The sequence below is a fragment of the Leptonotus elevatus genome, chromosome 1 (genome assembly GCF_054856555.1).
Source record: "Leptonotus elevatus isolate MCC_2025b chromosome 1, RoL_Lele_1.0, whole genome shotgun sequence".
NCBI lineage: Eukaryota > Metazoa > Chordata > Actinopteri > Syngnathiformes > Syngnathidae > Leptonotus > Leptonotus elevatus.
The window spans coordinates 44,887,017-45,175,374 of record NC_141239.1 but is presented as its reverse complement, the minus strand read 5'-3'; the positions used below and the strand labels follow the sequence as shown (position 1 = coordinate 45,175,374).

The 288,358-nt window shown below is 40.0% G+C and overlaps 7 protein-coding genes, 1 long non-coding RNA gene and 1 pseudogene across 16 annotated transcripts; 7 read left to right on the top strand and 2 right to left on the bottom strand.

Annotated features, from left to right (window-relative positions):
• Window positions 1-14,558: 14,558 nt before the first annotated feature.
• On the top strand, window positions 14,559-26,552 carry sgsm3 (small G protein signaling modulator 3). Of its 2 annotated transcripts, none has more exons than XM_086076953.1 (21): window positions 14,559-14,688; window positions 17,683-17,769; window positions 17,874-17,959; window positions 18,324-18,387; window positions 18,819-19,030; window positions 20,440-20,547; window positions 20,758-20,901; window positions 20,985-21,180; window positions 21,290-21,435; window positions 21,582-21,812; window positions 22,292-22,474; window positions 22,596-22,751; window positions 22,841-22,895; window positions 22,971-23,020; window positions 23,106-23,258; window positions 23,329-23,399; window positions 23,559-23,607; window positions 23,804-23,889; window positions 23,971-24,093; window positions 24,828-24,888; window positions 25,165-26,552. In XM_086076953.1, exons 2-21 carry the CDS (start codon window positions 17,763-17,765, stop codon window positions 25,246-25,248), a joined length of 2,265 nt encoding a protein of 754 aa, XP_085933079.1. In that variant the 5' UTR covers window positions 14,559-14,688; window positions 17,683-17,762; the 3' UTR covers window positions 25,249-26,552. The 2 variants fall into 2 exon arrangements, with proteins under 2 accessions (XP_085933079.1, XP_085933001.1); XM_086076875.1 differs by having other exon boundaries at window positions 14,677-14,826.
• Window positions 25,973-32,852, bottom strand: gtpbp1 (GTP binding protein 1). Of its 4 annotated transcripts, none has more exons than XM_086077079.1 (14): window positions 32,486-32,852; window positions 31,207-31,318; window positions 30,907-31,087; window positions 30,644-30,827; window positions 29,902-30,066; window positions 29,705-29,828; window positions 28,798-28,912; window positions 28,571-28,715; window positions 28,238-28,420; window positions 27,924-28,059; window positions 27,602-27,780; window positions 27,318-27,479; window positions 27,050-27,100; window positions 25,973-26,890 (listed from the first exon to the last, which is right to left on the bottom strand). In XM_086077079.1, the coding sequence occupies exons 1-14, from the start codon at window positions 32,666-32,668 to the stop codon at window positions 26,783-26,785; spliced, it is 2,028 nt and encodes a 675-aa protein (XP_085933205.1). In that variant the 5' UTR covers window positions 32,669-32,852; the 3' UTR covers window positions 25,973-26,782. The 4 variants fall into 4 exon arrangements, with proteins under 4 accessions (XP_085933205.1, XP_085933290.1, XP_085933371.1 ...); XM_086077164.1 differs by having other exon boundaries at window positions 27,318-27,431; XM_086077245.1 differs by lacking the exon at window positions 27,050-27,100.
• A 2,833-nt stretch (window positions 32,853-35,685) lies between these two features.
• On the top strand, window positions 35,686-39,134 carry lgals2a (lectin, galactoside-binding, soluble, 2a). The gene is made up of 4 exons (XM_086077283.1): window positions 35,686-35,840; window positions 37,249-37,328; window positions 37,459-37,630; window positions 38,366-39,134. Exons 1-4 carry the CDS (start codon window positions 35,835-35,837, stop codon window positions 38,510-38,512), a joined length of 405 nt encoding a protein of 134 aa, XP_085933409.1. The 5' UTR covers window positions 35,686-35,834; the 3' UTR covers window positions 38,513-39,134.
• Window positions 39,135-47,772: 8,638 nt separating this feature from the next.
• On the top strand, window positions 47,773-221,926 carry cacna1ia (calcium voltage-gated channel subunit alpha1 Ia). Of its 3 annotated transcripts, none has more exons than XM_086076594.1 (37): window positions 47,773-48,511; window positions 94,785-95,051; window positions 138,441-138,550; window positions 144,558-144,691; window positions 150,647-150,744; window positions 154,853-155,012; window positions 161,573-161,921; window positions 162,005-162,097; window positions 168,227-168,551; window positions 169,145-169,548; window positions 175,240-175,391; window positions 175,575-175,760; window positions 177,187-177,304; window positions 177,385-177,540; window positions 178,144-178,234; window positions 178,868-179,022; window positions 179,624-180,352; window positions 181,969-182,069; window positions 182,682-182,805; window positions 183,435-183,503; window positions 185,284-185,462; window positions 185,692-185,818; window positions 186,093-186,218; window positions 186,307-186,396; window positions 186,582-186,774; window positions 188,488-188,639; window positions 190,698-190,807; window positions 192,859-192,992; window positions 193,168-193,238; window positions 196,051-196,129; window positions 197,680-197,801; window positions 199,988-200,410; window positions 204,718-204,867; window positions 210,636-210,791; window positions 217,695-217,899; window positions 218,076-218,311; window positions 219,130-221,926. In XM_086076594.1, exons 2-37 carry the CDS (start codon window positions 94,802-94,804, stop codon window positions 219,844-219,846), a joined length of 7,074 nt encoding a protein of 2,357 aa, XP_085932720.1. In that variant the 5' UTR covers window positions 47,773-48,511; window positions 94,785-94,801; the 3' UTR covers window positions 219,847-221,926. The 3 variants fall into 3 exon arrangements, with proteins under 3 accessions (XP_085932720.1, XP_085932803.1, XP_085932882.1); XM_086076677.1 differs by having other exon boundaries at window positions 210,636-210,770; window positions 219,130-221,925; XM_086076756.1 differs by lacking the exon at window positions 204,718-204,867 and having other exon boundaries at window positions 219,130-221,925.
• Window positions 100,665-110,418, top strand: LOC147182440 (uncharacterized; annotated as a pseudogene).
• Window positions 221,927-253,801: 31,875 nt separating the features above from the next.
• luc7l3 (LUC7-like 3 pre-mRNA splicing factor) lies at window positions 253,802-262,177 on the bottom strand. The gene is made up of 11 exons (XM_086076098.1): window positions 261,972-262,177; window positions 261,516-261,582; window positions 261,384-261,423; window positions 257,935-258,079; window positions 257,752-257,829; window positions 257,559-257,663; window positions 256,989-257,150; window positions 256,502-256,857; window positions 256,115-256,341; window positions 255,800-256,023; window positions 253,802-254,445 (listed from the first exon to the last, which is right to left on the bottom strand). Exons 1-10 carry the CDS (start codon window positions 262,068-262,070, stop codon window positions 255,833-255,835), a joined length of 1,470 nt encoding a protein of 489 aa, XP_085932224.1. The 5' UTR covers window positions 262,071-262,177; the 3' UTR covers window positions 253,802-254,445; window positions 255,800-255,832.
• LOC147182437 (uncharacterized) lies at window positions 258,363-263,453 on the top strand. 2 transcript variants are annotated; one of them, XR_015094849.1, is made up of 2 exons: window positions 258,363-258,691; window positions 263,168-263,453. It is a non-coding gene; the product is annotated as an uncharacterized LOC147182437 (long non-coding RNA). The 2 variants fall into 2 exon arrangements; XR_015094854.1 differs by lacking the exon at window positions 258,363-258,691 and adding an exon at window positions 262,300-262,370.
• A 1,791-nt stretch (window positions 263,454-265,244) lies between these two features.
• Window positions 265,245-275,214, top strand: ankrd40 (ankyrin repeat domain 40). 2 transcript variants are annotated; one of them, XR_015094833.1, is made up of 6 exons: window positions 265,245-265,725; window positions 266,167-266,315; window positions 266,641-267,270; window positions 268,437-268,618; window positions 273,255-274,304; window positions 274,477-275,214. XR_015094833.1 is itself a non-coding variant. In XM_086075925.1 (5 exons), exons 1-5 carry the CDS (start codon window positions 265,592-265,594, stop codon window positions 273,396-273,398), a joined length of 1,239 nt encoding a protein of 412 aa, XP_085932051.1. In that variant the 5' UTR covers window positions 265,245-265,591; the 3' UTR covers window positions 273,399-275,214. The 2 variants fall into 2 exon arrangements, 1 of the variants encoding a protein (XP_085932051.1); XM_086075925.1 differs by having other exon boundaries at window positions 273,255-275,214.
• A 4,363-nt stretch (window positions 275,215-279,577) lies between these two features.
• Window positions 279,578-285,956, top strand: wfikkn2a (info WAP, follistatin/kazal, immunoglobulin, kunitz and netrin domain containing 2a). Its single transcript, XM_086077299.1, has 3 exons — window positions 279,578-280,049; window positions 282,024-282,340; window positions 283,833-285,956. Exons 1-3 carry the CDS (start codon window positions 279,843-279,845, stop codon window positions 285,031-285,033), a joined length of 1,725 nt encoding a protein of 574 aa, XP_085933425.1. The 5' UTR covers window positions 279,578-279,842; the 3' UTR covers window positions 285,034-285,956.
• Window positions 285,957-288,358: the final 2,402 nt, after the last annotated feature.

Sequence of the window (288,358 nt, the reverse complement as noted above, 5' to 3'; positions counted from 1 at the left end):
AATTAGGAGCGTCAGGCGATTACATTTTTTAATCATAATTAATCGCATGACTTCAGTAGTTGACTCACAATGAATCACACATTTTATACCTGTTCTAAATGTACAATAAAAAAAATCTAGGTTTTCATACTCTTGTTAACAAAAGTGGAAAAAAATGTTAAAAAAATAGAAATAGTTCAAATGAATTGTAGACGTGTATAGCCGTCAATGGCAGTGAATGAGTTAAAAGGGAATTTAACTGTTAAATTCCTCCCTATTAACTTTAAAAACATTAAAAATGTTTGTGTCATGTTTGTTCTCCTACAGAACCAATATTAAAACATAAAATATACAGTATTCTTCCACCCATCATTTTCCATTTTCATACATTTGTGTAAAAGCTCCAGGGAGCCACTAGGGTGGCGCTAAAGAGCCACATGGAGCTCGAGAGCATTGGTTTGCCGACCACTGCCCGAACCCAAAGTTTCCCCATGCCCTGTCAACTTTTTACCCCTCAACGAAACAACAACTGAGGAACATATAAAACATATCTGATATTAACTGAGTACGGTTGTAGAGAAAAAACCCCCAAAATAAACGAAATATAGTGAACACGAGTCAGTCTACTATCTTTTTGTATCAAATCTAGCGTTTGCAATCTGGACCTGGATCATCACATTTGCAACATCACAACTATATCGATAAGTCATCTTGCAGGGGCTGCTTGCACCAGCAATGAAACTGTCCTCCCCTTGCAGAATTTGTACGTGTGTTGCCCTTCTTAGCATACCATTCACATTCTAGAGGAGTAGCGAGTAGGTGAGACACTAAAGCATAGCATTGCCCAGCTGCTTATCAGAAGCTGAGAAAGGAAGTGTGCAGGAGGTGAACTGATAGAATGGAAAAATCTGAAGCAAAGAATTCGATAAAGCAAGAGCGCTCAGACAGTGAAGACCTGCGCCGAGGCTTAAAATGTGTCCCTGGTAAAGTTAATGGCTACCATTTAGGATCATGAGAACTCAAAGGAGGTTTAGTTTCTCAATTCAGAATTTCTCTGTCTTAAGTAAAAGCAAATGTATAACGTAACGTGAAATATCTGAGGACACACGGCTAGAAATGGTCAAATTAGGAACACATGCTAACGTTAGCTTACCCTGTTAGTGCTTGATTCTGCTGAATTATAATCCACTGTCTCTACTTTGATGCAGAGGTTTGGCTTGTTGAATGAAGCGGCTTTACTGTCTTTCAAATACCGGTAATGTTCATCTCTAGAGCAGTCAAAGGCTGAGAAATAAGGAGACACTCGTTCTCCCCCTTTGTTACTGTTTGCAAGTGATTCACTAATTACTATTGTACTATTTTCTACATGTTAAGAGTGCCAGTCCTTGTTTAATTCAAATGGCTAATCTTTGGTTGGTTTGACATTATAGTATTTGTTTCTGAATATACAGTACATACACAAAGCAAAATTCCTTTAAGTCAGATTTAAAAAAAATTTAATCCTCCATGTTTGGTATAATCCAAAATGTAATGTTTTGGGTGCTAATATAAATGCTTAACCTTGGAGAGTTTTAAACCAAGACAATTATTATAGTCAATTATAATATGCAAATATTTGTATCACATTAAAAAAAAACAGTTATTTTCATTGCACACAGTATTTCCTTAGATTTTCCTTCTTCTGCTTATAATTTGATTAAATTTTTCTTTGGTGATTATTCAGGAGAATAACCCCCCACGCCATCCCAATAAAGTTAGCAAATGTGATTTCTTGCCTAGTAAAGGTGATTATGGGAACACTCTTGAGGAAAATCTACCCATCATAATAAAAACTAGAGGGCTATTATAATCTAATATTGTGTAATACCATGTTCTCAGGAAGAATAGTGAAGAAATTAATGGGCGGACGAATTCAAATCTCTCATCATGCTCAGTGACTGCAGCAGTCTTCACGCATCAAAATACAAATTCCGACTTCATGTCACAGTCTAACAAGAATTATGTATAGTCGACACTCGAGATCATAACAGTGAATGAATAACAGAACATACCAGAAATCAGGGAAGTATAAAAGTGTATATGAAATTCTGTATCCCCCCATTGACTAATCTATAGATTTAGTTTTCTTAATGAAATGGCAACTTCAAAGATAGTGAGTGTGGGCTTATGCTGCCGTGTGATCATTTGGTCCCTCTTAACCATGAGTGGTGGTCAAATCCTATGTGCTCAGTGAATGTGACATCCCAGTGATAACACATATGGCATATACATAATACGCTACCACATCAATTGAAGAAGAAGAATCCCTGATCTTGGAGACAGAGCCACAAATTAGGACTCAAAAAATATTCTATTCTGGTCTTTTGCTGGAGAAAAGTTGTATTTTTGTGTAAGATATTACTATGAAGCGCATGACTGCATGTAAGCGCGGAAGCGTCTCTTCTCTTGATTGCAGGGATGTGCAGCATGCCAAAGTTATTTATTAAAATATAGACTTTCAATATTTGATTTCCTGTGCTAAGGCTTCATGGAAAAGTGGGGTGAAGGGAAGTGCCTTAAATATTTGATCAAATGCAGGTAACTCATACGAGCTTGAAGATCACGTTGTGTGACGGATCGCGGCCCAAATAACTCAAAGGAAGCCAAAACTTCAAACCTTATTTTCAGCATATGCTGTGTTGAAGGCTTAAATCTTAAAATCAAAAGGAAATCAGTTTAACAAATATTGTTCAGGAATTCATCTCAGTAGCTACAATGTGACAAATACTGTACATAACAACAAAAGTAAAACAGGACCCAACTATGCTAAACAATGGAAAGTAGTGAAAAAACAAAAATTGTGCAAAAATGGAGTTTATCCATTAACAGATATGGGAAAAGTACTGGCATTCTCTACTTGAGTAAAAGTACAATTACTTGTCTAAAAAAAACAACTTTGGTAAAAGTAAAAGTACTGACTCAAATAACTACTCAAGTAAAAGTAAAAAAGTACATGCTTTGAAGTATACTTGACAAGTAAAAGTAAAAAGTATTTTTACTAGAAGTGTCCTCCTATTCTAGCCAATTGCACGTCATGTCATAGCTTGAGCCAATCACAACCTGGTATCTAGGGGACCAGGTGTAACGCTTCATATGATTAGCGGAGCCAGGAGACATTGACGGCTGCTTTTTCTTCCAGGTCAAGTATTTGAATCGTTTTCATGCATTTAAAAACAAAAGTAATGACCTTGTCTTGAAAATGTATCGAGTAAAAAGTACAGACACTCATGTTAAGATGTAACGGATAAAAGTGAAAAGTAGTCTAACAAATAAGTACAAAGTACTGAAAAAAAAACGACTCAAGTACAGTCACGAAGTAGTTGAACTTGGTTAGTTCCCATCCCTGTCCATTAAAGTCATATCATTTAGAATTTGACTTGAAGTATTGGGTAAATGTGCCCTAAAAAGGGGAGTTTACAGAGTCAAAAATGCTAGATTTGAAAGTAGCCTCGCTTCATTATCGTATAGGCCTACCCTGTCCCCCGCTCGAGTCTTTGACCAAAACTATTCCTCTCACTTATGTGTACTGCACAATTCTCAGACATGACCATTTACATTTATTTATGTACAGTAAGTTGTGATAAATAGTGACAACCGAATACAAATCCAGCTTCACCAAAATAGCAGTAATAGCAAATACTCAGCATTGTAAATGTTGATAACATGACTTATTCATAAGGGAGTATTTCTATAGCACTAAATTTAATTGGTTTGAAGTTTTACTTTTTGGAATGTACACTCAATTTAAAATCAGTAAGAAGTGATAAATGTACCTGTTGAGCAGAATGGGGGATTTTGCTTCCACGTTCGGGGAAACAAAATGGATCACTTCCGGTGCATCAATCAGCCTCGGCAATAAACATCTGTGACCTGGAAAATTGCACTTTTTAAATTTATTTATTTTATTTTATTTTTATTTTTTTTACACATGATCACTACAGGGCTTGCCAAAAATGACCACAGTCAAAGGTTGACAAGCGTTTTAAGCTCTACGCATAAATCAACAAAAACTCATGTATGCTGGGCTTTGGTTGGCGAGGTTGCGCTGTTGCCAGCCTTCGGTGCAGGCGGCACCAGTTCACTTCCCGATCGAGAGACCACATGTTGCGGCACATGTAATCTAATAAAATATTATGGTAGTAAATCTAATAATCGTTTCCCAAGTGACGAAGATGTGAGAAAATGATGGCTAGGTAATATTAGACGTGCCAAATGTACAAAAGTGATGCAAGGCTTCTTACGATTCTAGGCAGTACGCTACTAAGATGAAAAACAAGAAACATATTTTCACTTATTTAAAAAAAATCTAAATAGATGATGTTAGTTGTCGTTAGTATAAAAATCAAACCCTATGTCAACCTTTGACTGTGGAGCTTTTTTAATGCTGCTCAGTCGATGGACATCCGGTTGCGGTTAGCGCATAAGCCCCATTGTTGCTAATTACATGTCGCTTTTGAATTCTCTGAAGTACACAAGATTGATCCCTTCACTTCTGTTTATGTCTAGTTATTGGCAACAACAAAAAAAGAGACTGGCTTTTTTTTCCCTCCGGAATGTTCCGCTTTAGTTTTAGCTAAGCTCCTGAAGGTAGCCGGTCAGCATGAGGTTTATTTGAGACACAAGATGATTTTTTTTTCACGTTTCACTTTTTTTTATTTTTTTGTTAGTGTACGACTTCATGCTTACCAAATATGAGAGTTTTTGTATGTTTTTCTGAAAATTGTGAACCCCCATTTGAGTGGCACGAAACAAAACCACTGCTAAATGAGACATTCGACATACCATGCAAAACCTTAGTTCCATGCGTATTTATTGTTTTTTTCTTTCTTTCTCAGAAAAGCAACTTCAACAAAGGATGTAGCAATAAAGATGTTTGTGACAAAAAGAATCTTCATCACTCACCTTATCTTATCTTTTTTTATAATACACTGAGCGATTATTTGTGCTTCCATTATTGCCTATGGTGGAAAACTATCCAATATTCTAAAACGGGTGCTCAAGTTCGGTCCTCGAGAGCCCCTATCCAGCCTGTTTTCCATGTTTCCCTCCTGCAGCACAGCTGAATCTAATGATCAGCTAATCAGCAAGCTTTGCAGAAGCCTGATAACGATCCTGATCATGAATCAGGTGTGTTAGTGGAGAAAAACATGGAAAACAGGCTAGATAGGGGCTCTCGAGGACCGGACTTGAGCACCCCTGTTCTAAACGAAAGAAAACCATAGTCCTAAAACTTACTGTCCTTTTCACCTTCATAGATTTAAGTATTGTTTTCAGCATAATTAATTTGTATTTAATTATGGAAGACTCTGCAGTTGTTTATGTCAGTAAAATATGGAATGTGTTTAAACTCCACTCAGAGCAGATTTGAATGAAGTCTTAGAGGTAACATTCCGGGCAGTTTTTGCATTCAAATTGAACCCCAAATACTTGATTGAACATGGTGTTGGGATTTATTTACTGATAATGTTTCATTTCTATAGCTACGATTTGCAAGCTGCCGCTTTTACGGTTTATGCAACATGTCTGTAATTTCCTTTTGATGGTTAGACCGGAGGGGAACTCATCAAGGGTCGATCTGGAAGGCTTTGTAAAGGATATGAACCTTGCTCGTTTCTATATATGCATACCCACTCAACCATATCAAAGCACACTCTGACATCTTTTCTCTCAGCAACACACGAGGCCGGCTGCATTTATCAGCTGCGAGAGTGTTGACAGAAGGTGCACTGCAGTGTCTCTATCAGTGCCACACCACTGATTAACACTTCTTTCCTCCTGATTCTTATCTGTGGAGCAGACACAAGATCTCCATCTGGCTCCCTAGTAGCTTCTGACCTAAAGTGGGTGGATGCTTATACAGTAACTTGCTTATAATTCATTCATATGGTTTGAGTGAGTTTCGACTAAGTGGATGGTGCTTTGGAGTCCCCAATATGAGGCAGTTTTTCCTTTCAAATGGCAATTCATGCTTCAGTTTGGCCATCACTGTGAATCTTATACTAAGTAAGGAAACTAGAAGATTGCATTATGTCAACTTTATTACATCCTTTGCACAAACATGCATTTAGTAATCTAACCTGAATTGAATTTCATTTCCTAGGTCTCATTTTCATAATCGCCATGCTTTTTATCCATTATATCCTCATCACGACCTCGCTTTGCAAACGGGTACAAATGGTGTTGTCAACGCAGAACGTACTTACGTACAAGTAAATATATGAAGCAAGGACATGTTACCCTTTTATCCTTTTAGCTTGCAATCAGGGCAGATATGAACAGCACAAAGACACATACATCATGATCGCAGTTCCACTCTGTTTGTTTTTTTTCTTCCTCAGGGGACTTTATTGTCCCCTCAGCCTTTTGCCTCTTGACTTTTATGCTGTATATAAAGACTAATGAGTTGGAAGAGGACAATCTACAGTAGCAACCGGCTCAATCCATCTCAGTTGATGAAAACATATAGCGCAACCACCTTTGCTAAACAACTTCCAAAATATCTTCAGTGAGTATATGACTAGGCAATGTGTGTTTGTCAGTTGTGTCTGAATAATGCAAAACAACATAATTAGGTGCAAACATACTTAGCCGGTGCAGCGCAAAAATTAGGCGAGGCTATGAGTGATTATCGAAAAATCTCAAGCCTTCTTCCTAGTTAGCATAGACCTGAAGGCAAATTTACATTCCAGTAAACTAACATCCACCTAATATAAAGCAAAAGTGCAGCTATGCAGTAGGTGATTATGAAGTTATGCAGAACTAACTAGACTGTAATTGGAGCAGACAAACTGCTTGTATGCAATGCTGGATGCCGTCAGTGCCTGGATATGGAATGAAAGGCGATGAATGTGGCTGATGGAGACAGTAGTGCTCAATAACTCCTCAAGAGGGGACTATTGTAGGAAGAACATAAAGAAAACCATCAAGTTAATAGTCTTAGGCTCAAAGTAAACTGATTCACAGTGTGTACACAGTGAGATGGATAAGAATGACCCATCACATGGAACTAAGGTACTGTAACTGTCTCGTGGTTTTAATCGAATGGATGCAAATGATTTGCTGGTTTGAAAAAGTCTACTTTTATCGCACCAGCATGAAATGTACCCATACCAATAATCGTAACCTGGGTTCGATCGAACAGGGGTAGTTCTGGGGGCTTTGCTGATTTCATGGTGTCTGCTGCCCCTGAGTTCCATCTTAAGAAAACAGCCTCGGTTGTTTTACAGTGCTCTATGAATATACAGTTGAGTGATGGGAGTCAGCGTCCTAACTGCATGATCTAGCACAACTTAAGTGACACTTCCTTAAGATGCATGGAGCTGGGGAATACAAGAACTCAACCCTTCACTACACAAGTCAAGACGAAGAGAGCCAGAGTCGATGAAAACGCGACTCTCAGTTCATTTTGTTCACCAGTAAACTCTATAGCCTACCTTCAGTATGTTTTGAATTGGGGAAAAAAAAACCATTTTATTTTTCAATATAGAAGAGTTCGGTGAATGTGCATAGGAGACTGGTGGTGTGGTGGTGGTACCGCCAACAAGATTAAGAACCAATGTACTAAATACTGAAAAAGACAATTATCCCTATGATAGCCAAAAAAAGTAAACTAGTAAAATCCAATCCCCAAATCATAAAATATTCTAATGTAATTGTGATCAGCATGGACACATGCCCATACATTAACAAATGAGCTCAATCTACAATGCAAAGCAATTAACTGTTATTGTGGCAATAAACTGCTTTAAATGCTCTAGAACACATTCACATAAATTCCATGTTATTGTTATTACTGACAGTGTATGAAAACAAAATTGTAGGTTTTTATCCCTCCTTTCCCCCGTGTGTACCATTGTACTGTCTTGCATGCTGTCCCACTTCTATTGCCAGATGCACAACTTGACTGACCGGCGAATGACATACAGAAGATTGACATTTGTGTGTACTATTTGATTATGGTTCACATCGTTTTTAGTTTTCCTGAGAATAATCTGAAGGCAAACATACAACAACAATGACACGTGACGTGCACATTCAGACTGCAGTGTCGACCAAAATGTCCACGGGCTTAAAGCGCTTACACACACAGTCATTAATACAAGATAGGAGGGAGGAGATTCGAGGGATTTAAGTCTTTAGAACATTCATTCGTCTGTGTCGTTCACTTTGACAAATCACAAGTGACCTCCCACCTGCCAAATGGCTGCACCAGATGAGCAGAGGGAAGTGGACATGCTCGTATACAAACAACATCAGCATTATGAGCATCGTGCTCCTAAATAAAGACAATGCTTAATGTTATGAAAGCACGGGTGTACAGAAGACACATATAATGTCTAATACAATTGTAAGTCTTTGCTTAATCATATGCTGGAGTTGTTATTTGCCTCAGTCCCGACCTTTGAGTCGAGCTCGATCGAGCAGACTGATTAGTCTGGCAAAGTCACATGAAGCAGACGTTTCTCGGAGGAAAAATTACTTACTTGGTGTGCTAACGTCTGAGGCGAGCTAATGCATCACTTTGAAAAAGACATGCTTCATGAATCATTAGGAATGTGTCTATATAAACCAAAAGGCATCAAGCTGCAAACTTTAGATGTAAAAAGACCAATGCAAGTGTAACTCACAGGAAATTAAGCACAAAAATATGATAACTATACAAACGACTATATTAAATTAAACAATCTATTCCCTGATGCTGTTCAAACTCCAATTTGTTGGGAATTTAAAACAGTTTTCCCCTTTAAGAAATACTGGAAATAAAAATAACACATAGTCGCGTTATACTTTTGGCATCATAAAGCCTTAATTAACACTACGAGCTTTATTTCCTGACTGGTGTAAATCCCGCTTGGTGCGTGGCACATTACAGCGCAGAGGCAGGTTAGACTTGATGTTGGTAATTCCGCAGGGAAAGGGCCAGTGCTGCGCAGCTGTGGGAGTGGTCACAGCCAACTTCAACCATGGCCAATGGAAGCGGCTCATTCCATTCCCATTAATGTGGTGCGCTAGTCGGGCATTAGAGTCTCAACATGGCGGAAGCACTGTAAAGGGCTCTTGGAGACCTTGTGTGACCCCCAAAAGATGTGCCACCTTGTGGGATGATTGAAAGAATATAATGCAATCATACAGATAACACATAAGATTTAAGGCCCATTGTGCACATATTTATGAATGAAATAGGAGAGGGTGGACCCAAAGGCGAGGAGACACATCAAAGAGACAGGAATTGTGAACAAAAGGAGAAACTTTATTGGAACAAGTGGGGCCCTGACGGGACTGGGCGAGAGGAGGCGGCTGGTCGCCCTCACGGGACTGGGCGAGGAGGCGGCTGGTCGGCCTGACGGGACTGGTTTGACCAGGGTTGACTTGGCAGAACTTGGGAAACTTGGCTGGACGTGGAGAACTTAGCAGGAACGTGGAGAACTTAACTGTGACGTCCTCGACTAGACTGAGACGTAGACAACTAGACTGTGACGAGGCTTAGCTTGACGCGACGGGAAACTCCGCACAGGACTTGGACAATCGCACAGGACTTGGACAATCGCACAGGACTTGGACAATCGCACAGGACTTGGACAATCGCACAGGACTTGGACAATCGCACAGGACTTGGACACCTGACATAGACAATGATCCCACACAAGCTGGACAAACACAACAGACTAAATACACCAACCCTAATGTGACACACCTGGGAAACGTAATAGGAAGAGGGCACCGATTGGTCAAAAACACTGGGAAGGGAACAGGCACACAGGTGGACGTAATCAGACATAACGAGACAGGGGTAACACTCAGAAACATAAGACAAACACCAATCACAGAAAGACACAACAAACACACCAAAATGAACAAAACCCTAACCCATACAAAACCGAAACGTGACAGAAATACGGCACATTAGACCAGCTTTCTACCCTGCGACAGCCAATTAGACGTGGTCTGAGTAGACGTAAAGTTTCAGATTCATATAACTTTATTGATCCCTAAAAGGCCTATTTCCCCAGTCACACAACCCATCCCAAAAATATGAAAAAAACAATGACCAAAAGAGGGGAACAGAGTGGCATGCCTGGCAGGTCTCCTTTCGGCGCCCAAGTTTTTTAGATTAAAAAAAAAACAGGAAGGTTTAAATCGAAGGAAGACGTTTAACACAGTAAAATGTGAAAACATCAAAACGTTATCTCGACAAGTGAGAATATGTACAGTATGGTGATTGACAGAAGTATCAACTGCTTTATATGCGAGTGCTTTATATATATTCTTTTCTTGTTTATGCTCTTCTTTTCTTTTATCACTCCTTGCTGACGCTACTGAACACAAAAGCACAAATGCCTAGTGACGCTTTCTGATCCAAGGCCTTGTGCAATATGTTGCTTTTTTGTGCAAAGTGTTGTTATTTCAAAGTGGTGTTTTAACAAAAAGTACATATTTAGAGGCCTTAACTTTAAAGGTTTCTGTTTTACTTTCAAACCGGTCCGAAATGACAGCAACTGGCAAAGCACTCTATAGAAATGACTGCTGGTGTCACAACGCACGCCAAAAGAACATTTCAATTTCATAGGTTTCTTAATGCAAATTGAATGGAATACCGAAGTGCAAACTGTAATTTGATGAATACTGACAGTAGTATACTGTATTCTGCCACGATGTCATTGAGGTAAGGTTCACAAATGTAAAATAGATCATCTTATCCTTAGTCAATTTACCCCAATCTTCACAAGATTCCACGTCATTAAGTCCATCATTGTTTACATTAATGATTAAACCAAAATGCTAAGATGGAGTTGTCACATTCATTCTCTGTATGTCACTCTCGCCCCAATTACATTCTCTCAAAATTATTCCATTCAGCCTTTGTGAAAATTGCAAGATGACAATGTCTGAACGAATGAATGTGATGTCCCCTAAGTACTCCAACCTTTAGTTTGTAATGAATCGTGTGTAATTACGTATCGTTAACAAACATGCATATCCAATTCTGTCAACCTCGGAGCAGATAAGCCTGAAATTCAGGTTCGAATCACTGAACGGCTGCGTGAGGGAACGAGAGAGAGTGGAATGCTAAAATGCAAAGACCATCTCTCCACAAAGTCTTCTCCCGAGCTGTGCCCTTTATCTTCAATTCCCTTCAACGCCGGAGAGCTCCGCCGAGACTGCAAAAGGAACATCTGCGTGAAAGCCTCATGATCCAACCCAGGAGACCAAGCCCGGCTTGGCCTATCTTGACTTTCTTCCCATAAATGATGCAAATGATGAGATGGAAGAGCAGGCATCATTGAGGTTACATGAACCTATGTTCTTCACACTGTAATATGACAGCATGTGTCATGCGCTGGATTGCTCTTTTTAATGTCAACGAGGCCTTTGCTTGATCTAAATAGGCGCTCGACGTGGACAGAAGATTCAATATTGTACCGTATATTTGCCTACTCTAGCTTATGTGCACATATATAAATACACATGCCTAAATGATGCATGTGAATACATACTGGTAACCTCCTGGTGTAACACAACAGCACTGTCTTCCATCTCCCTCCAAAAGTGCACGGCTGGAGCACATTGAACCCCAGTGACTGAATGTTTCTTCTCTCCTTTAATTGATGACAAGCTGCTGTTTCACGGCAATCCATAATCATTTGTTTTCTCCAATGAATGTGTTTAGAAGTCCAACGCAAGGTATGCTTTGCTCTTTCATTTATTCAGCGCTCTAACAATGATTGTCCCTCACACACATAATGACCTGCTCATCCTCTTATCTTTTTCATTCACACTCCTCTTATCGCAGGATGTTTTCTCTCCATTACCTCCACTGCTGTCTCTGAGTGCTTCTCTCGCCATTCTATTCCTCCTCTCGCTGCTTATGCCTGACGTCATAGCAACCGCAGTGTACGAGCCATTTTATCATCACTCCCATACGTCACCGTATCAAAAATGACAGAAGCAGCCAGACCGATGAGGAATACAGAGGAGAAAGTGACAGACCGAGCCACACCCACACAATATGACGTGCAGGGTGCAACGCAGGGGCCCTGCGAGCCGTGGGCAAGGTCGGTTTTGGGCTGCAGCATTTTTATTGATGTGACTCACTGTGGCATGGTGCGGCGAAATGAGTGTTCAAGCAAAGCGAGGGGGTTCAAATAGCCCAAGCGCCGTTGTGAAAGAGTCAAGAGTGCTGAGGTGGAAGCAGAAGAGGGCGAGGGGGAGAGAGCGATTTAAGATATACACTCACCCGCTTGTACATTAATATTCATACACCAGCTTCATCTGCACAATCTACAGTAATGAGATTCCATATAAGAGATGCATCAACAAGTCTGCCAACGATAAGTAGTCAACATGTTTCTTAAACAAAGGTCATTATTGAAGTTTTCATTTGCAGGGTCGATGTACTGCAAAAAGGAACAACAATTTATTTAACTTAGATTTTCATCTCATGCATTAAGTAATGGGAAAATGACAGTGCTTCTCTGAGTTCTATTTTCAATTCTATTGTAGAGATTTTGTCATCAGCAGAAAAAAAAAACTTGTGTATTTCATGTGTGATGGTGGTTGATTGGAATTATGTGTATAACATGGCATCTTATTTTAATCTCAATGGCTAAACTGTAACCAATGAGTCCTGAGCGTAAACACACTGGAGACACCTTGTGGCACAACAGAGTATTGTTTAACGCTATAACACCAATGAAGTTCATGAAATTCATGGTTTGATAGAAAATGGATTTTTATCCTCTAAATCTAGATACAGTATTTAACTTGTGCTCTAAATTCACATTTTTTATCAGCACACTTGGCAAAAGAACACTGTACTGAAGTGGAGTAGAGATATCATATGTGTGTAAAATTGGACTTTTAGAAGACCTTGAACTACTTTATTTAAGTAAGAATAAATAAATACTCTATTTAAGTAAAAAATAAATAAAGTACAGTATCTTTGCAGACTTTGAAATGTTATTAAGTATTCTACAAGATTTGGAAGTTTTTGCTTTGTAATGTAAATTTAAAAAAGACCCGGTTAGACTACTTGGCACATTGAAAAAATTGAATACTAAATACTAGTTTGCCTCTTTTATTAAGTAGTAGGCCTGCCCTACTCATACTGAGAAGGAAAAAATAGCTAATGTCGGCTTATGCTTTTATGCTATCAAAATCATGTCTTCTGAAAAAACTAACAAACACTATACCCGTGTGCGTGTTTGTTTTTATTTTATTTTTATTTTTATTATGATTATATGGAGAAAACTGAAAAAAATCCAGAAATTTAGGCTGACACAATACACTAAAAAAGTGACAAGATTATTTCGACAAGGTAAGAGGTGTAAAGTGCAGCTTTTTTCAAATATAGGGAGTAAAAGTAAAAATACAAGTAAAATTATTGATTCCAGAAAACTCTACTAACACTATTTAAGTACAATAAAGAAGACTTTATTCTTTGTTACCTCCCATCATTGATTATTAGTGCCCATAAAAAAACAGGAAACATACGGTAGTTCAATCCGATTCAATTCAATCATGTCCTTTTTCTTTTCTTTTCGTTTTTTAAACACAAATTGTCACTTCAAACCTCGCATTAAACAAAGCAGCAGCACCTTTTTGCAAGGTTATTATCCAAGGTGGGGTGTAGCAATGATCACATTTACTCCATTATTTTCTGGATGACTAGTATTTATCAGAGGAGTTTTAATGCAATATAGGCCTACTTTTTATTTTTACTTGAATATTTTAGCTTAAAAAAAACATGACTCTTTTTTACTATTACATAGCGCAATACTCTGCTCGCTACCTTTATATTTATCTAGGTATTATTGCTAGGATGTTCTATTTTAGTTTAGTCAGAGAGCCACATGAGTGTTTCACCAATGCAATATAACTGGTGTCATTTGATCTCACTAATCAATTAATTTTTTTTAAGTGACTGAAAAGTTGATTCTGATTCTGATAAGTGAAACATGGCAGAAATCTTCTGGACATAAAGATGAAAGTTTGGAGTAATGAAAGTCAGCATTGCTGATAAATGTAGGTGAATCCACCTGTTAAAGTTCAATATTATTCACATTACATGTAATGGCTGAATTTACCTAGTTTGTTTTTTGTTGCTGTTGATTTAAATATATTGTTTTAGGGTGATATTGTTGACAACATTTGAATTTGCATAGTCCCATTTTACATTTTGTCAAGGACATGCACTAAAAATACAAATAAAAGTTACCCACCAGTTACGGAGTACTTTAGCAGTTTTGCTCTGAATAGTTATTCTTACATAATAGAAGTAATTACTTGAAGGACTATCATTATTTTAGTGCCACAGTAACACTACACAGTCTACACTAAAATACTTTTTTTTGTGTAAACGTTTATTATGGCCACAACTGCAGGGGTCATAACGTTTCGTTCTTTGTCGACATTTATTCTACTAATATGTTGTAATAATTTTTTTATTGTATTAACCCCCCCCCCCCCCAATTGTGAGTAGACAGCGTTGGAGATGGAATGAATGAGGAGGAAATGAATGAATGAACGACTTGTGCTACGTCACTTCTTACTGCGCGGAAGGATACTCAGAAGACGATGTCATAGACCGTGTAGTTCCGGGATGTGGGACTATTTCTCCTGAATGGCTCGTCGCAAGTGCAAGGATACAGCGGAGCTACACGTCGCTAGCAGGTGCCCAATCACTTAATATTCAAGTCTCTTGAGAGACACGTCATGGCGCAGCATTCGGCGTTTTCATCGTTTCGTGAAATGTGAATAACACGCCTTCCGCTAACCGCACGTTTGTGTTTACACTTGACGAATGTCAAGGTAAGTTTAGTTAGCTGGCTAATAATGTGCATCCTTACACGTAATTGTTAGCCATATGCTAACGCTAGCTAACAGCTGACAACACATTGCTATGGTTTCTGACACGCAAGCTACCAACTGCGCTGTTTATCTTATGGTTTATTCAGTGCGACATGCTATCCGAGTGTTTGAAATGTCCATGTGTTTTTTTTTGTTGGGCTTGGAAAACGGATTGGTATGAAATAAAAAGTAACGCTATATTTAGTAGGAGTGAGGCTGTTTATTGACGTCATCTACGGAGCTGGAGTCGTTTTACGTCATCTAATGATGCTTGGGGTCGTGACATGACATGTTCATCAAATAGCAGTTTTTTTCTAAGAACGATCTTTTCTGCTGTCTTCATTCACAATAAGTAACACCAGAAATGTAAATGTAAAGAATAATAAAATGTAAGAATACTCCTGGCAAGGTGCATCCTTTTTCGACGTCACGGAACAATCCTTTTGTAATCGCAGTGAATGTTTCCACCATTTACCCGTGCACGGTCAGGTGATGAGGAAGTTCAGGATTGTGCATGTGTCTCTTAAGTGGATAAAATACAAATCTGGCTTGATTATGACCATCCAGCTCAAGATAAGCATCTTGTTTTAGTCATTGTGTGGGTGGACGTATAATCCACTTGACTGGATGAAAGCATGAGTCACCCGTGTTGGGCGTACTGTGCGCGCGTGCTCAAATGTAGAGGATTCGCAATTAAAGTCCCATTCTATGCACACACAGTAGATTCTTTTTGCAGCATGTTGATTTTCCAGGGTAAACAAAGGCGAGCACAGTCACAAGGATAGTTTGACAAGACTTTTGTCAAGTCATGTTTGGATACTAAAGCTGACTAATAGAAACTGTAAAAATCTGTTTTGGAGTCAAACTGTTGCCATTATGAAACAGGCATTGTGTTAACATTCTTAACTCATTGACGGGCATAGACGTCAAAAATTCATTTGAACTATTTCTATTAATTGACAAAAAATTCTCCGCTTTTGTTAACAAGAGTATGAAAACCTAGACTTTTTTTTTGTACATTTACAACAGATATGACATGTGTGATATAACGTGATTAATCGTGAGTTAACTATTGATATCAAGCAATTAATTAAAATAAAATAAAAATAATCGCCTGACGCGATTAAAAAAAAAATGAAGAAAAAAAGAGAAAATTATTTAAAATTAGGGGCGGTTAAAATTTGTAATCGTAAATAATCGCATGACTTCAGTAGTTAACTCACGATTAATCACAAATGTTATATCTGTTCTAAATATACATAAAAAAAATTCTAGGTTTTCACAATCTAGTTAACAAAAGTGGGGGAAAAATGTTAAACTAGTAGAAAAAGTTCAAATGAATTTTTGACATCTTTACCCGTCAATAGCAGTGAATGAGTTAATGGGCTTACAATTGTAAACATAACTTAACCAATGCTAATATTAAGATTTTAAATCAAAAATTAGAATGTTGGAAGTGTAATAACTATAAGTGGGTGGGTCGCATTGCTAATGTACCTCACATATCTCATAAAAAAAAAATTGTCACAAAAGGATAAAAAGACGTGCTCACTGTTAAATGGACTAACAGCAAAACACTCTTCTTTAACAAGTGACTGTGTGTTGACGCTGCAGTCGAACTGTTTTGAGCGTGGGCCGAGCTTCTGTTAATGTCCCTTCTCTGAAGTTAATGGTTTCATGCTGCGTAGTATAAGATTCCCATGTCTCACATTATGTTATTATCTATCAATTGGTGACGTGAAAGCAATCATTATGCTGTCGAGTCGAATCCTTACATGAACTCCAACGTTGAGCTCAAAGCGTTGATGGTCAGTAGTCAATGTCGCTGTTGCTTTTGTGCAACAGTTTGTCGGAGAGGTTCTGTCACACTGGATTTCTCGACAGGTGATTAAAGTGTTTGTCGCTCTCAAATCCCAACACTCCTCCGAGTTACACATCCGCTGAAGCTGCTTGGCTATCCTCCCATCCTCAAATTGATTTCTCATCTCTCTTTTAAGTCCTAAATCCTCCTTAGGATGCTGCTTGAATGAATCATTTCTGCGGCTGCCTCTTGCACGTCATGCTTGACGCGCGCTGGTTTGTTTGCGTGTGGCTGCAGTGCTGCACATGGAACAGTGAGGCACCATCTTGCAGTACTTTTCCTATCAAGTGGGGTACGCTATACACATCTGTGTCCATGCACCAGTCCTTAAAGTTGTGTTTTATATGAAAGTGATGCAGGTATAATATTACATGTTTTCTTTTAGAAAGCTACTATTTTATTCTTGTAAAATTACTTTTTCTTAAAATTGCTTATTTTCTTAGTATTTTGGCATTATACTTCTAATTATACTATAGTCTTATATTATTATTTTTGTTTTCAGCATGGCGCCAGCAAGGAGATGGAGCTACAAAGCTTCCATTGAAGGTTTAAAAAAATAAAATTAAAATTCAAACTTTAAAAATTAGTTATTTTCTGTCCCCCCTGCTTAAAGTGACCATTCTAATTCCGGAAAGCCAGTAGGGGAAGAAGTGATGTGGAATCCAATGTTAGATCCTGTCATAGTCTCAGATCCGGAGGGTTAAAAAGGAACAACTTTGTCATTTGTTGGTGAGAGTTCTGTTTTCAGATTTTGCCAGAATGTGAAGGAAAGTTGAGGTTAGTGAAGAGCCTCTTGTGAGAACAGCAGTCATGTGGTCATGAGAGGAGGAGACCTCCTTTTTCTCTTCTCGGCTCTTTCATTCTTTTCATAAGTCTGCTTCTTCGTTATTCACAGAGACCTTCATGTTCGGATGAGCAGCTAATTGAGCCGCATTGTTCTGTTTTATGTTCAACAGATCCTGGGCTACTACGACACCTGACTTCAGAGTGACTGCAGTCTTTGGCTAAAGAAGGTGTCACTCTAGAATCCAGCACCATGTCAGGTATTGTTAATTTACTCTTTAAAACACACCCATTTAGATGCTCTATTGAAAGCTTGCACGGGTTTCGTCAGCAGGCTTGTTTGATGTGGATGTCTTTATTTCAGGCACATACACACCGGCCCCTGGTGGGCCCTTCTCAGCTCTCACTCCGAGCATGTGGCCCCAGGACATTTTGGCAAAGTACCATCAAGTAAGCGCATGACTTCTCATGTGCATATATGTTTAGATCAGGGATTACCAAACACTGCTGTGTTCTGTGAGAGATCATCAGGTGTGTCTTGGGAAATTATCCAATTTGTTCTGAAAATATGCCAGTGATGTATAGCGACAGACAGAACAAGAGCTTTCCAACTAGATGACAGAAGGTGCATAATGCGTAATTAAACTGTGTAGCCAATTTTTGTGACAACTTTATTTGGTGTGCCATGAGATTTTCTTTTGGTAAAATATGTGCCTTAGCTTCATAAATGTTTGGAAGAAATGGTTTCAATTATGTAAGCATCCTGGCACATTTTCCTTCAAATTAAATTAAACGGATGTTTTCCCCTCTACAGAGAGACAACTTGGAACATAATGAACTCAAGTATGATGAGTTTGGCTTCAGAGTGGACACAGAAGGTAATGTTTCATCTATATGGACATACTCATTTCTTTGCTAGGGAAGTTCTTCAAATGCTATCTGCCAAATCTTCATTGGAAAATAGATTTTGTTAGAATTTGTTCCACTAAAGCCATATGTACATGTGATCTTGTTATGACTGCAACTGGTCAGTATGTCTTTGTACTCTTACGGACATGAAATCAGCATGGTACGAAACTGAGTTTGTCAGGGTTTTTATTTTAATATTGTCGGATTAGGCCAATGTATTTTTATTAGATTATTGAAAGAACCCACAGCTTCACATTGTGAGTCCTTCTTATTCTTTATCCACACTTATTGGACGTTCTGAGGTTATTCACTCTCAAACCGTCACTGATTATAATATGATAATTTCATTATGGTCACACATTTCTAATCATGATATATTTTTTTCTGTCTTCTCATACAGAGAGTGATGATCCCAGCCCTTGGCTGGGCACTGAAGGCTCACCACAACGTGAAAACCCTCAGCAGAGGTTGCGCTGGCAAGCCCACTTGGAGTTCACGCATAATCACACAGTGGGCGACCTCACCTGGGAGCTCATTGCGCCAGTCCTCCCTCGCTCCGAACGACTACGTGCGCTCGTACTGGGTGGCGTTCCTCATAGCATGAGGCCACAGGTAAGTGGCCTGTATGCTATATTTCCCCGAAATACTATCTTTTAGAAGTAACTAACTACAAAACCTAATTCCCAAAAAGTTGGGGCACTATACAAATTGTGAATAAAAACAATGCAATTATGTGGAAGTGGCAAATTTTAATATTTTATTCAGAATAGAACATAGAGAACAGGTCAAAGGTTTAAACTGAGAACATTTATAATTTTAAGGGAAAACTATGAAAAAAATTGGGACAAGGCCATTTTCACCACTGTGCGGCATCCCCTCTTCTTCTTACAACAGTCTGCAAACGTCTGAGGATCAAGGAGACAAGTTTCGAAATAGGAATGCCGTCCCATTCTTGTGTAACACGCCTCTCTCGAACTGTCTTGGGCTTTCTTTGTTACACCTTCCCCTTTATGATGCGCCAAATGTGCTCTAGAAGTGAAAGAAGTGGACTGCAGACTGGCCATTCCAATACCCGGCCGGATCTTTTTTCCTACGCAGCCATGACGTTGTAATTGGTGCTGCATGTGGTCTGGCATTATCGTGTTGAGAAATGCAAGATCTACTCTAAAAGTGATGATGCCTGGATGGGAGCAGATGTTGTTCTCCAATCAGAATATACCTTTCTGCATTGACGATGCCTTTCCAGATGTGGAAGCTGCCCATGCCACACGCACTCACGCAAACCCTGTACCATCACAGATGCAGGCTTAAAAACTGAGTGCTGATAACAACTTGGCTTGTCCTTGTCCTCTTTAGTCAGTATGATATAGCGCCCCACAATGTTTTCTGGAAGTATTGCTGAGCCCTTCCTGTGATTTCCCTTACAGTGCGCATTCCTGTTTGCGGTGCAGTTCCGTTTAAGGGCCCGTATGATTTTTCGGCCTTGACCCTTCCACACAGAGATTGTTCCAGATTCTCAGAATCTTTGGATGATGTTATGCACTCTAGATGATGAATACTTCAACTTTCTTTGCAATTTTTCACTGGTAAACACCTTTCTGATATTTTTCCACTATCTTTCTGCACAACATTGGAGGAATTGGTGATTCTCTACCCATCTTCAAGACACTGCCACTTTGAGAAACTCTTTTTATACTCCAATCAAGTTGCCAATGGACCTCATTAGTGGTAACTGGTCTTCCAGCTGTGCAATTGACTTTTCCAGCCTCTTATTGCTACCTGTCCTAACTTTTATTTTTTAGATTTATTGGCACCATGAAATTTACAATCAACCTATTTTTCCCTTAAAATTATACATTTTCTCAGTTTAAACTTTTGACCTGTCATCTATGTTCTATTCTGAAAAAAATATTGACATTTGGCACTTCCACATAATTGCGTAGTTTTTTTATTCACAATTTGTATAGTGTCCGAACTTTTGGGGAATTGGGTTTGTACAAAGCGTGTTTTCTCTCTGCCAGTTATGGATGCGTCTGTCTGGAGCATTGCAGAAGAAGAGGACCTCTGAAATCTCCTACAAAGAAATCATCAAGAGCAGTTCCAATGATGACACTTCCACAGCGAAACAGGTGAGATCCCTGAAATGTGTGCATACATATTCACTCATCATAACATAACAAGACCCAGCTAATGACAACCATTCACGAGCTGTATCAAAACTAATGTTCTGATTTCCATTACTCTTTTCTTATGTTGGCCAAGGCAAAAGTAGTGTAAATAATGATGGTAATGCCCTTACTCAAACCCCCCCCCCCCACTCCCCAATATCCATCCCTTAGATAGAGAAGGACTTGTTGCGGACAATGCCCACCAACGTGTGCTTCAGTAACCTGACAAGTGTCGGGGTCCCGAGGCTGCGACGGGTACTTCGAGGCTTGGCCTGGCTTTACCCTGACATTGGCTACTGTCAGGGAACTGGAATGGTGAATTTTTATGCCTTCTAGCTTTGCCGGTTCTTTCGTCATCTATCCATTTTTAACCCCCATCACTCTCCATTTTTTTTTAGGTGGTTTCCTGTCTGTTGCTCTTCATGGAGGAGGAGGATGTGTTATGGATGATGTGTGCCCTGATTGAAGACCTCCTACCTCCGTCATACTTCTCCTCCACCCTGGTGGGTGTCCAAACAGACCAGAGGGTGCTTCGTCAGCTCATCGTTCAGTACCTACCGGCCCTTGACCGCCTTTTGCAGGAGCATGACATTGGTACGGCTTGTTAAACTTAAAATGAAGGAACTTACCCAAGAGTTTTTTTTTTTTAAACATCTGTGTTGAAAGAGTTGTAAATGCAAGTGTTTCCTCCGTATACATTTAGAGCTGTCGCTGATCACGTTGCACTGGTTCCTGACCTCCTTTGCCAGTGTGGTGGACATCCGTTTGCTCCTCAGGATCTGGGACCTCCTTTTCTACCAGGGCTCCTTGGTGCTATTTCAAATCACTCTGGGCATGCTTAAGATCAAGGTGTTTACTGAGATCACATATCTTAAGATCATTATTTCTGTCTCAGATGTTATAGAAAGCCAAGATGAAACATCAGAAGGTGCTTTACCATGTACTGTAATATCACTGATTGATCCTCACAAATCTGTCTCCGACCACTCCACCAGGAGGAGGCGCTCATATCGTCAGAGAACTCTGCGTCCATTTTTAACACTCTGTCCGACCTACCAAGCCAGTTGAGGGATGGGCCTGCAGTTCTTGGGGAAGCTTTGAGGCTGGCCGGGAATCTGTCACAGGACACACTGGATGCCCACCGACACAAGCACCTCTCCTACATTCTTAACGAACAGGCCCAGCTCGACAGTGGGAACGCGCCACTCAATTCTAACCTCAACAAGGTCAGCCAATTAAGACTCATATGTTTACAACCATACTGTAGTTTCATGAAACGTTGGAATGATATAGCCACAGATTTGTTTGCATTTTTGTCATCATTTGACTTAATGATGTATGTTTGTCACGTTTGGAAGAATTTGTTGAAGTTGTAGTGAATTAGTAAATTAACAACTAACTGAAATGTATTAACAGTCATTCATATTAATTCATGGTTCATTTGCCTTTATTTTAGCATAAGGCTAACTTATAATACCAAAACATTAGTTGAGTAAATCTGATATTGTTTATTGTAATACAGATTAATTTATTGGTTTCGTTTTGTTAAAAAAAAAATACATGAGATAAGCTCCTTGGGGGGGAAAAAATCATATACTAAATAGCAATTGTAATATTGAAAAAAAAAAGGGGGAGGGGGACTCAAGTCTCAGAATTTTTTATTATTTTTTTTAATGATGGCATAACATACATTTTGCGTGTGCAGGTGGTGAGGAGGCAGTCCCTGCGTCGAAAGTCCACTCTAAGCTCTCTGCTATTTGGGGAGGATGAGGCTGAAGCCCTCAAGTCCAAGAACATTAAACAGACTGAGCTGGTGGCGGCCCTTCGAGAGGCCATAACCCGCACTTCAGAGCATTTCCACTGTCTGGACCCACGACACTCCAGTTCTGTGAGTTCACAACATTGCAGCACTGAATCATCACGACTCTTGCAGAATATCAAGTCACTAAACCAGGACTTGCAGTCAATTCAAAGTCATCGTGTGCTATTTTATTTTTTTTTCAATGTAGGAGCTGACCCCTGACTACTCCATGGAGAGCCACCAGAGAGACCATGAAAATTTCCTGGTCGTGTCCCGAAACCGACGGAGACGAGCGAAGGCCTTGCTGGATTTTGAGCGGCATGATGATGATGAGTTGGGCTTTAGGAAGAATGATATCATCAACGTGAGATAAGACACACAATCACATTATGAATACAGATAACCGTGAAGCAAGTGGTTGACTGAGACATGGTGTGATTATTTTACTGTCAGATCGTCTCACAAAAGGATGAACACTGTTGGGTTGGAGAGCTCAATGGGCTTCGAGGTGTGTGTATGCAGATGCGTTTCTTATTGCATTATGGGTAATTTCCAATTACCATAACTGTGTTGCTCTTAACAGGCTGGTTCCCTGCTAAATTTGTGGAGATCCTTGATGAAAGAAGTAAAGAGGTAAATCATTTATTTTCATCAGATGCTCTTTCTAATGGTATGGCTTCGTACTAACTGTAGTTGCTGTCACCTTCTGTGTTTGCAGTACTCGTTAGCGGGAGATGACTCGGTAACAGAAGCTGTGACCGATCTAGCTAGAGGGACTCTATGTCCGGCTCTGAAGGCCATCTTCCTGCACGGCCTCAAGAAACCCTCCATTTTGGGCGGGCCCTGTCACCCATGGTTATTCATAGAAGAGGTACAGTAAATTCGATTCCGACAAATTTGATGTCACACCACCAACATTGTTGTGCCCCGCCCTCTTTCAGGCGGCCAGCAGAGAGGTGGAGAGGGACTTCAACTCTGTCTACTCCAGATTGGTGTTGTGCAAAACCTACAGGTAAAGTCACACACATCTTCGTACTAACGCGCACACACACACACACACTTGGCACACAGCATGGATTTAGCTGGAAATAACAACATTAAAGTTTGGACAGTATGTTTATTGTTGTAGATTTATTTCAAGGTAGTGTTTTTTTATTTTTTTTTATCCCAGGTTAGACGAAGATGGGAAGGTTCTAACACCAGAGGAGCTCCTATATCGGGTGAGTATTTATCCTCTATATAGTACGGTATATAGTGTTGATTTGGCTTGATGATGATTTGATTCATTGGCTTGTGAGAAGTCAAATCTTTTTCTGCGTTGCAAATATCTTCGCTTATTTTGCTTTTCTAGAGTTTTGAGGAACTTTTAGACTTTTTTGTTTGTTTGTCTGAGACAAATCTGTCTGCTCTCTTTAGGCAGTGCAGTCGGTTAACATGAGCCATGACGTGGCTCATGTTCAGATGGATGTCAAGTTTAGGTCTCTTGTCTGCGTTGGCCTCAAGTGAGTACACACACACGAGAATTAACAGATTGTTTCTAATTGAGTAAAAGTTTAAATGTGCACATGCATCTTTCCTAACAGTGAGCAGGTGTTGCACTTATGGCTTGAGGTGCTGTGTTCCAGCATGGCGGCTGTTGAGAAATGGTATCATCCATGGTCATTTTTCCGCAGTCCCGGATGGGTTCAGATCAAATGTGAACTCAGGTGAAAATTTTACCAAATAGAACCTGTATCAGGAGCAAGAAATTAGAAGAATGGAAAATTACCATGCATTTTTAAGGGAAAATACTATATTGAGATGTATAGATTTTTCTTTAAAATAAGCTCTCTGGAAATTTTATGTATCAATAGTATTTGTGGTATTGGTACTTAGTAGGGGTGTGAATTGCCTAGTACCTGGCGATTCGATTCGTATCACGATTCATAGATCACGATTCGATTCAATACAGATTAATCCCAATACGAATCTATAAATGTATTGTTGCGGGGTTTTTTTTAACTCAAATTTTGAAAATACTAATCAGTAAACTTATACATGTACACTGTAAGACTTGTATGAAAATGTATTTATCTGAAAATTCAGGTTGCAGTCTGTTTTATGTTTGAACAGGCTTAATGTTCCATTAATATAACATTATTCCATGCTTAATGAGTAAATCCTGTCCCTAAGTAAGACGTTTTGTTGAATATTCCCATAAGAAATGGATGTTTAAAAATCGATTCAGCCGCATATTGAATCGATTTGAAAATTGCGCGCTGCAATATCGTGATATATTGCCGAATCGATTTTTTTCTAGCACCCCTAGTACTTGGTGTCAGTGACTACTCCAGAGTTGCATACTCGTAGTGATGTGAAAATAAGTGTTATCCAACATCTCTTGGAAAAACCTTTTCATATGTATAGTTTACATTGATACCAGTAACTTCTCTTTCCACAGGGTCCTTTCAAAGTTTGCCTTCAGTCTCTCTCAAGATTGTGAATTACCGGAGCAGAAAGAGGTAAGCCAAGAAAATTGCTGCAGCATTGAGGAGAGGAACAGAAGACTAGTGTGAAATGTAGTGTAATTTTTTAGAGGGAAACACATGATTCTTATTTCTTACTAGCTGATGCCATTATGGATTTTTAAGAATCTTACATTCATTTAGATACCTGACATTATTCCTGTCATTGCCTCGTGTCTCCTCGTCAGCCACTAAGCTTGACAATTTATTTGGAATTACTGTTAAGTGTTTGAGCATGTAGTCTGATGGTGCTGCTTCTGTCCATTGTTCAAGGAGAAGGAGCAGAGGCCACTGAAAGAGGGTGTGCAGGACATGCTGGTGAAGCATCATCTCTTCAGCTGGGACATTGACGGCTAGACAAACACTAAGACAAAAGAGCATCTAAACTGGTGTGTGATAAATGTTGTTTTTTGGACCATATTTTTGTCTTGATTCTTGGACACAGTATGGACTTATTGTTGGACAATGGTAACGCATTTCAATGACTCTAGAAACCCCCCAGTGACCGTTAAGGGTCACTTGTTTGTGTGAACTCGAATGTGCGTGCATCAAAATGTATCCTATGTGGTTCTGGAGGATGTTTTTGCTTAAGTTTTACTATGAAGGTCAAACAAAGTGAACATGAAGAACAATGATCTGTATTCACTGGACTGCGGCACTTTTAAGGAGTTTTTCTCTCTAACTAGTTAGTTGTTGGTACAGGAGGGAGACTTGAAGGACATCCTCTTGTGAAGTGCAGCTACTGTTCTTCTACACAAACACTTCTCCATTTAACTGACAAACATGACAAACCAAAACTGAATATTCCTTAACACTTGTAAATTTAGAAATTATTTTTCTGACATTTTAGTTATCTCGCATTACACTACATGTATAAATATACTAATGTTGCACATGCCAAGTATAGCCTTTACAGACTGTGTTATATTAAAAGTGGATGTGTGCTACCCAAATGTGACCTCCTTTAGTTTGTATTAAAATTGCAAATGTTGTCCTCACTCATACAGAAGACTGGAGCTTTAAGGTAAATCTAGATTACCATGTTTCCTAACAAACACACCTGAATTAAAAAACATTACTATTATGCAGCTCAGTACAACCAGTTTATTGAGGTTTTAGTGGAATAAATGTCACGTACCAGTAGCAAGCAGTAACACAATAGGTACTAGATTTCACAATTAGCACTGGATGTTTTCCAATCATGAGCGACTGACTGGCTGCTGGGGTGATGAGAATGAGTATGTGATGTCTTACTATGTGTTGGGTGGAGCCATGATGCAGTAGTACTAGCGTCTAAGAGCACAGGTAATACAAGGTTGAACGTTAAGAACATCAAATATCTAAGGGTAAATGTTTGTATATATGCCAAACAACTGACAATTATAAAAACGGTAACAGCTTGTATTATAGTTGCCATATGTAGAATTACCAGGATATGTGCTCTGCGCTACATTCAGTTGTATACTTATCCTTTCAATTAGGGTACGGCCAAACTAATTTACATATTCTGTATAAATAGTTCACAAAATGTCCTTTTAATTGCAAATTCACAGGGAATGCACAGGTGAGTGTCACTTTTAGCTGCTCATATTTGTTGGACCCTTGAAGGGGGTTTTACCTCCCTCCCTGTCATGAAGCCACTTTACATATATATATATATATATATATATATTTAAAAAAAATAATAATAATACAAATGATTGTGACAAGCTCAGCTCCACTCTCCTCTCCTGGAAACCATACAAAATCCAAGCTGCACGCTTTTGCCGGTCGCACTCTTTACAATAAAATCCTGGTATAAAACGCAATGAGGAGTAAGACGGAGGAGTGTAAAATAGCTAGAATGGACTTATGGAGAGGGAGGTAAGGAAAGTGGGGTGAAGGGGTCAGTTCAGCATCCTCCTGCTCCTGATGTGGAGGCTGCTGCAGCCGAGATGTTCTGGCCTTTCCCTTTGTGTCGCTGACCTCCTCTTCTTCTTCCGCCTCCTCCAGTCTTTGGCTATAGAGAACAGATACCAAAATGAAAAAGAAAACCACTGAGCACACGTGTAGCACAAAAAGGTTGGACATGTGGAAAACGGTAAGACAAAACTGCAAGAACGGCTATTTTACTTAATCCCGCATTCAGGATCACCACAATCATGATGACCCACTTTACCTTGTTCTCTTTGTTGCCCTCCTTTAACTGAGGGTCCTCCTCCCCCTCTCCCTTCCGGGAGCCAGCCACGCAAGCAAAGGAGAGGGCAGAGTATGACACATGATGTATGATAGGAGTTTAAATGGATGAACGAAAAGTTCCAAGAGTAAAATAAGGACACAGAAGAGTTGCAGGTTAGAGAAGCAGTTAGCGGTGTGAGTTCACAAGAGAAGACAATAAGTAGAGCCCCCTATACTACGTGTTTATTTTGTTGTACTTCGTATCTCACCTGGTGTGTCGTGCTTGGGCCCGCTGACTGTGCTATCGTCAAGCCATCATCTGCTGTTGCTGTGGCGCTGTCCTCTTTCCGAGCCGGCGCCTTTTTCGTGGATTGCATTTTTATCTGTGGAGGTTTGGAGTTTGACGGCAAATTATTGGTGGACTGCAGGAGCTGGAAAGAACGCGATAGGAAATAGTTTTGATGGTGAAATGAGCAAATCTGCCTTGAAGGTAAGGACATTTGATTTTCTTGGAAGCACCTTGGACAAACTGTGCAGATATACTTTATCTTACCTTTGTGATGGTCCCTACAGCCTTAGTGCGTCCCTCCCTGAACACCAGCCTCTGGTCACAGTGAAGATACTCCGGGGTCTTAATGAAGCGGAAATGGACAGAGGCTTTGTCCCCTGTCCGTAAGCAGTCTCTGTTCATGGACAAAATGGTGGCGGTCTGCCTTATGCTGCCGCAGTGAACTGCGTGGAGAGTAAAACAAACAGACGTGCGATGAGAAGGTGAGAAAGTATTTCAGAAAAAGTACATTGCCTACATTTATTTAAGAACAGAGGCAAACAAATCAAAATAAGATCTAACTTGTGTCGGATTGTCAGTTACATACCCATAGCCTGGTATCGGGGTGATATCGTAGTGGGGTGGTGTAGAACAAGAATCTCTGCTTCAAACTCCCAAGTGGCCTGTGGGTTCAACCTTGGGGACACCATCACCATGCCTTTCCTTATGGTTGAACGCTTAATCTATAACAAACAGGAATACAATGGAATGTTTTAATCATGTCAGACTTTAGCTTAGTCATTTCAGAATACATGGATTTTTGTCCCTTTCTGAGTCAAAAGTCTCCAGTTGTGCAGCCCAATACTAGGACTTTATCTAGACATGAACATGGCCACTAGGTGGTGGTGTTCAGCCACTTACCTTTTTGAGCGCAAACGAGGCAGTTTGACCCCCTCGGACTTCCTTTACTGGCATTCTCTTGCGGTGGATTGATTTGACAGCGATGGAAATGAAGCTCCCCAAAGGGTCTGGCCCCAGTAGCATGGTATCGTTCAGACGTATCAGTCCACGTAAAGTAGTTCCTGATACTACTGTTCCAACTCCCTAAAACAAGACAGTAAAAGTGGAGTCAGTTGTATAATGATTTCCAACCACCATCACCAGCTGTGCCATGAAAAATTACCCAATTTTAGTGAATTGCTCCTATAATGAAAGACTGGCAAAATTTGGGAAACAAAATGGGAGGACACCCACCGGTACAGAGTAGGTGTCGTCAATCTGAAACTCGGCTGGCTGGTCGTCTCTGTAGCACGTCCGAGATGACAGCAGGTTGAGGAACATCTTGAGCAGGTCCATGTTCTCTCCGGTCACGTTTGAGATTTGAAAAATGGGACACATCCTTCAGGAAGGCACACAAGTTACTAAACAGAGTTTAATTTTGGCCCTCTCACTCAGAATCTGCCTTGGGACAGACTTTGTACCTCTCAGAGCTAAAGTTGGATGCCGTGACTATGACGTCGTCCTTGTTCTGCACCAGGACTGGGATTTTCCTGCAGCCAGGGGACTTTAGTAACCTCTGAAGTAGCTTTAATGTTTCTGTTGAGATCAGAGGACATAAGAATGACGGCTTCGCTTCACATGTATTTTTAATCTCCAGTCTTCAAGTAAAGGAATAATGCCCTGGTTATTTGGCCCCATGGGCAGTTAATAATGAATGTCTATTGTAGTTCCTAATAAACGTACTGTGAAAAAGTACTTCCTCCTTCCTGACTTCTGAAGAGCGGACATCTCAGGTTTTAATATCTCACAAAGACAACCCAAGTAAATAGGAAATGCAGTTTTTAAATGTGTGGTTGGTTGGCCAACCACTCCAGGGAAGACCTGCCACTCGTCCCAGTCTTCTCAATTTGTGAAGCATGGCGCAGACTACTGTGAGTACCAAAACTTCCCCAATAAACTTTTCCAGACAGAGACTGCAATTGCTTTTTTCTTATTTGTCCTTGAATGTATTGGAATCATGCCATGACGTGTTTCTTTCACTTGGTTATAATTTGTGGAGATGATTTAAATTTTGCTGGATGTTAATTAAATGTGTCATACAAAGCAATGTTGACAAATAAAATCAATTTATGGCTCCCTGATGTAGAATTTACATGGAACGTGGACAACAGCTGGATTTAACTTTGTTTGTCTTGTCAGTTTGAGAACGTGCGTATGGGGGGGGGGGGTAATAAGGCAGACAGTTTGCCTCATAATTAATCTTACACTCTAGAGCACAGCTGCCTCTAACAGCAGCAGATGGAGTCTTTACATCTCAAGCAAGTAAGGACATTGTAGCAAAAGCGAGCAAGAGAGGGCACGACAGACGACTGATGACTGACGACTGACCTTGAAGGATGTTGGCTGGACACATGTCTATTTTTGTCACCACTACAAATACGGGAACGTTGAGGGCTAAGGCCAGACCCAGGTGCTCTTTGGTCATGCCCACAATCCCTGCATTACTGCCGACCTGGAAAACATGATGGAATATGTTCAAGCAAACTTGTAATATTAAAAGAGCACTCTCGGATGCCTCTTCTCACCATGAGCATACAAAAGTCTGGTAAGTGTCCAGTCATTCCAAACACGGTGGTCTTCAGGTATTTCTCGTGGCCAGCCAGATCGATGAAGGTGATCACTTTGGATGACTTCTCGCAGATTTTGGTCCAATCCAGACTTCCTCCGTGGCTATCCGGTTTGTTCACCACCTAGAAACAGACAACGTAGACAACTTTACTCCAAATGCCTTTTGAACGAGTACAGTGAACTACTTGTTGTAAAAACCATCACGTTAAAACTTGTTGTAAAAACCATCACGTTAAAAACTATCATTTTACTGTAACTGTTATATGCATGTTTTAATGTTCTTTATAGGGGCATCCACATCTAATCTTTAATGATTTAACCCCAATGTACATTAGGCTGTTGTAAAGCACGTAAAACCAGCAGGTGGCATTATAACCCAACGTGAGACATAACAATGGTGAATTGGGGGAAAGGGTCATTATTTATACAATGGGAAAAGGATGAACTCTAGTACAAAATCTTTGAGGTAAATATAATTTTCTATAAATAAGCCACAATGCGTGTTCCAGTTTGATGTTTTATACTCTATGCACCATAAGTTGTTAAAAAAAAAAAAAAAGACATAAGCTCAAAACTGAATTATCTTTTGAATTAAATTGACTCTTCTCTTATTATCTGGCCAAAATGAAACTGAATATTTAATTCAATGTACCCTTTGTGATACCCCGTTAGGATGTAAGTATTTACAATGATTCTGACCTGTCCCTCCTGGTCAAATCCGAGGATATCGTTGCCCACGCTGCTGGTCCTACCGCTTTCCATCTCGTGCTTGTGTCTGAAGAGTTTCTGGCGAGCGAAGCCTCTGCCGTTATCCAGCTCTCCATGTGTTAACACTCCTAGAAGAGTACTCTTGCCAGCATCCACATTCCCTACCACTGCCACTCTAGGAGGGGAAAAAAACAATTACGTAAAAAATCTAATAAAGTACCGTAATACAATACAAATAGTCTTTGACCACTCACCTGACCTCCAGGAAGTCCAGCTCCCCCACACGCCGACGTATCAAATAGTCCCGTACCAAACCCTCCGCCTCAGTACGCTCCCTGAGCGGGATCAGATCAGAGTCCAATTGTGCACACATGGATCGCACCGTGGCCTCTGAAGCCTCCATGTCCTTTTCATTGAGACCCCAATCACCACCATCTTAAGCAAAGACACAAAAAAAAGGAAACAATTCAATAACAAGGTCCAATGTATGACTACAGATTTCTGGTTTAGGGTAGCATGTTCACCGGTATATGTGCATCAAGTGAGTCTCTCACCTGAACCCATCCCAACCACATAGATGGTCTCTCCAGAACCCTCCTCCATCCTGTCCCTTAGCTGGCTAAGTAAGGATTCATACTGCTCTCCATTTGGACTGACAAGGGCCAGCTTATTGCATGTGGTAAAAGAAAGCAAAAAACAAGGTAATACAGTGATGTAGGAGTTATATAGCAATCTGCTGTTAACAAAACGCCCAATCTTTTTTCTAAAGCACTTTTGTTCGAGGTAAACGGCAACATTTAAAGGGAAGGCAAAGGGGGAAAAAAACAGCATTCCCACATTTACAGCTGTCTCTATTCCCACAAAGTCACCTTGTAACTCATTGCTCACGAAAGTGCATTACGACTAAAACTACTCCTTCAACCCCCTTAATTCAACTTGAATGCATTACTGTACTTGTACTGAAGGGATTCATTGACAGGTGATGCCCAAGAAAGTGATGCAACCATATGCAATGGGGCTGGTACATCCCATTATTTTGTGATGTGTAATTTGACCTTTGCAAATAATTGAACATTATTACAGCCACGCTCATTAGTTTACATCATTCTTGTTGGACCAGAGCCAATACATTAACAAAAACAGGCATATTTGTGTGTGTGTGTCGTTTGTCAAAGCAGCTGATGCTGACAATAAAGCAACATTTTGACACAATTGTCAAATTGTACAAAAATGGCGCGATTTTATACAGAACTTTCAAAAATATACACCAGGTTTTCTTTTAACACTTTGAAATTAAATACTTGAAAATGTGACAAACTGCACATCATATGTTTGCCTAAATGAAGTAGCCAAATGTGCAGGTACTTCCATATGTTACTCTACTTGTTTCATCAGCTTGTTTACCAACTAACGTCAACCTACAGTCACGTGTTGTTTATTATTATGTATCCCTGTCATTCTGTACCGAATGTGAAAGCTTTAAGGTGTTGACAGCTTAAACCACGTAAAAGAAACCGCTGCAATTCATTACAACATCGTACCTTAATTTACGTGTAACGTGAGCTTTATTACCGTGGCTAGTAAAGCAATGAGCTACAGTTTCACTTGCTAGCCTTAGCTTCAGCCAGCTATCTCGGCGCAAGCAAATGCAAAACAAAAACATGCTATACCGTGCTTTGTATTATTCAGGCTACAATATACTCGGTTCCTAACATTAAATACAATCTTGGCAAAACATGCGTTCAAACTCGAGATTAAACCAAAATCTCATTCATTCATTTTCACAAACAGCCAGCTAGCATTAGCCGAGTGCTAGCTAGGGCCTAGCTTCACCTTGCTAGTAAAGTCAATCCTTCGATTCTCGGGCTTGCCGTTGACCAAGTCCCCGTCCTCGTAGAACTCATCCCCGAGGTCGTCCACGCATCCTCCTCGGTCAGGTGCGAATATACTCGCTGGGAGTAGAGCATCAGCAAGCGCCGAGCTCGACTCATGCGCCGCCGCTGCTATCGATGCCATTTCTGTATGCGAGAAGTGTTCCTGTAGATTTGTGTCAGGCTATCAAGATTGTTGGGGTGATGGCTTGGTGCAAACGTCGGATAGCGACGAGCTACACGACGGACCCTCTCAGTTTTGTAAACATTGCAAACGGTGAGAACGGGCTATTTGTAAGCTGTCAGTTTGCTTTTCAAAATAGCACGTCACCGCCCTGTTGATAATAATGAGGTAGGTGTGGGTGAATATGTTGCATGCTCGCCAATAGTCTCTCTGATTCTCTTGAATATGCGAGCAGAGAACCAATACCAGGGAGGGGGGACGAGCATGGTTCCGAAGCCGCCTCCTCTCATGGTTCCGAATGTTGTGTGAGCAATATGCGTGCAACTACGGGCGTCATACGTAGACAAACCTGCCAGTCAAAGTCCATTACAGTTTGATAAACACATGGGCTAACCGGGAAATTGTCGTCATCGACGTCATAGTCACTTTAAAACCATCAGTTGCTCTATTACAATTCGTGTTGGCCTATTGTGACGCATGACTGCCGGGGTCTATCCATCTATCCCATCTATCAACCATTCGTCTGATGTATGAATGGCAACAGGTGCATATAGAGTGGTCATATTCTCTTTTCCCCACAACTTGTAAAACAAATCCAAAACAATAAAACTACAACCACAAAAACCTAGACTCTTCCTGCAAAGCCAAACTATAAACTAGAAAACAGTCCGACGGTTAAAAACAACAACTGAACAGCTATTACACACAACATAGAAAAAATAAACACCATGACCATATCGCAAAGCTGTAGAACATCTTTATTGTTCAAATGCATTATGCAAAACAAAACAAAAAAACTGGTAGGACTTGTAGATGGAGTGCCTATTTTTTAAAATAAAAGTAGTTGATAATGGAAAATGTAATTTATTGAAACAAGCAGTGTCAAACTGAACTGGACAAGATTCAGAACACAGTCTACAAAAATTGCCCATATTTCATCTGAAGTGTGTAAGTGTTGATCATTGACTCCCCTCGCTCTTCCTCCTCATCCACCTCTTCTGCCTCTGTCTCTCTGATTGTGTCTATCGTGGAACTTCAACAACCAGTACTCACTGAACTATTGCTTTCTTCACATCATGAACGACAAGTGTGATCAATTTCAAGTTGCTGTGGTTGAGACACTTGTGCTTTGCTTGAGTTTCATTTTTGCTGCATGTGCTTACCATTATGCAATACATGTGCAACATGTGTTTTAGTGGGTGAAGATATGTTTGAAAGTTGTTTAGGTGAAATGTGATTAAGGTTCTACCAAATGGGTGGCCATTGTTGCTGGCATAAATGAATTTATTTGTAGTTATGCTTTTGTAAGATAGTAATGCAATTTTTCATGACACTGTAGAGTGTTAACATAAGAATTAAGGTATTTGCGGGAAAAAATGTTGAGGGTAGGTTTGTATTGTGCTCTACTCAATTTGCACCTTATACTCATGCGATATAGAGTATATCCGTAAATGTGCAGTTAACTTCTGTTACAAAGAGTCCCTTTGTCACCAAACCGCCTGACTGCACTTCCTGATGATCTGCAGAAACACATATCATCTCAGTTCAAGGAAAAGGTCAGTGCTGTTTAAAACTATCCTGTTAAAACAGATGGCATGATTGATCTAGATAGTACGGAAGCGTATTGCATTCAGTTGGGAAAAAAAACCCCAGTTTTTCTGAGTAATTTTTTGGGGTAGCTTTGTTTTTTTGAGTATTTTTATTTTCTGTTTTCCTGAATATGTTTTGCTGTTTTACTTAATTTTTTTTTTCAGTCAAAAATATTCAGAAAAACAGGAGGAAAAATTACTCAGAAAAACAAAGAAAATAATTCTTTAAAAAGAAAAAAAATATTCAAAAGAACAGAAAAAAATATTCAAAAGAACAGAAAAAAAATATTCAGAAAAACAGGAGGAAAAATTACTCAGAAAAACAGAGAAAATAATTATTTAAAAAGAAAAAAGAAAAAAGTTATTCAAAAGAACAAAAAAAATATTCAAAAGAACAGAAAAAAATTATTCAGAAAAACAGGAGGAAAAATTACTCAGAAAAACAGAAAAAAAATATTCAGAAAAACAGAGCTGGTGTTCTGTTTTTGGAGTAATTTGTATATATATTTTTTTTTTTTACCTCTGAACTCCAAGTGACTTGTTGCACTCGTTAATAGCGGAACCGTTTGTTCTGTAATCTCTGAGGGAAAACCCTTTAAAAAATTATTCAGGAAAAACAGAAAAATTATTATTTTATAAAACAGGGAAAAATTACTCAGAAAAACAGGAATATATATTTTTTTTTAAACAGGAAAAAAAAATACTCAAAAAAACAAAGCTCCCCCAAAAAATTAGTAAAAAAAACAGGACTTTTTTTATTTTTTTTCAAGTGAACGCAATACGCTTCCGTAAGATAGCATGTTTGATATCCATCTTTTTTCTATAGCAGTCGTGGGTGAGCTGGGGCCTATCCCAGCTGACTTTGGGCCGAGGCATAGTATACCCTTGTATTAACTACTAATCTTAAAAATGAAAATCTTCAACATGGCATCCATACAAGTCTTTTCTTAATAACGGTAAAATAAATAAATGCCTTATCCGGCTAAAATAGTTTAGAAGTACATTTGGCATGTATGTCCTCAGATAGCAAGAAAACAATGCCAGTCATTGTGATCAAAATGCATTAATCTCGCTTGTCACGCAGCAGGGTCAGACTGGAGTCGCAACCCACTTGCAAGCTGGGCTGACTGTCATCTGATTCCGTTTCAGGCTATATACAGGAGGTGGGCATTGCCACATTCAGCTGAGCTAAATATTTCGTTGTCTCCTTGGTGACAAATTCATTTCTATCCTGACACCTCAGCCTGAAGCCTCAATAGAGTTACAATGTGATAACGTAATGTCAAGCAGTAATTGGTCTCACTTGCCTACAGTCAACAGTTGCTTGTTAAAAGCGTTATTAGTGGCTTCTGGCCTTACTGGGATCTCATTGGTCAATGTCATCCCAAGCTTGGAGTGCTCTGGCTGCCTGGACCGTCAGTAAAATGGAGCCACCTCCCACTCTGCATAAAACCTCTTGAGGTCAGTGAGGCGAGGCCCTGCGCTCTCTACTTTTACTTTGCAGCTGCTCATCTCCATCGACCACATCTGAAATCACAATGGCCGTAAGTAAAAGTCTCATTAGCGTCTACTCGTACTTTTACTTTCTGCTTTATAACTGGTGAACATGAAGTTTTTTTTCTCCCATTGTTAAATTTCACATGACATATGATTGACATGTTTAACAAGCACATGACAAAATAGCAGCAGTATTCTTAAATTATGGGTAATGCATGGATATTTGTGAGCTACTGTTTTTTTTTCTTTTTTGGAGATGTGAATGTCTTCTGTTGCCTTTTATGGTTAAAGCATTCACTGCAGCTCTCCCATGAACGTTTGCCAACTAATGACTGAATTCTCAGCTGCTTCTCGGTCAGCACTTAAACTTGCTGCGTTCCGTCTGTAATTATCGGATTTCTCTCCAACCTCTGTGCTTGTTTGTTTGACCACTATAAATATAAACAAGTGCCATCCAAAATCAGATGGCACTTTTTTCAAACTTCTCTTTGGTCTCATAAATGGAGTTCATTCTTTAAATGTCTGCTTTTGTAAAGCAGGCTTCCACGACACTACAGTCATACTAGATGGGCAAAGGGTTGTTTTCAGACATGACGCCTGCTCCGTAAAGATCTGATTCTCTATTAAGGATACATCAAATTGAATTGCGTCATTTCGGACGGTCAACTTGAAAAATGTGCTGTACTGTACTTTTAATCCAAATTTGGCATTCTGGTCATTGTAAAGAGCAAATTTGTGATACATCTTATATATTGGATCCCCCCCATCCAGACTATAGGGCCCAGCGTCATTTGTTACGCACGCCCACTTAGCAGTTGGACTCTTACATGGAAAGAATGTTGCAGCCATACTATTCCCCCAAGCCTGCTTTTCCTATCTTGGCTTGTTTTTCATTTTCCCCTCAACGTGTCCTTCTTATACACTATGTGGCAGGATTCAACTCAATCTCCTTTGCTTAGATCAGATTGGTTTGTTTTTTTAAGTTCAGTGAAATGCAATCTTCAAGTGGTTGATAATACTGATTGTGAATTACTTTCCAAATATGAACAATGACAGAGATGAAAATCCCTCCATTGTAACACATTGCCAACAGGAAATGTCCTAATCTTCAGGCAGCTGTCTTACTCCATCCATTATTACTGCCACGTGCACAGAAGCGTTTCTGCTACACTCAGCCTTTTTTTTTCCACCCCCGAAGTATTTCTGAGGAAATTGTTACGCCATATACTGTATCATAATTAGTTCCTCAACGTTTGTATCCACTGCCAAGATGTGGTGACGAGAGGAAAATGGGCGTGGAAGTGCTGCAGAGCACCGAGAGTTGGAGTTGTTCAGGGTGCTTTGAAGTAGGAATTGAATGGAACATTTCAAAAGTTACAAATGAGAAGTGGACAGCATTATATCATCATATTTTAGAGATCTTTTCAACAATATGTGTTTCTTTTTTCCACACAGGGAATGGTTATAAAGAATATGTCCTTCAAAGTAGGGCAGACTTTGACCATTGTCGGAAAAGCTCTGCCTGATGCTACTAAGTGAGTAGTCATTTAAAATGTCTTCAAGAAGTGATGGAAAGGAATTTATGGATCCTTTGCAAACAATATGACGAGGTATTTCGATATTTTTGCAGTGATCATTTCCGTGCTCCTTGTGTCTGTGCTGCAGCTTTGCGCTAAACATTGGCCCGAATGAGAAGGACATCACCATGCACATCAACCCACGTTTCAACGCGCACGGAGACGAGAACGCAGTGATCTGCAACTCTTACCAGGAAGGCAAGTGGTGCGAAGAGCACCGAGAGGGCGGTTTCCCATTCCGCCAGGGGGAGGAGTTCAAAGTGAGACCATCACTTTTTTCCTTTTTTCTGCTATAATCTTTATAGGGCCAATGAATTATATCTGGCCACTTAAGTGGCAAATCTAACAAGAGAAAACAATAGCCTGTACTTAAAAAGATAATGATTGCGGTTACAAATGATTAGCCTAAGTGTTACAGTAGATTACATTAACTCATTCACTACCATTGACGACTGTAGACGTCAAAAATTCATGTGAACTGTTTCTATTAGTTTCACATTTTTTTTCATTTTATTTAAACTTAGATTTTTTTAATTGTACGTTGATAACAGATATAAAATTATCATGCGATTAATTATGATTAAATGCCCCTTATTTACTTTTCTTTTTTTTATTAGGCCCGTCAGGCGATTGCATTTTTTAAATTGTAATTAATCACATTACTTCACGAGTTAACTAACGATTAATCACAAATTTTATATCTGTTCTAAATTTACACAAAAAAAATCCTAGGTTTTCATACTCTTGTTAGCAAAAGTGGATTTTTTTTTTTAAACTAATAGAAATAGTTGAAATGAATTTTTGACGTCTATAGCCATCAATGGCAGTGAATGAGTTAATTTTCTGAGGTTGAATGCCCTTTAAATCTTGAGCTGATTACATATTCACTAAATCCCAACCACCATTTTACAATAGATTGATACAATTAACTTACTATCAAGAATCCAACAAATTCCTACCGATTTTCATACTATTATTCTCCTTTTCCTTTGTAGGTCATCATTGTGTTCACTCCCACGGAATTCCTGGTCACTCTTTCGGATGGCTCTGAAATCCATTTTCCCAACCGCATGGGCGCAGAAAAGTACTCTTTCATCAGCGTCGGTGGAGAGGCTCGTGTCATCAGCGTCGAGATTAAATAAACCACTGGTGACTGTGGGATTATTCTTTCAAATTGGTGCTTGCACAGAGCTCGTTCTCCCCTTTTATTTGCTCACCTACCACCACCAAAAAAATAGCCCTAACAAAAAATAGCATTTTATAAATAAAGTGAAATTATCTTCTTTTTTTTTTTTTACCCTCCCAAACATTCCAGGCTTGTACCAATGCTTGCATTGAATAAGTATTAAAGCAGGATTTACATGGACTTTTGTGATTGTGGTTACTGACTGATTTAGCCACTAGAAGGCGCCATCGTACTAAGAATGTATAACAGCACTTTGCTTTGCTGAGGGTTATACAAATTTAAAATGAACAGCGAGCTAATTGCAACCATGGTACTAATCTGATCCTAATTGGATGCTGATGATCTTTTTTTTCTTGTTACTTCCCACATGTAATGCCACAGAAGTTCAACTAATTGTTTTCATATGTAATGGCTGACACGACATTCAATATAATATGGCTTTTGAGGTGAACACAAATGCAAGGTCACAGATTGGAATAGATCGCTATTCATTCCAACAAACCTGATTTTGAATGCTGGCCTGTGTGCGAGAGACGTGCAAGTATTCTTTTAATTAAATCTGATGTAACAAAAGGCAATGAGACTGAAGGTTTTTTTAGGTTTTTTTTAGAGGCGAGACAGTTAGCAACCAGCTCTGCATGTCAACAGGTTGCTTTGCTTTGAGCTATAATACCCAGATGGATGTGGCCATTTTCTAAAGACCAAGTTCTAAAACAAAGTTTTTCTTATTGGTGTCATCACTGATCAGTACGCTTACTGTGTGTTTCATTATGTGCATCCTATGGGATTCAAACACAACACTATAGCTGAATCACAATATGTACTGTCATGCGAAATATGTATTCTTCTGTTTGTAGTGTCTGTCGAACATAGAAAGTCCTAACACGATAAACAGGATCCACTGGGGGACCATGCGTGGTCATCATGGCAACCCAATCTGATTGTTGTCCACGTCCTGAAATAGACAGAGCCGGGTTGCACTTTGACACACGCCCTTGAGTTTTGTTTTTTTTCTACGTCAAGGATGGTCCTGCATGCGGAAAGACAAAAGCATACACACGCACACACTCTCTGAAAGCATTTACCTGTGCAGTGTCACCTCATGGGTGTGTGCAAACTTGAACCGTGCGGACTAAAAATGAATCACCGCGTCTTACGTAAAATCTATATTTAGCTCCCGCATGACTCCAGATTTCTGCAGCACAGCTATCAGCCACACATTGAGATGCGCGTGGGCCCACCTCGGGCTCACTGCTCTGCCGCATCTACGTACATCTCCTGCAGGCTTACTTTTGGATTAGTGCCATATTAACACATTATGCATAATGTAACCTGTTGGTTTGCGGCTGTGAGTATGGTGTTAACTTGTGGAATTATTGAATTAGGTGAATATGTACACATGGGGGGTTCATCAACTGAAAGTTGCCATCTTGTCATTTTGACGATCCAGATGTGCTCTGAAAGAGTAAAGCTGGCTTCTGACAGTGCTCTTGGTCAGAGAAATGATCATCGCAGAAGAATGAAGGTCAAAAGGCTCAGAGCTTAAACTCGGGCTCATACTTTATGATTTCCAGAAGGAGGCAATCTCGGTCACGGAAGGGCCCGCGTGAGGGCAATTTGAGAGTCAGAAAGCTTGAACGCCAGAGGCTTGCCTCTCCCACTGCTGTTCAACAAAGCGGCCTCCTTCGCAGTAATTATGTTGCTCAACTTTGACTTCATTTGAACCCAAATTTCGACTGAGGCATAATGCTAGTAAATTAGGATCAAATGCCCAAAAGTTGACTAGTTCTGACTTTCACTCATAGGCTAACATAACATTTACTGCTTGAAATTCATATTTTCTATTTGTATATTATGATATCATACCAACGTAATAAAAACACCTTTTAGTCAGATGACATTAAATATTGTTTTAAATGAATATCTTTTAAAATGGTGTTAATGATGTGGACATGTTTGTTTGAGCCTCTGAAATAAATATGGAAGGTTATCATTTGCATTTGTTGACACAAAATATCTATTCTTATGAATGTTCCTCATTCCTCCCAGCAGACATCAGAGTGCTGACAGATTCCACAGTCTGCTGTCATTGACCCAAACTGACACAGTAAGTGTGTGTGCGGTGGAAGGTATAAGTATGCTGAACAGCACAGGTGACCTTTTTAATCAAGCAAGCCCGTTCAAATATTAAGTGTCTGTCTTTAGCTGAACTTTGTGCTCTAGTATGTGAACTTAATGACACAGATTTGCATATTCATCAGTTGCTGGCAATGTTGGAAACATTCTCGAATTTCACGTACATCTGAATTTGATAGCCTATTATGCGGAAACGACTGCGGTACAAACAACATGAGTAAGTAGCGACATAGGCTACGTGTTTACTGTTTATGAGTTTTGCCATTACATCCATTTAGAAGGGTACTTCCTGGTGGCACTACTGACTACCGACCTGAACTGCAAAAAATTCTGAAAAGAAAATGGTGACGGTCACTGTTGGCCACGTTCCAACACTGTGTCCCCGAACCGCGCGCTCCCGCTCATCGGCGGGAGGGCGTCTCGGCTATATGAAATGCTTCGGACACTGAGACGGACACTACACACTCGCAGCCTCGCACCCGTCGACGGGAACGCGCAACCGAGGGGCACAAAGGCGGAAGCGCAGGTACCGGGACGCGGCCCACACGTCGCAAACCGGAAACGGAAACAAAGTTGATGGGTGAAAACCCGGAAGTCGGAAGTCCCGCCTCCTCCGTGGCATATAGTCCATTCGGCACCAGCCGGCCAATCAAATTCGTCTAGTTTCGTGACGTCGTCTTCGCTAACGCTGTTCGAATATCAAAACAGAGTGACGCATGACACCATGAATCTTCAAGTTTTTCCTGCAACAACAACGTAAGTCATTCCCTATTGTCTCTCTTTGGCTAGTAGCCATGTTGGATCTTTTACTTTACTCCTTTTCTGACGTCACGTCCGCTTTTCGCTCCTTGGGTCATGCCACTGTCTGTTAGCTCAAGTTTGCCCCGCCTCAGAAATGCGACTGAGCAGACTAACTCTCCGGCAAAAGCCACGAGTAAGTCTGGATTTGCAGGCAAAATCTAGCCATGTCATAATGGCTAGCCTGGTAGCTAGCATCAGCTCGAGAACAGCGCTTCAGTGCCTTAAGTAGGCTACTGTAGCTACTAGAAAAGTGAATTAGCCAATTGACGTGTTGAAATTAAAATGATAGCTGGTGATAAAACTTTTGTTGAACCAAGTCCTTGTGTGACGTCATTACGACAACTTCAGCGGTGTGTGTGAGTTTGGGGGCTTATTTTGTACAGTATCCCACAACTTCAGGGCTGCTCATTTTAAAGAGGAATTCAACCCCAAAATGTCCTTTACAAGATTTTCAATGTGCCCCCCACTGGTCTAAACATATTATGATTAATATGGAATATGAATTAAGCTAAATCCACCCGTTATTAACCATTTCAGGGGGCGGCCATTTTGACACTTGCTATCAACTGAAAACGACATCACAGTTGCTCAGGGCTCAGCTTGCGAATGTCACTTGACCAAACTCAGGAAACAAGCGACCCATGATTGGTCAAGTGTGATGTCAATTTCCGTTGACGGCAAGTGACAACCTGGCTGCACACTGTGGTGGATAAAAATGGGTGGATTTTAGGAGGGTCCATTGTACCGTAAACACAGCAGCTAAAGATCGTTTCAAAGTTATATTCCATGCCCGCTTGCATGCATGTGTTTTGTTTTTTGTTTTTCTAGAAAAGGGAAATTGTCTTCGTCATCTGTCTTCCCTCTGTCGCCATGCGATTGCAGTGAAGTCTTGTTCCAGCTCACTGAGTGAATGTTTAGTCAGGATCTGTCTCTGCGTTCTCCTCTGCACAAATGAAAGACAAATCACAGTGACAGGTGGCTGTGATGTGTGCGTTGCCTTTGTATGTCCGCGTTTTTGCGAGGGTGAGGTGGATGCCTGATCTGATCTCCCATATCACCAAGCTCTCCTTTCACACCCACCCTGAACTCATCTCTTCCTTTATCTGCTCTGTCACCTCACGCCACCATTTTTTATCTTCATCTAAGCGTGTCTCTGAAGAAATGTTCCTCATAATCTCCCAATTTGTTTTTTTTTTATGGCCAAGTTTATTCACACTTGCTCCCCCGGGCTCCAGTCTACTTCTTATTCCAATTTCACCTCGCTGTTCAATTTGTGCACATGTGAATGCGGGGGCTCCCTGAACACCGCCATTGCGAATCAGTGTGTTGTGCTAATGTGTGAGCCCACACATGCATGTTTAATGTCAACACATCGCAATGTAAACACAACTCGTGTTGACATGTGTTAATGCCGTGCGTCGCATTGCCGCCACCAATACTATCCAAAAAATGCAATACAGTACTGTAAAATTGCATCAACCCATAAAAGCCACTTTATTCAAACAAACCGCACTGCTTTCAACTCGACTCCACTTCCTACTTTTCCTGCACATCTACCTCAATGTTTGGATCGATACAAGCCGACTGCGTAATAGAATTAGGCTCTAATGGGAAGTACAAACTTGCTTTATATTTACTAAATCCCCCTTGGGGGCTTTTCTGGCAAGGTAAGAAAGGACCAGACTGTGAAATGAGACTATAGTCAGAGATGTATGTGCACAATTTGTGTGTGTGTGTGGTAGGAGTGGAGGCATTCGGCAAATAGACTTGATAGTGAGTCAAATGGGTTTAAATTCTTCACTTGCTGCCTCAATGTCAAGTTGATGGATGTGTGTTGAGCTTGTACTTTCAGGAGGGTGCGACATTAAAAAAACAACAAAAAAAAAACAGGACTTGGACTTTACAAAAATGTCTGCCTTTAGAGAGGACAAAATGATGATGATCATTTTTGTTAGTATTATTTTTCTAGTTACTTAGCGTATATCCATATATTTTTTTTTTACCGCGGTTCATTAGGCAGTTCAGTTTTACACACCTAGAAACGACAACCACAATCGCGCAGGTGTACCAGGGGACAAGGACTCAACCTCAAAAGCCGCAAAATGAATTCATGTATATTTTAAAACGACTGAAGGACTTTCCTTGAACCTGTTGCTCTTCTCCTTTCTCAACCATTCTCATCTCTGATAGCGACATCCTCATTTGCCATTCACACTGTCACATTGTTCGCATGTCTCCACGAGGCCTGCACAATTGCGACTGATGTCAAACTCACCTGGAGGCCGGCGGATCCGCTCTAAGCTGAACACGTCTATTCAACCGGGACGCTGAATGTTTCATGGTAACACAGAGAGGCCAGAGTTCAAGTTTCAGGGAAATGTAATTCTCTGTATGCCTATATGTGCGTGTGTTTGTGTCTGTTCTGCATGCATCAAGAAAGTTCAATCTAATCATTCATCATTTTGCATACCGTATACAGTTCGAGGATGCTTTAACCCACTGAACATCGATCGATGTGGCCAAAAACAACTAAAATGGAAAATCGTGCAAAAAAAATACAGTCGGCAACTCGGACCCCTGGAAAAACGATAACTTCTGGTGTTCAATGTTTTGAGGTTTCCAATATAGGGTGTACTATATTTGTGGGACCACAAACACTGGTGCAAATTAATTGTCAAAGACGAAACGGATCGCTTTTGGCTACTCTGTGTGGTCATTTGAGAGGCTGTTATCAATGATTGCCACTACGGCACATGTGCAATTCTGCGACAGAGACTCTCCACGCATGGCTTTTTCAGGCATGGGTAAAAATTAAAAATTAGGAATATAGTTTAAGTCTGATTGTAAAACACAATGTATATACTTTATTAGTGCATCTTGGTGCTGCTGACAAGCTGGTAACCGGGGGGTTGTGGGGAGGGGGGGGGGGGTGAAAGGAAGTCTAACCAAGGAAAACAAAGTGGGGAAGAGATAAAAGGTGACACCCAAGGGTAAACAAGAAAAGCAAAGAAATAATGGAATGCACTGAAGGCCACATGGTGCTGCGTAGCTGGAAGTGAGAAATGAAGCAAGAGGAATCGGATGTTAACTTTAGACGAAGTTTAGAAGTCTGAAGAAAACAGGTACTCCAAACATAAATGGAAATACTGGATGGCTGATCGAGACTGTCACCTACATTGTGGAAAAAATAATTCCGCAGAAGAGATAAGTGGCTATACTTCCAATTCAGCAAAAATAAAACTACTATTAATACTACATTAATGTATTTCCTGCTTGACAGTCTCTTCGGTTATCTGGCGTGCATATCAGCAGGTAACATCTTGAAAGACTTTTAAGATGTTTAATATGTTCCCTCCCTCAATATCCAACATTTCATTTGTAGATCTTATTGAAGACAAATGAAAATGTCCAAATCCATTTTCACCTTTGTTAAACTGAAATTTGCCCTTGACACTTCCCGACGAGAACGCACACCAATGCTTCCAAAGAAAAGGCAGCGAGATATCATTTGTTAATAATATAGTCGCTTAATTGTCATCATTAAAATATGCAAGTAACCTAACTTTGCCTTTCTCGTGTGTTGTGCCAGCTAATTGCCTGACCCAAGCATTGTATTCTTCCTAAGTGCCAAGCAAGACAAAGCACACAGTCAGCAAAGCCCTCTTCTTTTCTTTTTCCAGCTGTGCTCCCTAAACTTCAATTATTCACAACTTATGAATAACGCACTTCACCTCAAGCAGGCAAGTGGGGGTATTTTTGCACATGATGCCGTGAATTAGTCATAACCTCACAATGGCAAAACATACAATTTTCATTCCTTCGCCCTTCTCCACACTGACTAGGAAAGTGCCACATTTGCTGACAATATATGTGAAGATTGACTGGGGCCAACATATATGCATAAAGCCTGGGGGCTCTTAGTGGCAACTGACTTGGCATGTGGAGTCAAGTGGTCATGTTTAATTGATCTCCAATCCGTGCTAACTCACCCTTTTCCATGTACATTGTTCACCAAGGAATGGGTATTCCTAATGAACACAATGTGGAAGTTGCCGCGTGCTTACTTGATATCAAGAATTCTTCATCCCTTTATAACACAGATCTTGCAGTAAAACCTCAAGATTGGTCTCAAACTAAGTAGGTCTGACTCCTTCAGTGTAGGACACTCATCAGAAAGAGATGACGCTGACACACTTAGGGATTGGGCAGACACGACTGGAGTCAAATCAGCACGTGTGGGTGTAAAAGTTGCAGATATGAATGATGTTGCGGCAAAATAAAGAGGTCGTTCAGAGGACATATACGACTCTGAAAGGCCTATTGAGTGAATTAGAGGACATTTGAAGCCAAAACGTGACAATAATATGAATATTAACATTAACGTGAACCTCACGTAGACAACTGGTTACATTTGAAACACGATTAGGAAACATAGTTTTATGGAACGGCCAAATAAGGTAAAGGGGACTGTCCAAATAGAGGTCATAACATGTTCATATATTGTACCAGTGATTCTCAAAGTGTGGTACAATAGTGCTACTTTTACTAACTAATGGATCCTTCTAGTGGCAAACTAAATTAAATATTAATAACATTAAAATCAAATATTCGATTATTTTTTGCTCATATGTTTACAGCCTTCTTTAAAAAAAAGTTTTTATTTTGCCGTTTTAAAAGGACAAAAAGGAAGAAGAAAAAAGTATAGATTAATAAATAAACATGCCTTCAACATATATATATATATATATATATATATATATATATATATATATATATATATATATATATATATATATAATTAAATGCAGTGTATATGTTAAAACTGTACATAATGTTACAATAGCTTATAATCATCCATTATCCATCACTTATCCGGAGTCGGGTCACGGGTGCAGCAGCTTTAGCAAGGAAGCCCAGACTTCCCTTTCCCCAGCCACTTCGTCCGACTCTTCCAGCGGCAAAACATGGCGTTCCCAGCCCAGTCGAGAAACATTGTCACTCGAGCGTGTTCTGGGTCGTCCCCGGGGCCTCCTGCTGGTGGGACATGCCCAAAACACCTCTCCAGGGAGGCGTCTAGGAGGCTTGCAAACCAGATGCACGCCCGAGCCACTGCAGCTGGTTCCGCTCAACGTGGAGGAGCAGCGGCTCAACTGAGTCAGCTGAGCTGAGGTGTAATAATAATAATAATAATAAAAATAATAATAAATGTAATTTTTTCTGAATAAAACCTCTGCCTCGTTTTTTATCAATACTTAATCAAATACATTATTGTATTTTAATGGTGTCCATCATAGTGGTACTTGGAGAAGTAAGTATTTTTGAGGTGGTATATTGATGTCCTATTGTGGTAAAAAAAGAAAGAAAAAAGTGCAGACAACTCATAGCCTCATACTGACCTGTTTGTTGACTATTGGTTTGAATATTTATTTATTTATTTATTTTGTGCTGTGATGCGTGTGCTCGTGATGTGTGACAAATTGGCACACATTCTGTCTCTGATTGGTTGTTTTTCCTCGGGAACTGTGGTTTCTTGTATGTCACATTATGGCCAAAGACATATATTTTTTTTTTTTTTACAGATCATGCTGATCATGCCACTATACTGTCAAGACAAACCACAGACCGCCATTGATGAAGCCCTTCGTTTTAATCATTGAAATGTAAAAAAAATAAAAAGTCCAGACTTGCTGTCCGCACGCACCCATATGTGCCCGATTGCCCGTTCCTGACTTTGAAGTTTGCGCTGTGTGCTCATGTAGTCCCCCTCCAAAGTATCTTCTTGTCATGTGTCAAAACATCTCAAAAGGTGACCATCCAGCACCTCGCTCTTTGCAACCGCCAGCCTCTTTCGGTGCTTCCACTCGTGTGCGTTCACGCTGCGACGGTGCGTCCGCTTGTCCGATCGCATGAACACATTAAACACTCAACCTGATTATGTGCACCATCTCTGCGCGTTTGCGTGTCTCCAATTACGAAGCTAGTGTGAGCTGCTGGTGCTGTTAAAGGATCTAAACACGACTCGTTAAATATGCAATTATACATAAAGCCCCCCCCCCCCCCACACACACTCAAGCGGAAATATTTTCCTTAAAAATAATGCGAAAGAATGGAACAAAGTTACGTGCATTTTTATTTGTTATTCAATACACTAAAGGTGAACTTTCGTAATGTGCGCTCGTTTTTAATCCATCAGGTGCATCGGCAATCTCTTTCCCCCTCTCTCCCCTCCTTCCCCGCTCTCGCTCACAGACACGCACACACTTTCAGATGTCTTCACCGAGAAGAGGTTATGCTGTGACGCGCTGCAGGAGACAAACTACAAACAAATGCGTGGGAACTATTTTGTCCGTTTTTGCGCGTTCCACGAGGATGAGGAAATAACGCGACATGAAGTGAAGGCTAATCGGATTTTCTTTTTCTTCTTTGCGCATGAAGTTGCAATTTTGTGAGGAAGCGCCTCTTGGAAAATTTGCTAGTGGGGCTCCTAAATTGGTGCTTTCACATACATCTGTCGTCTGAAGGAGTTTTTCGTCGTAGTTGTTTTCCCCCCCTCCCTGTTTCGGCGTGCTCGATCAACGTGACTGAGGCTGGAAAATAAAAGTGCCCCCCAAAAATGTCAGCGCACGCAGCTTCAAGTCAAACAGTAAATATCGATTAACTTTTGACATTTCCTTTCTCAGAATGGTGCTCTAACAGCACCCTCCCTGCATTCAACCTGGTCAGGTGGGAGGCATTATTGGACATGTGAGTCCAAAAAGGAGGACCGGTGCGCACCAGACGGAGCCACAGCAACGCGGGGGGGAAAAAAATAAGAAAAAGCCCTCAACATTTTCCACAGCTGGGCTTCGGAGCGTGTGCACGGCAACATTTCGGCGACATTCTTGGAGAAAAATGACTTTACACGGACTGATCATGGCCGGAGGATACTGATTCTTTATGGTGTGCACCGAGCAGGAAACCTTAGGCTGGATTGTCCAGTGATTCCTGGGCATCATCTTCGCTTTTAATGACAGTCAAGGTAAGTTTGACCCATTTTCTATGTTGACTTTATCATATTGAGGAACATCTAATGCGTTGAAGAAATGGGTGGTGCTTGTTAATGAGACCTTAAGATTTTTTTCGTGTGTATGTGTGTAAAAAATGTAATCCAAATGCATTTATGTGTCTTTATTTTGCAAATCTGAGTTGATTCTAACGTGCAGTTAATCAGTGCGGCTACGGTGCTGTCCATGGTTCTGGATGAGCTTTTGTCTCTCACTCTGGTGCGCACAAGTTAGAGAACGTTTCTTTCCCCATCTCTTTAACTTGTCATATTAAGCGTCATACACAATCAGTGTATGTTTCTATGTATTTAATCAATGTTTTAAAGAGGATGCACATGATTTAAAAAAAAAATCCAGACTACTGTAGCCCCAATTCCTCTGGGTTCACCACCATTCCCACCCACTCTTGTCTCCACTTCACCTTCTTGTGGATAGTGCCACGATCAGCTTTGTCCACTCCATTGTTACGCCACAAGATCGTGAGACGCAATCACCAATTATCAATCTCACTAAGTCATAATGATATGTGTTCATTATTTCACATTTAGTTGTAGTTGGCAGGGGAGTTTTCTTACTAAATATTCGATCCCCCCAGTTTGGTGCAATGAATGTAATGCATCGTATTAGAATGCGTAAGTGTACCTAATGTTGTGGCCGCAAGTGAATAAGGTGCTGTAACAGTCACTTCAGGGTGATGTGACGTTTGTAATATAGTCTGACGGATGTTGCACTATACCAGTGGGTTCATTGCTCTGCATAAGGCTGCCATCATTTGAGTCTCCGAGTAATATGATTGGATTGCACACATAAACAAACATAATGCTGAAGAGGGACAGGCTTCCACTCTGGATGAATTTTATGCTTCATGCTGCGGAATTACTGCAAGTCCCGAGATCCTTCCTTTAAGGCCTTATGATAATGAAATGCCTTGGAGGGCCATAGAGAGGCAAGGGGCAATTATTCCCAATGAACTTTGACCCCTTGAGACAACACATCAATGAGCCCGATCATACATATTTTGGTCTTTCTGTCAGCTTCTGCGAAGGTATCTCACCTCAGGGAGCCTAGCATGATTTTGATTTGCCATTCGTGTTCAAAATATGTTCGATCTGAGCCATTCGGAGAATCAGCCATGCTTGTTGATGATCATTTTGACAATGCAGATGGAGTTGCGGCACGAAGACTCGGCTAATAACAACCAAAGGAGTAATCAACACAGTGTTCCCAACATGTGGTGAACATTTGCTTCACCAATTTTTGTAACAAGCTCTCACGATAACAACGGGGATGTTGGCAAATGATATGCTTCTTGAAAAAAGAAGAAACAGGCTCTGAAATCATCACGCAGTTTCATAAGCACAGATGCGGAAAACAGCAGTGATTCTCAGCTGGTGGGTCGGGGCCCAAAAGTGAGTCGGCTATTAAAAAATGACATGCATTTGGATTCAGATCCATGCACGTTCCCACATAGAACATACAATATTGTGCTGTAGTCGCTAGGTACACTGTAAACAAATACAGTGCAGCTCAGACTTTGGCTAGCGAGCGTCACAGCTAGCATGATGTTTTTGGTGGTATGTCAAATTCCTAATTTAACACACGTTGGTTTGAGAGACTATTTTTAAAATGGCTTGCAACTTTGCAACAATAGGAAGATGCGGGTCACAGAGTGACAACAGGGGAAAACCTCTGCTTTACATTACCTCTAGGATTGAACACAAAGTTTCCAATTGCTTTGGATTTAGATACAATTTGACTACAGGAATTAATACATATAGTAATCTGATCCAATGTCAAACCAAATGTCACCATCAATGATCATTTGAACGATGGTTAGTAATATGTTAATTTCTAGATTCTTTGTCCGCATTTGTATTTATGTATTTTTTCCCCGTACTTAAATGCAGTGTAATTGCACATCCACTGCAGTAGGTGGCAGTAACGCTCTCATTGTCCGGCAATGCGCAAGGTATTTTAGCTCCTCTGCCGAACTGTACTTACAACAATTTGATCGACAAATGATACTATTTATAGTCATGGTGGAGAGTTGGGAGTGCGTAAAACATTTTCTTCTTTCTTGGGGGAGGGCATAAGAAAAAATAATTGAGAAGCACTCTAAGACCAAATGCAAAGATTTGATTGTCGTCATATCTTTCTAACAGTTTTCCTTGTCATACAAGCAGAAAACGAAGTTGCTTTCAAAAGTAACGATGCGTAAAGTTATTCTGGATTATTACTTCTTCCATAATTTTTTTTCTGTTTCTCTTTTTTTTAAAGACTCTTCGTTGTATCATTGGAGACATTCGACACATTCTCTATAAAACTTGCTCTCATTGGGGCCACGTGCGAGTTGGAGCCTATCGCAGCTCACTTTGGGTGAGAGGCTTTTTTGTATGTCAATTGCTGGGCACATACTGTAACTATTCACACTCACATTTAGATCTATGGACTATTTCAATGAAACTAATCCTTGTGGGAGGAAGCCTGAGTACCTAGAGGGAAACACACACAAACACAAGGAGAACATGCATAATCCACATAGGAAGGCGCCTGTTTAGAGAGGCATTGAGGGGTGAAAAAAGCACCACATAACCAGAGTTAATCATTTGGCGCTTGGGAGGTAAAAGCCACTTTTGAGCTTATTTTTTATGAAAATCGTAGTCAAATTTCAAATTGTGTGACTTTTATCGACATCTGAAGTTGTTCTTAGTACTGTATGCGTTTGCACAGAAACACCCACGTAAAAAAACAGACATCATGTCTGGGCTGATTCGCCACATGGGGGAGAAGTGAGGGCAGCAGCAGCAGCTCTCAATAATCTAAAAGTAACAGAAGACGCCGCCAATAGGGAGAAATGAAAGCGAGCCATAAGCAAAAGTAAGACACATTCCTGCCGAGATGAGAAGAAATGCATAATGACCAGAGGAAAGACGGAGAAAACAGGCTGGAAGTCAAAAAGAAGGGGGGGGCGTGAGCGCACTGGAGCGACACGGGGGCGAGGATGAGAGAGGGATCAAGTGAGGAGTCAGGGGAGATGGAGGCTAAGCGTACAGTTGGAGGGGACAAAAAAAAAAGGAGGAGAAGAAAGGGACCGTGAGGCGGAGGCTGCTGCGAATGCTGCCGTTATCCAGCGGGGTGAAACAATGGCTGTACAACTGTGTGCTGAGGGCAGCCACATACTGCGCCTGGAGGGCTTCCCGCCACGGCCCGAGAGCGAGAGAGAGAGCGAGTCAGGCCGAGAGAAGAAGAGCAAGCAAGTTCGATTGCTGCCACTGTCGATATCCTACAGCGTAGAACAAAAAACATAGAAATGTGGCAGGTGGAGGCAGCGGCACCAGCGGAGCGAAAAAGATGACTCGAAAAGAACCACAATCGAAAACGAGGTCGTAACACAATTTGATTCATATAAAATACCGACATCTAGCTTCATGCTAATTGCCCGACAAACTGGCCAGATAATGATCTCCGAGCGCTCCTCATCTTGATAGAGATTTCTAGAAAGATAAGCCGGCACGTGCTTAATAGCTCATTGTGCTTACTGTACAGTTAAGACAAAATTACTCATAGCTGGGCCACATATTTTTTTAGTCCCAGTAAAGTGAAAATAAATGTGTTTTAAATTTAACACACGGCAGAGAAGAGCGTTATTAACAAGCCTGTCAAATTGGAATGATTCGATAAGTCAACAAAATACTGCCAACTTCTACCTGGAAAAATGATTGCTTCTTCCTCTAATATCTTAAAAAAAATAAAATGTTTATACATGCCTAAATGTTTGAGCTGCTTAATTATAGCCACTTCCAAGTCCCTGGGAGCTGTAATATTCCCTGCCAGGTTGGTGTGGGCCTGTGGGGCTTATCCGGGTCACCACAACATTGAGGCGCTTTAAATCATTCAAGCAAGTGCAAAATGCCTGTCCACGCTCTGGCTGCCATGTCAGACTTAAAATAAATAAATCCCCTCTCCTTACTTTTTAATCTTTTTCTGAGTAATGTGCGTACACTCACGTCCGACAACGAGGCGCTCTAAAGTGGCCATGACTATACGAAGGGATGTGCCAAATGTGCTTGACAATTGCTGACATGAACGAAGGCATTCAAAGTCTTATATAGTGGAGGTGAAGAGCATCAGTAAGCTCCAGTTTTGCCCAGAAAAACAAATGGTAAAAATATTTTGCGGTTTTACCTCCACATTAATTCTAAGTCTTTGCACATGTTTCAGTAATTATCTTCAAATATGTATAATGCATTTCGAAACAAACCTCTATATTAAATGTACAGTCTTTAATTTCACATTTTTTTATGACTCTTTTACAAACAGAAGCCACAGAATGTCTTTTGTGATATTTAATTTGTATATATATATATTTTTTTTTTAATACATCCTGCAAAAGTGAGTCAAAATATGCCTCTCAGACGGTTGACTCATGCACAGCCACCCGCCGGCCGTGCTATTGTGTCACAGTGAATATGACCACAAGTGCGCGTGACCAACGAGATGGTGGTGCAATCATGCGTGCTTGTGACAGATCCTATCCAGGGGGACTCTTCATGTGGTAGCACAAAGAAAGGAGATACAGCAGTTGGTCAAATAATACCAACACCTTGTGAAAATCAAGCAACTTAGCTGTTGCTTAGACAAAATCTCAAGGTTTAGAATGCTCCTTCTTAGTCCTAATTGGACTTGATGAACAGACAAGCATCTGTTATTGTCGTTGGCAACATTAGAAGCTTGGTTTCATCAGAAGACTTCTTTCTCTTCCTCTCCTTGCTTCCAGCTTGCTTGTTTCTACCAGTCGGCACCAGCAGTTTTAATATCATCATTATATCATGCTGACTTCACTCTGGAGAGAGCGCTGGTTGTTACGGAGGAAGCCCTTGCATCTATTCCTTCATATGTCTTCCTACTATTAGTATTTATGTCACATCTATTTCTCTACTAACCTTTTATAAGAGACAAGCAACGGTGAAAATAGATCCTCCACCCCCAGAAGTGAACAGCGCTTGAAGGTTGTGTACTTGTTTGTGCGTTTGTGTTGCGTTCCTATAGTTTGCGGTTAATCCAAGGGTGACAACAATGCTTACAAACCCACGCAAGCGCACGTCTCCGGCTAATCTCTGGCGACAAGCCGCAGTGTGCGGTCCATCACACGACATCTCAACGATAGATAATTGTATGCCGCGCAGCATGCGAGTGTCGGGATTTGTTGCATGTCATGTCAGGGATTAGCATGAGCGAGGGATAGCGGCTGCTTAAATGTGCTTGACTTCGTAAGTAAACATACTCTTGGATTAGGGTGTATTTTGGCGTTAGGCAGATGCACGGTGCAAGTCTCGACCAAGCAAGCGGCAACGGGTTTGAGATGAAATTCTGTCCACTCGTTTGTGCCCTGTGAGTGATTAGTGACCAGTCTAAGGCGGAATCCGCTATTTTCATTTGGCAAAGAGAAAAAAATTGATGGATGAACGGGCAAGCAAAGTGAATCTCAGCTGTGAACCGCCATCCATCCACTGTGCTGCCTGTCTCGTGCTTCTTCTACTATCCAGGGAAAGTAGACGATGTCACATGACATGACATGGGCTATTGGTTCAACCCCTGGTTCTCCCCCAGATTAATCAACGTGCCCTTGAGGAAAATACCCAACCCACGGTTTCATTAATGTATATTTCCCCATTCATCTTTCTTAATTATCTATCTCTTTGATCAAATTTGGTTCAGGGAGAGAATGCCGTATTGGAAGTATTCAATTCAGATCACAAGCCACCCCAAGGGACATACTGCTTAGAAAATAATCAACTTCCACCTTGCAGCCATAGTAAAAAAAATACCATATTTGATCACTTATAAAGGGGTTCAAAATGGCCCCGGCACAACTCACTATGGGGAAGCAGAATAGTGCATGAGAGAGCAGCGGTAGCATTGATGTGAGATTCCAGGCTCAGTTCCCACCCAGTCATTGGAGTTGTGCAGTGTCTGCCCCAAGCCTGAATAAACGGGAGGGTGTAAAAATCGAGGCCATGCTACTCGCGCAAAACATGACTGAGGAACGGAAATGAGAGAGAGCTTGTTGTGCATTGGCTGAAAATTAATTTCATGCTGTACTACGTATATATTCTATATACTATACATCCACTCCCCATTGGGAGTTTGGTAACATGCTCAAGGGCACCTCAGCTGTGCTTCAGAGCCAAACTGCAACTAGTGCCAATTACTAAATCTTGGATCAGTAGCAAGTTTTCCTCTTTTTAGTTGAAGGCGTCTTCGGAGCTTGAGATGAGCCCTCAAAAGGGCGCAATTGCCATTCAGCCAGCAACGAGAAAAGATTGTGCCTTATAGCTTGTTAACCCGGTAAGCACAATTGTCAAACATTATTAATTTTTAAATGCAGCATTTGCGCCTCCAGCAATAAAAAACAGCCACAATAATTACTAATAACTAAAACGGAAAAAACATTTTCATTTAACAAAACAAAATAAAAATGCTAAGGCTAACTAACTGAAACTACATTTTAGGTTTATAAAACGAATTAAAACTAACTATAATCACAGTGAAAATGTCATTTGTTGTTGTCTTTGTCAATTAATTTCATACATGAACCTTCAGGGTTGATTCTAAATATATTTGTATGGTGGTTGCACAGAATAAGGAAGGTCAAACAGTTGTTTGGGAATTGTATATTACTTTACTACACAATACTTACCAGGTATCGGGCCAATAACCGGCCTCATTTCAAGGTACTGGTACTCGTGATGGTGGCCGATACCAGTATCGGCAGCCTTTCTGTGGCTCGGCAATCACGAATTAGAAATGAGAAGAATAGAAAATTGTCATTCATTTCATGCATTTAAAAAATATATATTGTGTTGGGATATATTGGACTGGGATCCGTCATTGTTTTTAAGGGGTATCTTATTCAAAAGTGCTAGTGGTAACAGTACTAGTGATATTTTACATATCCTGCCTTCCTGTCACGCTTTAAATCCGCTGCTCACGGAGTATCAACACAAGTTAGTTTTGCTTGCTGCGTTCATCTGTTCCCGTCTGAAAGGTTTTTGTTGCAAAGACCCACAACAGGCAGGACATATTTTCTAATTAGAATGGAATCCTAATCAGACTCCCTTTTCCTTCTTTCTGTGACCTGCACGGATCCACGTGTGTGGGCTCTCGGCACGCCTTTCCCCGCAGCAGTTTTGTTACCTGTCACTGCAGACACCAGCGAGGAAGGCAGACCCGAGCCTGCTCTACCATCACTAAGTCATTTTGACGGACAACACATCCCATCGTTCAACCTCTATCTGCTCACTGCTTAGTGATGGGAGCAAATAGCCTCCCTTAACGACAAATTGTGACCTTTTCCAAGACAGACTGATGCAAGTTCATGAACACATCATTTAGCATTTGCGTGGGATGCATAAATCCACATTGAATTGACGTTTTGTGAACCCGACCCCCCCCCCCCCCCCCTCTCGAACATGGCTATAATAATAAACGTCAATGTTGCCTTGTTGTAGGTCAATTATGGTTTTCGTTCTTCTCCAACTACACCGATAGAGATCAGTGGGGCTGCTGTCATCATTGGCATGAGAGGCTATCGAATGATTGCATCAGCAGTGCCTGAAATGCTTGTCAGTAAAGGTGGCACACAATGACGGAAGGCAGCCAGTACGTATAACCGCAATGTTTGAAAAGACTGTTCTGGTTTATAATCGATACTTGTTATAGTCTTGTGTTAGAAAACCTTGTATAATCTACAGTAATTATGTTGAAAGTCAAAATCAGCATGAGTGTTAATTTTGTCAACGCAAACTAAATTTTTTTAAATCCAAAAAAGACCCCTGGATTTGCCCTTTTCTAACCTGAATATAAACCCGGCGGGGTTACCAGATGTTGGCATTCTGTCACTCCTGACTTTGAACAATGCTTTGAAAGGCGCTTGTGTTAGCTTCAAATGTTAGCGTGCTAGCTAGCCCTTAGGATTTACTGCTGCTATCTTAATTTTTAAATAAAAATGTAAAACAACTGTGATAGCCTCATTTGTTGTGGAGAAATGTGAAATTGGAGGAACTAAGGAAGGCTGCCATGAAATGAAACCAAAAAAAGGTGTATAATTTCGGCAACACACATTTTCCACCGGACTAAAATTAGACTAGGACTAAATCAGTATGCATTTTAGTCAACGAATGAAAATGAGACGAAAATGTACTTCACTTAATAAAAACTGGACTAAAATCTATTGACATTTTAGTTCATGAACAAAAACGAAATGAAAATGATATGATTTTGTGTAAACTCTTGTCTGCTAATCTGTCACCGTGACACTGTCATGTGACACACAGTGACGCATCCCCTTTCAAATCGGCAGCTAGCAAGTGCAACATGCAAAAACATGGGGTGGATTCACGGTGAAAGGTTAAAAAAAGTAATTAAAGTAAATTATAGTTATAACATAACATTAATCCAACGGCTACAACATTCCAACAATAATGTTAATCCAACCGCTAACTAATGCTGGCTAATTTACTAGCTCGTAGCATGTTTTTCATCAAAAAGATTAGAGGGAATTTTATGTGAAATAGTTTCAGATCCGAAATGTTTAACATTATCTGCTGACAAAAAAAAATAAAAATACAAGGGTAAAATGATTGTCCTGACTAAAACTAGACTAAAACATTAACAGTTTTTGTTGACTAAAACTAGACAAATAAACTTGAACTAAAATAAAGACTAAAATGCCGGATTTATAGTTGACTAAAAATGGACTAAATAAAAACGGGATGAGGTTGATTAACTATGATAAAAACCATACAAGCGTGATTGAAACTGGACTAAAACTGAGACTACATTTAAAAATGACTGATAAAAATTAACACTACTCTGTCACGGTTGGGGTGGAGGACCCAAATGCAGGGAGGCAAGAGAACCACGGCAGGGATGCATGTAATACTGAACACAATTTATTTAACAAAAACTCTAAATAAACAAAACCAACAACGTTATGAAAAGACCAAAAGTCAACGTAACAACAAAACACAAGAGCGGTGACAGCGACAATGATCCAACAAAGACTGAAAGAAACCAGGAAACTAAATACAAGCCAACTGACGAGACAACGAGAGACACCTGGACAAGACACAAGTGGCTGGAGGAGATGATTGGACGACAAGGGAAAAGGATGACGAGTACAGGTGCAAACAAAACCAAGCAAGACAGGACACAAAGCCAAAACAACAAACCGGAAGGCGTCCATAGGGCTCAATCATAAACAGTCCCATTGGCCAATGGAAAAAACACACGAGGCTTTTTGAACAAAACACAAACTAAAACTGTTACACTTTAAACAGCACTATAATTACAGTATAGCATACTTTATATCAATGTAAAATCCCTTGAAACGCTACTCTGTATTAAATATAAAATACATATTCGAACTGTCACTGAAAGCAACCACACCTCACAGTTTGATTGATAGATAGATAGATAGATAGATAGATAGATTTGGACATTATGGTTGTAGGCTAGCAGGCTAGCTAGCAAGAAGCTACAGCGCGTAGCATGCCGCTGGACTCTCAGCTCAAACTTTCGCTCCGAGTAAGTTCCAGTGAATACCGGTCGCCATTTCCTCCTCCCGTCCGTGAAGCTTTTTCAAACTGCCCGCGTGTGGAGGACGCGACTATTCAGTTCGTTCGTTCCCACCTGCCTGACATCTAGCAATGGTCCAACTCACGCGGGCATGCGCCGTCTCTCTCTCTCTCTCTTGCCCTCTTTCGCACTCTCTCTCATCGTAGAAATTGTAATCCCTCGAAATAATTCCCATTTTTAATATATATACCTGTAATCTGATTACATGTTTTTTCCTGTAACTGTAATGGAAGTTACATCTTTTTTGTAATCTGATTACATAACGGCAGTACATGTATTCCGTTACTCCCCAAGCCTGGTGATAGTATGTGTATACCTGAATACTGTAGTATACTCACACACTAAGTTGCCTAATGTGTTTGCCAATGACAAAATATATTGTATTGAAAAGTGCAAAAGCTCTTTTCTTCCCCATCGTATTAATGATGACGCTCAGCGCTCATCACTCTTAATGAAATCGTACCTGGACGATTCTATCTCATTTGTTCCCTTGCTGCCGCCGCCGCTCTGTGAATGCGGGAAGAAAAGTCGATCTGTTTGTGTGTAAACACCAAAGTGTCAGAAAGACTGAATTGCGCTTTTAGTGAAAGGTTAGCTGTGTTAAAGATAGCGGTATGATGGAGCATCATCTTTGTGTATCAGATCACTCAAACGCTTCATTCGCCTTCTCTGTCTGCCTGTTTTTGGGGCCACCTTCCTTTCATGCCGGATAGGTAATAAACACACGCGCACACACACAAATACGAGTCCGCAGTTCACACAAAGCTGAGAGCTGCAGGGGTGTAAATGTCAGCCCTCACCTTGTCTATTTGTTGATAGATTTGATTGATCGTGGTATGCTGACAGCGTGTGTGCATGTGCGTGTGCGCGCGCACTTTTATGCGTGGCTTTGTGAGGACGTGGCGTTCATACAGTACAAGGAGCACCTTTCGGTTAGTTGGGAAGACTTGCCTCAAAATGTACAAGAATTACATAAGGGTATCATAATGAATTGAAATGAATTATTATTAATCTCATTTGAAAATGATGTTTAATTTGGCTGCATGTTATTCATTTCAATTTCATCATGCTATTTCAGTCAAAATGGCTTTGCGAGTATTCAGTGATGAGCAACTCGTCAAATCCCACGCGCAGGCAAGTTTGAGATGAAACCGTATCCTCCCTCTTGTGACATTACAAACCTGCTCCTTCCAAAGTGTTACAATACATTAGTCAAGGATCTTAATGACGTGACGTTGAAGTTGGGGGGGGGGGGGGTACGAGTAATTGCTTTAGTCATACGACATGACGTCAAGCATCAGCTGAAGAAGACCTTGATGACATTTTAGGGGTTGAATTATATACAGCGCATACTGTATATGTATTGACATTTTAAGACCGCGGGAAAAACTAGGCTGCATTCGTTAAGCGCCTGTACGAAAGCCGTGGACTCACTGTGTCATTGTTAAATGTTAAGCAGTAAAATGTGTGACTGTGTGTGTATGTGCAAGAAAGCTAGAGCAACGTATTATTTTTTAGTCGGGTGGTATTAATTAGCTCACAACTGTCTGCATATTATGCAGTCCAGCAGCTTCTTTTAAGTCTGGAGCTTTCCATGCTGCGATGGGAGGCGCTAGCCACCAAGCTATCTTAGGAGCTAACAGATTTGGGCCTAGTAATAATAATGAAATACCGTACATAACTTAACCACACCGATTCACTCCTGTTCACTTGTTTTTAGGGTGTGATTATGTGACATTCGCAAGATGTTCCGTTAGGCACTGTGATGTCATTTTCAGTCAAAATGGCCGCCCCTGAGATGGATGAAAACAGGTGGATTTTGCTGCTTAGTTCATAGCGCACAAACATATTGTTAATCCAAATTAATTAATCCAACTGTGTATGGCCTTCAGTGTGAATTTATCCACTACTAAATTGTAAAAAAAAAAAAAATAATTAAATAAAAAATACAATAGGGAAACAGAGGCTTGTTCACACATTTGAGCAAAAACACTATTATTACTAAAGAAAGAAATATAATACACCATAAATACACATTATATCAACTTGTGTCCAAACATCTACACTGTAATAGAGCAGTTCACAATCGTTTTTTTAAAATGACAATTTTCTTTTCCAAACTAAATTGGGTATAATCCAAGCTAGCAAGTTGATGCCGCTGTGGAAAGGAAACGATAAATAAATCCTTTACCGAGTTGGAAACAAGCCAAGCAGCTACAAGTGCTGTCCAACCTATCTTCACAATGTCCACTTTAACTTGAAAAGTCTACCTTGAAAAATTAATTTTTAATGTCAGACATGTGTCCTCTTCTTTTCAATCACCTTCATATACAGTTAGGGTATATTCATCCTGTAGCTTATGAACAGCTCAAGGCGACATTATGTGGAAACTAGACTAGCTAGCCCATTTTTTTACCATTTATATTTCATCATCGTCATTCGGTGTTCTGAGAGTTAGTTTTAGATTTGAGTTTTTTTCTGTATTATCTATTGAACATACTTTTCAATCAACTATGTTTTGCATGCAGCATAGATACTGTACTCATTGCACATTTCCATATTAACCTTGATCAGAGGCTTAAAGAATCATTCTTTACATATCATATTTATCACTGGCGTTGCCTGGTGAGCAACGCGTTTTTCTAGGGCTCCCCTAGTTTTGTTGTGCCTTGTTCAGTATTCCGCATGTGTCCTGCACCACTGGAAGCATTTTGCTTGGGGTCAAGCAGTCCACCATTTGGGTAAAAGTGCACCAGCAGACAGTACAGTGCGTTTGACAGATATTTTTCTCACACTTTCTCGACCCATGTGTTATGCTTAACAGTCCTCGGTATTTTCAGACTTTTTTTGGGGGAGAAGTACTCTGCTGCGGGGTCTGATTACCGCTCTGCTATGTATTCCCGCAAGCAGCATTACGTCGACCAATAAGATGAGAGGATTCTGTATCGGTGGAACATTACTGCAAGTTGTCACATAAAGGGCACTGTTATTCATTCAATTCCATTGACATTCAACTATTTTGAACTCTCACGGTATTACGAGACAAAGTGCACCCCTTGACAACTCAATACAAGACACGTACTTAGAGTTGTAAATATGAAACAATTCCGTATTTCAAGGGGACGGTTGGCAACCCTATTTACAGTAATTAGGAAATGTAATCCCACTCGAGTAGCTCTGATCAACCAACCAGAGGATGGAAAAATTCACGAGGATTACTTTTAAAATGTAATCCATTACTGTTGCAAGTTACCTGCTAAAATATTTAGTTAGTGACGTAATCCAAGTACCATAATATTAAAGTAATGTAACTGGATTACTTTTGGATTACTCCAATACTGAGTATGCCCATGAAGACAAAATAAAAATAAATATCACCACAATATATATTCTATACAATGTGCCCCTGCTATTTGCGGGTGATAGGGACCCGCAGCCTACAAATAGCAAAAATCCAAGTGTAATTAAAAAGCATGTAGGCTATTGACTGATTGATTGATTGATTGATTGATTGATTGAAGTCCATATGCTGTTTTTGAACTGTCACTGAAAGCAACCACACCTCACAATTTATTAGATAGATAGATAGATAGATAGATAGATAGATAGATAGATAGATAGATAGATAGATAGATAGAGCAGGCTAGCTAGCAAGAAGCTACAGCGCGTAGCATGCCGCTGGACTCTCATTTCAAACTTTCGCTCTTTCAGAAAGACGAGTAAATTCCAGTGAATACCGGTCGCCATTTCCTCCTCCCGTCCGTGAAGCTTTTTCAAACTGCCCGCGTGTGGAGGACACGACTAGTCAGTTCGTTCGTTCCCACCTGCCTGACATCTAGCAATGGTCCAACTCACGCGGGCATGCGCGCTCTCTCTCTCTCTCGGCCTCTTTCGCACTCTTTCTCATCGTAGAAATTGTAATCCTCGAAGTAATCCCCATGTTTAATAAATGTACCTGTAATCTGATTACATGTTTTTTCCCCCTGTAACTGTAAATACAGTTAATTATTTTTTTGCAATCTGATTACATACATGTATTCCGTTACTCCCCAAGCCTGACGATGGCTTAGTGGTGAGAGTGGTGATTCTGAAATCTGACTGTTGGAAACCAATTAATACAATTTCATGTAAGTTGGTCAATACTTTTGATAGTGTTTAAGATCACAGAGAAGGCCTCAGCTAGGATAGACTTCAGCTCTCTGAGGCCATGAAAAGCATAAACAAAATGGGAAATATGCATAGTGCCGGTGAGAGTAAATATGGCTTGTTCCGGAAGTACATACAGTAAATGACGAAAATGTTTCAGTAGTCTCGAGATCTTCACTGAAGTAAAACTGATTATGTTTACGTGGATGGTACATGATGTCACATACTGTAATTATATATCTGTCTGTTTTGTTTTTGTGCTTCCCTCTTGATCTGCAGTATACTGCTTCCTAGTTGCACGTCATATCTGACTCCCAAATGCCACGCATGTATCTTAGAGGATCCGAGTAGGGTGTAGCTGACAGACTTATGACATAGTTGTCACGGCTGATGGTGATGACCGTGTTCGGCTGCGCACCTTCCCGCCGCCCTGAATCATCACCCCTTGTCGCTCATAAAACTGTAATCACAAGCACACAGCAACAGGGAAAACACAACCCCACACATCGGCATAAAACTAAATGCACTTTAGACTAAGATGCACTGGCACTTTGGAAGAAAAAAAAAACTACATTTCCAAACAGCAATAGATTCACAGAGGACTTTTAAAAAGCAACTAGTGCACAATCAATGATGGGAATGCTCCATTTTAATAGCAGACAACATCATGAAGAGTTGAAATGCAACACAGGCGTCTCCATTCTTTGTCAGTTAACTAAAGTGAGGCTTTATTTTTATTTCCTCTGCTTCCAGGGAGCTGTTCCAATCGAAAGTACAACTAAACCAAAAATGCTCAGAATGCATTTATGCATGCATGTATCCCAATATGCATTTTGTGCTCATTAAAATGTCTTATAAATATGACACACCACAGAAGAGTCCCAAATCTGAATGAATAAAAAAATTGGCGAGTATATGAAATGAGGCTTCAAAATCACAAAAATCAAGACGATTAGTTTCATGACATCTCCTGAAATGTTTCACGCAATTGCCATATTTTACATAGGGCTGGGCAATATATCGAAAACAAAAAACATCAATATATATTGTTGATATAAGTTTCATATGTTTTTATCTGAATTTTTTCATCATCCAATAGTTGAACATTATATTGGGTAATTACAAATAATTAATTAAGAATACATTGAGATTGCTTATTTTGCCACATGAAAAAAATATTATTCTTTCATTAGATAATAAAAATGTTATGTCTTTAGGTACATGTTAAATATCGCAATAATATCGATATCACAATATTCAGCAACTATTTTTAATTTTTCCAATATCGTGCAGCCCTATTTTACAGTTACTTTACATTTCAATCAAAGCTATAATAGTGAGTTAGCTTTGAGATGTGACTACGTATGGGCTTGTGATGACTGTAGCAAATGGCACTTGTCGACTTCTACAATTCAAACTTTTATTGGTGTTTATGAGGTAGTTGTTGGGAAATGCTCCAAAGAATGATGCCGTTATAGGCAGTCTTTTTTTTTCTTCTTTTTTTTTATTGAAAGTGGCACTTGTCTGCTTTTTTGTTTGAATTTTTCAAGTTCATTCATGCCATTTTTTTTTTTCAATTTCAGTGAGCTCTGTTTTATCATTATAAACAGGAATGTGGAGAAAAAGTAATCAGAAATTAATTAAGCATATCACTCAACCACTTTTTTTCCCCTAAATTATTTTGGTCATTATCAGTGCTGTTTGTTTGTGACGTAAACATTAAAATGGGTAGCGTCTGATCCATTTGTAAAGCAATATATGCAACATACACTAACCATTACAATAAATGTCCTCTTTTCATTGGAAGGACTTGTGTAATTAGATTATTACAAGTCAAGTTTCACAATTTTATTGCATTTAATTGGAAGGCTCACACGCACACACACACAAGTTTGTTTTAATATCTTTGTGGGGCCATCTCATTGACATAATGACAATCATTTCCTAGCCCCTTCCCCTAACCCCAACCATAAAAAATGATTGCCTACCCCTATTCCTTACCCTAACCTCAACCATGACCTAATTCAAACCTAAACTCTAAAACCAAGTCTTGACCCTCAAAAAGAGGTCTAAACTTGTGGGGCCCAGCAAAATGGCCCCACATGGACAGGTGGGCCCCACAACTCCGTGAAATCACAGAATGTTGGCCCCACTATGTAACAAAAACAAGAACACACACACACACTCAAAGCTCCACGAGTCCATGCTTGTTGATCACAAGCCAGGGCTAATAATGAATTTCTATGCCGACCCCCACCTCCCTCTCACACGCCTCATTTACCAAACAATCCCTTCTTTGTCTTTTGAATTCTATTAAGATGGCCCCTGTTCTGTCAAAATGAGATGAAGAGAAAGTAGACAGGCGAGAGTCTTTGGGATGCCTTGCATGGAAGAGTTGAGCTGCATATTAAGTGTTTTTCGGATGGCTGGGCCACATGGAGCATGGAACACGTCGATATGTCTGCGCACACACAGGTATGGGGCCAGCCATGTGTGTGTGGGGGGGGGGGGGAGACTATCACAGTGAAATCCAGAAAAGCAAGACAATGATTGACAGTGACATCTCATCTTAAGTCTCTCTTGACGGTTAAAAGTTTGCATAGATCCATGTGATTTGAGTCAAATGGTCGATCCTTCACTCAGGATGGACAATCTTTTTTTTGTTTTACATTTCCAAACAACAACAACAATTACAACAACAAAAACATCCCTGATTTTTCAACAATGAACAAAGTTACTACTCAAAAGGTAATTTTAAGAGATGATCTAGTTAGTGTAGCAAACAAAGTAAAGTCTAATACATAGTGGTCTCTGAGATCGGTCTATGGCAGGGGTGTCAAACTCATTTTAATTCAGCGGCCATTTTTACCCAAATTCAAAACACTTCAAGTTTTTTTGTGGTGCAAATATATACACGTACATTCTGAAAATATTCCCATGTATTATCTTATTGCAGAGTAAACTATAATTACTTAACAAAAATGACCGCAAAATGTGTGCATCAAATCTTGAATAACAGCCATGTTTCAGAATGTCATTTAAGTGGTTGTCAGGGCGCCCTCCAGTGGACAAATGCAACAACACTTACCTTTACTGAAAAGCTTCTGTTTGTGTTCTGCCCTCACGGGCCAGATCGGACCCCATGACGGGCCCTTTCTGGCCCGCAGGCCGTATATTTGACACCAGTCGTGCTGTTTAGAATCGTGGGTGCTATATAGAACTAAAACATTTCTATAGAATCACTAATGAACCCCTGCAGAAGCACCTTGATTTTTTTTGTTTTGTTTTGGAGTGTACTTATTTTTGCGTGCCACGCTAAGCGGGATGAAGCATGATGAAGTACAGCAAGTCATTAATGGACAGGATCCCCACCTTTTAACTCATTCACTGCCATTGACGGCTATAGACGTCAAAAATTCATTTGAACTATTTCTATTAGTTGAACATTTTTTCCCACTTTTGTTAACATGAGTATGCAAACCTAGAATTTTTTTTATTGTACATTTAGAACAGATATACAATTAGTGATTAATTGTAAGTTAACTAGTGAAGTCATGCGATTAATTACAATTAAAAATGTTGATCGCCTGTCGCCTCAAATATATATATATATATATTTTTTTAATGAATTCATGGCAGTGAATGAGTTCATGTCAAATCAATTGAATATGTAAACTTAACCCATATATATACTACCTTTTCAACAAATACATATGCAGTCGGTAGTGTATGTTCAGATGGATCCATATACAGAGTAAAATGAATATGGATGATATCTGACCATATGTGAAAGGTAAAGCAAATGACTTGGGTCTACATCTGTCGAGTGTTGCGCATCCTTCTCTGGCATGATTCCCAGAAACCATCGGAAAGGATAGAAGCCAAGACAGATACTCAGACAGGATACCTATTAATTGCCATGTAAACGATTCCCCTTGCCTTATATTTCAGCATTAATGAGAAGCGGAGCAAGTAATTATGGAAGGTGGTTTAATCTGTTGTTGATGCAGACACAAGTGACCGAGTCGACCATGAAAGCTCTCTATTTTTCGGCGACACGTTTTCATCTCTGGAGTGCTAGATAGCATCCCGGACGGAGCACTCTCGGCGCTGCCTACACTCATGCTAAGTGATTAGGATAAAGAATAACAGAGAAATTCAGACACAAATGCTCTTTCTTATTAGCCCCATGAGGACGATTCTCTACCAAGAAGGGTTCCAGGCGCTCAACCTTGACAAACTCTAAAACTTTTGATAACTCTCATCAAGACGACACGTAGTGGCGGCGGAGTCTCCTAATTTAAAGGGCACGTTTTAAAAGCGCTAGCAAAATTTGAATGTAGCTTCAGTTGACTATGCCGTGCCCCTTCGTCAAGTCTCTAACCCAAGCCGTGCCCCTCTCTGACGTGCGCAAGCATCATTCTCAAACATAGCCTTTCATAATGGAATGAATTATAAAAAGGCTTACAGCAAATAACGCTGTCCAGCTTCAACAAAATAACCCTGCTAACAAATCCAAGATAGCATTAGCACCGCAAAGAAGCCGACACGACTTACTACATTGGTGGAATATTAATTGAATGGCGGTGTCACTATAACACTCTTTTTTTCTTTTTTGAAAATGTCAAAAAGGGGGGTGATCAACTTAACCTTTCAAGCAGAAATGTTGCCAACTGTGTGTCGCTTCTGCATCCTCAGCTGCCTGAGGTCTCCTGCTCGTCTTGTGCCCAGTAGTTACCAAATAAGAGATGGGCGCCCCCCCGCCCCCGTGAGTTAAATGAGTTATTATTTTTGGTATGATCCAGCCAGGGATTGAACCCACAACCTTGTAGTCTGACGGTAGACACACTACTACTGCAGGGGATGTGAGATCGAGTCCGGGCTTCGGCCTTCCTGGGTGGAGTTTGCATGTTCTCCCCGTGCCTGCGTGGGTTTTCTGCGGGTACTCCGGTTTCCTCCCACATTCCAAAGACATGCATGGCAGGTTCATTAAACACTCTAAATCGTCCCAAGGTGTGATTGTGAGTGCGGATGGTTGTTCGTCTCTGTGTGCCCTGCGATTGGCTGGCAACCAGTCCAGGGTGTACCCCGCCTACTGCCCGAAGCCAGCTGGGATAGGCTCCAGCACCCCCGCGGCCCTTGAGAGGACTAAGCGGTAAAGAAAATGGATGGATGGATGGATAAATGAATTATTATCTTATAACATTGGGCTGTGCCGGTGATGGACTACGAGTGTGCCCACCGAGTACAATGCAAATGGTCACACCTTGTGTTCTGATTGGTTGTCCTTAATTGGGTGTGGTGGTTTCTAAAAAATCAAATTAGAGGTGCAAAGCAGCCAACCAGACATTGTGTTCAATTAAGGACACCATCATTTCCTGTTAGGAAAAAAAGGCTGACTTTTGGAATAGGAGTAGAATAGCTTAGATAACAGCAATCGATTTCTGAAGCAGGCCACATTAGTCTTTAGTGTCATGAGACATCACTTCAAGCTTTATTTGTGATTCTTTTATATTATAGTTCGCGCGGACGCATCTGGATATCAAGCCCTCGTTTTATTTATTTATTTATTTTGACTACGTCTGTACAGTGTTACATTTCTGAAAATCAATGTGCTTTGAGACGGCATGTCCTCCTTTGCCTCTCAGTCCGTGCTGCTTATTAGAGCAGCAGAGGAAGTGAAGAGCTTTGGCGGGGGAGATGAGTCAAACCTAAAATACTGAAATACATTGTTGCTGTGCAGAGAGATTTCTATGTGTGGGTCTCACCTGTGGTTTTTGCACTTTTTGCAGAAGCAGAAAATAATGCTTATCTGCCGAGCAGTTTTCTACACCATAGCTTATGTAAAAGTACATTTTCTTTATTTGAACAAGCCTGAAAACAATGAGACAAAACAAGCTGCTCTTCTCCGGTGCAGTCTGCAGATTTTGGATTTGGAATTTCTTTCAGTGTATGAGGACATCTGAGCTTGAGAAAAGCAACAGGAGTTATAAGAAAACTCTCGATGTGTTGCCACCGTACACTCTTAAGAAATGAGAACATCAATTTACAATCATTTGTTCTGAAATAGATTTTTGTATTTAGAGATATAGAGATATATTGCAATAATCGCCAACATGTTAGCCGCAGGCACAAGGTAGCCCCAAGGGACCACCAGGGTAGCCTGTGGGTATGTTCTCAAAATAGCTCACCAGTGATGGGACATTGTCATTTCCTAGGTATGTTATACAAGTGATTTGAGAATGTAAACACTTGCAGGTGTTGGATATCGTTTTTGTTTTTTTTCCTGTTTCCTACCTTGATAAGTCATTGATAATTACTAATGAGTCTGAAAAATCATTAACATGCTCATTGTGTTTACATATGAACGGCATTTTTAATAACATACAATTTAAGAGTAGTTTGTGTCATTTGTAATTTTGGAAGTATGTATCCAGCTGGTAGCCTTTGGCATTAATCAGCATCCAAGAAGTTGCTCTCACTTTCAAAAAGATTTATTTGGACCCCTGTATATGCTGCATTAACAAGTGCCTTCAGATATATTCACACAATGTAGTTGAAGCAACACAACTGTGATTTTTTATTTTTTTTGTCTTGCTCCCAAGTGGCCTAATTTGGATTTGGCCCGCGGCAGTGCAAAAAGAAGATAGGTGCCAACATAATGGCAACTCAAATCGAGAAATTGGATACAATAACAAAATGTCAATATGAAATTAAAATCAACATAAATATGCAAATTATTGACGTATAAACAAGTGTGTCTTCCCAAACAGCACACTGACAGTGAATTACAAAAGCCGGAGTAAATCAAACCAAAACGGCAAAAGCATAGATAATTAAATGTGGTTCATACTATGCTACACTAAGGTGCATAAACTATTAAATTATAGAACAATTATTGATTGTGCCCAGTGGCGAGAATCCCTTCATTTCAGTTACCTTCGTTTAAAGTAAGAGGGGAGAGTCAGTCCAGGCCAGTTAAATAATCAGTGATGGGCAAACTCGGTCTTGCTGATTCCAATCAACAGGATCGTTATCAGGCTTATGCAGATCTTGCTGATGAGCTGATCATAAATCAGCTGTGTTGGAAAAGGGAAACATCCAAAACCTGCAGTACTCCGGCCCTCGAGGACCGAGTTTGCCCACCCCTGATCTAGAATGTTCTGTATTAAATGGTTGTAAGGGAAATCGGTCTAATTAATTATGAAATCAATATTTTATGTTATTTATTAAATTAAAAATCAATTAACTCATTAATTGAAGAAGACTCAAACTTAATATTTAAATTAATTCCAAGTCAAGCCTGCGGAGCACCACATCTATTTTTGATCATTTTTTATCAGGATAACAGATGAGAACCTCCTTGAATCAGTGATTAACTCATTCACTGCCATTGACGGCTATAAACGTCAAAAATTAATTTAAACTATTTCTATTAGTTTAACATTTTTTCCACTTTTGTTAACAAGTGTATGAAAACCTAGAGAAATCGTTTTATTGTACATTTAGAACAGATATAAAATTTGTGATTAATCATGAGTTAACTGGTGAAGTCATGCGATTAATTACAATAAAAAAAAATTGTTGCTTGACAAGATGATTATTAAAAATTAGGGGCATCAGGCGATTAAAATGTTTAATCGTAATTAATCGCATTATTTCAATAGTTAAATCACACATTTTATATCTGTACAATAAAAAAATTTATAGGTTTTTATACTCTTGTTAACAAGAGTAGAAAAAAAGTTAAACTAATAGAAATAATTAAAATTATTTTTTTGGACAATTTTAACCATCAATGGCAGTGAATGAGTTAAAATGAAGGCAATTTTGTGAGTTCTTTGTTCAGATTAGAGGTTAATATAAATTGATAAAACACACACACGCACACACAGTACACAATCAGGTTTTGATTTTGTGCACATTTATTTTCTAATCTATTTGGGAAAATCTACTTGGAACATAAAAAAAAGCAAAACTGTAACTGCTGTGATAGGAACTAGAAACAAGAACTAAAATAACCAAATAATCAAAGAAAACAGACAAACAAGAGGAAAGAAACGGTCTTAAACAAGGTGAAGGAATTTCCTAATCAGTCGAACATGGGACCCAACATTTAACCTAATTGCTTGCACCAATTTGTACAATCTGCTTAATGTTTGCAAAGTTACATATGGTCAGAGAGCTGTTGTCCTGGTCGGGAGATTCACCAAGCCGTTGAAGAACAGATGAAGAAGGTTCAGGAGAGGGAGAGTTCATCAGCATGGCAGGGGAACCTCCCGGGGGGGGTCGACCTGCTGGCTGGGCAGAGGCCATTTTGGTTTGGTGCGCTCTTGGTCCTTCCAACCCCCATTTTGAAATGAAATTGTTGACAAATGAAAAAAAAAGAAAAAAAGAAGTAAAGTAGATGTTGGAGAGATGCAAATCTGCTTCCTGGCTACCGTCCAAACGGTGCAACACAGAGATACAACAGCAGAGTGTATGTATTAAAAACATAATAAATGTGTGTTGTTGTTTTTATTTTTAGCTGGAATGGAGTGCTGTCAGCAACAATAATTGCTTTACGGGGCCGCTCAAGGACTGAATTGAGCTCACAGCTCCACTATACATGTAAATCGAGCTCAGATAAAGGCACTAGATCGACAGTGGGCACTTATACCTGCTGTGTAAATCCAGCCCGAGACTTAAGACAACAAATGAGTGACTCGGACAGACGAGACAAAATTCATATCCTTCTATTCAGTAGAGCCCCTCTTCACTAAATAAGCAAACAAGTGCTGGCTGCATTATTAACTCCGTCTGTCGGAAGCTTATAGAAAAGCACAGCGACCAATCACTCTATAAGCAAGGGACAAAGCCGACAGAATAAATGGATGAGATTGTGAGGTAGCGGCGGCAGATGATTTGAGAAACGGAAGAGAAATGAGACGTACTGATCTTTGAAGATCAGCGGGTGAATCATCCCTTTGATAATTGGGCCTGCGTTCGTTTTGGTGTTTTCTGTACACTTCACACTCCTTCACCTTTTGCTGTCTGTGACATCACAATTGTTTGTCTTTGTGTGAGATGAGTCTCCAGTGGCTGAGGTGAGCAGACAAGTCAAATGTAATATATGTCATGGAATGTAGGTGCGTGTCAGTGGCTATAACTTTGTGAAAGACGTATAGTCTGTCTGATATATGTGCGTGTGTCACATGATGATGCCTCATATGCCAAAGAGCAGCGTGACATATAGGAGGCTAATATGTGCCTTTGGGGAAACTTCTAGGGCTATTTTAGCCCGGATGCTGTGAGGCCAGTCATTCTGAATTAAGTGTGATTTGGTGCATTCAGAAAATGTGATCACATGTAGCTACCTGACAATTTTTTTTTTTTAGAATGGTCCTCCAACAGCAGCAATTATAGCAGATGGTGATATTGACAGGTGGCGCTGTGTGAAATCTTGCAAATCCATCTCGCCGAGTTTCACATTTTATGTGGCTAGATCAACAAAGAAAAGACCAATTATTGGCTTAAGCAAATCCGCAAGGTACGATGGCAGACGGCAAAATGATGCTTGTTGCTGTAGCTGCAGTTTAGCCGTAATGGGACATTGCTTTAAGACAAGAGCAATTGATTTTCATTTTGCACAAGATGCCCACTGCAACTGCAGCAGTTTTGGTGCAGGAACAACTTGGAATTGGACCATATAGCTAAAAAGTAAATACTGCTCAGACAGAGCACAAGGCAGAACTGTTCCTTGCCCACCTCAAAGTGTTGATTACATATTTTTGAGGAATCCAAATGACCAAAATTTAAAAGTAAAGACGATGATAGACAATCGAAGTTATCGGGGCCGTGGGGGGTTGTGTGCTTGGCCGGGGTCGACGGCTCCCCTCTTTGGTGGAGGTTTTCATGCATGCCAGATCCACCACACCAGCATCTATCGAAATTCAAACGGAATCTGCTTTCTTCCTCTGGTCGTTGAATCGGTGGAGGCTGATGTCTGTGGATCTCACTCTGCTTCATCTATCCTTCCTTCCTTTCCTCAGTCTCTCCTTTGATCTCTTGAGGTCTCCCTAATTGGTTGGAATTGAGATGTTTCTGGGGTTGGCGAAAGATTGTGGTGGGTAGTAGGTGTGATGTCTGGTCGGTGCTGGATTTCACTTTCCTTTCTTTTCTTTGATCCTTCCTCGGGTCTCCTGACAACTTCGCGACTGCTGGATTCTGACGTATTCGGTTTAGGTGAACGGTATGGGATTTTTAATAGGTTTTAGGTGAATTAATGAGCACACACTCATACACATACAAGAGAAAAAGAAAAAAAGAGAGAGAGCGCAATGATGATGACACGTCGAATCGCTAGGATTACCGAATTAACAATACTGAGCTCTCTCAGATGGCAGTAATCATCAGACAAGATTTTGAGTAATGCTTTTTTGTTGTCTCATACAGTGCAAAACATATGAGATACAACGTGCACACCATTTGCACTGAAGGCATTTTCTGACAAAAACCGTTGATATGATTTTTTGTCCAACATGAATTTGCCAACATGTACAAATTACAAATCTAAAAAAAAATACATATATTAAGTGGGCAATGTTTTATAATAAGGCAAAAAAAAAAGTTTAGCCCACATTTTTACAGTAGAGTTTCTTATGTTACTTACATCACTAGAAATGATGGTAAAAGTCTTCACCGCTGTAACAGTCAGAATTGTATTTCCAGTATTTCTTGTTGTGGTCAATAATTCAGGACCGTGTGACAGATTACGTTCATGTCATGTCCACTGTGCATATATATTTGAAAGTGCCTGTCCATATCCCAAACAGTTTCTATTGGTTCTTTTTCAAATATTTTGTTGTTTGAGGTGAGAGGTTGACTGTTTGAGGTTCCAAACACAAGTTCTATTGGGAGTAATCCGCTTTAAATGGAGAAAGCACCGCATTAAGGCATTCCATGTTTTATTTAACAGGAGCCCCAAGTGCATGTACAACAAGGTAATTGTTCAATTAATATTTAATATCTTCAACTCTGATTTCTTATGCCAGCTGTGTACCTCTACCGTTGCCTGCTGTGGTCGCGAGCTTGCAAAAAAAAAAAAAAAAAAAAGCCAAGATCACATGATCAAACGATCAGCATGGACATTTTGTCCACTTAGCTGCAGTGGGCTCTTTGACAAAAGGGTGCCATGATGAATTTGGTCTTGTGGGAAATTTCAATATTATGTAAAATCACACTGCATAAATTTAGTTTGACATTTATGTAAGGTCATTGCTCAACAGTTTTCTCCGCCAACTTTGAGGTAATTGAATTTAGGGTGCTGTTTTGCCTGCAGTCATCCATGGATTACTTACAGGCTATGCAGAGCACACACGCGCAGACTGACACCAGCCTTGAATGCTCACTCAGACAACATGGAGATGATAAATAAGTCACAAAAAGATCATGTGCTTTTGATAGCGTGCCAACCGTGAGTTCATGCCAAAGACCTTGAATAGTTTCTCTGCTGAATTATAAAGCAATCTTTTCTTCTTTGGTTTATGGGTGTCATTGGACATTTAACATGTCTGACCAAGCTGCTAGTGAATACAATATGCGTGTTTTAAATAAGTCAGGTCCGTGGGGTCATTGTGTAATTATAGTCCTTATTTGTCCCTTGTGATGATGATGCTGGCAATTCCTGTAATATTCCCTCTGTACTTTAGGGTCTGTATTTGTGACTCTCTTTATCATATAAGCCTTTGTTCTGTCATATATAATTGTGTATTGCCTTAGCGAGAGTTTCTGAATGCATACATGCCAACTTGGAGTTGTGAAAAATTGCCAGCCACCAACCACCGTCCCGAAAATGAAAACGAAAAACTCGTGATATTCCTGATGGTGTCTGCTTCTCGCTTTCACTATCCATCAGGTGAAACGCTGCGTGCTGGAGGGGAGGGGACTCTCGCCTCCAACTGCTTTACCGGTAGAATCTTGCATATATTGTGAATAGAACCTTGACTATCACTGCATCGTAACGGCCGCTTACCGTGCCAGCAGGCCAGGGTTGCCAGATACTGGATCAAATATTCCCCACAATGTAAACTTTATACTTTGCTGTACTTTGCGGGAGAAATGACTGTTGGGGAGACATGTAAGAGATATGGTTGACATTCGGGAATCTCCCGGCTGAAACGGGACAGTTTGCAATTATGACACTTTTTGTCAGTATGTCGAGGTTCCTTAGCTGAGGTTTTCTCTCAGCACGCCAAGGTTTTCCTATCCCTGCTCTCTCACTCGAAGCGTCTCAGTCAAGGTTTCTCCATCAAGTGTTTTCTTCGATGCCGTCTGAATCCAACTATGCTCTCGGTTGTTACTTTGTATTTTTGTATAAAAAAGACTCCCTGTTTCCCAACTCAGTGTCTTGTTTGCGTTTGGGTATTGATCTATTCCGATCTGGTGATTACATGTGCCACTATCGTACATTTAATCAGAACAGCCTTTTTGCAGATGTGTGACATGCTCAAATCGATTTAAACATTGTAGACGGAATGCAACCTAGCAACATTTTAACTTGCGGTTTGCATGATGAAAAAGTTGTCATAGGTTCTATGGCATGACTCCTTCTTGTGACTGGCTGACAGTCAGCCTTTAGATCATTCAGAAGTTTTGAATTTGCTGAACGAATGATGATCTCACTATCATTACTAGAGGCGGGCACTTCCATTGTTACATTGACTGATGTCCACCCGTCGGTGAGTGTTTGCGTATTTTCGGCGAGTACTTTATGACGCGAAGCCTCAAAAATACACGTACTGAGAAGGACCGTAGACCAAGATCGACAGATGTAAACTTGTTTCAGTCGATGTTCCCATTTTGTTTAAAAAAAATGTTGACACAAGCACAAAGATGATGTCTGAGATGATAATATTAGAAGATGTTTAATCAGTTGAAATGAAAATAACACTTGCATATAATCACATAAAAAAAAGGCCTAAGTACTTTTTAGTGTATGACACTGAATCTATTATATATGAATAATTTCATTTTAGGGGAAGAAATCGCAACTGTCGGCAACTGTCAACTGAGGACGTGAGCGATTTTAGCACAAGAAATTGTCATCAAAAAATGACAAGCCATTATTTTAGGAAGGTGGTGATATATTTGTTTAGGAAAAAGAATGCGTGCATATTCATGTGGTAAGGCCTCCGTTCCAGGCAATCCTGACTATTTTTGTCTTGAAGCAAAAGTACAGCTAATGACTTCAGTGCTTCCCAGTGGACAGCCGTAATGCATTTAAGCACCCCTGAGGGATCCCATGCCTGACAGTGTAGAACTGCCTCTCGCTGTCCCGCTGTCACAATATCTTTGCATTCCTTACCACATCTTTTCCATTCTGCCACTCTCGTTCTTTTCTCTTCCCCCTTTTGTCTTCTTTGAGTACTTTATAGTGGACAGTTGACTGTATTTGTTTTCTGTGGTAGTTTATACAACACGCCTCAATTGAACTGAAAATAGATGTTCACATTCATTTGCTTGTTGCTTGACAGTGAGCCGGGCGTTTATGAATAAATGCTTTTCGTCTCTGTTACTTTTATTGATTCATTTGAATTTGTTTTGCCAAGACAACCTTTCTTTTTCTGAAGTTACATAATGTAAACGCAGCAAGTGGGACAAGGCTGATTCATCTGAGTGGCTACCTGATCATGTAAAAGCAACACTTGAAGCAAGGTTTTTTTGGCGGAGGCCACATCATAATAACTAGAATGTCCAGATCATCCCTCGAGATCAAGGAAGCACAGTTTTTTTTGGGAACGAGCAACAGTGCCATTAAGGCCAATCTTGAGTTTTAGGTAAAAAAACAACAACATCAGACAAAGAATCGTCAACAAAAGAATGAGTGAGATAAAAGTATCATGATCAAGGGCTCGGCGGAGTGAAGGGAAATAAAAGCAAAGAAAATCTGTAATCTTCTAAATAATGAAGAGCTGAGGAAGGGAAGAGAAAGTCTAAATAATTCAGTTATGTGCGAGTTGGTGAGGTTATTTGGTGCAAATAGGAGCATTAAAGTCAATTTGTCGCTGACAGGATTATCTCCAACCCACCTGCATGCCACATTAACACAAGTGTGACCCCACCGTAATAGCGCACTAACCAATCTTCAATTAAAGACCAGCCATGCAAAACTAGGGGCTTTTTCTACTGCCAAGGAAGAAAAAAATTATTAAATGCATGTGGCCAATAAATTATAATGCGTTGTATTGTTTTCTTATCTAAAAAAAAATAAAAAATAAAATCCATAGTCTGTATTTGGAAGTATACAAATTAATGCTTAACACAAAATGAAAAAAAAATCTCTCTCTCTGTATATATATATATATATATAATCTAAAATATAAAAATATATATATATATTTTGTGTTGAGCATTAATTAGTATACTTCCAAATACAGACTATGGACTTTTATTTTATTTATTTTAAAAGATAAGAAAACAATACAAAGCATAATAATTTCTTGGTCACATGCATTCAATCCATTTTTTTCTTCCTTGGCAGTCGAAAAAGCCCCTAGTTTTGCATGGCGTGTGTGTATATTTATATAAGTGTGTGTGTATATATACACAGTTGGATTAATTAATTTGGATGAACATTATGTTTGTGGGCTATGAACTAAGCAGCAAAATCCACCTGTTTTCATCCATCTCAGGGGCGGCCATTTTGACTGAAAATGACATCACAGTGCCTAACGGAACATCTTGCGAATGTCACATAATCAAACCCTAAAAACAAGTGAACAGGAGTGAATCGGTGTGGTTAAATTATGTACTGTATTTCATTATTATTACTAGGCCCAAATTTGTTGGTGGCTAGTGCCTCCCATCGCAGCATGGAAAGCTCCGTTCCGAGTAGTGCTAGCTAATTTCTAGGGCTATACCATTCTATTCATATCATAGTCTGGATCCTGATTCACACCTATTATTCCATCATTCTTGTATGCTTGTAAATTGTTCAGCACATCTTATTGGGCACTGAAAGTAGTCTTAGTCATTGTTATTGTAAATATACGGACACAAGTACTACACAGACCAGTCGCAGGCAGCGTAATGCTTCTCACATGACTCAAACAAACAATCTGTATTCAGAGTAGCTTTATGATTTGTTGAGAGTGGATAATATTATAGAGCAACTAATAAGGCACACACTCGAACCTTTTTCTTAATCTCGACTATCTATTTCTATCTATCTGTCTGTCCGTTTATACTGTACAGTGTACACTGTATGCTATAGATTATGTTTTGGGCAATTTTTTTACCATCTCAACTGAACCTCCTCAACTTTTAATTTGCTCCTGCTTTTGTGGTTCTTCATTGTTTTTCCACCATTAGAATAACATGCAAATCCAGGCGCAAGAATTGAAATGGTTGGAAGGGATGGTTGGTTTCTCTGCATATTGGACAAATGTATTTGGATTCACACTTGTTATGAAATGGAGGAAATTCCCATTTAGATCCGCTGTAGGGGGAAAAAAAGAGGACGTGTCTTATCTCACCTTGTTTTTGCATATGAATAGGAACGCATCAGTTGCCACTTGATGGGCTCAGTGCAACTCCCTTCACTGTGCTTCTCGCTCTCACTGAGGAAACCGCAAACAAGAAGGACAGTGAATTCCAAGTGAAGCCTCTCCTTTCACTCCATGTTTTGTTCCACTTGATCACCCATCTGTGTTTCATTTTCTTCTGTTTCACCGTTTTGCCTCTTGCCGTAATCTTTGACCCATTCTCCCGCTCTTTCCCTTGATATGTGAGTATGCTATGAAGCGGCATCACAAGCTTTTATATTTACGAGTGGCCTTCCCTCTATGTGTGTATGTGCATGTGTGTTTAGTTTGCTGTGTGCGTTGGGGGGGCGCAGGCGAGCCTCAAATGCTCCGAGAGCCATTTTCAAATCTCATTTTACACGGCTGAGGGTAAAAAGACCTGACACAGCACTCTGTGAGGAAGGGAGCGGAAGGGAGGATGAAAACAGGAGGAGGAACAGAGGGGAGGAAATGATGGTGAAGACAAAGCTGAAAGTGGGGGTGGAGAGTGTGGGACAAAAATCAGGGTGGGGAGCCTCACGTCCTTCTACCTGGTTGGTCAATGATGAGAAGGAAATGGGGTAGACAAAAGAGGGTCATTTGCATGAGCCAATTTTGATACGCTTGCCACATGGATAGTTTGGCTATTTTCAAATGGATTTCACTTATTTGAGATTGAAAACTAAGGGAAGTAATATTTGGAGCAACACGATGCAAGTGATAAGGCATTTTCCATAAAGCCCATTTGATTTTCAAAAATTATGAACGCTTGGAATTGAGGCTTAATTCATCATTCTGCCAAAAACGCTGTTTACATGAAGACACGGTTTACAGAAGTCTGGACAAACAACAACCACCTTGCTGTCATTTCGATGCTTCTCTTCCTCAGTCTTTATAGTAGCGATAAACCGATATGTACTTTCTTGGGCTGATACCAATTATTAGTAGGCAAGGAGACTACTAACCAATATTTTAAGCCGATTTATGTGCAGTAAAACAGAAAATACCAAAAAAAACCTTTGTTGAAATGTCATTAAGCATGTCTGTTAAAAGTTTTTTGTTTTATTTTAAACATATAGAAAACAGACAGCTCTGTTTTAGACTTCTACTAAATGCATAACTAAAATGTTAAACTTTCACTTGGTTTAACGAACAAAACCAAAAAGTGCAAGGAGTTCCCCGTTTCAGCAGCATCTCTTATAAAGTTAGTGAAATTTTAAATAAATACATATACAAAAAATTCCCAGGTTTAAATTGGTCTCTTGAAAGAACACACCACTAATAACTCATTTTCCAGTATTGGATTAGGCATTGTGTATAAAGAATAAAAGTGCAAATATCACTGGCATCCTATTCCCTGAATTTGTTTTTCAACCAATTAAGTATCAAAATAAAAACATACCGTGCGCAATGCCATTATCCTGGTCACGTGACCATGATGACGTATCCCGTGCGTAAACGACAGCTGCCGTCATTCACTTGAATGGGAGTTTGTTGGCGTAATGGGCAAGAAAAAGACCGTCTTCTTTCCCAATTACTGCGCCAATTCTGATCAGAGTAAAATCCTCAGTACGTCAGTTGTCATGTCATTCCGTGTGGGGGTGGGGCGGTGTGTGTGTGTGTGTGTGTGGGGGGGGGGGGGTCCTCTGCTAATGTGGGCTAACATCAACAAAAGTCACCCGGATGTTTACCGTCCACGTTAGGGACCGTCCACACAACATTTCCAGAGTGAACAATGTCAATGGTGACTTGACTAGTATAATTTGAGCCTCTATAACATGCAACTTGCAGACGGTCCCCAACTCCGACTCGCTATGAGCTGAATGAGTTGTTATTGGCCACTTTCATCCCCGCTTTCGGCTGGATACAAATCTATGGCGAGTCCTCCGTGGCTGTACTGCTTTTGAAAAAGTGCTTCTTTGCTATCGGGCGTAATTCCAACTTTGATGTCCTCCGCGGGACGTAATAATTCCTCGTGAGTGTCTTTGTTGTCAGTAGCGGCCATGTCATATAAGCGTGTTTCACGTGACTGTCCAAAATGGCCGATACTGTACTTAATGCAAACATTTTCACAAGTGCTATAAAATCATAATCGCTCAACATAAATTGAAAAAAAATTTCAGGGAAGAGTTGAAATGAACCAATTTCACAGAATAGCTGGTTAGTTCTTCATAAATCTTGTATTCCTTTAAGCTGCTATCTCACTGAGCGACTAACGCTTGTGAACTTTTGAAGTTCGTAAAAGGTTTCCAAAGATGTTCGCAAAACATGCTAAAAATTTCTGTGCAACAAGAAAAACTGTTAACATCTTTTGCAACATTTTACGAACCTAGATGAAAACCTAAAATTCTAATTTTGTGAGCATTCGCTGCACAGTGAGATAGCAGCATTATCAACCTTCAGATTTGTAAAAAAAAAAAAAATTAAATAAAATAAGGCTGATGTCAAATTTGCTCAAAATGCCAAATTTCGGGCACCGTAAATCAGCCCGGCCGATTGGTCTATCCCTACTTTATAGAAACAGATATTTCTATATGTATGAGTGTGTTTAAAATCAGGATATAAAAACATCAAAACAGTTTCTACCTTTAATGTGACCTTTACACTGCAATGCGCTGAAGGGAAGTAAAAATAAACAACTGAAATAATGTGGTTGTGCACGCCCTCTTATAATTGGGCCGTGGCTGTGTTTAAAATCAACCAATCACATTTAAACTCAAGTTAAATAGTAGTCAGCACGCACCTGCCGTCATTTAAAGTGCTTCTGAATGACCTCAAATAAATTTCAATTGTTCTTGTAGGCGTTACCAATTTTTTTTTTTAAGACACTTAATGGCATTTGCCAATTTGAGTCAGATGTTTAAATTACTTTTTTTCTTCTTCCAGGGGATGACCAAATAGTGCTGCTATTCTTATCCATGTAGAGATATCGAGCAGACCCTTGTAGAAATGGCTTCACTGTTCATTTCCTGCTCTAATGTGCGAGTGAAGCGCTGACCCTTCCTCCCCTTCCCTCTCGCACCATGAACATGTTTGCGCAAATGAGGTAATTAGGGAGGATTCCTTTGAGCTTTAAGGTTTGAGAAGAGATGTGAGGAGAGGGGAGCGGACCTGGCGGATGGGGGTTCGGCCCGCACACTTCATTAGGTACACCTGCGCCAACTAATGAGATCCAATAAAAGAAGTGCGGTGCGGCAATGAAGATTTGGATTGACACTATCGAAAAGATTATGGAATGATGTTTATGTGGTACACTGCATCCTACTGGAAGCTGTTTGGAATGTTTTTGCACACATGTAGCCAAAGGAGCAGGCTAAAATATGACAAAGACATCTCAGTGTGAAGCCGTCTGAAATCACCGCAAACTACGACTGCAATAAGAAACACATTTGTCATGCATTTTATATCATTAGATTACGCAGGATGTTGCCAGGGACTTTTTTGTTATTGTCATCGTGATGACTCTTCTCATCTTTCCATTTTTCTTCCAGATAACATCTCTCTTTCCTCTTTCCCTCCATGTGTGTCCGTTGTCCTTCACTTCCTTCTTATCGCCTTCCGTCTTTCTGTCATCCTCAATTACCGCTTTCTTTCTCTTTGTCTTCCTGTCTCTCTCCGTCTTTTGTGTGATGAAATCTGGCTCGTCCCTTGGTTTTGACTTCACCTGTTTGGTTTACGGATGATGTCATGTCTCTTGTGGTTTTCCTCCCCTCCCGCTTGTATCGCAAGTGACAATTTAGTGTGAGCTCAAATCACTTGCAAAGCTAAAACACTCTCACACATTGATCTCAGGATCTCACACATCACTTCCCCGCAAACTTGGGTTAGCAGCTTTCTGCCAAAACTACTGGAAAGACTTGTAAATTGGTGTTCAAGTTCAAGTTATCAGATACTCTCTCATTTCTTGCTGGTGTCCACTTCACATTTATTTCACGCCATCCCTGCGATCATACGGCACGAAAGCTCTTAGATAGCAGCCAATAGATTTGTAGCTTTGCAACACACATTGAGGCCTGTTGGCAATAAACGAAGGAGAAATGTCGAGGAGAGTGAAACTAAATCATAATACCTCCCAAAAGTGCACTTCGGCACTGGTTGCCTTGGTAACGCTCTTTTATTTGTCTCATAGTACTTATCTATCAGTCAGCAGAATTCACTTCTCTTTTTGGCTTTAACAGCCAACATTGCTAAGTAGCTAATATAGGGTGGCATGGTATTTGGCTTCTGACCCCTACATCCAGTTTAATGACTTTAAAATGACCCTGAAAACACTCTCTGCAGGAATCATTTATTTCAATCCATTTATTTTTAGTTGGTTTTACAGGGACTCTTAAACTGGTTAGGGGATGGGCTCCCGGGCTGCACTGGTACAAAAAAATCGGCCCTGGCATTTCGACTTGGGCACACCGGCCCAGCCCGACTAACATGTAATTCTGCCACTGATGTTTATTGATGATGTTTGCTATCTATATTCGAAATGGATGAACGGATTGGTCTGTCTAAATTGTGGGCCAGTCTGTTGGAGTAAAAGCGGCCGGCCCACCGGGCATCTGCCCTCTATGCCAGATGGCCAGTCCAGCCCTGCAGGGCTCGTAGCTGCGTATACTTCTTAATACAAACCAGTCTTTGGTCAGAAACTTTTGGAAACCCCTTTCAACAACAGTCTTATTTGTTTGACAATGTGGAGCATAATTCCATCACATTTAAATGTCTGCATCAGAGCACCCTTAATATTTGATGCAAGCTGGCTGTGAGATACCTGAATGTTTATTTTCAACCAATCCCGGAAATTTGACTTGCCACATGTCCTTCACATCATTTTCTATTCAACAAACAATCTTCCTCTGCCTCTGTGGAGTAAGCAACAAGACGACCACTCTTTTATCTTAAAATACCAACACATATTTTATACACACACAAGTTGACAGGCTTCGCTAGGCCGTATATGATTAACTCTGATTTGCTACGCCCACAAGCATGACGGCTGTCGGTCTCTCCGAGGAGAGTGCGTCGTTTATCAAGACGCAAGAGTGACAGCAAGAGATCTAACAGTAAATCATCAGCAATGTTATCGGACCACCCTTCTCTTGCCACTATAGATTTGTGTCGGGAGTTGAGGGACACCGTTATAAATCAACTAGCCCTCCTCCCTGCATCAATTCAGGCACACAAATAATACAGCACATGATGAGAGAACGTCAAGCAGAACACAATCTGATCGGATTTAGCAAACAAGTAAACAAACTTGATCAAATAGAATGAACTGTGCGTGTGACACAATGTCATTTGACCGATTTTTGACAGTGTTCGTCGTGAACTTTGACTATATTGATCGGAAGATCGTCAGAAAAGCTGAGCGATGCAGCCAAACGCAAACAAATAGTCGGCGACTCACAGCTGCACAGGCGGCAAGAGACTGTCTCACATCCTGACTCACATGAACTGAAAACACCCCAGGAAACTTTTGAGCTCAACACACTATACATGCACTGTACAGTATTATTTTGTTTTGTATTGTTTATTCTCACATATGTTAGCATAGCATTTTATTCTCCTCACTTTTTTTTGCCATGAAACAACTCGCACATAATACTTGTAATTTATACCGTTCAAATTTCAACTTGCTTCAAAACTTGCTTAGACCACAATTTAGTACATTTGATGGTTTGAATCCCGCCTTGGACTGGTTGCAGCTCAACTTTTCTTTTTTTTTTTATCTTTCAACTACTATTAATAATGAGTAATTTCCCACATCATGTTTTTTCAATGTACTTCATAAGCATTCCACAAGCATTCCACGTCGAGATTATAATCTCCAGGAACCACCTTAACTCATTCACTGCCATTGACGGCTATAGACGTCAAAAATTAATTTAAACTATTTCTTTTTTTTTTCCGTTCCGTCTTCAATTCCGCTTATCCGGGGTCGGGTCGCGGGGGCAGCAGCTTTAGCAGGGAAGCCCAGACTTCCCTCTCCCAAGCCACTTCAGCCAGCTCCTCCGATGGGATCCCAAGGCGTTCCCAAGCCAGCCGTGAGACGTAGTCTCTCCAGCGTGTCCTGGGTCGTCCCCGGGGCCTCCTGCCGGTAGGACATGCCCGGAACACCTTCCCAGGGAGGCGCCCAGGAGGCATCCGAACCAGATGCCCCAGCCACCTCAACTGGTTCCTCTCAATGTGGAGGAGTAGCGGCTCAACACTGATTCCTTCCCAGATGACCAAACTTCTCACCCTATCTCGAAGGGAGAGCCCGGCTACCCTGCGGAGGAAACTCATTTCGGCCGCTTGTATCCGGGATCCTGTTCTTTCGGTCACGACCCACAGCTCGTGACCATAGGTGAGGGCAGGAACGTAGATCGACCGGTAAATCGAGAGCTTTGCCTTTTGGCTCAGCTCCTTCTTCACCACAACGGACCGATACAGAGTCCGCATCACTGCAGACGCTGCACCGGTCCGTCTGTCGATCTCCCGCTCTAACCTACCCTCACTCGTGAACAAGACCCCAAGATACTTGAACTCCTCCACTTGGGGCAGGACCTAATCCCCGACCCGCAGAGGGCACTCCACCCTTTTCCAACTGAGGACCATGGTCTCGGATTTGGAGGTGCTGATCCTCATCCCAACCGCTTCACACTCGGCTGCGAACCGCTCCAGCGAGAGCTGGAGATCACGGCTTGAAGAAGCCAACAGCACCACATCATCTGCAAAAAGCAGAGATGCAATGTTGAGGCCACCAAACCGGCCCCCCTCGACACTCCGGCTGCGCCTAGAAATTCTGTCCATAAAAATTACGAACAGAATCGGTGACAAAGGGCAACCTTGGCGGAGTCCGACCCTCACAGGAAACTAATTCGACTTACTGCCGGCAATGCGGACCAAACTCTGACATCGGTCGTACAGGGACCGAATAGCCCGTATCAGGGGGCCCGGTACCCCATACTCCCGAAGCACCCCCCACAGGACTCCCCGAGGGACACGGTCAAACGCCTTCTCCAAGTCCACAAAGCACATGTGGACTGGTTGGGCGAACTCCCACGCACCCTCAAGGATCCTGCTGAGGGTGTAGAGCTGGTCCACTGTTCCACGGCCGGGACGAAAACCACACTGCTCCTCCTGAATCCGAGATTCAACTTCCCGACGGATCCTCCTCTGCAGCACCCCCGAATAGACCTTACCTGGGAGGCTGAGGAGTGTGATCCCTCTAAAGTTGGAACACACCCTCCGGTCCCCCTTCTTAAAAAGAGGAACCACCACCCCGGTCTGTCAATCCAGAGGCACTGTCCCTGATGTTGTAGAGACGTGTCAACCACGACAGCCCTACTACATCCAGAGCCTTTAGGAACTCCGGGCGAACCTCATCCACCCCCGAGGCCCTGCCACCGAGAAGCTTTCCAACCACTTCAGTGACTTCGACCCCAGAGATAGGGGGGCCCACCTCAGAGTCCCCAGACCCTGCTTCCTCAAAGGAAGGCGTGTTGGTGGATGTAAATATAGAACAGATGTAAAATTTGTGATTAATCGTTAGTTAACTAATGAAGTCATGTGATTAATTTAAATTAAAAAAATGTATTGCCCGACGGGCTTAATTTAAAAAAAATAAAGGCCGTTTAATCATAATTAATCGCAAGATAATTTAATATTTGTTATAAATGTACAATAAAAAAATCTAGGTTTTCATAAAAAATGAAAAAAATGTGAAACTAATAGAAATACTTCACATGAATTTGTGACGTCTATAGTCATCAATGGCAGTGAATGAGTTCATCTCCATTCATTTTCAACGACACATTCACTCTGGCATTCAGCAAGACATCCTTCAATTACATTTCACAACACTTCAATGATGACAGCAAGTCAACGGGTAGGCTATTTCAGCGGAGCTTTGACCAGTAAACAGGAGGCGAGGGTTTGAATCCCACCTTCACCAGATTGCAGTTCAAGTTTTCTTTCTATTCATTTATCATTCAACTAAAAGTAATACTTTGTAATTTTCACATAATTTATCTTTCAATTTACTTCATAAGCATTCATCTTAGCATTCAGCTATTAGCATTCAGCTTTCAGCATTTCCACGCTATTTCTGCAGAAATTGCACGAGACACACAGTCTAGTTATTATTGAACTTCAAACATGGCGCGATTGTTGAGAAAGAAGTTGACTTTCCTGGACACTGTAGCTATATTCTAATTATACAAAAAGAGGAAAATGGGCATGAACATTAAGAAGAGAGTGTGAATATTTTGAGAAGCTCCTGGAATGTATCACATTTCAGTGACAGAGACTCTCCACGCCTCACTTTTTAGTCACTGGTACATATTAAGGTATAACTATAGTCACTCAAGAAAATTAGTCGCGGAACCTTGCAAACTGCGGGGACAGATCAGTCGCGTTTGGCTGCGTCGCAGGTGCGCTGTCGGCTTGCAGTCAAATCCAGCTGCCATAAAAGTAATGAACTGTCATTGTTATCCGTTTAAGGCTCGTTTCTATGTAAGTCCTGGAATTGGTTGCACAAACAGGACAGTTGTATTTACCCAAGCAAGATTTAGGCTAGCCGGAGGCTCAAAAACCCATAGCACTTGTGGTGAATATATAACAAAAGCTATACCAAAGAAAATGTCTCACTTTCTTCCATACAAACATTCTCAAATTCCAAAACTCTTTCATGAGCAGTGGCATTCAGCCGTGTAGGCTGTGAGGCTGCGCAGACTGACACCCACCCAGACAGTCATGTAGATTTTTGGCGACTTGTTTACAGCTAATAGCGCTAAAACAGATTAAGCTGATGGGGCCACTGGCTCGATGTAATCCACTGACAGTCACTCTCTAAAGATGTTTTCTCACTCAAAACGCAGACGCTCTGTTTATCACTGAAGGAAGTGAGGGGTCGGGTGGGGGGGGGGGGGGGGGGCGAGTGCAACAAGAGGTTGAAAGCAGTGCAAATGTGGATTGGATAAAGTAGCTGAGAGGGAAATTAAGGTTGTGAATTGGAAAATTCCGTAAGCAATATGATGAATTTCAGATCAACACAATGCAGTCAAATTAGAGAGAAGAGAGAAGGAAAATACTTTTTGAGCTTTCAGTTACCACCAACTTGAACAGAGACAATGTTTTTGTTGATGTTAAGAAAGAGAATAATTTAATAACAAATGCTGAAACTATTCATAAGGATGACAATTATGAGTATCAGTCTATTCTAATTATCAATGAAATTTTGTGGTGGCATAGAAGATTTTTTTTTAGCAAAAATTATCAAATAAATAAATTAAAATTTAATGAATTCATGAATAAATAAATAAATAAATAAAACATTTCCTTAAACTGTGAAAGATATACCATTACATTTTGACAAATATTAAAAATATAAAAAGAGGCATTTATCTATATTTATTTGTTTGTTTGTTTGTTTGAATTGGCTGCTACCTAACAAATAAACACAAATATGGTGAGCCAAGATTTTTATTTTATTTTTTTTCCTCATTTTTGTTCGACACAGTCTCTTTTTGCTGGTGAACTTGCAGTGGGAATATTTTTTCCACACCAGAATAAAAAATGATAAATATGGTGCTCCATGATTTTTCTACTTTTGTTGTTTTGTTGTTGTTGTTTTTTGCCATTTGACTTTTAATGGAACTGATCAAATAAAAATTATGTTATAATAAATAAATGATTTATTGTTATTATTATTAATAATAATTTTTTTTTGTAATATCCATTTTACATTATCCTCTATAAACCATGATCAAATGAAAAATTATAGTATAATAAATGACTTAATATAATAATAATAATAATAATAATAATAATAAAAATAATAAAAATGGTTTGAGTAATATTCATTTTACATCATCCTCTATAAACCATGAAGTAGCCTACTAATTAACAAACGTACAAGTAATGGAATGTTTTTTTTCTGTTCAGCCAACAGTTCAACTGAGTGCAATTACTGTTAAGAGCACAGTGAAAATTCCCTTTTTTTTATCATTACCCAACGTGATTTGTTCGGCAGTTGTAAGTTTGTAAACCACAGAAACACCTCTGAATACTGCAGTAGAATAACATTGACTCCATTTTATTCGACTTCAGTCACAATTGTTTATCGCTGTCACAGGTGATTAAGTTGATGTTCAGGTCTTGATGTAGGAATGCGCTTTTAGAGCTTGAACATCTGGCTTTTACAGCCAAGGTTGCCTCTCAGGTCGTCTGCCATCCATAGATAACGTCTGGCTGTAGACATAAAATAAAGCAGAAAGCAGAAGATTGGTCTGACACCTGTATGTCTCTGAATACTCCAGTGTCAGCAGGTTAACAAACCATTTTGCGTCTAATGGTTGGTGATAATGTAACTCTTTTGTATCTCAGAGACCTTCAAGTGTCCGTGGCCACCCCTGGCCATCATGTGCCTCCGCCATTGGCTTTAACTAGTATATAAAATGCATGTAGATATTTTATTTTTTTTGTCTACAGTTCTGAGAACAAACTAAAACTGAATATGTCCCACGAATGACCCATTTAAGCCTTTATAGGGTACTTGAAGGAGGCATTTTGAACACAAGTTCAAATCATGAAAAACATTGTCGGCGCTTGCCCTATAAAAGCCACTGTTGCATCCGCACTCACACTGTCAGCGACCACGTTTTGCCAAATTCAAGCAGCCTAAGCCATAGATACATTTTTCAGAGTGTCTCTAACCCTGCCCATGTTTATGTATACTTGCCATTAAGTTGCCAAGTGGGAATTATGTTCTCCATTTGGCCACAGTCGCATTAATCACATTTCCCAAAGATGTTTTATGATGCTGTCAAAAAGCCAGGAGTCTCATTTCGGGTTGGCTCTCTGTCACTGGCTAGTTTATAAATGCATTATACTCCGTCATGAGATATATTGATAGTCTCACTAAGAGTAATGTGCCATTTTGATCATTCAGCAGCATGCGTCAAAAGCGCTTTGTTCAGGTCATTGCATGAACAAACGAACTGACGTGGCTGACGAGGCAGAGCATGTGTGTGTGACAATGTGTGTGTGTGTGTGTGCGTGTAGTGTTGTCAGTGCATGCGATGCTATGTTTCTGCGGACACACTCATACATGTACAGGATACTATACCATTCATCAGGGACGTGTCCTTTGTGTTTGAAATTCTTGTTCTTGCTCGTTTTTCTTTCCACTCACACAATGTGTGTGTGGGTGTGTGTGTGCGCGGGTGTGTTCTCAGCCGATTGTATTGTGTGTGGTGTCACAGTGAAGGGAAGCGCTCCAAAGAGGTTGTAGCCAGATGCTAAGTTGGTGCAGCAGTCAGAACTGTGGCAGCTCTGCTTGGCTCAGCATTGTCCCAAATCACACAGTGACACACAAAAGGAGACATCCACACACACACACACACACACACACACACACACACACACACACACACACACACACACACACACATGCACACACACACACGATGCAACACTTCTTTGCCTGTTGCATTGTTAAAGCATAAAATTCCCCTCAATGGAACTTTGCAGTGAGGAATGAGAAAGTCTGCTGCTGTGACTCGTATTTAATGTCAGCCATTTTCCTTTTCTCTTCAAATCCTCGTGGCATATTTAAGTAAATGTATAAACTTATTCTAAGTGGCCATGCTGCCTTAAAAATAATGCCGCTGTATCACTTTTATAGTACTGAATTATTTCAGGTAGAAATTTCCTGATCTCTTATTTTATTGTTTGCTATAGGGAGGATTTAAAAGGGATTTTGTCAGAGGAACAACAAAATGTGCTGCACTCTAAGAATCCACCCGGTCTGCTTGGCAGTGCATGGTGGGTGGCTGTGGAAATGGATTTTTCGCCTGTGTGAAAGCTTCCATCCGTTTTGATTGGCTGTTAGGGATGTAACGATATCCAAACATCACAATACAATAAATATTGATATGAGCCTCATGCGACGAATTATCATGATATTGTGATGTTGGCAATATAACAAAACAAAAACTCACAAACGATACTAACCAGACGGTGCTAAAACGACACAAATTGGAATACAACCTGACCTTTTCAACAGATGTGCTGCTTTTAATATCATGACATGGTGACGACGATGTGGCAATTTTTATATCGCGATATCATGATATTGCCGTTATTGTTGCATCCCTACTGGCAATAATTTGGTCATCAGCAAAACCAGTGACTTAGACTCAGCCCCTCATGAATTTTTGTGCGAGTGTTGAGCGACGTTTTGTCCTTAGGGACACTTGCGCAATCTCATGTAAATAAGCACTTTTTTTTTTAATAGGACTTTGAATGGAGAAGATGGTGATCCTGCTGGGCCCTAGGCCTGTCCCACTTACTCCAGTGCCAATGAATGGCTATGTTTGGTAGAGGGATCCACCTCCCTGAATCAGGCCTAGACCTGACCCCATACGAAGGGAGTTACCGGGTTAGCTACAGGGCCATTAGGTAGGGATGACCATTCGTTGTTCCTGAACGATCCAGTGAATGGTGGTGTTTGATATTTCCCTGCTTGCCCTGTAGAGTCGAGCTTACTGCTTTCTCTGTCTTTGAGGAGACATGTTGATGCTCTCACGAAGCCTCTTGCCCCCACTTCCATGGAAGAGCACATCCACTTTCCCTGCACAACGGAACGGAACAGATGAATCGAGTTGTAAGCCATACAGTCACTAATTGCAGTTAAGCAATCATGTAGTCTGCCTGTATCATCTGCGCCAAATCTGGATGTCATTGGCAAACAAGTGGTACCTTCAAATTTGATGATGACATGAGATGAATCGTGTAGAGCGCAAAAGGAATGGGCCCTAAGACTGACCCTTGAGAAACACCACAGGGAAGGGGGGCCAATAACCACAGATTTGATACATACAGGAGGTTATGAACCAGTGAAGGTCAGTTCCCGAGATGCCATCTGTATCTATAAGGATGTGATGACCAATGGTACCTCAGATCAAGCAGAAGCAAGATTGAACATTTACTGGCATCAGAGGCCATCAAAAAGTCATTTGAGACGCTGAGAAGAACTGCTACTAAGGAAATTAATGGTAACCAGACTGAAGTTTAGCAAAAAAATATCGTATCTGGTCAATATATTATGAGCCAATTTGGAAGTGTATCATAAATGGTGCCTTTACAAAGACTTAAATTAAGTTTTTTTTTAATGACACTGTCGTCGCAGTGGTTTCAAACTTCCTTGTTCTATACTGAGAGCATTTTATTAGAGCTGAATAAACTAATTTACAGCTCATTAGATGGCGTTAGTGTTAATGTTATGACCAGTGCGTGTGTGCAATATATTTCATGGATACAAAAATGTATCCTGCGTAGAATATTTAGTGGTCCAGGTGCCTTGAGATGAATGATCCGAGCCGTCAGTCGGCAGATTTTCCTGCTTTAACTTGCGAGCTTAGACTTGAGGTTCGAGCGATGTATGGTAACTCACTTCGCAAGCAGCAGTTTGTTATATAGTATTAGTCAATTTGTCAAAGAGTCTTCAATCTTCAAGCTGTTTATTACCACTCTCAATCGAAGTTTATTCTCAAACTAAACATAAAACAAAGAGAATTGTGTGTTCAAAAAAACAAACACACACACACACAAGCTTAGCTTTTAGTCCGCTATCTTTTCATGCTAATCCTAACACATAATGGAAAACACCATAGGCAATGATTAGCATTTATGAAGCGGTGTTATAACCTTTTAAGCAACAGATACTAAAAAAGTAAATAAATAAATACAATTTAAAAACTATGCACAAACACATGTAGCCATGCTAAAAGTATTACCAGTCATATATTCTTTGTCTTCTACAAAGAACAATTGATCTGACTGTTGTGGAGTGACATCTGTATGCCTTATACTGCCCCCAGGTGGCCAAGGCACGCACGCCACAATGAACAGCACAATGTGCACTGAATTGAATAAGAAAGTGAGACAAATTATTTTTAATTCTATTTATGTCTTTAGTACTGTATATTTGAAGTATAATTTTACACAGTGCTATTTTTAAAATTGAAAGAGTGCATTCAAACATTTGGGGCTGTTTCTTTGGGACGTTGAAACAGATTAATTGGTTTCCATTCATTTTGTTTTTCTAGGAACAAACTCGTATCTCAAGGCAGCACTTTATAGCAAGGCATTCTCGTTAAGGTTTATTCAACATTCATCTGTGAACATCAGAAGCACACTTTTTCTCAATTTGAATTCCTCAACTTTCTTTGAGCTTACTCAATAACTCGCCTGGGATTTCAGTCTTTACTTGCATGTCCTCCTGAATAATACACATTTGAGCTCCCAGTCTTCATTTATACAGTAGTTGTACAACCTGAGTGTTCAATCAAAAATTTAACCAACAGCATGAGCTAAAAACAGCTTTAATTGACAAAACGTGCTGCTCAGACTCCCATTTGGACAAAGTTTCACTGCTTGATCCAGCCGTGTTGAGTTGTGTGTGCATGTGTGTAGGCGATTTGAAGGAAGCACAGATGCGGTGGTTTTCCTGGTGCAACGATCAGTTTGCGTCTACTCCACCAATTAAAGGTGTTAATTGTTAGCGTGTTTGTGTGTGTCACCTGCAGCGAGCTTGTGCGTGTTCTCCTTCAAGTTCTCTTTCACAACCACACATGCAAAAGGTCAACACATTATTAGGCAAAAAAAAAAGCTCTGTGATTGACTGCCGACCAGTCTTGGTTGTACTCTCATATGTATGCTAGCTCCAAGGCAGCCTTCAGCTCAGCTGTGAATATAATGAGCACACACCGTATAGAAAATGGATGGATGGATAGATATTTAATTGACCGAGCTTGATTTATTGTAGTGGTGTTAGTCTAGTCTGCTTAACTGTAATAGCTTTAAAGTCTGTCAAGAGTTTTCATTGCAAATATTACAAATATTATTATGCATTATTTTATACCAAGTAAAACCAGCAAAAAGAATACTGATTTAAATCATTAAAAATGCAATTCAATTATAGAATTGCACTTGGATTACACTTAAACTGAAATGGAATGGGGCGTTGATAAATATGCTCTACAGTACATGTGTGATGTAAAATTAATATACAATGCATAAAAAAAGTTCTTAATTTGAATTAGGTTTTTTTTTCATTTAATTTGTTGCCTAATTTTTTATAGGATTATTTTTTTTTTTTTTACTAATACTAATTATACTACAAATAAAATGAATATTTAGCACTTGCTTATTATACTGATATTCTGCACGTTTTTTTAGACTTTTAGTGATTTTGAAAACAGAAACAAAACGTACTTATTGAAAATGTGTGTTTTATTTTATTCTTGTAAAAATTATTTATAAATGCGATATTTCAAACAGTTCTCAATCAGTTTAGCCACGATTGTGATGCTGTGAAGCTTTGTTTCTTGTGTTTCTATGACATGATTCAGGAAACAAAAGCCTGTTTATATTTTTTTTCTGGAAGCGCATCTTGTCAGAGGATTACATACTGCTTATTATATCGCTGGTGTCCTATTTTCTTCCTTTCTAATAAATAGCCTTTAATATAATTATCCTATAAAAACAAAGCCTCTCCTCCACTGGCACTTAATCCTGCCGTAGTAGGATTTAGCATCAATACACACCTACAGTACGTGTTTGCATACATGCATCCACAGTGTAGTAATTAATCAAGATGAACATTCACACGTGATCACGCTGCTTAAAATAATCACTCACCCGTCTCCAAACATTCCTCTGTTCATGTTTTCCAGCGCTCAATTGCGTGGCTAGCATCTAACGCGTGTATTTGTAAATGTGTTCCCAGCCTTGGCTTGCCTCCACGCTGGCTGCCTCATTTGGCTGCAAGTTAAAAGCAAGAGGACTCCCAAGCTCAATATGTTCTTTTGCATCCACTCAGGCTTCAGCTGCTATGTCCGACTTGCACGTTTGCTCGCTGCTTTGACGTTTGGATGGAAAGCGGGGGCCAAAATCCGAAAGCTTTTTTGTCGCTCTAACATTCCATTGCTTTTTTCCCCCCAGCAATATTTATTTGCTAGTATTTTATGCATTTGTTCCATTATGTGGGTCTGTAGGGAAGAAAGATATCAGTTATTTGCAACTTCTGTTCATACATAGGAAGTTGTAATTACATCAGGTTCGCAGTTCTACAAGAAAAGTGTGTAGAGCAGCATCTGCTCTAACCAGACTGTGCTAATGTGCAGCTTTTGTCAATCTTCAATTGCGTGAGCCTTTAAAGCAACACTTTCAGTTTACGTTGATTTTGGCGCCACCATATGGTCAAAGTTGATAACGTTATGCCTGAAGGAAGACCACGTTTCTCATGAGGACAAGCGTATTGCGTAATTTTTTTAGCTCACGACATTCAAATTGACTTCCGTCTTTGTAACGAATGGGTAAAGGGGAAAGCGACGTATGCCATAAAGCAGTCAGTATATTTGTAGTTTTTTGTGTGGCAGTGTTCATACCATCCCCCTCAAAGTTGTTTAGTGCCAGTAATAATGATGCAGACCCCCTCAGGCCATGACAAAGGTACCATTCAAGTAGTTTTAAGTCGATGTTACATCAGAAGTGTTATGAAAATATTTTAATAAGGTTGAAAAGTTCCTTTGTGCTCTTTTAACACATACATACAATCATTGGTTTGGCTTATTTAGCTTCTACCCATGTCTTTGAAGCTTAAGAAATGTCAATTTACTGCTGTTAAATAGTTTTCACCACAGCAGCTTCAAAGTACAATTACTCGTCAGGATTCCCCCCTGCTGCTGTGGAGTAAAAACATTAATGTAGTGATTGGGCTAAATTAAGAACAAAGGAGTGTTAGGGCCACTGCAATTTGGTTCATTAATATATCAATTCCATATCATTACAAGAATTCTAATAATTCAGTACGAAATTATAATAAAAAAAAAACCCTCATAAAAGATATATTAATTTTTTTAACCTGGTTCTCATCTCTCCTCAGAACTCGGCTGTGTTGCCATGACGAGCGAGGAGTGTCCTGTGCCGCTGGGGGGCATTTCCTCGCAAGTGCCAGGGCATCATGAGGAGTATGGCTCGGCGCAGGCCGATGACATCATCGAGGAAGTGGGTCCAGGGGACGACGCCAGCATCGGAAGTGACCTGAGCACGATCGTGGTGCCCTTCCCCGAGCTGGCGCCCGTGGTCTTCTTCTGCCTCAAACAAACCACCTGCCCCCGCAGCTGGTGCATCCGTATGGTTTCCAGTCCATATCCTTTCCTTGGCTGGCAGAAATGCTGTTGTTTTTGGTGAATGTGCGTTTAAATGTTTGCATTTTGCAAGTGCAGATTATCAGGGTTAAGATGTTTGGCTGAATTCTATTGGATGGCAACAGGACTGGACTGTGATGCTTGTTTTGGGGCTCATTCAACCATAACCATTTAGCAGTGTTGATGTTAACTTCAATCAAAGAAGTTGTGTTACCACGTTTGTCAGTTGCTAAAGAGGAAATTTGTGAATTCTTAATGCCTTAATTCAGAGGCTATCCTCAAATAGTCAAGACAACACTAGGTACACTAGATGAGGTGTTACAGTTCAGTTCAATTTTTGCTTTTGTTTTACTCACTTTCTGTGTCATACAGACCAGAGCTAATGTTAGTATCAACAGACCTACTACGAGCAAAGCTAGTTTGTCTTAATCGCTAAGAACAGGGGACAGTGACCGCATCCAGTCAAAGCTGATTAACGACAGATCCCTGTAAAGTGAATTCAGAGATTTGTTTTCAAACACATTTAATATAAGCCTTGTTGCGCCTGTTTGGGAATTTGTTTCAACTCTCAGCGCCATGCTGAGTATTCGGGCATGCAGAGAGAGGGTGGGTCTTTTTGACATGTGCTCGCTAGCACGCTAGCCCGCAGACCCATATCTGTGTGGTCTAATAAATCACGACGCACTCAGTTTTTAAGCCTGTGGCTTACGCTACACAGATTTGAGCATATAATAAAAAATAAAAAAAATGCACGCCCACTAGTCTCTAAACATGGTATTCTGATTCATATTGGCTTTGTGGAATATGAGTTAAGCAGCAAAATCCAGCCTTTTTTATCCACCTCAGGGGCGGCCATTTTGCCACTTGCTGTCAACTGAAGATGACATCACTGGTGCTCAGGTCTCAGGTAACAACCAATCACAGCGCAGCTTCAGAAAACAGGTGAGCTGTGATTGGTCGTTGCCTGAGCCCTGAGCAACTGTGATGTCAACTTCATGGTAAAAAGGCCGCCCCCTGAGATGGATAAAAATGGCTGGATTTTGCTGCATAACTCATATTCCGCAAATGTAATGCTAATCAGAATGTCATATTTAGACTAGTGAGGTCACATATAACATATTGTTAAGAAATGTTAGGTTGACTTCCTCTTTAACAGGGGTTTTTCGGTAATTTTACGGTATGTTAACCAAAATGTATTAGTTGAACAACAAATGTTTTTTGTTTTTATTAAATTAAAATGGGATTATTGCAATACAGTATATTTACAAAATTTTATATTAATTCAGTATTTCCTTTATAGTGTCCCATCTCTAGCATAAACAAAAGCAGGCCTTTATCATTTCCACCTTCAAATGCACTACGCTATTGATCAGAACCAAGAACAAGATTTGTGAATCAAAACTGCTGATGTAGGTACATTAACAAGTAACAATTCTGTATTGACCAATCACTAGCCATAAAGAAGCATGTGCATAACTAATCATCTGAATGTAATTCTACATGTGCCTTGTTATTGGCTGGTTACCAGTCCAGGGTGTACACCATCTTTCACCTCAAGTCAGCTGGGATAGTCTCCACCTAACCCGTGACAGTTATGAGGATAATTTGATGGATCGTATTGGGGCAGTTTTTAATTTGCTGCTGATACAGCTTTACAGCTATTGCCAATCTGAATCCATTTATTGTTTGCACCAAATATGGCCTTAGTGAAGTGAAGGTTGTTTTTTGTTTTGGGTTTATATTGGACTATTGATGTGAATGTAAACAGAGCCACAATTAACTCATTCACTGCCATTGACGGTTATAGACGTCTGTTTCTATTAGTTTAATTTTTTTTCCACTTTTGTTAAAGAGTAGGAAAACCTAGAATTTTTTTTATTGTACATTTAGAACAGATATCAAATTTGTGATTAATCGTGAGTTAACTCGTAAAGTCATGCAATTAATTATGATTTTTATTGCCCAACACTCCTAATTTTTAATTGTAATTAATCGCATGACTCCAATAGTTAACTCATGATTAATCATAAATTTGATATTTGTACAATACATTTTTTTTCTAGGTTTTCATACTCTTGTTAACAAAACTGGAAAAAAATGTTAAACTAATAGAAAGAGTTCAAATTATTTTTTTACGTCAATAGCCTTCAATGGCAGTGAATGAGTTAATCAGCAAAGGATTCACCTGTATCTGCTTGCTCATCTGCAATTTTATGTTGACGTCACTACCATGAATCCCGCACACCCTTCAAACCCACGCTAGTGAATCCTAAAGCTCCCCCCCCCCCCTTTCACATATTTAGAGTCACCATTTTGCAAAACCATTTCTATGCATTGTAATATTGTATGTAAACAACGGAGCATACTTTATCTGCGAGTTTGCTTATTTGTGTGCCATAGAGGCACCAAATCACAAGTTATGTGTTTGCTGACCGCACTCACTGATGTGGCGTTGGGACGGAAGATGATCGTTCCCCATCAGGAGCTTGCAAAGATCACGCTGAGCTGCAGCATTGCGCGTGTGTGCATCCATTAGGAGGATGTCACAGGACACACGCAGCTTGGTTTAGCTCATTTCCCTCAGTGGTTTTGCTGTGGTTTGTTGTTTAGTAGTTCAAGTGGCTCTGGACACAAGAGTTATCATTATCGCGTGTGAACAATAGCTCAGCCTTTGGAGGCCATTAGACCTCTTGTTAACCACAAAATGGTTTATATTGCAAATTTGCTGCTTAAGATTTATGCAATCATAGATATGTTTTCGTACATTCTTACATGAATGTACTTCCACTATGTGAATTTATTGATTTGTCTCTTTAATGCATTACATGGTTGAAGACTACTGAAAACGTGCAGACTGAGAACTATATAGTACTGAATTGCAAAGACATAATGTTAGACTGTTTTTCTCTATTCCGGATTTCCAGATTCTTTTAGACAGGGCTAAAATTATGCCCAATGATGAGCACAATTGCGGGTCACTTAGTTATTATTACTAGACCCATTTCTACAACTAGAGCATACAGTTAGCTAGCTAGCTATGCCTATACCCAGAAAAAGCATCTACCATGGAAGCCATATTTTACAGCACAGCTCTGTCTCATTATTTAAATTCACAAGCACGGAGGTGATGGCGTGGACGAGCCCGCTGCCCGTACGGCTTACACTGGCCGAGAGGAAATGGTTAGCTTGTAAGCTAGCGAGTGACCAGATCCTTTAGTCGCACACTCTTGTCGTGGTGTGTTAAATTGACAAAACATTTTTATTTTTACTTTATATGGACTTTAATATTGACTAATACCTGATAAGACTGTTAAGCTCATTCAGATCTCCTAAATACTAAAGAATTCTAACTCTTGGTTTAAAAAGCGAGTTTGGAGTTTTCAAACTGCTAACAAGATTTGAAGGTAGCCTCCAGTCACAACCTCCTGCATCTCTGACCAAAGCCACACCCCTCACTAATGTAAACATGCATGTGACGTACATTTGTAAATAAGCCAATCTTAGCCATGGCCGCTAAATTGCCAGCATGACTTATTCGTTATTACGAAACACAAAATATTATTGGTTTGATGATGTATGTGTGTGACAGATAACAATGGCAAATGCTGTGTGTTTCTATTGCCTGCTGTGAATATCTTTAACAGACAGGTCAGGTTAATTTTGTGCATCTCTACAGTAGTTCCAAGCGTGCGCTTGCGAGTGTATATGTGCATCTACTTTGTTGCATCTGCTCGAACTGAAGCCATTTCTACCATGACACGAAATGACAAAGATGCATGTAGGAATATCATACACTGCATTTATGTGATGACAAGATCAAATGAGGTTTGTGAAGTGTGTGTTTATGTGAGCGTGTGTGTGCTTTAGAGAATGTGTGTTTATAAAAGGGTAATAAGAGGCTGTTTCACCATCTCTTGGCAGATCAATAAATCTGTCCGCCACTCAGTTAAGAGGGGCCTTCAGTCTCTCTCAAACACACGCACACCTACACGCACACACACACACACGTCTCCAATAGTCTCCCACGCCTGCAGCATAGCACCTGGAGCACTTCCTCTGATGCTGCAACCCCCACACACTCCCCGTCATGCGCCACTATTCTTACCTGTTACCAGCGCACTTTACAATACACTTCAGGACACTTCATTGGGTACACTTGCATAGCAAAATGAGAACAGTATACGACGATAACGACGCTCCATATTAAAGGACACTGTTGGGGAAGTATTCATTTAACAATGTTTATTATAATGTTTATTGTAGTGTGGTCATTTGCAGTGGTAGAACTGTAGTGGATCATACTCAGTGTAATATGTTAGACCGCTAAAGTAGATAAATAAGGCAACACAGCTTGATGCACTGCAGTTCTACACATTAGAAAGCACTTTGGGCCATATTAGTACTTTATTTTCCGTACCTGGTCGCACTTTTCATCCACGCAGATCTCTCATCCAAAAATCTAACACTAACACAGCACGTAAAATGGGAATAAACGCTGAAACACCAAAGATACGCAACTGTCACGCATGCCTGCTCTTTATTTATTTCTCATTCACATTCCCTGCAATAATTACGCCACTTACCGCTTAATGATGTGTTATGAGACATGAGCAACAAGCTTTATGCTACGCTAAGCTAGCTGGAGAAGCTTTAACATTCACCAAGTTTTACCGATAAAGACAACTTAGTGGTGATGGGACCAGGCTTGTTATAGTTTTGGAATTTTCATTTTAGTTAGTTTTTATTTCATTTTGAGTTTATTTTTAAATTTAGTTAATTTTATTTAGTTTTCAGGGGGGTTCTGTTAGTTTTGATTAGTTTAAGTTATTTAAAACATGTTTAATTTTAGTTTAGTTAGTTTCAGTATTAGTTTAAAAAAAAAGTTTTTATGTGTATTACTTGTGTGCAATATTTAATAAGCACCGTGGTCAAATTAAATAAGTAACACTTTTCTTACCTAGCGTTGCATTTCGGCTGACTTAAATGAAAAAGCAGGCGAGCCGAGCCATTGGAGCCAAAAGTCAAGGACGCAAAATTGACGCCAAGGAGTGACGTCATCAGAAGGTGCTTTTCTATTGGTGCTGCTAGATGACATCACTTCTGTGTGACACACTTTCAAACATTCTTATTCCACTTAATATGAAAATATATATATATATATATATATATTTAAAATCACATTTAAAAGCAACCCCAAAGGCTCATTCATTAAATTACCAAAGACTAAAACGAAGGACATTTTCGCTGTAATTAGAATAAGTTTGTTTTTAAAAAAAAAAGCATTTTCGTTTTCATTTTATTTCGTTAAATGTTTTCAGAATTTTAGTTTTAGTTATTTTGTTGGTTTTCGTGAACTAAAATAACCTTGGATGGGACATGCTATGACCAAGCTTAAGATTGTTTAGTGCTAATTTACTTAAAAACACACTAAGTTGTTATTTACCCTTAGCAGCAGGCCAACTCCGTGTCACACATACACATTCCCACGTTGCCATCTCCAAACTTCAACAGCTGCGCTTTGCAGTAATTCTATAAAAATGCTTGTTCTTTTTTAGTTTAAAGAGGCATCTTTTACATTTTTGATAATGGCTCCATAGGAAGGCAAGAAGTTGAACATGGTCCAGCAGCAACAAATGTCCGTGCGGAAACTGGAAAGCGGCCCAACGTTGGATCTGAGTGCCACAAATATGGTTTTAAAAATATTATATTCCAACTGGACAGTGCATATCTGGCATAACAGTGCATACATGAGTCAATTGGAGAATCTGTGCAGCCAGAAAATTGTGAAATTGTGTACAATTTCCCTCTTGAAGGATAAAAATGTACAAACCATCACAGATGCAGGCTTATAAACTGTGTGTGTTGATAACAACTTGGGTTGTCCTTGTCCTCTTGAGTCAGTTATGATATAGCGCCCCAGTTTTCCACAAAGAACTTGGAATCGTGATTCGTCTGACCACAAAACAGGTTTCCACTTTGCCACACTCCATTTTAAATAACCCCTGGCCTAGAAAAACGTCTGCTTTAGAAACGGCTTCCTCTTTGTACTGTCGAGTTTCATCTGGCAACGGCGGCTTGCACGGTGGATTGTGTTCACCCACAATGTTTTCTGCAAGTATTGCTGTGCCCTTTCTGTGATTTCCATTACAGTAAGCATTCCTGTTTGTGGTGCAGTTCCGTTCAAGGGCCCGAAGATCATGGGCATCCAGTATGATTTTTCGGCCTTGACCCTTCCACACAGAGATTGTTCCAGATTCTCTGAATCTTTGGATGATGTTATGCACTGTAGATGATGAATACTTCAACTTTTTTTGCAATTTTTCGCTGGTCAACACCTTTCTGATATTCCTCCACTATCTTTCTGCGCAACATTGGAGGAATTGGTGATTCTCTACCCATCTTGGCTTCTGAGAGACACCGCCACTCCGAGAAGCTCTTTTTATACTCCAATCAAGTTGCCAATGGACCTCATTAGTGCTAACTGGTCTTCCAGCTGTGCAATTGACTTTTCCAGCCTCTTATTGCTACCTGTCCTAACTTTTTTTTTTAGATTTGTTGGCACCATGAAATTTACAATCAACATATTTTTCCCTTAAAATGATACATTTTCTCAGTTTAAACTTTTGACCTGTCATCTATGTTCTATTTTGATCAAAATATTGAAATTTGGCACTTCAGTTTTTATTCCCAATTTGTATAGTGTCCCAAATTTTGGGGGAATGGGGTTTGTATAATCAGGATACCTTGATAATACTTAAAGTTAGTAGAAGGTACATTTTCGGTTGCGCTGCTATGCGTTGATGCTTTATTTCATTGGCTGACTGCAGTGCTTTTTGGAGCTGTTTAACAGTTGTCTGTGCAGGTGTCTCCCCTTCCTGTCCCAATGAGATACCCTACTGGCATTTTTTAAGGGATATTAAGTTGGAATTGCAATAAGTGAGTGCTTCATACCTGCTCCATTGGGGCACTTTAAGATGTAAGTGAAATTCACTTTAATTACTTGCAGCGTGCAGCCATTCCTGAAGGAAATCTATACCAGCAAATTCGAAGCAGAGTGCTGACTGATGTGTCTCCGCTTGGTGTCCTTCCTCTTCTCCGTTCAAACATCAGCACAGCTGAACCCCCATAATAGTATTTATTTCTTACCGCATTGCCTTATTTCTGTCTTTCTTTCCCTTTCTTTCCCCTTTTTGTAACAAACATAGCCTCGTCTCATCTTCTTTGATTGGCTCCTGCGGTGTCCATGCAGAGTGACCGGCCTCTGTGGCCCATGATCCTCTCTGGCCTTGACAGCTTGTTATCTCCATGGTGACGGATGGCTGAGGCGTTGCCGTGCCTCGGTCTTAACTAGTGCTGAGGATGGAGCACACACCTGGGACACATCATCCACTTTCGCTCACCTTACAGCTCCGTCTTAATACAATCTCCTTGGGTTGCTCTCTTTATACTCAACTTTTGTTTCACATTCTGGAAGTTTTCGTGATGTAGAAGCAGTTAAAAAAAATGTTTGTTGAAATGCCAGGTTGTATTCCAAAACATCAAGTCTGCTGTCATATCATGCTTGTTCGCCTCTCCATCTTGTTGCCTTCATTTCTTTTCAAATGTCTATGGGCTCTCTCATCTCATGCAATGATCTCCATTTTCCGCTTATATTAACGAGAATCTGCCGGCCGACCCTAAAGAAAAAAGCGCAGGCATTAATGAGGCGCTGCAAAGGATAAATAAAACCTATTAGTATGATTATGCTTCCAGAATAAATCCCATTGCTAATAATATTTCAAGATGCAATCCTGATCTTTCACATCCTCTTGGCTCGTTTGGCCTTTTCCCTCTGGTGTAGTCCAAACTCCATTAGTGCATCCGGCATGTGAGTTAGGAGAGTGGCGAGGAGAAGAAGCCTTTAAAGTTACTGTAATGACTGTTGGCCTCAGTGATTGCACACTCTACCTGACCTCTCTCACATGTAGCACTCTTTTAAGGCACTGCCCGTGTAATGAGCATGTGTTTTTTTTTTATAACGGCAAAACAGTCGCCCAACACAGCATGAATATGAATAACAGTGTTGTTATTGGCTGAGCCCCTCATCTCATTTTACTTATCGCGTTAATACATAATCTTAAGAGAAAAAAGTAGAATCGAATGATTGCAACGCTTTTCCAGGAAATTGAAGACAGCTCCATGTGGGGGGTTCAATTAAAAAGAGAAATGCTTTTATTTTCTCTAGTGAGCCTTGCTGCTAACTGATGATGGGATGGGATTGTCTTTTCTTTATCTATTCCCCCCAAATCAAACTGCTGTAGTGGTCCGGAGGTCACACAAAGGATTGATGAATGTTTTAGAAATTCATGCTAAGCTGATTTGCTAATTGCTTTAACTGCTAGAGTGCGTGCATCCGATTGGGTTTGTCCTTGGGTCTATTTGATGGGTTTCTTTATGCATCGCAGTCAGCTGGTAAACATATGGAGTTAGTCCGGAATCATCAATCATGCTGCTGTCACAAAAATTGCGCAAGTCAACTGCAGAGCTTGGCAAGGAACAATTACTGTGGAACCTCTATGATTGAACACAATCATGACATTTATTGCATGCATTTCCTTCTTTTATTTTTCTTGTAATTTTATATACAATTTTACATTGTGAGCAGAGATGACTGATATATCCTGATGCATAATATGTCATGTTATATCTCGTCTTCTACTATGCGTTGGTCTTACAAGAAGTCATGTACGGCTACTCAGTGTTTTTGTCAATTTTTTTTCAACATCAAGAAAGGCAGGACTGTATTTTTTCTTTTTGAACTCTTAATGCAGAAGTCATGCCTCATACATGATTTTGGATGAAATTAAATTAGTCAATTAGTGACTCAGTTGCTACTAGCCACAGTGACAGCTTTGTAGTTCATTTTATTTGATCTGTTATACACCGATGTTTTAAATGATATGAATTGTTCTGCATAGACACCATGACATTTTAGTGAATAATTAATTGTACCCTATGTATTAATTGCAAGAAAGAAAATACAGCTGAGTTGTTTGTGACTGTTCATCAGTACTCAGCTTCAAGAAAGAATCTTTCTCCATCAGAAGAGAAGCCCAATTCTCAGAGTTAATATTATTTTCCCAAAACTGCAAAGATGTTCTTTCTAAAACTTAGTACCGTATTTTTCTCCCTGTGCCTTTATTGCGGCCTATTCTCTCATTTTTTTTTACGCTGGAAGACAAATAAGATTATAATTATAAAGACTAATTCCAATGTGACAACTCCCACTCTGCCTTTACTTTGTAAAATAACATTGGTGTTCCATGCACATTGTGCTACGTTTTGCTTCCAGCTAATGCTGAAGAAACAATGACGAGCAAACAATAGTTTTATACTTAAACATGCTGGGCTATGGTGATTATTAAACACAAACGCCCATCAGCCAAAACATTATCCCACATTATAATAAGATCCAGTATGGCAGCTGTAGCAAGTTTGTTTTCTATTGAGGTGTTTTACAGTTGTAGTCACTGATTGTGCAATCCTTCCCTCGCCTGACTTCGATGTAGGCAGGGTGGGTTCAGGTCCCACTCAGTGCAGGTGTGACCACGTGTCTCAATGATTGACTGTCACTATATGTGTCATCTTGGATAAGGCAAGATGGATGTCAGTGTCTTATAGTACCTTCTGTATATGAGGAACAGCCAACCAATGGGATATAATTAATGAGTCAATATCTCTTCAATGATGTCAATTGGCCCAATTAATTGCTCTGCTCATTTAATGTTTGATGGTTGATGGCCCATTTAAATTTCTAAAGCGAAATCATTTGTGACCCTTGGGTGGTTGTGGGGCCACAAGCCAACATAAGTATTTAAACGGAAAACTACAGTCTAAAGCTTTAAGAGTTTGAAGTAAGACTAGATATTTATGGTAACTTTAAAAAAAAAAAAATGCATTAATGTATTAAATATGAAATACCAACACGTGGTCCAGTGGGGCACTGCTCCCAATGCCTCTAAGGATGTGTTGCTAACCAAATAGACTTCATATGATTGAACGAATGGTTATCATTTAGATTAAAAGGGAGGAATACATTGTAACTGAATTAATTGAATAAAAATGAAAAATAACTCAAAACATTAAAGATTTAAAAGGAGCTGTGTCATGTTGTGTAAAATAAATCATAAGAATACATGCAGTAGCTTCCATTCTGTTTCCATGTTGTTCAGTTTTGCAGGAAGCGTGCGCCGTGTGAGTCATTGGGGGATGTTTATGAATATTCTCCTTTTTGATTGATCATCAGAATGTTTCCGCGGGATCCATTTGGCCACTTGGCCACTTGCAGCATTGGCTTTGAGGTCCACCCTTCTGTAATGAATACTTATGAGTGCATTAGCAGACCAAGAAGACTCATTACAATATCAAGGAGAGGAGCAGATCGCATACTCTTTCATGGCTTTTGAGAGCATTTTTTTTTCCCGTCTTTGTGGCTATATGAGGCACAGTGTGTCATGCTATGAATGTCTGTGTAACAATTATAACACTCTCAAATGGCTCAGCCTTGTCCTTTTGTGAACGTAGGGGCAATTCTTGGGAATCTTGACTGTGTAACACATTTTCTGCATCATGGCTCCTGCATCCAGTTTGCATAAAGAACTTTGTGATTCACTCTCCCACAGCTGTCACGTGTGATGATGCCCTCACAGCTTGTTGCAGAACATCAGTGACATATAATTGGCTACTTACAATGAAGACGTCTCTCATATCCCTGATAAAAGATGGTCACAGGAGGTGGCCGGGGGGGGGGGGGGGGGGCGATTTGAGAGAAACCGGTTATAGATGGAGGGACCGACACATGACATTCATAAAAAGTGTGTTGCTGGGGCTACTTATGTATGTAGAAATAGTATTTTGGTGCTGCAAGTTGGTCATACACAGCTTATTTTTCTTTTCCTTTCGGCTTGTCCCATCATTTTCCATCAGTCTATCTTCTTCATCCTTCTCTCTAAAACCAACTGCTCTCTTGTCTTCTCTACTACATCCATCAACTTCCTCTTAGGTCTTTCTCTTGCTCTCTTTCCCAGCAGCGCCATCCTCATCACCCTCCTGTTGATACACTCACTATCTCTCATCCGGACGTGTCCAAATCATCTAAGGGGGCTCTCTCTATCTTTTCCCCCACATTATCTAACCTTGGCTGGCCCTCTGATTAGCCCATTTCGAATCCTGTGCATCCCGGTGACATCTTAATTTCCACCGCCTCCTGGACTGTTGACCCTAAATATTTAATATTTAATAAGTCCTCCAAACTCACTCACTCCCTGTAGCCTCACGCTTCGTCCTCCACTTCTCTCATTCACACACACACACCCACACACACATATAGTTGTGTATTCATTCCTCTCCTTTCCAGTGCATGCCTCCACCTAACTAAATGTAACTCCACCTGAACCCTGCTTTCACTGCAAAGCACAATATCATCTGCAAACATCCTGGGTCATTGGGATTCCAGTCTAACATCATGTGTCAGCAAATCCATCACTAATGAAAGAGGGAGGGGCTTAGAGCTGAACCCTGATACAGTCCCATCTCCACCTTAAACTCCTTTTGTCACACCTAAAGCACACCTCACTACTGTTCTGCCACGCTCATACATGTCCTGAACTATTGCCACTCCAGACCTCCTCACACTGTTACACAGTTCCTCTCTGGGTATCCTGTCATCACCTTCCTCTAGATCGATAAAGACGGAATGTCGTTCCTTATGAACTTCTTCATACTTCTTCATCAGCACTCTCGAGGCAAATAATGCATCTGTAGTACTCTTGCAATAAGCATGAAACGAGACTGTTGGTCACAAATACTCACTTCTGCCCTGATTCTAGTCTACTCTTTCCCAAAACTTCATTGTGTGCTTCATCAACTTGATGCCTTGATAGTTCCCACAACTCTACACATCGCCCTTGTTCTTGAAAATGGGCAACAGCAAACTGTTCCTCCATTCTTCAGGTATCTTCTCACCCTCTAGAATTCTATAAAACAACTAGTCAAAAACTCACAGCAACCTCTTCCATATGCTATCACACTTCCCCAGGTATGTCAACAGGACCAATTTCCAATGTCAATCAGGACCAATTAAACATTTTTTATTTATTTTTGGTACCTTTCTAACTTCTTCCTTACCAATCAATTTTTACTTTGTGGTCCACCACACAATTCTCTTCTCCATCTTTAGCTCTACCATTTCTCTAATTTTCCTCTTCTTTTTTTTGGTTTAGTTTATGATTTTATAAATAGGACTAGAATAGGAAGAAAGAAAATAGTTTATATGTTCAAAAGGGGTAGGAGGAAGTTAAAAACGTATCTAGTACTACCACTTATTCGTTTTATGTTGATAAAATGATAAGGTAATGTATTTCAACAAAAGGAAATGTATAAACCTAGTCCTATATACAAGTGCACTTTAACATACGCACATTTGCCAGCGACATATGCACATTAATTTAAAAGGCATATACCATAATACATTTATAAATCCTCCTACTCACATATACAATTTTCATTACACTCATACCGATACATCCAAAGAAATTACAGCATGTATACATTTTTAACAGCTCACGACTGATTTAAGTTTTTTTACTTTGATTTAAAAAAGAAGAAGAAATAATTCAGCAATTGACTGACATCTTTTCAGGTCACTTCCAAAATCATTCCACAAATTAACACCTTTTACAGAAACACACCTTTGCTTAATATTTGTTCTTGTTTTAATTTTTTTGTATTAATTCATAAAACCCTGAATATATTCTTTTCCTCTATCCCAGAACACTATTGGTGACCACACATTTTCATCTATTTCCTTTATCAGCCTAACCTGCTGTACATTGTTTCCATCTTTATCTCTTTTTCTGGCCAACCTGTGAAGATCTTTCTCACCTTCTTTACTGTCCAACTTGGCATACATGTCATCATATGCCGCTTCTTTGACCTCTGCCTTTGCATTACGTTATATATTCGTGTCTCCTTTCCTCAGTCCTCTCAATGTCCTATTTAGCGAACCTCTTTCCTTGTATGCTTCTCTCCACTCTCTAGTTCCACCACCAAGTGTCCTTTTCTCCTTTCTACCAGAAGACATTCCAAGTACTCTCCCATCCGTCTGTTGGATGACCTTGGGTAGCGGCGCAGACTTCTGGAAGCTCCTCGTGCCCTCCGAGATCCTATCTCACCACCTCTTGAAAGGCCTTACAACACTTTTCCTTGCTCAGCTTTCACCACAGGATTATCTACTGTGCGTTTTTCTTCTTAATCTTCCTCACCCTCAACAGAGTCATCTTATACACCACCATCCTATGCTGTGTAGCTACACTCTCCTGCAACCACTATCTTTCAGTCAGAAACCTCTTTCAGGTGACATTGTCTGCACAAGATGTAATCCAGCTCCGTGCTTCTACTTCCGCTCTTGTAGGTCACCCTATGTTCCGGCCTCTTCTGGAAGAAAGTGTTCCCTACAGCCATGTCCATCCTTTGGCAAAGTCCGCTACCAAATGACACTCCATGTTCCTTTTCTGGACACCAAATTTTCCCATCACTTCTTTGTTACTCCTGTTTCCTTTACAAACATGTCCATTCCATTCCAGAGTCTCGGGATCCTCAAAACTACTAGCCTGGCAATAGTCAGATTGATTTGTGCTTCACTCGAGGGAGTTCTCCACAATATCAGTCTGGGACTGCTCCGCGTTGATTTGCTCGGGAAAGGCGGGGCATGCTGTGCAACACTTCGAGCTGATTGGACGAAGCAGAATCGTGTGCATGTCTACCTAACTTTTGTTTCGACCAATCACGGCAAAGGATTAAAATGTTGTCACCGACTAGCTGATATGGCGCTATGTTGTCGGTTTTACAATGTTGATATTGCAGATACAAGAGACCAATTCAGCGAGAACAGAATTAATTGCAGCGTCCAATTGTTTCTTCCCACGGCTTCGGCAATGTCGCTCTGTGATTGGCCCAAACCACCAGTGGTTCATATCGGTGGAAATCAATGGAAGCGGTACAAGATGGATTCTCACAAATACCGCGAGAATACATCTTGCGAGAACAAGGCTACAGAACTACTTCACCTTGCTCCTTACAGTGTTGTTCTTTCTCTTGTAGTTCACATACTACGTGTGGGTCTTAATCACTAATTACATTAAACATTTCTCACTTTCAAGTTTCAGCCTCATCATTCGATCTGACACTTTTTTCACTTCTAGGTCATTCTTAACTACCTAGTCCATAAAAGTGTATGCAAGAATCTTTTGTCGCTGCGTTTTCGGGGTGGATCATCTTAACGATTCGTTCTCAATCCGTCAATCAATCTGCTGTAACGACGTTGTGCGTGCTCGTTCCTACCACTTCGAGTGTTTGTAGCATGTAGCCGCTGAGATTCAGCCATTTATCGTTGTAGCTCCACCGATCTCACCACATCATTTGAAAATGACTGAGAGCTGCAAGAGGACATCAGTCTATGAAGTGAGGCCGGCTGCAGAGACTGATGTAGATGAGCTTGCACGATTTACTTGAAAAAATCTAGTAAAGTTTTACTCCCTGTAAAATTTACTTAGAATTTCTGAGTGCACCAACCTTTACTAGGCTTTTTCAAGTAAATATCACTCCCCATTTTTAGAGTGTCGGGGTTTCCCCTGGACAAGCAGGAGAACTGATACGATGGTCTTCTGCATGTGTATTTTATCTTTTTCAAACTGATGTTTGGCTTCTACTTTTCAAGAAAATCCTTGAATACACCTTTAAGATAACCCCTGCTCCATTTCTATTCCCATCTACACCATCTACAATTTGAACCATGCCCCTAAGCTTCCAGCCTTACTGCCTGTCCACCTGCTCTCCTGGACACACAATAAACCTTTCTCCTAATCATTATGTCAACCAACTCCCTAGCTTTTTCAGTCAAAAAGTCATTCAACATACACAGATACAAATAACAAAAATAAACATATCTTGTCTTGCTTCTGTGACTTAGCTCTTGATTGTGCAGTATTAAATGCCACCATTTTCCCTTTGCTGCAGGTTACACTGCATTTTCCTCCATTGTTTATTCTTGTTGACTTGTTATGACTGATGCATTTAATACCGTGTGGTTTCCCACCGTACTGTACTGAAATGGAAAACTAACTGACCCAAAGCAAAAGTTAAATCAGGTAAAGGTTTGTATAATTGTAAAAGGCACTGAGTTTTGACCATTTCAAACCATTCATAATCAAACCGTTTCTGTTTGTAAACAAACAATTTAAAACGGACCCCTCCTATGCTTCAACCCATACAAGCTCAACGTTCACGCCCCCTGCCTCTGACCGCACTCAGCCAAGCAAGCCGCGAGATTGAGTGAAGAGGTATCTTGCAAATGGTCACATTACTGTACACCGGCGATCACCGACAGGGATAATAAGGTCAGAACGACATTCGCCTTGTAACGATGGTGAAATAATCAGGACAAGTGTGGAGTTAACAACAGTTTTCAAGAACAAAACAGCAGGCTCAACTACCACAACACAACAGCCAATAGCGCGAGTAGCTTCTCAAAAAAACAGTCTGTGATGCCTTCATGACTCGTCCAGAGCGTCGGAAACTACCCAACCCGCAACCCACCACCATAGGTTGTTACAAGCCTTTTGGCTTAGCTTCACTTATTGCCAGGTGTAAATATAAGGATATAAAAAAAGTTCAACCCTCGTTCTATATTCAAAATCACCACCACACATTAACAGAAGCCCAGAGGTGTAGATTGAGGAGTTTAAACATCCTGCATTAAGAAGTGTTTATTTCTGAGTCAAAACGTTGGACAGTGCCTTTAACATTCAGATTCAAAATTCTAAGATTTGCATTGGCAAGTTTCTCTTTCACCTCTGTGGTATGCATTTTTCTTTAAATAGAAAAAATGATTACTCAAACTAATATTCACTATAACAGTAAAAAAATAATAATAAATAGAAGGGCATAATAGAGCTGCTTATGAGATGTATGGAAAGTTGTGCCAATATCTAACAGTAGCAGATATGACAGGGCAGATGGCTACTTTTAGGGCAGAGTCAGCAGCAAGTTGTGATATATGTAACTTTACAGGGTGTGGATGTAATGAGTCCATTTGCAAAACAGCAGAGGTAGTCTATTTCCGCAAGTAGATGCGGTAGAGGATAGCAGTAGTAGACGGTGTTCAGCATCCTTACTTACAGTGGGCCTGGAGGCTCTGCTACTTTCTCCCTTAAGGCATGAGGAGACTAAAGTGGGAGTGTGAAAGGTGGAAGATGTCACCAGCATTCCTGATGACCCTGCAGATAAGGTGGAAGTTGAAATAAAACCGAGAGTGAGGGCAGAGCGACAATGATCTTTCCAGCTGTAGTCAACATATGTCGAATCTTTCACCGACCACGTTTCCACGTAAATAGTCGTCGTCGGGAGGCTCAAAGAACTGTTGTTGCATTTGTAGTTTGGGAGCGCTTGTTGAGTTAGACAGAAGAAGATGGTGCTCATTGGGTAATTATGCTAGCTATAGAGTGCAAGGAGGAACTGGAACACAATAGCAGCAAGATAGAAGGGCAAATTACACTTGAAGGACGGTACAAAGAAAAACTATGGATGGTTGTCATTGGCGAGTGCGGTATGAGAAGCGGAGAGGGAGAAGTGAGAGATTGCTAGTTAGCACTCTTCCTCAAGAGGCAGCAAGTGAGGGAGAGGAAGAAAAGAGGAAGAGGGATAGTTAGCACAGCGGCAGAGTGAACTCTGCCCAGTCCCTGTCAGCACAGAGGATGGGTGGTGTGTGTGTGTGCATGTCACAAGTGCAAGTGTGTTGCCTTTTCTCCTCCTGACAGTGGAAGACAGCTTGAAGTATCTAATTGTGCTGGTAACTACAACTTAAGACCTTTTTCCACAGGGGAAGTGGGGTGCCACAAAGCCTGGACTTAGTCTGAGATTTGGATAAAAGCGCCAAAACAAAAGATCTGAGTGACAAGAGACACGCAAAGATGCTGTAGCGAACAAATCCTAAACCAAGACAATAATAAAATCAGAATCATGGATAGCCAAAAGATAGTCAATCTCTTACTGTCCAATGAAGAATATTGACATCCAACACAAAAATTCGTAAAATGTTAAAATTTCTCTTTTCATAGATAACATGCTGGGTGTCATACAAAAAAAAAAATGCTGTTTATACATATTTAATCCTTTGCACAATGTGTTTTTATTATTAACCTATATGGATTGTATTTTATCATACAAGGGTCATGAGTTTGGAATTGTATTTTTGATAAACCTTAATAAAATATTGTCCCTTTTCCACCAGACAGACCCTGTTGGGTTTTTGTGCTGGCAGAATCAAATTCTACCCGTTCTTATTTGTAGTTGTACACTCCATTTGGATGACCTGCTGGCTTTTCACTGGTTGAGATTTATCATCATTTTAACTTTTAACACTTGAAATGAAACATTTGAATACATATTGATGTCATTTTATGCCTTAGTGGTTCATAAACCTGATAGATGGATGGTTGTTTTCTTTTCTTACCTTGGCCTTATGAACATATGAACTTGTGATGTACACCTCCACCACAGACTGCTACTATTTTACTGGCTTTTGTCCAGTGACCCTTTTGCTCTTATTCCTTTCGCTCTGTTACCTCCAGAAGTTGCTGGCAGAGAGGATAGAGAGCGGAGTAGGTGTCAAAGAAAGAAAAAAGGCTTCTGGCCTAAGGTGAGGAAAGAGTTAGTGACCACCACAGACCTGCTGGAATGGCCTTGCTTTGTCACTGTCAAACACGCACACACCAACGTGCACGCACATATGCCCCACCTACAGTATATAAAATACACATAATCCCAGCTGTCAGATATGTGTTGCACATATATGGATCATGGTCAACCTAAATCCTTTCTTTGTGTTGTTCGCCTAGAAATGCTGGGCGTGCGTGCGGCGGCATATGTGTCAGAGCATAAGCTTAAACTTCTCTGACCAGTGAGAAAAGCTCGGCCTTCAAGTGTATGACTGCTGATCGCTGCAGCTCAAATGAGCCTTACATCTTAAGTCATTAAACAGCAGCTTTAAACTTACTACCACATGTGTTAGTCAAAGTAGCTGACCTGGTGAGTTTCTTTAGAAAGTGCATGTTGACAGTGGAGAGGAGTCATGTCAGCCAATCAGGGGCCACAGTGAAACCAGCTTCCAGTCGGGCCAAGTTTTGGATGGAAGGAGACAAAGAAATAGTGGAGTGATGCAGCATGGTGCCAGCGAGACATTTCATCAAGTGGCTTAATGACCACAAATGGGATAGCGATTAGGAAATGGAGTCTGGCTTTGCGTATTTCCAGGCCTGTTCTGTGTGAGGGAGGCTGATATCGTCTCTGCTCTGTCACACTCTTCTCATTTGGTGACTCTCAATGTGTGGGAGCATGACGATGTCATCATTTTTACACCCTCTGCACACAAGCAGAGGAGTCTGCAGAAAGAGGAACCGTGATACAAGTGTCAAACTTGGGAGTTAAAGTAACCATATGCTGCACCTTATGTGTGTTTGGTAGGAGTTGATTAGATTGAAAAAAAAGTTGAATTAATGAGTTGTAATTGAGCTCAATGAGTCATATGTTGATCAAATATATGAGAAAAAAAGCTTTACGTCTTCTGTAGTGCAGAAATCTGTGATTAAATGAATTACATTTTATGTATATATTTAATCTTAAATAAGGCACGTCTTATTTAACTTCTGGCCCGAGTTCCATATGTATCTCTTTAGAAAAGAAAAAGAAAAAAAAACCTATTATTTTATTATTTTGACCCTTGAAGTTAGCCCAAGTGTTTGGAGAGGTGTCAAGCAGGAACCTATTCAGTTTTGTTGCAAATTCAACTAAAATGTGATAAGAGAAACTTATTAGCAAACACCCCCCCCCTCATGATTGCTTATGCTTTTTTATTTTGTGAACTAGCATTACAACAGCATTGCATACAGTAAAGCCATAGCAGAATATGTGCTACAGTGTGTTGAATTTGTATTTGTGTCAGTCTATAAAGATGCAAATTTTCTTTAAGCAGTAACTGCTGACATGCACTTGATCAACATCTTTCATCTTGGGGGCATTTCTGAGTATCTTAACCTAAACACATAATCAGAAGGATATTTATTTATCTGAGCTCGCCAAACCACCTGCTGTCCTTAAGTAAAACCCGACACCGTTTCTCTCGCAAACCGAACTTGACAACGCAATTTTGCGCAATTTAGTTTCTTGGCAGGGGATTTAGAAGGAGAGCGAGCGTGAGAGTGTTTGTCTCCTGTTGGCCCTGTTCCCAGTTAAAGAAATGATGGTGTGTATGAAGGCAAAGAACACTGATCTGGGAGTTCAAAATGACACCCAAGCCACTTGTGAAAACCTAACAAGGCTAATAATTTGTTACATGATTTTGGCCAGCACGTTACTTGTTTTCTTTCGTATGGCCGATATTTGCAACATCCTTTATTATAATAAATAATGAAACCAAGAGAAGCTAGTTTGCTTTAGAAATGTTGCACATGGGCAAGGTGCCAAAAGTGGAAATTTGTGTGTACCAGCTTGTGACCTCTATTGTCAGTCACTTGTCTGTCATATGGTTCAAATAACGGAGAGAAAAAAAAGAAGTTTGAATTAGCATGTGAAATTTATGTTGCTCGTGTAATTCTTCTGCGTTTGAATCTGTGCAAATTTGTCCTCTTGTCTCCTCCTGTTTTGTGAGGGCACGTGTTTGTATGTGTGTGTGTGTGCGTGTGCGTGCGCATATTGAGCTTGCCTGTACCTGAGCTTGCCAACATGCAGAGATGTGATCCCACAGAGAACAGTCTCTGTCAGGGCCTATTAATATCAGTGAAACCGTTTGAGCTGCAATAACTGACCTTGGTAATGCTTCACTTAACCAGTAAGTTCATCTCCTCTGCATTCCATTGCCGTCTTTCCTCCTTTTTCCCCCCCATATACTCTGAAAAATAGACACCAAGAGAGAGCCATTACAATATACGTACACAGAAAAACTATTTTTTTCCAATGACCCATTGATAAGCCAGAGTAATCCTAAATATAGACTGTTAAACTCTTTCTGCTCTTATTTAATTGCCTTTACTGCTCTTTACTAGTTTAAGATCTTAAATGACTTTGGCTTTTTATTCGTCTCGTCATAAATCGCAGAGAGTCTGAATACACATGCTGTCGTGCTATGACGGCGCTGTCCCCTCACAAACTCTTGACATCGCCTCAAGGGAGGATTAAGTCCAAAAGCAGCCAGAGAAGTATGGCGCTGCCTGCGAGGCCGACAGCAAAAGATTGATAAGGGTAAGCCTTAGCTGGTTAAACAGCAACAACAAAAAAGATGAGACAATGCAGGAAGACATTTTGTGCCTTCAACGTATGCTGTTGCTGGAATAAGAAATTCAAACTGTTATTTTAAAGAGATTTGCAAATGTCACAATGGATACATAAAGAAGAGGGATCACAAAGGTGGTTGTCGAGTGATGCTATTTATGTTAGCATCTTCTTGGTAGAATTAATGGTGTGTATAGTTGATATTTCATTACCACTCATACGGCATATTGCTAATATTGTGTGCTGAGCAGCCTGACACTTTACTGTATCGCAATAAGGTCTATTTACTATCCTGTGGTTATCATGACAAATAAGTTATATTTCCATTTACACATTGCAGATACTACATTGTTTCTTTTGTTTAGTATGTACAGTATGATCAAACTTGTGCTGCTTTACTCTTTCTCTGTTTTGTCATTCCCCCCATGACTCTCCAACAAACAACAGGTCCAAGTGTAGTGTGAAGATACACAGTTCTTTTACAGTTATAGGTGCACATTTCTGCAGGAACCTGCCTAAATGTGATGGTAACACAGACAGTTCTAGGGTCTGTTTTAAGCTCCCTCATTGTGCCATAATAGTTGCACATTTATGCCATTTACAGTTTCACGGTTGTTTTTTCACAGACTTTAAACTGCCTCAGTGTGCACAAACTATATGTCGCATCTATACAAAAGAATCAGATTTTTGTGTATTTTTTGCATATTTAGAGCAGTCATCAAAGTTCAGTGTGAAAGAATACCTGACATTTAGGGTATATTTTAGGGGTATAATTTGCCTAGTACCTGGCAATTCGATTCGTATCACGATTCGTAGGTCACAATTCGATACAGATTAATCCCGATACGAATCTATAAATTGATTAATGCGATTTTTTTTTAACTCAAATTTAGAAAATACTAATAAGTAAACTTGTACAGGTACACTGTAAGATTTGTATGAAAATGTATTTATCTGAAAATTCAGGCTTATAATTGAGCCACTGCATTTAACAAACAGGTTGCAGTCTGTTTCATGTTTGAACAGCACTGAAATAAAATATTATGGTTTAATGTTCCATTAATATAACATTCTTCTGTACTTAATGTGTAAATCCTAACCCTAAGTAAGATGTTTTGTTGAATATTCCCATAAAAAATTGATGTTTAAAAATCGATTCGGCCACATATTAAATCGATTCGAGAATTGCACGCTGTAATATCGCGATATATTGCCAAATCGATTTTTTCGAACACCCCTAATATATTTTGTTACTGTCAAAAATTTTACTAAGCCAGTGGGAAAATATTTTACACTCTCAAAACATTTGGGTCAAAAACAACCCAACTATGGATCAAAAATGGACTGATCCTCTACTTTGAGTCAAGAAATGGGTCTTTCAGTGTAAAACAACTCATAAATATTGGCCATATCCTTTACTTGGGTCAAAAAATGGGGTCATTTTGTATAAAACAACCCATAAACTTGGGTCAGATTGACCCATAAAGTGGATTGGTCAATTTTTGATCGATGATTGAGTTACTTTTGACCCAACTGCTTTTAGAGTGCACATGCCATTGAGTTAAAGATCTCACATGACATGATCATAGCTGCACAGCCGTCTAGTTTGCTTGAATTTGAAATTGTGCAAGTCAACAATTGTAAAATGCACGGCAATGCTTATTTTCATTGCCTTAATTTGTCCTTTGAAGACAGGTGTGAACTTTGCCCAAATCACAGTGCATTAAAAACAGGGAGAGAGCGAAAGCATCTGGCGTCCACCATCACTATATTGTTCCACGGGCTCACAGTCAGAAACTGCCATTTTCAATATTGCTGCATAATGTCATCTGTGAGATCATGTTTGGCAACCACTGGTGCGTGACCTTTCTCTATTTTTCACCATTTTGTTTCCGACTTGGCAGCTGGCCACTGGCAGTGGCCATCCTGCGTTTCATAATGATCGTAATGAAGAAGAGTTGGAAGGCATGCGGAGTGAGACTTATGCAAATTGGTAGCTGGGAGTTTATGTTGTAGCAAAAAGAAATTCATAAGGCATGTAGTGTTAAAAAAGGGATGTCTGTGGCTCTTCAGGAAAATGTTGCTGTGTCGCCCACGAGAAGACAGAAGGAAGTGCCTCTAAAAATATAACGCGTCAAGCAGTGCAGCACACTGCGTTTTTTTGCAGGGTCATGCCAGCAGCCTTTCGTTAAGGCCTTGAATTGGCTTGTCATTCTGCTTCGTCTGCGTCCTCGCCTCGGCCTCCTCGCCGACTCAACCAAGCATGAGGAACGAAAAGCAGAGGGGACGCGGGGACAAATTACTGGCTCCATATTGCTGCTGTGTGTGTGCTAAAAGCAAATTTTGGGAGACAGGTGTTGAATCAAGGCGTGTTATTGGAGTGGGCTTGTCTCAGGTGGTGATTAATAAAGACAGGAACATTGGCTCCTGCTGTGTTGACATGCTCCTAATGGACCTGCCAAATACTCCACGTACTCACTCGCGCACACATTGGCTAGGGCGACAAAGGTTTTCAAGCTTAAACTTTCTCCCGAAATTAAAAAGTCAATTCATTCAGTCCTGTTCAGTCCTGTTGGCGCTTAATCTCAATGTCCTAATTTAGCCTGAGCTTAACCTGAAGGTAGAGATTGAAAAGAGGCCGCTATGCATTATTGAGTCACTTGCTTCATTTCGCTCTTGCAGCACTCACGGATTAATATTGTAGTAGTCTGATAAGGACAAAACATGAAGGGGTGAAAGAATAGGCCGTGTTGACTTGCCAAAGTTATTTTGCTTCACCCTCTGAACGATTTTCCCAAAAGGCTGCGAGCAAAGACAACTTGCAAACAAATAATAATACCCAGGTCAGGGTAAAAAGCACTTAATGGTTCAGCATGTCCTTTTAACCACCGCTGAATCTGGAGTGTTTTCTTTCTGAGCTTGCGGCTATCAAGATTTTCTGGAGTGAACCAACTGAGGAAAATATAATGGAGGGTTGTTGTTACAAAGGTCAATATAAAACATATATTTATATAGAAAGTCATTCTTCTGCTTTCAACCGATGGCCTCGAGTACGGGAAGAGAAACTGCCTTGTCATGTTGTGTTTTGTTTTTTTACCTAACAAATTCAAAGCATTGCCTCACTGTTGTTTTTGGAGATAACAATAATGGTGTTTTCATTGATGTATTCTCAACCATGACCAAATGTTATCTTTTTGCAGTCGTTGCAACTCCCGAGTCACAAAGTTGCCGCGCCTAAAAACACTATACCTTGCTTAATGGTCTATTTTACTGTGAATGAAGCCATATTTTTAACATGATTCCTGTACTGCATTAGGAATGAGACCATAAAACAGTGATGTGAAAGACCACCGTTTATTCATTAAGTGAGTTCAGCTCAAGATGTCTTGCATAGCAAGAAGTCAGTCACCCAGTTTGGCATTGTAAAGGCTTTTAGGAGAGCAAAAGCAACCGGGGGACTTGTCACACCGCCAGTGTGGTGCTTCTAAAGCAAAGGTGAAAATGCATCCCTGGGCACCTCTTTACTGCAGCACTGCCTCATAGACTCAAACGGTGGTGAGAGACAAGACACGTGAGTCTCACCAACCCTTTTGCTGTATTGTGCTAATACTATCCTAGGGGCTTACAGCTCTGAAGTCAAAATGAGGTTAGAAGTGTATTTTAATGTGCAACGTGGCCTTGATTGGGCTGGTTTGTTCCAGTAAGACTATGATAAATTCTCACTTTAGAATAAATGGCAAAGAAGTAAACTCGCTGCATCTACTGATGCTCATATTGCACACAGAAACTCATATCTCAAATCTCAATATCTGGGCTGTAATTCAAATTGACACTATTTGGGGTGCTGGAGGAGTTACAATGTTTATATACTAGTTATTTATGTCATTTCGCATCATTCTACTCACTAACAGAAGATAAACACAGATGGACTGTCATCTTTTTGGGTTTGAAAATTAGCATCTCTAATAGCAGGATCACACTCCAGCAATAATTCCTTTTGTTTGGATAATCTCATTTTCTTTTGTCTTCCTCTCTCATACACCACACACACTGTCACTTTGTTCATCTTGTCCTTTGATGGATTGCGCGTGAGGCTCAGGGATCCACTCTCTAGTGCCGTTAACCGCGCACACCTGAACCAATCACAAACTGGGCCCGGTTGTTCAATTCTCAGTTATTTTACCACTGTTTAACCCCTAACCGCCGGTTAAATTCTTAACCCGCCGTTAACTAACCGGCCGTTAAGTATGCGTTGTTCAAAACATGGTTAGTCACGCTGTTAGTTAATGTCAGCGTCAAAGTTAACCGTGCCATTTACGGCACTGGTTAGCACAGATATATCCCACAATTATTTTTGTTTACTTCCGGGTCGGCGGAAGAAATGGATACTATCCAAACGACCAATCAAACCAACGTTATTCAATCAATGGTTGAAGCAATTTAGTTGAGTTTTTGTGAAATAATTTATTTTAATTTTATTTTTTTAATTCATTATAATTTATTTTTTTAAACTGTGTATTTTTAGTGAATATTTTGTGCTATATTTTTGTATTTTCCCCAATCTTTTTGTAGCATTGAATATGTTTTGTTTTGTTTTTGTTTCTTATATTTTTGTAATTTTTTTTATGTCTGACGTATTTGTATTTTTTGACTTTTGTTGTTTCTTATATTTTTGTAATTTTTTTTATGTCTGACGTATTTGTATTTTTTGACTGATTTGTATTTTTTGTCTAATATTTTGATAGAATTGCTTTTAATTATTTATCTTGTTTTTGTTTTTACAATTTTACGTACTTCTAATATGTGCGTATTTTTCATCTAATATTTGTAATTATTGTTTTAAATAATAATAATTATTATATGAAGTTTTAATTTAAATCCATTTAACGTAAATAATTAGCCGCTATTCACAGTGTAGTTGTCTGTTTGATTATTGACGTGAAAGCAAACACGAAACATCACAGGTAGCTTCTCTTTGGAATCACCTCCCACTAAATGTTGGGCAAGCCCATTTTTAGAACTCATCTTAAAAAGCACATTTTTATTATTTCTCTTTTGACTCAGCATGAGACTTGGCATTGTATTACTACTAAGTGGTAGCGTGCGCATAACTTCATTGGAATAATCACAAATGTCAAAGTTAAGCCCTCAATAGACTCTCTTTTTCTTGCGCTCAACGGCCATCATGAAGGCAGCATTAGCCACGAACGCAGAGTTAACCACACTGTTAAAAAGTTAGGGAGTTCATTTTAATTGCTCCTCAAACCATCGAAATGCAAAAATAAAATCCTTTTGGTACAGTTACACAGTACACACAATAAAACACAACAGGCCTTACACATGCATTAGGCTACTGTAACATGATTGTAACATGGCATACACGAGAAACAGATTTTCATTCAAAATTGTATTTTTTCAATGATGTGCAAAATAACAGTTAACAGAAACCACCAGTAACCCCAGCCTCCATCTCCTAATAATATTTTCCCTCATTCCCTCACATCTAAATGCAAAACCTCAATTTGAATTACTTTAGAACTTTAAATTAAGAACATATTAAAATGGAAGATAATGTAAACAAGGACTTTTTTTTTAAAAAATAATAAGGATTTAAATAAGTAACATAATTGAACAAAAATAAGTCCAAATGACTCTGTGCACATGTAAATACAATTTATTTTGAAGATAAAGTAAACATAGACTTGTTTTAAAATATAAGGAAATAAATAAGTAGCCTAACATAAATTAACATAAATTAGTTCAAATTTGCACATTGACATGGAAGATCTTCCTCCCCATCAAAGCAAAATAAATAAATAAATAACACACATTCACACACATTCATTCAACTGCTTTTTGTGTATAGGGTAAAAGAATCTGGTCAAATTTCCGTTGCATTTTCCTTTTCTATCGCATCAGTTCAACAAGTTGTTCAACCTCTCTCGTTTGTTTTTTTCCAGAAACAAAACACGTTGTGCATTCGAACCAATCAAAGCTCAGCAACTATCCATGCTGATCACGTGTCAGTCTGTTAGCCAATTGAGCGTGGTGGTGCACGTACGCATGCGCATATCCACGTAACTCGGACGGAGCTGGCGGACAGAACTCCGTGGAATACAAATAAATAAATAATAAATATCGGTGGAAACTGATTACGCTACACAAGGACATTGGAACGATTCAGAAGCACTTTATTAGACTTGTGTATGTAAATCTGACGTTAGTAGATGCCGGTGTGGCAGCCTGGCAGGTTATTTAACTGTTTTTTGTTGTTGTTTTTTTTACCGTTGCGTTGCCTTCATATTTTCGGAACAGAAACACCGTTCTGAATAGTCCCAAAATTCTTACCGGAACTTTGTTCCGGACAGTTCCGGCCCCCTTTGCTTGTGCACCAATGATCACGACATTGCCATCATCATGCTACAAATCAAGTTGCAAATGAAACCCATTTGTACTATTTTTCAGGTTTTCAGTTTATTTTTTTAAAAATCTCATCCCACATAATTCATCAGATTTACATCACTCCAATTTCAACATAATTTCACACCATTATTTTTCCTCATTCAAAAACATTCAGTTTTCCCACGTTCACTACATTCACTATAACAGACTAATTCTCATTCAAAATTCTAAAATGTTTAGTTAATTCAATTTATCTTGTGAACATTTTTTCATTCCAGACATTCCACATAACAAAAATTACACCGTTTTCACTAACATGTTGCACATTTTTGTGTGAATGCTGAAAGCACATCATACATCCGATGCGCCGCTTGCTTCAAAAATTCACGCCATGTTTGGTATTTATTGTCTGATTCCACATTACTTACAGTTTAACAATTCCCACTTCCATTCATACAATTGAACTGATCCTCATTCCCATATGCTTGACATTGCTGCGGTGGGGCAATTGGTAAAGTTAATTGTCCAGTAACCAGGAGATCGTGGATTCGAATTCCACCTCCGACTGCACATAGCAATTATATCTAAGGCCATTATGATAAGATAATTTGTCATTTTCACACAGTGTGTCTTTCAATATCTTTCGTAATAATTTCACAAGCATTCCACATGCACTCAAACATTAGCATTCAGCTTTTATTAGCATTCAGCTTTCAGCATTCACACGCAATTTCTCCAGAAATTGTACATTGTCTAGTAACTAGACAATGCTTTTCACCAATAAAATTTCACATCATTGCCCATTTTTTAAAATATCATTACATATGATTCTGCATTCTTCATAAATATCATTCGGTATCATTGCACATCATCCTATAGCTTTAATTTGCATTTCATATCGTTCAATATTATTAATTATCATTCCATACCATTCCACAACATTTCATATTTTGAAATATCATTACATATTATTCAAAATCGCTCCAAATGTGTCCAAAAATTTTTTTTTCATTCAGCACTTCAGCATCCAAATGCAATTTCTTCACAAATTGCTATGTCAGTTGTGTGTTACTATAGTGCAGTAGTTTTAAGCACAAGCTCCACTAGACAAAAGAGCTTCTTAGTTACTACTGCAGTATATGATCTACTTTTTAGATACCACACCCACTTCCTTGGTTTACACATTTGTCTGTTGAAGCAGAAGGTTCTTCCTCTGCGATAAGCTACAATATGTGTGAACTATGACCATCTGTTCTCAAATGCAAGGGAAATACTATTAACTCTTGTCATGCACGCAAGACATGTCCTCTAAGTCTGTAAAGGTGGATTAGCTTGCTATTGCATGATGTATTGGCTCTACAAGTGCAGACCGAAGCCACTAAGTGATGAATGAGGGGTGTTTAGAGGAGAATGCAGGGTTCGACGAGCATTTAAGTTGACGCAATGGTGGTTATTTGCGATGCTTATAAAGTCATAGGATTGCTCTTGTTGGCTGAGAATTTGACACATGCGAGAAATACGACTTTGCCGATTGTGGCGGCATAAATGTACGCAGGTGTTTTCACACATTGGGCGTGATTCACAAAGATCCTAAAAGGAAGGTGTTAATTTACGTGGTCATTCTAACAGATTGCCCATGCTGCGCTCTACCACTGAGCTAAGGCTTTAAAACCTCTCACCACACACTTTCTACACCTTTCTAAGAATGCATTAACATTGTATCACATTTCTCAATTTTCAAACCTTCACTGAAATAATCACCTAAATATCAAATAAAAAGTAAAATCTGCGAAACACTATAGATTATTTAATGGGACAACACTGACACTTTGACACAATGAAAAAGAAAATAGTCTGTGTACAGCTTATATAAGTGTATTATTTCCATCAAAATAACTCAAAATACATCCATTAGCCCATTAGAGCCGGGAGCGCATTACCGCGTTTCTATCATTAGAGCCGGGAGCGCTCTAGCACTCTTCTACCTTTAAACCCGGGAAAGCAGACACGTCTTTTTTTTTGTTTAGACAAGTTCTTGGTCTCTTAGCCGATGAAATGCATCAGAATATACACGCGAGGGTGATGTCGGCCTCGTAGTATGTCCTGGAACTTTATTTGAGCATTTATTTTCGACGGATCTGAAACAGAATGAATAACGAATAATTACCACTCAAGCCCCTGAGGTTATCAAAACTGCGCTTCAGTGTTGAAGTATAATATACCCACAGATGCGACACAGCTGTTTGTTAATTAAAAAAAATAATATATATATATATATATATGTATGTACAACACTTTATATACACTTTATATACATTGGCCAGCACGTGTGTACACTGCACCAGCGATGTTTTGACTGTCTAGCTGTCACATCTCTCCTGAAGCCACTCACTTCTACTTAGTCGCGAGTTCCTCCTCTTCCTCTCCCCTTGCCCCGTTTTCTCCCGCACTGATCGATGGTGTCCTCTCCTCTTCGCTCAAGCTCGTAACTTCTGCAATAGCGCTAAAGCAGGCATGTGCGGTGTCCTCCTTTTTTTCCCCTTTATTTTTTTGTTGTTGCTTTTTTCAGAGCTTAACGACCCACTTTTCCACTTAAATGTTTGATTGACGCTAATATGCGAAGATGACTCTCCCTCCAAAAGTGAACGTTCGACGCGCGCTGAAGTGGGGGATATTGTTGAACGGCTCTCTTTAAGGACTCGTTTCCCATCGTTCACATTCAAGAGCCGTTCAAAAGCCTCGTGAACGTCACATCTCTATCAGTAATGTTCAGGGAAGCCGCAAAGGCGCGAACACATGCCCCATACGCTAAAGGCAAACTTCAAAATAAAGCTGACCAAATAATACATTGACACCTATGCAACAGATTTGTTACATTTTACTTTGAAGTCTGCCTGCTTGACTACTTCCCTTTGACATTTTGGCTTACATTATCAACGTTTTTTTAAAATTGAAATTACTTGTTTTCTACCACCATTATCATAATGCCACCCCGAAAGTATATTAAATAGTGAATTTAGGACGCGAAGAAACCACAAATGAATTACGCCTTCATTGCACGATACGGTACAAGTCCCTGGCGTTCGTGGCTAGTAGCTAACTGTTAGCATTAGCATGGAGTGCCTGGCTAGCAACAGTAGTTTGACAGCTGTTGCTTGGCTCTCTTGCTTTTCTTATTGTGGACCTATGCTGATTTGTAATCCACTCTCCCTATTTAAACGAAGGGAATGTGCTTTTAAATTACACTTAGATGTATTTTTCATTTTTAAAAATAGATAGATAGAATTTTTCCTTCATTTATAATTATTTTTTTAAAACACTAGCTTTAAAAACAAAACAAACAAATTTAAAATGTCCAATATGGCCATTTGGATTTTAGGAACACAACTTCAAGTGCAATATAACGTAACGATACATTCACCTTATTTTTTACATGGGCAATGTATAAAATAATTATGTATCTTGCCTTATATTGCACTTAAAATTGTGTTCCTAAATCCTAATGGCCATATTAGACATTTTGAGTTTTATTTTTTTTTAATGGTCAAAAGCATTTTAAATAAATTAAGATGAAGTTCTATTTATCTGATTTTCATTTTATTTATTTTTTTGAAAAACAATCCAATCCGTGACTTTTGTGAACCGTTGCACCTCTGGTTATTTGGGTACAAGAACTATGAGGTGGTAAACAAAAAATTAATTGCAGTATGTCCAAGATTAGATCAGTGACGGAGAGGCAACAACTTCAAACTTCGTTCAACATCTGAAGTTGCACAAAGAACGGTAAGTAAGCTAATGTTAGGTGTTAATCGGCGAATTATTGTCGCTAGCTGCGCAGTTAATGAGACTGTAAACTCACTGGTGACACATTGCAAACACAGAAATCTGTTGCACCACTCCACTCCCTGAGTCCCTGACTCCTACTTTGATGCTCACCCCAAATAATATAATCTACGATGTTGTTAAAATGACTCGAAGGGACTTGAAACTCAAAGTGTAGGACTTGTCAGTCTTGACTTGGAACTTGAGGGCAAAGACTTGAGACTTACTTGTGACTTGCAAAACAATGACTTACTCCCACCTCTGCTTACACCTAAGACATTGTAACACGACATTTCCACTTAGGGGTGTACTCACTTTTGTTGCCACAGATTTAGCTGTTAATGGCTGTATTTTGAATAATTTTGAGGGAACAATACATTTACGATGTTATAAAATCTGTACACTGGCTACTTTTAATTGTGCCAAAGTGTCATTTCTTCAGTGTCATCCGGTGATGTGAGGGGTGTGCTCCCTTTTTTTGCGAGATACTGCAAATGCTGACAACGCCTTTGTTGTAAGCTTTGCTTGTGCTAGCGTATGGACAGAGGGACAGACACATGTCTGTGGAGAGTTTGAGGGTTGGTGAGGTTTGGTTGCTCAGACACATCAGAAGACGACTCGTCCCTGCAGATGTCAGCAGCATCGCCTTCTCCTTGCGTCTTGCTTTTCATCTTCTCACTCTCCTTCCTCTGTGTGCAATTCTCTGACCCCGTGTCGAATTCAAGCTAATGGCTTGTGTACTCTAGTCAGCGAGCCGGCAAATTCTCCACTCTGAATGTGTTTGCCTTCCTGTTCCTATCCTTACCTTCCTGCCAATGCAAGCCTTTTTCCATACTATACCCCCCAATTTGCTTATTCTTTTTCGCCCATGTTAACCTTTGCTAGTCTGTCACATTCTTTTACTTTCAACACTCGCTATTCCACTGACTCATGTTATACTCTTTTCTTTCACACACATACAAAAGATGTATTGGCTTTTATTTCCCATGGTGTCTGCGGTGCATTCGGCTTCACTTGCTGCAGCAATGTACTGAAGCAAGGCACCTGCTGTGCTGAGCTGATATGAGTAGGACGCACACACACTCACACACATTTACTGGCATTCCAAATGGTTAGATATGGCTGAAAAATTTAATCATGTGTCTATAAATGCAGACTTGGCTCATAACTAGAAATTGTTCACAAATGCAAGTCAGGATCATTTTCAACTGCCCGCAGAGAATTGTGCACATAACTAAAAACACACACACATGATTGTCACAAACAATTTGTGCTGTCTCAATGTCGGAAGGAAAGCCTGTATTGTCTTGAAGCACACTTTCTGTTTGTGCTTGTCTTTCTATATTTTGTCTTCTAAGCATATTTGTGCATTGATGTGAAAAAGTCAACATGCCACCTTTAACGTGTTTTTCCAATACAATTGACAGACTTATCAGTGGAGCATGAATCATTTAACACCCGACTGCAGCCCATGCATTGACCAAAACCAACATTTGGCATTTGTGACATGGCACATAAGCTGAAATACACATTTTGAATGTATTTATCCAGGAACCGCATCGCACTGAGAGATCTGGTATAGTGTTGTTGCTAGGCTTAATTAAATGAGTGCGAGGAAATATTGCAAACGTCTTCCCATACGATGCAGTGCTTTTCTAAACCACTATAATAATACAGATCAAAATATTCATCATGAGACAGCAAGTTTTCCGGTCCTTGCATGCAATCTGAAATGTAATAGTAATATGTTGACAATGAACGTGTCCAGTGATTTTATTCCCGCTGCTGTATTGTTTCAAAGCTTTCACGGGCTGCACGTCGTCGGGTGTAGCCTGATCCACACAGCCACGGGGCGACAGCTGCCACCTCCAAAAAATGCCTTGCCACTCTAGCTGCCAACTCGATTTGAACAATGTCACTAGAAAATGCATCAACACGAAGTAAAGCCCGGTCTGTGCATTTGGATTTCGTAAACAAAGACTTTCCTAGCAAAATTCACTCAGCCGCCTCCAGCTGTCTCTTTCTTTGTCTCTGCGCAGCAGCCTTCACTCCTGACATAATGCTCCGTATTTATTGATATTTTCAGAGGTGTATTAATTTTAAAATGTTTACTTTTGTTATTGGTTTGTAATTGTGTTGCACCACAAATACTGAACCTGTAGCTTGACGGATTTCAATGCGTGCGTCCAAAACCTTCTCATCAGGGCCGTTTCTAGCTTCACGGGGGCCCTAGGCAAGATGGTGTTTGGGGCCCAGAGAGATTCCTAACCCTTTAGATAGTCTTCTAAGATACCACAATCTATTACACTTTATGATAGGGCTGGGTATCGAATCAAATTTCCTCAATCAATTCAATTTCGATTCACAAGAGTTCAGTTTGATTAGATTTTTTTCCGATTAGATTCACTTCAATTCAATCGATATTGATTAATTATGGAACATCAATTCTTCTTAACTATCAAGGACATGATAAAAACTCCACAAACATAAAATTTCAACAAAAAATTTGCGGATGCAGTAACTGATTAAATGATTTATTTATTAATGAAAGTAACACGTTTTATAATCACTTAAGTGTTACACAAACATTGACATCAGCAAGGATGAGATGAAAATATTTTCATAATTCTATTCAATTCAATGATTGTGAATATAAATTAAAATTATTCTGCATTGTCTTAAAGTGCAATAAGTCAGGTCTTTCATAAATGTAAGAAAATACTTTTAAATGCAGCAAATTTCAGAAAAAAAGGCCTTTAATTAAAAAAAAATTAATTTATGGGAAAAAGAGATATTAATATAATCAATTAATAGTTTTATGAATCGATATCAGGCTCAAAAATGAAAATCGATTCGATAACGATTATTCGATTTTTTTAAACCGAGCCCTACTATGAGAGCAAAACAGACTACAGTTAAAATTAAACATCTTAAGTTGACAGTCCTCTTTATATCAATAAATAAAACAGCTTTTGAGTGTTCAGAAAAATGGCAAAGGTTATCAAGCAAATAGCAAATATCAGTAAATATTCCTATTTTGTATTTGCAGTAATATTGCAATTATATAGAATATTAAAATTAATCTGTTTTATTTTAAAAATTGTGATGTACAGTGTCTCTTTAAAGCTTGTACCCAATTACAAATTAGTCACTTTTAAGCATTTTCTACAATAATTTACATATTATATTAGTTGAACTAGGAAAGGGAAGGTTAACATCGACAAAGAAATACCCGAGGTAAGCGAGCTAGCTAGCAAACAAATAAACTTGCTAAAAAAAATTATTAAAATGGAGTTTTGCCTCCAACTATACATCACCAACAAGTGCCAACCTTTCTTCTTTGACTGTTTTTCTTATTCAGTTTTCTTTTTCTTCTGTTTTTCCGCACTAATGATCTTTTTTGATGCCATTACGTTGTCTGTTTTGTTTAGTACTCTCGCTAACGGGAAAGCTAACATCACAGTTTATTTTATTAATATCCTATGTTTATTTATTTTAACTCTTTGACTGCCATAAACGTTATAAAACGTTTAGCATAAACCTAGGGAAGGGCGCCGAGGACGTTAAAAGACGTCCCCTATGTTTTTTGTTTTTTTTTTCAAAAACGGGTGCAGGAAAGCCTTGGGCAGCTGTGCTGAAAGTATCAGGCAGATCTGATTTGTCAAAGACTCGTTTTGGCCCCTAGAGGGCAGCGATGACTCTCTTTGCACAAGGTTGGATGGGCCGCCCACCGTGGGCGTCAGTAGAAGACGTGAGGCGGAGCTAGAGTGTTGAGGAGACAATGGCTGATCCAAGCCACAATGGCTTGACCAAGCAACCGGTTACAAGCAGCTCAGCTTGAGCATTTTTTTCAAAGACGGAAAGCATCAATCAATACTAAAAAGCGCATTGATGTCAACGATGATGATGACTCCGAGCTCTACGCCAAAGTTGGAAGCTTTGGCCTGTTACTATCACGTAGTAAGCCTCACCGGCTTAGCGCGGCTAGCGCTGCTAAGGCCGGAAAACGCGCACAATAGCCGGCCGGGTACTTCTGCACAAGCGGACATTCGATCGGGCGATGGAGAGTTGGCATCGACCAATGCAGATTGATGATGATGATGATGACGACGACGACTCCGAGTTTGACGCCAAAGTTGGAAGCCTGGACGTGTTTACGATCACGTAGTAAGCCTCACCGGCCTAGCGCGGCTAGCGCGGCTAGCGCGGCTAGCGCGGCTAGCGCTGCTAAGGCCGGAAAACGCGGAGCTGCACAAGCGGACATTCGATCGGACAATGAAGAGTACCCCGAGTCCAATGCATATTCATCGGAGGAGCGGGTACAGTCTGATCACGGAGAAGACACTGTTTCTGGACTACGATGCCACCATGAATGGAGTGGATAAAATGGATCAGAACATCTACCACTCGGTATAGCAACTGAAGGACGCGAGGAAGCGAGACGTAACACCACCGTAACGTAACCGTAGCATGATCCTGATATTAGACTTGATGACACACTGCAGTATATACTTGCTATTCCCCGGAAAAAAACGGCCTGCAAGAAAGTGGCACACGCAAAGAGGCAATCTGTTGTGCAAATGCTGTTACGTCTCTTTGCACGCAGGAGAGTGTTACAAAAAGAAAAACTGTCGTTGAAACATCCACATATTTGTAAATAGCACCACAGTTGCACACATTTGTAAATAGTTTGCCAAATTGTTGTCAAATTGTTACACTGTTGAATGTAAATAAACGTATTTTGCTATCAAAAAACACTTTTTCATTCTTGGTGGTAGTGTTTTATAGAAGTAAAGCACTATTTAGGTGTTTGTGGCATCATTCATGGACAAAAAGAAGTGTCAAATTCACTAGAATGCATGAAATAATATCGTTTCACTAAAAGCTTGATTTCTCCGTATTTTGGTCCAACACAGGCGAAATTGGGTCAAACTAACCATTTTCTATTGTTGATTACTAAAGAACGGAATAAGGTAGAAACAAACTCTTTTTTTCTGATGAAAGATGAAAGTCCAATCTTTCATTTGGTAGTACGTGTGTTTCCATAGTCCAAACAGAACATTTTCTGTGGACCTTGAAAATCAGTCAAAATGCTTAAATCGGCTGGCACTGACGGCATCCCTTTTCTGAAAACGTCTGGCAGTCAAAGAGTTAAGCATAAACAAATATTAGAGACCGATAAAGACAGGACATTTTTATCGTCCTCTCAAGTAAGACTACAGAGCTAGGTAGAGACTATAGAGCTTGAGGGGGGCCCCCTGGTGGCTTGGGGGCCCTAGGCAGCCGCCTACTTGGCCTATAGGAAGAAACGGCTGTGCTGCTCATAATCAATTTCACCGAAAGTTAATAGGTGTTTTTGCTGAGACAAGCACGGTGACAGGTGAAGAATATTAAATGTACCACCGGTTGCTGTAGGACCTCATGGATGGAGGTTCATTTGTTGTTCTGCTTGCGCTGCTGTGTGTGTGCTCCTTTGACCCACAGGCATGTTGCAAAGTGTTGAGATGAGAACATTAAGAACCAAAGAGTCTTTTGTCACCATTAAGTGTGGGTCATTCTATTAAGCGGAGAAAGGAAGTGAAGGGATGGCTGCTCCGAGCTTTATCTCAACTGCATGGCACGTTGGTCCAAATTGGGCTCAGCCTTTCATTTTAATAAGTGGGCGTGGCTACAGACCTAAGTAACTGTAAAAGAGTGATTGTTTTGTTACTCACAGATTGAGATTAAAACTAATTGTGTTGATGATGTATTCGTGTGTGCTTCCTGTATGTGTATGTGACTGTTCAGTTTGATGTCCAAGAAGACTTCACAGACTACTGTATGTGTAAAAAAAAAAAAAAAAGGGGAGTAATATTTACTTGAAAAAAACCTAGTCAAGTTTTTTATCACTCAGAAAGTCTATGTAAATTTCACAAGGAGAGTTTTGTGTACGTTTTGTGTACATTTATTCACACAAAAAAAGAAGCTATGTATGCATTGAGGAACAAGCTCATTACCTTCAGTTTGGGCGATAGACATGCTACCACCTGAGCCATGCCACTCTTGCTGCATTACTGGTGTGTCCAAAATGAAAGCAAAACGAGGATTCCACCTGACTCCAGCAATATACTAACATACAGAAGGAGTGGCATGGCTCAGGTGGTAGAGTGGCTGTCACCCAAGCTAAAGGGTATGGGTTAGTTCCTCAACGCTTATCTAGCTACTTTTTTTTCTTCCTTTATTAATTAACTTTTAAAATGTACTCAAAACTTCCCTTGTAAAAGTTACTTCGAATTTCTGAGTGAAAAAAATGTTATGTTTTGGTCAAAGTTGTTTAACTAGGATTTTAACAATTGTTAACAGTACGTGTAGGAGATCGCTGAGAATCTCATTGGAATGGATGAGCAAGGCTTTTATTAGATAGTGACAATATCCAGGTGCTGCTGTTTTGAATAGCTTTGCAAAAATACACTCTTACACAGTGAGGACATGACCCTACATAACCTCTAAGGGCAAATCAACTCAAAGTTTGAGACACTGAAGTTAAGTCCAAAATTGTTGTGGAACCTAGATGACTTACGTTTGCATTGGTGACCAGACCACAACCCCCCCCCCCCCCCCCCCCACACACACACACACTCATACACACACAGACTAATTGATCTACAGCGACTGATCTACACTTCAGTGGGAGGTTAAATGGATCAAATAAGAGAGTTGAGAACAGAGGAAGACTCCGGGACGTGAGCCAGAATGCCTCCACAATAAGATGCTGAATGTTATTTTGATTTGGATTGAGGCTGATCCCGACACACGCAAAAACTGCAGCCTGACAAAAAGCCTCATTGCAAACACAAATCTCCTCAAGCCATGACTCATCCCGTACTCACGACACACACATATGCATAGCTGTTGACTTGGTGCAACCATCCTTTTTCAATGGATTATATTTAAATGCATACACACACTCGGAGACCAGCTTAAGAAAAAATAAAAAATAAATGCATGTAGACATCTGCTGTGTTCATCGAAAGTCAATTTGTTCTGTTTTACTGGATCTGTCATGACACATGACAAGAAAAGGCGAAGATGGGAGATAATACTGGAAAAATCACCTGGGAGCTCAAACCTCATGCTTACAGTAGATAATCGATGCGAATCAGTTCATACAGCTTTTAAATTGTAACTAATTCACTTTTCAGTTGATTGTTTCACGCAGCCGTGTAGTCAACATATAGGACCTACCTTCAGACAGAAAACAACCTGATAAGTGGGTAAATGCAAGCCACTGAGACAACTTGTATTGATACACCGCGTACATCACAACACCCTAGTGTATTTTATTTTCACGTATTTATTTATTTTTTTCTTAGATATATACGTGTTGTTTTATTTTGAGATATTGTGGTTTCTTTACACGCTTGGGTTTAGGATCACGTTTAAGGGTTATGAAATGTAATAGTATAAATAAATACAAAGAAACACTGATTCACAACAAGGGTGCCATGAGAGGCCATCAGGGGTGCAGCGATAAACTGCAATGTATAGTGAGAGGCCGAACAATGAAATGCTTTTTCATTAGATATCAGACTAGGTTAAGAGAACCTTCATCAAGTAGATCTGAATATTAAGACTCTGACAATGTAGACTAAGATAATGTATAAAGACAAAAGGCCAAATCTACCGAAGGTTTGCGTGGCTTTTGTGTGGCGCTAACCGTTACAAATGGCGTCTCGTTCACAAAACACACGCAGTCTTGGTGAGTCAGTGGAATTTGCGCATGAAGCGCTAATTGACAATTCTGAATATCCGGCCATTTCTGATATTTCCCCAATGCAACGCAATGCAAACGCTTCCTTTATACGGTGTAAACAAATGGCGTCTTGTATTGCTTTTGCCTGTGACTAGCATACAAAACAGGCAGATTGTTATAGCATACAAGCGACATTTCATCACATTTTGGAATCAAAATAATCCTCCCAAATTAAATTACAATGATCCAAAGTCCAATGCTTTTCAATGGAGAGGGTCATTTCTAGGGTTGGGAATTTGACTGTCTCACAATTCGATTCGATTCCGATTTTTGGGTGTGCGATTCGATTCATAATCAATTTTCGATTCTGAACGCTTTTTTGTTCAAAATGATTTGATTGGCAATGATTTCTGCTTTAATTTATAGATTACAAAGAATTGTCATGATCTATTGCAGTCTGACTCGCTGATGCTAATTAGAGCGCTACTCGCGGCACTTTTATCACTCAAAAGAATGGCTATTCATACAAAACGCTTCAGGAATGTTTAGAGAAGCAAGTTAACATTACTCACCGGCATATGCTCTTCCTACGCTGCAAAAAAACAAAATAACTTTTATTGGCATAATTTGATTGATTTTTCCTTCTACTTTCTAATGTGGCTACAACATTAGAACAGCATCAGAACGCGTGGAACCACACTGCTCCTAAGTGGCCAAATCGTGTACAACATGAACAGCACTCCCAATAAAAGCACACACAAACAAGGGCAAGACAGTATGAAATAATTTAGATAAAACCGATTGTGGGACATTTAAAATTGATTTTAAATCTTACTAAATGAGAATCGATTTTTTGGCACACCCCTAGTCATGTCACTGAGTAAGGCCGCCATTTTGACTTGTGACGTAAGCTCGGAATTGTCAATTGCCACACGCAGTTTTATTTATTTATTTATTTATTTTTCTTGAGAGAGCTCAGTATTGTTCTTTCGGTAATTTTACCGATTCGACATGTCATCATCATTGCTCTCTCTTTTTTATTTTTTTTTATTTTTTTTTATTTTGTATGTGCGTGAGTACGTGTGTGTGCATGTGTGTGAGTGTGTACTCATTAGTTCACCTAAAACCTATTAAAAATCCCATACCGTTCACCTAAACCGAAAGTCGTGAGGTTGTCAGGAGACCCGAGGAAGGATCAAAGAAAAGAAAATAACAAAGAAAAGAAGCTAACATCTACTGAAAGCTGGTGTAAACTTGACGCACCTCTGTGGAAGTCTCTTCTATACGAGTGTGCATTGCATCTCCCTCCACTCTGTTACAATTAGGTCCTATTCTCATTCCACTTTCAACTGGTTATTTTGCCGCAACCAGTGGAAGCACTTTTTCAGTGAAAAAAGAAATGAAACACACCCAGCTACTAAATTGCTTCATGCGCCATTGCCCTCCATTTTATTATTGTGATGATTAGAATAGCTTTTCTCCCTCAGGGTTACTGGCATAAAATTGAAGCTCTTTGGTTACCTGAATGCACAATAGGCGACCAAAAGAAATCTCAACAGAGTGGAATATTTTGTCAAGAAGGAAGATGCTGCGTTTGCTACACTTGGAAAGCACCAAAATTGAAGAAAAATAGGAAGAAAGAGGATTCTCTGATAAGAATTTGCATTGACACAGAATGGCAGACATACAAATTGGTAGTGACAGGAAGGGGAGGGCTATAAGGCTTCTGTCTATATAAAGAGGTGATGGTGAGATGAAGACAATATGTTATGCTAACAGGTGGGTGATCTCATGAAATAATTTAAGACGGGGGCTGCCAAAGCACCAACAAATTAAGTCTCTTTCTTTCATTACGTTCTCATCCGCTCGAGTGCTGGAATCGGTTGCTTGTGAGTCAGTCGCCTGCAGCTTCAATCTCCCTTGAGGAGGACGGGCCATGTTTGGGGTCAACATGACAAAGAACCTCAAACCGGCGTTTAGTCACTTGCTTGTGCTGCTGCTTACTATAACGGTTGATGTCATTGAAGATGATGATTTCGTAGAGTTCTTTTATAGAAAATAATTTGCGTGTCATGTCAACACCGTTTTGGACAGAAATGCTCAGCAAAAATGTTACATATGATGTATCTTCAGGTGCTTTTTGTATTTTAGTCTGCATTGCATAGTGTTTCAATATAGAAGCTTGTCTTGTGTTGTGGAAGTATTGCATGCACGTGCAAATTCTCTGGAGGCACTCCATTGAAAAAGCTATGATTTTTTTTTTTATGAATATTCTATTACATTGAAATGTGCTTGTTCTGTGAATTTTGGTAATGAAATCACTATGTTGAATCTCAGATGGGTACACATGATCAGAAGAAAGCCGGTTGAGCCAGAAAGAGTGCAATTATCCTGAGCTTTCCACGATTATGGATGAATTATGAACTTTTATTCATAGGCAAACTCTATTTTATGTGACTGGAAAATGTTCTCTTCCAGGGTGATGCTACGTTTTTCAGAATTTGCATAAAGAAGGCTTGTCTCATGTGCCTGACTTCAGGATGGGCCAATATCCCCTTTCCTGAACACATTTTATTTTTATATTTTTGTTTGTTTGTTTTTCCATTTACTGTATGTGATGTTGAAGAGTCCACATGTATGAAGAATTCTTAATCTCGACTCTTTTGTCGGAAATGACCATTCAGGGAGTTCTATTTGGACTGGCCACCTGAACAGCTCATTAATCCATTTACAATATAGACAGCATACTGAACCAATCAATATCAGTGAGTCATGCAGGCCAGCAGGTCTAAGTCAAAATGCCAGGGCCTTTTTTGTTGTTGGTGCCAGTCTAGTTCTGCTTTCCTGTAAGGGATTTCAGTTTCATGTGGGAAGAGTTTTTTCGACCTTGGCATGGATGAAACTCAGTTCATTGAATGGGGGAATTATGTACAATAAGTGTGGGTATAACATGAGTCATCACTGTAGATAGTATCCCTCCAATCAAGACGATTCGATACGCATCTCGATACATGGGATACGATACGATACAAGGCCGGTTCGATTTTAAAATGGAACGGTTCGGTTTGATTCGATTATTTGATTACATGACAACTAGTCTATTGTCAAATTATTATTATTTTTTGATACTCCATTAATCGTCTTGAATATCTTGTTTAATTTAAAATGATCGAAATCTCATAATTTGCACATTTGCAAACATCCGCTTTTATTTTGGAAAACAGTGACCAAAATAGTAACTATCAGTCTTTTAAAATGTTGTTTTAACTTGCATCAGCCTAATAAAATATTACACTCATAAGTAGGGATGGGCGAGTACCAATTCCAGGTATCGGTGCCGATACCAGCCTTATTTTTAGGTTCTTTAATATTCAGGAAATGCTGTTTATTGAATATTCATTCAATATTTTTCAATACATTTGAATGTAATCATCACTTAAGTACACTTTTATTTTCCTACATTCAAGCACAGTGTTAATATTTGAATTCTACATACTGTTGCAGTGGCCTACAATAATAAATACTAGTTTATTTTAGAAATGAATACTCTACCTCATTTTTAAGAATACTTAGCTCCACTATGTTTATTGTATTATGATGGTGGTCCAAATGGTGGTACAGTGACATTTTTATATATTTATTTATTTTGTCAACGGGGTCGGTACAAGATGTATTCTCCGGAGTTTGTGAACTCACAAATACCGCCAGAATTCATCTTGCAGAGCAACGTTAGGTAGTTACCCCTCTATTTTCCCCATGCAATTTTATTATAATACATGAAATAACTTAAGTTTTGTCATGATTACTGCATTATCATATTCAACTGCAGTTGCAACTTGTCCTACCATGAAGACAATCAATGACAATTATGTTACGTAAATCAGTGCTGAGTTTATATGGGGAAATATGTGACACAATCAAATGAAACGGGTTCCAAAACAGTCCACGAGCACATACCTGTCATGGTCTACCTTCGTGCTCTTCCCCCCGCGATCCTGGCTGAATTGCCGCTCGTGAAAGCGTCTGACTCTGATTAATCTTCTTTTACACACTTTAGTTAACAAAAAGAGTTTGGTGTATTCTTTGTCGTGTCAAAGCCAGGTGACATACCCAAACAATGGTTCGCGTCTTGGACTGGCTAAATAGTTATTCTGCTCTGTCATCCTTTTTTTTTTTTTTTCCTCAACTTTTGAGCGGGCCTCAAAGTTGTTTCATGCGACTCGGGGGCAATATAGTTACATTTTGGTGCAGAAACCGACACAAATTCAGATTTTCATCCTACCTCAGGTTGCGACAGAACGGCTTGCTTGCTAATACTCGCAAGCATCAGCATATCACCACCAGCAGATATATATATATATATATTTTTTTTTGTAATTTTTTTTTTTTTTTCAAGAGAACCGGCAGATATAAACAATGGGTTGGCAAAGCACTTGGAGTGGATGTTTTGAATGAACTGTAAGCAATCATGTGCGTCACTGGCCGCATCGAGGATTATTGAAACATGATCAGCTCAAGCAGAAATCTTAAACGACATTGGCCGTGCTTTCGATTAGATTAAATCAGTGTAGACGCGACAGCTTTCGAAGTGTATTTATCTTTCAAGCATGCAATAGGTGTTGTGCGCCTCGGGAACGAGTTGCCTCGCCTCCATCAAGCTGGATTTTGTGACTCATTCAGTCCCATAGTGAAGGAAATAATGAGAAATACTTCCCATCTTCATCTCTGTATTCAAGTACACACTGTTGTATGCTGCTGTTCAGTTACAAGGGTGTTTTTCTTGTTGCCAATCCAATCCAGCCATACGTTTTCAAAACGTTTTATGCCAAACACAAGATATGTTAGAGAATAATGATTTATTCTATGTCCAGTATTGTTTTTGTTTGTTTTTGTACTGCTTCTGTGACTTTAAGTTTCAATGGCCGCGTACCAATCCTGTTGTATTTCCTTTCAGGATAATTCAAACGAATGTGTTTGTGGTCACATTGATGTTTTAATTGGTTTTCATTTGTATATTGTATTGTACCACTGCGTAAAACCTGTTGCCTCCTTAACCCCGGTCCTGTTAATACATGGTTCGAGAGGATTAGCATCATGGTGATCTTGCTCAACTGTGTGACGCTCGGAATGTACCAACCCTGCGAGAACATCGACTGCACCTCTGACCGCTGCCAGATTCTCCAGGTAAGGTGGCCATCTTATTCACTGGCAATGGGTTACAGAGCAGTAGTGGGAAGCTACAAACTAATGATGCTGGACAGAGGGATGGACTTCATGGAGAGCAATTATTTTGGTTGACAGATTGTAATGTTATGGTCAAGAGTCTCTCTCTCTCTCTCTCTCTCTCTCTCTATATATAAATATATATATATATATATATATATATATATATATATATATATTTTTTTTTTTTTTTTTTTTTGCTTAGATAAGCACCAGCAGGGGAAAGCTTTGTGATCCTCGTGGAAATGACCAATCTAGTCAACCATTTCACAGCACCTGAGCTGAATTTCTGCAGAATAAATGCTGCATTTTTTGTAAGGGCTTTATAGTAAAAATGACTTAGCTCCTATACTTGTGTACCAAATTGTTATTTCTTTTTTATTATTATTCTGGGATTCTAATTTGTTTTCACAAAATTACATAATGGCTACGAGGCTTCCTTACAAGTGCAAACATGAATGCAATTGCCCCTTGACTTTGAATGTTTTCACATAGTATCATACATCTTCCTGCTTTAATCCGCTGTGTATTCCAACATCCTACACAATAGCTCCTTTCCCTTTCTCTGGCTTTTGTTTCTCTAACAAGTCTATTGTTTCCTCAAGCAGCCAGGGTGCCATTTTTTTGTGGCTAATAGCAACGACAGAGATTTTGCTGACAATGCTTGCGTAGTTAAGGATGAGTGTGGCCCTCGCATGCTACTGGGAAACTGTCTCGACTTTGGTCTTTGTAAAAATGTAAAGGATGATACTGTTTTGGTCAATGTGCTCAGAAAAATAAATCATTATTTGGAAATATATATATATATATATATATATTAGGGGTGTTAGAAAAAATAGATTTGGCAATATATCGCAATATTACAGCGCGTAATTCGCAAATCGATTCAATATGCGGCCAAATCGATTTTTAAACAATTTTGTCATGGGAATATTCAACAAAACGTCTTACGTAGGGTTAGGATTCACACTTTAAGCATGGAAGAATGTTATATTAATGGAACATTAAGCCTTAAAATTTTATTTCAGTGCTGTTCAAACATGAAACAGACTGCAACCTGTTTGTTAAATGCAGTGGCTCAGTTATAAGCCTGAATTTTCAGATAAATAAATAAATGTTCATACAAATACAGTGTACATGTACAAGTTTACTGATTAGTATTTTCTAAATTTGAGTTTTAAAAAAATCGCAATAATCAATTTATAGATTTGTATCGGGATTAATCGGTATCGAATCGAATCGTGACCTATGAATCGTGATACGAATTGAATCGCCAGGTACTAGGCAATTCACTCCCCTAATATATATATATATTTATTTATTTATTTATTTATTTATAACAGTGTAGATTTAACTTGCATTCTTGTACTTTAGTACAGATGCATACTAACAAAAAAGTTAATTATTGATACATGTGACATCCATTAAACTTTTAATGACAATGCTGTGCAAAACAAAAAAAGGCATTGAGAGGTGGTGCATGAGACAATGAAAAAACTATTCAATTTTGATGAGTCTAAGGATTCACTATGGTTGTTGGCGGATGTTCATCGTTCTCCATACACCAGGAAGCAGCCTGTAAAATAAAAACAAATATGACCCTCAATGAATTATTTTCACTTTTATTAACGGTTCAGCGTTGGTGGAGATCTGCGCTGTACTATATATATGTATATATATATGTATGACCTGACCCATCTGTTGTGATCTTTATGACATTGCTGAAACTACAAATCTAATGGTAGTGACACTTGTGAGCAATTAAATATTGAAAACAAATATGAATTGCTCATTAACCAACATACATATATATGACACTTATCAAAAAGTTAATGTTATCAAATAATGGCAGTTGTACTCTCAGAGGCAACATACTAATTTATTTTTCCATTCAAGTTCACAATTTTATTTTTGATGACTAGTTTCTTAAGTTGAGGAGGAAGGTTTTATTTACAGTAAATATTCTCCTTAAGGAACAGAAGGTCCTCTTTTGCATTCTCTGTCCTGTTTACACAAACGCATATTGTCACTTCATACACAGTACTCACACTTTCATTCTAAAATGACTTGAAATGCCTGAATTTGTTGGTACAATAACTCAATCTTTTTCTGGTTCAATTTCTATTTGAGTGTGAAATTAGTCTTTTGATTCATCTCAACTGCCACTCATTTGCACTTGCCACCATCAGATACATATGCAATATATCTTAGTGTTTCAACATCAAAATCCAAGTGACCTACTTAGCGCATCCTCTCCCTCTTTTCTCAAATAGCAGCATATGAGCTAGCTTTCATAGCATCTCCCGTTTCACATCCTGAAAGGGCCCTTGACACGCAACACCCTCGCTCTCTTTACAAATCATGTTGATGATTAAACCTGGATAGGCTGACTGAAAAAGAAGCTGGCGGTGGTGACAAATAGCTACAATGAATTCATTCCCTCCTTTCACTCGGAGCCGAGCGCAACACGGGGCGCAGCCAATGTCGAATTACACGTGAGGCTGGCAGGCTGCATTATTTATCAAAACATCATTTCAGCAGCTTATGAGACTCATCTTCTTTTCTATCTGTGAGAAATCTGGAAACTGTGCTGGTGTCTGACTTGTTGGCATCATTTTGCATGACTCACTCAATTGTGTCCCATTATAGTGCGCACTTCAGTTGGACACCTGTACAAAATAGCCACTCCAAAAAAAGTTCATGATACATCGTGAACAATCCGATAAGGTCCAACAATAGCTGTATTACAAATGTGCCGTTTCTTGTATTTTGTTTTTTTCAAGTAGTAAACAAGGTGAGCAACATATCAAATCAACATGATGCAGTGTAGTTCGTCAGCAATGCCTGTTTGACCATATCAGTTACGACAGCACCCTAATTGTCCTAATGACTATTGTAAACAATAACCATTTAATTGCTTTGGATTTATAGCTCATTTGATTACACCGAAAAGATACTTGACGTCCTCAAATATTGTGAAAGCCAACCTGTGTCTTTCGTGCCTTCTATGATTGCCGGTTCTAAAAGCGTCAACAAAGTTTTACAGGTGTCTGTTCCTCATATGTTGAGGAGGAAGGACACCTTGTTGAGTATTTGACTGCCGGCCAGTATAAACTCAGTCAGCCTCCAGGCTTGTTTCGCAGCTTTAAGACCATCTGGCCGTTTTGCTGCTGCCACCAAACCAGACACCAACAACAGCAACCGTGTGATGAAACTTGCAATCATATTTGACTCAAAAGTGAGTCGACGACTTGGAATTGGGCCTGAAGCAAGTTGAATTTGCGCAGTGTGTGCCTGATTTTAGAGAGCTGTAGTAAGATCAATACTAATACGAATGAAATTAACACTTGAAGGACACATTAAAATGGAGGACCAAAACTGGCAAAATGAAAAAAGAATCACTAAAAGTGAAAATAAAAAAATAAAAATATAATAAACAAATTATATACAAAAAAATAATATAAATGGAAATAAAAAAATAAATATCCCTAAATAAATAAATAAAAATAAATACGAAAATGAGATTAAAAAATAAAAATAGATGTAAAAATAAATGTCGAAATAAATACAAAAATAAATGTATAAATAGAATTGAATATCAATCAATCAATAAAAACGCTGTGCTCTCACATTTATTTATTTCATGCTGCATACAATTCACAATTCAAAAGATGCGGTGTTTTCAGGCTGCACATGTGAAGAGATATTCAATGAGCCCAACATCAAATCATGAATGACAAGAAGATGAGGAAAATATAGACAAGAAAATCTCGGACTCAGACTTAGGCAAAAGAGCAAACTGCAGCAGCAACCGCTACATACAATTCCTCATCCATTTACTCTCTCTGGCGGGTTCAGGCTGCAAACAGCAATCTTGAAATTGTTTGTGAGTACTGAGAGAGGAAAATTCTCTCCACGTGAAGCAAATAACTGCTGGATGCGTCCACCTTCCTCTCATCTGTGTCCTGCGTCCCGCTGTGGGCTACTGTTGACGCTTTTGTTTGTCATTTATCTTCCGCCTGAAACCTTCTAAGGGTAATAATCGTAAAGTATTTGTGGAAAATTGTTTTCCCATTGCAGCATGTGTATTGGCCTGGGCCATTTGTTGAGCCCACAAACTCAATTTTTGGGGCATCCGTGCAGCTTAAAGCTACGTTCACACAGTCTGTCCCACAGATTCCCCTTTTTTGCGGGCTAAATGATAGGCGCAGCCCACTATTGAGAAAGAACGCCATAACTGGCAACAGCTGAGTGCTAACGTCACCGGCGATGTGCTTACTCAAGCAAACTTTACTGCCAGTATAGGAATTTAACCTTGTGAGGCAGTTACATTCACCACAATACTGCTCTGTAATCCCAGCGATTCATTTTACCGAGCATCAAGATGATACGTTGGTGACCTGTTGAAATCGATTTGCCCAATCGGTGTACTTTGAAGAGAAAACAAAGTTGAGTTCACTTTTGTTCTCAGTGCGCCAGTGCTTTTTGACTAGTTCAACTAGTTTGCGCAAGAGACATCGGCTTCTTTATTGAGTTCTTATACCTTTGAGTAACGAGTTTGAGTTTGGTCGAAGCTTCTGTTTCGTTTGGAAGTACTATGTTCGCACTTTTATAAAACCATGGTCCCGTAACAGATGTTTTGAGCTGGCCTCTGAAAGAAAAGCACAGGTTCATCCGAACACACCACACCATCGTCGATCCAGCAAATCTCTCGCAGTAAACAAATCCTTTGATTGGTATATTATGGTCATGTGATCACAACAAGACTTAGCGTACAGAATATAGGTACGTAAACAATGAGTGACAGCAGCATGTGTGGAAAACAAAAAACGATACACATACATTTAACAACAATTGAGTGTCAACTTGAGAATTTGACTTCAGGACCTGCAACAAGAACTGCCATTTGATTATGCCTGTTATAGACGGTATGTCGTCAATTACAAATCAGCTCCTCCATCAGATCACAATGTTACTGACCCAAATGGTTTGGGAGGTGAGCGAGAATATTGTATTTTGGTCAAGGTTTAAAAGTCAGAAAACATCATTTTCAGGCATAGACTGCTACAAATCCAAAACAGATAACAAAATATTTATCAAAGACTGGGTTTGTGTGTGGATGCCACACAGCCTGGGAACTGAATAAAGAAACTCCTGTCAACATCAAAAAGCCAAATACTTGGCATATCCTGCAGCCTGCTGGCTATGACTGCTTCCACTACTCAAATAGAGATTCCCTTGAATGACTTACAGTATTAGTAAAGGCTGCAAACAGTCATACAGCCTCTAAAGCCCCAGAATTTCCCCCCTCCAAAAATACAAAAGAAGGCTTAGTTTGTGATGTACAGTACAATGACGACTGGAAATTAAATCTCAAACAATATTCCTTAATGCCTCCTTACTTGGATCTTTTTCCTTTTATGTATTCTTGTCATGGTCATTGTCATGGTTCATGTATTAAAGTTTGGATTTTGTACATCAAACCCTAGTGTGACATAGTATGCAAGATTAACAGCCACAAGCACGTACAAAATATAGTACATGTATTTTGACTCCATTTAAATAACATATTGTCATTGCGTGCTTTTACAGTGAGAAGTTTGCAATCAGCAGTATTTAAAAGGATGTAGAATGAAAATAACTCAAGCGTGAACTAGTCTTAAAATGGTGTTGGAAAATTGCTCATGGATTGTTCTGAGACCTTTGAATTGAAAAAGGGTCCAAACTGAATCCAACACATTTTCCCCCTGACCTAGAAAATGTGTTGAAAGGCCTTCTGGCTAAATCACCTGTCCTGCAGAACAAAGGCAACCTGTGCATCTCTTGTAAAACAACTGTTGATTCTGGAAAGACCTTTTTCAAAATGTCTTCTATTTATTTGCTTCTAACAAAGAGAATACTGTCCTAAATTGTTGCATATTCACCGAATCACTCACCAAGACTCTATTGTCATCGACATTTCTCACAGGCCTTCGATGCCTTCATCTACATCTTTTTTGCACTGGAGATGGTGGTGAAGATGGTGGCTCTTGGAATCTTTGGTCGTCACTGTTACCTGGGAGATACTTGGAACAGGCTGGACTTCTTCATTGTCATGACTGGGTAAGCAAGACCATGCATGGTTCACCTCACACTGAAAGCAAAATACACTTTTAAGGAAACAAGGCTACATGGCAGCCATTTAGAAATAGCGCGTTAATGTGGAGTTATGCCCTTTCCAGTGAAAAACAAATATGCTTATGAGTGTGTATGATGTACCTCCTTTGAGAACAGCTGTAAATATGTCAAAGTTGCATACGTTAGCATATGTTAGTGTGATGGATTAGTCACAGTCAAACAGCAGACAAGGTAGAGTGTGGTAAGATGAAGGGACATTTGTCTTCATTTGAATTGAAACAATTTATTTTCAGTGGATTCCCAATTGCCCGTGGTGTTTTTGTGAGTGTCTATGGGTACACAAAATTAGTCAGCAAATGACTAAATTGTTCAAATTAGTCTGTCAGGTTATACCTGGCTTTGTTTAATCTGCATGTGTGTCTTTCTCGGGGAGGGTTTGCGCTTTTGTACAACTGCCTCTGCCTTCATTTCACTTCCACACATCCTCTAGATGAGCGTCCGAGCTAATTACTGAGGGCAGTACCAACGGTGTCAGGCCAAATCTCGGTCGGCAGTCTGCTATTAGCTCTTTTTCTCAATGTTACCACCTCACTCACACTCCTGCCATAAGATTTTCTTTTCCGCCCTTTAATACTCTATAAATGTGTTTTAAACCCCAAGATATAGTATATCCGAGGCTAGCCCAGTTTATACCCTGCGGTATGAGACTTACTTAAGAAAAAATAATAATGGTATTTCCATTTTAATGTATATATTCGCCGGTATATTCAGACTCTCTTATTCCCAATGTGTATTTCTGTGCAGGTCTACTAAATTACTGAGGCAATTGGGATTTAACTCAAGGTACAGTCTCCAAATGATATATTGGTCAGATATCGTTCTTTATTTTTTAACCTCATTTGGATGGTTTTATTTTCTACGCTGCACGATTTTGCCTGTCAGTATGCAGGAAAAGTGAACTGAAGCAAGTCATTATGGGCATCCACTAGGCTTGTTCATCCGACTGTACTGCACAAGTAAAACCACGTATGTAAGCAGTCTGGCACAGATTTTTTGCTGCATCTAGAAATATTTATATCTGTAGTGTATTTACTGTATTACTGTCAAATGTGAGCATATTTAATTAAAATGATGCAGGAAAAGTGCTTCGTTCACAAGGAAAAGTCAACTCTAATGGCAACTTTGAAGCAAGCACATTGCTAATTTGACAGTTAAGTCCCTGCGGGCTTTGACATTTTGCGTCTTAAGGCTTCTTCTTCGCTGTCAAAGCTGCATCTTCTCCTTGGGTCTTTCCCACCGTCGGATTCTCCAAAGGCTTTTTCATACTGTTATGAACATACACAACCAATATTAAATGAAAGCATGCATACCTACGCAGGAGGCTTTAGGCTAGCCACTAATTACTTTCTCAAACACTGTGGCCTGATTGATGTGTACAGCACGAGACACGTCTCTAATGTATGCACACACACACACACACACACACACACACACACACACACACACACACACACACACACACACACACACACACACACACACACACACACACGTGGGCAATCGACTGCTGCACTCTGAGGCACAGTTGCAATATTTAATTTATCCAAATGAAGCCCAGATGTAATGGGATCACCAATCCAACTGTGAATTGTTTTGTCGGTGTCTCATATTGTGTCACTAGCTCAATCCACCTGTGTGGCATAAAACACCTAGTCTTATTTGCCATCAAGCTCAGCACACCAAGGTAAGTATGTTGCGCATTGTTTAACAACTCCCTTTTGACGTTTTAGCCCTTATTCGGGATCTCAGCTATCCACATTCAATTAGTTGAGCACAGATATGATTGCATTTGAGGTAGCTGGAAAAGGTTGGCCCCAAAACAATACTTTAGCTCTTCTTTAGTCTGTGAAGGCTCCATCAAGCTGCAGGGTCACATGCAGTGTAACATTTTTTAGCATAACACTGGGACTTGAATGTCAACACACTCTCAGACAGGGAGTACTTCAAATGCTTTTACTGGGAGCATTGGTAGTCTTTTTCGCAGAGTAATAATAATAATAATAATAATAACAACAACATTCAATTGATATAGGTTTTTATTTGGACACTCAAAGATGCTTAACAAAAAAAAAGATTAAATGACAACAAAAACAGACAACAATGACATTACTAAAGACAACAAAATAAATTTAAAAAAATTAATGAAGAGACAGAACAGGTGGGTTTTGAGGAGGGATTTGAAGTTTTTGTAATGAGCCTGAGTTCCTGATGTGTTGTGGGAGTGAGTTCCAGAGTGTGGGGACAGTTGTGGCGAATGCTTGGTCCGGGTGATGGGTGTGGGGAGGGTGGAGTCAGCAGAGCGGAGGTAGCGAGGGGCCAGGTTATGGAGGGACTTAAAGGTCGGGAGGAGGATCTCAGCTGTGGTCTGGGAGAGGGAGGCACGCAGGCGTGCAATGTAGCGGAGGTGGAAAAAGAATGCTGGAGCGGAATGACTAAGTGGTAGAGTGGTCGTCTCCCATCCGTGAGGTTGTCGATCCACACGCCTGGTGACCATGTCGAAGTGTCCTTGAGCAAGACGCTGAACCACAGCAGCAGCCCCATTGGTGTAAGAATGTGTGTGTGAATGGGTGAAAGTGAGGCTTTGTAAAGTGCTTTGTGTGTCATATAGTGTAGGTTAAAGCGCTATATAAAAAGCAGTCCATTTACCATAGTGATGTGATTGGTATAAAGGTGGAGGACATTATGATGACAAGGTTGCGATGGTGTGTGACAGTGTGATCGTCAATGAGGAGGGAAAAGGTCTGTCAAGGGAAGAAGAGATTTGGGTCAGATGAAGAGTTCAGGTTAACTGCTGTTTTAGATTTTTTTTTCATCCAATATTTTTTATATCAGAGAAGCAGCTGGTTATACTGGAGAGAATGATGGAGGTGATGAATTTGGTGGAAATGGTGAGTATCGTCAGCGTAGCAGTGAAAATGGAGTCCAGGATGGTGAATGTTTTGACCGATTTGGAAAATGTAGATTGTGAACAGGAGGGGGCTGAGCAGCGAACCTTGGGGAACTCCATAGGTGACTGGGGAAGTGTTGCACTTAGAGTTGTTGACAGACAAAGTGATGACGGTTGGAGCGGTAGAAGATGAACCATAGGAGTGTAGTACCCGAGATGCCTGTAGACTGTGACAAATATGGGATAATATATGTTGTAATATCAATTCATAATCCCTAATATCTAGGACGGCTGATCAAAACTGTTGTCTCTGCCAGAGCACATTAAAGGATTGTGATTAGGCCTTAGCATCAGCTACTGTAACTCAGTAAAAAATATATATATATATCTTTAATACAGACAGTACAATTAAAACATGTTTTATACTTAGAGATCAGGTTTCCACCATTTTAGGAAGGTTGCAAATTTAAAGATTAGACAGTCATTTTAGAGGACAGTTCACTAAATCCACTGCTCAACGTAAACTATATCGGAATCTGGAGTTCACATGTATGTTCATCCTCAGGGGAATTTGAACCCTGACCTTCCAGTCCCAATGCTCAAGTACTTACCGATTTAGCTACTGCAACCCCCCAATTACAATCCCTTCCAAAATATTCCCTGCAAGTTTGAAGAAAATCTGTTGAAAACTGCGCCCAGTGGAGCAACACCATCACAAATGCTCTGTGGTCCCCTCGCTTGCTGGGGGATACAATTAGCAGCTTGAGCTGTTGCCTGTCAGCTGTGGGCTACAACAGTTCAACCCTTGTTGCAACCGCTCCGACTCAAGTGTGAGCTGCTGTCAAGCTGATGAGTCAATGCCGAAGTAAAAATCTTCCCTGTCCTACTGAGAGACAGGTTGCTGTGTGTTGTTAAGCCGCTAGATGATATTAGCCTGAGTGTCGGAGTGGTGATGCTGCTGGTGTCATGCTGCCTCAACACTGTTGTAGCCCCAGCCACAGCAATGTTGTGCTCAAACACGCTTAAGGCCCGCCACACGCCGACTTATACGGCTGAATCCAAGTAGACTGTCGGCGGGTAGGTCTCATGGGCGGCTGACCCTCAGTCAGTGGTTTTGCTGCAATTCAAAATTTTGGATTGCCAGTGAACAGCGTCGCAATGTCGCAGATGTAACACCCAATCAAAAATGTGCAAGCTTTCATGAAAACTAACGCCGTGTCGTCTGTTTCCTCTTTTTGTGGCAATCGACTTTCTTTCCTTGATAATAACGTCAAAGTGTTTCAATTATTTTTGTGTTCATTCAAAAAATGATATAGTTCAGTATACTATATTTAGCCTTAAAAATAAGTCACCACCCAAAAATTCTTTACAATATGATCTATGAAGCCCAACTAGTCTAAACGTAGCATTCTGATTAATATTGCACTTGTGTAATATGAATTAAGCAGCAAAATCCACTGTTTTTTATCCAGCTCAGGGGGCGGCCATTTTGTACTTGCCGTCGACTGAAAATTATATCACAGTTGCTCAGGGCTCGGATAACAACCAATCACAGCTCAGCTTGCGAATGTCACATGACCAAATTCAGAAATCTGGTGCGCCTTGATAGGACGTTACTTTATGCTGTATTCGAGGAAAGTGGGAAGTCGGACATTTCTGACTTCAAACCAGGACGTGTGTATGGGAACGCCCCCTTGAACTCGAAAATCCTACTTGCGAAGTCGGAAAAAAAAAGACAACTTCACTGACCGACGTCACTGTACAATGGCCACCCATTTGGCAACACAGACCGTGAATGGTAAAACGCAGTTTACTCGAGTATAAAACTAGATAGCTTCCTTCTTTCATAAATATTTAACAACTTCATGTAACACAACGTACGTGACAGTATGCCGCTTTCTCCTTGCATGAAATTATACGGTGAACTACTGAACTGTATGAAATGCTTTTGAAATAAGAGAAATACATAAATGAAGTAAAATTGCAAGAAGGCAAGTTTGCTGGAGGTCAAAATGAGTTTTGAAGACCAAAATAAAAAAAACAAATTATCACTATCCGCCATTTTGGTTGTTTACTTACGCCTTGAACGCTTTCAAGTCGGAACTGGGAAAAGCCAACTAGGATAAATCCGACTCCCGACCTTCCTTGAAAGCAGCATTAGCCCTTGAGCAACTGTGATGTCATTTTCTGTCGACAGCAAGTGGCAAAATGGCCGCCCCCTAAGATGGATAAAAATGGGTGGATTTTGCTGCTTAACTCATATTCTTCTAACACAACATTAATTAGAATTGAATTCTTGATTTCCTCAGTTTTTCTATTGCAGAGCGTTGGTACATGTGCTGCAATTGAAAAACATCAGTGGATTGATTGGTGTGCGGCGGGCCTAACTTACAACCATTCATTCACATGCACATTCACAATTTCACACTGGTTGAAATTAAGGTATCTCTTGTGGGGATAATAAATTGAAATCAGAACCAATAAAAGGTCCAACATCGTCCTGAAATTTGTTATTGGGTTAAAAATTCCTTTATTTCTGTGGTAAAAACAAAAACAGAAGAAGAAGAAAAAATGTGTCACTCTCCATTAAAACAGACGTGTTTTAAATACACACATTAAACACCCATCAAGCATTCTCCTGTGAAAGTGGTTTGGCTTTGGGGGGCGCAAACAGCTTAGCCATGCTGCGGAAACTTGCTAACAGATGCCAGCTTTTAAGTGAGCCACTTGGAATATGAAACCTTCTTTTTTTCCCCTGCCCTCATTCTCCTCCTCACCTCTCTTTCATGTAATTCCCTTCCCCTGCCTCTGGACTGCTACTCATACCCAACACGACTGGGACAGGTGAGATTAGATCAAAACAATGACCACTGAAGCTAAAACCCAACTAGGGATCTTTGGTCCACCTGGAGCCATGCTTGTCTGTTTGGCATATTTTGACAACAGGAAGATTAAAGTGTTCTTCATTCTCTCTTCTATTTTTCTATCTCCAGCATGGTAGAATACTCTCTGGACCTGCAGAACATCAACCTGTCAGCCATTAGGACGGTGCGAGTCCTTCGTCCCCTGAAAGCCATCAACAGAGTGCCAAGTGAGGGCAACTTTTAATCTACTTGTGCCATGGAACCCAGTGTGTGTCTTGGCGCTGTACCCTGTTCTGCATCTTCATGAAATCCATTTATATGTATTATGTCTGTGCTGCCATGACACCTGTTCTGAGATCATTAAACATTCGGGCTACCCTTAATCACTAATTGTAGCTAGACAAATCTCAGCTCAGGCAAATCTTGAGTGAGAAGTGTGAATGCAATTTGTGAGCACCACCAGGTAGAATTTTGCTATTAATGCTTCTTAACTCGGTCAAAATTGGGTTGAAGTTGAACAGCTGTCCTCATTAAGGTTAGAACCCAGTACCTTTTAAGTGGAGGGCAGATGTGCTATTAAGTAGTCCACTGTGCTAGCTTTAGTTTAATTAAACTTCCTGTAAAGTAAACATAAAAATGTCTTCTAAATCTGACAAACCACAAAAGAGTGTTTTTAGGAACCCTGACAAATTTTATTGAGTAAAAAAAAAAAAGTCAAGTATATAAAACAAGGGTTCAATATCATGAAAACTTAAGCCGTTCGCTCTGCTCTCAGATGCTGTGGGCGTGTCTGCTGAATGCGCTAGAGCCACGACTTATGGCTTAACTGTCAATTAAATACAGCACAACTACATCTAGTCTTTCTCATGCCTAGCCATATTCTGTTGAAAGGCGCTAGCCATCAGCTAGCTCACAAGCTAACAGGCTTCTCGATGCCGTGAATGGGCGGCACGCTTATCCACTCCTCACCTCCTCACTTAGCGTTGTATAAGTCCACATAACAGACACCTTTGGGGAAGTAAACCATTTATTAAACATGGCAGCATACATCATTCAGTTCTGTAAATTCTGGAATCTAAGGCTCGCTAACTAGCTAGCCAACTGCTTGTCATATTGATAGAAATGTGTCACATAATTATAAGTAAATAACTCCAAATTGTGCTGTATAGCCACTGATGTGAACAAAGATGCTTCGTTCTTAAACAATAATAATAATAATAATAATAATAATTATAATAATAACAATAATAATAATAATAATAATACATCATAGCTACAAAACACCTGGCAGCAGATTCATGCATATTTGTATCTCACTGTAACAATGCGTAGATTACAATATTTCATTGTATTGTATGTCCTAGCTGTTTGTTCCTAGTGACCCTGTGTGTAATTACTTTGCGGTGACCCGGTTCCGTCCTCTCGTCGTGACCCCATTAGAGGTGAGGAAGCGGGGGGGGTTCAGACTATTTGTTCCTCGTTTTGTTAGAGCGCTGCTTTGCCCACAGACAACCGGAGTGCGTGTGCAACCTCACCCCTTGTACACCTCAATTTGTAACCCCCCTGACAAATTGTCGGATAATAGTCCCTTGCAGTGCACTCACTACTGCATGAATGAGAGCGATGGAGTGTGTTGGGTTTCTTTTATTGAAGAAATTGGTGTGAGACGGAAGTAGTGCCAAATGAAATACAACGCGAGCTTTTAGTGAATAGGAAGTGGGTACATGTGGTTCAAGGGGGGTCGCCTTTCACCACAACCTGGTATTGTCACTGAGAGAAATGACGATGTGAAAAAAGAGCCGAAAATGCCTGTGACGTTTCTTTACACTCCTGTTAATGTGTTCCTTCCAAATGTTTTGTTGCGTTTTCCTTTCCCTGAGTTCTTTCTTTTTCTTGTGTCACTTCTTGGTACTCCTTCAGGCCGTGCCTCATTCTCGTTCACCATCTCTCAATCGCACCCTCTCCTCACCCAATTAGGACTAATGGAACTCCGGTCTAATGACAAGGCCCCTTGGGAACAAACACATTTAGACTTGCCTCGAGCTGCCACCAGACACACACACACACTAGCGCCTGCCGACTCATACACAAGCAACACTTGTGCTCTGCATTTGATGAAAAAATTAGTCAAGACAGTGTGTCAGTGTGTGACACTTTCAAAGTAACACATTATTGTCATGCCTTATGCCATTTAGCAACTGCATTACAGAATGGTTGAGATCACTTGTGCAAATCATTTAAAAAATGTGATTGTATTAGGTGGCTGAACTACAGGTGTCTGCTCTAAATGTTGTCAACTTGTGAGTCATTGCCAGCATTGTCTCATTTCTCAGCTTCTCACCTGTCACTCATGGCTTCCGCAAAATAAATGCACTGTTGTGTTTCTGCCACATTAGCCTACTGTTGAGCTGTTACTCACTAATCACAGCACGGCCCTGAAAAACACAAACACACATTCATCAAAGACAACAGTCACGCCCATGATGATGATTGCAAACATGCAGAGTTTTCTTTTAGTCACTACTCAACACTACAAAAGTTTGGGGTAGTCAGGCTTTTGGGTGACATTTATTTTTGATATGTATTTATTTTAGGGGTGTCAGGCGAATAATTTTTTTTATCGTAATTAATCCCATCGCTTCAATAGTTAACTCACGATTAATCTCAAATGGTGTATCTGTTCTAAATGTACAATAAAATGAACAACAATTTTTCAAGTTTCATACTCTTGTTAACATAAAAGTGGGACATTTTTTTAATTTTATATAAATATGTCTGCATCTTTTAGTCATTGATACAGTAATTTCATAATCATTCATAAAATGTATTTAAAATGTAAAATATGTACTGTACTGTAAAATAAACTAGTGTGATTTTGATTGAATTTTTCTACCACTAGATGGCATAATTGCATTTGTAAGACATTGGCGACAGCTCAGTGCTATCTAAACTTTAACATGAAGTAACTTGTGAAATTCTGCACATTTTTTAAATTGTAAAATACAACTTGACCCCAGTCTCCAAATATATGCATTTTGCAACATTTTGATATGAAAGTGTCTGCTGCGTTGCGACTGGAATTCCCCAAGTACAGGCTTTCCAAGTAAGGGGGCGGTCATTAACTCATTCACTGCCATTGACGACTATAGATGTAAAAAATTAATTTGAACTATTTCTATTAGTTTCACCTTTTTTCCACTTTTGTTAACAAGAGTATGAAAACCACGATTTTTTTTATTGTGCATTTAGAACAGATATAACATATTTGATTAACTAGTGAAGTCATGTGATTAATTACAATTTAAAAAAAATAATCGCCTGATGCCCCTAATAAAAAAAAAAAAGAAAATATTAAAAAATTAGGGGTATCAGACGATTAAATGTTTTAATTGTAATTAATCGCATTCAATAGTTAACTCACGATTAATCACAAATTGTATATATGTTCTAAATGTACAATAAAAAAACTATCCTAGGTTTTCATACTCTTGTTAACAAAAGTGGAAAAAAATGTGAAACTAACAGAAATTGTTCAAATGAATTTTTGACGTCTATAGCCGTCAATGGCAGTGAATGAGTTAATTGCGTGTTTAAAATAATTAGTGGCGTTAAAAGAACTTTAATTTAACTCAAAATAACACGCTTATTTTGACAACCCTAATTTATTTATAATTGTGTTTTTATTCTGTGAGTACTGTAGTGTATATGGACATATTTACTTACAACCCAAAATGTGACCAACCCTAATCCTTAACAAACCTTATATAAGCTGTTGCCATTTTGTGTCATCACTGATGACTGGTCCTCACAGCATTGGTAACACACACACACATGCACGCCAGGTGCCTATATGTGCTGGCTTTGATCTCATCAGTAGATTTCACCTCTTTAGCCCGTCAGTCCAACCCGCTGTCATCAGATGCCACTAATCACATCTCAACATGTCACCACAACGGGACGACTCATACACAGGAGATGAGGTCATCATTTTGGCAGGGAATATGATTGCATCTAATTAAGCTGCCTCTAGTCACGAGCAAGACGCGCATCCTTCGAGTTGGGCTGTTGCATGTATTTGTGTTATCCTCACTTTACCAGATTGGTTCGTTCAAATCTCCTTTTCTCAGCATTGCCTGGCAAGCGTTTGTCTGATGCATCCCGCCTCCTCTGGAGAAACTGTTATCTCCCACTGCTGAACTACCATTCCGTGCAGAGGCTGTACTATTTCTAGTTGCTTTTAGAGATCTTTACAAAGAACTTATGTTGGCACTGACATTTGTTTAAGCCTCAGCAATGATAATTATTTTAGTGATTCTAATTCTAATTCACCTGCAGGTATGCGCATCCTGGTCAACCTGCTGCTGGACACGCTACCCATGCTGGGCAACGTTCTCCTGCTCTGCTTCTTTGTCTTCTTCATCTTCGGAATCATTGGTGTGCAGCTGTGGGCGGGGCTGCTTCGCAACCGCTGTTACCTGGAGGAGAACTTCACCTTGTAAGATCATTCTTGCTGTGTAAAGTCGCATTTCAAATTGAATTGAGAACATTTAATGCCCAGCACACCTAGAAAATGTGTAATATATTCTTGGAAACATGTAAAAGTAATAACTCATTTTCATTTCAGTTATTGATTTTTAATGAAGCGGGTCTTCTCAAATGCATCTAACGAGTTTTGCTTTTTTCATTTTATTTATTTATTTATTTATTTTAAGAGACTTTCAATCCTAAAAGCATGTAATCTCATGAGCCTCCCACAGAGTCAAGAAATGATGGTGTTACAAGAAATGTATCAGACATGAAGGGTTAGGGTTAGATTAGATAAGTTTCAACATCCATAATTAAATGAATGAATAAATAAATGAATTTAAAAAATAAAATAAATATATATATATTTATATAAGATATGGCCTTGATAATGGCGATGTCATTTGACCAACAAGTGAATGCGATTGTCGTAAGTTAGAAGTATTCTCTACACAAGTGTTTGCTTGTGTTCTTTCCTCCTTAAAGTGTTGCCTTCTCCTTGTCCTTGCCGTATAAGAATAGGATTAGTTTTCAGCTGCATGCCTACATATTCTCGACACGCCAACACGCCTGCCGCCTGTCTGTGTCACACTGACATTCACCTTGTGTGTCTGAGGGTTTGATTGCATGGCATTCATTCTCTTGCTTCTTTTTCATGTGGCTAGCACGGCAACAACCAATGCAGAAACACATTCAGGATACCGCATGATCCTATATGTGTCTATATCAATACTGCTTTGTTTCTTCTCTGGTAATGCTGATGCATTAAGCGGTAACGACACTTGTAATAGCTAGATGGAAAGCGGATTTGTATCGCCAGTGAACAAAGACCTGTCTGCTTTGTCCTCTTAAAGTTAAGTGCTGAAATTTACTAAAGTGAAACCTCTTCAGTAATTTAATGAGGAAACTTGAACCAGTGCATTTTTGTTGCGCTTCATTTGGCTCAAGGGGCTTAAACGGCGAATTTTGTCATTTGTGTTTTGTGTTCATATGCATTTGCTGACCAATGTGGACTTTTCAATTTTGCTAGATGCATTATTAGGATAGGAGAAGCGTAATTTTGCATGTAATTGAAACCTGCAGGAGAGAGTGTGCTTGAGTGCTTAATTAGTAAGGTGCTCGTGAGTTAGCACTTGAGCGCTATTATGCTAAGTAAAGAGCTAATGTTGCCTCCCTGAGAGGCAACAATGGAGTGTCACAGTCAAGTGCAGCAATCACTTTGCCATCTGACACCTTCTGTCCCTTCATGTTCATGTCTCACGCCTTCCAGCTCCCTCTGTCTTCTCTCCAGATAGATGGCACCATTCTGTTAACTAATTAGATTGTATTGTGTATACCATAAATGTATTTTTTGGGAGCGGCGTGGCTAAGTGGTTGAGTGGTCGTCTCCCATCCGTAAGGTTGTGGGTTCGATCCTCACCCCTGGTGACCATGTCGAAGTGTCCTTGACCACTGGTGTATGAGTGTGCGTGTGAATGGGTGAATGTGAGACTTAATTGTTAAGCACTTCGGGCACCATATGGTGTAGTTAAAGCGCTATATAAATGCAGTCCATTTAAAATTGGTATAGGGGGTGAGAGTACACCTGTGTATTTGTTATTTGATATGGACATTTAAAACTGTAAATGTAAAGAGCTATATGAACATCCATCATCCATTTTCTGAACCGCTTATTCCTCATGTTTATGTTGAATACTTGAATTGTGTATGGGCTCATTTTGGTCTACTTAAACCTGAATGGTATGTAATTGACCCTCAAGTCTTGGTGACATTACATATTCAATGTTTAATTGATGTCACTGAAAGTAGTTCATTATTTAGAGTTTATTTATGGAGCAAGTAAAATGATTCATGTCTCAAGGAAATACGTGGATGAAGCAATATACCGGTAATTTGTTTGGAGTGAATTTAAATTGTTGAATGTTAAGATCAATAGATATTGACGGAACGGTTACGGTAAATGCATCGTGGTAGATAAGCACCCACCAGTCATTTAGTTTATTTACATGTCCATTTTGAGTTACCCATGTCTGAGATTGATAATAATATTTAGCATTGCAGTTTAATTGGTCCGAGCTGAGTCTTGCCACTGTTAGGCCAATCTCTGCATTACTCCACTGATCGTGGTCTGCAATTATTTTCCAAATTTAATGATCTCTACACCGCTTCTGTAGTTGAGATTGTGACAGTGGGTGCGTCTGCAGATGATGGATGGTGTGCTGATGTCGGACTACATTAGCACGGTAAATCCTATTGGTCCATTTTACAGTCGTGTTGGCAGATATCCAATGGCCGATGCCCAATTCCAATCAGAAGATATAAGACTTCATGAGGGTTTTTTTCTTTATGTATTTGAATTGTGCCACTTGATAGCAAAACTTGCCACTAATTAGTTTTCATCTATACCTACTTAGCTAAGCATTTTTATCCAAACTTTTAACAGCTTTCTTGATGGATCCCCTTAGATCTCTAAATGACTTCATGACTAAATGAAGTCTCGGGTGAGTGCACAATATGTCCTCAAATCAACTTTGGATGATGATCCTTCCTTCATATTTGACTAAATTTGACAGCTGCTACTCCTTGATCCCTCTCTGCATCTTGCTTTCCACCAGCAGGTGTGTTCTCAGTGTGATGCCAGACTTTTGTCACGGCCACGCTGCGCAATGCAGCCTCATCGGTGGGGAGGTTGGGGGGGGGGGGGGCACAGCCTTCATTCATTCTCTCGTACTTTGACAGAGGCTTCTCTGTTTTTCTTTTGTTCTCTTAGTCCCAGTCTCATTAGCACAATCGCTATGCGGCACATTGAGGGTGGAGAGCAGCAAGTCGTACGCATAATGTGCGCCCTTCTGTGCGGCAAGCACAGAGCATTGTTTTCACGAGAGCATCATTGATTGGTAAGAACCGCACGGCCACAGGCTGTTGTTAACAAATGGTTCCGCTACAGTTGTGATGCAAGCGGCACGCTTGAAATTGGCGCATACCGCAGCTGCCAATGCAGCAAATGCATTGCCGCTCATGTAGGCGTGCACACCCATGGGCACCTATTCATAGCGCGGAGAATTGCTGGTGCGTGTGCACGCTGTTTGCCTTCAGCCAGCATCCCTTCAAACACACACACAAATGAGAAAAGGGAGCCAGGAGGAAGGATAGAAACAACTGAAAGCTGACCATGGAAATGTGATGCAGGCCCTTGTCTTGTCTTTCTCCAGAACCATCAGACCTCAGTTTCGCCGTTTACTTCACAGACATGTCTGAAATACACAAGCAATCGAAGACCAACACCAAGGCTTTTGTGTCGCCTGCATTTTATAATCAAGATACTAAATTTGTTTAACCAGGACAATAAATTTTTTTGTAATATGCTACTTAGCTACTTTGTGCCTCAACTATTGAACTGGAGTTCTCCTTTAAATTTAAAGGAGACATATATTTTGAAAGGGGACACATGTCAAACTCAGAATGTGTCAAGCAGGGTCGTTTTAACCTCAGTGGAAAAATAACAGCTGAAATGGTGACACAGTGGACTCCAAGCTATCGGTACTCTTGTGGTCGTTTTATGATCAGGAACGAGAAAATTGCTGTTTATTTCATGCAATTTTCAGGGGAAATTGTATATTGAGGTTTTTTTTTTAATTGATCAAAAGTACTACTAGCATTGGTGCTTGGTATTGGTATCAGTGACTAATCAATAGTTGAGTACTCATAATGGTGTTGATCTGAAAAAAGTGGCATTGAACATCCCTAAAAAATACTTTATTTAAATAATATTTTCAAAAATAATGGAGAAAAAAATGTGTGATAGGTGTCACGATTGGGTGAAGGACCCAAATGCAGGGATGCATGTAACACTGAAAACAATTTATTTAACAAAAACTCTAAATAAACAAAACCAACAAAATTCTGAAAAGACCAAAAATCAGAGTAACAACAAAACACAAGAGCGGTGACAGCGACAATGATCCAATAAAGACTGAATGAAACCAGGAAACTAAATACCAAACTAAAGCCAACTGACGAGACAACGAGAGACACCTGGACAAGACACAAGTGGCTGGGGGAGATGATTGGACGACAAGGGAACAGGACAAAACCTAACAAGCAAGACAGGACACAAAGCCAAAACAACAAACCTAAGCATGATAGACACAAATCATAACAATAGGTGCTGAACTGCAAGTATGCTGGGGTCCACTGTAGTTGCTTCAATACCGTGTCTTTTTTCAACAATTATATTCCAACATGTATTATGTATTAGAAACAAATCTGTATATTCTCATTACAAGGGCTTTACAGTTTAGTATGCTCCACTGAATAATAGTTATTTTATTTTTCATTTCTAAAAACAGCTTATCATGGAATTATATCTTGACTTTTTTTTTAATTCAAGAAGGCATAGCATAAAATCTTTAATATAAAAATTTAATTTACCTACTTCTATTGTTTGATCATGTGACAGCAGTACAGCATCACTATTAGTCCTGAGATTTTTTTTTATTTGCGTATATTGGGTCGAAAACAAACCCGATATTGAAACTCCATAATTAGGCGAGGCCAGTTAACATTGTTTATATTATATTATATAATTTTTTCTCAATATGAGGACTTTGCTCACCATCAAAGTTGCACAGAAGTGGTTGGAAATATCCTCCTTCCTTGAAGTGAGCATGTTATTGGGCATAAACCTGAGGCGGACGCAGTGTGAGCGATAGATATTTTAATATGTGCCCAATTAAAGGGACACTTATGGGAGATAGCACAGGTAATATAGTGTACTGCTTTGGGTGTTGGCAATCAGTCCAATTCATGTTTTTCAAGTTATAATGCAAGAGCAGCTAAAGACACTCACTGCCTGGCTGCTTAAGAGGTTGTCAATGGATGAGAGTATAATCTACTTTTCCGCTGATTTCATGCTCGGGCACACGCGCTTACATAGTATCATATTCACTTTCCACATGACTTAGTTTACATGATTAAACAATCTGTTGTCTGCTGCTTAAAAAAACAACTACAATTTTGTGCTTGTCATTTGGTGTATTAGCTTAGCAAAAAAAAAAGAATCTTGTGTTGCATGGCTATTTCTGTACCAGAACATCTCTCAATAAATCAAACTAAGTGTGTGTGCTATGGCAGAAGAGTGCAAGAAAATGTGAAGATTGCAGCGCATTCAGTTTCCATTACACATTCCCAAGCTTCTTTAGGCAGTAATCTCTTGTCGCTTATTAGAATCCCACATTTGATCTCAAAGGGTGATGTAGGATTATCTCCCTGTTACAACCCCGGTCAAATGAGGTCCTCTGGTGCAGTGGAACCACACCAGCATCAGAATAGTTTCTGACAGAAATAAAATTATTATTGTATTGTTCTATATTTGCTTTAAGGATCCCATTCAGTGAAACACATCTTGCATAATTAGTTCAGACAGCCAAGCTAACATGACCAAACAGAGTGCATGAGCTCACAACTGGTCATCCACAACTAAGTCACATTTTAGACCACAAAACATTTTGTTTAGTATATTTGTTGTTGTTGTTGTTTTTAGATACAAAAGTGTGATTCTCAAACGTGACCTTTCATAAGAGCATGCGCTTGAGAAATTGTGTAGTTGTGATAAAAAAGTCATAGAGAATGCCGTCCACCTTCAACAAAATACAGAAGAAGCATTAGCAATACTAAGCTAGCATTAGCACTGCAAACAAGGTGATGTTAGCCGCAGCTGCAGCTGCTATGTTGATGGACTTTTTTGTAATATAATAAAAAATAAAAAAATGTACAGTCAATTATCCAATTGAAAATAGGTGAGGAACTTACCTCTCAAGCAGAAGTGTTGTTAATTCAGAACTTTGTTCTCCTTTGTGCTAGCATTTAACCAGTGTTAGCAAATGAGGGATGGGCTTTTTCCCCCCAGTGTTGTTGAATTTATCATATTTCAGCAAAGCTCCTAAAGCCCAAGCTGACTGGTTCGTGTGATGTTGTGTGAGTTTTGTTTCAATTGTTTGTTTGTTTTGTTTTCTCTAGCTTACATGTCAACGTATGGTACATTGCATAGCATGTTAAGCTGCTGAATGATTCACTGACTGACAATGATCGCATTGCAAGGCCAATTACAATTATATTTCATGTGAAGTCACTAATAGTCATTTTAAGGGAAGCTCTGTTAGAGCTGGTTCAAATGTTAAAAAATAAATTGCAGGTCTTCAAGTACTCTCGAGCTGACTCCTCTTCAGGCGACTCCTTTTGTCATGTACTGACCCAACACATGATCCCCCACCTGCATTCCACACTTGTCAGCATGCCTTTGCTTTGCTTCATTAGCTTCAGACCTAGTTTGTAAGTTCACTGCTAGGTCAGGCTGTTTCCTGCTTCTCTCTCTTTATGACCCTCACACAAATCCACATTTTCTAGCCAATAGTGCTTTATTTACAGAGCGAATTCCCAAGATATAACACAACAAAACGAGTGAATGACTGATTAATACCTCAAATTAACGTTGAAATATGCTGAAGTGCTTCCCTTGTTTTCCTATCTCAGCTCTTCAGGAATGACCCCGCCGCCTCCGTACTACCGACCCGAGGAGGATGATGAGCGCCCCTTCATCTGCTCGCTGGCATCTGACAACGGCATCATGTCATGTTCCGACGTCCCCGCGAGGCGACAAGGAGGCCAGACATGCTGCCTGGACAAGGAGGACGCGCTACACAGACAAGCTCTGGGTCTCATTCCCGAGCCGATGGTGAACGGCAGCGGCGCCGGTGACGCCATGGGACTGTGCATCAACTGGCACCAGTATTACACCCGTTGCCACACAGGGAGCGCAAACCCCCATAAAGGTGCAATCAACTTTGACAACATCGTCTATGCTTGGATTGTCATTTTTCAGGTATTTTTTTTGCATATCGACTGTACTTTAAACGCTGTTTAATTACACTGATCATGTTACCCCATTATATTGTTTCTTTATAGGTTATCACTCTGGAAGGCTGGGTAGAGATAATGTATTATGTAATGGATGCCCACTCCTTCTACAACTTCATCTATTTCATCTTACTCATCATTGTAAGTAATGTTTTTTTTTCATGTATGCTGATGCCACCATTGTGACGTAAAGTGTGTACTAACTATCATGTTTTCCATCTCAATAACGTTTACGTCGCGTGTATCCATACAGATTTCACTTTAACTTAAAAATGTCTTCTCAACATAAAATATTTTCTGATCACAGTAGTCCAACGTGAAAGCAAGCTAATTATATTTTCTGTTTAATCCAAATAAGACATTTGCAAACATTTGCTCTGGAAAACAGTGAGCCATGTTTTTGTTCATTTTCTGACATGTTATGGACCAAAACAGTAACTGAATCCTAATCAGTTTAAGGGGGGGGGGGGGGGGGGACAATAGCCAGGTTAATCTGCTATGAAAATAAATTGCTTTATTATTTTCACATCCATAGCATGAAAAACCTGCAATTTGCATGTAGTTGATCCTGAAGCAACCTCAAAAGTGTACCACAAAGTAGTGTTCAAAATTACCAATAGGAGCCCTTTATATTGATCAATGCCTAAGAAGTGAATGCGTTGCTACAGCCGAGCTACGGCGAGTAGTCTAGACTAGACAAGAAATCGCTAATTTTGTTTGAACATTAAAACAATACCAAACATACAACAGTAAATGCTAAAAAACAAAAACATTAAATGGCTTTGCAATAAGCTTTATTGCAAAATCAATTTGTATATAAATTATTTGATTGGTTAAGGGAATAATGAATTCTAAAAATATTCATGAGTGAAAGCTCTAATTTCGAGCAGTCTGTGCTTTTCCGCCTGTGGTCTTAAAGGGTCAAACACATATATCTAATGAGAGAAAATGTATATTCATACTCTTACCGATGAAATGCGCATTTAGAGTGTTTCTCATAACCATATGCCAGACACTGTGGCATCGGCGTACAGACATAAAATAATGTGAAAACGTCACTGAAAAATCAGTGTATTCAACTTAGGTGAGCTAATCAAGTGGCAACGCAAGATGCCCGCCGGCGACTTCATTTCTCGCTCCAGCGAGAACACGGCATTAGCAGTCCAGGTTATTATATATGCCTGTGCTGTGCCAGGTCAGGATAGCGTTTTCATTGTTTTTCTTAACTCAAGAGCTGAGGTTGTACAACGCTTTAGGGTGCACTAGCATCAGGTTAGCATTATGTTTACAGCGGGAAGCGGGCGGCTTGAACAACGCATGTGCGCTTCCCTCGTAATTCACAGAGCTGTGTGAGTCTCGGCAAGAGGACGTGCGCTTGGTGATGTGTTGAGCAGCTTTTTGAAGGATGGAAAACGTATGCATTGCCAAACACACAGGAACGCTGACAATACATTCTTTGCACGTTGAGAAGTATCTGAATGTTCAAGGGATATTTTTGAAGTGCCGAGTTAAAACACTGGCCAACTTTGTTTTGCTCACAAAATACTGTGATGAAGTCGTGTAATGTTATATCTTGGGAGGACTGCAGATCCACATGCAAATATTGGAAAAATACTCGACAATCCGTGTGGTATCGCCTGATTTCTAGCATGGTGGAGTGCCGTGTATGCCTCATTGTCTCTTTGTAATTTAGATGTACTAATGTGAGTGGCTCTACAACAAACTTGTGTTGAAATAGGATGAATATTAGTCGAATGATATTCACAAACATTGTTTCAGGTCAACCCTGGGGAACAGGCTATCAGTATTTGTTTCCTGTTCAATATAGCACACACAATGACTTTCGCAGCATGTCAAAGCAAGATAAACACACAATTCCCTGTCAGCTAAATGATCCGTTGATACAAATGCGTTTGCCTTTTGGCCTTCCTTGCAAGGATCCCCAGATCGAAGACCCAAAAATGTACCTCTAGAGTATCAAATGGATCATCATTCGTGTCTGTCTGTCTCTTTATCTACTAAGTCATGTGTGCAGCCAAGTGTCAGTCTTTCCATCAGTTTAAAGAGTAAATGGCTCCAAGTCATTCAGACCTGCTGACAAGGTGGCAGTTATTACAAAGTGTGTATATGTGTGGAGAAGTGAAGACATAAATGCATGTGACAGCAGCTGCACGAAAGCGCAAAAACAATCAGCTGCAAACAAAGCCTGCCATCTTAATTTGTCTGCCTGTGCGTCTGTTTTTGTGTTTGTGTGTGCGTTCGAGCATGCATAATACAGTGACCCTCTGAATGCTGATACTGGATTGCCCTCTCTAATTATGCGAAAAGCTGCCTATGATCTGATCAAATGCACATCACACACACACACACACATAGCTGGAGGGGAATCAAAGCCCCACACACCTGCAGAACTGTTTGACCCACAGGCCACAGATGTGTTTTGCCTCCCGTGCTGTGCGCACGCACGCGCACACACACACACACACACATACAAAAACCTCCCTTCAAAGTGTTTTTCCTTCGTAGTCCTCTTGTTATTTCTCTTTTACCTTCTCCTACATCTTTTTTTGTTACAAGTTGTTTAATCTTTTTTTTTTATGTGAATATACTACTGTACAATCCAACGCATAGTTTTTATTGCTATAAAGGGCATACAGTGTATGTGTATCCGTTAGTCTTTTTACATGATACAATCACAAAACACACAAAAGTATAAAACGCTGTATTTGTTGAGAATTCCCCTTACACCACATTCAAAATTGCCATATGAATAGCTACATTTGAATAGCCTGAAGAGTAGCTTAGAACCATTCCAAAGAATGGGAAGGAATACACTAAATACCAGTCTCCTAAAAATGTGTTGTACTTTAAAATAGAACAGTACGTAACAAGTGTACTGTATTTGATTTTTTTTTTTAAATGTCAATGTCACTGTAACAGTACGCACCATTTGAACATCTACTTCAGTGAGTATTTTATGTTACATTTGAAGCAGAATCAGACTTAAGTATGTAAAACACACAAGGATTTTGTCTTCACAGTCACAACCCGCCTGAGAAACACAATAAATAATATTGCCCAACAGAGGGAGACACAACGGGAAGCGGCGGTTTGCTAATTAGCTCGCCATATTTCTTAGATGAAAAACAAGAAAACATGAGGAAGGAGGGAGGTGAAGAAAAACAAGAGCCAATTTGTGCTTCTAAAAGGGGAGCTATGGACTTTGAAATAATAATAATAAAAATTTAACAATTAAAAAAAAAAAACTTTAGCCCATTTTTGGGGGTGCTTCAAAATTTTAGAGTATGTATATGAGAGATATATTTGTGTGTATACTGTGTGTTATTTTTAACAAGATAGAAACCTATGGCTATAATATATATAAACCATAGAGTTTAAAAGTAATATTTAAACAACAAAAATACAGTACACCCACATTTGACTGAAAATGGTTTCATCCAACTCGACCCCTCCCATCTCTGCTTTTGCTTACAAGCAAGCGCAGACAAGCGGAGCGTGTCGTCCTCCTCAGATCATTCATGGGTTATGTCTGTCTAGTGGAGTGAAATCAAGTGTTCCTTACTTACACCAGGATATGTTAAAAGTTTTTTTTTTCACTCAACACCAACACTGGCATGCACAGGTAGACCCCAAGTGGTGCTCACACCCTTGCCCCTCTGCAATCTCTTAAAAAAAAGTGCCCTTTGGAAAGTTCGTGTTTTTTTTTTGTTTTTTTTAAATAAACACTTTACTGAGGACAGGTCAATGTTGGCACAATCTTTCAGAAAAGCTGCATGATTAATCGCGTGTGGGAAAAAAAAACAATATGCGTCCGCTCGCTCGCTTCCTTTGTCACATAAACGCTAATTACCCACGGTCGCGGTGTAGGACAGACACACACACGCTTCTCCTTCCCCTGCTGCTCCACCCCAGCCATGTAACTGTGTTATGAATCCAGTGAAATTATATTGTTTGTTTCCCCTCTATTCCCTACCTATAATCATTTTGTTGTGAAGTAGCATGTCTCATACAGCACAAACAACTGAGCATAAATTAGCCGATATTAACCACCTAGTTTAAAATGCTTAATGCTAATTCAATAATAGATCATGTGATAACCACAACATAGTAAGACTAATAACGGTGAAAGGAAGCTCTCTGTGATCCGTGCATTGAAAAGCATTGGACTTTGGATCATTGTAATTTGATTTGTGGGGATTATTTTGACTTCAAAATGTGATGAACTGTTTGTGTCTGGTTTGTATTATGCTAGTAGTCACAGGCAAAAACAATCCAATACGTCATTGGTGATCAAAGCATTTCCATTGAGTTGCATTGTGGAAATATCAGAAATGCCCGGATGTTTGGAATTGTCAATTGCTTGTGAAAAAGACCCTTTTGCCTTCTTGTAATGACAACAGTCAGTCTTATTCATTCTTATGCCATTGGTCTGTTTGGTTACAATTGGTCTACTTCACTTTTTAAATATCCCATTATAACATTGATTTGCTCCTTAAGGTTAATTGTATTGAAACATCTTTTTAAAGTAGTTTGTACTAAATCAGCAGGCATGAAACTTTTTAAACTAAATTATTAGCTATTATTTAGTATAAACCATAACTGTAAGTTACTTCTATGCTACAAGTCTTGCAGTCATGTTGCCTTAATAGGCTGTTATTCAAACTAGCTGTGGAGTATAATTAATTATTATTATGTGTGTGTAATGAATATTTAAAAACTTCTGTTGACATTTCCGAACATCCGGGCATTTCTGATATGTCCCCAATGCAACACAATGCAAATGCTTCCTTTATACGGTGAAAACAAACGGCAGATTGTAATGCTTTTTTCTGTGACTATCATACAAACGACATCTGATCTCATCACATTTCGAAATCAAAATAATCCTCACAAATCAAATGACAACAATCCAAAGTCGCTTTTCAATGAGCACGTCCACCAAATTGACGGCCATCTTGACTTGTGACGTCATCTCGGAATTGTCAGTAAGGTATATTCCTTGTGCACAAAAGTGCCCTTTTTTACCCCCCAAAATCTCTGTGCACGCCACTGAACACCAACTCATTATTTTCATTACTAGTCTGCTTTTTTGCTCTTCAAAGTAGCCTCATAGAGTAAATCATAACCATAATAAGATTGTTTTCAGCAAACAAAAGCTAAATTTTGAAGTTATTTGTATTAAAGACAAGATGTAAAAAGGCAGAGACAAACAGTGTTAAAGTCAATTTGTTTTGTTAATGTTTAAATGATGTGCCTACACTTCACCCATACACAGACTTGTACATGCATTATTATTATTTAGTAGATTCAAGCGCATTTCTTTTTTGATGTGTATGTTTTTTTTATATAATAGTACGAGCAATATGTAGCCAAAAAACAAACATTCTCTCTCAAAGTTAATGTCTGTTAATATATTTTATGTTGTGTGTTTCATTTAAAAGACAATGTCAAAAACCAATCCAAGGTCAATTTTTTGTTAATTCTCACTGTAAACTGTGGGAATCTGGTTTACTCCAGAAATTTGCATACTGTCAATGCGTATATGTTGAGGAGCTGTTGTATCATATTTTAAGTCATTTTCTCCTTTGCATAACTTTTATTAGATTTGGTTTACTCACTGACTTCCCATGCAATTTTTGGAGCGGGAAGTGCCCCCAAACTCCTAACCCCCCACTCTTTGTACCACCCAAGCACCCCCAAACGTTGTTATAGCTTCCCTAAACCTCTGAATCGTCTGGAATCGTCTCTGACAGACATTACAACAAAACTCTAAGGCTTGCACGTGTGTGACTGCACTCAGTATGTAGAAGAAAGATGATCCATGGTAAAAGTGACTGAACTGTGACGCATTGGTTAGGAAAGAATAAAGGAACAAATACTCTAAGAAAGTTTTTTTTTTTTTTTTGGGTAGTGAGTACATTGTTAAGCGTGTTAAAGGTGAAATGAAAGACCAACCAACTCAGAGCTGTATGCTTTGGGCATGTATTGGCTCAGACTGTCTGCTTCAATCAGCCTCGCTGGTAGGAAGTTGGCCCTCTAAGACCTTTAGCACGTGTGCTAACATTTCTACAGGCGGATTGACGTACTTCATAAGAATCAGTGAGTGTGTGAAAACAAGTCAGTCTTTATTTTCGCACCAAGCACTTTGTTTGGCCAGAGTAACTGTCAGACTCCCCAAATGTTGCATTGGGATTACTCCACTGTGTTAAAAGTAAGTAACTTTTTTATTTCTTGCGGTTGTCCATGCAGATTGGTTCCTTCTTCATGATCAACCTTTGCCTAGTGGTCATCGCCACTCAATTCTCAGAGACCAAGCAGCGGGAGCACCAGCTGATGCAGGAGCAGAGGGCACAGTGCCTTTCCTCGTCCACACTAGCCAGCATGGCGGAGCCAGGCGATTGCTACGAGGAAATCTTCCAGCTGGTCTGCCATGTCCTCCGCAAGGCCAAGAGGAGATCGGCGGCTCTCTACTACACGCTGAGGGGCAAGCCCCCGCCTGCTGGTGGAGGCAGAGGCAACAGGCGGGGTGGAGTCAATCAGAATGGAGAGAGGCATCACTCGAGGCATCCCAAACGTGAGTAAGATTTCATCGGCTCACTGAACTCAAAGTGACATAAAATTGTGTTACTATTAAAGGGCCCTCCAAAAACCTTTGTATAGCCTTCAGAAAGTTTTTTGGGTGCTCACAATCACATTATTAAAGTTTGAGATGACCACAACAATACACCACACTAAAAGCGCTATTTTCATAGACAGCGCATCTGTCGCGGGTCACTAATTTCGGCGGATCCTGATTTCCATACAAGCGCAAGGCTCGCTCCGCCAAGCAATTGTGGCTGAAAGTCGATCTAAACTTAAGTGTTAAGTGCCAACGCTACTTGAATGACTATGACCCAGTTGCTTAAAAATCCACAATCACGAAATGTCTGGGGAGACTCATCCTGTCTCACATCAAGGACGTCCTTTACAATGACCTTGATCCCCATCAGTTTGTTTATAGGACAAACAAGACAGCAGAAGACACAATCAACACAGCCCTCACTCACCTTGACAATATTAGTCACAATAAGAGTGACTGTAAATGACTCGTTTACCAGCCATATATCCTCTAGCCATGAGCTATTTTGCATTCCCTGTTGCTTACTTAATTTGTTCATATCTCTACAGTATCCCAGTGTCCACACCAAAGCAAGCAAGACCATGAGTTCCAGCCTCTCGAAAACTCCATCAGCCTGGCCGTGCCTCAGAATCCACAGGACTGTCCTTTGTGTGCCTTAGCACTGGAAGAGCGCCCGAGGACTGCGGGAAACGCCGCCAGTGGAGATGACGACGAGGGGGATGCCGTGAAGGAGACGGACAAGGAAGAGAACCACTTAGACAAGAAGGGAGATGCTATTGAAGGCAAAAAGGAAAAGAAAAAGAAAAGGAGCTGTTTTGGACTCTGTAAGGACGTGTGGGATGAAATCAGAAGAAAACTGTGGGGTATCGTGGAGAGCAAGTACTTCAGCAGGGGCATTATGATCGCCATTCTCATCAACACCATCAGTATGGGCATCGAACATCACAATCAGGTAAGACATTTTCTTTTCAAGCATGGATACTACACTGCTTTTATGACAAAAAATAACTTTATTAACATTAATAAGTCCCAGCTGATTTCAATATGTGAAAGCCAGTCTTTGGTATGTTTTTGTTTTCCAAACATTTTATGACTTTGTGGGGATTACGTTCCATTTGAGTTTCACCTATTAAGCTAGAAAAAGATGACACAAACCAGCAATTTGCTGATTAATGTGTTTTTGAAAGAACTTCAGTCTCAATTAGTCTTCCTAACTCCTACAAATCACCTCAGTTTCAGCGGCGGCGCTAGTGTCTTTGCTGATGAAGCTCTGCCAATAGACCATCCACTTGACCGTGTGTGTGTCTGATCTGCGTGTTTGTGTGCGATAGTGTGGGAGGGAAGTTTCGCTGCCAGGACGCTTCCTGACAGAGGTGTAAACATTTAGCCTGGCAACAAATAGGCTGGCTTTTAACATCAGACCCAGACAAGTCAGGTGCGTGACGGCACGTGAGGGAGAAAACTGCCAAGAAAGCACATGCAGACACGGGAGACACGTGATGCATCGCTTGCACCCGTGTAGAAGAACATTCACTTGAAATTTGTGTGTGGGTAAATAGATTTTGCCCTCTTTTTGTATTTCTCGCCTCCTCCCCCTGCTACCTTTTCTAATTATTTTCTCCAAGAATCCCTTCGCATGCTGCTTTGCCCGCTTTGCTTCCTGCCTTCCTAGCAATTTTTTCTTCCTCCCGTCCTTCCTTCCTGCTTTACCCCAAGTGTCTTGGCTTCTCTCTGACTCTTTACGTCTCCCCTCTTTCTGCCTCTCTTTCCCGTCCACCCACACACTCTTTGACAGTGTACGGAATAGTTGCTTTCTCCTGTCTCTGAAGACTCTAAAAATAAACGAAGGCTGAGGGTAGGGGAGGTGGTGGGAAGAACGAGACAGACGCCGGTTACGCAGCATTTTTCATCTCGATTTCCCGCGAGTTTGTGCGTGCGCATTTCAAAACAGGCATATGTGCAAGCACATGCATTTGCATGCACACTCTCACAGATGCGTTTGTCTCCTTTGAGCCTCCCTCCTTCTAACAACAAGCACTGATACCATTGTTTGTGTGTTCTGCAGCGGCAAGGTCCAACCTCATTTAAAAAAGGAGCTCTAAAACAGATGTGCTCATTTCCACCGAAAAGCTGCTCAAGATGAACATTGATATCAGGAGTGTACCACATTTAAATGGAATATTTGATTGGGCCCTCTCACAAGAGACGTTTGGAAGTGTCCGTTGGCAACATAAGTGACTTCTTTGTAAGTTTATGCAAAATGCCTTCACAAAAATAATGGATCCTAATAGACTACAAACTTTCACCAAGGCCCTCAAACCTTTTTAATGGAAATATGTGCCATCTGCTAAATGAGGTTGGGCATTGCCCAATTTGGCCCCAATGCAAGTGGAATGTAACAGAAAAAAAGTGAATTAAAATAAGCGACTTTATTCTTTTATTTGTATCTTCAACCAAATATATTTCTACTTGTTTGCCCAGCACATGTCCCAGCCTTCCATAAAGCTTCAGAGAATTCAGTTTTGTATCACCCTGCTAGCTAACAAATAAACAAACCAACAAGTAATCAAATCTAAGCCTGCATGTACACAGGCACAATATTTTGAATACTTGTCAGTATATGTGCACATTCGGAGGCCTTGATTCCTATACAAAGAAAGTAGATCTACATTAGCTTAAGTTGGTCTAAGTATGTTTAAAAGCAGTATACAGAGCCCACTAAACCAGACCTCCTCCTTCTAGGGTGGCCAGACGTCCGAATTTAGGCCGAACAGTCCTACTTTTCAGTGATGAGCTGGATGCTGGTTTGTCTGCTTTTTAAAGAAAATGAGCCGTGGTTAAAAACATTGTACTGTAAACGAAATAATTTGTCAAAAAGTTTGGCTTTTTATTGATATTTGTTACCATTTAGTTACACAATCATGGTCTATAAACCATGGAAAACTTTATTGTTGATGAAAATACACGAGTCTGATATATAGTGGTCCCTCGTTTTCCGCTGGGGTTAGGTTCCAACAAATACTCGCAATAAATGAAATCTGCGAAGTACTTTTGTTTTACATTTATTATAAATGTTTTAAGGCTCTAAAAACCCTCACCACACAGTTTATACACTTTTCTCATTGAGGCATTTACATTTTATCACATTTCTCTCTTGTTTAAACATTCAACATTTTCAAACCTTCATAAATTTTATAAAATAGGCACATTACTGTAAAAGAAAAAAATGCATGCAAAATTGCACCCAAAAAAATCAACGAGGCCGTGAAAAGTGAATTGCGTTATAGCGAGGGAACACTTATTAATTTTTTGAAATATGTCCTCCTTTTTTACCTTATGGAAGTGGCCAACCTATTTCTACTACCGCCACCACTACCACATCTCTCCGCCATTAAGCTTGACATTAAGACACCTGTGCATGTTGCTAATTAGCATGTACATCTGTCGATGCATGAAATTAAATCGGTTAATAACGTTGCGTTCCTTTAAAGTTGAAACGTCAGGCATTTTTAATGAAAAACTGTCAAATATCCCACAAACGCTGAAAATGATTTTTGTAAAGTTCTCCAAAAGTTTTCAACGTTTAAATTGCTTGTGTTTGTGTGGAAATGACCAAAAAAAGACTGCTTGCTTTTGTACTTGGCTGAGGTATTAATGTTCAGTTTTGATTGTCACCGTGTCAGATATTTCTAACTGTGCTTTCTGGTGACCTGTATTTTGCTGTGAGCGGGGCAAAATACGGTATGTGCAGTTGATGCAATTCCGTTTTACACACCAGCAGCACAACTGCAGTAAAAAATGTGAATTGAATACCTCATGACAGTATCTTTCAAATTGTACGATTATTATCTTTACATTATTGTATTGTATCAAATATACAGAATCTTATTAGATGCATGTGTTTACGACAGTATATTAACCCATAAAGGCATCTCTGTAGAAGATAGTCTGGCACATTAGACTTTGAAGTTCCTACCCTGCTTTATCATTGATATTCAAGCACCATTCAGTGAGAACACTGAAGAGGAAATAAAAGATGACTTCTAATAGACTGGATGTAAGGCTATGAAGAAGAGATTGAAGACGATTGACAGATAATGAGCAGGAAAAGCTGAGCAGAAGAAATGGTTGTTAAACTGTGTGGTAGAGGGTTTGTCAATAAATCTCATTTTCACAGACGAAGGGCCACTTACGGGCATTGGCACGTTGGGATACTGGCACATCGGAATTAGAAATTTTTGAAAATGGTCCAATAAAACTCTAACGTAAGTTTTTGTAATTGTTTTTTTTTTTAATGCTAGGCCTGACGTGAGTGCAACATTTTATGTGTTTTCAAGTATGTTTAGGCCTTCATCTTTGGTCTCTTCTCAAGTTTTCTTTTACCCCCCACCCAAAATGAGATATTGACTTTTTCCTTGCCCATTTGGTGGTTTGAATCATGGGATGTCGCCAATCATACAAGTGGGGACGGGCGAGTACGGAAAATAGGTGTCGGTATTGATGCCGACACCAGCCTCATTTTAAAGTGACAGCAACATGAATTCCTCACCAAATACATCACCAAAGTGGTGTTTTCCTCCATTCGCCCCACTATGAGAAATTCTAGGTCATTCTGCTCGCCAAGCTCCCAACCTGAGAAAACGAGTTGTTGGAACTTTTTGACATCATGAGGTGCGGCCCAACCCACGCACCGCCTCTGCTGACTAAGCGCACGGCCACTTTCTCTGAGACCTCCATGAGATAGTGACAAAAGTAGCCTTTATCAGTAAACATTCTGTCCAAATGAATTCAAAGTAATCCAATTAATCCTTCACATTTGCAATGCCAAAGTGCAATGACAATTGGCCATCTTAAAATCGCAGAAAGGCTTCTGACTGACACTTGGTTGGTTGGTGCGCTTGCCCTGCAAGCAACAGGTCTTTGGTTCATGACCCTGGGTCTTATTTTTTTCCCAGCAGCAACCACAGGGGGTTTTACTGAACCGGGTGTTTTACTTCCGCATTAGAAAAATACCCGGCAAAATACCTAATATTTATTTTCTTTTTTTTAATTCAACGCCATGGCGTCAAAGGTAAGATTTAATCATTATATGCCTATAGTTAACTGTGGAAGGGCTTAAAATTCCGTGACGTAATCCCTTTAAGGCAGGGCTGTCGTCAAGCCCACCTTTATTGGGTCTGAGTCCACAAAGTCTAAGTCTATGTCCAGATGAGATCAAGAATAAACCTTCATCAAGAAAAATACTATTTTCATGACCACAAAATTAGAAAAAAAATACATTATGCTCAACACTCTTCTTAGATGACATGTAACATGTGTGCAGATTGCAGATGAACAACAAAAACAATTTTCTGGAGTCCGGAACAGTACGACAGCCCTGTTTTAAGGTATCGGTCACACCTGACTCGCTCTGAGGAGGTCACAAATCTCCACCAAGGCTGAACATACCAATTTTGTATCTGCACCAAATTGCTCATAGACAGTTTCATCATGCTTGGTCATTAGAATTGAATCTTTGTTCACTTTGAAATCGAATAAAGTTGTGAGAAGAAAAATCACATTTTTAAAGTGAACAAAGCAAAAAATCAGTTCGGATAATGGCAAACGTGAGCTTGTGTTTTATTACAATGGAGCATTTTTCTGGCTTTTCCTCCTGGATGCAAAATCCAATATGCCATTAGCCAAAACACTGCAGTCACAAACCAGCGGGGGAACACCACTTTGGCAGTGTGTTGTATTTGGATAGAGTGCATGTTTATGGAGCTTGGAACATTCCAGATGTGTTATCAAACAGTTTTCAGATAAATGGATCAACGTCTGTGGTGTTCAGTAGTCTCGCTAGACTTTTTTTTATTTTTTATCTTAGCAACATCATTGCCGCCATTGAGCTTGTTGCTTTTAGACTGATTTGTTTCCACCAGTTTTTCTTTCCTCTCCTCTCGCCTTGGTTACTTCTACCACCCTTCTCCCCCTCTGTGATCGACAGGAGAATATTGATTTAGAAGAGATGGGTCTCCTTGATAATGAGACTTTGGAAAAAAAAGAAGGAAAAGGAGAGTTACAGAGCTAGAGGGGATGAAGATAGATTGGGAGAAAAAGCGGATTAAAGGGGCGGATGGAGGTGTGTGAGTGTACTTTTCCTCTGCCATGGTCCGCCAACTTTGTCTCAGCTTGCCGGCTGTTTTGACTGCTGACTTGGAAACTGGAAGTCGGCGGTATCAGAGGACGTTTGTGATCCATGTCATACACAACACACATTCACTGATTCAACCAAGTAAGTGTGTACACATCCTACAGCAAACAGAATTGAAAATGATCATGGATGTGGTGCTTTGCGGTTTTCCAATACAGAAATTCCTCTTTTTTCTCTCTTGATGTGATCTGCCCTCAGACAAACCACTAATACATAACTATTTGTTATTTTTATTGGCTTCAATATGAGGTACACCTTCACAATCATGCAAGAACCTATACAAGAAGTAGGGTTGAACTGATCGGTCAACACGTTGAACACTTCTCAAAATACAATTAGTGCTCAAAGTCGATTAATCAAGTGTTTGGAATTTGGCATCATCTAACCCTCTCATCTACAGCTCCGCCTTCCTGTTTCTCTTTAGTGATTTGTTGTGTTTCCTTTCCCCAGCCAGAGGAGCTAACCAACGTGCTGGAGATCTGCAACATTGTTTTTACCAGCATGTTCACCTTGGAGATGATCCTCAAACTGACAGCCTTCGGCTTCTTTGATTACCTGAGGAACCCCTATAACATCTTTGATGGCATTATCGTCATCATCAGGTCTGAAGGAGATTTTTATTTTGTCATTGTTTATAATCACTTCAATGGCAAACTTTTACGAGTATGTTTATAAGTGTTTAAAACGTCTAACATAACTTTTATTGCACTTAATCTATTTGTAGAAAAGTTTGACTATTTCTCATCTTGTACTTTCTTGCGTCCAACCAAATGAACGCTCTGCAGTGTGTGTGAGATTATCGGTCAGGCGGATGGCGGGCTGTCAGTGCTGAGGACCTTCAGACTGCTGCGGGTCATCAAGCTGGTCAGGTTCATGCCGGCCCTGAGGCGTCAGTTGGTGGTTCTGATGAAGACGATGGACAACGTGGCAACTTTCTGTATGCTGCTCATGCTCTTCATCTTCATCTTCAGGTATCAAGAGGCCGTGTCTAATATTTGTTTGTGATTTGATGTTTAATACGGTACATAGATCTTTATATTGTAATATGGGCCTTGTTTAAGAGGCTTTCATACCAGCAATGAATTGCATTGTACGATAAAACATCATCTGAGGGAATACAAGATTAAGGTCCTGTGTTTTTAATGATTAAAGTGCCAAATCGTAATTTCCCAAAGTCCTGTATGTCTCAGCAATTCCCTCTTTGGCTCCACTTACTTTCCTTTGACTATAAAAGTTATGATTAGGTGCTTGATAATTTGCAGACTGTAAAGAACTAAACTGCTATAACATTTGAAAGACATTTTGGCACTTAAACCAAAAGACAACAGTGAGTCAAAAGATGCCGCATAGAGAAATCACCACTATGTGCACACAGAAGTCTACATTGCTGACCACTTCACCATGAAACTAGTCGATCATCTAAATAAATCTTTACAGTAGCTTAACTTGCAAATCTATGATAGCACATTGCACAAAACTTTAATGCTTTTATGATTAGCCCTGCTGTCAGATATCAGCGTTCCACTCAGTTTTTACTTGAATGGCACCCATGGGGAACATAACATAAACTAAAGAATATGGGCTTTTAATGAGCAATAATGCACACTACTTAAAGTCCCTGTAAAGTGAAAATAAATATGTCTTGTAAATGTGATACTCCACAGAGAAGAGTGCTAACAACACTGTCAAATTTGAATGATAAAAAAATGGCCAAGTATATAAAATGAGTCTCCAAAATCAAAGAAGTAATCTCTTCTCTCTTGGCGCCTGGAATAAATATCACACCAGGTTGTCGCTGGGCTTTCCATAGCACGAGAATAGGCGCTCGCTAGCAGCTAGCTTGCGATCTAACCCCTCTCGGTCGGCGGACAAATCCACAAAATAGAGACACGTCAGGAAAAGTTAAACGTTTACAGAGTTTTTAAAGGGCAAGTCAACCCATTTTCTTTTCTTTTTTATACAATAATATGTTCTCTGCAGCCTCACTAGTCTAAATATGGTATTCTGGTTAATATTGTGTAAGTGGAATATGAGTTAAGCAGCTCAGTTTCAGAAAACAGCTAAGCTGTGATTGGTCGTTGCCTGAGCCCTGAGCAACATTGATGTCATCTTCAGTCAACAGCAAGTGGGAAAATGGCCGCCCCCAAAGATGGATAAAAACGGCTGGATTTTGCTTCTTAACTCATATTCTACAAATGTAATATTAACCAGAATGGCATGTTTAGACTAGTGAGGTCACATATAACATATTATTGTCAAGAAATGTTTAAGGTTGACCTCCACTTTAAAAAGAGCTATATACACGTAGACTACATTGTGAAGCTAGCAAACAGATGGATGATAGACCAGCGAGAGAATTTTGATATTTAGCTTTCTAAACTGTTTCTTGTGTTGCAGTATCCTGGGGATGCATATCTTTGGCTGCAAGTTCAGTTTGAAGACAGATGCAGGAGACACTGTGCCTGACAGGAAGAACTTTGATTCCCTCCTCTGGGCTATCGTCACTGTCTTTCAGGTACAGATGTTTAACACCTATTGAAATAACCTCGTTGGAAAAAAATGTGTATTATTCACAGTGTGTGTACTGGCTTGTAGATTCTGACTCAGGAGGACTGGAACATGGTGTTATACAACGGCATGGCTTCCACCTCACCGTGTGCCGCTCTCTACTTTGTAGCACTGATGACGTTTGGAAACTACGTGCTCTTCAATTTATTGGTGGCCATCTTGGTGGAAGGTTTTCAAGCTGAGGTAAGACTTCACTACAGTCTCTTTTCACAAAAGGCTTCCCAAACCAGTGATTCCTAATATGTATAGGTTTGAAACACACAACTCAAAGCTATAGCATTTCACAAATAATTTGTAAAATGGGCACTCTGAATACTGCATTTACTGATATCTCAGAAATTCAGAGGGATAAAACCTAATATGATTTTTTTTATTGTACAAAAATTCTGTATACATTTACAATTCCCTCCAGTAAATTAGAAGTAAGATCATTTGGGGGTGGCGTGACTCAGTGATAGAGGGGTTGTCTCGTAACCCAGAGGTTGTGGGTATGATCCCATGCCATTGTGGCCACGTCGAAGTATCCTTGAGCAAGATACTGAACCCCCAGTTTCTCCTGATGCTGCGTCATCACTAGGTTACTGAATAGTCGAATGTAAAGCGCTTTGAGGGCCTTGTAGGTGGAAAACTGCCATATAAATGAAGTACCGTTTACCATTAACCATTTGCAAAACTGAGCCAGCAAATTAAATAAGCAAAGGACAAGTCTAACAATAATACGTAATTGCTTGCTTGTGATTACAACATTGTACATATTAATCTCACTCTGCTGCTGCCCTTATACAGGGAGATGCAAACCGCTCTTACTCGGATGATGACAGGTCTTCCTGTAATTTTGAGGACAATGAGAAGCAGAAGGACTCTCTGCATCTCTCAGGTAGTAAATGTCACCAGAGGTTGTTGTTTTTGACATTACAGTATTTCTAACCATGACACAGGTATTAATAATCGTTACCACAACCAATAGTTGTCATTGTTGCAGGTACTGTATGTACATACTGCTCTTACCCTTTAGAAAAATACAACTCACAAATGTGCCAACACATTTTGAACACACACTTATGTTTTGTTCTGACTAAATTTTCTCACCGTAACTAGCATCTTTTTCTTGTCTACAGAGCACAATTGACATTTCTATTCACGACTCTTCTCTTTTCTCCCTCTTGGCAAAGTCCAAAGCATCACACTCAATAAATTAGCATGTAGCGGCGCATTAAAGCATTTACTATTTAAAGATTGGACAACCTGCTGGCAGGGTATCACCATTACGAGCTTGTCTCTGGCTCTTTCGAGGTGATTCAACTTGGATTAAAACGTCCTGTGTCTCTCTTAACTGGCCATTATGTCACTTGAGGAAATGTATTCTTGAAAGTAATGAAGTTTAAATTGGGCTCACCTATCTGCAGTAATGTCGAAGTAAAAAGGAGAAGAAACATGTCTAATCTATGTTTCCACGTGGTCTTTCGTTTATTCATACATAATAGCCTTTCCACTTGGCCTTTTCACACAGACCCAAAGATCTGCACGCTAACCCCGAATGGACACTTGGACTTGGGCCCACTGCCTGCCAGCCTATTTCCTGGAGAGAGGCTGAGCTTTGCTCTCGGGTCGAGGAAGAACAGCGTCATTTCTCTCGGGAGGGCCAACCTGGAGCAGAGGGCCGCAGTAAGTGAACAAGACCCGCAGAGGCATTCATCTTTTGCGACAGCGGATTGATATATGACGTACAGCATATTTATTTGATATTGTGGTATATCTTTACTGAATTTATATTTCTGCAGATCGTCTGAGTGTTTGCGACTCTATGAAAGACTCCAGTAGCAAATCATCGGTTTTATTGTGGCTTTTTAATTTGCAAAAGCAACTATTTGATCAAGCAAAAAGGGCATTTAGTTGATTAAAAATGCACCATGTGGATCAAAGTATTGAGTCACTGTTAGTTACTTCATCCAATGGGAGGCGGGTAAAACTTTTTAGTTAATCCTTCTATTTTCGAGAACATTTCAAGCATTTACATAGATGAACTAAAATAGTAATTGTGAACCAGGTCCTCTTGTCAATCACCAGTGGTCTCTAACGCACAAAGCTTTTCTCCGAACCAGCTCCAAAATCTTGTAGAAAGCTTTCCTAGTGGAGCTGATTTCCTTCAAAGGTGGCGCTTGTGCCAATACAAACATGCAAAGGAAGAGACAAGAGTACCCATTGGATCAGTTTGTGTTCTTGTTTTAGTAATCCAAAGTCTCAGGAACGTCTCTTTGTTTCTCAGTATTCAGGTCGCGGTTATCACAACTGGGGTCGCCCGCTGCACCGGCAGCATCAGGCCCCATGGGCTCGTCGCTCCAGTTGGAACAGCCTGATCGGAGGCCGCCCCTGCTCCTCTTCCTCTCCTTCGGCGAGTCCAGCCTTCACCTCCACCTCGGCCAGGCCTTTCTATGGATATGGCTTAGGGGCTTTAGGGGGGGTCGTTGGAGGAAGCCTTCGGATTCGAGGTCCCCGTGCCTCCTCATCCCCACTCCGCCACCTCCACAGCATACACCCAGATGAGGAGGAAAGCCTTCTCTCGCCTCCCGCTGTTGCTTCACACACACTTCATCTTCGCCATCCAATTCTCCAGGGACATTTTGTACCCAGGAGGGACCGTCGGGCTCTGTCTCTAGAGCTTCCCCAATTGCTACAGGTCCCGGGAGCCCCACATCCTCCTCCGTTGGCACACCGTCCTGTGTCGCCCGCAGCACTGCACGCTCACCAGAGGAAGAGCTTCCCTGGAGGGATGGTCATCGGTGGCGGCGCTGGCTTTGAGAGTCTGAGCGTCGGAGGAGGAGTGTACCAAGACTGTAATGGCAAAACTCCTTTGGCGCAGCTTCTTCATGCAACTCCTAAACACCAGACTGAGCAGGCTAGTAGGACAAACCACCAAAGGCTGATATCGGAAGTCTTTCCTCAGGTGAACACACGTAGTAAGGGCCAGGAGGACATGGATGATGAGCTTGACTATGTAAGTTTCTCTTTTCAACCAGTAAATTTCTGTCAAATTTCAGATTACTATACACATAGATATCAGATTATGTGTTTAGTCTAGGGTAACCAGATTATTACAATTAAAAGCAAGACACTAACATTTTACTGAAAATCACATATACAATACATTTACAACAAATTTAATCGCTAGTCAATCTGGTGACCAGTGGTTATCATACTGCTTTAGCTAATGTTAAATGCTATCATGGTTGACAGTTCAACAGCGCTAAAAAAGTCAATGTACTCACCTTTATCCAACCTTTTTTGCTGGTTGAGCAGTTTACCTCGCGCCAGTCTAACATTAGAAATATGCTGTCAGAAAAGCTTAGCAAGCGTTAAGATAGTAGAACTACCCTGCATAATGCATTTCCCTCACCCTACAAATTGATTTTATCTTTAAACCACCCCCAACATGGCGTTTTAACATCTCATTGCTAAATGACGCAGAGTTTGACAAAATTATAAGAAGAGAGTGGGCAGACTTTTTGGAAATGAATGACTCTCCAGACTTATCTCCATCTCTTTTCTGGGAAGCTGGGAAAGCGGTAATTAGAGGTAAAATTATATCATATTCATTTTCGAAAAAGTAACAGGATCAAAAATTTGAAAAAGACCTGGAAGATAAAATTAAACATCTGACGGATGAATACGCAATAAACCCAAATAACCAAATATGGACTGACTTAGAAAATACAAAAATACAGTTAGACGATATGCTATCCAAAAAGATTTTAAAAGATAGTAGAACTACATTTCCCATGATTCCTAGACACCGAAACAGTAAAGTTCTGGTTCTGGTATGACAAAAACTCTCCTGTTAGCAATTAGGTGTAGCTGTAGATGTAGATTTAGTTTAGTCGTATGAATCGCTATGACAACTGTGTGATTGACATACACAAGGCCCAAACATTAACCAGATAAACGTAGTTCCCCCTTGATAAACATGATGTATACTACCTACAGTAACTCCTCAAAGGACACAGACTGGTACTCTCATGTTAGTGTACTCAAGACAATGGAACATGAATCTTCCTGGTGAACCATTGGCAGTGTAGTGGTTCATATGTTTGTGTGGTTTACATTTGTTTACTTTGAATAGGATCAACAGTATAGAAAAAGGATAGATGTATATCCCTGACATGAAAAGCAGTCTAATACCACAGATGGAGTCTGAGTGAACAAAAACCGTGTCTGTCATTGAGCAATTAACTCTTGTCTTTTAGTACAAGCATTTATTTACACATGCAAAAATCTTCTGCTCTCATGTGTGGGATTTCCAAGCACTTTGTGTAAACTCGGCACTTCTTATCTCTCAGGCCCCTTGAGAGTCTTATTTTTTCCATTGTAAATAAGGTTGTGTACAAGAGAAACACGGTTAATTAGAAAGGACTATTCAGACATCGGGGAAGAGTATGATACAGATGGTAAAGCTGATCGACGCTCCAAGCTGTTTCTATATGTGTTGCAATACTGTAAATAACTGAAACCTTGGGAAGGGGTGAGGGGGGTAGGGGTCGAGCCAGCACAGTGTATTTTTATGTTTACGACATAAAACGTGTGACGGATCGGGCTGATACGTATTTTCCGTTGCAGAGCTTGTGCTTCCGCATCCAAAAGATGTTGGAGGCACACAAGCCAGACTGGTGTGAGACCAGAGAGGACTGGTCAGTGTTTCTCTTCTCCCCACAAAACAAGTGAGTCCCCGTCATCCACCTCAATTCGTCTTTTACCCCTTAATGATGCCAGTTGGTTCAAATAAGCCACAGGAAATTTCACAGCTAGGAAAATAAATTGTGCCCCCCGCCCCCATCCTATCAAAAGGGAGGACCAAGACTCCATTAGAGTATCGATTGGCATTTGAAGAAACAGTCATGGGAGGGTTTCTTTAATATCCTGCATCATCTTTTGTGCTTTCAGTAGATGCAGCCCTTTAATAAAACACATTGAAATGTTGCCACATGGGTTGTAAAACTGATTATTCTTTTCATTTAGTTCATTTTCTTTCCTTCCATTCCAGTACGCGTTGCTGTGAGGATATTTAATTGCTTTTGGGCAGCACAAACAGTGCCACATGCCAAATTTGGAAATGTGCGTTCAGTATATTTCATCCCATTGTATCTCGTTTGATGTGCTCTCTGCTCTGCATTGCAACAGCAGGCTGGGGCTTACTCGCGTGTCGTAATTTGTTGAAGAGAAGGATTTTAATTGTATTGGAACAGGTGGAATTATAGTAAAACAACAATTGCATTTCCTGTTTTTCCTCATTGTTGTCCCTTCTGTCACTTTGTAACGCTTTCCTGCTTTAGGTTTCGACAGATCTGCCAGTCCATCATCGCTCATAAGCTGTTTGATTACGTGGTGCTGGCCTTCATCTTTTCCAATTGCATCACAGTGGCTCTCGAGAGGCCCAAGATCCTTCAGGGCAGCTTGGTAAATCAATCAAATGCATTGATGGATGGATGCACATGTATGACACACACGATCACGTTTTCACCAACTTCGTTGGATTGCGCATTCCTTCCCTGTGACATCACCTGCGTCACGCACCTGCCGCTACCACACTCCATCCACCAAGCCTTGAGATTTGTTGTAATGTCTGCATGAGTTTTTTTTCCCAGGCTTATATTATGCTCCCCTTTGGGAGCATGGCTCTGGCCTTTGTTTGGCGAGGAATGCTGCAGTTGTCTATGTTCATGCATATCTAGGTATTATTATGTTGGAATTGTCTACTTTACCGTCAACATGATTAACAATACACTTCAGTGATATCCATGCAAATATGTAACTTTCCACCACAGAGACACATTTCAAAGGAGCTCAACACGGTAACGCAGTGTTTTAATGTCATTCATCCATTAAAAAAACGATAACGAGCTGATGAGTGTGCCTTTGAAGTTATTGCTTCTGACTACAGTTTTTCTGTAGTAATTCAGGGCAAATGAACTTTTATGGTATAAAAGGTGTCGTGAGGAAGGCTTTACTACTCCTTATTGTCGCATTGTGTCATATTTTTTTTACTGTCAACCTCTCTTGTTGTCTGCTTGTCTCTTTCAATTCAGGAAAGGGTGTTTCTCACCATATCCAACTACATCTTTACAGCCATCTTTGTGAGCGAGATGACACTCAAGGTAACATTTTACTCTGTCTCTATATTACGGGCAATGAACCCCGAACAGTACACACACACTCACGCACACACACACACCCCCACGCTCACACACACACACAGGTGTGTTTTACAATCTTTGTGGGGCCATCTTATTGACATAATGCATTTCCTAGCCCCTTCCCCTAACCCCAACCATCAAAAATGATTACCTACCCCTATTCCTTACCCTAATCTCAACCATAACCCAATTCAAACCTAAACTCTAAAACCAAGTCTAAACCCTCAGAAAGAGGTCTAAACTTGTGGGGCCCAGCAAAATGGCCCCACATGGACGAGTGGGCCCCACAACTCTGTGAAATCCTCAAATGTTGGCCCCACTATGTCACAAAAACAAGACCACACACACGCACACATATACACACAACTACACATTCGCACACAGTTAATCCTTCCTCATAAGTCCCTTTTCTTTCATTTTTTTCTTGTTTCCTCCTTGTATCCTCTCTACTTCCACCACCCACTGATAGTCTCTGTTTTCCCTGCGATCCTTTGGCACAAGTGGGCCATCCATTATGCACTCCCACAATCAATTATTAACCAATCACGCGCCGCCAAGCAGCCGCAGACTTGTCAGCCCCCCGGCCGAGCTATACATGTATCCCTCTGTGTGTCTGTCTGAGCCTTGTGCATCTATAACACATGTTGTGTGTATTTGTGTGTGTGTGTAGCATTCATCTCTCTGCAGGATGCCACTGCTGAGCTTAGTGTTAGTTGCACAAGATGCAGCCGAGTAAAAGGCACAACACAGCAGGCTTGATGAAGTGGTCAGCATGTTGCTCGATATTTCAGTGTGTTTTTTCTTTTTTCTTTCGGGGGAAGGCTTTGGACGCATTTCCCAACTAATTGATTGCCGTCTGCAGATATTCTGTACATCACAAATAGATTTCACTTTTTAGCACTATATGGAATGGTCCGAATGTAAATCGGACATAAGATGTTTGCGCTGATGTTTGAGCTACCGCAAACTCTCTGAGGCAAACACCTTCAAATGTCAGTTGTAGGTTGTTCCCTCCCGCCAAGATGGTGTTATGTCCTTATTGGATTGAATAAATTACACATGTTATATGGATTGGCACAAAAAGTAAAAATTAAGCCAAAGATGAAATGGTTTTCTTTCATGAGGTTGGAGGTTAGTTCTCTAAAGTCTTTCCATGCCACATTTATCATGATGTAGTACCCTGCCTTTTGCCCAATAGTCAGCTGGGATAGGTCAGGTAGGTCATAGGTAAGATGTGGATGAGGTTGGGCAAGTCCCATGCTTACAAATGACCAACATATCTTGATAAGATAAAAAATTTAAACACGGTCCAACCCCTGGTCCACTAATGATCTAAATTGTTTTGCCATTCCAATACCTTTTTCCATGTCATGCTTCACTTCTTTGTAGCAGGTGTGATAGCATATACCAAAGCTCGGTGATATAATATAAAGTAGTCTGTCATCTAACGTACAGTAATGAGGTGCATGCCAGCGCCCATATACAGGATGTGTGCATGTGTGAGTGTGTCAGAACCCAAAGTATTTGACACTGCTGTCGTTCAATGATAGTTTTGGTAGTCTTCCCACTAATGTTCTCCGTTGTTGCCCTTGTGCTCCTCTGCTGTATCATTCACATTTGACAAAGAGCTGTTTCCCTACAAAGACAATACAACTTGTTTGTAACTGCCAAGCGTAGTCCGTGTTCTGTAAGAGCGTGTTTCACCTTCCTTACCTTCTTTCCTATCTCATCTCATCTCCAGGTGGTTTCCATGGGCCTGTACGTGGGGGAGCAGGCATATTTGCGGAGCAGCTGGAACATTCTGGATGGCTTCCTGGTGTTTGTGTCTTTAATTGACATTGTGGTGTCAATGGCGGGCGGGGCGAAGATCCTGGGTGTGCTCAGAGTGCTCCGTCTGCTCAGGACATTGCGTCCTCTCAGGTGCTCTAAAAAGCAACAAATTGCACATTTTTCAAGTTAATAAATATGTTAAGGACATTATTTGCCGCACAAAATGATTCAGTGCAGTGTCACCGCTTTTGAGGTGATTGGTAATGTGGCAATGTTCTTCATGACATTGAAACAACATTGCAAAAAATTGTCATCTGTCATACTTTTGCATCGCAAATATTCTTTTGTGATCTTACTTTGCATCCCCGCCTCTCCACAGGGTGATCAGCAGAGCTCCGGGTTTAAAGCTGGTGGTGGAGACCCTCATTACCTCTCTCAAACCTATCGGCAATATTGTCCTCATCTGCTGTGCTTTCTTCATCATCTTTGGTATTCTTGGTGTCCAGGTAGGCCAAGTTTATACACTTTGTGGCGGTATTGTTTTTTGTCACAGAAGACCACGGCACATTTTATAATGTGTCTTAGCTTGCAGTGTTTAACCCTGCTCGTCAGTGGTCATTTGGCAGGGACTGTACCTGATTATCTTGTTTTCACTCTTAAAAGAATTCATTTAGTCACTTAATGAAACAGCAAAACGTCCTTAGCTGGAAATCAGCTCATTATTTCACTCTGTGTTCTCTTATCCAAGGCTCATTTGTTTGTGGTCTCCTTTTCCAACAGCTGTTTAAAGGCAAGTTCTTCTACTGCCTGGGGACTGATGTTAAAAACATCACCAACAAATCAGATTGTCTACAAGCCAACTACAAGTGGGTTCACCATAAGTACAACTTTGACAACTTGGGGCAGGTTAGTGTTGTCTTTGTTTATTGTATAAAGAACATTGTGTATACTTTACCTTACGTTGTTATTTTTCCCCTCCTCAATTATTGGTCAGGCCCTGATGTCCTTGTTTGTACTGGCCTCTAAGGACGGTTGGGTCAACATCATGTATCACGGTCTGGATGCTGTCGGTGTGGACCAACAGGTAAACACTTGGAAGTAACACAGCACTATTTTAGAACGAGATAATATTATTCATTAAGTTTCCTTTTTTTCCTGTCAAGTCATCCAAAATCCAATGTCAATGAATCACGGACATGTCTGATTAATCCCACTCTGCCTTCTCTCCTTTCCGACCCCAACAAACCTAATCGCTCTCTTAAACAAAAGCCGGTGACCAACAACAACCCCTGGATGCTGCTTTATTTCATCTCCTTCCTCCTCATCGTCAGCTTCTTCGTCCTCAACATGTTTGTGGGCGTGGTGGTAGAGAACTTTCACAAGTGCCGCCAGCACCAGGAGGTGGAGGAGGCCAAGAGGCGTGAGGAGAAGCGTCAGCGGCGTATGGAAAAAAAGAGGAGAAGTAAGATGAGGAGGACAACAACAATGGCAGGACGGGCGTTATATAATGTAAAATTTGACCAAGGTTATACTGTATATAAATCATCTATATTTTGGTGAGGATAGCATGTTTTTAGTGCCCTTCGTCAGCATGACTAAGCAAAGACAGAAAATTAATTTAAATAGATCTTCAGTGCCAACAAAGCCTTTTTAGCAGACACTAAATTAGGTACCCTGTCAACAGGGTATAAATTCCAAGTGCAGTATATGATGCAGCTAAAAAATGTATGTCCATCATCATCTTTTTATTTTTTTATTTAATTAATACACAAACGACTCAGCTTTCTTGGGTATCATTTGATATATACAATATTTCTGTTCTGGACAGTCTTTCAGGACAGGAATTTAACACTACCTGGCATTACTGACATATTTGGCAGAGATTTTTTACTTTATTGACGTTTGTAGGAAGGTAGAACTTCATTGATTTTCAGTTAACATGGTAGGTGGTGAAATAATTATTTAATATCCTAAATTGCTCATGAGCTGCTGAAAAAGGATAACTTTAAAGCTACAGTGTGTAACATTTAGTGCAATCTAGTGGTGAACTAATAGAATGCAATGATTTTTAAGCATGCACACTACGGTGCCTCAGACAGAGCACAATTCGCAAGCCTACCACCAATTACTACCGATCAGTGACTGGAAGACTGCAAGGGAAGCTCAGCCCTCCCCCTGACAAAAATAAATTGAGGAAATATGCACTACTGTGCGTACAATTTATGTGCTATAATAACTTGATCTGTTGTTCAGAATATGCTACTTATCACAAATAACTGATTCGACTTCCTTCTAATTCATCCCTGCAGTTCCACGGCACTTTTATTTATTTATTTACACAGACGCTGCTTCGTAGAGTGGGTTGTTCCACTGCGCAAAACTGGATGGTCATTGGATACATGCTGGGCTTTTTCCAAACCCATCGGATGCTCAGCGTCTCTGGGGGTATATTGAACAGTGGGCCGGCCCCTACATTCAGCTACTGTGTGATGATTGGATGATCTGTCTGAGGCGTAAAAAAAGAGCTTCCCCTCATTTGAATAACTAGCAGCCGCCACTGCTACTGATTATTATATGGAGTGAGCGAATGAGCGAGCAACCTGCCGAGCAGAAGCTAGCGTGAGCAGCACACAATAGTAGTTAGCAAGAACTCACTAGAGTGTCTAACAAGAGTGGCTAGCAATCACTCGCTGAAGAGACTAAAAGAGCGGCTAACGGGAGAAGCTAGCAAATGCTAGCGAGAGCAAATCATAGGGAGACATTTACTGAGACAAGTTGTGGGAGCTCAAATCACAGGACTCAGCGACGACCTCCTGCAGGCCTCAGCTGTTGCAACTACCACCGAGAGGCTAACTACTTTCACAAAGTTCTTCTCTATTGGGTATCTGTAGCAGAAAGATAGCGGCAAAACATGTCAGCCTCCTGTAAGGCGCATTGCGACCTATGTAATATAATTAGTGATTACTAGACCTACAATTTTGTAGGTACAAATGTTTATTGATGCGATAGAACATATTTTTGGGGCATATTATTGAAATTAAAAGTGGGTTATTAAATGAATGAATTATTATTAAATAATGTACATTGACCCTTTCTTTAGAACGAAAAAAACTATGATAAGGTGCAACTATTACCTTTTTTACATCTTAGTTTAATTGCATTTTTCCACCCACAGAAGCCCAAAAGCTTCCCTACTATGCCAGCTACAGCAACGTGCGTCTGATGATCCACACACTGTGCACAAACCACTACCTGGACCTCATCATCACGTTCATCATCTGCATCAACGTCATCACTATGTCCCTCGAGCACTACAATCAACCTCGCGTAAGACATGATTTATGTATGAGTGTGGTCTAGCTCTGATGTCCTCATTTAGATTTCACTTCCCCTTTGGTATTTTTTCCCTCACACAATACTGGCAATTTTACAAGCTTGTTCTCAGGGGGAGGACATTTTGCGGTGATATTTTAAAACAAATGTTGGTGCATCTCACTGCAGTCTTGTCCACAAATTTGCATGGAGGCATATTTTGGCAGTGGCTGAAGCCAATACAATGATCTGTGATTGCACTGCTCATTTGACGTGGTGAGTTACACAATACCTGTTCAATCATTGCTAATGAGACATTTTGGGTAGAAGGAGCATTGAAGAAAAGTGATGATCTTTCACATGAAATACCCAATCAACCTTTATCATAGAGCAAAATAAGACAGAATCATATACAGTGGATATAAAAATGAAATAAATCCCAATTATGATATATAGTACAGTATACACATATGTAGATATAGAGATACAGTAACAAGTAAACAATATAAACATATGTACAGTATGGAGATATAGTGCTGTATATCTATGTAGAGAGATTGAGACTAATACATTTAAATTTTGCCAGTGGGCTTTTCCTTCCTGGCGGAGTACAACCCTCACTGGAAACAAATCCGACTCGGTCGTACAGGGACCGAACAGCCCGTATCAAGGGGCTCAGTACCCCGTACTCTCGAAGCACCCCCCACAGGGCTCTCCGAGGGACACGGTCGATTGCCTTCTCCAAATCTACAAAAAACAGGTAGACTGGTTGGGCAAACTCCCATGCACCCACCTCAAGAGTTCCCAGACTCTGCTCCCTTAAAGAAGACGTGTCGGTGGAATTGAGGAGGACTTTGAAGTATTCTCCCCACCGACTCACGACGTCCCGAGTCGAGGTCAGCAGCACCCCATCTCCACTATACACAGTATTAATGGTTCACTGCTTTCCTCTCCTGAGATGCCGGATGGTGAACCAGAATTTCCTCGAGGCCGTCCGGAAGTCGTTTTCCATTGCCTCACCGAACTCCTCCCATGTTCGAGTTTTTGCCTCAGTGACCGCCGAAGCTGCGTTCCGCTTGGCCAGCCGGTACCTGTCAGCTGCCTCCGGAGTTCCACAGGCCCAAAAAGCCCAGCTCGCTACGCACCCGACCTTTTTGGCCCCTCCTACAGGTGGTGAGCCCATAGAAAGGGGGACCCACGTTGCCTTTTCGAGTCAAGGCCTGGCCACCAGACGCTCGTCTTCTCGCCCTACCTCCAGCTCAGTCTATTGCTTTTAAATTCAGAACTTCAACTCTATTGTAGATCTTTTCAATTTTCTTTTTTGTTTTAATAAAATGATTTCATACATACTTTAGTTTTCTTATTTAAATATAAGATATTAGATACAGTTGTGCTTGAAAGTTTACATACCCTTAGGGCATGTAATTATTTAACACAACAGCAAATGTACAAAAGCTAAATATCACTTATTGACACAAAAATGCTATTAATCTTCACCAAAATTCATACGCACATCTCTAATCATGTCAACTTCATCCTCAGAAAATATCAAAACAAGTGCCACAGTATTTGGGATTTCATGGGCTCTAAGGTTTTGTCTTCACCACGCTCGTACGTAACTATACATACCTCATGTAAACCTTCAAGCACAACTGTATGTACCGTATATTTATTTGATTTTAATGTATTTAGATGGATTTTTTTTTTATGAATCCAGATTGAACCCTTGCGGGGTTTGTTGTTGTTTTTCTTAAAAATATAGTGATTATGAAATTTAACAAAATAGCCTGGAATCATTGTTTTGGGATGAAATTTGAATTTCTAAGTCAGTCTGCATAACTAAGCATAGGTGCAACTATGGTTCCTTTTTCGATAAGTGGTAAATGGGCATATTTGCATTTTTATGAATAGATGATGCAGTGTTCATGCCTCTGGCCTGATTGTCTGTTCCTCTCCAAACAATGGGGACGATTCCAAAACGGTTTCCCCCCACTTGGTGCAGCTGAAACTCCTCCATCTTAGGTGCACACAGACACACACTCACACTCTTGCCTCTTGACTGTCTTTTCACAGTCTCTGGATCTCGCCCTGAAGTACTGCAATTATTTCTTCACCTCCACTTTTGTGCTGGAATCCATACTCAAGCTCACCGCCTTCGGCTTCCGCCGCTTCTTCAAAGAAAGGTGTGCTGTGAATTTGTTCGTTTATTGTGTGCACGTGCTAAGATGTATAAAAGTGAATAATTCCTTTGCATAATCAGTATGAACCTTCCGCCTTGGGGTCAGTTTACTGGTCAAAAAAACCTTGCAAGCCATTTCAGTGTGTAGCCTGGCAATGAAGGCCCCTTTTGGATTATATTCTGAAAACAACATTTCATGTGGGTCTAATGAGTTAAATCATTGGTACCCAACAAGGGGAAAAAAGAAATGCCATAGTATTATGCACTGGGAATGATCTGCCTAATGCACATAAATGTCACCATTATTTACCATCTTCTTCTTCTTCAGTGATTTTTCATACATTAACAAATTTAATTGCATGGAACATTACATAGATTTTGTTTCATCTGACTGTTAGCACTGTTAAATTAAATCCATCAGTATGTTTCATTTTTATTCTTCATTTTTTAAATGTAATGACACATTGATCTGGATTCATACAGAATATTGATTGTACAATCTCCTTTGAAGCATTTTTGTACTTGGGAATTGATCATATTTGGTTATTTTGAAATCACCATTGAAGTTTCTGGCAGCCTTTTTGACCAATCTAAGGTTTAATTTAAGTACAAAGTAAAACATATACAATTTGCGTGTGTGCCAGTAATCTCAAACTAACCCCATCTAATGGTGTAAGACTGTGATTGTCGCTATAACTAAGGTTTGGTGTTTTAATAATTGATATCTTGTTCTCAGTTTAATATCCACTCAGTGTATGTCTGGTTTAAGTGAGTTATAATTTTAGAAGTGATTGTAACACAGATGACAATGTCAAGAACAGACAAGGACATTTTCTGCAAATATGTTGTCCGGACTGATTCAACCAAGAAAGAACGAGGACTAATGAGTGAAAATATCAGCATAAGATGGGGCGGATGTCGAGAGAATGTATCACACGTTAACGCGTCAAATGTATTTTAAAATATCACCAACAGACACAAGTGGTCACTGTGCATCATGTCATTTTTTTTCTGGTTGTCGGGCCACATTAATAGCAGCCAGGGACACACTAACACAAGATCAGCAATTGTGAGAGTCTAGATTATTATGTATGTTATGAGACTGACTGTCGATACGCACTCATTTATTTAATCGTTTTCCTCATTGTGTCAGAGTCAGACATTGTTCTGTTCTTGCATCTGAGCAAAATCCCCTTGTAAATAAGACAACAAAAAAAAACAGCTGCTGCTCTCATTACAAAGGTATTAAAGCAGTAAAAGAGACAGTTTCATTTACCATGATAAGATCACGTGCCATACAAGGTCCATTGTATGCGATGATAGCAAGTCCTATTTTTCCAACACAAAAGGTAATAATAGAAGTAAGCACATTTAGATTGAGAATTTACAATGGATATTTTAAGAAGCAGTATTGTTGTTTGTCATAGAGCAATTTAGTAAATTAGCCAGACCACAGCCAGCTATAAAGCAACACAGGCCAAAAGGAACTTGAATGTTATCACAAATAGAGCGGCTGTTGATCACTGGCAACTGGTAACAAACTGACTGCACCACAAAGATTGCAGTTAAAATTCACATTGCGCAGGCCAAGAAGTGAGTTGATGTTCAATTACCACAGGCTAGAAAGAAGCACTTAATCACCCCATATAACCACTTCTCCCAACCAATAACTAGCACTGATTAAAAATAGCACTTGTACAAATTGCAGAGACCAAAACTAATACCGTAAGTAGCTTAACAACCATCATAAAGTAACTTGAACACCTCATGAAATCCACAGTCAATCATCCAGTAGCACGAGTCTAGAAATTAGCCTTTAAACTCATTGGAAATCATGCAGTTAGGAATCTGACTCCCGTCACTCAACTCTATATTTATAGAGCACTTTAAAACTGTTTTCTTACGATGACCCCCCGGAGGCAGCTGATAAAATCAAAACAGCAGAGGCTCCGGATTTGAACCCTGCGAAACACCAAACGTTCCGTTATACATGTTAATCCATTTTGCACATATATGTCCGACCACAGAAATAGAGTATATGTGTGCTTGTGTCAGGTGGAACCAACTGGACCTTGCCATTGTGCTTCTGTCCATAATGGGCATCATACTGGAGGAGATCGAGATCAGCGCTGCACTGCCCATCAACCCCACCATCATCAGGATCATGAGAGTACTGAGGATAGCGCGAGGTGCGTGTCGTGTTTGAAATACTCTCAACGCACAAGATTTAATTCAAGTTGAAGTTGCTTTGCGTGAACATGCATGTGTGCTGTCAATTAAAAGCTGACCTTAGCTTTGTTTTGAGACACAGTTTGTACCTGAATGCCCTCATTGAATTGATTTGCCTCCCACATATTCGTACAGTCCTGAAGCTGCTGAAGATGGCCACAGGAATGAGAGCCCTGTTGGATACGGTGGTCCAAGCCCTGCCTCAGGTACACAACCGCACACGCGTGCTCATACAAACATTCCACGTAAGCGCGAGCGGCCCACTCTCAAGGAATTCCCAGCACTCCCTTTTCTCTCTGTCAGACAGCAACTTTAACTTTTAATAGATGACTCAGTCGTACCTCACACCCATACTGTGTCACAACACTGTGTGTACTTGAATCACCGGGGGCTCGCTAAATCAAGTCTGGAGCGCCAAAATCTGTGGTGTCCTTGACCAAAGTTGACCATTCCCAGGAAACCTTCCTACTCACCAAGTAGGTTAAGCAATGTATTATCATGAGCAAATTAGCAGACAGCAGAGTAAATATTCTGCCAAAAACGATCATATTTACACAAATAATTTCATGTAAATATATTCTAAATGGACAAAAGTAATTGGACACCTGGTCTACAGGGAGTGAGAATAGCATCAGAGCTACAGTGTAACAGTGTCTACTTTTGTAGAATTCCTGGTGTTTCTGTCTATATAGCTTGAGAACATTTGGACTTCAAGCTGAGAGGGCCTTACTCACAATCTCTGTTGTAGTTTATCAAAACTGTCTTTCAAGGGTTTGAAATGGAGGTCATTGAAACTCATTCAAATCTACCCTTTTGGACCTTTCATTGTGTACTTACCATACTGCTTCCACTTAGTCTCAACTGTTTTAGTAAAACATAAAATTACGATTAAGGACCATCTATTTGACGGATTAATTGATTAACTCATTCACTCCCAGCCATTTACACTGAAGCAACACCCTTCGATCCCCGCTGTTTTACTGGATTTTGACTGATTTTGCAAAGCTCACAGAATATTGTGTTCTATTGCTATAAAAACATGGAACCAACCAAAATAAAGATTAGTGTCTTCTTTCATCAGGAAGTATATTTCTATCCTTTTCCGTTTTGCAGCAATTAGCATTGGAATATAGCTAAATTTCATCATTATTCCCAAATTTGTTTAAAACATTTGGGAAAGAGCTTTTTGCAACATGGCCCTGGTTGATCTCTAATACTCTGCTGCCACCTTCAGGCCGTTTTTTGTAATAACTACCATTGCTTTAAGTGTCCCCTTCAGGTCAGCGGCTACATCAAAGCCTTCTCTATGCTCTAGCATAAAAAAATCAATATAAAAAACGCATAAATATGTTTTGGGGATCATGGCAATATTTAAAATAGAACGTTTTTATACGTTTTTGAGAGAGCCAAATGAGTTAAGAAGTGTTTTCCAAGACTTTTGTTTATAAAGGGTGCATCGCATCAGTTACTAAGTAAATGAAACACACTTGTACAGCACATGTTCTTTTGAGGACAGGCAAACGTGCTGACCATCCAAAAGTAAGACAAAGCAAACACAAGAAGGGAGGAGGTTAGCGACAATCTGAAGAGAGGTTACAGCTTCCTCGTCTGTTTTTTATTGATCTGCTCTCATTAACACTGAAGCCTTTGCTCTGTCCCAAGGGTGCCCAGGGAGGTAATTAAAACTCAGGCTAATTAAACAGTTCCAGGGAGTATCTCTCATTTTCTCTCTGTTTTGTATAAGTGCGCGTGTGTGCTTGCTTGAGGTCAGGAAAGCAGAGCTACAGGTGATGGATCCGACGTGCGGTCTGATGAGACATTCCACTGTTAAAATAAATTATTCCATCAAATGGATAACGAAGACATTATTGATGTTTTACTTTTAACCCGGGACAACCCACGGGGTAAAATTTGGCCCCTATAAATTCTGCTACTCAAATAACAAAGACCTTTTTTTTTTTTTTACAAATTTAACTTCAAAAGTCCAGAGTGCCACTTCTGACCCCTGCATGGGGTCATCTAGTGGATGAATATTGCACTTACATGAGCCAGAGTGGTGGTGACAAGATGGCTGGCAACATGCCAATTTTGTTGAGCTGGAAATCAATCCAAACAAAACCATCTTCTCAGCAAACCATTAGATGGTAAAATTTTGTTTTTTTTGTTAATCTATTTCATATCATGTTGCAGAATGCCTAGGAGTATGTTTTATATCTATATATATATATTGATAAATTAGCAACTCTGAGCTAGTTTAAAAAAAAAAGGGTTAAAATTGAAAAAAGATATATTTTGGTGTTCAGTGAAGTTATAGCAGTCATTTAATGTATAATTCATAATTTTCCAAAGAAGAAAAGAGTTCTTGGGTTCTCCAGGGTTAAAAGTTTCAAGATGTTTATGACTGATGCGTATAGTAAGAATCGATGGGGACTGGTTACTAAAAAGCCATGGCTTCTACCCGTCAGCCCTTCTTTTGGATGTAATGTGTTCGAAAGGAAAAAATTAATAAAAGAAAACAAAGCAAAAAATGAGGGAAATGTCCCATATTACAGCAGACAACAGGGAATGACTCTTGCCAGAATAATAACAGATGCATGTGGAATCGAATATGACATGAATGTTTTTAATGTTCTCTAATTAAATTAGCAAAATGTGGCAACACTTTCAGTAATGCAAAGTAATTTAAATGACTATCCTTAATATAAAAATATCTTATCATTGCATATGTCCTGCAGTCACGCCTTTTATTATGCGGCCTAATGTGCTGAGGTTTTTCCAGGTTCATGCTGTGCCCCCCCCCCTTCTTTAAAGGGCTGTGCTTGAGCCTTGTTTTTTCCCCTCCTCTTTCCTTATGTTTTCTTTTTTTTCCATCTAAGAAACTCGAGGTGCATAGGCAAGATGCCAGGCTTCCCATTTTGTCTTCCTCTGCTGCTTCCAGGGATCAATCAATTAATCTGAATTTGAATGAATCTGAATCTGAATAGTTCTATCAAGCTTTGTAATGTTTGTGTTTTTCAGGTGGGTAACCTGGGTCTGCTCTTCATGCTACTGTTTTTCATCTACGCCGCCTTAGGAGTAGAGCTTTTCGGAGAACTTGGTGAGTAACCTTTTTATTACAACTCATACAAACATCTCTGGGTTAGAACATTTGTCACAGTAGCGCTCTTTCATGATGTGTTTTGTAGCAACTACTTTGAGACGGGAACACGATATTGCGCTGCAATTACCGTAATTTCTGGACTACAAAGCGCACCTGATTAAATTTATTACAGCTAAATTTAACCACAAAAACGAATTTGTACATATATTAACCATGTTGTATTATTAGCTGCCGCTCTCCACATTATATTAGTTCAGGTTATAACATTGGATATTTGCAAAGGAAAAGATGGATTTTAAAAAATACTTCTATTTACCATAAACAACGGTATATGCTTTCCCCTCCCAAACAATGCCGATGCCAGCTAAATGACAGAGTATTGCCCCAGAACCTCTGTCTCTCTTGTCACGCGAATCTTCTAGGATAGCGCCTGTCATCCGTTGCGAGCGATGGTGGGAGTCGGGTAGGCAAACAAACAACAGAGAGGGGTCGCACAGCAGAGATGGCTGTATTTATGGCACATCTTCCCTATGCATAACTGTAAACTCAACTCAACGCAGTACGCACACAAACTTCCACATTCCTCTCTCAGGGAGCCTGCCCCTCCCTCAACCGCCAATGGCGAATATTCAGTATGAGGGCGGATTGGGACACTTTCATTGGTCCACTGTGACATGTTCGGCAATTTTATTGGTCAGACGACGAGACTTGAAGCTTGTCAGTAAAAAATCGGAAATTAACAATGGCAAATTAAGCCACAGAGTTCAAAGCATGGAAAAAAAAAAGTTGTGTCTTATAGTCCGGAAATTACGGTACTAGAAAAGTGACATGTTTTAATTTAAGGTTGCAGTTACATTTAGATTGTGTTAAAAAAATTTACAGAAATGTACATCTTGTCATAGGTCGAAAAGACTATCTTGATTCAATTTTGATGTACTAATGAATCCAAACTTGCCAGCTCTTTGAAGTTATGGGTTTTACAAAAAACTAAAAAACATTTGTGTGACAAAATACTGTGTAGTTTTCAACACTTCAAGACCATCAGTATCCAGCTGGTGCACCCAAAACCTCATTGAATCCCATTAAAAGCAACATATTTTTTCTCCATCCTTAAAGTCTTTTCATTAGTTCTCTCACAGTTAGCCAACGGGGAATCAACTCACTCTCCAGTGCTCTTGAAGTACTGTCCTTAAATGCCACGTTGCTACAAGAACATACACTCTTCATCTTGTTAAATTTCTGCCGTGCCTGAGAAATGTGTCTCTTTCTTGAGGTCATGTTTAAGTCTATTTTGGGATTCAAGCTCAAGGACAAATGGGGCAACAGGTTTCATTGCTATTAATCAAAAAAACGTCTTCAAGGCAGCTTAGCAGCTGTGATGCTGCAGTTTTAAAGGGGAGCAAAGTCTTATGAAGAACGGCGTGCCGAATTTCTCGAAATTATCTCTTGTCACATCAAACTGTATTTCCCCCTCTCTTTACATCATCCCTTCTGCTTTCCGCATGACTTCCTCCCTCTTCCCCTGCATCCCAACTTCTCATCCTTAGTTTGCAATCAAGACTACCCGTGCGAGGGCATGAGTCGTCACGCTACCTTTGAGAACTTTGGCATGGCCTTCCTGACTTTGTTCCAAGTCTCTACGGGCGACAACTGGAATGGCATCATGAAGGTGCGTTCAATTTTCTGCATGCTCACTTCTTCAGTAGCAGATGGACCATACCACTTACGAATTACTCAGTGTCGGAAAAGATTTAACTCAAATCGTTCAACCAAGTACCGACAAGATGCCCCGAGAGAGACTAAAGACAAAATATCCTTTGTCTTAATCGTGACTTCCGATGGAGGAGAAATGTGCTGGCTCAGCAAAGGGCTACACAAATTTCCGCTCTGATGGATAAGGAAGTGACTGTGGCTCATTGAGCACGCATACCAAACACTAATTACCCTTGAACGCACACCTCCTGCAGCTATCCTCCCTCCCAAAACACTCCTAAGCTACGCAGAAGATGAGGAATTATGTTATGGAGCTGCAGCAAGTGTGAATGATACATGAAGTGGCTGGTGATTCTGGTATGATGTGAAAATGTGAAGTAAAATAGAGAAATAAGATGCAAAAATAATGTTGTGCTGTGACGGAACTCACTGAGTAAATGTCAGGCCAAATTAGATTTAAGACAAAAAGACCGGCTTCAGCTCAGAGGGGTCATGTGTGGGCACGGCCTGGATGAGACATTAGTATTTCCTCCAAAAAGCACTCTTAGTGGTTCCTACCACCAATGAACTTTTGGTCGTAAAATTACTTACATAAAAATTATTTAAACTTTAAGTTGGGATGGTTGGTAATAAGTATAATACTAGATATTATAATTTCTTTAACGGCACGGTGGTTGACTGGTTAGCACGTCCTCCTCCCAGTGCAGAGGACGTGAGATCGAGTCCGGGCTTCGGCCTTCCTGGGTGGAGTTTGCATGTTCTCCCCGTGCTTGCGTGGGTTTTCTCCGGCTACTCCGGTTTCCTCCCACATTCCAAAGACATGCATGGCAGGTTAATTGATCACTCCAAATTGTCCATAGGTGTGATTGTGAGTGTGGATGGTTGTTGGTCTCTGTGTGCCTTGCGATTGGCTGGCAACCAGTTCAGGGTGTACCCCGCCTACTGCCCGAAGCCAGCTGGGATAGGCTCCAGCACCCCCGCGACCCTTGTGAGGACAAGCGGTTAAGAGAATGGATGGATGGATGGATGGATAATTTCTTTAAAACTTAACTTTAATTACGAAATTTGTGGTAGGCTCGATTCCACAGATAATCATCACTACAACCTCGAGTGTGATACTGCTTCAATACAAAAATCCCCATATATTAACAATATTAAGTGACAGCAAATTATGATTTGTTTGTGTAGCTAATCAAATAGTTCCGCAAACGGTGCCTAGCTGCAGAGTTAGCCTTCAACGCACATGCTAGCTAGCCAAAGTGTTAGCATCAAGAGTGACAAGAATTGCAAAAAATGAAGCTTGTTAAGGAGCGAGGTGGACGGCATCACGTCATGCCTTGTCCCACGTTAATTATGCTCCTCGACAAGCAACAGATACACAAAGTTGTTCGTAATTGAAAAATGAAACAACAACTGTGACCGCATTAGCCACGTTAGCTTGTTGGCCAAATTGTGTTTGTACATTTAATGTGTCATTAATTGTGTCGTTTAATCACGTGATGAGCAAATTCACGTGTTTGTGGTGATATCGCTGTGCTTGTCCTCATCTGACAACCATTCATAATATTTCTGAAAATAAGTCCATCTAGTTGGGTCAAAAATAACCCAATTATGGATCAATTTGACCCAACTTTTTGGGTTGTTTTACACAAAATGACCCAAGTAAAGGATCTGACCAATATTTATGAATTGTTTTACGCTGAAAGACCCATTTCTTGACTCAAAGTTGGGTCAAATCGACCCAAGTAGAGGATCAGTCCATTTTTGACCCATAGTTGGGTTATTTTTTACCTAACTGTTTTTAGAGTGTTGCAACAATAAGTTTTTAATGACCCGCAGTACGAAGTGACTTTTGGCTTTTCCCAGTTAGAAGTCACCACAGCAAGTCACTCACATGTGTGGCACATACTGTATGTTATGCCGGATGCCCTTCCTAACGCAACCTGCCTATTTATATCCTGGTTTGGGAGCAACAGTGAATTGGTATTGGGGGCATGCATATACCATAGGGGTCTTGCCGAGGGACCCACATTGATGTTACTATTCACCCTGACTAGGCCTAGTGTATAGTGTGCATATACAGATAGGTTGCTAAAATATTGTCCACTGATCTTCATCCTCCTGTCCATCGTCTGTGTCCAGGACACATTGCGGGAGTGCCCACCAGACCACGGCACTGATGTGGACTACGCCTGCAATCCCAGCCTTCAGTTTATCTCGCCCATGTACTTTGTCTCCTTCGTGCTCACCGCCCAGTTTGTGCTCATCAATGTGGTGGTGGCCGTGCTGATGAAGCACCTGGACGACTCCAACAAGGAGGCCCAAGAGGAGGCGGAGATGGATGCAGAAATTGAGCTGGAGCTGGCCCAGGGCACCCTCTGTTGCATGGGCGCCCCCGGTTGCGGCGGCGGAGGGGTGGAGAAAGGCGCGGTCGCCGCCGGATCGGCCCACGGTACCGAGGGCTGCAGGCAGGAGGGAGGAGGGCGAGGAGAGAGGGCAGCAGGAGGGAGGATGCCGTACAGCGCCGCTGACTCCAACCGACCGTTGTACTCACCAGCACATGAAGTGAGTCTCTTTCTGCGCGTATGTCTGTGTGTGTATGTGTGCATGTATGTGAGTGTGTGTCAAAATCAAAACACTTTTTTAATTGGCTAACAAAATAGATATTTGAGTTGCTCTATTTATCAAAAGAGGGTTAGGGGTCAGTAGTCCTTTTAAAGTTTAGGGTTAACCAATTTTCACCTGACATGACTTAACACAATCCACAAAGAGATATCATTATTTTATGTACATGTTCAATGACCTTATAACTCATTCTTAGCTTTGTAGCCTTGACGCTGAGAAGTCCTGATGTGGAAGACAAAAAGAGCAATAAGATTTATAACCAAAATAAAATGAAGATTTCCCTGCTTGTGTATTCTCCGTGTATCTTATCTAACGTATCAGTGCAGTAGTTTATACTGAGAAAACAAAACAAAATTGTGAATTGTGATTTGATTGATGTTGACAAGAGACTCCTTGCCTTTTTTCCCATCATTTTGACAGCCACGTTTTATGGTTGTGCTCTCTTTTTACAATTCCCTTTTTTTCCTCTCTTGTATCTTAAAATTAAATTTTATTGAAGCTTTCAGGGCTTGTCGTGCATCTAGGATATGCTTCGGGGACCTTGATTCATAGACGCTAGGCATTCTCCTAGATTTACAGCATACATAGACAAATATATCCTGTGCACGAATACCACTATCACCTTCCTGTCTATCAGCATCAAGTTGGCAAAGGTTCTTTGGAGACTGGGTTGTCAGAGGTCACACAAGTCAGACATGCATTGCATGAATCAGTGCCCTAATTAGCCGCTTGCTTCTCAGAATGGGAAAGAAGTAACCTACATTCACACCTACAGCTACAATCGCATGCCTTGTTGGACCCTCCCCCTCATTTTTACTCGCATTTCATTCATTTGGTGAGTTGCAAATGATATCAACACACGTTCAGATGACTCATCGGCTGCCTTTCACCTTCACTTCAGACACGTGGAGCCATTTTTAGCTCAGCGTTGGCTGATAGAGGAACATATTGCGGACCAGGGAGAACACGCATCTCGCTAGCGGTCTTGACTGATATGCATTAAGGGATCTGTAATTTATTCAGTCCCAGGGTTTAGTGTGTGTTTATATGCGCGTGTGCATATGTGTGTGTTTAGTGAAGTAAGACTCAAATGAGAACGTGGGCAGGTCTAACAGTGCTGCAAAATTCACAAAGTGTAAAGTCAATAGAGTCATAGTGAAGAACAAATGCATTGTGGCTGACTGTAGAGAAGAAAGAAACTGATTCCATCAATTTTGCATCCATAAGGAGATAGGAGATAAGATTAGGGAGTAGGGAAATCTGCGGTCATGTGAGGTGCGGTAAGGGAGAACATTGGTTAATATCACTGTAACGTGCCTTGGTGTCCTCATCAGAATCACCCAGTCATGAAAATGTAGCAGAATAATAACAGTTCAATTGGTCAAACATTTGCACACATACCAGTACAGGAATCTTTTAAAATTGTGTGTACGGGATTATGGCATGTCCAGAACACAGCTCTAACTACAGTGTGTGTGTAATAAGTAAATAATACTAAATATAAATATCCAAATTTGCATGTTTTTTTTGTCTACAGCAATTTATTTGATGAATCCCGAAAAATCGCGTCAAACATTTTGCATGTGTCGCAGGAATCGCTGTGCACCCTGCGTCATATGAAGGTGCTCTGTCAATCGGAGATCTTCTTGCATTTCCCTCTAAATGTACTTTGCAGGCACCGATGTAGCAAGTCCGTAAGCTTCTGCCATGTAGACTCTTCTGCGCTGAATATAAGGGAAGGAGGGGGCCGCTTTGATTGGCCGGGAATCAAGTTCTGTTGTGTTCACTCCCACAACAGCGCAAAATGCATTCCTAGTTGCGCCCTTATACCAAAAGAAAGAAAACTCCACCCACGCTCACAGTTAGACTGCACAGTGACATTACAACCAGCATTTTGTTTTTCTTCAGTGGAGGCTGAAAATATTTACATTTTTATTTCAGAATTTCCGTCATATTATGTGCGCAGTCAGATGTCGTTAAAGTGAACTCTCAATTGATATTTCTTTGTATAACCTTTTCGAAATGTGGAATATATTTGTTAAACAGTCAGCTCGACAACTGGATCATGTTACTAAGTGAAGGTCCACCATGTACCATGTGCTCAATAAATGCCATAATTAGGCAAAAAGACCCACACTGCCGACAAGCTCACATAAAGTATTTGGCTATTTGCATGTACATTGTCTGCCTACAGTAAAAGTTTGTGATCTTGACTAATATGGAATTCTAACAGTATAACATATTCCTAATACATTAAATATCGAATTTTGAAATTTTTTTTTTGAAGGCACCTTAAGGTGATAGTGACTTGGGGGCCCCGAAATCCACCTGTTCATTCTGGGACTATGAAAATGTACTTCAGTTCTGATAAAACTGCATACATGTCAACATTAATCTAATCTCTTTACGGGCAGCAAATATTTACAAAGTTGCTGTCTCTTGTTGTTTTTATTACATCCGAACTGCAGCTTAACCTGTCGACTTGATTTCCTCCAAGCAATCAGATTGATACGTCCATCCACAGCCCGATCAGTTTCGAGTTTAGCAAGATGTATTTGTGAGACGACGTATGTGTAATCCTGTCAATTTAGCTGCTTTACGAGATTACGTTGATTGATTTGATCAGATTTGCTTCTTGCTGAGTTTGCCAGGCAATCTTCTTCTCCCTTGTGCTATTTTACACACCAAGATTTTGCTGCAATGAAACACTATTGATAGATAGCTGGTAAAAGAAGACAGTCGGAGTTACACAAACACACACACGCACACGCACACGCACACACTGTTCGAAAGGGTAAAGGGAATAGGAGAGGAGAGATAATAGCTCAGGCAGTGACAGTCGGATAGAGGTTGTAATTAATTTCAGCTCTCTCTCTCTCTCTCTCTCTCTCTCTCTCTCTCTCTCTCTCTCTCTCTCTCTCTCTCTCTCTCTCTGTCTCTCTCTCTCTCTCTCTCTCTCACTCTCACTCTCACTCTCACTCTCAACTTCAACTCCCAGCAGACGGGCCCTATTGTTGTCCGGTAATACAGTTATTAATAGAGGCCAACACATAGGCCACCACAATCAATCAAACATTATCGTTCTATCTAGCCACCTACACAAAATAGACTCTCTTGGAAATGTCTGTGTGATGTGTGTGAGGTGATGTGCGAGAGAACACAGGGCAAAAGGAGGCATTGTAGCATCATTTAATTTATTAATGTTAGGATTGTATATTTAATAGTTGGGCCACAATGAAAAGAACAAGGCAGTAGTAGACTGTTTCATGATAATTATCAGGGGCAGAATGTTATGACAGTAAAATCCAAATATTACTAGGACATTTTTTTTCTCATATGTTATTTCAATGTGATCAGAACACTCATTTGTACTCTATAGAGCCATAGTTGATTTTAATACATTGGTGTGATTCAGAAATATGACTTTTGCACAGCATGTTTAGAAATTTGCATGTGTGCACACAAATTATTGAACAATAGTCTGTTCACTTGGACATCAATAATCTCAATAGAAAACAATACCATAAAACACACAAACTGTTTAGCAAATTTGAATGCCTTATTTTCTGTCATATGTAACAACTATATGTGAATACAACTTAAGTGGTAAAGGGAACTTAACATACTGTTTAGCAACATTTTGAGAATTTATTTTGAAGTCATTTCTTTTCAATTCCCTGGTTGAACTAGTCTAGTTTCTGGCAGGTAAACCCAGACTGAGTGAGTCTTAAATGCTTTCAACCTAATCATGCCCAGGGCACAAACATTTGCTTGAATCTCAAACTGTTACAACAAGGTACCACACAAAGTAAATGAGGTGATATATCAAATGTAATTGCAGCGTTCTCCGCGCTCGCGGCTTTTAGAAGTAAAATATGTTACCAGGCTAATGAGGGTTTAAAGTGCTCCCATCGCGGAATTGGTTTTATCCAAAGAGAAAACGAGCAGAATCCGTATGGAAGTATTGTTGTGGATGATGTGTGTGCCGAAAAGGTTCTCTTGAAGGATGCCTCATGACAGTGAGTTTGTATCTTTACATGCACAACGGCATTTTTTTCCGACCCTGACGCCTGTCTTTGCATTTCCCTGCGTGTTCTTTGTCCTCGCATGTCGGCATGTGCACATCTTTGTTGTGCCTGCGTGCAATTTTGGTCTGCTGGCCCGCGTCCCGTGTGTGTGTGTCCCCGTGTGTACGCATGTGTGTGTGTATGTGTGTGTGTGTGTGTGTGTGTGTGTGTGTGTTCCAGGAGAGCCAGTGGTTGGACAGCGTATCTCTCCTGATCAAGGATACATTAGAAGGGGAGATGCTGATGATCGACAATCTCTCTGGTTCGGTCTTCCACCATTACTCCTCCCCTCTACCCATCTGTAAAGACTGCAGGGGCCACACGCACGAGGTACCACCCTCATGTCACGTTAACACGTGCACAAATGCAGCACATGCACAGGAGCAGAACCACTGGCCTCCATTTTGGGTTCAAAATGTGTAATAGCGGTGGGATAGCGTTCTCTTGTTGTCCGAGAAAAAACAAAACAAATTTAAAAACTGATATCTGACGTAATATATCAAGCATTGTTCTTATCCATATAATGAGTGCAAATGCAACAAAAAGCTGGAGAGACGATAAAACACAAATCTGGGGCTCCATTTTCCTGTGCGGCGCGTGGCGTATATCTGCACGGAGGTTGGTTAGACCCGATGTTGGTAAGTTCACAGACGAGTGCAGGCCGGTGGATCGACATGGCAGAAGTACATCTGCGACCCACATCGCAATGAAACCCACAGTTGGATGATTTAAAAAATATAATATAATGATCCAGAGGGGTTGATGCCCGCCGTTCACATATTTATGAAATACGTCACATTAGACCAGCTAACTACCTTGCGCCGGTGTGAGACCTGGTCTAGGATGCGTCAAGTTTAGATCGACTTTCTGCCACCAAATTGTCACTGGACCATCTCCAAGACATTCCTTCTACTGTGCTGGCCCGCCCAGCTCGGCTGCGACCGTTCTGCCAAATTGGCAAATGTGCAGCAAGCCTTTCGCTGATATGAAAATCAGGATCCGCAGACATTTGCACCACAGCGCAGATGCATTGTATGAAAATAGAGCCCTTAAAGTTAATCCTTTAATGCTCGTTGAACTGAGGGTGAGGTCACACTGAATATGCAGATGTCACGTGTGACAATCCAAATGTACAAGTCTAAAGGCAGTCCGTTGTAAATGCACTGTACTATAAATAGTACATATTGCAAATATCTGCACACAAACAGATTTACATATATTACAGATATCTATGTACAGTACACCAGGGATGTGCGGTGAGGTTCGTGGCTGGTGAAGTACTGATATTAGTCAGATTTATTCAATATTGAATCAAACATATTTGCCATCATTTTAGCATCATCTTCTGACCGCATTTTTTAAAGCTTTATCCTCCTTTATTGATTAGGTCCTGTTTCAATTGGTGGTCTAGTTTTGAGAATTTGTTTATAGTTTGACAGGGGGGGACAATTGTTGAATTTACATTTTGATGCTGATTAAGACTAAAAATGGCATGCTGATTCCAAAATTGCAGTCAGATATTTGTCTAGAACGTCAAATTTTTTTCTCCTCCAGATTCTACTGATTAGCTGTAGTAAGACTGTAGTAAAAAGTGCTGATTATACAATTGGACTAATTTACGGCTACGTGGCAACTTGTTTGTGCAGTCAGTAGCAATTAAGAGGAATTGCGGTGCTTTTTCTCTTAAAATTGTAAGCATGGGCTGCATACCATCTATTTCGTTTTATGATGTTTTTTTGTTTTGTTTTTTGTTTTAATTTTCCACGCTTGTAGCTATTGCAGCTTAGTGTTTCACTTACATACAAGGGCACTTACTGGTATTTATTTCTTGTTTTCATTTTTTTTAAGAAAACAGCAATCCTGTAGCTGAAAAACTGAGATCAGTTTTAGATTTTGTGTGCATAAATTAGTTAAAAACAGCTGTCAGACCTAAGTCACCAAAAACCGTGTTACCCAGTGTAATATTTTACATGTTTAGCTTTAAAGTAGCACTTGGAGTCAAATTTGCCTGGACCGAATGCCTGGACTGCTGCTGCCACTTAATTTACGATGCATCCATCCCTAAGAAGATAGAATAGGTCATGTTGTATGAAAAGGGAGGCGGGAGCAGTCAAAAACAATGATGTTAGAATATACATTTTGATGTGTTTTTAAACACATTAATTAAGACTAAAATATGCCGTTAAGCAGTTTTTGGGATCCCAAGTCCTGGAAATCTCAGGAACCCTGGCAATTTCCTTTATGTTTGCCTAATAGTAAGTTTGCCTTCGTGAGGTAAATTACTGTTTGCCTCAACTTTTTTTTATATGGTTTTATGCAATCAGCAGAACTTATTAGGTAACACAAATATTACATACATTAGCCTGACTATAGAAAATTAGAGTGTAAGTTAAAAGTGTCTGAAAATATATTTGAGACACGAAGAGAGAACTACAGGCACTTACCAATTACGGGCCTCCTCAAACCATTTAGCGAGGGATTGTGCAATCTGAGGTGAGGTGAGGCTGTTTGCTACCACACGTATTTCAACAGGAAATACCGAAATTCAGCAATTTTCACGATATTATCATTGACATTACTGGAAACAAAACGTAAATTCATAGGAAGTACACGACAGATTATTAATTTTTCGTATGCAGGTGAGGCTCACTCTCCCGTGCCTCCCCTGACTGCATGTCCCTGATGTACACCATACAAAACAATGATATTTGATATGTTATTGGTAAAATGGTCTCTCTCACATACACACACACACACACACACACACACACACACACACACACACACACACACACATAGGGAACATCATTTGAGCATAGTGTATTACACACTTCGGGCTTCATTGATCTCATGAAGCGGAGTGAATGGAAAGTGTTTGCAGGCTTAAAAAAAAGCATGTCTATGCACATACAGTATGTATGTCTAAGAGTTAATTCAATGCATTTTGTGGTATCCACTTTCCACACAAGCTGACATGTAGATGAATGAGGCCCCCAGCATGTAAACTCCCCTAACATGCATGCGTGCAACTCTCTCCTACTACTTGTGGGTTGTTTTGTTGACAGCAGGTTGCACATACAAGATCAACTTGCCAACGTGTTGTCCTGTGCGTGTGTTGTCCATCACTGTGACAAAGTGCAGCGGGCCAGCTCAGAAGAAGCAATAACTGGCCTCAACACCTCCTCACCTGTCAGTGCTGTTTTCTACCTGTCTGCAGATGCTGTCAAACCATCAATCTGCCCCCCCTCACTCCTCCTCTCCATATTTCTTCTTCCCTTTGGTCCATCTATCTCCGTTGCATTAACCTTTATCGGTGTGTCTGTGTGCGAGAAGGTGGGTGTTCTTCAGACAGCGTTCGTCATCGCCTAGAGTTATGTGCACCTTTTTGTTTTTGTATTTGCGGGGGACACAGCAGAGGTGCTTTGGGACACAATATCCATCAGGGTACTGCCTAATGAGGACGTGGGATCATCCCCATGCAGGGTGAGGCTGACTACATTTCAGTCTGTGGGGGGGGGGGGGGGGGTGCTGTTGGTGCAGTGAAGGTGTTTGCTTTTATTCATTCCCTACGAAGTCTCTTCACGTGCCACAACATGGCTTCCAGTGTTATTTGTGGAAGACACCCTCTTAAGAGAGGCACCATTAGTTTCAAACGCTGCTTTTAAAACGTTGATCAAGGTGAACAAATGACAACGTAAAAGGTAATGGCAAAGAAAATTATCAAAAGTAGCATTTTACATCTAAGGAAGAGGATCAGGGCGAGTGAAGAGAGAGAAAAAAAGGTTTGGCAGGATTCTCACTTTATTTTCTGAATTCTGACTTTAAATTGAGAATTCTGACTTTATTCTCAGAATTCTCCCTTAAAATTGAGAATAATAGCAGTACTAATAAAGTCAGAATTCTGACTTTAAAGTCAGATTTCTCACTTGACATTAAAGTCAGAATTCTCATTTTATTCTCAGAATTATGAGATCAAAGTCAGAATTCTCACTCTAAAGTCCGAACTCTGAGCTAAAAGTCAGAATCCTGCCAACCTTTTTTTCCTCTCCACTGGCCCTAATCCTCTTCCGTATGCATCTAAGAGTGAACGTGACATCTTTAATACAAAGGCATGAATATTGGCAGGCAATGTGGTCAGAAAAGATAAATATAACATATCTTGCTTCTGTTTTATGCAGAGGACAATAGTCGTTTTAGTTGATTATATTTAGTGGAACATCCACTTAAACTATTTGTTCCATAACAACTATCAAAACAGAAAAGCCGTGTGTTGCCTTAAAAAAAAGTTTTTAACTCTACAGGCGGTGTTTTAAATAATATATATATATATATATTATATTTATTATAATTTTTTCATTTATTATAATGTGTATTTATAATATTACAAATTGCCATGCAAGTGTAGTTAAACACATGAAGAGGGAACTGGATTACAGTATTTCTTAAAATGTAAATTTAATATAGTGTGACCAGACATCTCGGTTTAACCTGGACAGTCCCGTTTTGAGCCTCTTTTCCCAAGCCCCAACGGATTTTGCCAACCCCATTGTTGTCCCACTTTAACGCACTTTATTTTTAGTCCAGTCAGAAAGCCCAATTTTTGGGGTCTAGTGTATGTCCCTCACACAAAGCGATTAATGCAGTAAGCCAATCACCTAATCGCTAGCAGACGTGTTTTTGTCATACCGCAACTAGATCTACTTCCTGCTTTTCTGTATAAGAATGATGATAAATAGTAGTCGCCAGTCAGATCCAACGCAAGTTGGGCTTTTCAGGTGGCATATTTCCAATTGTACAATGTGGGATCGACTGGCGCGAGGTAAACGGCACAGCCAGCTAGCTAGCTGCCGGGAACGAGCAAAAAAGTTTGGAAAATGGTGAGTGCATTGACTTGTTTAGTGCGGTTGAACTGTCAATCAAGATAAGATCAACGGTCAACAGATTGACAAGTCAATAGTTCCTGCTGAGAATGTATTGTATATTTGATTTTCAGCAGAATTGTAGTGTCCCAGTTTTTAATTGTGAAAATCTGGTCAACCTAGTTTAATGTCTATAATAATAAATGTTTAATGTTATAGTGTCACAAAAGCAAACAAGGCAAAACACACTTGTTGAAATGAAAATTTGCTGACAATGATGACAATATTTGGGGTTCAACTCTAGAATTGTGTTTAGAAACCAAAGCTAATTGGTACTAGAGTTAAATTAAATTAAAAGTTTTAAGATGGCACCACCTTGGATTCCAAACATCTCACATGTATAATATACTGTGTTGATATCGGAAGGAAGTAGAATTGTGTAGGCAAAAGAGAGTTTTGTAAGATTTGTGTTGGGGAAGAAAGCTAATGCTCTTTAACTCATTCACTGCCATTGACGGGCTATAGACGTCAAAAATTCATTTGAACTATTTCTATTAGTTTAACATTTTATTCCACTTTTGTTAAGAGTATGAAAACCTAGAAAAAAAAATGTTATTGTATATTTATAACAGATATAAAATGTGTGATTAATCGTGAGTTAACTATTGAAGTGATGCAGTTAATTACCATCAAAAATTGTAATCGCCTGGCACAATTTAAAAAAGAAAAAGAAAAGATTATTAAAAATTAGGGACATCAGGCGATTACATTTTTTAATCGTAATTAATCGCATGACTAGTTAACAAAAGTGGAGAAAAAAAAAATAGAAATACTTCAAATTAATTTTTGACGTCTATAGCCGTCAATGGCAGTGAATGAGTTAAGTAGTAGTTGTATTATTTTTATTTTTTTTTATGAATTATATGGCTCAACCTTGAACCACTTGGAAATGTCAAAATAGTGTGTGCCACATGCAGTGTTTGTGTGAAATGTGTCCTTGCAACAGACACATTGTCAATAGATACTGAGGCACATCCAAGCCTGGTGGTCTTATATCTATAATGAGTGTCACATTGGCCTCTGTTTGCACCAATGTGATGCAAATACAGCATAGCACTGTATGTGTGGAGTAATTGCTCTGTAGCAAATGAGGTTAATGATACAATCTGCTGGAGTCTCGTGAACCTTGACCCCCTCCTGCCTGGGACATCAATAACTGAGGTGACTTCCTTACACCAGATCAGGATGGCGGAGATCGAGCAGGCTTCGCTTAAGTCAGAGCAACTCTCGGACAAGTCTTCTTCTCCCGCCCTCCCTGATGACCTCAGCCTGGACGAGCACACGGCCTACCAGCTGCTTGTGCGAGACAGCAAGGTTGGTGGAGAGATAAGTGAGGTGAGAGCGGAATTCGAGTGCCATCCTTCTTTAATGAGGTATAAAATATGCAAAGCAAACATCCAGCACTCATCTAGTATGTTGTGTATCATTACAGAAGCTACAAATCTCTTCTTGGAATACAGGCTGGCTTTTTAATATGGGCTTTAATCTTCAGTAAACACTTCTGTTTAATTGTGCGACACTCTTAAGATAAACTTGCCTATTAATTGGTTTGTGTTTACAGTCAACACAGGTTAAAACAATGGCCAACCTCAAAGGCCAAATAGAGATAGAAATATTGTCAGAAAGTAATTCCAAAATGATTGATCTCATACTAGTGGAGATGGTCACTGATGGCGTAGTGCTTTACTCACTTGGCTTGAGTTCAGTTTGCATTCAGTGACGGTGTGAATACTTTCGAACTATATTATGTGCCCGCTGATTGACTGGCATCCAAGTCCATGATGTACGCCGCCTTTTGTCTCAAGTCATCTGGGATTGGCTCCAGCTCTCTCTAAGTTAAGTGGTAGAGATGATGAATGACAGAGGTGACATGACTTTTGGAATCAGGCCTACTTAGGGCAAGAAAAAAATTGGTGAAAAATATTGATATTACCGTAATTCAACAACATGGTTATGAGGGAATTATTTAAAAGAAAACAATCAAGTATGGAAATTGGGAATAACTGCACACAACTGTGAATTCATTCAAAACTTTTGCAATAAAGCTCATCATTAGCAATTACATTGGCCTGTTGCTTAGCAACCCATTCATTAGTGAGGCAATTGCCAAAATTACTACGTTACAACATTACATCTATTTAAAGGTTATCAAGACACGTGTCATGTTCATCTCATCCTTTGTGAAACATGATACATTTCTTAATCAAATCATGAATTATCCAGGGTTAGGCAAGAGCCTCTCTGGATCTTAATTCGCCATGACATTTAGGACAATTCTACACTTTTGACGCTGTGGGATCAGTTTGGTGAATGACAAAGCAATATTTATGAAAGCATACAATCAGAGCCTGCAGGAGCGCTGCTAGGATATTTTGGATTTATCCAAAAAATGTCTCCTTGGCGCTCTTCAGTGGAGGGATCCACAAAAGCATTTTTTTTTAAAAGGAGAAAACTGAAGCACTCAAAGGTGTTCCAAGTTGATTCAAAATGGTCATTTGTTATTGCCTTCTGGAATGAGTACAGAAACAAACCAGTGGACTCCAGTATAATGTGAGTGTTTACCCTCATGGGAAGTTGGACAGATGCGCCAAATACAAATTAATGTTTGGAGGAATTTCACCAATATGATGATGCAGTTGTTGGAGTGCAGACTTTTAAAAGTCAATAATAATAAAAAATTAAAAAATAAACACAATATACGATTTACAATATATAATATGCAATTATTTACAATGTCTTTTTCAGAAGAGATCTTAAAGAAAAAGAATGAAATCGAGTTCACCATTCAGACCAGGAAACTTAGTGGCTCTTAAAGTGTAGATCCAAAAAGACTCCCTCTGAAGGAGTCTTTTTAATCTATCTCCTCCCCTTCCAACATACCAGAAGCCAATCACAGATTAAGAAGTGATCAATGTATCCGATACTCATCTTACACCCATTCAGCCTGCTGTGCTGTCCAAAGGACTTACATTTTCTCCAAGTAGAGCCAAAGAATTTCAGAAATTCCATCTTCCTTCAATCTATAGATGTGCAAGGAATTGTAATGATCTACTCCAGTCTGACTCGCTAATGCTAATTAGCGCTACTCGCTGCACTTTTATCACTTAAAAGAACAATGCAAAAAAACATCTATTGGAATAACTTGATTGTGACTTTTTCCTTCTACTCTCTAATGTGGCTACAATTTAACAGTGTATTAGACCGCGTGGAACCACACTGCCCCTAAGTGGCCAAATCGGGTGCAACATGAACAGCGCCCCAAATAAAGGCACACACGGACGGACGGACAAAGGCAAGACAGTATAAAATTATTTAAATAAAATCGATTTTGGGACATTTAAAATCGATTCTGAATCATACTAAATGAGAATCACAATTCTAATGCGAATTGATTTTTTGGGCACACCCGTACTACAATTTATAGAAAATCTACTGACCATAATACAATCTTGAGAGCTGATAGTCACCACCCCACATGGCTACTAAAAAACATCCCTTATAGTCAATTTCAGCGACTGAGAATATGTGATGATGACACCATCATGCACAAGATATGGATAAAAGATTCATAAACAGAGGATACAAAACATTTATTATTTCCACAGCTCATCAGAAAGCTAGAAGTCAAAATCTAAATGATTTGCTGATTTCAAAACAAAAAAACGAAGAAAGTAAAAATCAAGTGTATTTTGTAACACCTTATACTTCCCAAGCCAACAAAATTAAACACATAATTAAACAAAATTGGAGTATCCTGACAAGTAAAAACTTAGAGAAATACTTCCGTATACTCCAACAATCAGCTTCCGGAAGGCTATAAGGGGACTCGATAGATTAAAAAGACTCCTGCAGAGGGAGTCTTTTTGGATCTACACTTTAAGAGCCACTAAGTTTCCTGGTCTGAATGGTGAACTGAATTTCATTATTTTTCTTCAAGATCTCTTCTGAAAAAGAAATTGTAAGTAATTGTATATTATATATCGTAAATCGTATATTGTTTCATTTTATTAATATTGACTTTTGAAAGTATTGCTGATTGTTGCTTGCTAATTGGATGATGAGTACCAGCTGACTGTGTGTCCATCCCACTGTGAACATATGACTAACTGTATGACAATCCTTTTCAGCTTGCCCTGACAAAGGCCTACCAAGGCCAAAACGCGTTGGCAATTTTTAATCAACTGGTCATGTGGCAATAAGGGCCTTTTACTTGGAACGTCTATGAAAGCATGTTTGGACAAATCTGTCTGGCCCATGACCTCAAACATTGTTGGGATGGACTAGAATGGAGATTGGAGTAGAGCCAAAAATGTGTTGTCCTAGACAAATACAGTACAAAGACTATTACAGACACATCCAACATATTGTAGAAAGAATGTGGAACTACAATGTAATGTGATGTCTTGTCTGACTTATGTTAAAGGTCCCATAGTATGAAAATGCACTTTAGTGGGGTTTTCTATGAATAATATGCATCCCCGGCCTGTCTACAATCCAACCAGGCATGAAAAAAGTCCGTCCGCGACTTCTTTAGCTTTCTCCTCCTTTCTAAAATGTGTGCTTCAAACGGGCAGATTAAACTTCCGTGACTTAATGACGTCAAAAAGACACGGAAGTGCACTCGACCCAGCCCCCTCGGGTTAGTGGCACCACCTCTGGTAAAGGTTTGTCACGCCCACTGAAATTCAAAAAGATGGCTGCGCCTTTCTTTTTCTCTCCCTGCTCGCACATGCTCCGTGGAGAGGGGAAACATTGATCAGGAAAAAGGGGTTGCTTTCTTCGTCCCAAGTCTTTGAGAAGACAGTGGATTAATTTTATTTTTGTGTACCGACATGATTTCTCAAAGGACTGTTTTGTTCGTGAAAGCCTGTTCAGAGCTGGATTTGCAACACGTTTAAACATGATGGATCGGTCCCAACAGTGTGACACGACTGCAAACGGGAAAGATGTAAGTTTAACATTTTTGATTTAGCCTTCCTGCCTTTCCTTTCTAATAAAAAATGTGCACCTTCTACCATATTACCGGTGTATTTTTAGTGCCTAAAGTGGGAGCTACATTTGTCGTGTGGAGGTTGTTTGGTTACAAGAGGTCAGATATGAAAAAGCAGACGGTTCTTAGATAATATGAAGCAGTTGTGTATTGTTTTGTCAAGATACAATTTGCGGTGGTTAATTTGCCGTGACTGGCAACTCGCCACCTAGTTGACATGACTTTGTGACGCTAACCGGCCGCTAAGTGATCTCGACGAGACGGCTTGCACGTTGCGACTGCGCAGTGGCCTAAATGTGCACATTTGTGTTGTTCATAACTGCTTGTAAATGTCTACAAGCATTCACGGCAAATCGCAGACATTCACAGCAAAATAACGTTCGCGGAAGATTTGCCAGTTACGGCAAAATAACCATTGCCTAAACAATCACAAACTAACGCTACAACATAGTCTCTGTAGTAACGTTATGCTACTTTTTCTTATGGTAAAACGTTATGCCACTTTTCCACATATTAAAATAGTTCTCAAATGTGTAAAAGACATGTCTGTATTTTTTTTTTCTTCTGCTCCCATGGCCAGTCGTTTCCATTCTTAACATTAGCACATGACTACCATGACCATGACTACCATGACCCTGCCCCTTCGAGAGAGAAGGGTATGGCCTAGGTGTGGCCTGGTGCAGCTATTTACATAAAAGTGACACACCCCTAAAACAGGCTGTTTTGAACAGAGCGTTTTTTGGCTGATTTAGGAACAGAACAGCAAAAATATTAGATCCAAAGTCAATTTTGACGAATGCATGTCACAGACATGTCTTTTACACATTTGAGAAGTGTTTTTGTACGTTGAAAAGTTGAATAATATGATACCTTTAAAATGTGGCCTTCCACTACATTCCAAACAAAGACTGCACTCCAACAACAACTGTATCATCATATTGGTGAAATTCCTCCAAGCATTAATTTGTATTTGGTGCATCTGTCCAACTTCCCCATGAGGGTAAACACTAACATTACACTGGAGTCCACTGGTTTGTTTCTGTACTCATTCCAGAAGGCAATAACAAATTACCATTAGGAGTCTTTTAATGGCTATGCTCTCCTCTCTCGCGAACTATAAACCTTAGCTTCTAGAGTGTATTTCTTTATTTTTATCGGTTCTAGAACTATTTCGGCCTTAAGGGCATACTCACACTAAGCAATGCAGGTTGTCTTTTCTCTTGACATTCAGTCCAATCACTTATAAGAGACGACCCACAGTCATTCTCCCATAAATGTGCACATACAACACAGACCTCATTTACACAACTACTGTAATGCAGTTTGTCCTTGCTATCATAGTAATGAATACGTACGGACGGATGCGTGCTCCCACAGTCTCAACATCTCGTACAGATGTCACAACAATAAACTACCTCATACCACACAATTACGTACGTTTCCATGTGTTTACTCAACACGTCATGTAAACGTCAAAGTGCAGTGTGGGAAGAACTATGTGAGCCTTTGGATTTTTTAACAAGAATAATCCAGCGTTGTGTAATGAAGTGTTGATTCAAATGGGGTGACGTCTTTGGGTGCAGGAGAGCGAGGAGGAATCTAAGCCCAGCACGGTTCAAATGGCTTAGTGCGAGTATGCCTTGAAATAGCCATCATCTCTGTCCACCATCTTAACACCCTCCCACAAATGAATCTCCCCGTCAGGTTCTCCCGAGTTGTAATTCCCAGTGGCTCTCACGCTGCACCTTGTTCCTCGTTTGGAGTTATCTTATGTGCACTCTCTTGCCACCTCCCTCCTATGGCCCCATTTATCTCTATCCCTTATCATCCATCCTTTCTCTTCCTTAATTGGGTAATACTACTTGTTTCTGAATAGCGAGATAAGCCCTGCAATCAGCAAACATTTCTCTGAACGCTCAGCTCATTAAAGAAAATGCTTGAGTGAGGGAAAAGAAGGAAAAGACATAAAGCTTGTTTGGATCTGAGGGTTTTTTTATTGTGTAAGCACTATCTTTGGTTTTGGGTGATGCAAATGACTCCTTAATTCAAGGGGTCAGTACAGTGTGAAGAAACACACACTATGATATCTAATGCTACGTTCAGACCGAACCGAAAATATTGCGACGCTACGCTGGTCTCGCGCGTGTTTGTTCGCGTGGTTCTCAATAGCATTTGTTTTGCTCAGCGCCGCAACGGAGGAAGAGGAAGGATTTCTGCTTCGGTAGGTGGTGCTAACTTTAGTGTAGCATTGCTAGCTTGCTTCACACTTTGACAATTAAACAAACTCGCCAGATAAGCCGATCTCCACGCTTCTTCCTCCAAGTAATCTCCTTTTTGGCCCGGTCCCAGTACACGAAGCTCGCCGTGTCGTACAGCTCCGGGTGTCTCCAAACCGCGACGATCAAGCTGTCCTCCATTGCTATGCTACACGCTCTGCACACAATCGCTTTCTGTGTTTTGTCGGTGACGTGGACTATCTCGACACGATTGGCTTTCGCTGATGCGACGGCGCCAAAAGTTTAATTCAGCCAATTACGGCAAAATGGCAGAAGTAGCGAAATGCTCGCCGGAAACATCACATACGCGCTGCCCGGCACGTCATCGCGCCCCCCTGCGCGAAGTCCATTGACGACAATGCCCCCTGGACTGTTGGTCTGAACTTAGCATAACAGCATTTTCAGCCTGAAAACATACTGTACCTTTGAAAATGAATATCAAAATGGAAGTGACATTTACTGAGTCTGTCTCCAGTGGAGTACCATTACTTAAATCTTGAATCGCATGTGACATTGACATGGATGAAGTGCATTCAACAGTCAGGAGGACAAGCAACAGTGTTGATTCATGAAGTGTTCCATACTCATTGTTATTTTCCTTGTGCATAAAATGGCTGCAGTTACTGTATGATGCCGAACTCAATCCATCTCTATCAGTAGACTAATTACACACTCTCTCAAAGTTAACACCTGACATTTATTTTCATAATACATAACCATTAAAATAACAAATACTCAGTATAATAATCACTGCTCTATTTGACAAGAGCTGATAGGAAAGGAAGAATAAAATGTAATTAAAGATCTTTCTTCCAATCTATAGGCCTTGAGAACTTTAACACTCACTTTGAGGACAATGCACGTTCCTCGGGCTAATTTCAGTTGTAATAGAGACCAATTTATTTTAAAAAAATGAATGAATGCATCGGAGAAGACTATCTCCTCAGTTGCAGGTCGTCTGCTCCCTTCCAGGGAAAGTGCAGCAGTGGATCCAGCAGCTCTGAAGAGGCAGCAGGAGGAAGAAGTCAGCAAATCCACCAGACTGTTGTCCAGAGCCAGGTCCAAGGGCTCAGCCATTTCTCCAGGACCCTCTGCAAAGTTGAGATGGAAACTGTGCTGCAGGATATAGAAATCCAATCAAATTCGCCAAATATGTGCTCACCTTATTACAGCCCAAGTGAGTACATCCAGTCAATTAGGTACATATTTTCTGGCATAAATGAGCAGGTAGTGCAAATGACAGTAGAGTAAACCATGTACAAAATGAAATAATGGGCCAGGGTGCCTTAAATACATGAATAAATGCCTAAAAGCATTAATCATCTCAATTGGATGAAACCATTTTTTCTCAAGGTGGCGTTTCCAGCGTTAGCAACAAAGAAAGAAACACGGAGGGAAAAGAAGAAGCCCGCAGCATCTCTCCGCTGCTCCCGCTGCCTACTGAATTTTTCCACTCGACAGGAGCAGCCATCCCAGCACCTCCCCGCAGCCGGAGCCTGAGGTTGTCACGGGGCCTTAGGTTGACCTCCCCTGCTTCATGGGCTGCATTCCGTTCCCCCGGAGGCCATAGCAAGATACTGTGTACTCAGGTAGGGAGGGTGAAGGGAAACAGGAGTATGAAGTACTGTCATATAAAATGTGAAGGAATTAGCAGAGGTGGGCACATCAGTAAGTTTTGCCAGTCCATCATTATTTCAAGCTGTACCCGACTGTAATAGTCAGTCTGTCACGGCGTCATCATTATTTTAACCGCACTTCCGTAATTAAATCACAGTTTGGCACTGTCACTTTAGGACCATTCAACGACAGCCAATCAGCATCGAGAACGTACTACTATGTCACACGCAGGGAGCAGCACAAAGCAAACATGAGGCCAAATAAAGTTTAAAAATAATAAACTGTCGCAAAAATGGCCAAACCATTGATCTGTATATATTAGAGATAGCCGATAGGCCAAGACTTTTGAAGCCGCGAGGCTGACACATTACCACTCCCAAGAAACATTTCTCGGCATACGATCCTATACATTTACAATATTGAAATTGGAGAATATTTGAGACAGAACTTAGTAGAAACAGCATGATTTATGTTGTTTGTTAAACAATAGGACTTTAGACATCTGCCTGTATAAATTATATGCTTAATAATGTTTAGAAGAGAAAACATATTTTTTTAATTAAAGAATTATAACTTATTCAAGAGAAGATGCCTCTGCAAATTCTAATATTGGTCTAAAGAACTGAGCGATAAAAGAAAACGTTTTCCCATCATCTGACATTTGTCAGCAAAACGAGTGTCTGTCAGTGACGGACTGACGGAATGCCCACCTCTGGAAGTTAGCACAACCAAAACGCACTCATTAAAGTCACACTGTAATTTCTTTCCCAACTCTTGCATTCGTCTGCAGTATCCCTCCCACAGTGATTCATCACTGGCAACTGGCAGCTCGGAAGGCAGCCTCCAGACCACCCTGGAAGAAGGACTGAGCTTCAGCATCTCTCCGCCACAAAACATGGACTTGCCAGCAGCTACTTTACCACATGAGTGCCCACTCCGTGAAGACAACACGAGCATTTCTTCCTCGGTCCCGACCCTGAGACTGAGACCGAGCCCCTCATCGGCTCTAACCCTGCAGGCCACCATTGGCCAACAGCGGAGCCAAAGCAGCGGGCGAGGTAGCACAAGCCCGGGCTTCACACGGGACGACTCCATCGACCCTTCAGATGAGGACCTGGGCATAGTTATCGGGTCCTCCATTGGTGGTTGTGGGTCCAGTCAGGCGGGCAACAGTGAACACTTGTCAGAGACAATGAGCAGCTTGTCACTGACGTCACTGCTGTCACCCACTTCCCTAGCGTATCCTGGAGGAGCAGTGAAAAAGTGCAATAGCACGGGAAGCCTGGACCAAGGGGGTATGCTGCTGACATCCAGAGGAAGAGAGACCCGCAGGGAGATTCTCGGCCTGGAGCTGATGGATCCGCAGGGTTGCTTGGCCAACCCCTGGTCGGGGGTATTAGCCGAGGCCCGGAGAGGAGATGGAGATGAAATCGGAGACGGATCGCAAGGGTTCCGAGGGAAAAGCTCAAGCCAAACCACAGTAGGGCCTTTTCGCAAAAACAGATGAAACCTACTGCTAACTTTTTGTCTATGTTCCTTGGATATGAACCATTCATTGACCCTTGCACTCTCTATTCCCACGAATGAAAGAGAGGCTTGCCTGTATTTCCAACACTCATCTTTCCCCCATGGACCTCTCTCTATACATTTGTGATGAACCCAAGACCTATTTTGTGCAAATGTGCAACCTAGGGAGCTGGTCTTGCTTATGCAGCAGTGCACCGGTGGGGTCGTAGCCTGCAAAGCTGGGGCCTAAGAGCTACGGATAGGCGCGAGTAGAGGGTTCTATGAGAGGATCCAGGTAGCCTGTTTTACCAGGGAGATGTTCAGAGCTTAAACAAGAGTTTAAACTCAAAAAGACACGAGAGCCTCGGCTGCTTTTCTCCGAGCCAGGTCATGTTCACTGATGCGAAAAATGCAAAAATGGAGATATCCAAACCGAAATAGCTATCCATGCCAAGAGATAAAGTTTTGTGAGGCAGTGCAACAGGTAAGTTGGAAGGAGGCTTCCGGACGACGGAATATACAGTAGCAAGGCTGAAGGTAGACATTAGGGACAGGAATGCCAGGTCATTTGTTTGGCGGGGAAAGCAGAAAGCGGATCTAATATCCATCTGTTCCGGCAGACGGAAACAACGGGTCGCTCTCTCTCTGGCTCCGGACCTTCTGCTGACATCACAGGAAAGTGTGAGGTGGAGGAGAGTTCACCAATGACTGAGGGAGCACTGCCTCAGGTAGCCGAGAGATTGAATGAAATAGTTCTCATCCATTCAGCAGCGTGTTTTTTGAAAAGGGAGGTGAGTTTTATCAGATCAGATTGCTGAGGCATGACATGACCTTGGTGTGATTTGGAATTGTTTTTTTGTTGTTGTTGTTTTTTTATCTTAAGCATCTCTCACTAGATGGTTTGGACCTTATAGCCAGTGAGATTTAAAGCACACTCCTTTTGACAGTCCTTCCTCTCACAGTGTTCGAGTTTGGAATGCAATGACGAATCCACAAAGGTGGCAAGAGACCTTGACTTGCATGATGGAAATGCATTTAACTTAATCCAGATTTTTACATATATACAAATTGTGTGTCCAGATGTCAGTGTTGGGTGATGATGACCATGTGATTTCTATTCCACTATTTTTGTAGGAAAGACATTAGGCACATGCAATTTGCGGCCATGACCTCGCATTACCTGTTTGAAGCCCATTCCGATGCCTCACGTCATTTTGTCCGCCAGTGGCTTTCCGGTTTTATAACATTTTCTAAAGTGTACAAAACAATGAAGCAAAAATGTTCAAATGGTTTGAAATTGTTCCTTCCTTCATATCCCTGAACCAAACAGTCCTCCTTTTTAGTTGCATATGAGGAGTCATAGCAGATGGGAGCAGCCATATTCACTCAAGCATAAATGCTCATGGACATATTGTTTCGGTCTGGGTTTGCAATTCTGTGTGTTTACTATTGAACTGTCACCCAGATTAACGAATATCTCCTTTGCTACCCATCTGCCGTTGTAGCAATGCAGTATAACACTGAGCACAAGTGTGTCTTTTAATGCAAAAGGACATTTTGTCACATGCTGAATCACTTCGAGCCTGAAGTGAGATGCTGCCCGATTTTTAGAGCTAGTAAGCTGGTAAGATCATAAGCTTGATTTTGAATTGAACCAAAATGATGAGGTGGTGTAAAAAAAAAATACCCCCCCTCCAACTCATGCAAAATCACTCATTTATGTGCGTGCCAGCGTGCATGTGTTCGTAACATGACTTCAGGTGAGCGGACTGCATTTCCCTGATGTTTCAGTCAGTGAACTGTGTCACGATGATGATAATGATGATGATGATGCCTGAGAGTCAAGGTTAAACGTTAAACGCAGAACAACCAAGGGCTGTTTTAGCTTGAAAGGTTTATCCTCCTGTCTTTTCTGAGACAAATGTCAATGAATATGGCAACAAAGGTTAAAGCCTGACTACACAGCAATAAATGTTCTATGTGTATGCCCTGAATAATCATGTCAATGTGATTTATTTAATCGTCTTATTACTTTTACGTTTGCAGGAATACTCATTTTTATGCACACTTTTCATTTTCATTATTGTCTTCTGTAATTTGAATTGCAACCCTTGTGAGGAATAAGCAGTTAAGAAAATGGATGGATATATATTTATGGTTATATATATTTATTGTTATATTTAGATTTAGCATAATTTGGATTTTATATTTTTAGATTCACATTTACACCCTTAAAACTGCTGGGTTTTAAATAAGAAAAAGTTGGGTCAAAGTACTCAAATAGCGGGTTGGTTCCATTTTTGACCAAAATTTTATTATTTTTGACCAGGCAGTTTTGACATACTCCAGAATCTTATAGAAATTCTTCCTAGTAAATATTTTTGTCTATTTCACTTAGGTATGATGTTGTCTTCGAGGGGAAGTCAGTCCAAAAAAATTATTTACAAAAATATGTAAATATGCACCCACATTAGTCTAAATACGGTATTCCAATTCATATTGCATTTGTGGAATGAGTTAAGCAGCAAAATCCTCCCATTTTTAATCATCCCAGGGGGCGACCATTTTGCCACTTGCTGTCAACTGAAAATGACATCACAGATGCTCGCGTTTCAGGTAACAACCAACCATGGCTCAGCTTCAAAAACCAGATGAGCCGTGATTGGTTGTTAGATGAGCTCTGAGTATCTGTGATGTCGTTTTAAAATGGCTGCCCGCTGAGATGGATAAAAATAGTATGATTTTGCTGCTTAATTCATGTTCCACAAACGCAATATTAGTCAAATTGCTGTATTGTAAATGTTGAGGTGTTGACTTACACATTTATGAACCTTAAAAATACACGTTTTAAATGGTCTCTTGTCATTGGGAGGCTGTATGTAATGACACATTATTCCACAATTCCTATTATTATTAATTTAAATGTACCCTCACCATGAGCAACACACACACACCGTACGTCACTGCTGAGTACAGAAACCACATCCAGTAATCCATCAGGACAAAGTGCCCTGGGGGGTTGTCTTGAAGCATTGATGGTATTGCAGTCTCTGCTGAGAAAAAGCAGCATGTGAATTTGGCACAACAAAAGGATTAATAAGATGTCGCTGGAATGAGCTGCTTGCATAAGATCGTGGACTGTAAATCAACAATGTTGAGTAGTGATGTTCAATACCAGCGATTTTCTTTCCGAGCAGATACTGAGAAAAATTCAAGCTCGTATTGATGATGCAGATACTTTGTGCTAATAAAGCTGCATCATGCATTAAGTAACAACAGTGTGTCTATGGCAGCATTGCTATTTTAAGAGATTGATGGAGGCCTAAGGTAGAGATGTGCATGTCAATTTTGGTGGCGATTGGTCGTAGTTAACTTGTTAAGATTTTTATAGTGAGCGTCTATGGGTAGGAAGGCTGAATGAGCCAAAATACTGTGGCGATTGTTTTTATATTTTTAGAGGTTCAACTTAGGCCTACATCAATCTCTTAAAATAGCAATATCGTTTACGATTGGTCGCAGTTTTCTGAAATTAAGCCACGTACGAGCTGCCCCCACCCTCCCCCACAGTCTCTCATTAGGTACAAAAGGTAACCGCTAACTCTGTTGGCCTAATTCATAGTAAGGATATAGAGGACCTTATTTAAGTATTACAGTCTGTTTTCAATGATGATGATGGCATCGTGTGCTTTGTGTTTTTCTACGTGTATCCGGTGAGAGCTCGAATCGATCATAAACACAGATTCCCTCGTAGGAGGGTAGTAAAGGTAATCCAAGGGAAAAGGCTCGGAAGTGCCTCGGGTTTCAGGCATCTGACACTTGAGCCCCAACACAAAATCCTCGGAGGTGAAATGCTACTGTAAGACTAACTTGCGTGCTGCTCTTTCCTGAAAATAAAATGTGGTCTTTAATCCCGCCGAATCGCTCGAATCTACTTCTGTTTTATTTCAGTGTTGCAGGGAAACGAATGAAATGAAAGCTAAGGCTGCTTTAATAAAGTTTAAAACACAGGAAGAGCATCCCAGTACGATAAAGGGGCTTTTATTGTTCAGACACTCTAAACGACACCGGAAGTTGATGCGCACAACAATTACTTAACTCCCGGGTCTTGTGAAAAAGGTCTATGCCTCTTGCATTACCGAGTAAATGTTTATGACCACCCTCCAAAATGAATTTCAACCAGCATTTGATGAATTTATAATTATATATATATATATATATATATACAGGCTTGGGGAGTAACGGAATAAATGTACCGCCGTTACGTAATCAGATTGCAAAAAAATGTAACTGTATTACATTACAGTTACAGGAAAGAATATGTAATCAGATTACAGGTACATTTATTTAAAATGGGGATTACTTCGAGGGATTACAATTTCTATGATGAGAGAGAGTGCAAAAGAGGGTGAGAGAGAGAGAGAGAGAGAGCGAGAGAGAAAGAAGGACAGAGTGAGAGAGAGCGCGTGCACGCCCCGCGAGTGGGACCGTTGCTACATGTCGGGGAGGTGGGAACGAACGAACTGACTCGTCGTGTCTTCCACATGCGGGCAGTTTGAAGAAGCTTCACCGACGGGAGGAGGAAATGACGACCGGTATTCACTGGAACTTACTTGGAGCGAAAGTTTGAGCTGAGAGTACAGCGGCATGCTACGCGCTGTAGCTTCTCGCTAGCTAGCCCGCTAGCCTACAACCATAATGTGAGTTACACCTTCCAAACAAATTCACTATTTAAACATCATACACAACATATACACGGCTAAACTTGTGATTGGGATAAAAGTTCATTTTGCAGTTGATGTCAAGCATCTATCTATCTATCTATCTAGGAGGTGTGGTTGCTTTCAGTGACAGTTCGAAAACAGAATATGGGCTTCAATCAATCAATCAATAGCCTACATGCTTTTTAATTACACTTGGATTTTTGCTATTTGTAGGCTGCCCGGGTCCCTATCACCCGCAAATAGCAGGGACACATTGTATAGAATATATATTGTGGTGATATTTATTTTTATTTTGTCTTCATGAGCATACTCAATATTGGAGTAATCCAAAAGAAATCCAATTACATTACTTAAATATTATGGTACTTGGATTACGTTACTAACTACATTTTTTAGCAGGTAATTTGTAACTGTAATGGATTACATTTTAAAAGTAAACCTCCCACCCCATATATATATATATATATATGTTGCCAACATCTGAATGCGAGAACCCGCAACGGCTGTGCGAAATCTCACGCTCAAGCGGATCAATCGCATTGCGCAACTTTGCGGTCGGTGTGAAAGGGGGCACGCGCTGACATGGTGGCAAACTCCTTTGCTTATTTTGACATGTTGCGATGAAACCACTGATGGCGTACGGTCGCCGTGGCAACAGGGAGGCAGGCTCATTTCCAAACCAATCATCGGCTATGTTCACACTGCAGGCAAATGTGAGCCAAATTGCCATTTTTATGCACATGTGCGACCTGTGTCAGATTTGCTTACGACGGTCTGAAATCTAACTTGGGTCATTTTCATTTGTGCTCCTAGATCAAATACGGATGTGAATTTTTGCAATGAGACCTCCAGGTCGCAATGTTTCCAACCTACATGTCATGAAAAGTCCCGTATACGCTCTCCACGTACTTGACTATATATAATAATTTCCCTTACACTGTCTACCATTCAGTTGCATTAGCCACATTAGACGCAATAATATTCTTACTTTACCACTTTGTTACGTCACCAAAATGCAGCGGCAGTCACCTTTGAAAGCTCTCATGGGTGCACAACTTGCTTGTGAGCGTGCTTCATGGCCTTTTTTTCCTCACTGGGCTACACTAATCTTCCATCTTCTCCTCCGTGCACGCCACTGCGTGTTCCCTTGTAGCTCTCAGTGTGAGTCGACAAAGCTTGTCAGAGGATCAGTGCTAATGGCTGAAGCTTATCACTTCACGACTTGCTTCCAAGTGCCCCACCGTCAGCGCATCCTCTTCACTTCTCCTTCTTTACCTTTGCCGCGTGTGCCGAGGGAGGGGAGGTGTGACAAGCGGAAACCTTGAGCTCGGGAACAGTGCTGACATGGCTGCTTTCTGCGCCGCTGTGCTTTCATCATGATGGATTGCTGACAGCTTTCCTCAACACCTGGCCCGCTGGTTTGTGAGATAATGGCTCCGCACACAAAATAACAGGAACAATGTTGCAGAAACGGGTTTTGCTGTAAAAGATTTATTCAGTGAGGAACTGCGGCGGTTCACTCATTTGATGAAGGGCTGTCTTTGCGACAAGCAGATTTTTAAATCCCGGTTCAAGCATTCACTGCCTGGATTCAGACTTATGCAATTTCTTGTAACACGGGAAAATAATTCACGCTTGGCAAAACGTTTGAGAGAGATCATCTTTTTACATTTACTGCAGAATATTAAGACCGACAAAACGCATTGGGACTTTTATAGTATATTTCTTATACTTTGACCAGGACCTTCAGTGGGGACTCACTTATTCCAACATTTAATACAAACTCGCTGATGAGACGTTCCAAGCCACCCTACGATAAGTGAATTTCCGCAAAGTATACGTTTTTGTTTTCATTTTTATTTTATTTTTGGAAGGATTTGCACCTCTATTAAGCCCTTTGAACCCCCCACATGACCCCACCCATGTAAATACTTGTTACACTTGACAAATTAAACTTCAGAATAAATGCCGAGCTGCTGATGAAGTTTTTCTTTTCATTCTTTAAATGGTTTACCTCAACCAGAAACCGGGTTACAAATGTCCCAAATTGTCAGATCCGTATTTGTTTAGTTTCGTATTTGGTTTTGCTTCATGTTATGTCTTTACTTGTGGTTCATATGTTTTTGTGTCCACCTGTTTGTCAGCCCCTGTGTTTACCAATCAGATCCCTCAGCCACTTGTGTCGTGACCAGCTGTTTCTCATTGTCTCGTTCCTGGTTTCTGTTCAGTTCTTGTTGGATCATTTTGTTTGCTTTCGCATCCTGGTTAGTCATTTTGTGTAAGGCCGCGTCCAGACGGAAGCAAAGCCGGCTTCGCTCCTCAAACAAACCTCGTACACACAGAAGCATTTCAAGACTTGGGTGTGTCCAAAAAAAGACGCTGAGGACGTTTAACAGATGTAATGTATATGCCAAATCTGGAGTGGCGCTGTAGCGCAGCTACAGGGAGTTAACGGAAAGCGTAGAAGAAGAATCAGCGAAGAAGACGATACTTTTTGTTTCTAACTTTATTGCAATCTGAAGAACAAACATGGCTTTGCATGTATCAAAACAACATGAAAAAGACAAACACAGGAGAAGTGACAATGGCGGGTGATTCAAGTACAACACCGCTTGTTGAACGTGGCAATAAAGAAGCAAAATATTTTGCTGCAAAAGCATAAGCAAGCTAAGGAGGCTGCGCAAAACGACTACGACACGGCTAGCCACCATTGTTGTTGACACAAATTAGTCACATATCTGCAATAACTGAACCGTGAAGTCAAAAATGTAATATGACAGCACGCAACTGAAGGACTTCAGAATAATACTGAAATAACGTGACAAAAATATCAAATGTATTCTGTGCAGATCATTCCAGATATATTGTGTTTGCCAAAGTTGTTTGTAACACGTTTTGCTTTGACAAACCAATCACAGGACGAATGAGCCATCTCACCAGCCTTGTGAGGACCAATTTCAAATCTGATTGGTTGAAGAATCAGTCTTATTTAATACAGTAGCTTGTTACGTCAGTCAGCACTATTGATCTCTAAAGGCCCTGGGCAGATTAGATTGACATGGCAGTCGATGCAGGCTCAAATCTGATTGGATAAGAAATCTAGCATACACATATGGAACTCTTGTTTGTTTTTTTCAGTTTCCATCCCTATTGCGTCGGACGCTAACACTAAATGTTCACGGGGGTGAACAGTCCACGCTGGATGGAAAATACAAGCTGATAGGCGCAGTCACAGTTCAAAAGTCAGGGCTCTTTGTACTCATCTGAGCATTGGTGAAGCATGCATGATATAGAAAAAGCTTTAATGTTAACATTTTAAACTCTACAGTGCACCTTTAAACATGGTGCAGTTATATGCTGACTCCATATGTTATTTCCTTTTTTCTTTTCTTTTTTCATTAACTCATTCGCTGCCATTGACGGCTATAGAACTAAAACTCATTTGAACTATTTCTATTAGTTTCACATTTATTCCACTTTTGTTAACAAGAGTATAAAAACCTAGAATTTTTTTATTGTACATTTAGAACAGATATAAAATTTGTGATTGATCGAGAGTTAACTATTGAAGTCATGCGATTAATTACAATTAAAAAATTTAATCGTCTCGTCTGACACCCCTAATTTTTAATACTCTTTTTTTCCAATAGTCACTCACGATTAATCACAAATTTTATATCTGTTCTAAATGTACAATAAAAAAAATCTAGGTTTTTGTACTCTTGTTAACAAAAGTGGGGAAAAAAATGTGAAACGAATAGAAATAGTTCAAATGAGTTTTAGTTCTATAGCCGTCAATGGCAGTGAATGAGTTAATGGCAGGGAAAGTTTTGAAGTGAAATATCTTGGTCTCGTTTTTTTAGATCACAAAAAGCAAGCATTTGGACAGGGGGTGTGTAGACTTTTTATATTGGCTGCAAATTTAAGTCAGTGCTTCTGACAGGTTTTAGGTTAGAAGAGAATGCTTTGCTGGCCCTGACAGCTCACCACTATCTTAATTGCACTGAACATGATGTGTGAGAACGTACTTTACGTGTAACAAATGATTGTTTGTCCAAAATTAAATTAATGAGCAGTCGTATGAAGCAGAAGTTCACATCAGTTTTTTTTTACAGAGCAGAAATACTAAATCATGTCTTACAAAGCCGAAAGTAACATTTACGAAATGCTGTGCTTGCAATAAACTTTGCTCTATTGTGAACGAACAATGCACAAAATAAAGTTTATCTTCCAAATCTGGGAGCACGCAAAAGCAACAAAGGCAGCGTTTTTGTATGCGTGCAATTAAAGTGATGTTTGGTTGCACTTTTAATCATCTCAGTGCACTTCAAAAAATAATTTTATTTAAACAAATGTTGCCTTGTGTGCATCTTTTGGATTGGACGGTAAGCTTCCACAATTTGTTCCCAGCAAGCTACATCAAAGTGATTGACACTTGTCAGAGGAGCCGAGGGAGTTTAATGCTTCATGTGCGGCGCCGTTGCATCCTTTTGAAGAGGAAAACGGAAAGAAAAAAAAAAGTGCTTTTGAGATGTGTTAAGTTGTTGTGTTAAGAGGTTTTGGCTGCAGCCTCTCCTGCACGCAATGCTCTGAAAAAGCTTTGAGAGTAAAAATAAAAGACAGATCATCTCCTTTGACTCAGAAACACACTCCGATTCATATTATGCACGAGGCAAGGTCGTCGCGAAGGGCGAAGAACATCAAGACACTCATGAATTTCAAAGTCTCACATGATTGCATTACATTACAAATACCGAAGCAAGGCTACAAACTGAAACGAAAGGCGACTCTCGTGTCTCCCCGCGCTGACGGCCTAAGCAGCAAATGTTACGCTACGACACGTTGTGATTCTTTTCGAATTCACTATCTTGTCAAAAGGCAAATGTTTGACGTCTCTGAGCAGTGAAAAATGTTAACTTTGAAACACCACGAAGACGAATGTTGTTCACAACGCTGCTGAATTTGAATGATTGAAACTGATAATTAAATAAATAAATGAGGCTTCAAAATGGTAAGAAATCAAACGGTGTGGTATATCACATATTTGGTGGTCACTATTTTTCGATGAATTCTGACTTCAAACACAATCTGACGTTAAAAATCTGTAAAATAAGGAAATGCATCATCAATTGTGTACAATATAGATTATAATGAATGGTGAGAGGATTTGACATTTATATGTCACAAATCATATGAGAGTGTCATATAATAACTCCAATGTGCCTTAAGTTTGACACACCTGCACTTGAAGACTGCGCTAGAAGTTACCAGTATCCTTTAGATTGGTGCAAAAATATTATTTATTTAAAGTGGAAGTCGACCTTAAACATTTCTTGACAATAATATGTTATATGTGACCTCACTAGTCTAAACATGACCTTCTGATTAATATTACATTTGTGGGAAAAGAGTTATGATGCAAAATCCACCTCAGGGGACGGCCATTTTGCCACTTGCTGTCGACTAAAGATGACATCACAGTTGCTCAGGCAACGACCAATCACAGTTCACCTGTTTTCTGAAGCTGAGGGGTATAAATAATTTTCAAAATGCAATGAGGACGCAGCTTGCCAATTCAATGGGGAACCCAGAAGACGAATCTCAGCAATTTGCCTACTTTTTTCTTCACTTTTGTCAATCTGGAGGGTCAGTGTTAATTTTTTATGTTCCATATTGCCGATGTAGTCTTGTTCTTTTCTTTTTACGTTTCTTTTCACAAGGTCCCAATTTAAAAAAAAAAAGGCCTTAAACAACAAGATGGTATGGTAACGTAAGCTACCGTATTTTAATGTGTTCCTTTGGAACATAACGGTGTTGCTTAAGCACTACTTGCATGACCGGGCTATTTAAAGTCTCAAAAGATGTGAAGGGGTGAACTCCTACTGTGGTGCAAAAGAGTGAAGTGCTGTTCATGCTGAGCCTCGTGAACTCACTTTCGTCTTAAGTGTGTGCGCAGTGCCGTTAATGTGCTTGTAAGGTGCACCTATTAAACACTTTCCTCCATCTGCAGGTTCATGTGAGGTGCTCTCCTTCCTGGGAGCTTTTGTTTCCCCTCTCAAATGTATCAGTGCAATTAGGCGCTCTGCTGAGCGTGTACTGTAGGCCCACACTGGGCAAGCTGGAGAGCCCCTCTGGTTTTTTTCTTTGTGGCTGCTCAAAAGGTGGTCCCAATGCAACATGAAAACCAGTACAGTGAAATTGAACACTCCTTTTTAGCAGTGCCTGTTTCTTATGAGTCATTCTGACTAGTTAGCCCATTGTTTACTAATAATAATTACTCGAATCCACCAAACTCACCAATCAGCGGAAATGAGCGGCATTAACTGGTTTAAAAATTTGTTTAAAAAACTTCTATGTCACACTGTCACCAAAAAATCCTGGAAGTTCTTCTTGCTGCTTGAGAACGGCAGACGCTAAGCTAGCTTGCGCACCACCACGCAGTTCTCCCTTAAGTAACTAATCATCGGCTCCGTGTCGGCCAATAAGCTACCCTTCTAACATGTAGCGCTTTCGCTAAAGGCGGAGGAGGAGTTGCTAAGCATGCAACACATCAAGCAAGTAGAGAGAATGAGAAGCTGGAGAAGCTAATGCTAATCGCTAGTGTGAAATGCGGTTGAGAAGAGCTCAAATAATGCTGCATTCGAGGAAGGTGGGAAGTCGGACATATCCCACGTGGAATCTCTCAAAGCGTTTGAAGCGAATGTAAACAAAAAAAGATGGCTGATTCCGATAAATTGTTTGTTGTTCTGGTTAAGACAGTCAGTGGAAATCACCTTGGGTTATGTAAAGTTACTTTTTTCAAATAACTACATTAATAATTAATAAATAGCTATGTTTATAGTGGTGTTTTGTCATTCACGGTCTTTGCCTCTACGGGTTTTACCATTGCCGTGTCCTTTTTTTCCCCAACTTGGATTTCTGACTTCAAAAGGGGCGTTTCCAAAATGAATATTGACATTCGTGAAGCAAAGTAGCAAGAAAGATGCATGTCACTCCTCTCCAAACTGTACTATAGCACAAGAAAATTGTCCATATTTAGTGTCTGAGCATATGTTACGTATCCACAGGGGCCCGGGAAGTGAATATGGAGCCAACAACTTCCAAAGTGCCGATGACTCGTTGCCCCCGGTCAATTCATCACAGCCTGATTGTGTACACAAGTGCGTGCGGTCCCCGACAAGGCACTGTTGTTTACAAATTTACAAATTAACTTCAACCAAGACAAGACCAACATTAGAAAGTAATTATTCCCCAATAATTGTATCACATTATTGGTAAAATTATGACATTATTGGGTTTTATTACATTTTCAAGAAATTCCAAGGATCGCATTATGGCAAATTCTAGATGCAACAAAATATGTGACTGGCAGCACATGAGCATGCAAAATCAGCAAACTATATTTTAATCAGTAATCTGAGACCCTAAACTAGATTTCCTCCGTGTCTTCCAAACGGGGTCTTTTTGTACCAGTGGCAACTGATTGGTGTGGCAAGTGTGCCATAGAGATAGGAAGATGCAGTCAAATCTTCGATCTAATTATTTGTGGCAAAGAGGACAAATCGAACACAAATTATGAGGGTTTTTTTTTTTTTTGCTACTTTGCTACTTCTAACCGTAACTTCATCTTTTACAAGTTGACCTCGGTTTTTCTTGCTATTTTTCTTCCTTCTAAGTCGGACCAGTCAAAAATTCAAATGGTGATTTTTATAAAAAAAAATTAAGGAAACATTTGTTTTACAAAATCTGCCACCATGAACAGTGGAGGTTGTCGCCCCCCAAAATCCGTGTTCTCTCATCATTCGTAAACTTAGGTCGCTGTACAAATGTCACGTTTGGTTGTTCAGAATGTCCCAAAAAATGGAGTACTGCAGCCCAGTGTGTCAGGCAGTACAACGAAAGTAAACATTTGATGTACGAGTTGCTGATTAAAGGCTGCATTCAGAAATGAATGTGAGTGGCGAGTTCTCTTCCTGCAGCACACGAGGATGATGAAAAGTCTGTTTAATAACTACGTTAAAAAAAATGGTTTTAATCTAAAAGGGCTTACCTTTGCAATCCCACGTTGGGAACAATCCTGGTGGGTTAATGCACCTTTTTGCACAGTAAATGCATGTTGTGGAAACGGAAGTTCCCATGACGACCCTTCTTCTCCTTCTTCTTCTAAATGGAAGACGAAATGGCTTAATAAAGGAGGAAATCCCTGCCCCCAATAAAGTCAACCTCTACTGGAAATTAATGGGATGCATCACCTGCGAAAAGTGAGAGAACACTGTACTGCCCTTGTGCACACACCAGGAACATCACAATAGCCATTGAATTAAAGCAACAAAAAAATGTTTTGCATTCAGTTGAATTATGTCATTAAAGTAAAGTCAAATATTATAGTGCTGTTTTTATTGTTACAAACAAAACATTACAAAAATAGTATTTTCCGCAGGGGAACAAATTCAACTCAAATCTCAAGGAAACCACTTGATTTGTATTTTGGACTCATATTTTTTTCCTCTCCCATCTTCTGTATTTCCCTCTGGTCAGTCAACTACTACTAGGAGTGTTAGAAAAAATCGATTCGTCAATATATCGCGACATTACAGCACGCAATTCTCGAATCGATTCAATATGCGGCCGAATTGATTTTTAAACATAGATTTGTTTATGGGAATATTCAACAAAACGTTAGGGTTAGGATTTACACATTAAGCATGGAAGAATGTTATTTTAATGGAACATAATTTAATGGACTTAATATTTTATTTCAGTGCTGTTCAAACATGAAACAAACTGCAACCTGAATTTTCAGATAAATAAATTTTCATATAAATCTTATAGTTTACTGATTAGTATTTTCTAAATTTGAGTTTTTAAAAAATCGCAAATATCAATTTATAGATTTGTATCGGTATCGAATCGAATCGTGACCTATGAATCGTGGTACGAATCGAATCGCCAGGTACTCGGCAATTCACACCCCTAATTACTACCTGTTACCACCTGTGTCTTGTCTCTCTTATTACATCAACTATTGATAAAATGTGTAATCATCTTTTTGTTTTTTGGGATATTCATTATTGTCAACATGTATTGCATTCTTACCTGGATGCTTGTTGTTCAAAATTGCACAAAACAAAAAAGGATCCTTGTCATTTCAATCACTTTCTCTCATTTTTCCGTATTTGTGGTAAGGCCTGGTTCCCAGACTGTCTTCTGAGTCCGCTAGCATCTCTTTTCGTGTTTCTCCGCCGCGTCACGCTCTCCTGAGTGTGTCTCGAGTTGCTTTAAGCTCACTGAGGTCCGATCGCTCTTTAATTTGAGTCTATTGGGTCACACAAGATGCCATGCTTGTTAGAATTCCAACCATCCATTTTCTGTAGCGCTTGTTCTCATTAGTGTCGCAGGTGAGCTGGAGCCTATGCCAGCAGGAGGCGCCGAGTCTGGTCGCCAGCCAATCTCAGGACAGCAATTCATACCTTTGGACAATTTTGTCTCTTCAGTGAACTTGCATGGTGTAGAATGGGGGGGGTCCACACAAGCACGTGGAACCCCGAACCTCCGAACTGAGCGGTTTAGCCACCATTTTCGTTTGACAGATAAAAGTAATTACGACTTTGATTTGAGAACAACACATCATTAGTCTCACTTTAACTTTCATTGTTAATTTGTTTGTATCTCATCCCATTGGCAAACACAGGCGATAGACGGGAATAATCACCCTGTGGTCTGAGGGGAAGTAGTCTGATGTCACATAAGAGGGTCTTTTGAGTGATTTTATCATTAATGTTATTAACTCATTCGCTGCCAATGACGGGTATAGACATAAAAAAAATAATTTTAACTATTTTTTATTAGTTTTCCCACTTTTTCCACTTTTGTTAATAAGAGTATGAAAACCTAAAAAATATATTTTTTATTGTTTATTTATAACAGAAATAAAATGTGTGATTAATCGTGAGTTAACTATTGAAGTGATGCAGTCAAAAAATTTAATCGCCTGGCACGATTTAAAAAAGAAAAAGAAAAGATTATTAAAAATTAGGGACGTCAGGCAATTACATTTTTTAATCGTAATTAATCGCATGACTTCACTAGTTAACTATTAATCACAAATGTTATATCTGTTCTAAATGTACAATTAAAAAAATCAAGGTTTTCACACTCTTGTTAACAAAAGTGGAAAAAAATATGTTAAATAGAAATAGTTCAAATGAATTTTTTACATCTATAGCCGTCAATGGCAGTGAATGAGTTAATATTAAATCAAATTGCAGCTCTGACTGTCTTGGGGAAATCTTAAACGAGGATGATGTTAGCATACTATTAAGTAATAAGCATGCTAATGTGACAATTCAGTAAGTTAATGTTATTAGGTTCCCAGATCAAGATTTCAAGATCATAATCACCTTTTTATCTAAATGTTTCTGTCCTGGCTAAACAGTGGCAAGCATGCCTGCTTCACAGTTGACAGGCTCTGGGTTTGAGTCTTATCCAGTGTGGAGTTTGGATGGCTTTCAGTCTTGTCGACTGTCCATAGCTGGTAATATGGTGGCTATTAAACATCCCATTTATGATTTAGTCCAAGCACAATGGCTGGATGTTATTAGGCATTAAAAGCGCTCATTCACTGAGGCTCAAATTTATTTGAGCTGCCATCAAAGTGAAAAACCTTCCTGCCCTAAATGTCACATCAATCAGCCACGCCGAATGGTCCAAAAGGTCTCTAAGTTCATTTTTCCCCACTGGCCTCCTGCGTAGATCCTACTCTGACCAACATGTCCACGTATAGTTAAAATATCTTCAATTACTGTCGATTTTCCCAAATTCAGACCTTAATTAATATAGAAAATGAAACAATACAGCAAATTTGATGGTCTAACACAGTTGGGACCGTCCTTGCAAGTGCAAATTACTTGTGGAGTTTCCATAGCCTTGATAGCTTGATGCAATGTGACCTATTTCACTAGACAAGCAGATGTGTGCTCATAGTAAAAACGGGCACATCTTTTTATTACACGGCCCCTGGCAGGCACATCTGATAATTTGGTGGCAGAAGTAGAATGCAATATAGACCAGCTAAAATCAGGTCTAAGTTGTGGCACAGGTGGCGTACCGCAATTTTGGTGGATTTGATCAAGGCACAAGCAGACAGATACTGAGCTCAGCGGATGTAATTTATTCATAAATATGACAACAGTGTGGGATGGTCAGAAATGACAATGCTGTGGTACTCACTTGCGTGCACCCAGTCCAGTAGCCTATTTTCTAGAGGAAGTCCTTGTCAAAAACAGGGATCCTGAATAGGGTTGAAATAACTGCAGATGATCGGATCATTTTCGGATCGGATAACTTTTTTTGTTGTTGTTGCCATTTTGGTTCTGGAGATTTACTAGCATATAAACAAATGTAGGTCCCGAAAAATTATGTTTTGTCAGGTCAATGTGGGAACACACATTGTGTTTACTAAAATGGCTGTCCAAAAAAAGTCAATAAAAATACAGCAGGTCAAATATTTTGGGTGTTTTTTGGGATAGAAATAAAGAAAACAATTGAAGTTATATTAATTGTTGGCCATGTAACTGCAACGTTTGCTTTGAGAGCTGTGGAGTGGATCCACTTGTGAGGTGTTTGTCGGTCAGTCCACGTGAAATTTTCCATTTCAGTGCACATGGGTGCAAATGCCACTACTGATTAGCTTCATCTGAATGAAACACTCGGCCACACCCTTGGACACAGCAGACACGGACGTACACATTCCATGATGGCTGATGAGACACATTAGATGACAGCATAAATGTACGAAAACTGCTGTACGGCAAGTATGATGCAACTAATCCAATGTCGCTATGACGTGTCTGATGCATTTTTCAACAAACGGACCAATTGAGCTTTTTCCATTACCCTTCCCCATCTTTAGAACGAGCTCCCTCGAAACATTAGGCAAGCCTCCTCACTGTCCATTTTTAAAACTTGTCTTAAAAAACATTTTATTCTTTGGCTTTCAACTCATTGTCATTGTTTCACTGTTTTATTGTGTTTACTGCCTTTATGTAATGAATGTATTGTTTTGGATGACACTGGCACACAGTGGCGTTCCTAAGTAACTTGGCACCCAAAGCAGGATTTCCTTCCTCCAAACCACAAACCAGACCCTGCGCAACTTAGGCTATTAGAACAACCACAAAATATTCATCATAAACTCACACAGGGCACAGGGTATCTTCACTTCTCTGGAATTTTAAAACGGCAGTTGCAGTGCAATATGCATATGTCGTAATTGTACTGCATGGGATACTGAGAGCCTAGCAAAGAACAAACGTCATTGTTTGCATCAATCATTCAGAGTATATTATCTCAGTATTGTGAATCGGGACTTTCAGAAGTTAGGTTTACATTTCACAAGAATTGTTTTGTCTTGTGTGCTTTGCTTTCATTTCACTGTTGGTGTTTCTAATAACTGGTTCTGATGATGCGGGCCAATCTTTGAGTAGCACTCAGAAAATGTATATTCACATTCTTACTGATGAAATCTGCATTTAGAGCATCTCCCACACGTATTTTATAATTATTGGTACAACCGTACGCCACACACTGCGGTATTTTCGCTGTAGAGGAAGAAAATAATGTAAAAAAGTATGCCGCGCAAACGTCAATGTCAAGATGGCCGCCGCCGGCTTCACTTCTCGCTACAGCATGAGCAGCCCAGGTTATTTTGTTACATCCGTGCTTGTGTCAGCCTGCGAATCCACCTCAGGGTTTGACCGTGGTCTTTTTTTAAGCTTTGAACCAGGACAGCATGCTAGCGTTTTCATTTCATTTTCTTCACTCAAGAGCAATGGTTGTACACGCGCGTTGGGGTCGGCTAGCATCGGGCTAGGCTAGCATCACGTTTACAGCCACCGGTACAAATTTATTAAGTATTCTAGCCATTTACAACAGTTGCAAACTCGTTTAGACTTAATCATTTGCCTAATTAGCTCATTAACATTCTGTCAAATGTAGTATCCATAAATAATTACAACATGTATCAATTGATTAGGTCAGTGGTAGCCAAGCAACTCAGAGGTAAAGCGCCACAATTGTGGCTGTTATTGCAAAGAGCCACATTATACATATGGCACACATAAACTGCCCCTGTCCATAGCTCTCTTTTGCATGTTTTGATGAAATCCCCTTCATTGTAGGCTGTGCCTTTTAAGACCTTGCATCGTACTTCAGACATTTTGGGAACTGTTTCTACTTTTCTGCTTGCAAACTCCTGGTAGATGCTTGCACGGAGCGAACGGAAGTGCCGCTGAAGATTTGGAGCCTTGAAATGCTAATGATGCCAAACATAGCTCAAAATGGCTAGTGTCCTCTGTTCATCCTTATGTTTTTGCTTTGCATTTCTTCCCCCAATATGCGCATGCTTGCTACCTTGACTGACGAATGCAATTCATTCTACTGCCGCATCCCATCACATGCAGTTTTTGGACATAAGCGACGTATGCTTTGTGTCATTGTCCATCTGCACTGTGATGTACCATCAACTTTATTTTAAAACATTTGCAAATTCATCCTGCTGCTTTTGTGAGTAGTCACATTATCAATATATATACAAGGGAGCCAGTTCCATTGGCAGCTACAGTATATGCCTAACTTCTGTTGGCCCTCCCACTCTAAAAAGAGAATTGTTGAACCAATTTAAGATTACAAATTGAATTGTTGACCAACTTAAAAAATCGCTTCAATTGGTAACACACAATTGAAATAAGTTAGTCCAAAGTAGATATATTAAGTTTAATGAATTATGAGTTCATTAAACGTAATATAGTCACCTGAGTAAAGTTAATCCAAAGTGTCTCTAATCCAAACGATTACATTTAACTCATTCACTGCGATTGACGGCTATAGACGTCAAAAATTCATTTGAACTATTTCTATTAGTTTAAAAAAAATCCACTTTTGCTAACAAGAGTATGAAAACCTAGAAAAACTTTTATTGTAAATTTAGAACAGAAATAAAATTTGTGATTAATCGTTAGTTAACTAGTGAAGTCATATGACTAATTACGATAAAAAATTTGAATCGCCTGACGGGCCTAATTTTTTTTTAAATATTAAAAATAAGGGGCATTTAATCATAATTAATCGCATGATAATTTTATATGTTATAAATGTACAATAAAAAAATTATAGCTTTTCATAGTTCACATGGATTTTTTACGTCTATAGTCGTCAATGGCAGTGAATGAGTGAATAATGAACTCATAATTAATTAAACTGAATATATTGACTTTGGACTATCTTAATTCAATCGCATGTTACCAATTAAAGTGATTTTTTTGGTCAACAATTCAATTTTTAATCTTAAATTCAACAATTCTCTTTTTAGATTGCACGATGTCCAACCCGTTGACGAATGGATTTCAATCATAAAAAAATTACCTGTGCACACCCCTGAAATATAGGTCAGTTTGCATGTGAATCTGTTATTTTTTACAAATGATCGACCAAAAGTGTTGAAATTGCTCTCTTTGGCAATACTATGTTAATTAATGGTGGTTGTTGTTGTTGTTTTTTAGATGTGAGGATTCCATCTTATGCCAGAGATACGTTCAAATGTCTTCATCCTTTCTCCCAATTTTGTTACTCCTTTTTGTCCTTGACAGTCGTGAAGTAGTTTTCCAAAGAGGAAGCAGGAAGTTTTTATGTCTTTTTTTTTTTTTGCACTCTTTCACACAAACATGGTCTCCCAAGCAGACCTGTTTGACTTGTTTGTAATTTACCTCCTTGGTATGCATTAAACAAAGCACTGGCCGCAGCGCATCAGTGGACAGGTGCATGAGCTTGACTGATCTCTATGCAGGGAGAGAGGGACAATCAATAAAGTTATTGAATCCCGTGATCAATAAGAGGTCAAAGGATGCACAAGGCACCTCCCAACAACCTCCCCCTGCATCCCTGTGCAATCAAAAAGAGTCTAATGTGAGAGAGCAATTTGTGCAAATTCTCCACAATAACAAACAATAGCATCCAAACATTCCTTCTCTCCAGTCATGACTCACGCATACGTGTTCCAATGTCCGAATGATGCGCCACATTCCAGTCAAGTAAGCACAGCGTGGATCGATAACAACAAATGTTAATTTTTGCCACTGTATCCAGCAAGAATAACAGATTTGCACCCTGAGATTGCTCGGCGCTAAACGTGACATTGGATGGCATTGAGAAGGTGCAACGTTCTAACCAGGTGTCTTCCGTTTGAAAATGACACAAAACTAGATGAAAGTAAAGTATCTTGAAAATGTAGACATCTGTATTTCCTTCCTTGGTATGTATACGTGGGAGATGTTAACATGCTGACAACGGTGCTCCGGGGGCCGGCGGGGGTGGCTGGGGTTTGATGTCGTGCCCGCCCCGCTCCGGTGGGCGTCCTGGCACCTCGGGCGGGACCCAGTATCCGGGGGGCGAGCCCTATCGCCCCGCCGGGCTGGTCCCATATGCCCGCCGGGGTCCCGGTGGGGTGGGTGGGGTCTTGGTGGGCGGGTGCGCCTCCTGCCCCCGCCCGGTTGGGGAGGGCCCCACTGGTCGCTCCTCTTAACTCACTACACTAGGTTTGCACAATACACTTTAAAAAATAAAAAAATAAAAATAAAACATGCACTTGGCACCAAGCTTGGGGAGTAACGGAATACATGTACCGCCGTTACGTAATCAGATTGCAAAAAAAAAAAGTAACTGTATTCCATTACAGTTACAGTAAAAACATGTAATCAGATTACAGTTACATTTATTAAAAATGGGGATTACTTCAAGGGATTACAATTTCTACGATGAGAGAGAGCGAAAGAGGGCGAGAGAGAGAGAGAAGGACAGAGCGAGAGAGAGCGCGTGCACGCCTGCGCGAGTGGGACCGTTGCTACATGTCGGGGAGGTGGGAACGAACAAACTGACTAGTCGTGTCCTCCACACGCGGGCAGTTTGAAGAAGCTTCACGGACGGGAGGAGGAAATGGCGACCGGTATTCACTGGAATTTACTCGGAGCGAAAGTTTGAGCTGAGAGTCCAGCGGCATGCTACGCGCTGTAGCTTCTTGCTAGCTAGCCCGCTAGCCTACAACCATAATGTGAGTTACACCTTCCAAACAAATCTTCCTCCCACCAATTCACTATTTAAACATCATACACAACATATACACGGTGTTAAGTTATTAACATTGTTTTTCAGTTTCAATTTATATTTTAGCCGTTTTGGATTTAGTTAACTCAGTATGGCTCAATGAATAGAATTGCTTTCTTATCTGTCTCACACTCCTGAGAAAATAAGGGAGTATATGTGTCTGGTATCTGTCTCTTTCGGAAGAGACAGGCGGATGTATGATTGTTTTTCTCTAATCTGATTTATAGCTATGGGAACTTGCTGAACTTGCTGATGGGAGGAGAAGGGGGATTCTCTTGTTTTTACTGAGTTGTAAACAATGTATTGTGGGCTGGTGGGAGGAGACTTTTCGTATTCTCCCACTTTTGTATAAGTATTGATGCCCCACGTTGGACGAGACAGACAACCTGATAGAACACGGCTTCAGTGTCATCAGCCTTTTGTCATCAGAAGCTTCTGATAATTATTTACCTTTGCAAAGGGACTTCTTCACCAGGATCTCACCATTCAGTTAATTGAACACGCAAAGAGTACAATACTTAATATTGTCTACTCTAACAAATGGTGACCTCCGACGCTGAATTATAACGAATGGTCTCCTCCGCTGAATTCTAACGGATGGTGGTATTTTGACGTGGAGCTAGATGCGGCGTTCAAGGACGGGCGGAACTTCTAGGCCTAAATAAATAAAGTACGGTAAGTGGAGACTGTTATCCACGTAGGGAGGTTCTGTCTGTTTGGGTCCGCTGCAACTGGTTTTTCGTCTTCCAAATTGTCTAAATTTTAAATGAGATCTGTGTGAACAAGTTATAGTTTGATGTCGTTAGAGAGTTGATAATTCCGACGATATTGAACTAAACACGTCGTGGGGTGGTGCATTTAGAAGTGACGTGAATGCAGACTCAAAGAGATGAAGCTTTTTTTGTACAGGAAGAAATAGCGGTTAATTTTTTGATTTGTTTTGTTTTTCGTCAACGCTATGAAGAATCCTTAGACCATAATATATATTGAATAAAAGGGTTACCGGATGACGTAAAAAGTCTTTCTTTTTACTAGGGATCGCGAAGATTATGGTGAGCTTCTGTTTTTTTTTTTTAAACAGTTTTGGCCGAATTGGAGGACGAGTATCATATTTGTTCATGGCTCTTGGTGAAAAAGTCCTCGTATCACGTAATATGTTTTTTGAAAAAGCGCCTGTTTGAAATTGAACAGTATTGAAGGATCCAGGTTGATTACAGTAATAATTGGATTTATCTTACTGTATTTGCAATCGAGAGATTACGTGAAAGATTTAGTTTAAATTTTGGCGCTCCTACTTTTGTAGTTTTGGGGTCAGGATTACCGTATGAATTCCTTTTGTTCTACGGTTGAATTCGATAGTGCGTGACAATTTATTTTGAAAATGAGCGCCTTGCAAAAATGTTGCAATATAGGGAGAACAGTTTAGCTCAGCGGGATTGGATAACCGCTGTGTATAAACGAGAGGTCACGTGATTCTTATGTGTGTCTGTTGTGTGGCCATATGTGTTAACATATTGAACTATTAATACTAAAAGTGAGACGTCACTGTATTGATAAATATTAATACTACTTGCGTAAAATAGAAACCGAAAGTAAAAATAGCCTATAAACAAAATGGAGGCGATTTCGACCCGGATACAGAATGGTTTGTCCTGAATGCGCTTCCGGTTCAGCGGAAAAATAAAAGCGTCGATGAACAATGAAAAAACGAACTATGGATCGATTGTATAAAATGCTTTCGCTGGACAAAATGGTATGTCAGACTTTTGTATTTTCTTTGTTGGTAATGATGTAGTGGCTGAATTTGATGCTAAAATGACTCCAGCATTTCTGGAGCAGTTTACGGGTGGTTTGTTCGAAGTTAACCCGTTTACTGAAATCACCGTACAAAACTGCGGTTTAAATGCCATAAGATTTGTAGACAACGAATTTATAGAATAAAACCGTTTATTATTTTCTAATGATTAAAGAGTGTGTGCGTATGCATTTGAGTGTGTGACCTAGCTTTTAAAAGGTGGGGGCTATTATTGTTGGTTTGTGAGTGAGAAATGTGCATATGGGGATTTTGTTTGTTTTTCTTCAATATTTTAACTAAGTTTGGTGTTGTTTTTGTGTGAGATGAGACTGTTGTGATAGTGGCGTTTGTTTTATTAATGGGAATGTGATGAAATAGGTTTTGCGATGTATAATGTTAAGATTCCTCCCCCCCCCCCCCCCCCCGTTTCTAGGTTAGAAAAAAAGGTGGGGGCTGTGCGTTGGAGTATAATGTGTCCTCGTAATGGGACTTTTTCTTTGTCAAAATGGTAAGAGAGGAATGATAAACAATATAAAATAAGTAATAGTATTTGAAAGATATTGTTGAGTTTTTGTAGAAGAATATTAAATTAGTGTTTTATTTTTTTTTAGTGACTGAGCCAATAGTCTTTACACTTTAATGATTGATGAAGATGGTTAATTTGTTAACTTTCCCTTTTCGGGACAAATGTATAAAGAATAATGATGCCTACATCTGTACAGCTGTGGCTGGAAGTAAGATGGTTGAATAAGGAGTTATAAATGTTTTTGAAATTGACATAATGATAATGATTTTTAATATTTGTTTTTTCTCTGAGTGTGTCATTTCAGAAACTGATGTTTGAGTTCCAAGGCAGATGAGGGTTTGATGGCCTTCACTGTTTACAAACTGCGAACAGGAAGTGAACTGTCTTGCTATGATCCCATATCCTCAGTCTGGCATTTTTAATGCATTGTATCAACGAGTGTGCATTTTTTGATCAGGTGAGCTCTCAGAAAGACTGTGTGTCATCGGATCCATATTGCAGACAGCGTCTGAATGGATGTGGCAGAGATCAAAGATCAAAAGCCGCAGAGCAACGGTCTTCTCGTCCTGTGCCTAAGATGTTCACCTTCCAAAATTCCCAGTGACTGTGTACAAGCCTCATTACAGAGATGTCTCCTCTCATCGAACTTTGTCTGACACAGCCCCGCCCTGAACATTGACAACAGCTGCCGTCCTGCCTTCTGCTGGGGGACTGGACTAAGAAAGTTGGTGGTCGGAATGGGATGTGATCCTTGTTCGGAGATGTGCTGCACGGTGTATGCAGGGCATTTTTAATGTGTTGAGTGGGGAGCTGTGATCTATAGCAAGATATTTCAGGAAATTGAAAACGAGGGATTGAGAAAATGTATTTCAATCTATAGCCTACTAAATTTTTGCCTATATTTTTGGGAGAATCAGTTTCTGAATTGGTACAATGGGAATTTTATTAATATGATATGATACGATATACTTTTATTTTCCCCGTGAGGAACTTTTTTGGACTTCGTCCAGCTGCAGCTACAGTATAAAATAAATAATAGAATAAAATAAGTAGTAACAAGTAAAAGACTGACTAAGAGTTTGATGGCTAAGTTAGATTTTTTTTTTAACAGCACTGTGATTTATAAATCCCAGAAATATTTTGTGTGCTGTGTTTTTTATGAGCCCCGCTAATATGTAAAAGATTAGCAGTTTGAAGATAATTTTTAGTTTGATTAAATCTAGGAAATGGTAGAGATTTGTAAATTTTGTGTAATTTTATCCTCAGCCCCACTAATCTGTAAAAGAGGTGAGGTTGATTAGCAGTTTAAATAATTTTAGTTTGCTTAACTCTAGGAGAATTAGATTAATATGGTTACCTCTATTTTTTATGGCCCCAAAGTCATCATATATTAGTGTCTTAAATTGTATCTGCTTGTGCTCCTTTTTATTGTGTTTTGTAGCTCTTTTGTTTACCTCATAGCCTGATTTAGAGGGTTGTGTTATTTACGACGTATTTTGAGTTGTGAGGTCTCTATTTTATCCTCCCTTTATCTTGACGTGTTTGAAAAAATCAGTGGATCTTTGTCAAATGAGGGAGGTTATGTTTAAGAAATTAACCAATGTAGACGAATTAGTAGATTAAAAAATGAAAAGGTTTTGAAGTGATAATCCACAGTTTGAATATGAAAAGGTTTTGAAGTGTTAATCCACAGTTTGAATATGAAGAAATCTACCAGAGGAAATCGATCGCAAAGTAAGTCTGAAGCAAGCAAGGACAATAATGCATATTCGCCGAATGAAGGTAATTATATTATATTATATTTTTTATCTCAGAATTATATTTGAAAAATGTAATGTTTGGAGCCCAGTGTTTGCAAAAGAGTATAGATAATATGAATATATGTGAGTTTTTTCCAGGATCATCAGGATTCGGCCGATCATGGGATTCTGGGAAGAGAATATATGATATGAAAGGCAAAGTTATGCAAATTTAGAATAAATTTAGTCGTGGTAAAAAAATTACCTATTATTGAACAAAACCTATTTGAAAAATAAATATTTACAAGCTCTGTCTTATATTAATGAATGAGCGAATGTCATTCAACTCAATCAAAGGCTGGGCTCTATTTTAATGTCACAAAAATAGATATTTTCCTGTTCCAACAGCACAGGACCTACGGATCTTAACCAAATAACATTTACTAATCCCAACTAACAAAACTATCAGGGTTTTTCCTCCAAATAAAATTTATGTGGGTTTATGAGAAGACTAAAAACATATTCCGCTCTCAGGTTGAAAGGAGAGACGCTCTCAGGTTGAAAGGAGAGACGAAATTCCACAACTGGAAAGGAGCTGCCAGCTATCTCATCAACTGATGATCATCAATCTTATCACCTCCGACCTGGGAGCCACGTCAGCTGACCCAGTGATCGTTCTGGAGCGGCCGTTTCGACATCATTCAACATCGTTTTGACATCATTCAACGGATCAAGTCAAATGCCTTTTCTTGGGCAATCATTCCACGAAGAGTCACATTTTCGGGTAGAATAATCCCGGTGACAAATCGAAGAATTTGGGTAGTCTACCCCAGATTCTTAAAGAAGAGAAAAACTATTGCGTCACTTTTTTCATTCAACAAAGAACTTTATCACAAGATGGCTTCAAAGAACACATATTCGTCTGCCGATACATTGCGACACTTTTTAATGAACAACATTTTATGTTAAGCCTCACATATGCTATGCTTATTCCACTAAAAATCTTTTAAATGTATCAAATTGTTTTTTAATGTCATATTATTGCTAAACTACCTCCTTTTCTGCTAAAGGGATGCTTTAAGGATAATTATTTTTATCACACAACCATTGAAAAAAAATGTTTTAATGTGTTGAGCTCTCATGAGCTCAAATGAGGGATTGTTAAGTTATTAACATTGTTTTTCAGTTTCAATTTATATTTTAGCCATTTTGGATTTAGTTAACTCAGTATGGCTCAATGAATAGAATTGCATTCTTATCTGTCTCACACTCCTGAGAAAATAAGGGAGTATATGTGTCTGGTATCTGTCTCTTTCGGAAGAGACAGGCGGATGTATGATTGTTTTTCTCTAATCTGATTTATAGCTATGGGAACTTGCTGAACTTGCTGATGGGAGGAGAAGGGGGATTCTCTTGTTTTTACTGAGTTGTAAACAATGTATTGTGGGCTGGTGGGAGGAGACTTTTCGTATTCTCCCACTTTTGTATAAGTATTGATGCCCCACGTTGGATGAGACAGACAACCTGATAGAACACGGCTTCAGTGTCATCAGCCTTTTGTCATCAGAAGCTTCTGATAATTATTTACCTTTGCAAAGGGACTTCTTCACCAGGATCTCACCATTCAGTTAATTGAACACGCAAAGAGTACAATACTTAATATTGTCTACTCTAACAACGGCTAAACTTGTGACTGGGATAAAAGTTCATTTTGCAGTTGATGTCACACATCATCACACTATCTATCTATCTATTTATCTATCTATCTATGAGGTGTGGTTGCTTTCAGTGACAGTTCGAAAACAGAATATGGGCTTCAATCAATCAATCAATCAATAGCCTACATGCTTTTTAATTACACTTGGATTTTTGCTATTTGTAGGCTGCCCGGGTCCCTATCACCCGCAAATAGCAGGGACACATTGTATAGAATATATATTGTGGTGATATTTATTTTTATTTTGTCTTCATGAGCATACTCAATACTGGAGTAATCCAAAAGTAATCCAGTTACATTACTTTAATATTATGGTACTTGGATTACATTGCTAACTACATTTTTAGCAGGTAACTTGTAACTGTAATGGATTACATTTTAAAAGTAACCCTCCCAACCCTGCTTGGCACATGCATAATGTGACTCCCTCTCCGGACAACAGGATGTATATTATATTACCTCATCCAGCCATTTTTCCCAGTTGGAGATGTAAATCTTTTCTAGACATGCTAGTTAAATTTTACCAACTTTATTACACAGAAAAAAAATATCAACACAATTATTTTGTTTTTGCTCCCACTATTGTGAGCCGACCTTGTTTAAAACTTGTTCTACATACGCAAAAGGCTATTTCCCTCACATAAAATTTGCAAATTTGTCAATTAAAAAAAAAGAAGGTTTTAATCGTAGCCTACATGAAAAATAAAGAAGTTATCAAATTAATTCTGGACAAAATCGTAACTTGACTGCTGAAAATAGCACAAAAACAAAGTGCGCATTCACAGTCAGTACCATTCTGACATGTCAAGGAAGCTGAAACATACTCAACGTAACACGCTAAGCCTAACCTCAAAATAAAGTTGACCAAATACAGTAATACATTGACGGCAATGTAAATAGCCTTAGTACCCTTTTACTTTGAATTTCGCCCACGTCGTGAAGTGATGGCTAGCTTCACTTCCCTTTTAGGCATTTCTTTATCGTAGCTGACTGACATTGTAGTTGCGACCAACAACAACACAACTCTATCCCGAACTCATGTTCAATTGCTAATTTAGGACGCAAAGAAACTGCTGATTACGCCGTCGTTGTATGATACGGCAGAAGTCTCCGACGTAAGTGGCTAGCTGTTAGCATGACCAACGAGTGTCTGGCTGCCGGCTGGTAAGTAAGTTTGACAGCTGGTACCTGGCTTACTTGAATTATTTTTCAATATTCTGGACCAAGGCTACTTTGTAATTCACTCTCCATGTTTAAAGGAAGGGAATGTGTCTTAAATTGCAGGTTGAACTCTTTTCATTATTAAAAAAAAAAAAAAAAAAAAAACTTTGTCTTCATTTATTGAATAAAACAGTTTTGCCCATTAAAAAAGAAAAACATGCAATTCAAAATGTCAAACTTGTTATTTTACACATGAACCATGCAAAAATAAGAATGTTTCTGCCTCATAATGCACTTAAAAGTTGTGTTCCTCAATCCTAAACAGCTATATTAGACATTTTGAAATCATTTATTTATTTATTTTTAATTTCTTTAATGGGAAAAAGCGTTTTACAAAATAAATAAAGCCAAAGTAGTATTGGAGCTGAATCCCACAACCAACTATTAACCCTTGACCTCTTGGTTGACTGCATACGAAAAGACTTGAATGTTTGAGTGGACTCATGCTCATCCAAGATGAATCTATGTACTCGAGGATCTTGACCAGCGAATACCCTGAGGTTCATCGGGGAGAAGAGTTGTGTTTCAGTTGCAAATCATATTAGATGGCTGTACTGTATTTTGATCTCTTCATATTCATGAGTGTACGTATACATACATAACGTCATGAATGCATGCTTGGTTCTGGCTGTTGCCTTCAATGAATGCAGGCTTCTTCTGTACCAGCAACCAACTCGTCTTCTATTCAAGCTATCGTTCCTCTTTGAAGCCCGACACGAGGCCTTTATCTTGTTATCTTGTTATTTCATTGTATTCCCATGCGCAATGCCCGGCAACATCCCGGGGGGGCGGTGCAACAAATACCATCCCTCTCATCCATAACACAGCCGACAATAATGGCAGTGAGGGGGGAGGGACGGAAGGGCTTTCGTTTTTGTTTGAACTAGCACGGAAAGGAATTAACAATTGACCATACTCTATTATGACGAGCCTAATTAATCAGATACATAATTCATAGGGTGGAAACACGTGCCATGAAAGGGATGGGGTCGGCGAGATGGAATACAAGACCGCATTATCAGCACTTTCTTGGAAAGGAAAGCAGATGGAGAATGCTGGGGGGTGCCTTTTGTGTGTAAATTGAATAAAAATAAAAAATGACTCATATTCCATCAAACTATAGTCAAGGCATGCAATTAAATAAGCTCACACTGTATTATGATTCTCATTAAATCAAACCATACTGACATGTAATTAGAGTCTCCCGTAGCAATAAGGTCTGCAATCAATACGACATGATGGGCTTTAACATTAGATATGTACAGATTAAAATAAAAAAAAGAATCAGCAGACAATGTACGGGTCAATAACAATGAACCAAAGAGAATGAGAATCAATTGTGACAGACAAAGATTAAATATAAGCATCGTGGCCCCAACATGTAATGAGAAGCCTTTGGGTACGACTGTCTGGCATCAAGATGTGTTCATGGAGATCTAATGATGCGGGACTCCACCACAGAGCTAAAACATCGGCCTTGTTGAGCATTAAGAGATTAGTTTGTTACCTCACCCATTATTTTAGGCTCCTCATATAAAAAAAAACGAGTTCAAGATATTCTACAAATATTTTTGGAATAACATGAACAAAAAACTTGCAGCTATAAAGGGCACTTTGGGGTACACTTGCACGTGGATTTAAAAAATTGTTTTTATTTTTTGCCAGACCTGTTGTGTTTTTCAAAATGTCATCATGAGTTCACGCATGTTTAGACCACCCAGATTGGCATAATTTATTCCTTGGCAAAACAGCGCTTCGCCATAGTGACAATTGGGTGAAATGAAAAGTTTTGTTTTTACTTTCCATCGGCAACATCTTTCGATGAAACAACCACAGATTCGAATCAATTGGATGAAATCTGTGGGAGGAGTTCTTTAAAATGTGACTTCTATAGCAGGTGAAAAATGGGGCAAAATTTGAAACAAAATAAATCCAAATGGCCGAATTCCTGTTGGTTTTTACATATGCCTCCAAAATATTGCTTTTTTGTAGGTCTTGGGCTGTTTCATAAACCTCCAAATTTTTGTAGATCTAAGTGAAATGTACAACCGGGGCTGCTTTGTTGAACATTCATAGTGGTGAGTCATTTAAAAAAAATCTCACAATAAATTACCCATCCATCCATTTCTATTTAAATATTATTTTGCCAGATGTGATGAGTGTGCAAAGTTTTCAAAATCAGCTTTTTTTTTTGTGCAAACAATGTGTTGCCACGCCAACAGTATTTTCACACACAAAAAAAAACATAATGAAGGCCTAAACACTTCCGAGGAAATATGAAGTTGATCTGGTTAACCCGCCAGGAGGAACATTTTTGTCAGTAGGTGGCGCTAGCACTATGATGAAATATAAGTTCGTAGATGTCTTCAGGCCTAGACTCTCATCAAATGTGTGAAGGTTTGAGACGATAGGATCATCGAGGTCAAGTTAAAGCAACTTTTATTGTCACGGTCCATCATCAGAATTTGCCACACTGGAAATTGGTTAGCATGTCTGTGATGTGTTCTGGTTTCAAAACTCGCCCTTAGGCCCTCAGACTCTCACCCCTGCGTGGATTTTGACTGGTGACCTGTCTCGGATGGACCCCCGCTGCTCACAGCGTCAACTCATCCGAGGCTAGAACATGGGATGCCGTAAGTACTGTGTACTAGCAACATTGAAAGTAAGATTTAAAAAAAAAAACACGTGCTTCCCAATTAAATTCTGATATGAACACTACCGCATCCAGCCATTATCTACAAGTACCCCGCACTGGTCTTCATACCCGCGGGCCAAATTCCACCCTACTGTTTATATTTAATCCTCTTTTATCTGTCCAACTCTTCCTTCTTGAGTACTCTGAGGGGGGTCATGGGGAGCTAGCATGTCCTTACTATGACCTTCAAAAGGGCTTTGATGGTCAGGCGGGAGGACTGAAAAGCCTCCTGCCGCTCTACCCAAGATTCCTGGCGCCTGGGGAATAGTTTTATGCCGGAACTGCAAAATAAAATGCACGAGAATGAGAGAAGAACAAGAAGTCAAACATGAAACAATACAGAAAAGCTGATAGGAAGGCAGAATTTTGTAGCCCGTTCCTGTGGTGGAGCCATCTGCTGAAGGCGTGAGACTGAGTGTAGTGATAGGAAGAATGTTACTTTGGCAGCATATGGTACCAGCTTGACCCAACTTGGGTCGACATATCTGGGGCAGAATGTGCGGCTCACAGTGTCATTTGGTGGCATGAACTCTGTTGCGAAGGTAGTTGATGAGGTAATATTGCTCTGATTGGTCAGCATTTATATGGCATGTCACAGTGTGTACTAATGCATGTGCAATTACAGACATAAAGAACAGGATTGCATCGTAACCGCGTACACCCTGAGCTGGTCACCAGCCAATCAGTGCATTTTATTAGTACTATTTTTCAAATAAAAGGCTCTTTTGCTGATCGTGTTGCCACTCCATCTTGCACTAACCCTTATCGCATATTCCATTTAACCACACTGCGCACCACTGGCTTTTAGATGGATGGCTGATGAGGGTCAGGTCATTCATATGGGGTAGATTTGATTAAACTGCTGAGCATCGATTTATGTGTGTTTACAGAGAAATGCATTTAGCATTCATCACAAACGGAAGAAACAATGTCATAGTTAGAGAGTAGACCATTTGCAGACTCGGTGCCATGCCTGGAAGGCTGCACGGCGTCCCAGCATTTCTGTACAGTAATTAAATGTTAAACCAATAGAATATTAGTGCTGCAGCTGTGCAGGAGTGCAACAGAAGTAGGAGCACAGCGCCTTCGAGGGAAATTTAATTCCTTCATCAAAAATATGACTGACAAGCTGACAAAAGTGGTAAGTGTGTACTGGGAGTCTCCATCATTAATCAGCAAGGTGACAGCAGAATTGATGAATTGCCTCTCTAGCATCTGCATGATGCTTTGCCTTCTGGCCTTCAACTGAGTGAAAGAGAGACCATTACCCATTCTGACCATTTAGAAATGTACCGACTCTGGCCCTTTCCCTGGGGCAGCGTGCCATGTGACTTGTATGGATTGTATATTGTTGAATGTTCTTTTAATAAGCCGCTACAATGTCGCTGAGAGAGACACATAAACAGAAACAGACATAGAGGGAGAGAGAGAGAGAGAGAGAGAGAGAGAGAGAGAGAGAGAGAGAGAGAGAGAGAGAGAGAGAGAGAGAGGGCGGGAGAGACATGAAAGACGTTGATATGAACTTAAGCACATACTGCCCCCTGTTGCTACATTAAGACTCCTGCACTCTACAGTCTAAAATAAATGTTAGCAGAATATTTCATTTGTAGCCACTGAGAAACTACAAAATGTACATCTTATTGCAGGGTCAATATACCTTTTCCAAAGTCCCAAAATATTGTGGTTTTCAGTTTTCAATAAGAATACCTTGCTGGGGGTCAGAGAGACTGACAGATTCTAAACCATCAATTATCCAAACACATTTTACAAACGTTCCTAAAATGTACTACAAGTGTAACGTTGACAAGGGAATTAATTTAACACTATGAAAACATTTGAAAGCACACCTAAGTGATTAATGTACTTTTGCACAACTTGTTCTCTACAAGAAGCTGCGAGCAAATTAGATTTATGAAGTGACCAATTTCAATTAGTAAGCTATATGAACAGCCCTTTTTATTGTGACACTCACATTTGTGACATCATGAAACCAAGAGGACAGTTCAGGCTCAGCACCTCGTAACTGTGAGGCCTCAAAGAGGATTTTCTGAGGGCGAGAGGCGTCTAACTTGTCAGTGTCTTCAGCAGGTTGCAACAGACTGAAAGCGTCACAAAAAGGCAAAGTGGATGTCCTTGGAAATGAACTGTATTGGTCATTTCATGTATCAGGCTTTGTCTTTCGGCTCCTGTGCTGCAAAGTGATGAAACGAACCGTTCGAAATGCGCATTCAAATGTTAAAGCGCAATTAAGTCTTAAAGCTTACAGTGCATCTTAGGTTAATGGTGAAACTTTACCCGAAAAATTACCCCCAAACTATAATTAAAACCAAAATTCCAGGACGCCTCATTATGTAGCCGACTCAAAATAAAGGCTGTTCGCAAAATAAAATGTTACTCTTACAACTCTACAGCCATGGTAGCCATGCACTAAAGACAATTATTCAGTTACAGTGCAGTGTCCTCTTCAGGTCGTATCTATAGTGGATATACAAAGTCACCATCTCTGTTCAACCATTGATGTAAAATCAAAGAGACAACGTTCATTTCAAAAGATCCTACCTTAAATGTGACCTACAACTTGTACAACTTAATTGAAAAACTAAAATGGAGGGGCACAAGAAAAAATATACAATGACTTCTAAACATAGAACTACTTTGTTGCAAATGTTTTTGGATAGTGTAGTAGTAGTAGTGTATTGGTGGCAAATCTGGATGTAGCAATATTCTTTTTTGCATAAACACTCCAAATGTGTCTGATTGTGAGGGCAGCTCCTGTGCGCAGGCCTCTTCAGATCGCCCCAGAGATGTTTCAGCAGTATCACGTCTGGACTCAAGCAGGGCCACTGCAAACCCTGTATCTGGTGAAACGGATTATTTTTGCTTTGGTTTCTCGTCACTTGCAACTGTTATTGTAATTGATTTACCTGTCATTTTTTTAAATCCATTGATTAATCAGATTTTTTTTTTTTACCTGATTGAACCGTAAAACGACAGAAAACGGGAACAAGTTGTACCAAAGTAAAGGCAGATGATTGTAAATGGCATCCAATTCTGTCATGGAGGACTACATGAATCTGAGAATATTTACTGACAAGTGGCTGAAATTCTGAGGTTTTGGAGATTTTTAGGTCTCAGTCACTTCCCCAACTAAAAGTGGGTGTACTCACCTGTGCATCCACATCTCAGCTAGGGATCCATGCTTTTTTTTTTCTTTCAGGACCCGATACTAGCCTGGTTTACATAGAGCCATGTATTCCGATTAGAAAGAATCCGAACGGCCAAACAAACACCTCAATTGGAATGAAAAGGCTGAATCCGAATGGATTGTGATTTTTCAAATGGCCACATAGACATTTTATGTATGCAGTTAAAGAAAGAAGACAAGTCTTTTTTTTTTTTCACCGTTTATTTCTCAAGACCACATGAACATTTTAAGCTGACCAAACCTAAATACATCTTCAGCCTTTAATCAAAATGATTGGCTCCAAAGGAAACTATTATATTTTACAGCAAGATAAGCAAATCACTAGGAGCTCAATGTGGAAGGAAAAAAAAAGAGCCACGCCCCATCATTGGACTAACATTTTACATCATTATTTAAAATGTTTAAAATATATCAGAAAGTGAAGTAGACCTGACACACCAAAACAAACCACAAGCATTGTTTCTTTTAATGAGTTGTTACTAAATGTGGAGGAAAGAGGGAGATTCTCAAAGTAAAAAAAGAAAAGAAAAGAAAAAAAAGTGACTACTTTTGGTATTTCAAGTGATGTCTGACCGATGTCAAGACCCCTCAAAATACATATTACATTAACCACAACGACTCATCCAACTATGAGCTCAATCAACAGAGACATGAAAAACATTGTAGCCATATTTTCCTCCCTCTTTCCACAATGTATGTTGTTGATTTCTAATAAGCCACTACACCTATGTGGATCACCTTGTTTATAAGCAGCGACGTGCCAAGGTCAAGGTGTGGTTGGGGTGACCTCCTCCTGTTCTTCCTCCAATGGATCTCTCAGATTCCCCTGATGGACAAACATGATCAGAAAATGGAATGTTAGGAAAGGAGCCCGGCAACAAGTTTTCTACAAAAAACTAAACAAAAACGTAAACAAATGGCTGCTACTGGATCAGAGTATCTTAGTACATCACACAAAAGACTATTAAGTTCCTCTGACATGCCTTGTCAGCGTTTGGCTGACAATGCTGACCAACTGCCTACAAAGTTTGACACCGCTTTGAAATTAAATCATTTTACAAGTGTCAAAGCTATGTGACATTTCCTCTGTAGTTATAAAAGTGAACTGTTTTGTTGAAAAAAATTTTTTTTGAAAGAAAATAAATTAAATAAATAAAAATGAACAGATGTGACAAATGTTTCAGAGAGGACTACAAATAAACCCTATGGCAGAGGTTGATCAAGCAGGTGATCTCTCCTAAGCTGGAATGATGAACTCTATAAACAACATTGACATTTCACAATCAAACTTTCAAGTTGATGTTGTGGAGAGTACAGGCAACAGCATTGACAAAAGGATGTGGGTATAGAAAGGAGTACCTGGGGTGAGTACCTGCACACTTTGACAGTCAGAGAGTATCCTTGATTTTTAATTTGCCCTTTTCACATGTGGTCTCGCCCACAACACCAACGCTGTGAGGTGTGGAAGTCAGCTGCAAATTATGCCATAAACCCTACCCTCCAGTTAGTTAGTTACGGCGTCTCTCCCGCCCGCCCCACAGCTCCTATGACTACCCCCAACCCACCACCAGCACCACCCCGCAAAAAGACACACACAATGCAAAGCATTATCAGGCATAGGAAGGAAATGCATGGCATTTGCTAGTCAAGTATTGGTGTGTTTACATATGAGGATGAAATCGTCCCGCTATGGGTACATATAAAACACACTATTGTGGTTTAACCATTTGTAATCTATGTGGAATATAACTTCACACATTATCCAATGAAAAGTGCCAAATAGGAAACAAATTACAGGAAGGAAATTTGATTGGATTGATTATATTGCAATATTTTTTTCCTGGTACTTTTGTAAAGGACCAAAACACCTTGAAGGATCAAAAGCGATACAAAACGAGGGGTACCTCTGGGCATGTTTGCTCAGGGCTACACTGGTCTTTCCCTCTTGGCTTTGAGTGAATGATTTCTACCTTCTTCTCATTCATCGGGCCTAGTTCTTCATCTTCAGTGCATACTTATGATGCACTATTCAAAAACAGGATATGGTACATCAGACAAACATCATCAGAATTGAAGTGAATGCAAAGAAGGTGGGAGCAGGAGGGGAAGGAAGTGTAGGAGGGGTGGGAGTGTGTGAAGGGTTTGGGGAATCAGGGGGGTGAAGAGAAGGACACACTTACCTGAGTCTGATCTGAGGTCCTATCAGATCAGTTTTAATTGGACTGAGTGTCACCTTCAGAAAGGAGGAGCTCTTGCTGGCCGTTAAGGAGAGCGGGGGAGGCCGAGGCAGCAGCCTCTGTCTCCATCGGCTCCGCTTCTGTTGAAGCCTTGACGGCAGCTGTTTCGCCGTTACTGTTCTTGTTTTTCTTGGAGCTGGTGTTTTCCTCCTCCGACGCCTTACGGTCTTAAAAAAGAAAAGAAAAAAGCATCACGGGGTGTTTGGCACAATCACCAATTTCACATTTTGTAAAAGAAAAACAGACATGGGTCATCACCTTTTTCTTTGGGTGAGCGCTCTTTGTCTCTGTCTCTATCTCTGTCCCTCTCCTTATCTCTCTCCCTGTCCCGCTCCCTGCTGCGCTGGCGGTGAGATTTGCGCTCTGAGCTTCGCGACCTCCTCCTGTCACGGCTACGGGAGCGTCGCTTCCGGTCGGAGCGGTCGCGGTCAAGGTCGCGACTGCGTCGTCTGTCCCTATCCCTTTCCCTCTCTCGATCCCGGCTCCTGCAGAACAAGCAAACGTCAGTGATATAGAAGTATTAAAAAGCAAACAAATCTACAGCCTACGATGTAAAAAAAAAAGAAAAAAAAAAAAAAGACAGTTAAGATATTGACTTCATTTTGATTCCAAACTTTGACATCACAGAGTAACACTTTGGGTTACCTGCTGCGTCTGCGGTCACGGTCCCTGTCCCTGCTCCTGGACCTCCGACGATCCCGGGACCGACTTCTTTTCCGGTCTGATACTCGGTTGGAATGGCGGCTGTTAGAAAGGCTTCGCCGAGCCCGTCTGTCTCGGTCTCTGTCCCTGTCGCGGTCCCTTTCCCTGTCCCGCTCTCTGTCCCTGTCACGCTCCTTCTCACGTTCCCGCTCCTTCTCTTTCTCTTTCTCTCGCTCCTTCTCCTTTTCCTCCTCATCTTTACGCTTCTTCTCCCGCTCCTCCTTCTCCCGCTCTTCTCTGTCTTTCTTAACGACTGGGTTTTCCCCTTGCGGGTCTTCTGAGCGACGTCGTAGTTTCTCCTGTTGGAAGTCAAGCAAGCAGCAAAGTTACTTATGAAATGTGACCAACAATACATTTTAGGCAAACGCAGGAAGCAGGAAGCAAAAATATGTCGTTACTTCCCTCCAACCCCCACATCTGCCGCTATTACCTTGAGCTCCTCTACAGTGGATTTGATCTTGGCGTAGCCCATATGCTGCTTTCCCATCAAGTGGTCATCCACCCGAGACTGAGCGTCGCCCACGATCAGGAAGGCTCCGCACACCTCGCACACTTCCATCTGTTTCTCCTGGGCCGCAAAACTCTCAATTGTCTGAATGGAAAGACATCCGTAGTGGATGACATCACCTCGTGCTTGACTAAGAAAATTCATGGCGCTTCATAAAAGTGAGACACAAATCCTAATTTCCCCACTGCTTTAATCACTATTTAATAGTATTAATCTATTAAATCAATATTCGATTTATAATTCATACAAAGTAGATTTACATCCCCTAAAAAATGTGATGCGTTGTGTATATATAGGCTATGTTTTGTCTATTTAAAACTGCAAAATGGTGTAGTTAGTTGTCCTTTATGGTTTGGAATTCTTGGAAGATTAACAAGTATTTTTAATGAAATCTAATAAATTACCAATTATTTTACATCTATTATGACAGAATGAATTAAATCCTTAAGAGGCAGCAGATGTAGGCTGATGAGGATGAGTTAGGTGACTCACTGAAGGGTTGGAGCTAAGCAGTTCCCTCTCATCCTTGAGCTGCTCAACCAGCTTCATCATTCCTTGAGCCTCCTCCACACGGCCCTCAGAGCCCAGCTCCTCAATCTATGCATATTACAGTACAGTGTTATATCAGCCATGTAAGTGAAAAGGGAAAAATAAAGTTACTGTTATTGCAGTATTTTCAACAAACCTGCATAACTAAATCTTCAATCTTCTCTGTCAGAACCTGAGACTTCTCCTCATTCTTTCCTGCTGGAGCAGGAGCTTGCTGTGAGGGGGAAAAAAACACGGTACCTTTAGCAGTGAAAAAGACAAGCTCTATTTATAACTTGCAAGTTTTCAGTATTATTAAAGAAAAGTATGAAGCACTAACCCCTGCATTCTGCTGAGCTTGGGAAAGTGCGAGTCGAGCATGCCCACGACGAATTCGCCGTTCTACTTCAGCCAGGAGTGACTGCAGATAGCGCAGAAAATCCCGCTCATATCCCTCCTTCATGTAACGCGAGCTCTTTTCGTATCTGAACAAAAATAAAATACATTATCAATAGCTCACATATACATGGAATGTTGCAGCACACAATTTTAAAACACAGGTTCCAAGCCATTAATGCAAAACACAAATATTAACGACGTTGCGGCGGCGAAGGCAGAATATAGTTGAGGCTGTATGCATTTGAATGTGGAGATGGAACGAGAAAGTGAAGAAAAAGAGATACATTTAAACGCCAGTGTGACGACCTTTCTCCTGGAGTTCATTTTGTTTACCCCGTTTGGACCCCACCCTTTTGGCGGTGTGCAGCGACCGGGCGCTATCCTCAAAGACAACTCAAACTCCAGCGGAACACCATAAATGGCATCAGCTAAGTCGAGACATGCTTACAAGGCACAATTTAAACTGCAAGCTAGCAGTTACGCGGTTGTACATGGGAATAGAGCATCCGTGAGATAATTCCACATCACTGACTCCATGATTCGGAAGGGGAGGAAGCATGAAAACGTCGGGCTTGCCATAATTCCGGGAGGATCCAACCACTGGACATTGAAACTGGGAAAGTTAAGTTGCAAGAAGCATCGGAGCGATCCACCAAATCAAACTGGGAGGCCGCACCGGCTGGACGAATTACGCCACGGTATGTGAATGGATTGTGAACGCCTGTTTGAGTGGAGGGCAACGAATAACGCGAGTACCGTGAGTTAAATAGTTGAATTATAAAGTACAACTGAACTCACTATTTTGGTCCAGTTGCCATTTTAAAACACATGGTAGAATGCTAGCTATCGTATTTTAGCATGTATGCGCTAAGTATAGTACGGTGCGCTCATTTCGGAGCTGCAGTCACCTACAGTTAGCTAGCCTGCTAGCTAGCTACCAGTAGCTCTGAGTGTGTGTGCGTAATCTGCAAGATTTTAGGTAACCTGACATTTTAATTAGCCATATTTTGAAAATAGATTTCTTTTTTTGTACCATAGGACATATTTCTAGCTAAGCGAATTGGAAAAAACAAGGCAAACAGTCGGTGCAAGATAGGAAATGTAAAATGAATAAAAATTAAATAAATCCCCACCGCCCCCACCCAAGTAGATTTCAAATCTGTGGGAAACAGTATATAAATCTGTTATGTGTTAATTCTTTCGACAATGTTATGAGGACGTCTTCAACATTTTTTGATCCACTGCACAGTCCTGTTTTTCTTATCAGTTAATTACTTGCATAATTTAAAAATGGACAAAAAATGGCCCCAATATTTTTACATGAACAAATATTCAGAATGTCATGCATAAACATTTATTAAATGCTTTACTTTAATGCATGTAGTTATGTTTATTGCTCAAACAACATGTGCTACCTTTAACTAAATAATAAACTAATTAAATAATCTGTGGTAAAAATTAATAGTATGTTTAATCTGCATTAAATACATGATTAATGCGAAAAAAATTGTGATTAATTAATTAACACCAATTTATTCATGAAATGTGTAGGGCCATTTGTATTTTTAACTCTGTGTCCAGACTATATTAACACTCCGTAGAATACACAAAATCCATTTAAAAAACTAAATACTTAAAAAAAAAAATTTTAAATATCTAGTGAACATAAAAAGTCCCATTAAAAATATGTAGTTGTGTATGTTCTTTTCAAAGCAAGTGCAGGTGGAAGTTTAATTAAATTATGTTGGATACAACAGCAAGTGTTTCAATTATGTTTGGGAGTACAGTATCTCACATTTATCTGGAGTCAAACACAAGCTGTACAGTATGAACACCACGTAATGACGTACGTACTTCACTGAGACAGTCGAAGAAGTAAGTCACGGAGGTTGAATGGCTACTGTAGCACCATGTACCGACTGAATAAATAGAAATGGAAGACTGATTGCTGAGAATACTACACAAACCATCGAACCCAATGCCCACCACAGGCAGACAGCCACCTCTGTGCAATTTAAAACAATTTATGGCGATCAAAGGATTTTATTTGCAGTGACTGGAACACAACAAAGCTACATGCTATGCTAACAGCGTGCCGTACTGGATGCAAATGCATGCATTTTGAGGGAAGATGCGAAATAAATCATAACTTGCTCATATAACAACCGATTTTCACTTCACTTTTTTGTCGGCACTAAAACATTTGCTCTCAATACAGAACATGCATCGTTGATTATGTTTGGCGTCCAGTCTTCCACGAACATGGAGGTCACAGTGACGTGTCATGTCGACTTATTTTGCATGTCTATGGTTTCCAGAACGCATTCAGGCTTATTAATACTGCAACGAGCCAAGTTTTGTTGTGTTCCTACTAGTGCATGTTCCATTTGGCATTTCTTGTTTCTGAGTGTTTGTGAAAAGTTGGGTTATGCTTGACGCGTGAATGCTCCTTGCAGAAGTGAGACTAGCGGAATCCAGCGATCACACGTTTTGCAGCCTCCATACTTAACGCGGCTTGCCCCCGCTATGGTTGATATACTCCCAGACTTTAGGAGTCAGTGAAGGACGTCTACGCCCCATCGTTCCCTGATCGTCTGTCACACAAAATGTCCCTCCCTCCTCTAATGGCAAATGGCGCCCAACTCGCAGTGCATGATCTGCGTGTATAGGGAGGTGGGCGGCTCTGTCTGCATGGCTTCTCTGTGCGCCAATAGCTGCTGCGTGGACAGGCTTCCACTGATAGTGCCAAGTTTACACAAGCTTCCAGTAGATGTTATTTGTGACACTCAAACGTCATGTGGCAATTAGCGCCAATGTTAGTGAATTTGACGCTGTTTATCAATGGGTTTTATTTGCATAGAGGTGGGCCAAATATATGCATATTACCTCATTTAAACGTGCAAAACCACCGGCGCACCAGGCGCAATCTGATTGGCAGTGCAGTTAGTAATAAATTTCTCCATCTACACGTGCTTCGTGGATTAGACACTCCCGGGTTGCTTCATTTATACCGGTAAGCGCCACGCAAATGGCACACAAACCTTTAGTGGAATCGGCCCACTATTGCTTACGACAGCGTTTGCTCATCTGCCATGTTTTTCTGCGTGGACCATAGCTTAAAACTTCTCTGGGGCACGGTGGGCACTGCGTGGAGGGGCGTGGTGGCTGAAATGAAGTTGTGGACCTCTCTGACGCCTTAACTCTAACCATAACCCTAAGAGCATGGTTATCGGGAAGTAGGACATACTTTGTGTAAAAAGAAAAATGTTGCTAATTTTTTTTTTTTGCAAAAATAAAATTGTACAAGCGCTTCAGGTAGCGCTAGATGGCGAGTTGCCGGTCACGGCAAAATATCCACTGTAAAAATATTTAAAAAAGTACATTGCTTACACTTTCCGAAGATTTTCATCATGTATTTTCTCACAAGGGCCTTCCAAAAGAAAATGGAAATCGTTAAGTCAGCTTCTCATCATATACCAACGTACATTATTTTGAACGTACACGTCATAGTCTTTGACTTACCTAAATCAGAGCGTGTGTTTGTAAATAATTCCGCTGGACAGAAGCCACACAGATAATACCGACACACCTAGTAACAGGGAAAAAAAAATGTTTTAACGTACACAAATTCCCCTCCGATTTATTGATCACAATACATCTCTCCTGGTTTCGGGTTCAAATCCGATTACAACGCATGCAACTGACGCATCATTGTGAGGTCTAGCATTAATTAGCATTAGCAGGCTAACAATGGTTCAACGTGTGTGGATTTACATTTATGTCCCGGTGCATCGACCATATTTTACGGCTACGTCATTCGACAACTGCATGAACCATCGTTAAATAACTGCACGAATAATCATTAAAAATATATTCAAAGACACCTACAACGCGAGTTTGTACTCCATACACAACAGACGTTTGGTTACGTTAGCGAGTAGCCCCACGAGGCTAAAATTAGCAAGAATGCTATCTTACGCTCTCGTCGTCCCATTTGACGTTACATCTCTTCTCGTCGGGGGCCAAATTCCTGTCTCGGCCCATTAACTCATCGAGTAGCTGGGCTGCAGAAATCATTTTTGCTTAACTTAGAAGTACGCAACAATATATCGCGGAGCTTCAGTTCACACCATGTCAAAGCGCCCAAAGTCCATTGAATCAAAATGGCAGCGGCGATGACGTCACCCCTCACCAACTGCGAAAGTGAATCAGACTTTTGACCCGGAAATGCAACTCCGATTCAATTCGCGCGCGCGCACGCACACATAATAAAGCAAGTCCATTATTATAATGTAATGATGGAGAAACCGAAGCTTTCGGAAGCAGTGAATCAATATGAAGCAATGCGTCGAAATGGTTCAGTGTTATGATATGGAGGTAAATATGGTGCAAAAGTAACTTGTAAATGCACCAAATTTTTCGCTACAAAGATTGTGCAAAACTGATTCGTACTCGTAGAGAGGGGGTCTTTGTGGATTATCGTTACGCAATTGTGACTTCAGTTTCGGGTACACATCTTTTTACATATTTGTGGATCGAAATACACATTTGTAAATAGTTTTGCTACAATAATGGCCCCATACGATTTACATTTAAAGATTTGAAGCCTACCTTTGGACTTTGACTTTCTGTCCTGAATGTATTTCCCTTTTACCTGGGCCATTGTAATGTCATAGCTGAGGCAGTGTAAACATACGATCAATAGCACTTCTTTAATGTCTTCAAAAACTACCTGTATACTTGAACTGAATATTATTAAACTTGACACCCTTTCATATGATGTGAGTTTATGATGACATATTTGCCGTTTTTATTTCAAAATCCTATACTGTACATACAGTATCCCATATATTGTTAAAACAAGTTTTGCAGTGAAATTGAAATGATCATTCTTAACACTTGTAAACATACACATTTGCCTTCAACACTGAAGCCAAACAAACATAATACAAATGGAAAGGTTTATGAACAATGTCTGTGTCTATCAGTATTACCACTATTTCTGATATTAAGATGTGACAAAATCTTATTTTTTTTCTGGCTAACAAGATAAAGCTAAACGTTTAACTGATTACGTATAATGTCAGTGGCTGTGTTTTGATAATGACCCAGCTAGGAAGTTATGATTTTTTTAATTGTATGAATATGCTGACCCAACCATTCTGTTTGCACAGATGCCAGCATTCAGTCAATCAAAACTACTTCTTCATCCATCTCTCGACGGTGGCACATGGTGTGACATCAAACCTGCTTCAAAGCGACTGTGAAGTCCAACAAATGAGAATCCTTGATACACTGGTTACTGTTCTGAGAGAATTTTACTGCAAACACCTTTGGGAAAGTGAAGAAATTATGCTTTCTATACGTCTTCTAATTTCTAATTTTAATTTTAAAGGAGTACAATTTAATTCATTTTCCATCAAATAACATGTATCATTCAATAAACAAGATTGTGCATCATTTGAATTGTTTTACTTGATGTCCAGAAGAGCCGTTTCTGCATCCATTGCTGTGGTTGTGTCAACATCGATTTGAAGTGTTATGATGCATTTGCCACGAATCAGTGTGGTGAGTCATGACACTGCTTCACCACTGCTTTCTGTACCGCTGACGCAATTTTGTTGAAATGGTTCAGTTCTTCGAGGCATTTGATACAACTCAATGTGGTGACATCTGCTGGACAAAAATATATTTAATTTACATTCAGCAAAAAAGGCAAAGTGTTGTTAAGAAATAAGACACTCTTGTGTCAGTTTTAAATGAAAAAGTGAAATGCTTGTGCAACAGAAAATTGACGATGGTATTTGAATAAAATGCTTGTGACACTGGGACGGGGATTTGGATGTTTCACGTAAAACATAATTTCTGCAGCATTTGGTTTCAGTTGGTTCCTATGACCTCTCCAGCTTTGGAGAAGATACTTTCGGTGATTTGATTTATATAATAAATCAGTGTATATAGTGTGTGAATGAATGCCTACAATATGTGCAATTGCAGATTAATCTATTGTGTAATTATCTAACTTCACCTCCACTGTAAAAAATAAATAACAAATAAAAATTCCCCCGAGTGATATTTACTTTTAAAAAAAATACATAACTTTTTTATTATATTGTAAACTTTACAAGGATAGTTTTGGGTACATTTTCCCAGTTAAAAAAGTTACTTAACTGCCGAGGAGCAACCTCATGACCTTCTGCTTGGTAGGCAGACACGCTATCATGTGAGCCATATTAGTTTTGTTATTTACCATCATAGGCTAATGTATTTTTGGTGTGACTAAACGGAGCAAAAAATGGCCTGAAGGTACAAGGATTCCACCTGACACCAGCAACACAGCGGGAGTTTATTCGTTGTTTCCTTTCGGACACATTGTTACAGGTTACATCGATCACATAATATCTTTTGTAACATTGACATCCGAAAAAAGGGCTGAAGGGTAGAAGCCATGCCTTATTAGTAACCAGTCCCCATCGATTCTTATACGCATCATATATACATTGATTATGATAATAATTGATTCATATCGTTATCAATCCCAGACTTAAGTCTGCACACTCCTCGCTCAGTTCATCTTAAGTAATGTCCGTGTGTAAATTGCAGCTAGTACCAATCATTTGGAATTGGTCAATCGTTTCCCGGACGCCACGTGGCCAACAGGCGCACCCAACCAGGCAAGCGCCTAAGGCGAGCGCATGCTCGTTCACCAGTAGCGTCTTCGCTGACTTTGATTGATCCACATTTAATTACATTTAGTGGAAATGATCGTCAATGACTTCTTAACATGGTAGGAAAAAGATTTCCTTAATTTCGACAAATCTCTGCAAGTGTTTGCAATTTCAAATGATAATTTCTACAGCATTGCTAGGAAATCCAATTTTTAGAACAGGCCTGCTGGCCACTTATGGCCCTTGGGGGCTACCTGCCGTTTGTGGGTAACATGTTGGCAATGATGACACCAGTTATAGTCATTCGATGACACCAGTTATAGTCATTCGATGGCACCAGTCAGAGTAATTCGATTATTAAAAGTGTTTTTTAAGTGCCATAATAGTGATTGAATACTTGAATGAGCGGCATTAAATGTATACACTTTGAGGAAAGGCGCTTTATGAAGTTAAATGTATTTGCATTAGTTTACGATCTGCCACATTCAATATGGCGGACGCACCAGCGTATTTTCAGCAACGTACCAACACGCTCAATGCGGTGTGCATAGTCGTTGTTACATGCAAAAGTGTCCCCTCACTATGTGGCGGTGCTTCTGGCAAACCTCGGAAGAAGGAACGCAGGCACCGCAGACAAGATTGACTGGATTGCGGGTGTTGACTAACAGTACTAGTACAAACTGAACCGAACGCAAACGAGAAAACAGCTTTGTAAACACTCAAGAATCCCGCTGTTAAGTCTAGCGGAAGCATTTTGTTATCACTATCTAAGATTAGCACTAAAGACTGCTATCACCTAGTCAAGCTAGCTGGCACTGTAGTTAATTTTTAGCCCGGTGGCTAATGCTCTTTGGTCATCATTGTTGTCAGGCTAAAGCGTGAGGCTTTAGTATATCATATGAACTCAGAAATCCCGTAACCTGTGCCAACATGTCCACTACTTCGTTGGATAAAGAACTCCAGGAGCGACTGAGAGAGGCGTCTGCAATCGGGGACATTGACGAAGTACGGACATTGGTAGAGAGTGGAGTAAACGTCAATTCCCAAAATGAAATCAACGGATGGTAAGTTTGAGCACTAAAGCATAATATTAAGTGAGCGGCTGAGGTCTCCCTAACGTGGAAAACCACAAACGTGTTTGCCTTCACTTACTGTAAATAATTGAAGCCTATTTAACAACTTCAAGTAGTTGCTCGGTGAGTTGCATGTGTTTGGTTTGGTCTGTGTGATATCTCATTAGGCAAATCACGGCTTAATCCTTTAGAGCAGCCTGTCGGAAATCCCCTTAGTGGGTAATTTGGGCTTTCAAGAAAAAACAAAACAAAACACTGAACAACAAAATATTTACAGTCAAATTATATTCCCAATCATGAACATGGATTTTTTTTGTAGTCATGCGTACAAGTTATACATTGCTATAATAGATTAACTTCACTCAAACCTCGTTTTAGATTGCTATTTGGGTATCTCTTTTACATGTGCGTAATTGTCTTTAATCTCACCAGGACTTGCCTGCATTGGGCATGCAAGCGGAACCATAAGCAGATCGTGTCCTACTTACTTAGTTGTGGCGCAGACAAAGGCATTCTCACAGCTAAGGATGAGCTGGCCTCACAGCTCACATCCAAACCGGAGATCAAACGCCTTTTAGGAGGTAAAGGATTGTCACTCATTGTTTTTCTGCTTCATAACTTTTGTTTGTAGTGTTTCTGTGAGGTAGATCAAAACACAGAATTACCAATTAACATGAACAAAAATGTGGCTGCCGTACGCAACAAGCTTTGCAGTACTGTATTTGTATGAATGGAGTCAATTTAACTGTCTTTTATTTCATGGAATAACTTAATGCAGATGTTATATATTAATACTATTGAGATACATCACATTTAGCATCTGTCAGTATATGATTTAACATAGACAAACACTTTTTCCCACCCATCAAGCTTGTATAAACTTATTTATTTTTTCCCCTTCCACAGTTGAAGTTGAGGACGTGCCTGAAGTCAAGGAGCCTGAGTTGCCAATCATCCCCAACTATTTGTCCAACCCTCCCTTCTTATACGCACAGATGGATAACAAGATGGAGGTCCTCCTTTCGCAGCACCTTGCACAAAATGGTTCCGCGGAACACACGGAGTCCACGGAAAGCAATTCAGCTCCACTTTCTCCAAACCAGCACTTTCAGATGTCACATAGCCTGGCCTCCGATGACCCCGTTCCACCAGCAAACCCCATCGCTCACAGCCAAGTTCAGACCCGGGAATTTGTTCCAGTGGCTGAGCAAAATGGCGTGTCACCTGGCTTGACCGCATCTCACAACCACACAATTGTAAACTGTTCAGTGCCTGTGGATCTGTCAGTTGAGCCGCACCTGGTCAACCACGCTTTACCACACAATGGACCCGTGTGCTCGCCTCCCTTGGCCTCACCCAGCCCTGGTTTGGCTTGCAGCAATGGCAGTCAGGTCCAAGCTCCAGTGACCAACGCTAACCCAACAGTGAGCAGGCAGCAGTCTGTCCCGCAGCAGATAGGCTACAGTCAACCAGGCGGACCTGTGCCAGCTTTCCAGCCATTTTTCTTCACAAGCACCTTCCCCGTCAATGTGCAAGGTGAGAGTAAACTCTTTTCAGGCCTTTACGAAAATGTGTCATTCCACTACTGCATGGCCCAGGTTTTTATAAAGCCGTAGCAGTTTTGTCCAGGTCTGTGTTGCTGTGAAGCAGACCAAAAATAATTCTTCTTCACTGTACTTTGGGGACACTTCCATTAGGGTATCAACCACCGTGGTACTGTAAAGCTGAGATCCCTAACAACTATCAGCATAAGGTGTGCTGTGGTAAATTATCCAGCTTCACTTAATTGGTTCAAAGTAATTCACTACAGATAATGTGTCTTTGTTTATTTATTCCAAATGCATAATACTTGTAGACAGAACAATTACATTACATAGCCAGATAGAAGATGGTAGAATGAACCTGTATATCCACTTGATGCCATTCATATGATTTTATGTTCAACTAAACAGGCCGCAATTTCACAATCAGTAAGTAAATTTTTGAGTAATTAGTCCTTATTTGGTCAATAATAATGGTCACTTCAGTCAGTGTGACAAACGTTTATATTTGGATTGATGACTAGAATTAAGCTGCTTTATGTTCAGAAGCTATAAAAAGTCTACACACCCCTGGTCAAATGCCAGATTTCTGTCATAAAAAAATTAGACCAAGATAAGATACATCATTTTAAAACTTTTTCCATCATTAATGTGACCAATAACCTTCACAAACTCAAAAACAATTATTATTATTTTTGAAAGAGTTACGTAAAAACCAACAATTCCAATCCCAAAAGTGCACTGCTCATCAACAAAAGAATAGCATACTTCAATGTGGCAGATTTTCTTTAGCTGGATTTGGGGCCTTAGTCAAGATGTATCACACTGATGGACTCCTAATCCAAAAGACTGACAGCTGTAATCAAATTCTAAGGTGCTGCCACAAATGAGCAGTTTACATATTTATGTACAGAAAACATGGATAACAATAAAGAAAATGTAAGTTGTGTTATATGCATAGCGCATTTCTGATTGATGTGATGCGAAGCTTGATGGACTGACATCATAAAGTTGATGAAATGCAGTGAAAGAGCTGTTGTATATTTAGATATAGATAATTAAATACACGATTACTTGCCTATGGCAGTCTTTTAAATCTGTCACTTTAATTAGAATTGTGTTGAATGGGTGCACCTACCTGTGACTTGACTCCCACTGCAGAATTAGTACTGAAGGTGCGTATCCAGAACCCTAACGCGCGTGAGAATGACTTCATCGAGGTGGAGCTGGACCGCCAGGAGCTCACGTATCGATCGCTGCTGAGGGTGTGCTGCCGTGAACTGGACGTCAGCGCTGAACATGTGGAGAAGATCCGCAAGCTGCCAAACACCATGTTGAGAAAGGTAAGATATGCTTTGCTTATCCTTGTTCGTTTTGAAAGTTGAACCCCTTTTTTGACACCAATAACTATACAGTCAGTGCCATTCTTTCACCTGACCATTTCTAAAGGGACTCAAAATACACATCAAAAGTATTCAAAAAAGTCAGTCTTTTGTCTGTTTGTGTGACAAGTTTGTGTACACTGAGGCTTTCTATAGTTCATTATAATCATCACAAATCCATTGTTTTGAATGAGATTGAGATCATGATTAATAAAACAATTATTAATTGATTTTAAAACCTAATATTTTTCTCAGCTATTAAAACTCAACGACTCAAAACTATGACCATAGCCTTACGCTCATTCATCACTTCTCGTTGAATCACGTTTATTCTTGAACGCTATTTTATTTTTTGTCAAGTATAACATACTCTACTTGTAATTAACCGACAAATGATTGAATAGACCAATCACTCAACATGTTAGCTCAACAATGCATTTAAATGTAAGTGGATGATTATGATTATCTCACTAATCTCAGCGAGGATGCGTCGCACCGTCCCGAGTGGAAGAAGACTCAACACGGAGGCTTCAATCAAAGCAGCCTATTGCTATATGTTAATTAAGGCTGGACGATTATGGAAAAAATTGTTGAGATTGAAATCCCGATTAATAAAATAATTATTCATTGATTATTATTATTATTTTTTTTAACTACTAAAATTAAATTACCGGCACTCAAAACTATGATCATAGCCTTACGCCCATTCATCCCTTCGCGTTCAACACTTTATTCTAGAACACTATTCTTTTTGTCAAGTGTATGAAAATAAATTTCTTGGAGTAGTTATTGATGAAAAATTATGTTGGAAGTCACACATAGATAATGTCAAAAATTAAAGGGATACTCTCTAAAACTAAGGATGTCCTGAATAAGAAATCATTATATTGTTCATTATAATTACCATATCTGACCTACTGTTTGGAAATCTGAGGAAACGCATATAAAACAAATACCAGTCCTGTTCTCAAACTGCAAAAAAGAGCCATAAGAATTATAAATCAATCAAAATGTACAGAGCCAACTCATTCTCTATTTATTAAATCAAATGCAATGAAATTATACGACTTAGTTGAATGTAAAATAGCACAAATAATGTATAAAGTACACAACAATCTACTCTGCCACAGTACTCCGAAGCTGTTTGAAATTAGAGACTCCTTATAACATAAGGGGTACAAGTGTCAAAAAAAATTCAAACAAGAGCAAATATTAAGCAAAGGTATGTTTCTGTAAAAGGTGTTAATTTGTGGAATGGTTTTAGAACTGGCCTGAAAAGATGTCAGCCACTTGCTGAATTGAAAACATTGTTTAAAAGTAAAGTTTAAAAAAATTACTTACATCAGACATGAGCTGTTCAAGTTGTATATATACACTGTAATTTCTTTGGATGTATCTGTGTGAGTGTAATGAAAATCGTATATGTGAGTATGAGGATATGATTCATAAATGTATTACGGTATATGCCTATGACTTTCATGTACATATGTCGCTGGCTAATGTGCATATGTTAAAGTGCACTTGTATATATGATTAGGTTTATACATTTCCTTTTGTTGAAATACATTACCTTATTTTATCACCACGAAACGAGTAAGGGGGTAGGACTAAATACGTTTTTAACTTCCTCCTACCCCTTTTGAACATATAAACTTTCTTGTTTTTCTTTTTTACTTCAATTTATATTTTAGACTTGTAATGTGTTTATATGTTCAATAAAAACAATAAATCAAAGCAAACATAACCTTGTAGATATACGAAATTCAAGCTGCTTGCATTTTCATTCTTCATTTTCAAACTTAGGCAATACATTACCCTCTATATCATATTTATTTAATTTAATGTTATTTTCACAAGTCTGGGCGGCTAACCTGGGACCTCAGGGATTGTATTTTATGCTATGTCATGACCAAAAACAAAAAAATTCCTTGGATACATTTGTATCCTTGCATTTTGAGGGAAAGAAAAAAAAAATGCTGTGCATCAAAAAAAAAAAAAAAAAAAAAACTTAGAATACACAAAAAAAGTAAAATAAAAATACTGTATACTAAAACAGTAATTGCTAGGTGTTCCTGCGTGTTTTGGCTTCTTAGGGGCAGTGTGGTGCCATGAATCCATGGCGCTTACAGGGCTGAGTTTTAGCGTTTGCCAGCTCACCAATGGCGACTAAAAACCGCGTCAGGCAAACTCGGTTTACGCTACCATTCACCCGGATGGCGACCTGAAAATGATTGCGAGTGCACACAAACTTGTGACAGCACGCGCTATAAAGCTACGTTCATTTGGTGACTGCATCGAAAGAAGACAGCACCGTTAGCACTTAGCACTGCTCAAACGCCATGATTTTGTGTCTAGTATCGCGAGACCTCTTCCATATTTTCCCTTTTCCCATTCGAGTGTGCAACGAGTTCACTTGCGTTCACTGTGGCCGTTAGCATAGCATGTAACTTTGTTGCGATCCAATCGCGGCACATAAAAGCCTTCGATCGCCGCAACTAGTCTTCAATTGGGAGAGTGTCGCTGTCTGTGCTTGTAGCGGACATTGGGTTGGATTATCTGTGCAGTATTCTCAGCAATCAGTCTACTATTTATATTTAATCATGATGCTAAAATCCATCCATCATCCATTACTTTCTTCTGCGACTGTCTTAGTGAAGTAGGTCATTACGTGGGTGGCGCCCAGTGTGCCACCCGGTGTTCAAACTGCAACAGCACAGGTTTTGTTGAACTTTAGATGAATGTGAGCTACTGTAGTCCTAAACATGCTTGAATCACTCACTGTTGTATCGAATGTAATTAAATTCCTTGCACTTGCCTTGAAAAAGCTTATACAACCACATAGCTTGAATGGGACTTTTTATGGCCACTGGATATTTTTCTTTCATTTTATTAATGTATTTAGTTTTTTGAATACATTTTATTGTGTATTCTACAGGCTGTCCATATAGTCTGAGCACAGAGTTGAAATTACAAATGGCCTTACACATTTCATAAATAAATGTGATGAAAGCAACACTTTTAATTAATTCACTGCCATTGACGGCTATTGACGTCAATTTTATTTATTTATTAGATTAACATTTTTTCCACTTTTGTTAACAAGAGTATGAAAACCTATAATTTAGAACAGATGTTAAATGTATGATTAATCGTGAGTTAACTATTGAAGTCATGCGATTAATTACAATTAAAAAAAAAATTATTGCCTGAGGCGAAAAAAAAAAGAAAAAGAAAAGATTATTAAAAATTAGGAGTATCAGGGGATTACATTTTTTAATCGCAATTAATTGCATGACTTCATGAGTTAACTCACAATTAATCACAAATTTTATATCTGTTCTAAATGTACATTAAAACAATTCTAGGTTTTCATACTCTTGTTAACAAAAGTGGAAAAAAATGTTAAACTAATCAAAATAGTTCAAATTAATTTTTGACGTCTACAACCGTCAATGGCAGTGAATGAGTTAATATACAATATTTTTCACTTTTATTATTACTACAGGAATCATTATTTTCTTTTATTACTTATTATAGTTATCTTATTGGTGAATAATTTGTCAAAAATAACACACACATGTAACCAACTAATAGTATAGATAAAAAAAAAATTTTTTTTAATTGGCCAAATTATAATATGTGAGGTATCGGACCAAGCCAGCAATATACAGGGACAGTGCTGGTTCTGGCAGGGCCACCACAATTAGGTTTTTGGCCACCACCTGAAAAGGCTTAACGTGTAACCCTGCATTATTTTCAGTTTTGTGACGATACGACCATATTTCTTATCAAAGGGCGACCTGGAAAATTGTCGGGTTACCTCAATTTCCCATATTAGGAGCCCGGCTGGCTCCTTAGCCTGGCTGATTAAATCTCAGGCTTGCGCTTACAATGTGAACAGAAGAAAGTTGCAATTGAATTCTATTAAAATAACTAATTTTTCACAAATTGGGAATATTTTGTGCCTTTGAGTGGTGTAATCTTACCTGTGGGTATGTGTTTCCACAGCATTTGTGTGTGAATATTTATTTGAAGGACTTTTACTCATGAAGTTTTCTTAGCATTTGAATGGGGTCCTCCATTCACTTGCATTAGCATTAGCGCTAGGCTCACGATGTGTTAAAAACGAAGCGTGTTTTATATTTAAATACACGCTGTATGTAATTCTCCTTATCGTGTGTTTAGTTTTACAGTTAACTCCAACTGTCGTGTGACTCGCGTCATTAAACAGCTTAAAGGACGCTTAGGGACGGCAGAATCACACTGATTCGCTCTGGGCTAGCTACAAGCTACATGGTGCATTCAGGGTCCTTTCACAACGTAGGTAACTTGTAAACGCACCGCAGCGTTCCGCACATGAATTGTTTTTCTTCGATTATTACATCTTAATGATTGAGAGGAGCCAAAATCGAAATCGCTATAAAATTTCGGTTAATCGTCCAGCCCTAATGCACCGTACATTTTGTGCAGGTTAATAACATCCTGATGGCGTTGATATATTGAGGGATTGCAGGAGCAAGTAGAAATGTGCTGCTTCATGTGGCTGCGATATTCAACGGCTGATGAAATCTGGAATGAATGTCCCTCTTGTGCCCAGGACAAAGACGTCGCCCGGCTGCAGGACTTTCAGGAGCTGGAGGTTGTGCTGGAGAAATCCGAGGGCTTGTCCCTGTTCTCCGGGACGGGGGCGCTGACTGACAGACCGTGCTACAACATGAAGGCCTCGCGCCTCACCTACTAGAGCGCCCGCTTTCCCTGCTTCTCACGGGCTTCCGTAGCCACACTCGAGCAGCCGCTAACCAGTTGCCTGCCGGATCCCTTGTCGAGCTTCTGTCACTTTTCTTAGCGGGATTCTCGTCTTTCACGTTCTTGAGCTCTTTGTCCTCCTCCGGGCCCTTTTGCTGCTTTAGTGTTTCCGAGCTAGTTCTGAGAGATGACTGCTGCGTGGTGTCGTCTTGGATTATGAGAGAAGGTATTTGGGCCCCTCTCTCCATTGCCACCCAGCGCACCTCGTGCCAAGACTCCAGGGGAACGCCAAGGGGTGGGTGGGGGACACGAGCTTGTCTTCCTGGGGTTTCTGCAATAGCCTTATATGGACATGCCGCGGAGCAAAGTGTCGCACGCTATTTGATTAACCCTCACTGATCCGAGCGCTACAGAACAGAACAGAGCGGCGACAATAGACGCGTTGCAGCTTGCTTACACACCTTCATACATGCTGTTGCTTCAGCCTTAGTGTCTTTGCTGCAGAGGGGACCTCCGTTAGTCTTGGTCTTTTCCGACTACTCATTTTAACTGCTGTCTGCACACGTTCCAACAGGATGGAGATGAAGTACACTGTGGAAAAGAACATTTGAGTTTTTATAGTTTCATCATGTGTACCAATTGCAATTCATGAATAGTTGTTTTAAATTTCCAGATACCTCACCATCTCTAAAGGGTTTTTATATTTTAGTTGTTCTTTTTTCCTTTCTCAGTTGTATTAACTATCACTAATGAGGCCGGACCACACGTTGTGCTTTCAACTAACAAGGCTCATCATACAAGTAAAGTCAAAGGTAATTGTTCCTTTTGCGTTCACAGGTTGCAAACTTGCATTGTACGATACAAGGAAGTGTCCTCCTCACCAAGCTCATTTGACCTGCTGGTAAGCAGAATATCTGATCTGCATCTCAAAGGAATGCAGCTCAGCAAGTTTGCGTCCTACAAAGTGGATAGGAATGGAAACAAAAAAAGCACCTGCTTGTTAATGTTCCAAAAGGAAATTTTCTCAATGCCATTCTTTTATTCTCATAACTTTTTTTTGTTTCTAATTGCAGGTAGCTTTATAACTGAAGTCTGTTTGACCTAACCTCAAACTGCACTGACAAGATGACTATTAACACAAACGTTGTGTGTGTTAACTTATGGTAATGGTTATGTGAAGAGCCTTACATTGAATGGAAATGTTAATGCTGCTCATCCGTTGTGTTCTATTAATTCTGGGCCTCATTTCGTGAGAGTGGTTGCCGTAGACTGCCTCACGTTGTACATCCTACAATCAAAAGGTTTCTTACCCAGTGCTAACTGTCCACTTTTCAAATGTATACCTGAAGCTCTTACTTTATTATATATGTATTTTTATTAATAAGCATAGTTTTGTTTTGTTTCCTTTCCTTTTTTTCTTTTTTTAACCGGGTAGGCCTGTTGTGTTTGTGTCAAAACATTCATGTCGAAAGCTGAAGTTGAAGCACGGCGTGGCCGTTGTTGGATGAAAGTGCAATGTGAGGTAAAGACAATGCTAAAGGCTTTATTAAGACTCAAATGAGTTGAGAGAAAGTGTGGCTAGACAGGGTGCGAGCGTCATGTTTAAAGGAGAGGACTAACAAGATTTGTGGGGGGGTTCTAGAGTTAAAGCAGAATAGAGTTTGACTTAACCTATGCATCCAGAGTCTGATATTTTTATAAAAGGTGTGTCCTGTGTACTTGCAGACATAATCGTAAGCACTGTTGAAGCTGTGTTTTTGGTTCTGGAGACCTGTATATGTTCTTTGATAAAAGCATGGTGAATGACGTCATCTCTTTTCTGGCTCCCTTACTTTAACACGTCCTCTTATCGACGTCGAGTCTGACGTGTCGTAGGTATGATAACATCTTCCAATACAGTTGACATTCCACGCATCTATTATCTGAACCGCTTATCAACATTAAAAACACTAGAGGGAGGTAGAGTCAGCTGGTACAGCAATAGCCATTTGTTCATTTTTTCCTCCGCTTCTTGTAGTCAGTGTAGATAGAGTGTACGTTTTCTTTAAGCATCTAAATTGAAGTTGATATGTAAATAGAAATTATGTCATTTAACAAATCAATCATGCCATCTTGGTTGTTTAAACCACCGACATTTGTTTAAATGGAACATTTCAACCATAAGAGTTGATTCTTTTAAATTGGACCAATTTCTTCGCTTTGAGCTAACCCACCAGTCAATTATTATATCCGTTCAGGAAATCTTACCATTTGCTTTATTAGCGCCAATTAATAATCTCGGCCAGTATGATGAGGCATTTTTACATAGACATACGTATGGAAGATCTGATGTGCGCTAGCCAAGGACTATTCCAATTTGATTCTTCAATGAAAACATGGCAAATGGGGAAAGTACAGTTAAAAAGACAAGTTCATATTCCCAATGTTGCTGTACATGTACGATTACTCAATACAACAATAGCCTACACTGAAACCAATTGCGAGTCAAAACTTTGACCCCCGCCCCCTGGACCTTCACCATCCAGCTGTATATTGTAATCTGACCCAGGTTTGCGCAACAAGCCACCGTAGTACATTTTGTTATGCCCCAAATCATCAAGACCTTTTGTTATGTTCCCTTCCAGATGTAAAGAACATAAACAACCACTAAGTTGTGGCCGCACTCTTACAACTTGCATATCTGTGACGCCTCTTGAATGAATGGATACAACAGTCCCATGTGGTGAGCAGATGTTCAGGCAAAGCAAACCAAGGAGCACAAATATTGCATCATCTCAGTGGACAGTGCAGGGATTGATGCTATCTAGGATGTACGCTCGTTTTAAGAATTGTATCAATTTTAGTTAAGTTTGAACTACATCTTTCCATCCGTCCATTTCCCGCAACTCTTAACCTGCTCATTATTGTTGTTTGCGATGTGTTGTAAAACTGGATTTATGAACTGTAATTAGGCCCAAAGTCACATATTGTTTGCTGTTAATTTGGCGAATGACATCAGGAACCTGGAATTAATTGAGTTGGAGAGCGGTGGCATCTCCTCCATGCTCTTTGGTAGTGTTGTCATTTCATGTTTGTATGTTTAATAATACCATTTCGTAAATGGCTGAAAGCATAGCGGCGACTGTATCGCTCCCTTTTTTTTTCTCCACTTCAGCTGTTCGACGGTGTGAACGGAAATGATCTGAACGTGAATTCACGTAACAGAATGTCGAGAACAGCAATCCCCCCTCTATCACAGTGCTTATGTTCCAGTCCATCCTTATAAATGAAATCTTGACATTATTTAAATACTCTCTAGTGCTGTTTTTTGTAGCATTTTTTAAAGGTCTTTAAACGCATATTGTACGAAAAGTGTAACAGTGCATTGAGTGCACCGATTCCTCAATGTGTTTAGAGTAAACAATTCACCCCCCCCCCCCCCGCCTCCAATTTTGTGTCACAATAAAAATTAGTAATGGCGCCCAAAAATGTAGAACCTTTAGCCGTCACTTTCGTCAAAAGAAGCAGGAATTCAGCAGTTGACATTTTCGTGCAATTTTCTACTCGACATGTGATATTTACCATAATTTTGACACCACTTGAAGGTAGCATAACAATTGGCCCCATGTGGCTGATGCCAGAGTGCAGCCATCTTGCGTTGCCACTGTTCCTGACAACTTCTGTTCTTTTATTTTATTTTGCTGAAAACACTTATCAATGCATGTTACTTACTTCCAGGGGTTAGGTTTACATTTAATAGCCCTTTTTTTCTGATGGGCCTTCATTTCATTTGATTGTTGATCATTCTGATGATATTATACCTCCGAGGGCTACTCAAAGATTCATCTGCATAATACCTTATGAGCAAAGATTTATAATCGCGTTCATCTTACCGATGAAATGAAAGCACTTATTTTAGACTTATTGGTACACACAGGGCATTTTCATCGTAGAGACAGAAAATAATGTGAAAACGCAGTAGATAATTCAATGTCTTCAAACTTGGCGTGCTTAGCAAGAGGCATCGCAAAATGGCTGCAGGTGGATTCACTTCTCGCTTTGGTGTGCATGTGGCATTGTTAATCCATACAGGACTTCCCGTTTGGAAAGTGTGCCACCATGGGCAACAGTACAATTGCACCCAATAAATGAGTTAGACCAAAATAGTAAAAAAAAAAAAATCTGCAAAACCAGCATTGGATACAGTTTTACTGCATTACCATTGTTGACGATTGTTCATCAAATATATTGGGCCTCGTCGTAATTTGCTAGTATACATACTGTAATAGAGAATAGCCTACATTTCATCGGTCACAAATGCACGTACACATGGATGTCTGGGGTATTTTGTGTCTAGACTCACGGTAAGGAATCAGCTTAGGGCCCCATTATGGCTGGACATGTTTGTTCTGGGGTGGGACACTCATAAATGAGCTTAACATGAACAGCCCCTCATTGTTTTAAAGCAGCTCTACCAGTCACCCATGTCTCCGCACCTCAGTTTACGTGGTCGCTCCTAAGAGTATTTAAAAAATGGAGAGACGACATCACTCACAGGTGCTGTACTTTTTTTGCTGCGCTTAGAGTTGGACTATGACCCTTGGTGTCGTTTGTGGTACCTCTCGAGAAAGCGTAAACCACATGACCTAAATACATGAACAACTCAAAAATACTGTTGCTTTCTGAAATTAAAGAAATCTTCAAGTGATATGGATGGATGGATAGGAGGGAAATGGCTAATTGGGCCCAATTTGGACTTTTTCACCTAGGGGTGTGCTCAATTTGTTGCCAGCTCTTCAGGCACAAATGACTTTGAAGGCAGAATTTAGGGTGCTTTCCAAGCGCTTTTGCAGCCTCAGTGTTGTCTATGTTGGGAATGTGGGCTCTCTGAGGTGAGGGTGTGTAAAGGAGCAAATAGGAAAATATACCCCTCTAATTGAAAACATCACCACATACTGTGTATGCATGTGCAAGCAAGATATTGAAGAAGGAAACACTGCAAATTGGCATTATGGGAAATAATGTTTATCTGATTACATGGTGTGAGCTCAATGCATGTATGCGTGTGTGTCTGAAATGTTCATAGACCAGACTGAGACTACGGGTCTAGCCTGGAACACGTTGGGCCTCTTTGGGCTCAGCAGGGACCCAGCTTGGGAAGCACAGACTCCATTCACATATGCGGACACGCACACACACACAAAAACAAGGTTGACTTTTTATGTTCCCTAAAAGGCAGACTGGCTTTTGAGGTCAGCAAACATGATTTAGTTGAGCTGTGTTCCTAACCGAACGACTTGTCTCCAATTAGAAAACCAGCAATGTTCTTTGATGGGAACAAGCCAGTTCTTCACAGAAGGACATTAAATATTTTGTTTTGTTTTGTTTGATACTTAATAACTTTATATTTCTTGGACGAGTTGTCAAATAACACATTTAGTGTGTAATCTTAATGAAATATACTACATGTGTTTGATTTTTTTTCTTTAAAAATTTTTTTTTTAAATAACAGCTGTATGCAAATTATATTAAAGCCAAGCGTGAACTAAAATTTGGATTTGGTACTTCAGAGATCCATCCTTCTGATAAGGTCAAATGCATATTTCTGGAAGTAAAATCCACGGAGAAAGGGACTAACAAATAACAGTTGGGTCACTGAGTGTGAGCAAAAGTGGTCTTTGAATAAAGAGACTTGTAACACAGGACAACCACCAAACAACTTGTTTGAAACAAGGTTGTCCAATCAAGTACAAAGTGAGCAGCATAGTTGAGGATCACTACAGCCTGCAAAAAAGTACGTTAGCGCCACCTTCCGGAGCGAAAGGAGATGAATGAATGAGCCGAGCATTCATAGTACTGTACATAAATATGAAGCTAAACCTTGTAAAATATACAGTTTGGGAGGTGAGTTAGTTATTTTAAGCACGTATATATATATAAAAAATAATAATGTATTAGCCAAATCGAGTTTGTTTATTTTTGGCATTACAGTGACGTCATTTCGAAGGAGACACTTTTATTACCACCTAACGTAAAGAACATATCAGTCCATGTCATTCTTGTTCGCACGCTAAGGGTTAAAGCGTCCAGTGTGCGCGCAGGTGCCTCGCCACTGTGAGCGTGGAGCAGCAGCGTCTGCAAACGTGCTGAATTAAGTTGATCCCAACTGTAAGTCAGTCGGCTCTTTGCCGCCCCAGTGGACGAGGCACAGTAATTGATGGAGCTGGACCTTTGAGTAGTTTGCACGCAGCAACGCTAATCTCTCTGCATGCGATATTGGACGTATAGTGAGGGTGGATGAGTGACTAATTGAGCTCATAGCCCCCGCTTTGTAGGCTACTATTGGACAGTTACTGGTTTTCATATACTTTCAGGACTTTCATTTTCTCTTCTCCTCTTCCCGTGGGATTTATTCTTCGGTTCTTCTAAGAGTTTAATCTGCCGCGCTGTTACGCACGCTATGTGGTGGATGCTGTTTCCGCGATGGATTTGGTTTCTTCTGGGACATTTGTACACTTTTCTGCTCTACCTGGACAGCGTGGGGGCGATGCCGATGTCAGTGGCGAAGGTGGTGTACTCTCACGCGGGTCTGTGCCCCAACGAGCTGAACCCCAACCTGTGGGTGGATGCTATGAGTACCTGCATCCGCGAGTGTGAATCTGACCAGGTGGGTTCTCATCTGTCGCATTTCATGAAGTCCACTTAAACGATAGAAGATGTGTATCACAAAGTCTGCTTTGACAATAATGTTCATGCTAAATATAATATATTGTATATTAGAGCTGTCAAAATATATATATATATATATTTTTTTAGTCAATCACATCTTAGAATTTTGATTAATCACAATTACTTAATTAAAAAGGCTTTTTATCAATATTTAATTATTTCTACATTTAATGTTATGAGGACATCTTCAACATTTTTGATCCACTGCACATCTCATCCTCCTCTTTTTCTAATTAGTGAATTAGGCTACTTGCATAATTTAAAATAGAAAAAAATTTAGCCCAATATTTTGACATGAAGAAATATTCTGAATGTCGTACGCAAACATTTATTAAACACTACTTTAATGCATGTAGTTATATTTATTGCTCAAACACAACCTATGCTACCTTTATTGTAACTATCCACTGTCAAGCTAAAGGATACAGTCAAAATTCATAGTGTGATTAATCTGCATTAATACAGTAATTTATTGTGATTAATCAGTAACTGACATCACTAACACATATATATATATATATATGTACATACATATATATATATATATATATATATATATATATATACACACACATACATATATATATACATATATATATATATATACACACACATACATACACACAAACACGCGCACACACGAAACAGTTCTCATCATGGTGCCGTAAAAATAGCATTACCCAGAGTTAATTGTGGAGCAGGCTCATGGAAAATGTAACATTTAAGTCCATGAGGTGTAACACCTCATTAGTTACTTGTTTACATGGATATCAAATCTGTGTAAACTGTATACAGCAGAAGAAGAAGAAAATCGAAACGCATTAAGTTAAAGTAATCTTTGTGAACATGAACATAAGCCCATGTGAGTTTAGAGAGACGAGGCACACCCTGAAGTGGTCAATATCATCAAACTTGTCAAACTCAAGGCACACTTAGACAAACAGCCATTCACACTCACATTCACACCTTTGGTCAATTTTGAGTTTTCAATGAACCTACAGTAATGTGCATGTTTTTGGAGTGGGAGGAAGCCAGAGTACTCACGCAAAGGATGGGGAGAACATGCAAACCCACAATCTCTCGACTGTGAGGCCAACATGCCGCCACTTGTTCATCGTGCTGCCCTGAATAAGTCGCGTTCCGTCCATCCATTTTCTTTTTTTTTGAGAGAGCTCAGTATTGTTCATTCGCTAATTTTTCCGATTCGACATGTCATCATCATTGCTCTCTCACTCTTTTTTGTGTGTGTACATTTTTATTTTGTATGTGCGTGTGTATGTGTGTGTGCATGTGTGCGTGCGTGTGAGTGTGTACTCATTAATTCACCTAAAACCTATTAAAAATCCCATACCGTTCACCTAAACCAAATACGTCAGAATCCAGCAGTCGCGAAATTGTCAGGAGACCCGAGGAAGGATCAAAGAAAAGAAAGGAAAGGGAAAAACAGCACCGACCAGACATCACCTACTACCCACCGGGTTACCACCATCCATCCATTTTCTATACTGCTTATTCTCATCAGTGTCAATGAATCTATTTTTTTATGTGGGGGAAAACCACAGATTACCCAAAGAAAACCCATGTTGGCATGGGTAGAACATGCAAACTTGGAAGAAATGAGCTAAGATTGAAATGAGCACAGATTGGAACCCAGAACCTTCCGACTGCGTGGCAAGCATACTAACCTGCAACCTACAAAAATTTCCATTCATTTCAGGGAAAGATGACTTGAATGCACCACTGCATTCCTATCTGTATAAAGGTGGCTGCCCTTGTATTAAATATAAGATTGTGCAGGTTTGGATATTGGCCGAGGACAGTTTCTCAAAGTAGGCTAAATGAATAATACTTCGACTGACCAGTTACGGACTCTGTGATATGGGTTGCAGAAATGTTGTCATCCTCTTTCCAGGACTGCGAGACCTTTGAGAAGTGCTGCCTCAATGTATGCGGAAACAAGAGCTGCGTGGCAGCACGCTACATTGACATCAAGGGCAACAAGGGGCCCATTGGAATGCCCAAAGGAGCCACCTGTGACAAGTTCATGTGCTCCCAGCAAGGTTCCGAGTGTGACATCTGGGACGGGCAGCCTGTGTGTAAGTGCCGGGACCGCTGCGAGCGAGAGCCCCACTTCACGTGCGCGTCTGACGGCATGACTTACTATAACAAGTGTTACATGGACGCAGAGGCGTGCTCCAAGGGTATCTCTATCTCTGAGGTCACCTGCAGGTAACATGTTAAGTATTTTCAATCTTTTCAAATTGCTTTTGCATTGGTGAGGTAATGTCTGCAAGATTTTTGTGTGCGCATGTGTGTTGAATTTACTACAAAGAAACTAGGCCATAGCCACAATATGTTAGTATTAGCATCACCTTGTATGATTGAATGAAATTCTTTATGTTAATAGTATCAATGTATAAAATTAGAGTAAAATATTACTCAAAGTATTTTTAGTGTGTATGAGAGAATTTGCCTATCCTACGACAGCGTATTAGGGCCACGTATATTTTATTGTATTAATTTTTTTGGGGGGTGGGGGGATATTCAGAGAAAAAAATTCGCAAATTTGCCACTTTATAAAGTGACAAATTTGCGAGAAAAAACTCAGAAACTTATGACAAATACACGTAGCATAGCTATAGTCTAATGTGAGTATTCGTTGGTGGTTAATGGGACACAAAATTAAAAGGCAGGATGGAGACGGATTCATTCTTAAATTTAAACTTTACTCGTCATTCACCGCAGCTAGAGCGACAACACTTCCTGATCCCCTGATCAGCTGACTAACACTAACCAATCAGCAGCTAGCATACTTTAGGTAAATGCAAGTGAATGACGCTAAAGCAATTACTAAATCCTTATTTGAAAACCCGATCGAAAAGTATTGGCACAAACATCCGAGTAGTACGCTGTGTGTATTTGTCTTAAGTTTCTGAGTTATTTTCTCGCAAATCTGCCACTTTGTAAAGTTGCAAATTTGCCCCCACCCTCAAAAAAATATATATATACGTGGCACTAATACGCCATCGTACCATCCCATGAAAAAAAATGTATTAAAGATTTGTCACTCATAAATTCTAAGTACATTTTGCAAGGAGATATTTTGACAAAATTTTACTAGTTTATTTAAAAACAAAATAAAAATAACTTACACAAGGGTTGAGGAACGAACTCATGACCCTTAGCTTGGGAGACTGCCGCTGTACCACCTGAGCTATGCCACTCCTAAGTAACTTTAAAAAAAAATATATATATATATTTTACTGTCTTCCAAGTGTAAATTTCACTCTGTTTAGAGTTACTGCTAGAGTTACTCTACGGAATTTACTGTGTAGAATTTGGATCGGGGCAGTTTTACACACAAAAACAGTGTCACAAAGTGGTGGATTGTAAAAATTCCATAGTTGCCGGTACTGTATTATCACTGTAAAACCATCAAGACCAGGCTGTGTTCATTTTTGTGGTTTTTGACAATATTGTCATCGGGGTTGGGGAATCCAGGTCCAGAAAGTAAAAACCCTGCCACAGACTGGCTTTAGCCACACCAGGGGCTTCTACTCAACTGGCAGGTAAACAAGCTTGTCACTGTATGTTGAGTAGAAGCACCTGTGGCTAAAGCCAAACTGTTTCAGGGTTTTTACATTTTGGACCTGAACTCCCCAACCCTGGTTGTCATTTGTCTGAGAACTCCCGTTTTACTCGATCCTCAACTCTCCTACAGGTACCACCTGACATGGCCAAACACCAGTCCAATCCCAGCCGAAACAACTCTCCATCCGACCACAGCTCTTCAGACCACCCTGCCATCTGACATCCAGACCCCCACCATCCACAGCAGCCCCACTCAGCAGGCTGTGTTTGTGGGTGAGACAGCCAGCTTCCTGTGCGAGGTGACCGGGAAGCCGCAACCGGAAATCACCTGGGAGAAACAGCTGAAGGGCAAAGACAACATCATCATGCGACCCAATCACGTCCGAGGGAACGTCGTGGTCACCAACATTGGCCAGCTTGTCATTTACAATGCACAGCTTCAAGATGCTGGGATCTATACGTGCACGGCCAAAAACGTGGGAGGAATTGTATCTTCCCACTTCCCTTTGGCTGTTATCAAGCGAGAGGCTCGGGGGAAGGAAGCCGAAGGAAACAAAACCAATCTGCCTTTCCCACCTGCAGAGTGCTTAAAAAGTCCAGACACCGATGACTGCGGAGAGGAAACCATAAGCTGGTACTACGAATCAAGCCGGAACAACTGCTTCACTTTCACTTACAGCCAGTGCAATAAGAACTGGAACCATTTTGAAACCTACGATACCTGCATGCTGTCATGTGGGGGGGAATTGGCAGCTCCCTGTAGCCTGCCCAGCCTTCAGGGACCATGCAAGGCCTACGAACATCGATGGGCCTACAGCAACGCCCTCAAGAAGTGCCAGTCTTTCGTCTACGGAGGCTGCGGCAGCAACGAGAACAACTTTGAGTCCAAGGAAGCCTGCGACGGGATGTGCCCCTTTCCCAAGAACCACAACTGCAAGGCGTGCAAGCCTCGAAGTAAGATGGTGGCCAGCTTCTGCAGGAGCGACTTTGTCATCCTGGCACGGGTCACCGAGCTGACGGAAGAGCAGGAGTCGGGTCATGCTCTGATGACGGTGGAGGAGATCCTGAAGGATGAGAAGATGGGTCTCAAGTTCTTTGGCAAAGAACCCTTAGAGGTAACTCTCCTGAATATGGACTGGAACTGCCCTTGCCCAAACATCACCGTCGCTGAGAGTCAGCTCATCATCATGGGGGAGGTTCACAATGGGATGGCCGTGCTGCAGCCGGACAGCTTCGTAGGCTCCTCCAGCGCCCGTAAGGTCCGTAAGCTTCGAGAGATTTCCAACAAGAGGAGCTGCAGCTTATTTAAGGAGTTGCCTGGCACCCAGTAGGGTCAAAATGACACTTCTTACAGAATCGAATCATAAAATTTAAGACTGAAAAGCAGATCAAATCCCAGCTGGTGTTCAAGGTAATTCAAATGATGTTGGTTATATTGTACTCAAACTGGCATTAGAGCCCCTTTTTAATATTAGCATCATAATTCTATGTGTTGTTCTGTATTTGTGGCCAGTTTACAACACGGTGGGCTATATCAGTATTGGGACAGAGCCAGAAGAGTGAAGGTTTGGAGAATGGTGTGCAAGGAAGTTAGCATACCTGTTAAGTATTTAGGAGAAAAACAGTTGCAGCGAGAACAGGCGTCCGCCATTGACGGACGGAGAAGGTTGCTACAGGCCTGGTTATTGATGATTACATTGACGGACAAAAACCCACTTCTGGCAATGCTTTGTTCAACAAAACGGGCGGATTGACGGTTTGACAGACCTTCCGTCAATATTGACGGAATGCGCACCTCTGGATAGAAGAGTTCAAACGAAGGCGACCACGCCCCTTTTTGCCAAAAATATAAACATTTGGCGGGCCGTAGCTCCCAACCCCCTGCTCCGATTGACCTCGAATTTGAGATTTAGTGTTGTGCCATCACGATCAACAAGTACAACAAGTTTAATTAAAATCCTAATCTGTTGGTTAAAATTCATAGTTTTATTTGTGGTCGATTTGAAATGGAACGACACTGGCCTAAACGACGCCTCAGTTTTATCTACCAGAATCAATAAGCTCTATGGTTCATTTTAGTGTGAAATCATTTACAATACACAATATGTATGTGAACTACTCTATATTTATTTTTCTCTTTTATTTCTTATAGAGCAGTGGATACACTATATACATAGACAGAATGTATCGCTCAAGTACACATTATTGTCCATTCATATGGAACGCTATATGAATAAAGATGATTTATAAGATATTACAGACATGAATGATTTTTCCTGATGTTTCTTGTCAGCTTGCTTGTGAAGGCAGTTCACAAACCGGGCCTTGTCTGGCCTCTATATCTGAAGCGGGTCACATTCCAGCCCAGCTGTGGAGGCCTGTGGAGCTGTGTTGTGTCTGGGTTTGGGGGCCCTCACATTGCACACACCCCACTGGCCATCCTTTGCCCTTGTGCGGCCCCTTTCATGTGTAAGAGGCCGGGGTGAAGGGGAAGAGGAGGCGGAGGAGCTGGAAAAAAAGGATGTTGGGTGATTCACTCTCTTTGGCCCACATCTATAATAATAGAAAGGAATGGATCAGAGTAACTCCAGAAGGATATTGCATCTGACTGTTGGGTTTAATCTTGAGCCAAAACGTTGTTGAGGAACAGATTAGTTCATTATGATGCACCAACAATACAAACGGAAACCAACATAATCTCCCTGTCTCATCTTTAGCAACTGAATGTTTACCCCCTCCTCCCCCATGCCTTCATGTCCCCCACACTCACCCCTCTTCCTCATCCGTCCACCCACTTAGTCCGTCAGAAAGCCAGCCTTCGGCGACGACCTCTGACCCACCTAATGAAAAAGAGGCCACCAAGGAAAAAAGAGCACTTTCAATGAAGCTGTTGACAAGTGACTAGCTAAGCTCCACACAAACCCAACTCCTCACATCACAGCCGGCTGCTGACTTCAGCATCAAGTTCACATAGAGACCACCAGCTAGGCCACCCGCCTGCCAGACAGACCATAATAATGAGCATGACAAGAGCAGACACAATGCCCTCAGTGACACCGTATAGAGGTGGAACTTGGACTTTGATTCATGATATACAATCATCCCAGCCATACTGGCATGAAGCTAGTTACGTGCTCGTTATGTGTCAGCTAAAAATTAGATGGATAAATATCTGTATATATTGCATACATAAAATTTTTTTAAAAAATCAAGGACAGAAATACTTATCAACATAACAGCTTAGAAAAACACTCAATTTGTATGGTTGTCCACTAGGAGGCAGGATTTTACTTCAGATAATAGAATATAAAATGTCTTTGAATTCTGGAATGATCATGATCTGCGTGTTTTACAGCCCATATAGTGTTTATATGACTAGAAACCAAAGCTATCATGTTCCTTGTCATAGTAAATAATTTGATTTGTATCTTCATTTCTATAATTCTTTCATACTATAAACAGAGCGCATGCACTGCTTACACAGAGCATAAAACGATTGGGTTCAACTGGTGACGTTACCCACGGAAGTCGTTCATAAAAGATAAATGACGTATGGACTATATATATGCACAAAACATTTCCGCATTCGACGTATGAGTGCACCCAACTTTCCGGTGCGGGGAGACTTTAGCGGAGCGCACTGTTGATGTGATGTAAAACTCTAAGCCTAAATCTTTAACCCACTGAAAAAGAACAGGAGTCGCTCCTTGCTTTAACACATGTTTATCAGAATTTTAAAACTACTAATTAGATCACCCAGTGCCGTAATTTTAACGGCTTGAGCTCTGGTAATGATGTCATTGCTTAAAATTATTATTACACGTAAACGCAAGCCGTTTGAGTAGCTACTAAAGCTATTTTGTTTATTACTTCTTCTTTTATTATTATTATGTAAATTATGTATTGTAGCTCCTCTCCCGGGACTACTGGAGTCCACACAGTAAGATAACTGTTCATAACTTGTTCATTTAACTTTTTTCTTTTGATAAGTTATTGGATAAGATCATTTATCAGTACATTTACATGATAAAATAGGGAGAAGGACTAGATAATTAGTTATTGTGCTTCTTACTCCTTTTGAACATGTAAATTATGACATTATTAGTGAATCAATTTCTTTCTTCATTTTTAACTTCAACTTATATTTTCTAATGTGATTATATGTTTAACCAACCAACCAACTAACCAACAATAACTCTCTGGCCTGTGGTCTCCTCTTCGCCAACAGTATCCGACGATCTCTGCTTCGTCAATATTTTGAAGCCGATGTAATGTATCTACTTTTCTTTTATTTATTTATTTGTCAGCCCATGGTGACATTTCTCTTAATGCCTTGCTGAAAAGTGGTTGCTATGGAAATCCGACAGCGTTGTCAGCGGTGCAAGAATAATGACTCATATAAATATTTTCATGTTTTTTAATACAATAAAATGGCATCATAGGAATAATATACATACAGGCACATGAAAAGTCAAAACGCCAGAAAGGCAGAAACATTAGATAATTTTGTAAACAGAGTAACAAGTTTAAGCTTCAAAATACAGCTCTAGTTCTACTGTTAACAATCGGCGCCCTTGTGTGTAACTACAGAGTTATCCATGCAAATGTTAACTAGTTACAATTAACTGTCTTCGGTGGTCAGAGAAAAAAACAAGG

What these genes read in the sequence shown, in the direction of transcription:
- cacna1ia (XM_086076594.1), top strand. Translation starts at nt 94,802, where the DNA reads ATGACGAGCGAGGAGTGTCCTGTGCCGCTGGGGGGCATTTCCTCGCAA. An exon ending in TGAGCGAGATGACACTCAAG is followed by an intron (nt 183,504 to 185,283) that starts GTAACATTTTAC and finishes TCTCATCTCCAG; the next exon opens with GTGGTTTCCATGGGCCTGTA. An exon ending in AGCACTACAATCAACCTCGC is followed by an intron (nt 188,640 to 190,697) that starts GTAAGACATGAT and finishes GTCTTTTCACAG; the next exon opens with TCTCTGGATCTCGCCCTGAA.
- ankrd40 (XM_086075925.1), top strand. Translation starts at nt 265,592, where the DNA reads ATGTCCACTACTTCGTTGGATAAAGAACTCCAGGAGCGACTGAGAGAG. An exon ending in CTTCCCCGTCAATGTGCAAG is followed by an intron (nt 267,271 to 268,436) that starts GTGAGAGTAAAC and finishes CTCCCACTGCAG; the next exon opens with AATTAGTACTGAAGGTGCGT. An exon ending in CAAACACCATGTTGAGAAAG is followed by an intron (nt 268,619 to 273,254) that starts GTAAGATATGCT and finishes TCTTGTGCCCAG; the next exon opens with GACAAAGACGTCGCCCGGCT.
- lgals2a (XM_086077283.1), top strand. An exon ending in GCTCTGCCTGATGCTACTAA is followed by an intron (nt 37,329 to 37,458) that starts GTGAGTAGTCAT and finishes TCTGTGCTGCAG; the next exon opens with CTTTGCGCTAAACATTGGCC. An exon ending in GCCAGGGGGAGGAGTTCAAA is followed by an intron (nt 37,631 to 38,365) that starts GTGAGACCATCA and finishes TTTCCTTTGTAG; the next exon opens with GTCATCATTGTGTTCACTCC.
- luc7l3 (XM_086076098.1), bottom strand. Translation starts at nt 262,070, where the DNA reads ATGATTTCTGCAGCCCAGCTACTCGATGAGTTAATGGGCCGAGACAGG. An exon ending in AAACACACGCTCTGATTTAG is followed by an intron (nt 261,424 to 261,515) that starts GTAAGTCAAAGA and finishes TTCTTTTGGAAG; the next exon opens with GCCCTTGTGAGAAAATACAT. An exon ending in GATGAAAATCTTCGGAAAGT is followed by an intron (nt 258,080 to 261,383) that starts GTAAGCAATGTA and finishes ATTTTTGTTCAG; the next exon opens with ATACGAAAAGAGCTCGCGTT.
- gtpbp1 (XM_086077079.1), bottom strand. Translation starts at nt 32,668, where the DNA reads ATGGCATCGATAGCAGCGGCGGCGCATGAGTCGAGCTCGGCGCTTGCT. An exon ending in TGTGGTTGGGATGGGTTCAG is followed by an intron (nt 31,088 to 31,206) that starts GTGAGAGACTCA and finishes TCTTTGCTTAAG; the next exon opens with ATGGTGGTGATTGGGGTCTC. An exon ending in GCCCAAGCACGACACACCAG is followed by an intron (nt 27,101 to 27,317) that starts GTGAGATACGAA and finishes GGCTCCCGGAAG; the next exon opens with GGAGAGGGGGAGGAGGACCC.
- sgsm3 (XM_086076953.1), top strand. An exon ending in TGGGCATGCTTAAGATCAAG is followed by an intron (nt 21,436 to 21,581) that starts GTGTTTACTGAG and finishes CCACTCCACCAG; the next exon opens with GAGGAGGCGCTCATATCGTC. An exon ending in TCAATTCTAACCTCAACAAG is followed by an intron (nt 21,813 to 22,291) that starts GTCAGCCAATTA and finishes TTGCGTGTGCAG; the next exon opens with GTGGTGAGGAGGCAGTCCCT.
- wfikkn2a (XM_086077299.1), top strand. Translation starts at nt 279,843, where the DNA reads ATGTGGTGGATGCTGTTTCCGCGATGGATTTGGTTTCTTCTGGGACAT. An exon ending in GCGAGTGTGAATCTGACCAG is followed by an intron (nt 280,050 to 282,023) that starts GTGGGTTCTCAT and finishes TCCTCTTTCCAG; the next exon opens with GACTGCGAGACCTTTGAGAA. An exon ending in ATCTCTGAGGTCACCTGCAG is followed by an intron (nt 282,341 to 283,832) that starts GTAACATGTTAA and finishes ACTCTCCTACAG; the next exon opens with GTACCACCTGACATGGCCAA.